Source organism: Pimephales promelas, chromosome 9 (genome assembly GCF_988280905.1).
Source record: "Pimephales promelas chromosome 9, fPimPro1.hap1.1, whole genome shotgun sequence".
NCBI lineage: Eukaryota > Metazoa > Chordata > Actinopteri > Cypriniformes > Leuciscidae > Pimephales > Pimephales promelas.
This window is the reverse complement of record NC_142777.1, coordinates 22,331,662-22,572,069: the sequence shown is the minus strand read 5'-3', so window position 1 is coordinate 22,572,069 and position 240,408 is coordinate 22,331,662. Positions and strand designations below refer to the sequence as shown.

The window sequence follows — 240,408 nt, the reverse complement described above, 5'->3', positions numbered from 1 at the left end:
GCTGAGGAGCCATTGTCTCACCCTAGCAGGGCACTACTGCGTCAATGGGACTGCCTAGTAGGACCGCCAATGGGTCCTCCATAGTGTCCATGATAATCAGGGGCACCAGGGCACCGAGAGGACCCTCCAGCTCCAACGGGACCGTGCCTCTGGCCGAATATGACCAGGCATACTGAACGGTGGATGTCAAAGGTGTCTACTGGGTAAGGTTGTCCAGCCCAAGATTGGTGCCTACTGGGGGACACTGCAGGCTACCCAGCCAAATGAGGTGCTGGCTATCGACTTCACAGTTTTGGAACCTGCAAGTGATGGTCGGGAGAATGTTTTGATCTTGACTGATATCTTTACCAATTACTCTCAAGCATTTCTCACCAAAGATCAAAGGGCTTCAACTGTGGCCAAAGTGTTGGTCCAGCAGTGGTTCCATCCCTCACCACCCCTTACCACCCCCAAGGTAATGGGCAGTGTGAAAGATTTAACTGTACCTTGCACGACCTATTGCGTACCCTACCGTCAGCTGAAAAACAACACTGGCCCCACCATTTACTGCAGCTGACTTTTGCCCACAACACGACACCCCACCAGACTACCATGCACACTCCATATTATCTTCTGTTCGGTAATCATCCAAGATTACCCATGGATTTCTTGCTTGGGACTAGGGTAGCAGTGCAGGACGCCGAAAACTTGCAGGAGTTGATACGCCGACGGAACCAGAGCCACAGTGACAATGTGAATGATCCTAGACTCAAAGAGGGGAGGCTGGTGTACCTGCGTAACCATGTGCCTAGACGGAATAAGATCTAAGGGCTGCATTAGAAGGGTTACAATCAATGGCAGAGGAGGCCACTCCTTCCACGAGTCAAGCTGATTTGTATACTAACCCCACGGTCAGGAAAGAGGAAGGGCACGAAGATGTGGTCATTTTTCATCCTGAAGAGATACAGGGGCTCCTAGATTCACCCAGTTCCCTCGCTCCTGATGAAATGGAGGCTATACCTAAAGATGTGACCATGACTCTGCGACGCTCAGTTAGATCTACGTCAGGTCAGCACCATAACCCTTACCGGCTCCCTCGAGCCATTTCCATGGGGATTGAGGAGGGGATATAGCCAAAGGGTGCTGACCAGAGTGTTTGGCCCTAAAATAGCCAGCAAGGGTTTGTGATCATTAATCAGAATAAACTTATGTCCATATAGATACTTGTGAAAATTTCTCACTCCATAAATGATTGCCAGCATCTCTTTTTCTATCTGCACATAGTCTTGCTTAGCCTCAGTCAGAGTGCGAGAGGCGAACGGAAGATGCAGGATAGGCTATCATCAAGTCCCAGTTCAGGTGATTATGCTGTCGACAACAACTCCGTGTATAATCAATGTCAGCATTATCAGGAGGGTGCTTATTTTTTTTTTTTTATTGTCCATCTTTATCTGCCTTTACTCCTACTAAAGGATTAATGTGCTCTGCATGCAAGACATGGGCTCTGTTTGTAGTGTAACATTTTTGCTCATCTTCATGTGTCATCTGGAGTCGATTCAGGAATGCACATAGACCTGTTTGCTTCTCCGGAATGAGGGGATGCTTCTCCTTCTCTTGGGATGAGACTGCGCTGCAACAACAGCTCCCTGGCGGGTTGTCCTAAGGAAAGACCTTTTTTCTCAAGGACGCAGCACCATATGGCACCCGCTTCCAGATCTCTGGAACCTCCATGTGTGGCCTCTGGACGGGACATGGCAGACTTCAGTGGCTTACCACCAGTGGTTGGCCACTATCACTCAATCCAGAGCCCCCTCTACTAGCCAAGCTTAGGCCTTCATGTACATTCTGTTTGTTGATAGGTGTTCTTCCTGTCAGAAAGACCCCCATAAATGCTTGATCAGCTCTGTGCTTTCATTCCTGCAGGTTGCAACTTCCTCCACCTTGAAAGTATGTGTTACTGCTATTGCAGCATATCATGATGCCGTGAAAGGTATGTCTTTGGGAAATCATAACCTGTTCATCAGGTTCCTGAGAGTCCTCCTCAGCCACGCCTCATCCCATTATGGGACCTCTACTTACATACAGCTCTGTAGAGAGCGCCCTTTGAGCCGCTAGAGTAAATCGAGCATAAGATCCTGTCCCTCAAGACAGCGCTCTTGACCGCGCTCATGCCCATAGAGAGGGTGGGGGACCTGCAGGCATTTGGTATGGGTAATACCCAAAGTTCCTACCACTTTTTTTCAGGACCAGGTGGTGAACTTGCAAGCACCTGGAGGAGGCAGACTCAGCCCTTGTATCGCTGTAATCCTTCCATGCCCTACGTGGACCACAGGCACAGCCTTAGAAACTCTTTGTCTGCTTTGGATGTCAGTAGAAGGGTTTGGCCCAACAAACAACAACAAAGTTTGGCCCACTGGATAGTAGAAGACATTGCCTTGGCACACCAAACTCAAGGCATGTTCGGAGTTAACGCTTACTCTACAAGGAGTGCAGCCTCCTCCTGGACGTTAGCGCACAACGCCTCTTTAGCAGACAACTGCAGAGCTGCAGGCTGGGCGACACCTTTGTGAGATTTTATAATCTCTGGGTGGAGCCAGTTTCTTCTGTGTGTTAAAGGTATAATAAGTTGGTGGGATAACTGTCTCACTGTCCCGCTTCAGGCACCATTCCACATTGCGAAGGTGTGCGAGCGCTTATTTTTCTCTCCAGTTGAGTTCCCCAGCTTTTGAACCCTTGTTTGAGGTTCCTCCAACACCCTTGGCAGTCAGACTTGGCAGAGGAGTCTGACGCCAGGCCCAGTACTTGTGTGTATGCCCCCTTGGTCAGCCCCTGTTTCTCTATGTTCCAAGGCATGTGATTGGCTGTTCACTTTCATTTGCACACGCTCCATGAACTCAGGATCACCTGAGTTGACAGAAAGCTAATGATCAGCATCATGGTACCAACAAAGCCTGATTGAATTGGTTTGGTTTTGTCAACTTGAAACTAATCCTATAACCCTGAGTTTGTTGAGCTATAGGCCCTTGTTCAATAAAACCTTTACTTGCTTTTGAGACTGATAGATAGATAGATAGATAGATAGATAGATAGATAGATAGATAGATAGATAGATAGATAGATAGATAGATAGATAGATACATACATACATACATACATATTATTTACATAGATACATACATAGACACATAGATACATACAGACACATAGATATATAGATAGATACATAGGTAGATCCGTTTTAAAATGTGCCTACAATTTTGTAACGTATCAAAAAACAAATTAAAGTATGACCACTCTGCATGAGAATTTATTTATAATTTGGATCAATATATCCTTGTTGGATAAATCCAACATGCTTGCAATCTAAACATGAACCACGTGGTGGTGCTACAACAAAATATATCAACAAGCTGACAGTGTGAGTAAAGGGGTGAGAGAGGACGTCCGTTATTCAGTAGTTTTGGTAAAAAAAAAAATGTATCCCATTCCCATCCCAAAAGTGAGCATACTGTATTATTAATGGTTCATGTAGTCTATATACTATATTGTAGTGTATATATATATATATATATATATATATATATATATATATATATATATATGTGTATGTGTGTGTGTGTGTGTGTGTGTGTGTGTGTGTGTGTGTGTTTTAATGCATGCAATAATTAAATAATAAATATGATACAGTATACATTATTACTTTTACTGTATGCCACATTTGCTAATTCAGTTTATCCAAGAGTCTATACTACAGCATACACCAACCAACTATTTCAAAATAAATTTTATGTTTTTTATATTACAGCTTAGCCTAGGATATATATAATTTTATATGTAATTTTTATGACTGTTTTGACTTTGACCTTGATTCTATGCAGGATTTTACATGCTTTGTTATTAGCCTATATATATATAATAAAAAAGAGTATTTCCTTCATTACTATGACAATGACTCAACATTTCCAATTTCCAATTACTGCAACCAACGTTAATTTCAACTGAACAAGTTTCTCAAAAGTGAAACGCTTTTTGAAGATGCAATGAAAAAGTAGTCCTTGCCTAAAAACAGCTAAAAAACACATTTCCCAGAAAGCTTGCGTCATGACGGTACCAATTAAGGGGCGGGGCTTGTTGTCGTAGCGGCACTTGCGTTCGGAGAGTAAAATGTGTTTGACAGGATTCTGAACGAGAGGAGGGGGCGGCGGCACACGAGTGGAAATCCGCACCTTCAAGAGATCGCCATCACTTTCCCCCACCTCGTCAATCTCCAGTCGCGGGCAGTCCGTTAACTGCGGGGAAGCGAATGCGGTGAATAATTTGGAGGCTCAGCAACAGGGCACACAGAGTACAGGATGCCGCTGACTCTATCAACCCCGCGCGCGGGGAGCTCCCGCGACTAGCGCCGCGCAAAGTATCCAAAAGGAGAATGCGAATGGTTAGAGATGACAGGATTCAATTAATATGGAAACGATGTAACTTCACCGCCGCATTGCATATAGCTCGGGGAAACAGGTTAGAAAGAAGTAGATAGCTAAATAGGGCGCATTTTGCCGTCATACATGCAAACTTACTCATCATCAAGCTCAACTAGCCTGTAGTTGGCTGCAACAAAAGGAACAGCTACTCATTCAGTGTCTTCAGATACCAAAGAAGACAGAAGAATTAAAGATGTTACGGATGAGCCTCAACCGATTGGTACGTAACTATTGCATTGCCGTGCTCTTACATGTCACTTTAAAGGCAGCTAACGAATATGTTTTCGAGTTTGGAACCAATGATCATTCTGAGTCTGACAACAGGGCGCATGTTAATGAAATATCTGGTGCATAAGTGGAGCGTTTATTTAAAAACCAGGGAGCCACCCTGCTGAAAGCGTTGGTCTGGCTAGCCTCAAAGAGTTTCAACACCACCGAAGCAGTAATTACTTAAGGTATGCAGTCAACTTCCTGGTAACATGAACCAGCTGTTGCTAAGTGAGTCGTGCCACGCACATTAGCGATTCAAAACCTGAGTTTATGGGGTTTAGCAGCCGTAAAATATATATTTTTTTGTGTGAAGTTGACAATTGTTTCAAAGGCTTTTGATTTGTCTAACTAGGGTTAGGACACTCATCTTACTAGGTTTGAGAGACTGGTGACGCCTCTGCTGTGGTGAAGATAATCGTTTTAGGCAGCGCGGAGAGATGTGTCCTGCCAATTTAAAAAAAAAAAAGTTGAGCTGCATTCCTGATAGTATTTAATCAAATAATACTGCTCAGTCTTGCAAGCTAAGCCCTTTGCGTGTTGTACTTGAATCCAATAATTAATTTCCTAATGCCCTTCATTGCTGTCGCAACCTTTCAGTTGGGAACTTTATTTGGACACGTGATGCAGTAATTCTGCTCTTACCACATAATTGCAATGCTGGAGGAGCTCTTGATGTTTAATGCTGGGTTTAAGATGAAGCTGTTTTAGGCTGTGGTGGGAGTTCTTGTAGTCAAATTCCACTCTTTTTGTGCTTCAATTATTGTTAAAATGTTGTCTACAAATGAATTCACTCTGTGTCCTTAAAGTCAACATGAAATCAAAATGGGCAATTCTTGTTGTTTAATGAAATATTGTAGTATTTATTATAAATGATCTGTGCACATTATTGTTTTGTTAATTCATGTACCCCTATAATCTTTAATCAAACCAACTTCCCCTCCCTTGCTCTTCTTTTTCTATGATGACATGTTTGCTTGCATGAGGGCAGGACCCCCTGTTACTCACATGACATCACAGCAATAGCAGACCACAATTATCCAATCAATTCCCTCAGATTTCACTTGGATATATATATATCACAATAGGGATGAAAAGACTATCAAAACTTCCATTTCATGCTGACTTTAAATGTACAATATGTAAGAATTGTGCAGTAAAAATGTCCAAATATCTCTTGCACAGTGTGATATTTTTCCAGCGGTTGGGTACTTACAATATCCCAAAAGTTCCCAAAGATTTTTGATTTCAGAGAAATTCCAATTTTAAATAATTGTCCATCCCGAAAAAGCCTTCACTTGTTGCCTGTCAATGATGCAATATCCGCGTTATCACTTGTTTCCGCTCAAGTACTGCCATAGTACAACCATGCGACAGACGTGGACAACTGCATTGCGTCTAGCGGCATGCTCACGCTGTCGTTTCGTTTAAACATTATGGACCATGGCAAGCAGACTTTGGGGAAAAAAGGAGAACCAAAATGAGGATCAATATCAGCGTGGCGCAGTCGACCTCCGTGTTGCTTTTGGATCAGAGCTAACACTAAAAGCAGAGGTGCTCTGGGTTCTCCACATGGTTCTCCACATCAAATAACTAACTAAAAACATATTACTAAAACTAAACTAAAAACAAACGCTTGAAATTACATCAGCGTGATAAAAACTACTGTTAATGGCAGAAATAATCTTTGGAAAAATGATATTTGAAGTGTAATTTAATTGTTTAGTTGGTCTCACGTACCGTTAAATAACATGGGGAGGCGGGGTGTTTGACCTATACTAGGACCGGTCACCACGGGGCGATCGAGATGTTTTGGCTTCACTTTTCAGGGCTTGTGCGCGCTTGGTGCCAACTCGTATGACTATTTCTTCTGTGGAACTCAACTCTGGGGAATTATTTCATTATATGAAGATAAAAAATATAATGTCATCTCTACTCGTCCCTACTGGTCAGAAACATAGCTCTGGTGGCACTGACACAAGGTTTTTATGATGAGCTGCTTCTTTACCATCTTTTCTCTTTTATAGTGTAACTCTCCAATAACTTGTTGGTGCCATTAGGCAAAATCGTGCTGCTGGCAGTGTGAGCGCTATAGATACCAGCAGTAATAGACCAATATAATGATAGCATGCTCTGATATTCCCACAGGTTTTGTAACATTACTCAAGTCAGCATATTCTATGGCTCTGCTATAGTGTTTGCTTCAGTATCTTTTTGTATGGCTCATAAATAATGTTTGTGTGGCCACCATTCCTGTAGTAGACAGTATTGTTATTGCAGTTTTTCAGTAGTTGTCCATGTTATCAGGGAAGGATGCCTTTAATTGACTGAATCAAATTTTGCATTAACTGTATAGGTGGGAATCTTATAACTCTCCTTTCTTGGCAAAGTCATGAAAAAGAGTGTTAGGAGGTGTTGCGACCTGTTTTGGGAAAATCCTGTTGGTTGTATTTTTCTGACTGGAATGCTAAATCTTGCTGCTTTTGATGTTTTCTGTTGTGTCTTGGCTGGTGGTCTGGAGGAAATGTGATAGCATTCAAGTTCGAATCTCGCAAAGATGTGAATACAATATGAACACATTCAGACGATTGCATTGTTCACATGTACTGGTGCATTTTTGGCAGCCTGTTTAGGGCTGCACAATAAAGGTTGTACTGATGAACAATTATTTTGCTCCTATTATAATTGTGATTTAATAATTTCTCAAATTCTGATTTGAATTCTTGCCCTTTTACTTGAGCTCAGGAGAACTCGTACGCAGGGTTTACCTGGTTTCCTGATTCATTATTAGATTCATCAACACACTCTTCATTATGAAAAATGCAGAAGCTCCCCTCAAAAGCTAAAACGGTGAAATTCCTAATATTAATTTGAGTAACTGCAAATTAAGTTAACTTTTTTTTTACTACAACAACAAAAGAGGCTTTGTACTGTTGTGCAGAGCTTGCAAGTGCATTTATTCAGCAAGCACAATCGCAAACAATATTAGTATAGATTCATGTTTGAATATATTACAGTTCGTCACTGAGGCATTTTTCTCGCAGATTTATCCAATGCAAGCAGCCTTGTGAGGGAACACAAACTGGCTGAGTTACACTTTTTTTTTGGAGCAGAATATACTAAACTCCAACATACAGGTTTGTCTTTGTTTTCAGATCACCAGATTTTTTTGCAGTGCAGAGAGAGTGTGTGCTGCTCATAGTTGCCTGGTTTGAAAGATGATGTAAAACACCAGGAAGAAAATGTATCTATTTGATTAAAAAAAGCTTTAATTGGGAGTTAAACTTGTGAGCTTCTTCAAAGCTTATGGAGGGTTGTTATAGGGCAGCACATAAGTATAGGAATGTTCAACATAGGCCTGCACGATATTTTGTTTTAGCATCGATATTGCAAAGTGCTCATCTGCGATAGTCTCATCGGAGGATGTGCGATGTCAAGAATGGGTATTGTAGTTGATTTCGATGGATCAGGTACCACAGTTTTAAAGGCACATCATAAAGTGAAAGTTTATCATTTGCATGTGATTTAGGTCCTCTCAGTGTAGATGTTGATTTTAAACCATTCGAGTACAAGAAGATGTTAAAGTCAATTAGGTCAATACAAGTCAATACTTCACACTCTGTTTTCTGTGCGCACACAGTGTAGCACAGACAGCACGCACATACCTAATTCTTTTCGCTTCTGTGTCTATTTTTGCTTGACGCAAAATTATGTATCCTCGGATGCCTATCATTATATTGGACCCTTAGTGCATTTGATCTTAGTGACAGCAGCCTAGTATTCCTGCTGCTGTCTGTCATTAACCTTAATTAAAGGGTTCATATAATGCCATTTTTGTACAAGTTAATATTCTGTTTAGGGTCTAAATGGAAACTTTGTAATATACATTTATTAAAAATTCTCATTGGTATTAAGAAAACACTCCAATTTTACCAATTTTATTTGGTCAAAATCAGCTCTGTTTTCAGCACGCCATTTCAGAGCATATGCCTTTAAATAATAAAATCCGCCCCTCTGTTCTGCGGGCGTTTAGACACAGCGCACGTGGAGTGTTGCCTTGACAACAGTTGGAGGTATATTTTGGAGAAAGAATGGTAGTGGGAGTCTGAGGACACATCTGTGCAACAGTATCAGTTTGAAAAGAAACTGATACTTAGCAAAACCAGCTTTATACTGACCCTTGTTTATAAAGAAGTCTATGATAAATTGTTCGCGCAAACATGAAAGCATTGACGTTGATCGTGGGGAATATTCCCATTGTAAACAAAACTCAGCCACTGTGTCTTCAGCGGTTCAAATTTAGGAAGATCCAAATGATTTCTGTTTGTTATTGCACCCAAGAACAGAACAACACAATCGCTTTGATGCCAGTCTGATCCAGTGTATCAACAATGACGGACTATGATGACAGCTCGCTCAGGGCGGGTCTGTGTTGAAACACTGCTGTCAATCAACAACCATGGGAGGGGCGTCACGCGCCTTGTGACGGCTCGATTTGAGACAGGGCAATACATATAAGCAGATTAAAACAGAAACTCTGGATGGATTTTTATCAATATATGATGGTTGTGTACAGGCACTGCCAACACGCATTTCAGTACAATCAACTTGTAAAAGTGCATGTACAGTACCATTATATGACCCTTTAAACTACAAAATACACTGTAAAAAATGTGGAGTAGGATTTACTTGAAAAAACCTTGCTAAACGATCTCACTCAGAAAATGCTGGTAAATTTACAAAGATTTGCCAAGTAAAAACCAAAACATATTTATCAGTAGCTTTAATTAGAAATCTTTAAGTTAAATTTACTTGGAATGTGGAATTAAGTAAACTTTACAAAAAAATAAGTAATTTTAACTCGGCTTGTAAAAGGTTACCGATTTCCTTTGCCCTTTGTATTACATTTCACTAAAACAATTATCTTGAATTTTATTAGTCATTTATAGTATGTTCTTTACTTAGATCATCTAAGTAATTTATATATACATCATGTCAGACTTTAAGCCTTATGTGAATGCAAACACCTTAATACTTGGTAGACAATACACAATGGTGGTAACATTTGATGGATGGTTTTTGTGTTTGAATGTGTCGTTTTTAAGCAAAAAATTTACTCGAAATGTCACAAAATGGCAATTTACTAATACTGACAACAAAAATCAATGATAAAACAGTGTAAATACAGCTGGAAACCAGTGAAAAATGAACCTCATTAATTATTCAAGGTCCAGTGCATGATGGGAACCCCAGTATCAGAAAAGTTGAGTAATTTTTACTTAATTTTATTGAGTTGATATTACACTTTCATTTATATTCGCTTGAAATAAGTACTGATTTGTAATTTACTTAGTTTTTTTTAAATTCTTGCATGAACTAACTTTTTCAAGTAAATTACATTGGTTTTTTTTACTAGTATTTACTTAACCAAAAAATCATTTTTTACAGTGTACAAAGAGAAAATCACTTTTTAGCCTTAACAAAGATTAATTCTATTTAATTTATATAGTGAAGACTGTGCAGTGTTATTTTACATTTGATTATTGAATTTCTATACCTTACTGTTAGAATTTTGTATCTTTGTTCTGTTGTATTTACCTATGATTGCAATTTGTTTATTATTTTCTTTGCAGATTCTCTCCCCTACAATACCACCCCAATCATTTTAAAATGAATAATTATTTCCAAATAGAGCTAAGTCATCTGGTGAATCTGTTTTCGTAATACAATATATATTACAGAAAAACAAAATATCGCAATGTCATTTTTTTTCAGTATCATGCAGCCCTAGTTTACCAGATGACTTGAGTAGCTATATTTGGAAGCGTTATTTTAGAATGAGTGCATGGGACGATTTTGTTGGAGAGCGTAAATACATCAATCAATAGATTTTTCATATTTGCATTTAGTCTTTTCAAGAACTAACATCAACTTTTTTTCGGTAACCATAAACTTAAAAAGCTTGATGGCTTTTGACTGCCAAAGGCTTTTAAAAGGCTTTCACATTCCTACTTTTTTTTGTGACCAATTTAGTGTAAAATAATAATAATTGAAATTTTTATTCTAAACACTAATCAATAGAAATATTATATTAATGAAAATGGAGGGAAATGTCTTGGAATGCTGCTTGCTGGAATCTCATGAAAATATTCCCAGAAGCTGCTTTTTATTTTATTTAAAAGAAAAAAGCCTTTGGCAGTCAAATTCTTTTGGATTTTCTCCCCAACTTTTTATACTTAATAAAAATAATTTAATCTTGTATTGAGCAATATTGCACATGCAATATTGTGAAATTGTAAAATTACAATACTAATATTTACGTCTTCATTTCTTCATAAGCCATCAAGCTTTTATTTTGATGGGTTGCTGGCAAATGTATGCTCTGTCCGTTTCAGGGTAAAAGCTGAAAAAAAGTGAATTAGGAGTGCTATTCTGGAGCTGATAGCGCATGTACTGTATCTATTTAAAGAAAACACAATCTGCTTGCTCTGATTTGAAAATCTCCATATCACGATATCAATTTTATTTCGATATAGATTGTGGAGCACTAGCTTGATTCCAATGCAAGATAGCAGAAATGAAAATGAGCAAACAGAGTTTATTTGTTTCAGTTAGACTTAAGAGTTGCTGTTGACACATCTACTGTACGTCAGGCCCTGTCTGACCGGATTTCTTTGTGTTGTCCTGTCACTCTCTCGGACCATTTGCTCAGCTCCTTCCTCTTCAGTTGTTAAAGGTGAAGTCAGAGAGCTTCCTTTGGTGCATATGATGCTCTCTTAGGAAAGACTTTGCCTCTTTGAAGCTAACCCCTGAGGAGATCTGAAGATGGAGCTGTGCGGATGTTATTAACCATGGCTTACCCAAAGAACATAGCAAATGTTTGATGTGCTGAAGGTCCATTTTCTCTTCTCTGTAGTTTTTCACAATCTGCAGTCATTAATCATTTTTTTAAATATTGTGAAACTTCTGTGAGATGTTTTTGTCTTCTCTTGAGTCTCTATGCTATCTTTTAATGGTTCATTTTAGAGGGCTTTTTTGTTCTGCTATGGAAATGCAGGGGCAACAGGAAACATGTAAAGTTTGTGTGGGAGAAATGTGAGCTACAGGGAAATAACCTGAACCTGGATTTAAACTCTGGTAACTTGTACTTTCAATTGGCAATGTTTTTTCCAGTTTTCCTTTTTTTGTGAATTGAAGCTGTTTTATCCTATTAAAGTTGGGATGAAAGATCGGTATGTGACGTACATGCAAGTAAAATGGATTATTGAAAAAAAAAAATCAGTGGTGAGGTTTAAGCAAACAAAATTACTGGAGAATTTGTTGTTGAAATTCCCACTATTAACTTGTTGCTTATTAGTAGGTATGCACCGATGCCAACTAGGTATTGGCCCTGATAGTGTGCTTGTGTACTTTCACTTTCACATTAAAATGCTGCCGGACCAACAACTGACATATTATGCAGAATGTACAGAACAGTCCTTGTGACAAAAGTCCCTTTCACATAGAGATTCCGGAAAATACACGGATAATGTGACCCGGCATTTGTCCCGGGATTGTTTGATTTCGGTTCATTCACACTGCCAGTGATTTGCCGGGATCTGTGTGTGCGTTCACACACAACCCTTAAAGTTCCCGGAAAGACACACGACGTCAGGATGAGACGTTTATCGTATGCGTCTAAAACATGTACACGCGCATAGCACTCCACAAAGCTGGTGAACGATCTCAGCTTTAGCACGGATAGTGAGGAGCTATTACTATGACACGCCGTTACGGCATAGGTCCTGGCTTTTTTTCACACAGCGCGCATTCCAGGACTGATTCCGGCAATGTTACTAGGTCCCCAACCTGGCATCGATGCCGGTATCAATCCTGGGTCGTGTTTGCGTTCACACAGAAGGCGTTCTGGCAATTTCCTGGCGATTTCCCAGCAATTTCCCGGGATCAACGCGCTGTGTGAAAGGGGCTAAAGAAACACTGTCAACAGAGCAAACAGAGAGCAGAATGGATATATCAGAGAAGGATGTCTATAAAGGAAATATCAAATTAATAATAGAATGTTAAACGAATATTTACGCATGTAGCTGCTATTTTCGAGCTACAGTAAGTAACACATGAAGTGGATTCAGCGTGCAGTGGCACATCCCCTTTTCACACACATCACTGGAAAGTTTGCACTGTGGTTCAGACAGATATGGCAATAGCAAAGAGAGTAAAATTAGGAGCATATTACGTTAACTGACGCTGAAGAGAGAGGGGGAGAGAGCGCACTTCTGTTGCATCTACTTGGTTGCTGATGGTTGCAAATGACAGTCAACACACGTGTCATTTGAATTAAAACAAAATCATATGTGCAAGTAAAAACATGAACTGGTACGTGATTAATGTATAACAAGTGGTTCCCTACATTATTACAAGAAGGCGGTACAGTAATCACATGATGTTTTCTAATCGCGAACATCCAAAGTGTGCGTCCAGAAAGCTGCTTCTCAGACAGCACACGAATATCCTATTAAATCTGTAGTTCTCTTTCATGTCTTCTTGCACTTGAATGGACAAATTTACACAAAGTTATGTCAAATGTGTCCTTGCAAAACATAATCGGTTATGTCTTAAGTTAAGAACATAAGAAGTTCACAGAACTACGTGCAGGATAAGTAACACCAATAAACCTGTTTTTGTCCTCAATGTTGATCTAACAACAAAAGACAAGATATACTATGCATGGATGAATTGTTTACAATAAGATCTATTACACATATTCACAAAAAATAAAAATAAGTTGAATTTTTGTTTCATGTCACATAAAAATCCACCAGACAAGGATTAAAAAAAGTCCCACACAAGTTTAAAAGCTTGTACACAATGTGCTGTCTAGATTTTTTTACTCTGTATAAAGCCAGGCAATGTAGAGTACCTTCAAATTTCACGGACGTCACATCACTATAAGGAACTGCTGAGTTAATTTGCATGAATTTGTTTTCAATAATGCAGAGATTTTGAACCCAGGACGAGGTAAATCTTTCAGTTTGCCTTGTGATTGGCTGTCTTGTCTGTGTTTTGTACGAGTCCTAGCCGGGCATATTCTCACGCAAGGACTGCTCAGCCCTGCTCCGCTCCTCTGCCTCCACTGTGGTGTGTCCTAGCTGCTAATCAGTCGTGCCGTCTGGCCGTGTCTACAAAGGATGTTTTCTGGGTGTCTGGGTGGTGCAGGGGCGCATCATAAACAGAAGTCGCCAGCCTCAGGGAACCTGGTGTGCAGGTTTGTTGGAAAACAGCTGCTGTCAGGCGGCTCACCCAACACTCATGCATGCGTTTGCATAAGCTCTGTGAGGCAATGTAGCTCTGTGTGAAGTGTCAAACGCCCATCTTGACGAGGTGTTACCGTAATCCCAGTTGATTGTCTCGAGTGAATGTAAATGAGTGGAAAATCAGATGTGTGTTCATTGTCAATCTCTGCATAAGGTTTTGCAGTTAGCTTTGGGTATCAAGAACCGGTTCTATTTTAGAACCAGATCCAAATTTCCTTGAAATGTGGATCCGATAGGATACGTGCGTTTCGATTCTGTTTATCGATTCCTGTGTGCATTTAATGTGATTTTTAAACAATTCTAGCACAAAGAAGTCACGAAAGAGAACTCAATTTGGCACTTGCACATGGTTTGCACATGGCTGCACACACATCCAAAGTGTTTGCACACAAAAACCTGCCTTACATATTGTGGGTGAAAACTGAATTGGGTTCTCTTTCGCATCTTAGGTTTGAATTGAATATTGAAAATACCACAAAATAATGTAAAAATATCCACAGTTTTTTTTTTTTTTTTTTTTAAGTGAACAAACATTTGAGAGAGAAAATGCATGTGTAACAGTATATTGGATAAGTGCGTCAGGTTTTAAAGTGACAACAGCCTAATAAACCTGATGCTATCGTTGTCATTAATGTTAAGGTTAAAAGAACAAAAGAAAATCATTGATCTCGACCGAATTACTTTTTTAACTTTAAAGGAACACGGCAACTTTTTTTGGACTTTAGCTGCTTCACCGTATCCCCGAGAGTTAGATAAGTCCGTACATACCCTTTTCATCTCGCTGCGTGCCGTAACTCTGTGACGCACTCACCGCTAGCCTAGCTTAGCACAAAGACTGGAAGTAAATGGCTCCAGCTAGCATACTGCTTGCTCCCTCCTTGCATACAAAACAAGTTATACACTTCTACATCAAATAGAGTCTGAATGAGTGCAAACGATAAAGAAATATAGAGCACCGTCAATAAAGTGTCTTTATAATAAAATATTTGATCAGGTAAACAGACAAGAAACAATTATTTGTGTTTTTATGCTCATGCTTTGACAAAACAGTTCACTGCCTTTTTAAAAAAAAAACTGAGCAGATGAGCTGTTATTTGTCAAGTCAAGTCAAGTCACATTTATTTATATAGCGCTTTTCACAATACAGATTGTATCAAAGCAGCTTCACAGTGATAACATGTAAGTAGCACAACACAGATCAACAACATTGCTAAACACTAAATAAATAACCCCAACTGAGCAAGCTCAAAGCAAGCCAAAAGCAAGGCGACAGTGGCAAGGAACCAAACTCCATCAGATTGGATGGAGAAAAAACCTTGGGAGAACCCAGGCTCAGTCGGGGGCCAGTTCTCCTCTGGCTTACATTCATATTGTTTAAATATAAATATTAAATATAAATATTGTTTATGAATCAAACGGCGCCATAACATATCGCAGGCGTTGAGTCGTCTCATCACAGGCGTTGAGTCGTCTCATCACAGGCGTTGGGGCATCCGAAATCCCCGTGAGAGGCTGGACACAAAACTGGACCTGACGAACGCCATTTTTCTCGGGACAAGCGTCCCGAGATAACAGCAGAAAGGCAGATGGGAAATAATTAGCATAGCTGATGTTCATAATGATTTCCGTTATAACTCACAAACTCTCCGTAACCTGAACTCTCCGCAACCCAACCGCAACCCAACCATACGCGCCGACCCGTTTGTCTAAAAGGCTGTCGAGCCCCACTGGTGCGTTAAGCAGTTTCAGTGGCAAACGGTTCCGTATGGCATAACAGAGGAATAAAAGGTAAGCATTATGTGAATGCTTGACTAAAGAGATGCGTCTTTAATCTAGTTTTGAACTGTGTCAGCGAGTCAGAGGCTCGGACCGTATCAGGAAGGCCATTCCAGAGTTTTGGAGCTAAATGCGAGAACGCCCTCCCTCCTTTACTGGACTTCGATATCCTAGGAATGACCAGAAGCCTTGAATTTAGTGATCTTAAGGAACGCGGTGGATTGTAGGGCGAAAGAAGGTCCGTTAAGTACATAGGTGCTAAACCATTTAGGGCTTTATAGGTCAGTAGCAGTACTTTGTAGTTGATGCGGAACTTAATAGGTAACCAGTGTAGAGATGATAAAATCGGTGTTATATGATCATATTTTCTTGACCTAGTAAGAACTCTAGCAGCTGCATTTTGTACTAACTGTAGCTTGTTTATTGAGGATGCAGGACAACCAGCTAATAAAGCATTACAGTAATCTAGTCTCGAGGTCATGAATGCGTGAACTAATTTTTCTGCATCAGAAATAGATAGCATGTTACGTAGCTTAGCAATGTTTCTAAGGTGGAAAAAGGCTGTGCTAAAGGATTTTAGCACAAAAGGATTTGTGCTAGAGAAGTGACCATGTACCTTCACCAACTCAGAAAGCCTGTAGTATTGTACATGCCAAAGACCTGGCTGGCTCCTGTTCTTCTGAAGCCACCCACCTGACCATCACAAACAGCACCTTATCATCACTGTCCACGTGTTGCAGGGAGGGGTAGTTAAACTGATGATATCCATGTTGATGGTGTGATGGGCTTTTTGGGGTAAGTGGCAGAGGTTGAGGGGCCCACATTGGCCTGCCTGGACCAGTGATTTATTGGCCTTGTTTCATCCGGAGAGCCACATATTGATTAGAGTCTTGCTCCGTTTTGCTGCCATTTGTCTTGTCCCTCCCGAACTGGCTGGCAGACAGAAATGCTTATGCTGACTACTACTTCTTTCCCTCTCCCTCTCTCTCTCTCTCTCTTTCTCTCTCACTCACACCCCATAATGAAAACGCAGCCAGCCGCACAAGGCTGAACTGCACATCCCATCAGAGTCAGGATGGGTAAGAGAAAACGGTGCAGAAAGCAGACAAGGCAATGCAAGTGCATGTGCAGATCTACCTGTTGTATCCCTCCGTTACCTTCATTTTATAATAGACAGGCTTTCAGAGAGTGTTTGAGATCAAGCAGCATCCGGATCTAGCTCTAAAAGCAAGGCTGAATTCTCAGTTTGTCATTTTAAATAATTTACGTGCTTCGTTTTTAAAATTCTCCTCACAGCGTTCCTCCCTTTCCAGATGTATATCGTCACCAGACTTGTGGACTTGAAATGCATTCCTGTCATGATATATTTATAAGCCTCATCCTGAGATTCCCTGTGTTGTCCCCTAGCTACCAGCAATACCACAAGAGCTCTCAAGCCATAGTGTGAGGAGAATGATGAAAAAAGGGAAACAGAAAATGTGAGTTAGTGTTTCTTGGTACTTCTGCTTCTACAGGCAAAAAAGAGACACTTTCCACTTACAGCAGCAAAAGCAAAAGGACCCATTACCCGACTCTGACGCACACCCGCGCACACAGAGTTCTTGGTTAAATAGCTGGATGCAATGAGAACCGGATGAGCCCACACTGGAGCTTTCCCATCAGTCCGCTGCAGGGTGAGAAATGAATCTTTACTCAGCTCACCGGTGCCTGCGAGCAGAGCCGTGGCCCTACAGCTCAAACCACTTGCCGCCTCAACAACCTTGATGCTCCGTAGCGCACATTAGTTTCCTTTAGCTGTTTCACGTTTCTGACAGAGCTATTTTTTCTCAGTCCCTTCAAACACAATTTGCTGTAATTAATTGAATGGCACTTACAGTCTATGATGCTCAATGTATAGTAAAAGATAATGGCATCAGATCCACAAGAGCTGAGATGCAGATTTTTTTTGCATGTCAGCATTTAGATGCAAATATCCGATGTTGAACGGTAGCTAGAACGACTCCCTCTTTTCCATCACTCCTTCCTCTGTCCCACCCCCTCTTTTTTTCTCTCTCTCTCTGGGATGAAAGCCACATTGCAGTCAAACTGATTGGTTTATCCAAAGACGCACCGTGCAAAGATGCAGACATGATGGTACCTAAATTAACACCATGGTGCTAATGTTCCACCAACATTTCTTATATCTCTTGCACTATAGACTTTAAAGTAGCCTAGTCATTTTGAAGTGCATTTAGATATATAATTTTCTTTTAGATGTAGGAATACAACATGTTATCTTTCTTAAGACACTTTCTTGCAAGCATTCTAGACTTATTTTTTTCCCCAAACAGTGATAATTCTTTTTTTTTTGTTTTGTTTGTTTGGTCAATTAACTTGAGTTATTGAAATGAATGTTAACACACACACACACATATTATTTTTAACTAATGTGTGTAATTTAATTTTTTTAAAGTCATTTATTTTTTTTATGTGTGTCTTAGGGTGTTTAGGCACATGTAAGTTCAAGTTAACCTGTGAATTTGCCTCATTTGTCTGTTTAAAGGGTTAGTTCACCCAAAAATAAAAATTATGTCATTAATGACTTACCCCAACAATGACTTATTGTTCCAAGCCTAAGACCACCGTTCAACGTCGGAACACAGTTTAAGATATTTTAGATTTAGTCTGAGAGCTTTCTGTCCCTCCATTGAAAATGTATGTACGGTTATACTGTCCTTGTCCAGAAAGGAAAAGACATCATGACATCAGTTCATGTGACCTCAGTGGGTTAAGTTAGAATTTTTTGAATCATCGAAAATACATTTTGATCCAGAAATAACAAAAACTACGACTTTATTCAGCATTGTATTGTCTTCCAGTTCTGTTGGTAATCCGCGTTCATCAGCGTCACGGCATGAGTGTGAGTCATTAATGACATAATTTTAATTTGTGGGTGAACTAACCCTTTAATGTCATATATTCAAATGTGTTTGAGTTAAATAAGCTACCAAAGCAGTTCAGCTTATTTGTGTTTAGCACTTTTTACTTTTTATTGTACATACTACAATATTTTTTTAATCAATTATTTGTACTTTTTTGCCATTATTGCATGTTTTTTTTCTCATCATATTTTCATCAATATTATTGTCCTAAAAAAAGGAATTTGATAAATTCTGTTGTTAATTTATCTTCATTATTGGTTACAAAATCAGAAATCTTTGTCAAGAAATACTTGTTTATTGTTTCCAAATGCCAAGCATCCATGGTTGATCTTGCAGATCAAGTGCAGCAACATTTTGTACATGTCCTCCTTAAAGACATGACACCACATCACAGCTCCTTTAACTTTCAGAACGATGATTTTCAGAGGGAAATAGTGTAGAACAGGACTTTTGATGGAATCAGTATGGATATGCTGATACATGTATGGAATAATGCATGCTGTCTGGGTTTATTTTGTGTTAATGATTGGCTGACTGTACATTTTTACTGCTTATGACTACAAAAATAGCTTAAATGGACCTGCATGAGATTGTTTTGAGTTCAAATTAATTTCTTACGTGAGCATGAAACTAGCACAGCTATTCAGCAAATCATTTGAGACAATGGATTGAAGCAGTCAATCATTATACAGAAATATTTGTTTGTAATATGACAGGTCTTACCAAGTATATTCAAATATTCGACAGAAAAGAATAGAAATAAATAACTTTTTTTTCCCCACGTGTGGGACCTGATGAATTAAGAAAGAAATAATAGTCACAGAGTTTGCTTTTGTGTTGTCTTGGTGTGACATGATGTCTGTAAGCATGATTATTGTTCAAAAACAAGTTCCCAGACTCACTGACAGAAAGCTGTCATCACATGTCACATTCTCTTTGTGCAGATAAAAGCACACTGGCTTCCTGTTGTTTTCTCTCCTTCATCCTTTCCCTAAACTTTCGCCTCTCTCACATCCCTCTGTAATCTCACATGTCTCTGCAGACTCCGTCTGAGAACTGGGCTTGAGCCAAGCAAGCAAGACCAGTTGCATTTGCAGTTCAGAGCAAGAACAGGCTTGTCTTCAGCAAGGTTTTGGGAACACATCTTGATATGATTTCAGTTGGAAAAGTGAAAGGGGAAAAAAAGGTCTCAAACAAAAAATCAATCAGCATTGACATCACAAAGCCATCAGTGAAAGCTTATCTCACACATCATTTGAGCTTGCAACACCCAAAATTCACAGATGCATTTTAGTTGCTTCCTTTTTTCTGCTTCTGTCCTTTTCGTCTCTCTCTCAGTGAGGCTGTGTTAATATAGGCCAGGCCATGGTACAGAGTGTCTACTGCCGCACCGCTGCTCAGACTTCTCTCACTACCAGTCTTCACTTCACCGTGTCGTGGTGGTGCTATTAATATCCTCCTGGTGCCACCCTGTATTCTGCATGTGATGGAGAATAAAAGACTTAGGAGTCAATACCACAAAGCATTGTGGGATCTGCTATACTCCATGATCTCTATTATCGGTATAATATATGATTAATGAAGGTGGTTAAGCCTTTTATTCAGGTTTATTATCAGGTAATATACAGAAGCAGCAGCTAAAGTCCTAATGTAGTTGATGATGTTGATATTTTCTGTATTTCATTTTTCTCCCCATGAAAGTTCAATCTATATCCGATCTAAGTGATGTTCCGTGCCAGACAAATTGATAATTAAATTTAGCGGTGTAAATGTAGTCTTGATGTCGAAATAATCTAGGTTTTGTTTCGATTTGAGGGAATCTCTGCAGTTCTTGCGTAACTATGTCAAAACTGTGGCCATATAGCTTGATTTATTTGTCTTTAAGCTTGTTGAATGTTTTGCTGCCCCACAATTGTAACGCACAGAGCTGGCACAGGGAGTGCTGCCCACAACATTCATAACATTTCGAGACACAGGGATTATAATTGGACAGGTTTCTATACACTTTTTGATATGTTTACTTTTTTTCTGTGTCAAAAATCGTAAGTATGAGACTTTCTTATTGTACAAACTCGGCTGTCAATATTTTAAACTTCTCAGTTTGATAATTGTTTTATATAATATTTACTGTAATTTAAATTTTAATGTCATTTTTTTAAATAAAATCCATAAAATGATAAATGTAAATGTTTAGCAGAATTTTTTTGTTAAACTGCTTTGAAATAATCTGTTATGAAGAGTGTTACACATTTGAAATTGGAATTGTGGACCAGGTATTGATGCTTATGACTGATTTTGTTGAGTTTAGGAGTTGACTAACTCAGATGTGCCTGCTGAGAGCTGATTTGGTCTCTAAAAACATGCCCTTTTGCTCAACTTCGCATCAGGTTATATCTGAGTGCAGTGAGGGTGTTGTATGGTTTAATACAGCCTTTATAAAGACCCTTACACTACTTCAAGCTATTTTAAGCACTCAGTCCTTTTCTTTTTCTCCCATCAGTGCTCTTAGTTAGGTCCCTTTTCAGTGTAGCAACAACCTGGTTCTTCGGGCAACCAGTGTCTCTGTCAATGTTTTGCCGCTCAGACGAAGCGTCCTTGCATATTCGAGTATGTAAATTAATATGCAAAGTCAGTAGTAGACCATTTGTTTTGCCATTTGTTTGTGGTTGTGGGCCGGTCACATGCAGCGTCTCATTTGCGCCGGGCCACGAGATCTCCTCTGACATCCACTTTCAGGAGTATTTAGAAGCTCATTGTTCACTCAGTCATTCACACTCGACTTGAGGCTGTTCGTCTGTTCTCAGTCTGTCACTGTCACTTTGATGCCCTGTCTTCTTGCCCTATTTTCTTACTATAAATTGCCTGCTACTCTGAATGTCAGAGGTGCAATATCACTGTGGATATAAACCACTTTATTTGTCACCGTTTCAGTCTGCTTGTCTCGTGTTGTTGTGTGGGAATCTAGTTCATATAGGTTTCCGGAAGGGTGTATTGATGGATGATCAAGGGCTGTGTCTTTCTACATTGCTGCTGTGTCCATTTGAAATGCAAAGCATGCATTCACTCAAGAATAAGAATGAGGAAGTGCATTGTATGGAAATACCCTGTTCGGTGAGCCAAATTCTTGTCATGTCACCATCAGTAGGACACAAATTTAAACCTCTTTTTTTTATTATTGTTTACACTGCTTACAAAAAGTGTTCACAAGCCCTCCAGGGCCTTCTGACGAGAGGCCTCCACAGAGGGATGTTGGTGTTTTGATGCATTTGACTTCACACCAAAAAGTGCAGCGTTTAGCCAAAAAGCTCAATTGTGGTCTCATCAGACCATAGATACTTGCTCTAGCTGGTTTCAGATGTCCCACGTGCCTTCTAGGACATTGTAGGGGAGATGTCAAAAGACATGTCACTGGTGGAGTGTCCGCACAGCAGTTTTCTCTCCATTCTGAAACTTCTCTTCTCTTTTCAAGGACGGCCTGCTTTCGGTAGATTTACAGCTGTGCTGTACTCCTTTCCATTACTTAATTATTAATTTAACTCAGAGGGTGTCCAAACTGCGGCACACCGCCTGTTCCGATGTGGCCTGGAGGATGTTTTAAAAATAGAACAGAATTTGGCCCATTATTGTGAAATTATATGAAATTCTGAACACATGGGCTTATCTGTCTCATACAGCCAAATCACAACTCTTTCCTCCACGATTACTTTCTTTACGCAGACGTGCCTCCACTGGTTGCTTTCTGAGCCCACACCATGTTTCTTTTCTGAAATAAAAACACACGAGAATGTGTATTATTAAAAGCACTATAGAAATTTCCTTTTAGAGTGTTATAAAATTGAACTTGGAAATGTGAACCTGTTATAGACCATTGTGACTTATTTTGTTGGTTTTAGACAAACCTGGGTTTGATTGACGTCAGATTTCGGTTTGTTTGCATGATGTACTCTTGTTGATGTGATTTCTGAACAGTTCTTGTGAATGTGAACTCTGATATGGTTTGCTGCTGATATGAAGGCAGTCATACTAAATCATGGAAGAGAACCGCTATTGATGACAAATGTGTTTGGTAAAACTGTGTAAAACTCACTTTCCTGACAAGCGTAACGGGAACACTGCAAGCAGAGAGAATGTATATCTCATTTCTGCTCGCCTTCAGCAGAAATGGACTCCTGTGGTCTATAGAACATTTGGAGTACATTTGTGGCAGATAGATGCAAGTACCATTATGTGCTGATGCTTGGAAAACAAAACTAAAGGTTTAAAATCCAAAATATAAAAGTGAGGTGGGCAACACTATGCATTTTGCCGCCTTCTCCTGCATTGTCGTTTCCAAGCAACAGGGGTAAACGGCTGTTGCTTCGATGATGTAAACGGACCTCAGTTCGGACCCAGATAATATGATATGAACACAATCCATCATGAGTAGGAGAGGGGGAGCAATAGCTGGGTTTCAGTCACGTGATTATGATGACATGCGGAATTCAGATGGAGGGCAGGGAGTGAAGAGCACAATGGACGAGATGGAGGAAAGTCCGTATTGTACTGCTTTACATGCTATTACAAGAGAAAGATATAAACAAAAAATCAAACATAGGTTGGACGTGATCCTTGCGTTATGAAGAGGAGCGATTTTTCAACTGAATTGAAATATTTTCCTGCCATCGAGGCTGTAGATATCAGCAACTACCTCGTCTTACAGACATACCTTGACTTTACAAAGTTCGGAAACGTTACACGTTACAAACAGTCACTTTAGTTCTATTAACTCACCTTTGACGAAGTGATCACTAACGTTACACACACGAGCATTATCCCATTCGGCTCCTCCTCACTGCAGACATAGGTTAGCAAGCTGTTTTTCCAGAGTTTTTCAATCAATTTCTTGCATTTTCCCCCTTATGAACAACAACTTTTGGTACACGATAAAAACTCCTTGTGGTTTTATCGATTCAAGGAACCATTAATGACTCAAAACACAGGCATTTTGAGTTTGTTATAGTGCTTTCTAAATACAGCAAATCAGTTCCTGCCCTCAATTTATATTTCACGCCATGGCAATGCAGTGGCGTGACGTCATATGAAAACAAGCTATTGAAGTGTTGTTCGGACCAGCGGCCAATCGAACCAAATGTAAAAAGTACCTTGTACTACTGTTCAAATGTTTGTGTTCAGTAAGAATTTAGAATATTTTTGAAAAAAAGTCTTGCTCTTAGAAGAAAAGGTTCTATATTGAACCTTAAAAGGTTCTATTAGCGCTACGTATTTGGAACCCCTAAAAGGTTCTAAAGGGTTCATCTGGGTTCTATATAAAACCCTAGGGTTCCATACTTGGCCAATAGAACCTTTTGGCAAAAAATATAATGGTTCTATATAGAACCATTTTGGAGTTCCATATATGAAGCGGGGGATGGAACCATTTCTTCTAGAGTGTGCATTTGTTCAATCAGAAATGCAGTAAACTGAGTAATGGATGGTTGCTTACTGACCCCAAGTCTAGTAGAGCCCACCTCCTTACTCCTTCAGTGTAAATATGTGGATTTTTTTTCATTATTCGCTAGGAAAAAAATCAATCATAAATCCATCACTTGGAAAAGTAAATGAACAGTCACACAATTTGAGGTATCATTTATGTCTGTAATACTTGCTGGAGTTTAATACTTAGAAGTTCAAATCCCTATATTAGCAGTTGTTATTTAGCAAGCACTGCTAATTATAAATGTAATATGTCTTCCTATCCAACACGGAGAGAAATAGATATGATTTACTGCAATCAATTGTTAATTCAGCTGTTGCATGCACAGCAGTGTGGTGGATAGGTCACACTATCACTTTTCATCTTTCAATCCACTCTTCGTTTACTGCTGAGAAACACAACGCGAGGTGCAACAGCATAGCTAGTTCAGGTAGTGTATTTATAAGTGATATATCATAGACCATTTCCCATTCCATTGCTCAACAGCGATGCAATCAATCGTTTGCTGAGAGAGTTACTCAATCACAAGCTGACTCTGTGCTTTTCAGTAACTTTAAAACATTTCATCAGAATATTCATTACAGTTCCAGGTGCCTGGGCGGCAAGAGCAGCTCAGCTTGGCAATTTTGTCAGGAAGCCTCATTTATTTTACCTGAAAATAAAATATGAAGCCTTAAAAGCAAAAATAGGCATGGGAATCATTAGCCATGACTGTGCAATCTGTTGTTTGTCCATTTATCAATGGTACTGTAGCTTTTTAAAAAAACAAGCACAGGATGTTCTGGTAATATATTGTGACAGCGGTTAAGTGTGGGCATATCAGACAAATCTTTCAACGCGTTCTCTTGCGTTAAGCTATTTCATGTAAGTTAGCTGTAAAATGTTAAGAATTGTTTACTTTTAACACTTTTTTGTTGTTTTGTAACCTGAATGGTCTTGCCTCCTTTAATTAAAAGGGTTCATCCAAAAATGAAATTTGTGTCGTTATCTATTTACCCTTATGTCTATATTTAACATATATATATTTATTGTAGGGCTGTCACTTTTTATTCAATATTCGAATATGCATTCAAACATGACGTGAAATATCTGTATTCAAACGATAAATAAACTATCCGATTTTTAAATTTCCATGTTTAGCACATTTTTTACAGTCTATGATTAGACCGTTTGTTTTATATTTTATTGTTTGCCATCTTATCCAGGAGCGGGCGCTCTAAAAGGGGTTGCGTAGAAATCCATTGCTCGTAGAAATTTGAATATATTCGAATACATTGCTTGATATTTGATAACCGTTCGAATAGGATTTTTCTCAAAAGTGACAGCCCTAATTTATTGTATTTTTTTTTTCTTTCTGTTGAACACACTCAATTATTTTTTTGAAAGAATCTTTTGGTTGATGTTTTAAGAGTACCCAGTCCTATTCCTGGAGATCTTCTTCCTGTGGATTTCACCTGCAAACCTGATCAAACACGCATATCTATAATAATCATCAAGTGTTCCTGAAGATCTTAAAGGGGCCCTATAATGTTTTTTCAACTTTAGTTTGTGGTGTAATGTTGCTGTTTGAGCATAAAAAAAATCTGCAAAGGTTACAAAGCTCAAAGTTTGATCGAAAGGGAGATTTTATTTAACTGAATCACCTTTTCAAGAACTACAGCGACCGGCTCATTTGGACTACAACGTGATTTTTCCAGATCTTATGAAGTCACAATAGTATTCATTTAAATAATCCCATTAGAGAAGACCGAGTTGTTGCCATGTCAAAGAGACACAATTTCTAAAACTCATTTGTTTGACCTTCCTAAGGCTGACGAACTTAGTTGTTGACTTATGTTTAACACTGCGTTTCTGAACATTTTAACCCAACATTTATCGGTGCGCTGCAAATTTTATTCTTTTTTTTTTTTTTTTTTTTTTTTTGTCGAACTACACTAAGGTGGAGTAGGTATTTGCCCACACACATGGCACACTTCTTTCTTCTGATTTGAGTGGCGGTCTTAAACACGTGGTGAGCTGTCTGCATCTGAGTAAGTGGTCTGCAGCTGTAACGCTGGCACAGACTGAATGCTGTTTTATGTTTCCATTGATGTCACAGCACTCTCAACTTCTGTGCTTGTGTGTTTATTTGAAACCGTGTAAACATGATGTCTTTAAAGTCTAATTTGATATAGTAATGATACGGTTTACTCAATTCCCTAAAGTCGTGTTTATTCAATGGCAGCTGTGTTGGGTCTCAATTGAGCAAACAGTGTTTGTAATATTGATCATTCATTCCTTTAGACAGTAGGGGAGAGTGGGGTAAACTGTGCCACGTTTCATTGATTTGACCTCTAGTCAAGGAGAAAAGAGTGCCTCAGATTCTTTAATGATTTTTTTTTTTTGTGAACAAGACCAATGTAATAGTATTTCCTGTATTTGTATGCAAAGCTCATTGTTAGTTGAGCCACTGGCACACTGGCACACTTTACCCCACAGCTCAGCTACCATTTTGTAAATAAATGTTTAATTTTTCAAAATTAATATTTACATTTGCTTGTTTGTATGTGTATTATGTGTGTGTAGGAGAATGTTTTTATGTATTTTGTGTGGCATACTTATTTTAGTTTTGTCAACCCATATATTGTTCATTTTATTTTTATTTAACATTTTAAAATAGTTTTCTCATAAAAATGTTTTTCATTTTTCTAATGTTCCTCTCACAATCATAGACAGCTGAATATGATAGACCTTAATAAATTGTTGTGACAAAAATTGTGTACATTTATGCTGGATTAAAGTGACAACTATTTGGTTGCTCATGTAACCTCAGTTGCCTGAGTTAGGGAACGAAGCATTTCGTAGCTATACGCAGCGGGAAAACTCCCTTTTCTCTGTTTACTGAAACCTATATGTAAAACGCATTTGCATTAAAACAAGCATTAAACACATTAAAACAAGCGCCTGGCTTGCTCATAGGCTGTGCTGCAGCAACTGCACATCCAATGAGTCATTACACGTCAAGGGGCGTAGCCTCACCCTATATTAGTCCCTTTATTCGCCATTATAGCAGGTTTATACTAGCCAGTTAGTACAGTGCTGCTGGCTACGCAATACTTCATTCCCTAACTCAGGGAACTGAGGTTACATGAGTAACCAAATAGTTCCCTTTCAAATGGTCATTTCATATTGCTTAGCTGTGGGAACGCAATGGAAAACCCCGCACTGAGTAACTGGTTGCCACTGTAGCTCAGGACCCCTGAGCATACAGAACAAGGTGTAATCTTAACATGTATACATTACCTCAGACTGGGGTCTGAGGTACCCACTGAGGTGTAAGCCATCGCGATAGTATCCACTATCCATTTTGACGGTCTTTGCTTAGTAACTGAATCCCCTTTGGATCGACCACCAAAGCAGACAAAAAGCTGTTTTGATAGTCTTAATGACGCAGAACGCTCCAGATAAATTCTCAGTGCCTTAACAGGCTGAGAAGATTAACTTCCCCATCCTCGTAGAAGGTGGAAGAGCCAATAATGTCACCACCTGTGGTCTGAACGGTGTTGAGAGCACTTTGGGCACATACCCATGCCTGGGCTTGAAGATGACCTTAGAGTTATCCTGTCTGAGTTATCCAGTCTGGATTTCCAGAGAGGAGCCACCAGAAGGATTGGGCACTCGCTCTCTCTGACCAGTTTAATTAATTTCTGGAATCATCGAGACTGGGGGGGCATACATGGGACGGTTGGGCTAGACGTGGGCCAACTTCGAGAAGAACATATTGCAGTGGGTGTTGTTTTTTGGGTTTTGACAAATTCTATCGCACCTTTTGCTTATATATTCTGGACTTCGGTGCAAAGCACGTGACCCACGTCGCTTCTCACCGAGGTCTTGATAACTGCCTGAAACTTTGGGGTTCTGCGAGCGAATTGTAGTGACTAGCCTCGCCTTTATAGTGTTTATGACCCAAATGGCAGGATGGCTTGCCAGGCTAGAACCTGTGGGGTTAGGGACTGCCACACTGATTGGGACGGGCAGCCTAACAGGGGGGGATCTGATACCCTTATAATGTGATTTGTGCATAAATTGAGTGTTTGACTGACTGTACAGGCATTTGTGTGTGGGGGAGTCAGTGTTACAACAGGGGAGGGGCTGCTTTTTTTGGATCATACTCTTTTTGTGCTTAATTTGGTTCGCCGTGAAAACAGTGTTTGTTAGTAAAGACGCGCTCACTGTTGCGAGCCTGTTTACAATAATAAAATCCCCAGTTGCCTGAACGGAGCGGGGAGCTGTGGGAAGTCTTTGTCTGGCATGGGCCGTCTAATACAGGGGGACCTAATACCCTTACATAAGAATAACATATGTTTAATAACCTTACCCTGATCTCCTTCGAACAGGACTGGACAACTGATTGAGTAGAAGAGAGTGCGTTCACCACAGACAAACACAGAATATTAAAATAGAAAGGATATAGCGTCGCCGCCGAAAACAGCTGAGAAGGCGTAGTCCGCTAAGGTTATGCTCGCTCAGGCTGAAGGGCTTGTTCAAACGGCGAAGGCTTAAGCCTTGTTCACACCACATGATTTTAAAATGTCGGGCTGAACTGTGCGGTTCACACTACGTGACTTGCTCTCTGTGAAATCGGGAGTGTTCAAGTTGTTGAGCTGTTCACACCACACGACACGTGCCAACGTGATTGATCCGCAACCGGAGGTAACGCACTAGTTGACAACAACTCTGTCACCCAACGATTCTATCTTGTCTACAAACCACGTTTTGTCACGAAAAATCATGCGATAAAACAAACTGAAAATGACGCGAAACAGCACGCGTGCCAATACCCAGTGAAAAATACTAACCTCAACCTTGCTCTGATTGGCTGTAGCTCATGACATCACTGAGATTGAGTTGTGCGATGTTTCTGGGCTCGGCGACGTGTTTGCGAGCGTCTATGATGTGTTGTTGGCTCTTTCATACTACCAGATTGGCGAGCGTTCATCGCCTGCTAATCCCCGCGATTTGCACGCGATAACACCCTCACCTGTCGTCGAGCTCAACAATTTGCAAATTGGGCCTAAATCGGGCTTAAAATCCTGTAGTGTGAACTTGGCTTTAGTAAACCAGTCAGAGACATGCAGTTGTCGCTGAAGGAGTAAAATCTGCTATAATGGCGAATTCGGGGACTAATATTGGCTCAGGCCACGTCCCTTGACGTAGAATGAACTCATTGGTTGCATGTCAGAGGCGCCCGCACCATTGGATGTGCAGTTGCTGCAGCACAGCCTATGAGCGAGCCAGATGCTCAATGGCCTAGCTGTGCAGCTGCAAATGCGTTTTACATGCGTATAGGTTTCACTAAATAGAGAAAAGGGAGTTTTCCCACTGCGTATAGCTACCTAATACGAAGTGACCGTTCAAAAGGAACACGACTTACCCACTGACACATTTTACCCCACTCTCTCTTATAGGCTAATGTCTTCTTGGAAGCAAGAGTTTACTAAAGTGGTGCACTCAAACTATGCATTTTCTTTTTTTTTTTTTTCTCAGTATTTGTAGTGGCTCTTTGAGGTCCGTCCAAGGTCACACTTCACTTCCATAATTTCTCACTTTTCTTTCTTACATTAGTGCCTCCATTGTTTGGCCTTGAGTTAGCGGTTGTGAAAAGAGTATCACCAGCGTGTAGCATTTCAAAAATGAAACGGGGTCTATATTCTGACCCTCATTATGTTTAACACTGAACTCCCTTCAAAATCAATGCCAGTTCAATGGCAGTCGTCTTATCTCTCCTGTCCCCTGTTTTATTCCTCCTTACACTGTCTTTCTTTGTGCATCGTTCTGTTTCTTTTAGTCTGTGATTTTTATTCTCTTAAGTATCTAAATGTCTGTTTTGTCAATGTTTCAGAATGATGTAGCTGTAGCTTTCTGTCTGTTGTTGCGTAACTAAGATTTATTCTGAGGCCTGTCAGTGTTTGCTTAGCGGGTAACCTTGAGATAGCTCTGTAACGATGGTCTTGTGGTTAATGACTCCCAATGAAAGAGACGAGAGAAGATGAGCAAGATTAGTTTAAAACACAGGTTCGCTGACCTGCACTCTTAACCACACACATAAATCGATCACTGTCAGAACTGAACTTTTACACCCCCCCCCCCCCCTCTGTACTCAGTTTCCTGAAAAAGTAGTTATTTATTCAGTGTTTCATAGTGTTCTGATAGATTTGAGAGAAAATTGTTGTTGGTTTCACAAGAACTAGTGTGGGAATAATTAACCAATGCCAAATTTACACTGTGAGGACTGTTTAAAGCGTAAACGGTGCACACTTATGTAAAACAAGAGCTTAATTGTAACATAAACAACTTAACGTTAGCTCTTCTGAAAACGGTTCAGTCAGATGCTAACGGACTTTATCGAAGACACAAAACCATTTCTATAAAGTAAATATTCAACAGAAGTGTATCTATTACACGTAAGACATATATCAGGAAGGTTTGTATGTATTATTTGTGTGATTTTGGTAACTAAACTTACCTGAAAGCAGAGAAAACAACAGTGAGAGACGCTAGTTTGCTGTTTGTCAGTTAGATGAGGTTTCGTCGTTTCCATGGTTTCCATCTGCTCGCGCGCGCTCCTGTCTTTGAATCAGATTTGAATGCGACTCGCGCACGTACGCCCATTGAAACAATAGAACACGTCAAAAGGCACGCAGCATTTAAATAAACATCTAGAATTATAACATTTAACAATTTAAAATATCATTAATTTTATATAATGAATTTAAAACTCATTGTGTAGTTCTATGACCCATTCAGTTGACAATTATGCTTTTTAATACCATTTTGCTTTTACTTTTATTGTAAAGCAATTTCAAGACATCTGTATTATATAAAGGCCTACATGTAATATAAAGAGCAACGTGTAATATAAATATGTAACATAAAGTGTGGAATGAAACTGCACAGGCCCGTAATTTCATTACCATCTTTAATTTATATAAAGAGTGCTTTCTTATTCTCTTATATATATATATATATATATATATATATATATATATATATATATATATATATATATATATATATATTTATTAGTGCTTTCTTATTCTCTTAATATATATATAAATCTAAATGTGGGCTACCTAAACTAAACCCGCATGGGCCCAAAGGTGCAAAACCTGCTCATGGGCCCGAATGGGATGGCCCACAGTGGGCCATCATGGGCTTAATGTGGGCAGCCCGCTAGTGTGGGCTGCTCACTGATAGCCCGCAGTGAGCCCAAAGCTGTGGGCCTCGCCTGGGCAACCCGCACTGGGCCTGTTTAGGTTTGGCGTGGGCTGGCCCTAGCCCACTGTGCCCACAAAAAGCCAACGTCGGCCCCGCAGGGGCATGTTTGCAGGGAAGCGTGGCATAAATGCTTTTACACAGCAATTGTAGTAGTAGTAACTTTTATACTAGGGGCTAAGGTGGGTCAGAGCAGGCATAATTTCCTTTGACTTTTTTGCAGCATTACGTCTTTACACAGAATTTTGAGCAGGCACAGAGCAGCCTTAAATTATCTGTGTAAAGATGCTTTATCATATTCACTTTATCTTATTCTCATACCATATGGGCTGGTACAGTGCTACACCATGAATTTTTTAAAAGTTATTGTCATTATTTCCGGAGAAACACATCTCCTTTTGAGTGCAATTGAGGCTCATTATAGAATTGAATAGAAGTGCAGATTCATTATGTCAGCGTTTGTCAATGTTTGGTTGGTTTTCATGATATTAAAGTTTCTTTCATTGTATGTTATGAGAGAGTCATGTTAAATATAACAACAACAAAAAAACTGACAACAACATTATATGTTGTCTTTACAATAGGCCAGTTTAGTATGACTTTTTTGTGAATCGATTCCTTCAAAGGTTTAATAATCTGTCTCTAACTCAAGTTATGAGGTTCTCATGTTTTTATGTAAACTGAAGCTTGTGAGTGGGGTGGTTTTTCAAATAATGAATATTTAGAAAATAGAAGTGCAGATTTGTGTCAGCGTTTGTTGCATTTGCTTGGATATAGGCAATTTAATGTACAATGTATATTATAATGTGTCTTCCCAATAGCATGACCAGTGTAGTCTGATTCTTTTTGTGTTTTAGTTGAATAAATGTATGAATCTGTCTCAAACTTATAAGTTATCCATTGTTCTGCAATATGAATATCATGAGACTCATCAAAAGCGAGGCTTGGAGTTTGTTTTTGTTTTTTTGTTTTTTGTGGAAAAAAATGAATCAACTTTAAACCAATCAGTATCTGAACCAGATTTTATACTTTCTAGTAAATGGAGGCTTTGTGATCATGGACTTTTTCCTCTTTCAAAGTCCCCTGTCTCAATCCTTACACATGCTTTTTTTTTCAGCCTTTGTCTGGCCATGTTTTTTATGACGCTATTTCCCTGAAATAGCTTCTTTTTGTGCCATTACCATCAGCAAAATTCCTTCAGGTACTAAACAACACAGACAGCATGAAAATAATCATCATCAATAGAGTCATTCAAGGTGGATTCCCTCCCAAAGGCCCCTTTCCCCTCTTCCTAACCATTTGCCAGACTGTGGCTGATGTATAACTAATGAAATGAGGAGACCGTATCTGAGCAAGCATCTAACCTAAAGTGCCTCAGTGAATCATTCACTTTTACGTAGCATTTTGACCTTTCTGTGAAACGCTGAAACGCCAGCCCTCACACACAAGCATCGTCACAGCTCTGATAACCTTATAATTCTATTTAGATGTTACACAGGTCCGTGTGCTTTCTTTCCCGAGGCCTTGGGCTGTGTTCCTTTACACCGGGTGGCATTTGGAGGTGGATTCAATCCCCTGAGTTTTGGAACCTGTGCCATTTCCTCTCTGCTCACACCTGCCCCTCCCCTCTCCGTTTAGACCAGCCTGCTTCATCCGGGACCGGTAACACACCGCATGCCACGCTGATGTGTGAAGAGCCATCACGCTTCACAAATACTTGCGTAATCCCAGGCTCTTCCTGCCTGGAGAGCCAGAATACACACATTGCGCCGCCACGAACGTTTTCATAAGACGAATCGAGGGCAGATCCAGTGGGAGACGAGAAGATGATGCAGATGAAAGGAGGAGAAACAGTCGTCGACTGTTTTAAATAGCTGTCTCCTCTGACTCAAAGCACGGATGTGCATGAGATGACATGCTGAAGATTTGCATCTAGTTTGCAGTAGATACGCACAAGCCCCTTGTTCCTCGAGGCCCTGAGTGAGGGAAGGGAGTTATCGCTTACCACTGACGCATACTGATGCGCTGTGTTTGAGTTCTCAGGTGATGAATACACTGATGTGAGCGATTCAGGCAGATATGCTAGAGCACAGGATCAGTGTGTTATCTGATACATGCCGTTAAGTCCTGTCGCCGAGTTGCTGAACATGTCAGGACAGGTTGTGACAGAACTTAGCCTGTGGCCTGATGCCGACCATCCCTCTACCTGAGGGGGCAGAGATGTGGGACAGATGACCCGACCACAACGATGTAGGGGAACTCTACACACACACACACACACACACATTCTTAGCCTGTGGCTCGCATTAAACCCTCTCATTCTCCCTCTCAATGCGTTCTGAATTATTCACACCAACAGTTATAGTGCCGCTGCTGCTTGCACTGTCCCGGGGAACACTGGGAGGGAGGGTGAGAAAGAGTGGGCGGTGGGTGTGGTTGAAGTGTGATGCTGAAAGCCTGCTGAGATGTGATGACCATGTGTGTTATCTTCATCAAAACCCTCAGAGACAGATATAGCAGTGCTGGGGTGTGACTAACTAAATGTAGATTTTTAAAAAGCAACTGTCCTATCTTTTATGTTTAGCACTGGAAAGTCCAGATTCATTCTTGTCAGTTGTTTTGTCCTGAACTGTTCTTTCTCTCATGTGTTGCACTGGAAACTCCTGATTCATTCTAGTAAATTATTTGGCATGAAACAGTTTTCTCTCTCATTTGTTGCATTGCAAAGTCTAGATTTATTCCAGTGAATCGTTTTGTCCTAAAGTGTTCTGATGTATAGCACTTGTTTGTGAATCATTTTGTCATCTATAGATTCATTGCAGTTAATTGAGTTCTAAATGGTCTTCTCTTTCCATGTTGCTTTGGAAAGTCCATTTCAAGTGAATCTGTTTTTTTTCGAACACAAATGAAATCTGTGAATCTATACGAAACCAGTTTTCCACTCAGTTATATAAAGTAGGGCATATTCTAATTTTATAGCTGCATCTTAATTGAATGATGTCAAATGTGTTTTCAACCTTATTGAGTTTTTTTGTTCATTTAAAAAACATCATTGTTTCTAGCCCCTAAATAACATCAGCGGGTAGGTTTTATATTTAAAAAAGATATTCCCATTTAAGTACCTTAAATGCAGTTAGCTACTTTTTTCTGTAGCTTAGCAGTGTAGAGTTTCCTGGCTGTCCGTCACTGTGTGTGCTTTGTGCCAATGTGTCCTCCGGCAATCCAATGCTTACACCGCTCTGAGTCAACTTGTTGCCCTTTTCATGCTGCAAGAATATCCCGGGTCACGAACCTGACCACAGAGGAAACACAGACCTGTCTCAGTGTTTCCTAGGGACATTTTCAGTGGGTGGGCTCAAACCTCTGCCACACACAACATAACTGGTCCTAAGTACATACTAAACAAAACGTGCTATATATTGTTTAACACATTTTGATGTTTAGTATGATAGTTTATTTAAAAATAGTGGGATATTACATAAAACAATAAATATGTATCTTTAACCTTGTTCTCACACAAACAGACATGCTGTCTGTATATTATCATTATATTATTTTGCGGTACCCACTCTTTTTGTCTTATGTTCAGCTCGGACTTCAAACTCACAACTCGGATAAAAAAAATAAAAATTATTTTGCTGTGATGCAGTAGATTCAGCATCTTTGAATTGTCTCTGCTGAATAGCAGTGCAGGAAAAAGGAAAAACTGTCCTGTTCATTAAAGGGAAAGTTCACTTTGAAATACATGTTTGGTATGTTTTATCTTACCTCAAGGGCATCTAAGATGTTTCTGAAGTAGTTTCAATTTTTATATATTTTTTATTTTTTTAACGCGTTTCCTGTTTGACATTGGTCAGAATTTTGCCATTGCTTTCAGCTAATGTCTCTGTGTCAGACTTGTCACTTTTAACCCTCTACGGCCTGCCATAGAACAAGTGACTGTTCGCAAAAGCCACGCCCCCTAGTTATTGTTATTATGCCCATCAAACATGAGCAGCGCGACAGATTGCCATGATGGGTAAAAGAGGGAACACCCATGCATGTCAGTGACCTTTTTTGGAGCAATACCTCAGCGATATCCTCCAGATCAAGGCAAAATGGGTTACAGTATGCAGTGAAGGAATATATTCAAAATATAAAAATACGTAATGAAGGAGACACGAATACTATCGAGGCTCAAGCGAAATCTGAGAAACCCCATGACCGGTACCTCAAATGCAACCAGCACAGCCTTTAAGAAGATTTTATTAGCTGGTTCTGTGGCTAATTGTTTGGAGTTAGAAATATGTGACTTGCGCTGCATATTTAGTAATTTTACCTCAGATACAGGATTATACATTCGCTTTAACAAGCAGTTGTTCATTACCACGGCAGCCGCTGAATGCGATTGTCGTGTTTAAAAAGTAATTATACATAAGAGACGGGAAGATGCAGATAACCATACATTATTAAAGGTTATTTCTATTCGTTACGATATTGATACATGAACTGATGTTGGCAAGTAAGCTTCATGCTTTCCCGGTTGCGAACGTGCTAAACTACGGATGCTGCACTGCTGGTTGACTGCTGCTCATTTCCCCCCAAAATATCATGTTAACATGATTGTCAACCCTCTAGAAAACGTAATTCCTTTGTGGATCCACTTGATCTACTTTCTCCATGTTTCTGTGACTAATCTCGCCATGTTTTTACCACCAATTAACCATGTTTGACACATTTAACTGGGAGTTTGGGCTGTCCACACTGATTTATCCATTGTAGGCACCACTCACGTTGTGTTTTCGGCTTTGGAAACGGAAAGAACACAACTCCTCCAGACAATCGCATGGGATACCTAGCGTCCAATTTACAAACGCCATGGGCGCACCGCTTCACCATCTTGCTTTGAGTCAATGTTTGACGGACCTGCTCACAATCATGTGTGATTGTACAATGGCGTTTTGGGAGAGGGGCCGGTGAATGGTCGTGAAAGCTCAATGGGCTATATGAACGCATAAATTCCGCATTTGACGCAAGGATGCTCGTCATTTCCGGTTGTGGAGATTAAAGCGGAGGAAAACCGAGGAAAACGGGATTATGGCAGAGTCTTCAAAATTTACTGTCCTCCCGTCTTTGAAATGAAACGTACATGTAATTTTATTTGTAGTTATGTTTATTTAATATAATTTTAAAAAGAAGCATAAACACAACGAGGGGTGTCTGTTTTATCTGTTTTTGTGACCAATGTTTCTTTAGTATAACCATCGACTATAAAATTCACTATAAATTCTCGGTATTGCATTGGACTCTACGATCGGCGGAAGTTATCGAGCATCCTTACACCTTCACCGGAGCATAGAGCCCATTCCGCCAGAGTACATCTTAGTATTTTTACATGCTGTGCTGCAGTTTTGAGCGTTTTCATATGGCAGCAAATGGGAGACAAATGTTGCAGCTTGTGACGTCACAACATGCGACAAACCCCTGGGGTCATAGTGCGCAGAATGTTTTATGACCCATCAAAAGATGTAACTCAAATGCAAATCTATAGAACTTGTGCAAAGACGTGCAATGCGTATTACTGTTTTTGTTGGAAACGCATATTATGCAATTTGTACAGACTCATTAGAGGGTTAAAACAACACAACAGGAGTATGTAGGAGGCTTGATCTGAACTTGTAACGTGTCTGGTTTTGTAGGCACAAAGAATTATCGAGCTAGCCATTTGGTTTCAGTTTCTATCGGCTTTTAAACAGAGCGCAAATGCTCTGTTAGTCTTAAAGGGTTAACTTTCATGTAAATGACCTCTCTCTCTTTCTTTTTCCCCATGTGTCTCTGTAGTGTGGAGGAGATGAGAAGCGAGTGGACAGCAGGACAATCTATGTAGGACATCGGCCATGTCTGGACACAGAGGCCTTCATCCCCTCCAAATTCTGTGACAATAGGATTGTGTCCTCCAAGGTAACTTCTGGTATTTGTTATATCACACCTTGTCACGAATATGAAAGCATGAGCTGGGCTGTACTTAAGCTCGCCGCAGTGTAATCAGATTTTACAGGATAACAGCATTAGGGGTTTTGTTCCCTACAAGAGCCTGTTTGTAATTTTTTTTTTCCTAGCCCGTAATTAGCAAGTGTTGTTTAATGCCATGGCAACTGCAGCACAGCGTTAACACATAAGAGATGTGTGGTAACAGCAGCATGTTGAGAGTATGGCTGAAGCGTGATTCTCTCAAGGCCTGGTGTTCAGCCACCTGTTCCTCCAGGTGTGAAGAGACTGTTGGAACCCCCTACTGCGCCCGGGATCAGACTACATTCTTTTCATTTTCTCTTTTTCCCTCTCTATTCGTTCATTATACGCTATTCACAAACTGCTGTAAATCTTACCATCCCCTTGCACCCAATGAAACACCCTAATTTGCCTGTCAGAGCGGTGCTTGAGATCCGGCTGATAAATACATAGTTGCAATTAAAGTTCAAGTGTTGAGGGTGGTTGACTCTGCTGCCCCCCTTAATCTTGTGGGACTTCCTGAATCTCCTCGTTCAGTCGATAGATGAGGAGTGTTTTAAGATACGAAAGGAAGAAACGAGGGAGTAAGAAGTAATAGATTTATCAGACCTGTGGCCGTGTTGTGGTGTACGGTGATCAATTTTTCTCTGGCATGAGACTCTAAACACACTTTAATTACCTGCACTGCAATGTTTACACTTCTCTATGCATCTGCTTTGCATCTTCCCACTCTAAATCCCTTGGATCCAATTTTTCCTTTAAAAGATGTCCAGACCTGCCACATCTTCTTGAGTTCACCTCAGAATAACATCTGCTCTGTTATAAATGAGGATGTATTCCCTTTTATCTTATTGCAGGTGCCTCAATCTGCCCTTCCTCACTTTCCTCACTCTTGGCGATCCATTATTTAGCAGTCATGGCTATATTAGATGGAAATAGCTATCCACATTCCAGTTATTTTTCTGTCTCGCTTTCTCTGTCTCCCCTTCAACATTATCCAGCCAGTATTTGCATTTATGAGTTGTATTGCTGAGGAATTGGCTTTTTGGGTAGTTGAAATTCAAGCAAATGTATTCCATGTTTTACTCTAAAACATTGTCTTTGAAATATAACGGTTCACAAAAACAAAATATAAAACACTTTCTTTTATATGCTTGTATTAGCTTCGACCTTAAATTTTGTGTTGAATATTAATAAACTAGTGCACTTCTGCTGTTGTGTCTATTTCTAAAAAGAGAAGTGGAGAAATTGCTTTATTTTTATTGCACTATATTTAAAGTCTTCTGAAGCCAAACAATAGCTTTGTGTGAGGATGATTAAATGATTAAATGTTCAGTTTTCATTTTTGAGGAAAATAACCCTTTAATTTTTTTTTTGAACTTTAAATGATTATAGTTATTGATTGACAGCTTGTTGGTTTTTAATTTGTTAAATTTTAACTTTGTTTTATTTTTCTCACTTCCTCAGTACACCGTTTGGAACTTCCTGCCAAAGAACCTATTCGAGCAGTTTAGAAGAATTGCTAATTTTTACTTCCTCATCATATTCTTGGTGCAGGTAAGTGATCGCATTTGATCAGTCATAAGCATTTGCCATCCCTAGAGAAACATACTGTGTGTGTGTGTGTGTGAGAGAGAGAGGATACGAGTGTGTTTGTGTGACTCATAGCCTGGCTGCTTCTGCTCCATGCTGATCTGATGTCACTGGACCTTTGATAATGGCAGAGAGAGACAGAGACGGGGAAGCCTCTGCTCCGCTCCATAAATGCACATGAAGATGACCTTAGTTAAACTAGAGAGTAGAACAGTATAAACAGCTGATGCCATTTAAGTGTGTGTATTTAAAGGGTAATGGTGGATTGATGAAGAGCATATGGTCTTGTTGCTGTCAGTTGCATGAGGAGTGAGAAATACACTCGATTTGACATCTGATTTGGCAGCTGATTTTGTGTGTGTGAGATGTATGTGGTAATGAATGTATACAAAACCTGTGAATGATGCGTTGTCAAGGATTGTATGGAGGTATGTTGGCAAAAAAGACTTTAATATTACATTTTAAATGGTGAAATATTATCACAATTTAAAATAACTGTTTTCTATTTGAATATCTTTTAAGATATCATTTACTTAGATTTTTTTTTTCAGTGTCACATTATCCTTCAAAAATCATTTTAATATGGGATTTTTTTTTTTTTGCTCAAGAAATATGTATTATCAATATTGAAACAGTTCTCAAGCTTAATATTTTTGTGGAAACTGTAACTTTTTTTTTAGGATTCTTTGATGAATAGAAAGTTTAAAAGAACAGCATTTATTTGAAATATAAACTTAACATTAAAATAGTTCTTTACTCAGGGTTTCTGCAGGTTTCACAGTCAAATTTAAGACCTTTTTAAGACTATTATGGATAACTTTTAAGACCTATAATCACGCCATTAAAAAAATGTACAAAGGAAACGCAGAGTCTCAAAATTACTTGCAAAGTAATTTAATTTATTCAAACTGAACATTCATCGAAAATCGAACGGACCCGAGATTTTGGAAATTAGTTCTGTTTCTGTTTTAATAAAATCCCCTATTCCAAAGCGTGTAATGTAGGCTGTTTTATCTTTCCTGCACCTGAAGGATTTTGATGTCAGAGTGCGAAAACATCGTTTGAAACAATGTACGACTGGTGTCTTGTCACCATGTGGAGAACCCAGAGCACTTTTAGTGTTAGCTCTGATCCAAAAGCAACACGGAGGTTGATTGCGGGAGTTGTGGAGCTATTTGAGCAAGTTGGGTCTCGCCTAGGCAGTGTAGAAGTAACGTTTAGTGCGGGAACCGGCAGATACTTGCAAGAACTGGCTCATGCTGTTGTTTGCTGAAGACCCTTCACAGCAGTTAGAGGTTTATCACTTTTTGCATGTGACTCCAGCGCCCGTACACCCAACGTTCCCAATTTAATAGCTTTCTTGCATAAGCAGTAGGCTTTAAATACGTTGTTTGCAACTGGCTTTAACCAAGAACGAAATTCAGATTTTTCATGTCAAGTATCGCTACACTTACACTTCCCCATAGCTGAATAAAATCTATTTTATGTCTGCCTGGTATCTGAGACGCGCGCTAATAACACAAAACCTCAAAGCTGATTGGCTGTCGCATGTTGGTCTATTTTGTAGTCGTAATACAGTGAATAATATTTGAAGTAGCGAAATAAGGAACTACAACCACGGAATAAAAAAAAAAAACATTCCAAACCCCCTGTTACTGTTACTTTTGATCAATTTAATGCACCCTTTCTGAACAAGTGTTATTCATTTTTAGCCATACTGAGCCCAAATGTTTGAAAGAATACTACACGCAACTATGTTACCCGAGTTAAACTGAATGTGATTAGATAGGACTATGCATTGCAAAATGGAAAAGGACTTTGACCATTATAGTCTTTTTCACGAATGTATTAAGCTTATAGGCTAAGCCAATTATTCTGACGAATCAAAATTAGTCGTATTAATTAGCAGTTCTTTGAAAATATATGTAAAATCCTCTGACAGATCAGTTGAAAGCATCAAATTCATATATCAAAATTCATATACATTAAAAACGTTTTGATCCAGGATTCTTTATCACATGAATTAAACGTTTTAGATCATCAGATTATGCTGTAATGTGACGACATGGTTTATAAAAGTTGCATTCTTCTTACTAAAAGATAGACTAACTAAACAAGGGAGTTTCAGACAGTCTATAATAAATGTGCATGCCTCAGTATGCCTTATGTACGTCCATGTTGTGATGTGATCATCATGATCTGAGTGCGTGTGTGAACGAGATCCCCAGGAGTTTGCTTGGTTCTGGCATGCCTCTACTAATCCTGCTTTTCTCTTGAGGGGCTCCTTATTCTCTTCGACTAGCTCTCCCCATGCAGCCCACTATTATAACAGCACGAGGGAGACACACACGCGCCTGTCGCACAAGACCTGCTCTTAAATCACCAGCCTCCAAATAGAGCCGCTCTATTCTCCTGAGGCCCATTGCAAACGCACCATTGCAATCTCACCGTTTTAATGCTCATTTCTATCTCCCCATCCTTCCATGTCTCTTCATCCTGCCATTTTCCGTACCACACCCCCTCTCTTTTCCTCATTTCTTTGTTCCCCCCCCCCCTCTCTCTCTCTCTCCCTGTCCTGTACGCCTCTGCAGCACAGCACTGCTTACGTCAGCAGCTAGGAAGCCCTCTGTAGTTCTTTTGAGCCACAAATAGACACTGACTGATAAAAAAGCACCAGTATGCTAAAAATAGCACTGCGTGCCTTCGCCGGGGTCCTGATGGGAAAAGAGAGATGGGAGAAGAGGAGAACAGAAGGAGGGGAGGAGTCGAGGGGGATCTGTCTTTCACACGCACATTTTGACACATATTCTGCTGGAATATTCTGAATACCTGTGTGTGTGTGTCTGTCTGTGTGTGCGTGTTTGTGTTTGCGTGTGTGAATGCAGATGAGGGATTTGCGCTAACAAGCAGTCAGTGTTCAGCAGAGTGGAAGTGTGTATGACCGTAAAGAGGAAATTAGCACATAATCTTGAGTAAACGACGTTAGAAAGAGAGAGAGAGAGAGAGAGATGTTTTTTGTGCTTATACTGTTTCTTAGAGCAGATCGATGTGAGAGAAGTACAGCCCTTACAGTATGATTCACCAATTGTTTATGTAACTATTCTGGGTTAATCCACTAAATTTCAAAATTTTGTTATTAAAAAAGTTATTAATTCTTATATTTAAAAGCATATGCAGGGGAAAATAGGATGCAGATGATTGCCATGCCAGGCTGGAATGCTTCAAAAATGGAACAGGGGCACATCTGCAGTGACATCTATACCATAAAACTCTGATTTTGCTTCTTTGTATCAGATTATACATTAGATGTAAAGTGGCAAGCAGATACGATATCAAAACCTTTTACCGTACGAGAGTAAACTAAAATGTCCTCAAAGCAACGTTGACTTTTATATTATTATTAAATAATACCCTCATTGAATTTTATTATTTGCACGTAGCATGTTTTCCCATACTCTCTGAGACCAGAACAGGCCAGCAGAACATATCTGTTACCCACCCATTGGGAAACATTGGTTTACACCTGTTCAAACACACACAGGTGGTCGATACATTTTACAGCCAAAGACAAAACGCCTGAATAAATGTTATTTTACACCATCTTAAATAAGGCCAACGACCAAGATTATAAATTCCATGAACTTCATATTTTTGGGGAATTCTTATGCACAGACTCAGAAAACAAGTCCCACACTAATTTACTATTGCAGAGTTTAATGTTGCTCTGATGCCGAATTAGCCTAGAAATCTAGACGCACCCTAGCGGCAGAAAAAATGATTTTGCAGTCAGTGTGGTCTACAGTAGCAACTCTCCTTTGGCTTGCGAGTTGGAAAAACCAAACTCTGGTCAGGCCAATCACATCGTGTATAGAGTTGGTGGGCGGGCTTAACATAATGACAGCAGAGTTGTGACGGTTCCACGTGATTTCCCTGCTACTTGAAAACAAACAAGATGCTGCTGGCGAATAGCGGTCTTTCGAATCGGCTTTGGACGCGACTTTGGATGACTTGGAGTTAGGGGAACGTCACTTAAGTCGTTCATAAAAAAGGAAGATGTGTTCAGAGTTTTGACGACCGGATACGGCGAAATTTAATATGTCAACTAGCTCCGCTGGAGGATAAACACTTTTTTTGCAGTCTATGGAAAACGCTGTTGAAAGACAACTGTTTATCCCGCCCCTCGGATTTAGGCATGCCAATTGTGAGTTCCCAGACCTAAAATCTTAATGTAGGTCTGGATTGCCAGGCTAATGCAGAATTTCAATTGACATAGAATTATGTTTTTTTTGACTGATAAGAGTCGACATGTTTTAGTACAGGTTTTATGCAAACTTGTAAAACATGCTGTTGTTAAAAATTAAGATGCCTCAAGAATCATTTAGTGAAATCAAATAGTGCAGCGCTTGTCAGCTTTTGGAAATATAGGCCCCACGTATTGGACGTATATTAAAGTTCTTTTCTCTGGCATTTCTGCTGTAATTATAACAATGCTGCTTATTTTCAACAAATGCTTCTTATTTTCTGTTATCTAAAGTTGATAATTCCACAAATAACTGCAATTGCAAATTTCGACCAGAGATGGCGACAAAGAGAAAAAACTTAAAATTAAAGTCATTCTCTGGAAGTTTCCTCTTTTGGAAGTTTGCTGAGTAGTGAGGTACTTAAAAATGTCTTCCCTTATATCGGTACCTGCCTGGGTGTCAAATTGTCAACTTTTTATGTCTTTCCTTGAATTTCCCTAAAACATATGATGTTTGTCACATATTAGGAATATTTTATGTTCAGCATGTAAATTCTACCTCTATGACAATAGGACAAATTGAACAGATTGTATTGGTTCCTCACCAGTGTTGGGCACGGGCAGTAACGTGTTACTGTACTTTAGTTTCTTTTTTAGGACCGGAGTAATGTAACACGTTATAAATTCCAAAATAGTAATTAGAGGAAAGTTCCAAGCTCAAGTTTCTATTCATTAAAGGCAAGCTGTGTTCTATCGCTGCCGACAGAATGCAGTGTTTTATCATCTAGATTGTAAAAAGAGAAATAGCTTGCCTGTCGCACAAAAACAAAAAACTTGAGAGTCTGCAATATAATCTACCCGAGACCTACTTTGACTGGTAAGAGCTTGCACAGCGGGTAAACCAACGAAAAAAAAAACTCAGCATGGAGTGAGAAAATTACGTGTTCTATTACAATCGTTATTTTGAGTTTATTTCTGTCAACGGTAAGAACATTATTGTGCGCTGTCAATTATATGGGGGGAAGAAACCTTTTCAACTGTGAAAAGCTCGACATCAATTTAACACACCTGAAAGGGCAGCACAGCACGGTAAAACTTGTGAAAGTGTCGGGCGCGGAGAGAAATCCATCAACTTCTACTATCGAGTCCAGTCCAAATACAAGTTAAAAGTCAGAAGAAAATGACTTAATTTTGTTTGTTGCGAGATGGAGTATGCACTTCCCAATAAAGTTAATTCATGAGCAGGCTTAAGAGGTTAATCCATTTTTTTTTTTTTTTTTGAGGGGGTGGCTTGTAACGTAACTAGTAATGTAACTAATTACTTTTGAAATAAAGCAATCAGAACGGTAACTTGTTTATGTTTAAAAGGAGTAGTCATTAATTTAATTACATTTCCAGAGTAACTTTCAGAACAGTGTTCCTCACAGCCTCATTTTAATTTGCAACCAGTTAAGTTGCGGCATCTACTCTCACTAAGGGCCGTGTTGGTATTTAGTAACTCGCATGTTGTGTCTGCCTCTGTAAGGTGTTTCGGCGGTAACTGATGTGTTCAGCGTTAGCTTTGGGAATTGGTTCCCTCGAGGCTGCAGTTAAATGAATAGTATTTGCGTCTACATGGTGGAACAAGCGAGGTGGGTCTGGCAGTGATGGGTGGGGGTGTTTTTTGTGAGCATAAAAACGATGAAGGGGCAGCACTTCATCAGAGAAGTGACTGTATTTCATTACAGTCGCTGATGAACTGTATCAGTGGCGCTGTCTGTAACTGAGCGATCCAGAGGAATAAACTCCCACTACGCATGCATTTATGTGTGTGCATTAAAAACAGAAAACAAATGAAAACATAAGACAGACTCTTCTCAGCACATTGGGCCGCATCTCTCTTTATATTTTTAATCGAGTGGGAAGCCACACTGGACTCCATCCAGATGGGCCTTTATCAAGTTTTATATATATATATATATATATATATATATATATATATATATATAAATAAAAAAACGATGTGTGGGACCGCTGGCTCTCACAACATCCATCACTTGTAGGAACCACAAGCGCATTAGAGTGGTTTCTGCTGACCGAATCCTAGACTCAGCCCTGGCTCCTGGGGAGAAGGGTCTGTCTCAGACAGAAAGAAAAAAGAGAGAAGTACTCGTGCCATGAGGGAAACCAGGGGTGGTGTTGACAGAGCTTCATTTCGTGTTTTCGTTTCTAAAGTACCTTCCTAAACTGCTAAATTTCAAGGGATGGTTTGCCTCAAAATGTAAATGCTGACATCATTTACTCACCCTTATGTTGTTCCAAACCTATATGAAAATGCTACGGTAATTTAATTGATTATGGATAAGTCCCCTTACTATAGGCTATATGATGGAAAACCATGTAATTTTACAGTAAAAATACAGTTTAAATGGTCTCTTTTTAAATTATAAATTAACATTACCATGATTTCCTGATATTTGATGGTTCTACAGTTAAACAATTGTTTCTTTTTATTTCTTTTTGTTGTTATCAGTTGTTGTATAGTAGGTTTTGTTATGTTACCTCTTATGTTGTTAAATGAATATTTATTGCATTATTTTTTTAGTATTATATCTATGTACCTCAGCTAGTGGTAAAGTTATGATACTTTGATTCATCATGTGGCTTTCTCTTAACCACTTAAACTTAAATGTGCGTTTTATAATTACAAACATATTTTAGTATTTTTTTTATATTAACATCAGTTTTTTTGCTCTAAATTTCAAGTTTAATCTGAAAATGTTTAAATGCTTCTTCTATAAGAAAGAAATTCATACAGGTTTTTAAATTGAGTTAACTAGGCGTATTCCTTTAATGTTGCTTTCTCATGCAGATGTGGTGAGTTGGCAGGAAAACCCTTTCTCTTCCTCCTCTTTCTGTTCCTGATGGCACTGCTAAACAGCTGTCAGCAGACACCTGGCAACTGAGCGATGTTTAACACTTAATGGGCCACCGTTGAAAGATCTATGTACTTCTGTGAACATGCGTGCATACATATGGCGCTCATTTCTCATGGTGTTGCGTGATATTTTAGCATAAGCTGCAGAGTAGGATTTAAAGATGCCTGTGAGTGTATTTGGGTTAGTCTGCAAGCTCTAACTTGTGGATGTTAAGCAACGGCTTGCGTGTCGGGTGTGGAGGGGGATGTTACATGATTGGCCCCAGCGCAAAGCGGTTTAGATCTAAATGACCGAGTCCAAAAGTAAAGTGTGTGTGTGGATGTTTCAGATAGGTTGTTTGGAATTATTTGGTCTTAGACTAGGTGAGGGCTGAATGTGGTGTTTGTGTGTGTTAAAAGTGTGTGTGATCAGGATGATGGGGATTATTAGCTCTGAGCTGGAGTGCTGCTGGTCTGAGAGGGGCTTTCACCTTCTGAAGTCCTGCCGGCTTTACACTCTCTCCCTACAGGAATTTTGGCACAGATATGCCACACACGGCATCTTTGTGTTGGAGCTGTTTTCTGCAGTAAAATGCTGTTCCCTTTCGAACGGTAGCTATATGCAGTGGGAGAGCTCCTTTTTCTCGATTTACTGTGCGACCAATCACTGTGCGTCTTTACAGGTCATAGCCTGTCTGGGGGCGTGGCCTCAGCCTATATTAGTCCCCGGCAACCCATCCTGAACTAGAGGTCTTCACGGGTCCCAAAATTCATGCCCGAACCGGAAGAGACCCGTAATGTGCTACACCGAACCGACCCGGACCCGTCGTTCATTTCAAAAGTTGGACCCGGACCCGTGCAGACCCGAGAAATGCCATAAATGTACTGCCCGGACCCGACCTGGACCCGTCTATTATTTGAAAACTGAACCCGAACCCGGCAGGAAGACACAAACCCGACTGGACCCGATTGTCACATATTATTTCACACGAGTTGCGAAAAATAAAACTTTTTGTCTCACCTAATTTAAGTAGCCGTCGTCTCACTTCCTTGTAACGGTACCTGACTGACTGTGATGCATTACAATCCACCGACAAGAAAGTTCTATCCATGTTATTTCTCTCGTTATTCCAAGCTTAATCCACTCATTATTTCAGCTTTAAAAGTCCACTTGATGTCACGGTGATAGATGACAAATGCAACCTTGCACATGTACATTCTGACTCGAGTTAACTCGCATAATAACTTGCTAGATAATTGTGATTGCTTGTTCAGCTTGGTCATATCTGTGCTCTCTGCTCTTCATTGAGTCTGAATCTGACCACCAAAACTCTAAGATTAAACAAGAGGGTTCATTTATATTATTATAAACATTGGAGAAAATGTAAAGCGCGGTTTGGCGGAAGCTCTGCTCTGGTTGCCATAGCAACATGACACGCGCTTGAGATTGCACTCCGATCGCACGGGTATTACACACAATGTTAAACAGACCCGGGACCCGAAGTAATAGATTCGGACCCGACCCGGACCCGGCTGATCATTTAAAATATAGACCCGAACCCGTACCGGTCCCGGGCCGACGGGTCTCAGGTGCACTGTGAAGACCTCTATCCTGAACCCACAGATGGTCAGTCTGGCCCAACTGTCCCCTGTATGCTTTTCCCCCCGTCTCGATGATTCCACAGGTCAGAGAGAGCCGGAAATCCAGACCGTGGTTTCCGGAGCTGGTTCAGTTACCAAACACAGCTTCATGGCCTGTCTCAATGAGGAAAGACCTCCTCACTCAGGGAACGATGTGGCATCCGTGGCCCAATCTATGGGCCCTCCATGTGTGGCCCCTAAACAGGTATCCAGGGACTTTCCTGTGAAGGTGTTGAACACCATATCTGAAGCAAGGACTTCGTTGACTCAGCGCTTCTATGCTTCGAAATGGGTTCTTTTTTTCAGCTGGTGCTCGAAAAACCATAAAGACCAAGAGTCATTTGAAATATCAGTGGTTCTCCCATTCCTACTGGAGCTGTTGGACGTGGGCTGCTCCCCTTCCACGCTCAAAGTGTATATGGCAGCAATTGCAACTCACCATGTTCTGGTCCCAATACATATTGGTTTTCCCACTACATAGCTGTGCAATACTTCGTTCCCTAACTCAGGGAACTGAGGTTACGGGACTAACCAAGTAGTTTCTCACTGTGGCATGTGGTTTTTGACTGGCTGCTTTCAGGCAGGTCCTGCAGGGTCCCTGTGTGTGTGAGAGGGAGATGCAGTGTGTTGCGTGTTGGCCGTAGCTCATTGGACGAACAAAATGTTCACACCTCTGTGTGTTTGACTTCATAACCTACCCTATTTTTTCTCTTCCGTATATACACAAACATAGAGGAAGTATAAATACACCAAGTGGGTTTTTTTTCTCCTGAAAGAGTGATGTTTGTACTTCCTACTGTGTGACAAACCGCTCACGTTAAAGATAGACTGGTGTTTACTGTTTTCAGCAATCGGATCTTAGATGTTCAATCTCACTCTTTCAAGGTTATGATGTGACTCATGCTTTTCCTATCCAGCTGCATTTTTAAAATACAAACATCAACGAAACATTAACATCTCATTGCTCTGTCATATCTCTACCTGCCTTTTTTAGGTCTTTAATTTTGGACTAATATTCATAATTTTGGACTAATATTAATAGATTTTTCAAATCTATCTGTTCTGAGTTCAAAAGTTAGCCTCAACTCTTTGAACAGTTTCTCACTGTGACCATACAGAAATAAATTTGTATCATACAACAGTTTACATCAAACAAAACACTAATGTCAAAATGAATATCTATTTTTAATACTGTACATTTTAGTTTTTTTTTTTAAGTACTACTGAATATATTTTAAAATGTCATTTATTACTGCCCAATTTTCAGCAGCCATTACTCACATGATCCTTATATGTTGGTTTTCTGCTCAAGAAACATTTCTTCTTATCAATGTCGAAAACAGCTGTGTTACTTAATATTTTCCTGGAAACATTTTATTTTTTCATGCTTCTTTGTATAAAAAAATTCAAAAGAACAGCATTTATTTGGCATGTTGTTGGCATGACTGACAATTTTCAACTCTTATCATGACAATTTGTGCAAGTTACTCACAAGTAAGAGACATGATACAACTAACTTATCCAAAAAATATTGTTGATATAGAGACAAATACACCCACAGGAATAACAGTAGTAAGTAACCGAAAACTAAACGTTTATCCTCCTTGAATGGTAGCTCCACTGCTGAGCGGATGTTTAAATCTTAAATAATACGCATTCTGAACAGGAGAATTGAAATATAAACAGCAACAAACAAAGTAAGCGTCGTATTTCTGCTCTCCTAAATATATTGCCCTATAGATTTCAATTATGAATGTCAATGCAATGCATGAATGTTGATGCAACTTCAAAGTAAAATGATTCTGTAAATGTAAATAATGTTACATATGTGTGTCCTTTCTTAAAGGTGATTGTTGATACCCCAACCAGCCCCGTGACCAGTGGTTTACCTTTGTTTTTTGTCATCACAGTGACGGCCATCAAACAGGTTAGTTGAATTATGTTCTGTTTATGCCTCGGCCTGCTCTTTTCATCCTTTTTGAACTCTTTTCTCATTTCTTTCTCTCTTTTTATTCACCTGCCACCTTTCTCTGGCTATCGCTTAAGCACTTGATGTTTTATAGCCGTGTGTCACTGTTTAAATAATGCCGACACCAGCCGGACCCCATAGTCCATCTCGCACGCACTAAACAAATGATCCGGGGGCTTGTCATAACACAGGGGTCCTCTCACAGCTTTAGATGTATTGTTTTAGGATCAACTTTTTCCACCGGCCTGCCGCAAGCTTTTTAGAATAGCACAATGGAAGGTGGACTTCCTTCCAGATCTCTGTGGCCTCACACTGAGAGGGGCTCAGGCCTTAATTGGGCTTTGAAATAAGATTCCAGGGGGCCCGTGTGACCCCAGCCCACTTTGACTTCAAATACCTCGACTCCCTCAGCTCATTCGCACAGTTTCCATTATTAAAACAGGCCTGTTGTGTGCAGTGAAAACTAGATTCATTATTTGTGAATTTTTATTTTTTGAAGGGATGCCGCCTGACTATTAGCAGTTCATTTAGCCCATTAGTCGATTAATTGCACGTTTATATTAATTAAAATACTTAAATATATACTGTGGAGAATACTTAACAGTTGTTGAGTTTTTAACAAATATAGGTGTGTGTGTGTGTGTGTGTGTATATATATATATATATATATATATATATATATATATATATACTGTGTGTGTGTGTGTGTATATATATATATATATATATATATATATATATATATATATATATATATATATTGTGTGTGTGTGTGTGTGTGTGTGTGTGTATATATATATATATATATATATATAAATATATAAATATACAATTCCGCTCTCGAGCGCACATATAAAGTTTGCCGCACATCCTGTTTTTTTTTCTTTATTTTTATATTGTATAGAGTTTACACAAACCAAAGTAGACCCAACTTGAATGAGATATTACTGTTATCTGTGTGACTAAAAATGACAAAGTATTTTAAGTTGTTTCCTTAAACAACTAGTACTTTAGAGCGAGCAGCCATGTTTTAAATGAAAAGCCATATGTGAGGTCAACGGATGATAGGTGAAAGTTTGGATTTCCTGCCCGACATACGGTAATTACCACAAGGACCCACTGTTTTTGTTTTAAAAAAAAAAAATTAAGCAAAAAAATAAAATTAAGCCTCTTCTAGTCGACTAACGTTTAGTCACTATTAGGGGGCAGCCCAATTTTTTTGCATGTGAGAAATAGACTGGCTCAGTCCTCATTTGACCCCCTTCTGCTTTCACACCCACCAGCATACCGTTCTCTCATTGTCGGTCTCTCTTCAGGGTTATGAGGACTGGCTGCGACACAAAGCAGACTACGAGGTGAATAAGTACCCGGTGACGGTGTTAGAGGACGGGCGGTCCGTGAAGAAGGAGAGCGAGAGGATCAAGGTATCTTTCTGTTGCTGCACTCTTGCCAAGTCTTTCATATAACATGCACTGTGTGGGAGCAGGGTGTGGCACGCTGCCATACTTCACATGTGGCAAAGAAGTATGCACACTGTGGGCGTTCACAGCTGGGAGTGTATCCTTGCTGTTGTATAATATGGAATGGAACACATACGCTGTACACTATGAAACCCTTAGAGTCAAAGATGTTTGGAAGTGTTTGTCAATACAGCTTGCTAGATTTTAATTATTTGTTAAAGACAATTTTTGTAACCCTATTTGTAGCATACATTACCGTTTAAAAGTCTTGATCAAATAAATGCAACCCTGACAAACATTAAACTTTGTTGATATTGACAATAATATACCCAAACACACACTCATACTGTATTAATACTACACAAGGCTTGACACTAACACCCGCCAACCTGCCATATGCGTGTGGATTTCAGAGGTGGTGTGTAACACAGTCACTCGTACTAGCCACTTTGGTGGGTTGAATTTACTTTAATATACATTTTCTATTGTAGTCTTTTAAAAAGGAATCTGAAATAATAAACTAAGTTCAATCTAGTGTTGTCAAAAATAGTTTTTTCTATCCACAAGTTTCCGAGGGGCGCTCCTGTAAAAAATAAAGTGGGTGAAACTTCCGGTGACGCGGCGGAAGTAGCATTCCAATGGTATTTTGTGTGTTAGTTAGCGAAGAGGCTACCTGTTTTTCAGAGAATTATTTTACTATTTAAAGACGCAAATCTTTATGAGAGATGTCGTTACGGAGCTCAGGGACAACATGCGCTGTTCGCGGTTGTACGTATAACCGGACTAAACTAATTCAGTGGCTTAAACGTGATTGTTTTGAACATAAGCTGAAAACGAAATCAGACTGAGTGATCCTACCAACGACTGTAGTTTCCATCACCTCCCAAAAGACGACGAATCTTCCTGTGTACATTTGTTTAAAATCTTAATATTCTATAAACTCTATCAGCATGTGTTTGGCTGTTCGCTACTGATGTTACAGCTAAACTCAGGATCAAAGCCTGTGTTGACAGAATACCAAATGTGCCAGTTAATGTATTCAAGAAGCACATTCATTTATAATTTTGAATAAACTCCAAAGCACAATGACTAAGTGTGTATTTTTTATTTTAATTGTTTGTCAGCTCGCACAACTGTCTGTCACCATGCCTTGATGAGTATTGATTATTAATAATGTTATTATAATACTCTTAACCAAGTAACTGCGGAGGGTAAAGGTACTGTTATTGAATTTCGTTGAGGTTGTGTTCCCACATCGTTAGCTAGTTTGGATCGCTATAACTTGAATGACTGTTGAATGAACGAGTGTCAAGCATGTCAAATCGCGCATTGTTTACTTCCAACCGGAAGTCGCGCCCACTTTTGACGCAAGGCCTCATGGGGCGTAGGAAACTTGTGGATACATATCGATACTGAAATATCTGAAACTCTTCTGCAGGAGAAACAATACCAGTTGCGTGTTCTCACTCTCTAATCTCTCAGACAGCAAGTTGACACACAAAACCACAAATGGAAAATGTCAAATTTGTTTGTGAATCTTTAGTTGTGTCACACAGTGCTTTGTGCGACGTGTTTCTGCTCAGGTGGGCGATGTGGTTGAAGTGGTGGAGGACGAGATCTTTCCCTGTGACCTGATACTTTTGCAGTCCACTCGTGAAGATGACACCTGTTTTGTCACCACAGCCAGCCTGGATGGAGAATCCAACCATAAAGTGAGCTTTTGCTCCTCTTACTAAGTAACTACATGGGCACAAATATGATTATCTTGATTATGGATGTTATTTTTAAAAAGGTGTCTTTTTTTTCTTTCCTTGCTCTTTTAAAAAAAGAATCACCTGGTGAGGTTTACTTTGCTTTAGTCAAACTCTTTAAATAGGTGGCCCAGATCTCCTCGTCGTCATCATCATCATCATTTTTCTGCTCTTCATCTTTCTCCCTCTTCCATCCGTATGCATTTGTATGTTCAACGCGACCTGCAATATTAATTTGCCTGTCTTTCCCTCAGACACACTACACGGTGCCAGACACAGAGAAGGACCTACAGGCTCTCTCGGCCACCATTGAGTGTGAACAACCCCAGCCTGACCTCTACAAGTACGAACTCATTGATAGCACAAACTCAAACCTTTCACTGCCACCAAAACATGAGTCATTGTGAGCGTACTGCAAGAAAACCTCTTTTGTAACATGTTGATCCAGTCTGATTTCAGATCAGCAGCTAACAGTGTGGTTCATGGAATGGTCAAACACTATCTGACCTCTCTGCTTGAGTAATAAGAACAAACAGACCTTGAAACAAACGCAATCTGCAAGTTCAGAGAGGCAGTCCAACTGTTATAGCAGTTTTTTTGACTCCAGCGCCCCCTATCACTAAGCACATCTCTTTATAGACTCTTTAGGAGGAAAAACATTTGCATTTCTGATTTCTAGAGCACCAGATGTCGCCTGCTAAAATTCAGTCTAAAAAAAAAAACTTCAAAGGGCTGTTGCCAATATGCCAGACTGTTGGGTCATCACCAATGAGCATCTTCCTTGTAAATGGTTCATTTCGTACAGGGCTTATTTGCATAGTGTACTGTATTGGAATACAGATATTATCATCAAGCCTCTATAATGGGGAAGGAGTCTATATAAAACAAAATAAACGCTAATGCGTGTGCATGATGGCGTCAGTAATTTGCCGCCGTGGCCCTTGGCTGATGATTTTTTTCAGATTGACCTCATCAAGTACTCTTGATTATATTGATGTTACGTCTGCACAATCGTTCAACCTTTTCCCATGTGTTTGAGAGAACATGTATAAGCCTGCTTGACTGTAGCCTGTTTGCTTTTCTGCAGGTTTGTGGGCCGAATGCACATCTACAAGGCGGACCAGGAACCAGCAGTAAGGTGAGACTGTCTTTGGTCTGTTCCCATGGGCCCACTATATCCCACTGTACCTCATAGTCACTCCAGCTCTCTTTTCCCTTTGCATTAGCCTCTGATCATTATTCCATCGACCCGTAACGCCATAGCAGCATTAAAGTAAAGCCGGCCTGGCAGCTTTTCAAGCCCTGCACGTTCTTCCATTTGTCACTGGGCCGTTTGAAATGTTTTTATGAGTCTCTATGCCGTGTCCTTCACAAAGGTGGGCTAGGCCAAACTTGCCTACATACTTCCAGCAATGCTGGTCATTAGGAGCCACTTTAACGTGAGATTGGATGCCAGAATGTGTCTTTATTGACTTAATTGTTTGTTTTTATGGTTTAATTTAGATCTTTGGGCCCAGAGAACCTTCTCCTCAAAGGTGCTACGTTGAAAAACACCAAGAAGATTAATGGTAGGTCCTGGCACTTTTTAATTAAAGGAATCTTTTGATTTAATTAAAGGAATCTTTTGTTGACGAATTATATTCTCCCGAATCACTCTTCATTACCTTTTCTTTTAAAGGTGTCGCAGTATACACTGGCATGGAGACAAAGATGGCACTCAACTACCAGGGCAAATCTCAGAAACGATCCGCTGTTGAAAAGTGAGTGACGGGAGCAGTTTTATAATCCAGTGTGTTGTAAGGTTCAAAATATTGATTTTCGGATTATTACCCAAGTTCATTTTAACAAGCCAATATTGATTGTAAATCCTAAGATATATATTTTAATCTATGTCTGTTTTTTGGTTCATGTGCAAATAGTGTTTTAACATTATAGTTAAAAATTCTTGAATCATTATCAAATCGAGTGAATCAAGATAATATGAATCAAAACTTAATTGAATATTTTTCCGGAGTTGATATAACCATTATTTAATTATCTTTATGCAGAGATTATATTTATTGATTGTGTTTATTTATTTATCTCCTATAATAAGAATATTGACGGCAACTATACGTAATAAATCAAATAAATTGTAAACAAAATCTTATTGTGATGTATATCATATGTACTTAATCATGTAACCATAAACATGTGTCCTCTTTTTTTCTAGATCCATCAATGCCTTTCTGTTGGTGTATCTGTGTATCCTCATCAGTAAAGCTGTTGTGTGTACTACACTAAAGTACGTATGGCAGAGCAAAGAAGGTCAGGACGAGCCCTGGTACAACCAGAAAACGCAGAAGGAGAAAGACACTAATATGGTGAGCAGTCTGTGGATTTCACATCTGACCGATTTGAACACGATTGCTTGAATCAATTACGGTAACAACTCCCTCTATATCATCAGTCATTCTTGATGCAATTAATATAAATTACAAGTTAATCTGGTCTCTCGTGGATGTGGTCAGCTCTCACACAGATCATACTTAATAAATCATAATTAGGAAATAGCTTTATGTTTAACCTGTTGTTTAAGCTGTTCCAGACATTATATTGGGCTTTGAAGAGACTGAATGCAGGTTTTCTGTCTTTATTTCAGTATTTGAAGATGTTTACAGACTTCCTGTCCTTCATGGTCCTTTTCAACTTTATAATCCCTGTGTCCATGTACGTCACTGTGGAGATGCAAAAATTCCTGGGCTCTTTCTTTATCACTTGGGATAAAGACTTCTTTGACCCGGAGATCCAAGAGGGCGCGCTCGTCAACACTTCAGACCTCAATGAGGAACTTGGCCAGGTTAGACACAGGATTGCTTTGGCATATCTGACTGTTTTGTGCCTTCATATGTTCATGTCATTCACATATGTGGAAATGTATTTGGAAATGTCTGAACGGCCAAATGAAAGTAAACCATGACTTGAACATAATCTGAGCTGTCCCTGGCTCTTCCATTGGCAGTGAGGTCATAGATCATTCTTGGCTGGTTATGCAGATGATTGCTCTAAATTACAGGCCATGCTTCGTTAAACTGATTTATGCAAGCAGACTGGTTTTGTCACAAATTAATTGTCCGTTCTTATCGTTGGACCCTGGTAATTTGGAAAGGAGTGGTTTATTGCCTGGGTTTATAGTTGTTAAGGTCAATATTTGTCTGCACCCTGCAGGTGGAATATGTATTCACAGACAAGACGGGCACGCTGACCCAGAACAACATGGAGTTCATCGAGTGCTGTATAGACGGCTTCCAGTACAGACACGGAGACGAGCTGGACGGCTTCACTGTGACAGACGGGCCTGTGAGTAAACTGCAGCAGAAGGCTGGACTGGTGAGTTACACTCATTCTGAGACCCAAAGGACCTCAGATGGGATTGATTTTTCTCTTACCGTGTTGTTGAATGTGTTCACCTCGGTATGTAAACCTTTTCAATTATGAATCTTCTGAGGTGAGATATATAAACACAAAGGCAGTAAACATAAAATGTCAGGCTTTGAAGGACTTAAGTTATATAATATAATACACAATAATATAAAACCCTTTTTATAATACACTAATATGCTCTATAAACGGATGGTCTATTGAGAGCACTTCCTCTTTCTCTTTCTTTGCACATAATAAAGTACTGATATCAGTGACATTTTACTGTTCTCTACCAATTTTGATGAACCCTTTAAGTCCTTGTGACCATATTGTGACAAGTTGTGACACATACTGTACAAAAGTAAAGAGTCATTTATCCAAAACTATAGTTAAGACAGTTAAAAGGTAGGTATTGTTTGATAGAAAACGTTTAGTAAATATACATTTTCATTTCATTTGGGCATTCTCATGCTGAGAAACTGCTGATAAAGGACAAAAAAGTGTGCTCAATGGAAATTTTACATATCTTTCTTATTTGACATGCAATAACTCAGGAAGGAAATAAGGTAGGAGGACAATTCTTTTTTATGTAGTTCCCCTACATGCGAGCTGCATCTAGATCCAATTTTGTGGTGATAGCATAAAGTAATCAAAAGTTTCACAGCATTTGTAACCAAGCTGTTTTGTTTTGTTTGTTATAATATCTTTTATATCTAAGTGATGAAAGTTTTGTCAAAGCCCAAAACAATCATCCTGCTTGTATTCGACTCCATGAGATCTTTCAAATGACATGTGACACATGCCTATCTGAGCGGTATGTTTTCAACACATTGCAGTACATAATATAAAAAAAAAACATTTGATTTATTCATCTATCAGCAAATTACTCAGCACTACTTTGGAGTTGATCAAAATTCAGACTCTATGCTTTCAAATGATACCTAATCAAGGCAGTAGTTTTGAAAAATATGAAGAGTTCAGATGCAAAAGCCTCTAAATGCCATTTGAAATTTTCTTCTTTAATGATGATTTTTATCAAACTTGTATATTTAAGTTCAGTTATTTCACTTAAATAACAATTAATAGGTAACTATCATTGCCATTTAAGTGAAATCACTGAACTTAAATATACAAGCTTGATAAAAATGATCATTCTAGAAGAAAATTTCAAATGGCACTTAGAGGCTTTTGCATCTGAACTCTTCATATGATTATTAACTTTTTCGTGGTGGTGCCCGCCAGTGGTACACTTGGTTTAGAGGGACTACTCAGAAACAAGAGTTGATCAAAATGATGCATTACTTTAAAATGATACCTATTTTGTGTTATTTCATTCATTGTTGCTTAGTAATTTAATTATGTCAATGTAAGTATTTTATTTCTTTGGGTTTAAAGTGTTAAAGTTACATTACATTACATTAATTATATAACATGAACACTACCGTTAAATAAAAAGAAAAACAAAAAACGCTAGTAAGATTTCTTTTTTCTCATGTTCATCAAGTTTGATCCTAAACTTTTGAATGGTATAATAATATATTATAGATTTTTACATGAATATATAGATTATATATATTATAGATTAAATGAAAACAATGGTGGAAGCTAAATTATTCAATTATTTACCAAGTAGTTTTGATGTTTGAAGGTACTTCAAGTTTTTCCAAGTATTGAAGTAAACATGCACAAATATGCATGTTCATAAGCAGCATGTTATTTTTCTGTCTGCTAGGAGAAAGAGGAGTTGTTTCTGCGGGCCCTGTGCCTGTGCCACACGGTGCAGGTCAAGGAGGACGGAGCGGACGAATCTCCTAGGGACCAAGTTGATGGTGTTGATGGGATGTTTCCCCAGCCAGAGGAGGAAAGATGTTTCATCGCATCTTCTCCTGATGAGATCGCACTGGTCAAAGGAGCCATGAGGTGGGACCATGATATGCATTTTTTATTTCTTCTTTTCTTCTGGCTGATAATGGTGGGATCGCTGGCACTTACTGACATAACTTTTATTCTGTTTAGATATGGCTTCACGTTTCTTGGTTTGGAGAGTAAGAACATGAAGATCAAGAACAGGCAAAATAATATAGAGGAGTAAGTTATGGTCATTGACATCTCATCAAACACAATTTTATTGCTAATATACTTCAGTTCTTACATCCATGGATGTTTTTAAACCCAGAGCAATATATAATTAGCTGCAAGGAAGATTTATTGTTATTAATATTAGCTTTGTGTATTTCTACATATTATTTATTTAACTTTTCAGGTATAAATTGCTTCATGTCCTAAACTTTGACCCAGTCCGACGAAGAATGAGTGTCATCGTGCAGACCAAATCAGGTGAGCTAGAGATCATTAGTGATGCTTTTGCTATTGCTCATTTGCAGGGTTAGAGATTTGAATTGGATAACTTGTCCTGCACTATTTCTGCTGTTGACATTAATGATAACTTTAACCATGTGACATGTGGTGATGTGACCTTTTTAGTAATCAGTAGTAAATGGACTGAGCAGGAAAATGCCATAGGTTTACATTGAAGCCGGAACCCAAATACAGTTTGAAATTTTCTTTCTTTCCTTTATTAACCAATAGCTACACAAAAAATATTTTCTTTTTTTATTAGTTAGATTTTTTTTTAATTCTTAATTTAATTTACAGGGTTGCTTTGGGACTTTGGCTGGAGTGAGACTGTAAAATTTAAACTTAACTTAACTTAAAACTTTCAGTCCTTGTTTACTTAGTATAAACCCTGATTTATGCAACAACAAAAGAAAAAAATAGAATGGAAATGTTTCTTTCTTTTTTTTCAAAATATACAATTAATTTAATGATTGCACTATAAAAAAAAAGATAGAGGTGATTAAATAACAACTAACAAACATGTAAAACAACAACATCTAAACAATAAGAAATCTGAAAACAAACGGGACACATAATAGTTACTCCACCTGAATACCACAACACACAAGTTTCACAAATTAGGCCTGTTTTATGCACCATAGTGGCAGTTTGGCCTGATTACTGCCTCTGCAAGAGGTTTGTATCTGAAGCAGGGTTCGATCCGTTCATGATCAATCCGTTCATTGCGTCTGCACATGACAAATGAACGAAAGACTCGAAAGTAAAATTATCTGAACTTCCCATCACAGGGTGCCATCAAGTGACAGTCTGTGGGGCCAGTCTTGTTTAGGCCAATAACTGAAAGGGTTCGCTCAGCAAATAACGCACGTCAGACAGCGTTTGCAACTAACGCTACTGTACTCTCGGCACACAGACAGATGCAAACCTACTGTATGCTCTAAGCTCTCTCTGAACTTTTCACAAGCAACTGACGTACCAGGTTCAAGGTTTTCAGCGAATCAACGATCAGAGAATACTGCCGTGAGAACGTTGTTGGCAGATGTTACAGCTGCAGGCCTTAACTCCTCTCCTGTTATTAATACGCTGTGGTCTAGTCTAGTCATCAACAGAAAATTAATGGATTGAGATGGGAGAAAAATGGATTTTGGCGTGACATTTCTTGCATGTGCGTTAGAGCGTGAGATTAATGCTGAAAGCGTGAGTGTCACGCCAGATGCAGATATATCAACCCTGAAGTTATTTCTCATATTTTCCGGGGGGTTTTCTGTCACAGTTAAAATGCTACATATTATCAAAATGAATAGTTAGGTTAATAAAAAGGATAATTTATGGAAACAGTCTCTGTCTGCTCAGAACACTACAACCACTTAGCAACTTAGCAACAACCCAGTTTATGTTGTAATGTGTAACACTGAATGTCTCTCACCTGTTTATTTAGGGGAGACGCTGCTTTTCTGTAAGGGAGCGGATTCCTCCATCTTCCCAAGAGTCAAACCAGAGGAGGTGGACAGGATTCGGTTGCACGTTGAGCGAAATGCAACGGTACAGTAGATTAAAGAATGTTAATATAATGCAGTGTCTTTCATTTACAAGGATGTTGTGACCATATTGACTTTTTAACTTTTTTAAATATTGAAAAAGCCTTATTGTGTGTTTTTACTCAACAGGAGGGTTACCGTACACTGTGTGTTGCCTTTAAGCAGCTGAGTGCTGAGGAGTATGCCATGGCAGACGCTGGGCTGAGGGAGGCGAGACTGGCTCTTCAGGACAGGGAGGAGAAACTCATGGCCATTTATAACCAAGTGGAGACGGGCATGAGTTTGATTGGAGCGACCGCTGTAGAGGACCGGTTGGTGACCGAAATGGCTTATTTATGCCACGTTTTTGTCTCAAAGAGAAGCCCTGGATAGCTTAACATCTTAATATCTTGTGTCTCAGACTTCAGGAAGAGGCAGCGGAGACCATGGAGGCCTTGCAGGGTGCAGGGATAAAAGTTTGGGTGCTGACGGGGGACAAAATGGAGACTGCCAAGTCCACCTGCTATGCCTGCCGCCTGTTCCAGAGGGGTACGGAGCTACTGGAACTGACTGTGCGGACTCTGGAGGATGGGAGGACAAAGCGCGAGGACAAACTTCTTGAGTTGTTACGAGACTACCATAGAAGAGCAGTGCAGGATGCCCCACCTGTCAAAGCAGGGGTCACCAGGTCAGACCCTTGACCTCTTACTGGCTTTTTAGTGAATTTTGTTACAGTTTAGGAATGGACTATATAATACGACCAAGTAGAGTTTTATTTTATTTATTTTTTATCAATATTAAAATCTGTTAATATTGAATATACTTGAATTTAAACTCATTTTCATGCTTCACCTAACGCTCATCTAAATTGATGTTTAAAATCATGAATAAATATAATAATAAATATGTTATTGAACTAACTAACTTGTAAAGTTGTGATGCCTAAATTCACTTGTAGCATTTAAGACAATTGTTTTGAATTTTGACATGTTTTATTTTTTATTTATTTAGACAAAATTATATGGAGTTTTAGTATCTGCCATTTATAAGCTATCAGTCATAACATGAACATCATTAGGAATTGTATAATTATGAACATATCGTATCGGCCAGCATTTTAATATGGGTGTATTTAATGACCTCTAATTTACTGTCATTTTTGTACCACAGGAGTTGGTCTACAGCAAATCAGGAGTACGGCTTCATCGTAGATGGTGCTACGCTGACGTTGTTGATGAACCCACCCCGTGATACAGATGCCAGCCTGTACAGGAGCCTCTTTCTGCAGATCTGCCAGAACAGCACTGCCGTGCTCTGCTGCCGCATGGCACCCCTGCAGAAAGCTCAGGTCACACCTGCAGGCTGACGCTTTGGTGTCTTTTAATGGTGCCTATAATAATATAAACTTATACTTTATGAATTAGTTGGCTAAAATTCTCTTTTACTCACTTTAGATCGTGAAGATGGTGAAGAACTCCAAAGGCTCCCCAATCACTCTCTCCATTGGCGATGGGGCCAATGACGTTAGCATGATTCTTGAGGCACATGTGGGCATTGGTGAGATCTCATTGTGCATGCATGTCAACTACCGTTAACTACTAGGTTTTTTTTTAAGAAATACTTTGAAAGAATACTTTTATTCAGCAAGACAGAAGATGTGCTTTTCAAATAACTTTTACATGCTCTTCTTACTCATCAACGAATCCTTTAAAAAATGTATCACAGTGTCCTCAAAAATATCAGTACAACTTTTTTCAATTTGGAAAATAAAATCTGTTTCTTGAGCAATACATTTTGAGAGTTCACGAGACAATGAAGACTGGAGTAATGATGCTGAAAATTCAGCTTTTCCATCACAGGGATAAATTATTTTCAAATATATTCAAATGGAAAACAGTTATTTTAAATTGTTGTACTGTTGTTATTTTTTGATCAAATCCTAAGTCCTACTGACTCTAAACTTTTGAATGGTAGTGTACATTGTTAAAGTGCATTAAAGTGCTTAGCTTTTTTTTTTTTTTGGGTGGTGGAATGTGATGGTGTTGTCTGTTCCATTGTGTGTTCAGGTGTTAAAGGTAAGGAGGGTCGTCAAGCTGTGAGGAACAGTGATTATGCCATCCCTAAACTCAAGCACTTAAAGAAGCTTTTGCTGGCTCATGGGCATCTCTACTATGTGCGCATTGCTCATCTTGTCCAGTACTTCTTTTATAAGGTACATCTGGCATCCAGCGGCCCATGTTTCAATCTATAAATATAAAGGTAGTTATTTTAGTGACTCTTTTAAACCTTTTTTTCTTCCTTAGAATCTTTGCTTCATATTACCTCAGTTCCTTTACCAGTTTTTCTGTGGATACTCTCAGCAGGTATGTGCAAATAAAGGGCCTGTTTGGAGACTTAAGTCCCAGCAGGTCCCTCTCCTCTGCCTTTGCTCTTGACTTTGCGTCTTTCCTCTCCATTTCTCTCTACCCTTCTTTGAACTGATATTTATATGTATATCAGTTGTGTCCCATATTTTTCCTTCTTTCTCCTGTAGTATTGTCCCGTCACTTCTACAATCGATAAAAAAATATTAGAAACAGCTCTTAACCAATTCTCAGCTGTGATTTCCTGTAATTGGTCTAATGACATCACGTTTTCCAGCATGTGTTTTTTGTATATATAAAGTGACCATTGCATGTGGCTCAGATTGTGTGCATATGTGTGACGTCCTCATTGTGGTATTAACCTCCCCGGTGCCCCGTCCTTTCCCTCGCTCCCCTTCCCAGCCCCTGTACGACGCAGCCTATCTGACGATGTACAACATCTGCTTCACCTCCATGCCCATTCTGGCCTACAGCCTGCTGGAACAGCACATGGCCATAGAGGTTTTGCTGGACAATGCCACCCTCTACAGGTGCCAGTCTGCACTGCAACTCTTCTGCTTATTTAATTTGTACCATGCTGTTGCTGATGTACTGTGTTTTTATCATTCTTACAGAGAAATAGCCAAAAATGCCATGTTACGCTGGCGTCCCTTCCTCTACTGGACAGTATTAGGAATTTTTCAGGGTCTCATGTTCTTCTTTGGTGTCCGTTTCCTGTTCAGCAATCCAGCGCTGCAGGATAATGGCCAGGTTAGAGCTGTTCTGCTTTTTAAAGTGGGTGTGGCTTGATTTTGTCTATCAGGAATTGATTGGCTTGTTGGTTTGTTGTGGTTTGAGACTGCTGTGATGTCACGTGAGTGACAGGTTGTCCCGCCCTCATGCAATTCTTAACACCTTAAGGGTACCTGAACCATTAAAAAAAAATTGTTTGCAGATAAATAATGGATAATACAGCAATATGACTTTAAGAACTGACTTTAAGAACTGTATGAATGAAAAAGCGGGAACTGCATTTGATTTACTCCTTCCTTTTACAGGTCTTCGGAAACTGGTCTTATGGAACAATTGTCTTTACAGTCCTTGTTTTCACTGTGACATTGAAGGTTAGTGGCTTGATTAGTTTGTCTCAAACTTCTAGACTATAAAAGAATATCTCAGATCTTCATTTGTCAGAGAGTGACTGTGTTCCTTCTCCCAGCTGGCTTTAGACACGCGGCACTGGACGTGGATCAACCATTTTGTGATCTGGGGCTCATTGGCCTTCTATGTTTTCTTCAGTTTCTTCTGGGGAGGCATCATATGGTGAGGAAACCACCATTTTGTGTGTGTGTGTGTTGCGGCTTCACTGTACAGCTCTGATTTGTAGAATGAAGCAAATATAATTATCAGTTTAGATAAATTATATAAATTAGCCTATGTTTAATCGCATGAGTTAACTTGTCTTACACTCTTGTTTTCTCTTTCCTTCCCTCTCTCTTGCTCTCATTTTCTAGGCCGTTTTTGAAGCAGCAGCGTTTGTACTTTGTGTTTGCTAACATGCTAAGTTCAGTGTCTGCCTGGCTGGTTATCATCATCCTCATTCTCCTCAGTCTTCTGCCAGAGCTCCTTTTGGTGGTTCTCCGCAAGCCCAGAGGCCCCCATTCACGACAGGTATACTTTTCTCACACGTTTTTACTCCTCTCTGACTTCCTCAATTCTTCATTTCGACCATATCCATCCTATTATCCCTTATTCTTCCTTATTTACCTTCTCTTCTGTTTCTCTGTCATCTTACACCGTGTCCTAACCAGGCATGGCGTGATGCAGTCATGGCCAATTAGAAGATATTAGATGTTTAATTCACAGCTATGTTGACCAGGATTTTAGGACCAGTGTAGAAGGCCAAAATGCACTGTTGCTTGGTGTGGTCATGGCTGGTTATTAGCACATATAAACTCTGATTTACATGGTAGAGAGATGGTTTGTCATTTGTTGCTTTATCACGTCACACCTGTTTAGGACATTCAGTCACATTTAATAATCCCCTGTACCCCCCAGCCTTATTTTACATTTTAGGACCTTTTTATTCTTTCTTAAACTGTCACTTCTCAAGTGTCTCTTTTCCTTACTTCCCCTGACTGTCATGAATTACACCATTGACTTTTTTTCCTAACAGAACTCTTTGCCTTGTTTCAAAGCTCTGAACAGTTTGGATTGTTGGGGTTGGTCAAACAGACAGGAAGTCAATCAGTCTAATTGTTAACATCACTCTTCTTCGATGTCCTCTCCTACTCTCCTGTAGCTTTTTGTCCCATGTATCACTCTGACTTAAATAGTGACATAAATACTTGCATCACTCTGTGCTGCTGTCAGTGTCTACCCAACCAGCTAACATGTACCGCAGTTAGAATCTATAAACGATAATTAGACCCCTTCAGTAATTTGAATTATTTAAAAGAAGTGAGCACCCGCTGTGGGGAGTTGCTAATATTTGTGACGCTGGTTAAGAAGCCTTTCAGGCCAGAGATGAGCATACGGTGCTAATCTGCCCCCTGCTTCCGCACAGGTAGGTGTCGCTTCCCTTCGGAGAATGCCATGTGTCAATTAAAATGGCAAATGGGGAGAAATTTTGTGGCATTGATGTCAATGTGATGTCATTTATTCAATTGTCATCTTTAAGAATGATTTTATAATTATAGCCAAATGAACTCCATTAGATAAGAAAACTTGGTCTTTATTGACCAATGTAAATTACAGGTCCCCAGAAAGACTGAGAACGTGAATAAGAAAAAACAGAATTACTCTATTGCACTCTATTAATACATTGTAAAGCATTTTTTATGAATGACTGCAATTTGTTGAAAATGCTGTAAAAAGTATTTGCAGTTCAAACCTTATGCAAATGAGCTGTGATGCTGGCTTAAAGTCAAGCTCGGCTGAACTTAGTCACTATTATTGAAAATTAAACCACTATGCTCATTAATATAGAACAGGTGTGTTTATTTTCATTTTACTACAAATACAATTGCAGCTCAACAATTCAGAATCTACACTGCCATTCAAGTTTGAGGTCAGTAAATTTTTTTTGAAAGAAGTTAATACTTCTTTTTAGATGCATGTATAATATTAAAAAAACACAATAATCTCTGTTTCCACAAAAATATTAGGCAAAAACAACTTTGAGTTTACAGAAATAAATTACATTTTAAAACGTATTCAAATTTTATAATTTCACAATTCAAAAGTTTTGATTTGACAATGTCACAATATTTGTGTTTTTACTGTATTTTTGATCAAATAAATGCTGCCTTGTTGAGACTTCTTTCGAAAAAATAAAATCGTACTAACCCCAGACTTTTGAATGGTATACACTATTAAAAAAAAGTATAAAAATTCCTGATAGTTTAATATTCTATTCTACAGACCATAAATGTATTTACCGGTATGTGGCAATCAATTTCCACCAGGAGAGTTAGACTGTTTTAATAGATACTTATTCATGCTGAGCTGGTCAACTTTCTGCTGAATCAAACAGCACATAGTCAGGGTTCTAGTTACTGGAGCTTTTCACTTGCATATTTAATCGCGTTAATCTGTCACATTTCTCTTGTTTCTCTATCTCTACCCCCATAACTTTACTCCCACCCTTTCTTACCCATGATCTTCTTTTAATTTTCCTGTCCTCTTTGGTCTCTTGCCCACCTTATGTGCTGTGCCATAGATGAAACGACGTCTTCCTTCCTCTGGGACATCCACTATCTTCATGCTGTCGCAGACTGCTAGCACTCACAGCTTTTCCTGGAGTGACTGAGGTCTCTCTGCTTGCTCCTCTTCTGCTGTTTTGTCTCACTGTCCCTCCTCCTTTGGGTTGCCTGTCTGTATCTTCAGTGTCCCGCTTGCCTTCTCTCCACCCGTTTGTCTCTGCACCCTCTTTGTAAGGTGTTCTTCGCTAGCTCAAATGTGTTTGTCACGGGTTCTGGGTTTGGATTGTCAGTCAAACGGTATATCATGGTGGCAGTTTTTTGAGTGGGTGTATGTCTTGAAGCATTGTGCAAGAATTGTGTCCAAAAGCTGTGTTGGGTGGTCCTCAGTGTGCGTCTGTAAGGGCTGCAGGGTATGATGTGGATTCCTTCAGCTGCCTGTTCCAGGTGCCTGCTGTCTCTGCATGGCCAGCCAGGAGAATGCAGCACACAAACATACAGGGTTTCCTGCATGCGTGCTCGGCCCAGCCTACTCCACTCCCCACCCAAACCACTATGACTTTATGGGTGCATTTGGGCTGTTTGATTCAATGTGAGATCTTGTGTGTGTGTGTGTGTGTGTGAGAGAGTGTTTGTCTTGTTAGGGTTGGGAATCGCAATATATACATATATATTTATGAAAGAACAGAGAAGAAAGGGGATTTTTTTTTAACTTTGACCATTTTTAAAATAAGAATGTGATATTCGATTATTTATTTGTTTATATATATATATATATATATATATATATATATATATATATGTTGTATTGTATGTATGTATGTATGTATGTATGTGTGTGTGCAAAAAGCAATTTAAAAGGCAATACAGTAATTAAAATATTATCATAATTAAACATAAATACACCATAATGCGATTATTCTTTCTTTTTATTCGATTTTTACAATTTGAAGCTAGGTGCTAAGTACGGTACAATAGATTGACTTTGGGGTAGAAGGGCAACACCGGTTCTTGAATTAGTCAAAGTAATGCCCAAGTGTTACCCAAACATTCTATTATATATATATATATATATACACTCCCGTTCAAAAGTTTTCAAAAATGCAGAAAAAAACAGTAATACTGTGAAATTTTATTACAATTTTAAATTACTGTTTTTAATGTGTATGTTGAAAAGACTTGTGCAGCTTAATATTTTGGTGGAATCTATGGTACATTTTTTTTTTTGTCTTTTATGAATACAATGTTCAAAAGAACTGTATTTGTTTTAAATACAAATCTGTTATATCATTATAAATGTCCTAAGGCACTTTAAGTATTATTTTCTTTGAAAAACAAAATCTCACTCACCCACATTTTTATATAGTAGTGTAGTTAGGATCAATTATATATTAAAATAATAATTGCCAACTGAATCATTAAGGAACTGGAATCGGGACCCGTCTCTTTGTGGGTTTATATTGTGAGTTTGTTTGAGTCTTAGCTGACTTTTGTGTGGGTCACAAAAGGGGTGAGGGATTATGTTAGAAAACACATCAAACACATTATTGTGCCCTCAAATATGACATCTCATCATTATAAACATCCTTCACCATGTTTTGTCTTATTTTTAAAGGATTTACTGTACCGCAGTTGTGTGTTTGAGTGGGTATGTGTGTGTCCGATCCATGGTGTTCAAGTGTCTTTCACCACCCCCTTTCAGAAAAAGCTGGGTCAGTCGAATGTTGGGGGCAGCCATTCCTCTCAGTCTTCAGCCAGACCCCTGCTCATGAGAACCTTTTCAGACGAGTCCAATTCTGTCAAATGAACAGGTACAAGACCCCAGACTTTTACAATCAGAGCCCCAATTGAGTGCCTGACCCTAGTCATCCACAAGGGATTTGCCTCGTAGTCGGAGCAGTTCCTCCCCTTGGGTTCAGTCGGGCCCCCTCTGTGGGATGCTTTTAATTTCCTCCCAATTCTGCTGTGGAAATTCTCCCTACCTTAGGATGAACTCACATCGGTTGGCTGAAAAGACATTTAGACTTTTTTAAGAAAAACAACACACTACAACTCAACAGTGACTGCCCACTTTGTGTTACACAAGTATTTCCCCATTAATTTTCTCCATAGAGATTGAAAAATTCTGCACCTTAGAAATGTTACATTTCTTGAACTAAACCATGTACTAAACCATCTTGGTGCAACAAGTACTTGAAAATGCAAATTAAATCTTTACGACTATTTTTTTAAGTGTCATTGTTACATATGTGACATGTATTTACTGGCAATAACTATTTGTAATTATACTGTATATAACTAATTACACATAATACAAATTATGCATAATTACATGATGCAACTAAACTTAACCCAAACCCAAAACCAAATCCTAACCCTGTAGTGAGTACATGTACTGTAGTTAATTCGGTACTTAAAAGTACAATTACAGTGCAACAAAGACACCTTAAAATAAAGTGTAACTGTGTTTTCTTATCAGATAAATCACTGATGTCTTATGCTTTAACACGACAAAAATCACATACCAACTAGTATTAAAAAGCTAGATAGATAGCTTGCATTACTTTGCTATCTACAGTACCTAGCTTTTTAAAGCTAATACTTTGAAAGAATAACATCCCTGTTCCCATTTCCTAACAGACTTCTCTGATTTGGGTTTTAGTTCAGGATTATGTATAGTGTCTTTACCCGGTATTTTGCAATGAAACAAGTTGATGTAATATTTGCTCTATGGAGATTTTAAATGGGATTTTTACTTTTGAGAATACTGCCGTTTCATTTTATATTAAAAAGACTTACAGGACATATGACCCTGTAGTATTTTCATATACTAATTAAAGTATATATTTAATAAGTGATGCTACTATAATAATAGACCACAGTGCAGTACTGTTGGTTGTAAGGAATACAAAACAAGCAGAAGGGGACAAATCTAATGAATGAATGAATATTAAATGATCCTTTCAGCCTGCCAGGGGAAGCTCCGCCCCTCATTATGCCCCTGCATGTGCTCCTCAAGTAACCTGTGATTGGGTCCGTATTAACTGACTAAACCAGTTATCTGTCATGTTGTTCTGGTTAACATCATTTATATGTGTGTGAATGACAACATGAGTGTGGTTGTTTTGTGCAATACTTTAATACACTGAAATAAAAACCGCAGCGTCATGTTGGTCTTTTGTTGTGTTGGGTATTTTGTGTGGTGTGATAGTTTGTAGTTTGGATTCTTTTCTTTTTTTTTTGTGACTATCGAAGTTGGCTGTCTAACCTTGGGACATTATTTTGGTTCCAGTGATTGTTCCCCTGCATTAATGCTTTGCATTTTGCATGCCGAAGCGGGTGTTTTGCATGTTCGCCTGTGCCTGAAGCTTTTGGGGTCAATGTGTGATGGTTGTGATTAGTTATTGGTGAGGCTGTAGATAGGAAGTACTCACCAGCATTAAACTTGCTCTTCTGTTCTTCTCAGCTGTCAGAGGAAACTTCAACTTACACAGACAGGTAAAGTGCTCAATATGATCTAAGGAATGTTCTGGGTTCAACACAAATTGATCTTGGATAGCATCTACTCTACGTTTACCGACGGTAATGCATTACCAAGCATTCATCTGACAATTCGTTGAACAGTTTTTGTCACTTTTATAGGACAAATAACACATTTTGTATGGAAGATATAAATGTTAATTATAGACTTCCATTGGTAGTTGCTAATGCATTTGTAAATGCAAAATCAGAAGCGAATTATAGGTATGAAAGTGTTTTAGCAAAAGAGAATGCCACAGCCCGTTTACTTTATTTTTGCTTTTCATGTAGCACTGATTTCACAGTCAAGTTTAATTAAAAGCCCATTTTGCCTGCAGTGCATTGCCCGTTTAATGTCTGTGGTAATTGACAGCATCTGAGATGTAGTGGACTTGTTTTAAATCCAGGACATTCCATGAACCAGGATTCAAATCCGCATTTTATTTGGACTAATAATGTGAGCGAATCATTCCTGACAACCAGATCCTCCTGTGATTAGGATGGCCATTGGTGCAGATCTGTTTGAATTGATTTAAGGTTGCTAATGTGTACAGAATTGTCTGGTGGGTTTATGTTTGGGTTGGTTATATTTGACAAATCAATCAAATAAGAGATCGACACATTGTTGCTATTTTTTTTTTTTTTTTTTTTACATATGTGCTAAACAATTTTGTGTGGTGTTTTTTTTTTCCCTGTGTACACCACAGATGGCTGCTGTCACACCCCTCTCCTATAAGCATCTGATGGAGCGCTACTGATGGACACGGACAGCTTTGGGTTAAGACTACTGATGGGACCCTCACATCTTCCAGGGTCGCTGCCCTTCCTCCTGCCTGTTTAAAAGCAACATGGCAATTGGAACCACCTTAAACTGCTCAAACCAGTCCTTGATCCAGCAGTCCTCTTTCCACCTTTTCTGTCATGTCCTTTCACTTCTCTCAAAGCCTCTCATCTCAGAACGATTCCATGTGACAACGTTTTCTGCCCTGCCCTACTGCCATACTCTCATATTGAACAGTACCGGGATAAATGTGCCGCTGAAGAAGTTGTCTGTAGCGCTCAACTGCTGCAGAATGTAATGTTGCATGAGCCCCTAAAAGAAAAAAAAAGTCCTATAAATACCCTTTTCCTTCGTCAACATGCTCTCTGGTTACTTTGTTAGCAGATAGTCGGGTCCCTTTTGTGATCGGGTAACACGTGTGATCACAATCCCAGATCGTAGTTTTGAGTTTCGTGATATGTAGCTGTTCGAGATCCCTAAATGTGAGCTCTCTCTAAGATGCTGCACTGAGGGCACTGACCCTATGGGTATTAAAGCTGCCTTTCAACAACTTGCTGTTTGTTACACCACATGGAGTTCTGGGATATCCCACGGTGCCCGACAACTCTGTACATGTACGTGTGAAAAATCGTACTAAACGTACTGTCAGTTTTCATTGTTACTCTTTGTTGAAACGGGGATCAGTTTACAGTTGGATTATAGATGTAAGAAATGTTACTGGTGAAACGTGGGAATAATTACTTGATGCCAAAAAAAAAGCAACAGTCTCTCTTCCATTTTTCCTTGAAGGTGAATTGTGCGTGGTAAAGGCACATGCTAAGTCCTCAAAGCAAAGTTAATTGTGTATTTAGGAGTGAGCTTCACTGCTCTAAATAAGAACTCAAAAACGTCTGTATGCATGCGTTTTACTGTTTTGAAGTTACTGAATGAATCACTTAAAAGGGGTGGAGCTTAGGTCAGTGTAATAGGAGCTGTAGGTCCACATGCCTATTAAAACTCATGTTTGCCCCCTAGTGGTTAGGAGGGAATGGATCTTCATTCTACTTTCTTCAATTCTGAATACATTCCATTTCTATGTGTCATGATTTCATCACCTTTAAGATTATAACTGAATTATTTTATTCTTACTATGTGATTTCTTTTTTTACATATTTATTGTACCTTGTAATTATACGCATAAATGTTATATTTTTGTTAGAAGAATTTCCTTCTCTTAAATTAATCATTATCAGCTTGTGCCAATTGATTTTTTTTTTTTTTTTTTTTTTTTTGCTTGTGCAATCCGCTGTTGAACAGATTGGGTTTCTATTTCTTGTAAGCCTGAGCAGAACCTGTAGACCAGCAGCTCTGGGCTCTTTCTCTGATAAGAGATCAGTCCGATATGTCCTATATGGTGTGAATGCAGCTGAAATCTCTGTGTCCCTTTAATATGTTCTTCCTTTTGCTTGTTGCCCAAACTGGGTGTTAGAAGAGCCAGTGTGTTTCTTGATTATATTTCTCTTAAAACAATGCCATATGAAAAATGTCCCCATTCCAGCTTCAACTACTGTATCTCCAAGTGTGTGTGTGGATTATCCAAGGGAAAGTGGTGTGTGTTAGACCTCTGACTGTGTCATGATGCTAAGCATCTTAAGCTCAGCTCCAAATCTTGGGCCGGGTTTAATCCAGCTGTATCACAGCCCAGCATAACCACCAGGCCTTCTTTTCATTTCTGATTACATCATGAATTAGCTTTCCAGAGAAAATATATCAGAGCTCTATTTGCTTATCAACTAGACATGTAAGGCCAGTTGGGGTGATGTTTTAGTGTGAACATGAATCCCCCTCTCTCTCTCTCTCTCTCTCTCTCTCTCTCTCTCTCTCTCTCTCTCTCTCTCTCTCTCTCTCTCTCTCTCTCTCTCTCTTTCTCTCTCTTTCTCTCTCTCTCTCTCTCTCTCTCTCTCTCTCTCGCTCTCTCTCTCTCTCTCTCGCTCGCTCTCTCTCTGTGCATGTGTGACCACTAATGCCACCACTGGACTGAACCCTGGTGAGCACATACACACTCACCAAGATGAAGACATTAATGTGTTTGTTCAGCTCAGTTTAAGAGGGGTAAATGGAACTTGCCTGCAATGTTTGAAATTTCCAAACAGACCTTTAAATTACTTCAGAGATGCTATTTTCAAAGCTTATGATAATTCTTGGATTCTCATGTTGCCTGAATATATATATAAATATATATGAAATTATTTGATTGTATTTTTAATGAAACTTTTTGAGCCACTTTTTGTAAGAAAAAGAAAATCAAAAAAAAAAAAAAAAACAATGAAAAAAGGCAGCCTGATTGTGGAGCGTGAGGCAGGGCTGAGGTGTGTTGCTGTGAAATGAATCAGGCACTAACTTGGTCAGCCCTGCTCCCTCCATCATGTCCCTCAGGCTCCAGCTGATCTGAATGTACCTCTCAAGACCAGTCTGTTTCAAACTTTTCTTAAATAAAAGCTGTTTTGAAAGAAGACATTTGTGTCTGATGCTTTACCTTTTTTTTTTTTTTTTTTTTCTAGGATTTCTCTGATGTTGTTATTGTTTTTATTGGGGTGTTTTTTTTTTCTTTTCTAATCCTTGTGTAATGCAATTTACAGGGCTTTAAAGTAAATGAAACCACATTAAATAATTTGTATATTTAAAAATGAATTGGTCATGCCATAGAGACACATTAATCGACAAAACAAGCTAAATAATTTAAATAAAAATTTTAAAGATACGGTAGCCAGTTACAGGGCCTGATGTGATGTTTTGTTATTATTTTGTATATTTTGTGTGTGTGTGTGTGTGTGTATGAATAACTATATCTTAATTAATAATAATAATAATACTTTAGTAATAAAGTAATATTAATAATAATGTTTTTAACTGTGAACTTCAACTTTTATTCATGAACATTAAGGTTTTATGTAAAAGTGTACGTGAATAGGTAGGGGATAATGTACGGTACCTTTTCAAAAGGTACACTTTTGTACCTAAAGGGTTTGGTACCTTCATGGCCAATATGCACCCTTTAGGTACAAAAGTGTACCTTTTGAAAAGGTACCGCCCCAGTGACAGCTTTTGTACCTTTTTTTCTGAGAGTGCAGAACAAGACAGGGAACAAACAAAACTGGGAAGGGATACAGGTCTAGCTAAAGGATCAAGAAAACTACTTTGGATTATTCTTAGCAATCCAATAGGTATAGCACTGCATACTTTATCAAAACCTTACTTTTATTTCTAGACTTCTTCAAGGCATTTGATACCCTTGAACACCCTTTTCTGTTTAAATCATTAGAAATGTTTGGCTTTGATCGTATGTTTTGTAGAGTGATCTCCATGTTCTATAATGATATTTTCAGTAGCATTTCCCTTAAATTAGGTTCATCACCCAGAATTCAAATTAAACGAGGAATCTGCCAGGGATGTTTTTAATCTTACTTTTTAATCTTTTTACCATTACTTTTTAATCTTGCAGTCGAATTGATATCTTTATTTATTTAAAAAAAAATGGACGACAATGTAGGCATAGACATTCTCGGTAGAACCTTTACTATAAGCCAATTTGCAGATGACATCCTTTTATTTCTTAAAAATAAAGAGGTGCTTCCATTAGTTATTGATCAAATTAATATTTTTTTCAAAGGCATCAGGTCTGACCCTAAACTTTAAAAAGTGTGAATTAATGGCTATCCATAATTGTGATTTAGAAGCTATAGAGGGCATTCCAGTGAAAAAGGAGGTTAAGGGGTTATGATTACCAAAAATGCTGTTGATAGAGAACATTCAGGTTTTCAGAGGTTGTTATGGTGCAATAACATAGCCTACCTAGATGGTGTGATTGACCAATCAGAAGCATTCAAAAATAAATAGGCTACTGATTTCTTAATAATAATTATATATTTATATATTCATACATTTCTACCTAAAATCCTAAAAATGTTCATAATTGAAGTTCACAATAAAAAGTAAAATCTTGATAACGTTATTGTCCATGTTTTGTTGGTATTGCTCTTTTATTTGTATTATAACACAAATAAAATCTTATATTTTTTATTGCAGAGGATGCATATAATAAATAGTGTAATGCCATATGCTATTTCAAACCAGCAGTCTATCATGGACGTAGGATGGTTGTAGAAGCATTAATAGAGTGTTCTTTGATAACAATGCCTCTTATTCATGTAGCTGTTTGTCTTTGTGCAATTTTCCCACGCGTCATACTTTTCTGTATTCTGAACAATGAAACTTGTTCAGAATACAGTTCACTAGTCTTGGAAGAAAAAAATAGTTTTGCTGTCAAGTGATATTCAGAACAGCCTGCCTGTTTGTGTGTGTGCTTGTATGGCTGAGAATGGGTATAATACAGAATGCAGAGATTCTGAGAAAGTCTCTGCCTATGAGGGAAAACCGACCAATGAGGAGGGTGGAGATCAGCAGTGGGCGGGGCCTAAACTCCACACTGGAGTAAGTTAATGGGGAGGGAGTTGGCAGAGTGTCAATAGTCTACAGCGATGCAGATCTGACGCACTCTATCTCACAGGAGTTTGCAGCCGGATGGAGTGTGTGTGTGATGTGTTTAAAGGGAGCGGACCGTCAGCACTGTGGACAGGAAACCCTTTTAATGCGATTCACTTTTGGGACAGGACTTCATCCTCTCTGCCCCTCCCTTGTGTGTGTGTTTGTTTTAAAAGCTGAGATGTGATATTGCAGTGCTCACCAGCTGCAGCAGGCTGTTTGCCATCCAGTAGATAATTCCAGATAGCGTTTCCTCCAGCGGGGGCCTGTCTGTGCTGCACGAGCTATTGGATGCACTTGCTCCGTCTCAAGGTGACTTGAGGAGTTCATGCTAGGCACAGAACTGAAGTGGAGCCTCAGCTGGGATCTGATCTGTGGAGGTGGTGAAATGAATCCTTGGTGGAGTAGGATGTGAGGGCCTGACAGGCCCAGAGTCAAGTCACTCCTCTCCGGGAACAGCCAGGGAATGGGCTCGGCCTCTCCTCACGAGCCCCTGAAAGACATGGAGGGCTATTACAACTTTTTGCAGGCAGGCTCGGAGCTGGAGAGCACGCTGCAACGTGAGTATTACATATGTCTTTAAAACTACCACTTTTACATTAGGAGAGCTGGAGAGTGTGTTATGTAGTATTGCTAGGATTATGTATGCTATTTATAGTTTTGCCCATAACCTAGATTTGATATTTGATAATCTGCTTGAAAGATGCAAGATTCAATCTTTCTGTAAAGCCATGTATTGGGAATTTGATGGACTGATACAGTAAGCTTTCAGTTTATGATCATACAATGTGAATTTGGCCCAGCAGTGAGATTGAAAATAGGAGTTGTACTGTCCATTTTAAAAACAAGGCACGTTGAGAGATAGAAAGCAGAGCACCAGTATTATTAACCCACTGCCCTGCTCTGTCTCTCAATTCGGCTTTAAACCCTCAGACAATGACTCGGCATCTTCATTTTTAGCCAGTGTCTTTCCACAGGCCTCACTTTTTAAATGCATTTAAAGGTCCAAGTCTGAATCATTCAATTCTGTTGTGTGTTATGTAATATTTACTATAGTGCTTTATGTAATGCTTCGGATTCCTCAAAGTGATTGTAGCAGGATTAGCATTGGCAGTGTGGCTTGGGTCTTTGGCATCTCTCCATGTTGGTGTTGTTTTTTTGTGAGTGTGAGTGTCACGTCAGTGTTAAAGTAATACACACCACTGAAAGATGTTTATTATGTTGTAATGATGCGTTGTAATACGAGACTGATAACAACACGTATAGCTGGTGCATGCCAGAATGTGTTCAAAGAAAGTCAGAGATGTTAGTATCCCTCAGTATATTTGACACAATAAGATTACATGATGAAGTGTATTTAAATTTGCCATTTCAAAGCTAAACTGTTGTGTTCCGAATAGTCTGTGTTGTTAATCCTCAGATCTGAACACTTAACATTTCATTCCCACAAACACAATAGATCTGGCTTTAAATGTTAATGGGTTAGTTCAACCAAAAATCTTTCATATTCATCTTCAGAACACACATAAAGATCTTTTTGATGAAATCTTAGAGCTTTCTGTCCCTCCATTGGCAGTCTAACCAACTGAAACTTTAACGCTACAAAAAGAAGATGAAAGAGATTGTAAACTAGTCCATATGAATGGAGCGGTTTAGTCAAAATTTTCTGAAGAGATTGTATCACTTTATATGATAACAGATTCAATTTAGTTTCAGGAGTCGTTCACTTTAAAAAAAAACTTTTGCTGATAATTTACTCACCTCCATGTCATCCAAGATGTCCATGTCATTCTTTCTTCAGTCGAAAAGAAATTAAGGTTTTTGATGAAAACATTCCAGCAATGTTTCAATGCAAACTGTTTAAAGGGCTTTAAATGATTCAAGACGATGAATAAGGGTCTTATCAAGCGAAACAATCGCTCATTTTAAAAAAAAGTAAAGTTTAAGATTTATAAGCTCAAATGGTCGCCTTGCTCTGTTCTGTGACGCACGTTCGTAACTCTCCTGTTCCAACTCCTTCATCAAAATGAACAAATCTTTTTTCGTGTCATTTGGTTGATTCAACGAACAAAATGAACAAATTGACTCGGAAAAAGATTCGTTCATTTTGATGAACGTGTTTGAACAGGAGAGTCACGAACGTGCATCACAGAACAGAGCAAGGTGACCATTTGAGTTTAAAACTTAAACTATGTTATTTTTTTTTTAATAGTCTGGAATCATTTAAAGCCCTTTGAACAGTTTGCAGTTTGCACTGAAACTGTCTTTTGGACCTTGAACCATTTGGTTCCCAATGAAGTCTGAAATGTTTTCATCAAAAACCTTAATTTCTTTTCGACTGAAGAAAGAAACACATGGACATCTTGGATGACATGTGGGTGTGTAAATTATCAGCATTTTTTTTTTTTAAAGTGAACTCCTTTAAGATAAGATTTCAATTTATTTGAAAAATATTACAAAAGCTTTGATTTACATTGTATGTTATAAATGGAAATGAACACGTGCTAATAATTCATAATGCATAAATGCCTCCACATTTATGCCAAACATAATGGCCCCAAAATGTGTTTGGACATTAACCACACTTAATTGATAAATATCATAATCAAATATTAAGCCAAGTGGCACACATGATTCACTGTCACGGTTATTTTTATTGAATATATATTATGATTTTTAGTGACGTCAGGTGTAGTTCATCACATTAAAGGGGTTGTTCACCCCAAAATGAAAGTTCTGTCATCATTTACACAATTTGTTCCAAACCCATATAAATGTATTTTTTTTTTCTGCTGAACACAAAGGAAGATATTTTGAAGAATGTAACCAAACAGTTAATGGGGCACCATGACTTGCCCTTAAATCAGCTGTTTTGAAACACATTATTAAAAATATCTTCTTTTGTGCTTTATAGAGGTTTGGAACAACTTGAGGGTGAGTAGATGATAACAGAACTTTCATTTTTGGGTGAACTATCCGTTTAACTAACATTTGACAACCAATACATTTCTTTTTCGTGTAATGTTTTACTTGGTATATTTCCACTTGGCTTGATAGGTAGCAAATGTGCCAACATACCTTTGAGCTTGTGAATATAAAAAAAGCATGTTTATCTAAGCTTGTCACTGTCTGTGGTGGTTTAGTGCGTTTCTAAATTTACAGTAGAAAAGCTAATGCAATAATAGAATAATACTCTTAACATTCAAGCCTATCTACAATGTTTGTGAAAAATCAGAAATGCTTATTATTTAGCCTACTCAGAGGTCTTTTTTGGAACACAGTTTAACAGTCTTTCTCAAAAATGAATCATTAATGCAGTTAATATATACTTCAGCCTTTAAACAACAATCACAAAACAGGCATTATGCAACACTGAAACCGAGAAATTCAAACTACCTTATTTTATGTCACTGTTTTGTCTTAATCTGGGCATATTAGAGACAAACATCCTGTCTCTTACAGGACAGATCAAAGCCAATGTGTTGTTGCTGAATCATAGATTTGTAAAGCAGTGCAGGTTTGTTTAGTGAGAAGCTTTCAGAGCCAGGCCCGTCCACACCAAGAACGATAAAGATAATGATAACTACTGTAGCTATAACATACACAGCAGATTACGATGTCGTGACGTTCTGTCTCTAAAAGCGTGAGCTGCAGTTTTGTCACCTGCCGCTTTAAATGCGTGAGCTCTTTAAAGTAGGATTCTGATTGGCTGTCTATGTTTTTGTGATTCCCACAATATTGTTTCTCTTAAGTTATTTTTGTTGTTGTGGTGTGGACTTCTATTCTTTTATTTTTAGAATGATTTTTAGAACTATATTGTTAAAGTTATGGTGTTAATGTGGCTTTTAGACATGCTCACATCACATGGACGGAACCAGAATGTGTTTATTTTGCACAGACTGGATGAAATCTCTTGAATACACCCTCAAAGGAGTGTAAGGTGTGGTTCTGTGTTGTTTTAGAAGGGCGATGCTGCCTAAAGTTAACAGTGTTAGGCCAGTGCTGGGGTTTCTTATAAAGCCTGAATTCACATGAAGAACAAACAGAGGACGATCAGCAAATATTCCAGTTATTAGTGCCTTAACAGACTTGATGTCTAAATGATTTAATGAATGATTGTAATTATTCACATACCTTAAACTTGTATATAGTCTAGTTTAAATACATCTCACTAAAATGCACTAAAATTATTTATTTATCTTGAGAATGAACACAATTTTGATGAATAATCAAAAGGGTGCCCAAAAGTCTCATTAATTTATTTTGAGCTTGAGGTGTATATATGTATTCAGTATTTAATGTTTCTGTCTCGAGTGCTGTTAAATATTCTGTCGGGACTTCATCTACATTCATCTCTGCCACAGCAACATTGTACCTGTTGGAAACTCATTAAACTTTAACGTCAGCATTCATTTTTTTTTTTATAATCGGTTGGTTATACTGCAGCACATTACATGTTTACATGTACATGACCCTATATTTAAGAACAAAGTATGTTTAACCACCCCACACCTTTAAACCAATGCACTTACACAAACACACACATTTCTTCTCTTTTCTAGTTTGCTTCAGTTGTAAAATAAACCTGCCATTGTATAATCTATTTACAATATACAGTATGTTTGACTCATTGATGAATTGCTTTATTCCTCTTGCAAGGTGAATTGGAAAAAAGCATCTGAATACATAAATGTAATGGTGTGTGTTTTTATTTTAAGGTTTAAATTTAAGTAAGTACAGAATGTGGGGAGCCTTATAGTAGGAAAAAGAAGCTTCATTTCTATGTAACTTGATAAAGACCTGAAATAATCAATCTCCTCTACAGCGTTTTGCGTTTCCCCTTGCGGAATTCATTGGTTTTTGTTTGCTGCAGACACAGGAAGTGAGTTGATGGGGAAGTCACTGGAGACCAGTGTTGGTTTATGTGTAATTTGAACACATCCTCTATTGTCAACCTTCACTTCAGTGTATTGTAGCATGAGACGAGGCTCAGAGGAAACCGAACCACCGTCTATGGCTTCAGTCCATCCTGATAGTCCTGAAGACTCATACCAACTTACTACTAACGTTGTCAGAATTACTGAGGAGTCCATTAACAGATAATAACTTTTGCATTTTATATAGCACTGTGAATTACAGCTGTACTTTGTACAAATGACCACTGGGTGGGGCTGCTTCTCAAATTTCACATAACTGTGACAAAGCCACACAAACTCATAGGAACATGACCTAAAGCTTGCGGTGTTATTTATTTATGTGATTTATATCCGTGTCTCCTCAGAGGTCACAGTGCCTGTGAGTCTGCAGGAAGTGGCCGGCTACATTGAAAAACAAGTGGCCTATTTATCAGGTGGGGTTTTTGTTTTCTATTTTTTGGAGACATATACATGTGGACTAATAGCTTTTCTCATCTTATCAAATAAACTTCATTAGGATGAGATGTTCTAGATAGGATACATTTCAGCTGCCACAGAATTTGTCCTTGACTTAGTAATTATTTCGTGTTTATTTGGATTCCAGGGGGATGTGGTGAGGATTCTAGTGTCATCATCACTCTCCCAGAATGCTCTGCTTTCAGTGACATTCCCGAAGAAGCCCTGGCCAAAGTTCTTTCATATCTCACACTGATCCCGAGGTCTGTGTCCAATATTTACAAGCCTCTCCATCTCACTGCATTGCAGTAGTGCAAAAGTCCCTTATGTATTCTCTTCACATAAAGCCTTGCAAAAGCCCTTACTCAAATTGAGCTGTTCAAATAAACGTATTCACTTTGGCAATGCAGAACTTTTTTTTTTTTAAATATGCCGAGATCTGTGTAGTCACGTTGTAGACACAATGCAGTCAGTACCTTAGGGTGAGATGTATATTTAGCAATGCAATGCAAAATGCCATCCCAGTGTTCTTAACTAAGAAGTTTCTGTGATACCTGATGCGTTTCAAATGTTTTCAGAGCACGGCAACCTGGTGTAAAATTTATCATCATTTTAGACAGAAGATTGGATACTTGGACCTCAATCAAAACAGCACTGGCAAGAATAGCGGTGAGAGATACAATACAGTTTTTTTTAAATATTTTTTTTATTGAAGCAAAAGGTTATGAAGAGTCATTTAGAATGTACAAACATACATGTTCAATGAATATAATGTATTATAGCCTAACTGTGATTAAAATGATTCATAAGATCATACATTGCATTATAAGGTGCATTAAAGGACATAATTAGTGCATTAAAAATGCTTTTATAATGCATTATACATAAAAGTTTTAATTGTTGACAACTTTTCATATGTTTCTGAAACAATTTTTGACTATTGATGTGTTTTTTGGATGCATATTTTCTAAAAGTTACAAATCTGATATTCTTGAATATAATGAACCTAACACCAAGTCATCATTTAAAATTCAGAAAGTGAAAATAGTTGCAGCGTAGATGTTCACGTCACGTCATTTGCACTGACTGCATATTCATTGTAGTTTTGAAAAGTTTAATAGAGCTTGGCAATAAATAAATGAGCATCATTGACCCTAATTTGTCCTCTGGGGATTGAATGCATCACGCGCCTCGCCTGTATTTCCTGCGCTCTGCTAAACTGCTGTTGTCGCTGTCCGCGGTGCTGAAGTGCATCAGCGCAGTTACAGTACAGGACAGTACAGAGCTTTCGCTTGACTAAATAACTTAATGCGGCAGCTCTGACTGAAGTTTGATTTTATTAACAGCTTGCAGAACAGTGTGTGAAATCCGAGCTGGAAAATATGCATGAGTTAGCACAAACCATGCGCAGGTTTTTACATGATGACGCTCTTGAGGCGAGGGAGAGGTGAGGAGACCGCAGGAGAGACGGTGCTGCCACCCTCCCGACGCTGCGGCGATGAATCCTGCAGACCGTCCTCTGCGCCGGGCACCGGGCTGCCACAGCAGGATGGGCGAGGTCTTAAAACATCCCCATAAAACATCGATAACTATGAGTGAGCGAAACTACAGGCGAGGACCCCCGAGGATCCGTCGCTCCACGGTAATGTGTCTGGAGTAGTTGCAGTAAAGAGTTGGACTGAAGTTTAGATGAGCTCAATGCGGCAGCGCGAGCTCAGCGGTACACTGCGGCGCGACGGATGCCTTTAGCTTAGTCATTCTTCCGCGTACTATATGCTAGCGAAAGCGTTATTTATTCATGTAACCTATAAGGATATGTAGGCTATTACTATGAATTTAAGCGAAATCCGAATGAATTGTCGCAGATGATGCTATTGTTTACATACGTAAGGACGAATCAATGTCAAGTGGTGTCGTTTAAGTGTGCTATCGCGACTTGCTGTTTCTGTTTGTCAAAGTATTAAATAAGGCTGGTTTGGTTGACGGATATGTTTCAAATACTTGGCATGTCATTCAGCTCGTGTCTTCTCTATAAGCTGTGTAGTTACAGTAGATGTCACTGAGAGAAGCTAAACAGACTGGAAATGGAAATCGTATCATGTTAACTAGTTTAGTGTTGTCTGATCAATTTGATTGACAGTTTGTTGATGTCTCTCCAGACTTCTTGTCAGTTGTCTTTGTGACTGATGTGTGCTGTCTGTGTCTCTATGAGACATCACATTCAATTCAATGAGAAATATTTGAACTTTAGAATTTGTACTTTTTATTGAGGTTTTATTTCATGTGGTGGATGTATCCCATATAGAGTGGGGTCCAAAAATCGGAGACCACATTGGAATTCTGTGCTTTAAACCTGGAAACAGATAACAACAGAAAATATGAAGGTGAAAACAGAGGCGATATGATTTAAAGTGATTTAGAAATGTAAAAACTCATAGCATAGTAGTCTCACTGTGGAAAAAAAGTACAACTTGCACAATCATACAGGCCAAATAATTAGGAAATAGGAAAGTATTGATGTAAGTGCTTGTCTACTTTGAACTCCAAATGGTGAAGATTTCATTGTAACCATATTTATTTAGTTTTAATTGAATAGGAGACTTGCTGGGGCTAATTTCATAGCTAGCATTTGTACTAACTTTATTTGGTCATGGAAGTTATTGTGCTGGAAAGAATTTAATTGAATAGTGAATAAATATTGAAATGGTTTATGCATATTTCATTATTTGTTTATCATAGTTTAAAACATGTTTTTAATTGAGTTTTATTTTAACATTGAGTCTGGGATGAAGGTAAAACAATCAAATCTAACCATTAAATGCAATTGAAAAATAGTAAAAGTAAACAATGAATGGGGGGAAAAAGTTTCCATGGAAGTCAGCATTCCTTAAACATGTTAACATCCTTTTCTGTTTTCTTATATCCCTCATGTTTTAAGGGTTAATCCGTCTGTTTAAGGTGGTCTGTCCTTGTGTGTCTGCCAGGCTGATTTCATCTCTCTCTGTCTTAGGCCTCATTCCCTGGAAACCTTCACCTGGTGTTGGTGCTGAGACCGACCAGCTTCTTCCAGCGTACCGTCACGGATCTCGGCTTCCGCTTTAGTCAAGAGGACTTCATGCTCAAAATGCCAGTATGACTCATTGCAACTTCAATTCTTTGTAATTTTTCAATCTTTGCGAACTGCAGCACCACCCTGTGTGTCTGTCATTAAGGTGGTGATGCTCAGCTCGGTCACAGATCTGCTGCGGTACATTGATGAGAACCAGCTGACCTCAGAGTTTGGAGGAACTCTTGACTACTGCCACAGCGACTGGATCGTCTTGAGAACAGTAAAGAACGATGCAATACATATATTAACTTAGTACACAAAAATATCTTGTTGAACAAGGCAGTCTCTTTGCTCATTACAGGCCATTGAGAGTTTTGCGGTTTTGGTTAAAGACATTGCTCAGATGCTGCAGGCGTTTGGTACAGAGCTGGCTGAGACACAGTTATCAGAAGAGTGCAGTGCTATTGAGTTCCTCCTGATGTCACACACCGAGAAATACAGGAGACTTAAGGTACAGCTCAATGAAGCGCTTGTGTGTAGGCAATGGTCTCAACAACATCAAAAACCATTTAGCCTAGCATGTACAGTTTATGACTGCTGTTCAAAAGTTTGGAGTAAGTAAGTTTTTCTATCTTATGAAGGCTGGATTAGTAAAATAGTATAACAATTTAAAATATCTGTTTGTTTGTTGTTGTTTTTTTTTTGCATTTTAATATGTTTTAAAATGTAATTTATTCCTGTGATGTAAAGCTGATTTTTCAGCATCTTTACTCCAGTCGTCAGTGTCACGTCACAATTTTTATTATCAATGCTGAAAACTGCTTGATATATTAGTTTTCTTTGAATAGAAAGTTGAAATGTACAGCATTTATTTGAAATAGAAGACCTTTGTGACATTATACATGTCTTTACTGTCAGTTTTGATCAATTGAACGCATCCTTGCTGAATAAAATTATTAATTTCTTTCAAAAAATAAACTTACTGACCCCAAACTTTTGAACAGTAGGGTATAAAGTATAGTGCATATTCATTAAATAAATATTTTTTTTTTTTTGTATAAATGGTTCTGCGGTGAAAAAAAAAATATTATAAATATACAATTTGTTAGTATGAGGTTAGTAGAGAAGAGGGGCATGCAAAATCATTATAAAAGAATTTGCAAAATGATAAGTAATTGTTTAGGATGTCAGAAATGGGCAAATAAAACCTCAGGACTATCTATTAAACAGTCTCTCACAGCCTCTTTTTTGCACCAGATTAAACATGGTGTCTATCCTAACTTCGGTCCTTTGTTTACACCACTTGTATATTTGATGTACCAAAGGGGAATAAATTATGATTAGGGTGCACAGAAGGTCTATTCCACCCCAGTGTTCAGTCACTTTTAGCTCCTGTCTAGTCTTTTCTTGTGTTTTTCCAGCCCATCTGGGCTCTGGCTGTTATATTGTTCCACGATTTTGTGTTGTCAATAAAACCAGTGTTGTTGTGGTTACTATTCATGGGTGAAGGATGCCATCAGATCTGTGATGAGGGAAGGGCGGCAGCTACTCACTAACCTGGAGACTTTAAGGAAGGAGGCAGACGCTGACACACGCTGGGACATGACACAGGACTGGGATACCATGCAGAGGTACAGAGTTCTGTGATCCTCAAATAGTCTGTATCACCAATACACACACGTTCATTTCCAAAATGATGTGAACTTTTTGAAGTTTCCTAACTTACTGTAGCTGTATGTGTTCCTGCAGGCTACTGGCTCAGCTCACAGATATGGAGATGGCTTTTGATGGCTTCTTTGATAAGCACCACCTCAAACTGCAGCAGTATTTACAACTGCTGAGATATGAGCACAGTTTTCAGGAGGTGAACTAACTTTAATTACCTAACTGATATACAACCTTGGCTCACAAACAAATGCTTTATACAAAGCCAGTGTTGGCATTTGATCATGAAATGATTGTGAACATATTCACATCTTCTGGGTAATTTTGATCTGTCAAGCCAAGAGTTTACATTTTATTCAAAGTGACTTTTTGTTAAAGTTTTTGATGAACATTATATGTTTTTAGTTTTGACATTGTGTAACTGGGAAATGGCTTAATATTTAATGCCTTGCAACAGAGTGCTGCAGTGATGGAATATTTTTGTAGGTCAAAGTTAATATAACACTTGTGTATTCACCACAAACCTTATTTCAGGCTTTTAACCAAAATCCCATAAAAAAAAAAAACTCGTTTTCGATTTTTGTCTTATAAAATTACATAATCCCCACAGCACTCTCTAAGCGTCTTGCTAATTTTTAATAAAATGGAGCAAAACTATGGTTAACAATACCTTAGAGTGTTTATAGAGTATGACATAAAAAAATCTGAAATAATATATTGTATATAATGTATGAGGAAAGAATTCATTAAATCACTTTGTTCCACTGAATTCAACATGGTGATGTATTCAACCAATGCTCTGTCATGCAATAATAAATATAAATACAAAAAAATTCTAAAATGCTGATTATTATAATAGTAAAACTGCATCATATTGATTATTTAGTAACAAATTATGGAATGTTTCCCTGCTTTTCAATTCTTTTCTACACCCCTGCAACAAACACAAGCAATGTATCTTACAAGATCCACAAATAGTAGCAGTAATGCATTACCTAATCTCAAGAGTAAACGTAAAGAAAAGAGAAATTGATCATTTTTTTCCTCCTGTGATACTAGAAAGAGTCATTGAAGGTGTGTTAACTAATTTTCTCTTTCTGTCAGATGGAGTGCTCTTTAGAGAAATTAAGAGCACAGGAAAGGAAGATAAGTGTCACAGGAGAATCCCTGTCCCAAACAGAGCAGGCTGTCAAAGAGTTGGACAATCTGGAAAAACGTGCGCAGGTAGCTGCATCATGCCACCCTGTTGCACGCAGTCACAAATATCCTAATGTTTCTGACAGCAGTGTGTGTTTTAGGAGGAGATGAGTCGGGCCCAGGTTCTTATTCTGCACGGGCATCAGCTGGCTGCTGGGCACCACTATGCCATGGCTCTGATTATTCAGCGCTGTAATGAACTCAGACATCAGTGTGACACCCTGACCTCTGCCCTCAGTACTAAAAGCAACTCACTGACGCAAGCACTGACCTTACTGCGTAGCCTCCAAGAGGTAGGAGATCACATTCCCTCTTTAATTTTTACAGTAACTCATTTACTGTTATGAAAAGAAAATTGTGTCGTTAAGATTTTTGAAATCATTTTGAAAGAAGTCTTTTATGTTCAATTGTGTCTGCATTTATTTGATAAAAACAAAGTAAAATCAAGAATATTGTGAAATATTATTACAATTTAAAATGACAGCTTTCTGTTTAATACATTTTTAAATGTTATTTATTGGCCTGTCAAACGATTAAAAGTCTGTTTTTACATAATATATGTGGGTGGACTGTGTATAATTATTTTATATATATATATATATATATATATATATATATATATATATATATATAAATACACACACATGCATGTATATTTAAGAAAAAATATTATTTATATATAAAATATTTATATAAAATATAAATTATATATAATTAATTATATATACAGTATATACATGGAAATATTTCTTAAATATATATACAAGTATGTGTGTGTATTTATATATAAAATTCTTATACACAGTCCACCCACATATATTATGTAAACACAGACTTTAATTTTGGATGCGATTTAATTTTTAATCGTTTGACAGCCCTAGTTATTTATTTCTGTGATGGCAAAGCTGAATTCAGTCTTCAGTGTCACATGATTCTTAATATATCAATGTTATAAACAGATGTGCTCCTTAACATTTTTGTGTAAACTCTAATACATGATTTATTTATTTGAAAAATAAATCTTTTGTGACACAAATGTCTTTGCTGTCACTTTTAATCAATTGAATGTGTCCTTGTCTAATATGAATCATAAATGGCAATTATTTTTAAGGGTGTGCTGTATATATTTGGCAATATTCCAGTGTCTTGATCTTTATGGTTTTGTAACATTTTTTGTTCTGCAGGCTCAGCAGTGGTGTGATGATGCCGCTTATCTCTTGGCCAATCAGCAGGTGGATAAACTCCTGTCTAAAGAGGGAGCACAGATAGCTCTTCGAGATATCGAGAAGTTCCAGGAGACGGCACCAGCTCTCCTCAGTGCAGGCACGGATGCGCTCTTTCTGGAGAATGAATCTGTGCTCACTCCTTATATACAGGTGAATACTGACAGACTTCGAAAAGACGAAACTTTCAGCAGCTGGTTGATATAAATCAAAACAAACAGTAATTACAGAAATGTACATTTTAGCTTTTGAAAGTTTTCAAAAGAAAGGAAGCTGAAAGTTTTGATTGTTCAGTATTTGTCGTATTTACGACTGATTTGGCTGATGTTCAGAATAACAATTGATCAAATGCTTCTCTCAATGGCTAATTCCTAAAATTAGATTTTTGTAACTTCTCATTCTTGAATATTTAGCTGCATTTCCTCCCTTGGACTGAGCGGTTCTAAGAACAGCAAGGGACAGTTCCAGATATATTATTAGAAACTATTAATGCCGTTCCAGATAAAGATTACAAACCGTCCTCGGCCCTGAATTCTCAGCCTGGTTGGCTGATAAGAGTGTTTGTGTGTGTAGTGACATCGCCACTCAGGATTGGTTGTCTGTTGCCTGGCTGCCAGTTTCTCAGTAGCTGGCCAAGCAATTTCTTCTTGAGCAAAATATCTGATCATTCTTCACAACGCGGTCGTTATTTACATCTTATACCATCTGTAAACTCTTGCATTACCAAGGCAATGACTGATGTATTTGCATTGTCTCTATGGTATTAAAGTGGCTTTTGGCTACATTCTAGGAAGTATGTTAATGTTAACATACTCCCTAGAATGCCAGTATGTTAATTAAATGTAAATGCCTAATTATGTGTGTCTGTGCTGTTTCAGGCTCATATAGAGAAGACGTTTCAAAAGCATAGCCCTCTGCAGGCTCTAATTCAGTCCAGATTGAACTCCCTGAGGAAACTGGCACACAAACACGTCCGGCCAATTCAACTGGTGTCACCTCGACCGGAGAACCTTCCACGCTCAAAATCCCCCCTCTTCTCCCCCAAACATGGTATGTGCCGGGACAATTTTATTCTAAAAAAAACTTTGATTTAGGTCCACTTATCCTCCATATGTTTTCAGCCATGAGTTCTCACAATCTTATAAATAGTTCATCCTTCTTCTCAAGACTCTGCATTACATGTTTCATATCTGAGAGATAAAGCTAGACAGCAGCCAAGTAACCTACAGTACTACACAGCTGCTTCTTCTTAATATAAATCCCTGTGGATAATCCAGACTTGCGAAATAGGGTGCATTTTGTAAAGCTTTTTCAATACCAGGGACATTATGACCTACAGTCAAATTAATGCCTTTGTGTAAATTAGAACCCCAGAAATTTACCCCAGAATGCAAAAATGACATTTTATTCATTACGATTGGTCAGATCTTTTTGTGTAACGACCATTAAACTGTATACGTCATTAGTGATCATGGCAGCTTCTAAATACATTCGCTAACCAGTCCTGAGAAAAAGTAAGTTGGATTGCAGAATAATAATATATTTTGGATCAAAATTATGAATGAGTTAATTGTGAAGGAGATGATAAAGGAGATATGTGTACTGGCACTCAGTATTCTAGAGAGAGCTGAAGCACTTTAAGATGGAGAGATCAAGGGAAGAAGCGATAGAGATGTGCAGAGCTCACCTGACACACAGTGATCTTCAGCACAGCTGGATAACAGCCCATCAAAAGGGATCTGACTGGAACACAGTGTAAAGATGGATTGGAAGTCATTCAGAAGACAGCACCAGTTTATGACCTCTTTAAGTGAATAAAATCCACCCTAAAGCCCTTGTTTCAGCTACAGAAACAAGGGCTTTAGAGTGGATTTTATTCACTTACAGAGGTCATAAACTGGTGCTGTCTTAGTTCTGAATGACTTCCAAAGTCAGATCTGACTGATATTGGAAATAATTATTGTTATGTCCAGTGCTGTCTGAATGTCTTCGTTGATATATATTCATTGTTCCTAATGTTGTGCATGTTAATGTTTAGTTCTGTAGTCATTGGTCTATTTTAGTAATGCAACCTTTTAAAAAATGACTGATGCTTCTCTTGTAAATGTTTTTTTTTTTACATGTTAGTGTTGATTCTGTGTTGTATCCACCTGCTCTTCTTGTTTAAAACAGACTTTAATTCCAGTTTAAAGTTCACCTTTGACCTTCCACTGCCAGGCAAAAGAACATCAAGGAAAAGCCCAAACTGCAGGAAGGTAAACAGTGCTTTTTCATTTGGTCTTCTTTACAAATGCATTTGCAAGGTTCTTTTACTACCAATGGTCCGAATTTACTACCAATTAGGGATGGGCAACGATTAATCACATCCAAAATAAAAGTTTGTGTTTACATAATATATGTGTATGTAGTGTGTATATATAAATACCCACACATGCATGTATATATTTAAGAAAAATATGTTATTAATATATCAAATATTTTTATATATAATATTAATTGTGAATAAATATATATAAAATATATACATGCATGTGTGGGTATTTATATATACAAATTACTTATACACATTACACACACATATATTATGTAAACACAAACTTTTATTTTGGATGCAATTAATCGCGATTAATCGTTGCCCATCCCTACTACCAATGTCATCATAAAATATATGGATGTTTCTTCAACTGTAGAAAATAAACCCTCTCACTAGTTTAATGTTTGTTTGTCCAATCACAGTAGAATTCTTACATTTTGGTCAGAAACTCATTTCGGTCACATCTTAAATAATTGTTTGTACTATTGTGATTTATTGTAAGGCTCTGTACTGGAAATGATGGTGACATTTTAAACTTTTGCTTTAAGGATAATTTCATTGCTTTTATCCTAAATACATTTACAAATCAAAATTTAATCACACAATTGCTAAAATGTAAAAAAAAAAAAATCTGAAAATGTGATTTAATGGTGATTTTATTTGTATTTAGAAAACTTGAAAAGTAAATATATAATGAAATGTTCACTGAAATATACAGGAAGTGGTGTAGATTTGACCGTTTGAATATGATCTTCATATAACAAAATGTGTTTGTGTATTTTTATTTGGATGTGTTTCGGTTGTCATATAGAAAAAAAAAAAGTTGATAAATATCAGAGAAGAAACGACATGTGCAGTATGTGTGGTTTGATTAAATCAATATCAGGAAATCATTTAGTGTTTTTTGTGTGAGTCAGATTGAGGTGATTCATGATTATCAGATGGCCAGCCCTCTCCCCTACAGTATAGATGGAGAAGACAGCACTGACCTGCTCAAACGGTGAGTCTGCTGTCTGACACGGTCTGTGTAAATGACACTCTGATGCGTCTGATGATCCTGTGAATGTGTGTGACTCCAGACATGTGATGAAGGAGCTGATAGAGACCGAGAGGATCTATGTGGAGGAGCTGCTGGCGGTGCTCCTGGTAAGCGGACTTTCATTTTTCTGATTGTGGCACTGAAAATAGAGTTTAAAGTTACTGTATGAGGTGTTGATGCTCTCTCACTTTATTTGTCTGGATTTTGCAGGGCTACAGGGCTGAAATGGACAATCCGTCTGTTGCTTCGGTCCTGCCAACAAGTCTTCGCAACAAGAGAGATGTGCTCTTTGGAAACTTGCCTGATATCTACAATTTCCACAGCAGGCAAGGCCACACACAGTCACACATGCACAGAGAACTTCATAGCATCGCTAACAGCAGGAGCAAAATGATAATAACTTCAGACCGAAATATGATTCTGTTTGCAGGGAGATAAAGCAACCGCACTGCACACTCACTGTTTTGACTTCAAGACTTCATCTTGTTTTAAATAAAACTTATCAGTTTATGCAGCTGTGTCTGTCAGTGTCTTTGAAACCAGTCTTACCTGCTGGGTCTTCATCTCCGGGTGAGGCAAATTGCCAAATTGGTTGACTGCAGGAAGTCGTTACGCCAATTATAGTACTTTAATTACTGCTAAATGGCTGTTGGTCAAATAAGGATTTGATTAAGCCAATGAGAGCTCAGCTGGAAGGGAGCGCATCAGCAGATAGACAGCTGTGACCCCTGACTGAGTGTCAGTCAGTCTTATCTTATCTATTACTGAGACGGAAATAGGCATAGTGCGACTGGGGCACCGAAATAGTTGCTAAATTATCTATATGTACTAGATATTGCATAGTGCGTATTTGTTGTGAATATTACATTGAATACATTCTAATAGTAGTGCATACTTAATGTAATGCACACTAGTTGTAGAACATATGATTTGTACATTCATATCAGCACACATATATTGTTTTATCACATATATTAAAGAAACATTTATTTCTTTAAATTTCCTGCCTTGTTTTCCAGTTAAAAAAAACATCCTTACAACAAAATAAATGCACTTAAGCCAAATCATTTTAAGATAAATACTTTTAGAGTTTTTAGTAAATATATTTTGAATTAAATGCCTTTTATTTTTTGTTTAAAACAAGAAAAAAAAGCATTTTGTGGGTAGAAACACATACTAATAAGATATGAAAATATGTGGTTAAACGCATAAGAATATTTTAAAATTTATATACTACCATTTAAACAAAAAAATTAAGAAACTTTTAATGAAGTTTCAAAAAATACTTTTATTCAGAGAGGATGCGTTTATTGATCAAACGTGACAGTAAAGACATTTAAAATGTTGCAAATTATTTATTATTTTAAATAAATGCTTTTCAACTTTCTATTCATTAAATTGAAAATAACAAGAAATGTTGCTTGATCACCAAATTGGCATATTATCAGAATGATTTCAGAATGATCATGTGACTCTAAAGAGTGAAACTTTACAAAACAATTCACAGGAATTATGTATGCAATTTAAAGTATACATAAATAATTTAGAAATGGGAAAATTTCCCAGTCACACTATGCCTCATTCCATCTCTGTAATAGATAAGACTGACTGACACTTAGTGAGGGGTGTATAAAAAATAAAAATATATATATATATATATATGAAGAGTTCAGATGCAAAAGCCTCTAAATGCCATTTGAAATTTTCTTCTAGAATGATCATTTTTATCCAGCTTGTATATTAAAGTTCAGTAATTTCACTTAAATGGCAATGATAATTACCTATTAATTGTTATTTAAGTGAAATAACTGACCTTAAATATACAAGTTTGATAAAAATCATCATTCAAGAAGAAAATTTCAAATGGCATTTAGAGGCTTTTGCATCTGAACTCTTCATATATATTTATATGTTTTTTGGTTTTCCAGTGTATTCTTACAGGATTTGGAAAGTTGTCTAGAGAGTCCAGAGGCAGTAGGGGCATGTTTTCTGGAACGGGTGAGAAGTTTAAAACACCATATGAGAATAATTTGAGTTTGGTGTTCATGTCTTCACTCGTTTTTTTCACAAAACAGATCTAACATTAAAAATCTCTCTATTTTCAGAAAGACCATTTCCATTTATATGAATGTTACTGTCAAAACAAGCCTCGATCTGAGTCCTTATGGAGGCAGTTCTCTGACTGTCCGTTCTTCCAGGTAATAAAAAACATCTCCGTAAACGCACTTGTAGCTCACTGGCATGCATCTAGAACAATCTGAGATGTGTGCTTTGTGTTTCAGGAGTGCCAAAAGAAGCTGGAACATAAACTTGCTCTTGACTCATACCTGCTGAAACCAGTACAGCGCCTTACGAAATATCAACTCCTATTAAAGGTGTGAACATTAGCTGAATGCAAATGTGTATTTTAGGATGCTTTCACACCACATTACATATTGTGGTGCAAAGTCCATTTGACTAGAAAATTTTACACCTCAACATGCTTGAAAATGTTTTCTGGGATAAGTCATGCAACCTTGTGTCATTTTAGTCCACCAAGAAATACACTCACCACCAGCCTCCTGTTCTGCTCAAGTTGTTTAGGCCTGAATTTAAGTGAACAGTGTGAAAGCATGGATTCATGCTGCCGCTGCCTTGTACAGTGTCAATGGTTCAGGCTGCTGGTGTAATGGTGTGGAGGTGGCACTTTGGCCACCGTAGTACCAATTGAGCGCCGTTTAAACACCTCAGCCTACCTGAGTATTGTTGCTGACCATGTCCATCTCTTTATGACCACAGTGAACACATCTTCCAGCAAGATAACACACCATTTCTCAAATCATCTTATACTAGTTTCTTGAATATGACAATGAGTTCATGGATGTGCATCTGACAAATGTGCAGCAAATGCATGATGCTTTCATTTCAATATGGGCCAAAAAACTCTGAATGTTTCCAGGAACTTGTTGAATCTAAATCATGAAAAAATATAGAATTTTTATCAAGAATAAGGAAGGAATGTAATATTCCAATATTAGAATATTAGAAATGTTGCCTTAGCAATAAACTGAAATAACTTTGTTGAAGCACTAACCGTAAATAGAAAATAAAACTGAACTAAAAATAAAACAAACCTAAATATCAATATTTTAAAGAAATAATAAAATGACTAAAGCACATAACAAAATTACACTATTGTGAAAACTATATTTAAAATCTATACTAAAATAATTATATTTATTTCTATAATAATTACTATTATTATTATAATTACTGTCATAATTTGTTGTCAATAAATCAGGAATTGTTTGTGTCTGATAACAGGAGCTTCTGAAGTACAGCTCAGGCTGTGAGAGAGTTTCTGAACTGCAGGGGGCGCTAGCAGCCATGCTGGACCTGCTGAAGTCAGTCAATGACTCAATGCACCAGATTGCCATCACTGGATATGAGGTGACAGTTTTACCAACTTAAAGTAAATGTGTCTGTGTGTGTCTCAATGTGTAGTTCACATGTTGCTCGTTGCAGGGAGATCTCAGCGACCTGGGCCGTGTGCTTATGCAGGGCTCCTTCAGTGTGTGGATTAGTCATAAGAAGGGTCCGACCCGCGTGAAGGAACTAGCCCGCTTCAAGCCCATGCAGCGACACCTGTTCCTGCATGAGCACGCACTGCTCTTCTGCAAGCGGCGGGAGGAACACGGAGAGAACGCTGACAAAACTCCCTCCTACAGCTTCAAGCACTGTCTTAAGGTATGAGCACACACACACACACATATATATATATATATATATATATATATACTGTATATACTGTACAAACTCAGAAAGCCCTGGTGACATCACATGCATGTCAGCCGTATGTCAGCCGGTTTGTTTCTGACAACAGTCCTTGTTTTTAAAATGATGTCATACTGTATATCACAGGATGTCACAGGATATGAAATGTTTATACGGGAGGTATCTATGTATCTGACTATGAGGATAAAATGGTGTGTTTATGATGCAGATGAGTGCTGTAGGCATTACGGAGAACGTCAAAGGAGATGTGAAAAAGTTTGAGATCTGGTACAGTGGCAGAGAGGAAGTCTATGTGATACAGGTAAGAATGTTTAAAGTGACAGTTCATTCAAAAATTAATGCAATTGCAGTCTGAGCGATTATTCTCAACTCGTTTTCATAGAGGTTATCATTTCAATTAGAGCCTTCAAACCAAAATTTGCACTGTAACTGTTGACCAGGAGCAAAATAATGAAACCTAGAGAACTATGAACCGAACTGAACCATGATTGACGGGCAATATATCATTTCTAACCACCCCCTTTTTTTTACATAATATTCAGAGATAATATTTGACTTTCTCATATGTTACTCGTACCAATAGAAAATAAAGCAAAAAGTAAATGAGATCATAGCTCCAAACAAACTAAAAAAAAAAACGTATTATTTAATCGACTGTGATAATGATTACTATTAAATGCATAGATATGCAAAAACTTCCCATAGGCACCCACAGTGGAGGTGAAGATCGCCTGGCTGAACGAGATCAGAAAGATTCTGACCAACCAGCAGAAACAACTCAAAGGTTTCAACACATTTCCCATGATAAAATGTCATTCCTCCATAAGTTCTCTGAGTTATCTTTCATTTATCTCTCATAATCTCAATATCTCATATCATATCTCTCAATCTGTAATCTCTCATTGTTCCAGAGGAGTTGTGTCACTCTGCTGCAGTCTCAGAGCAGATGCAATCGTCTCCTCCCCTTTCCGTGAGGTAAGAATCCTCTATTGTGCAAAAACACTATCCCTGAGCTTCCCTCTCTAATCCCTCATATTCAACACTCACCAACCACTCTCTCTCCTTGAACCTTTGGCTTAGACCAGCTTTTTTGCTGCTTTTAGATCTCTTACATGACATGTCCTTCTCAGAATCCTGCCAATAGCTTTTATAGTACCATTCCTGCTTTTATAGCCCCTGCTTTAGCAATACACATGTAAGTGGGGTCCAAAATTAACTGTTTTTAATTATATGCAACGTTTGTGAATTGAGAAAGTTTACCTGCAATAAATATATAGGTCATAAAATTGTATTGTTTTACATTTCATATTTATATTACATTATATTACTTAAATTATATTTTATTTTCTATTTATTATATATGCTTTATATATATGTTTGTGTATATATACACATTCAAAAGATCAAGGACATTTGATGTGACTAAACATGAATACATTTATAATGTAACATAAGTTTTCTCTTTGAAATAAATTAAATAAATAATGAAGGAATCCTGAACAACTTGTTTTCAATATTTATAATAAAAGTAAATGTTTCTTGTGTAGCGATTCAACATATTAGAATGATTCCTGAAGGATAATGTGACACTGAGAGGATTTTAAAACGTAAAAAACAGAAAACAGTTCATAGATGGATAGATGTTTCGTTTAGTAGATTGTATTCGCTCGTCACTAACATCAGTGAAGGTCCGATAATCATTATTAAAATCTGAATTAAGTCATATAACGTTGGAGTTTCTAATAAAGGCCTACTGGTGAGTAGCTGTTTTGTCCACTCACCATTGTCGCCTTGTTATTTTTGGACCCTGTGTGTAAGCCTGACATATTTCTTGTATTTGCATATATGGAACCCATACACATTTAGGTTGTCTTATTTTATCAAATCCAAAGTAAAAGTGTATAAAAAAAAAATTTCATGATGATGATGATGGGGATGAAGCCGCTGTGTGTGGTTGCCTGTCCTCCCACAGGGCCGTGCGGCCTTCCCGTGGCGTTCTTAAGGGCTGCCTGCCCCGCCTGGACCTTGTGTCCTTGTCAGGGGGCGTGTGTGTGTGCCTTCGCGCTCGGAGCCCACGCCTCACTCGCCCCTCCCAGCGACAGTGACGCTCAGTGGTAAAGCAGGCGGGATCTGTGCTCCGTCACATACAGGGCTTTAACTGCCATCGCTGTCCCTTCCATACATGCCTAACCCCTCTGATCTCACCAGCAGTGCCCTGCTCATCAATATAACAGGCAGATGCTTTGCCAGCTCATCTCTGCATCTGTTTTGCATGACATGCAAACAAAAGAGAACACCAGAAGAGTTTAGTGTGACTCCATTGTTTTGGCTGTTGAACAATGCTTTGAATACAGGCTTTTTGTAAGATCAAGACAGATATGCTAACAAGCTCAGCCTGTTGAGTCGTATCTCATTAAATCAAGAGCGTATCTCTTTATTTTCTCTCCATTTCCTTATCAGCACGTCTGTTTGTGAAAGAGTCATGAAATTATTGCCATCTGTTCATATCTGCCAGCTTCTTATATGGTTTGTGCTGAGCTGATGGCTGGTTTGGCTCCTTTTTCATGTACAAGATATGGTGTATGTGTGAATAATTGTTTATTTACTTCATGCTCTGATCTTGTCCCACAGCAAACAGCAAAGAGCGTCAGTCAGCTCAGAGGGGACTGAGTCAGGCCACAGCAGTCCAGACCCATTCAGCTGCTCTGGCCAGCACCAGCGCAACAGACGCAGTGAGTATTACACACTTTCTGTAACACATACACACAGGGTTAGTTCACCCAAAAATGGCAATTATCCCATCATTTATTCCCCCTCCAAACTTTATAATGGTAATAATGAATGGTGACTTAGAGTTTGAAGCCCAAAAAGTGCTTCCATCCATCATAAAAGTAACCCATACAGCTTCTGAGGATTTATAAAGGCCTTCTGAAGTGAAGTGATCAGTTTTTGTAAGAAAAATATCCATAATTATAACTTCAACTAAACTGTAATCACTCAAAAAAATAGGGCTGGTCAACAAACTCAAGCTCTTCGACATTTCATTGGTGACCGATGTTTTGTTTTGCTCTATCAACTGTGCTTCCGTGTTCGTCAGTACGTAATGCGTCGGGTCAGAGGTCACTCTTACTGTATGCCGGCACTAGACTTGTGTACGGCCGGTACTGGAAGCCATTGATTCTAGTCTATAAAGTTATGAATATTGATATATTTTTTTTTACAAAAATGCATAGCTTCACCTCAGAAGGCCTTTATTAATCACCAGGAGCCGTATGGATTACTTTTATGATAGACAGACAGACAGATAGATAGATGGATGGATGGATGGATGGATGGATGGATGGATGGATGGATGGATGGATGGATGGATGGATGGATGGATGGATGGATGGATGGATGGATGGATAGATTTGTTTGGGCTTCAAAATCTAAGGTACCATTCGCTCCCATTATAAAGCTTGGAAGAGCCAGGTTATTCTGTAATATGACTCTGATTATGTTTGGCTGAAAGAAGAAAGTCATATACACCTAGGATGGCTTGATAATTTTCATTTTTGGGTGACCTAACCCTTTAAGTGTGCTGTTTAAGTATACAATGCAGACATGAATGTGTTAGGCCAACACAGAGCAAGTGTAATCTTATTGTACAAACTCAATTGTAAGTACTTACATATGCTTATAAACACTTTCAAAGCAGCATAGTTGAAGTGTAATTTTTGCTGTTTAAGCTGATCCTAGACATCACACACTTTTATCCCCATCACTGCAAACTTCTAGCCAAAGCTCAAAGCCACACACAAACAGTAAGCATGATGGAGCGTGTGATTTCTCCACCCACATACATGATTTCTAAGCTGGCGCAGGCTGTCAGAATTAGTTGAGTTAATCAGAGACCGTATATTGAATTTTTAATGCGTTTCATGAATCATAATGCAAGGGTTTACACTGAAGCATGGATGCGGTGTGTTTGTGTAGGCTGGCCGGGTGCACCTTATTTTGTAGATATCTGTGAAGGTCTGGAGGACTGGAGTGGAGCAAACAGCCTCTCTAACCCGTCTGACACTGAGGAGGAGGACACCGCCCATCTGGTGAGACATCATTTATTTCAGATGTGGTTACTCGTGTAGGTTGACGCTCGTTTTTTTATAGCCTTCACTTTTGTTTTAGGTTCCTGGCAGATACAGGGCCTTTGTCGACTGGAGGAAAACCGGGATGGATAACTTGATCATTAAGTGTGGTGATATCATACAACTACAGCATGAGGAAAATGATGGCCAGTGGTGAGTGATGTGTGGGGAACATAAAGGGATATTGCACCACTGGTCAAATGTTACTTAAAGGAATAGTTCATCGAAAAATTAAACTTCTGTCATCTTCATGTCATTCCAAACCTGTATGACTTTTTTTATAGAAAACAAAAGAAAAGATACTTTGAGAAATGCCTCAGTGTTTGTATGTCCATACAATGAAAATCAATAGTCACTGTTTAGTTCCTAACATTCATTAAAAGCATCATATTTTATGTCATACAGGTTTATTGTAGATATTTATTGACAGAATTTTCATTTCTGGGTGAATCCATTTAAACTCAACAGAATCATGAATTTGATTCTTTCAATGTGTAAAAAGAAAAAAGTGTTTAAAGGGAACCTATTATGCCCCTTTTTTACAAGAAGTGTGTATGTGAAGTTTTAGCTGAAAATACCCCACCGATAATTTTTTTACAGCATGTTAAAATTCCCACTTTTGGGGGGGGTGAGCATTAAAATCTTGTCCATCAACTCTCTCTCTCCAATGCGATCAAATTACATACACAGAAAATTACACAAAACACTTGTTAAAACTAGCAGTAAACAAATCCACTTTCTTCATCCGGCTCAGATGTTCATTCTTATATTGAACAATATAACACCTCAGTCGCTTAGAAGACATTCTTGTCTACAGCTGCTTGGGCTTCGAAAAAATGCGGACTGTGTTTAGCTCACTCAGGGCGGGTCTACTCTTATACTCTTATATGTCAGTCAACAGTCGTGGGAGGGGCTTGTGCAAAAGTATGTTACATTGCCCAGAAGTGGCTTGTTCTGAAACTCTGCTTATGATTTATGGGGATTTAAAAAGCACTAGGTGAATTTTTATCATTATAGGGTGGTTGTTTGTACACACTGCCAACACACATGTGTTCAAACACCATGTAAAAGGGAATTTTGTATAATAGGTGCCCCAGTGCAAAGCACTGCAACTTAGATGGAGTGACTAGCGCAACATCTGAAAAGCACCATAGTCAACAAAACCAATGTGACTAGCTAGCTAACGTGTACCAAACTTGACTGACGATCTCAGGTGCTGCGGGCAAATCACTCCGCAGAAGTAGCACTGCTTCGCCCTCTGAGAATATAATTCCCAGTTTGTATATGGTTAGAAGTTAGCCGTCTCATGTGACCTTGTAATTTGTACACACTGTGACTGTACAAATCACAACATATAAATAGGAAAATGTTAGCATCATTTCGTCACTTGAAATTTTGTCACATCCACACTGGGATTAGTATGCTAGATGGAGCTGTGTGCTAAGCTAGGCTAGCGGTGGGTGCGTCAGACGAGATGAAAGGGGCATGTATGGACTTATCTAACTCTGGGGTAGATGGTGAATAAACCAAAGTCCCAAAAGGCTGGCGTTTTCCTTTAAATGTGAAGCATTGTGAGAAATGTAGTCCTATTTTCAAAAAGAACCATTTTAAAGAGTAGCTAAACCCTAAACCAACTTTTTTTTTAGTTAATGATCTGTAAGAATGGATCTTTATTAATACCAAACATTGATTCGAGTACATTTTTTGACATTTGTCTATAAAGTGTTTTATTTCAACAATATACTGTATGGTGTAAAAACGTCTTAGTGCTGCCTTCTTCAGGTTGAACGGTGGCTACTGCAGTTGAATTTTCCTATTGGATGTTCCGCACTTCGTGACGTACGCAGGTTTCAGCTCACCACGCTCTTGGTATGAGAACGGCAGTATAAAAACCAGCTTGTTTCGTCAAAACCACTGTAGCGAGTCAGGAGTTGGAATTGCGAGTATTGAAAACAATCAGGATAGAGTGTTTTAGCATGTATTTCGTCCCCTCTATCTCCATTGGGGTCTGCCCACTTTTTCAACCTTTTTTCAAATATTGCCAGTCAGAATTAAAGAATTAGATTCCTTTCAAAGGCACAAAAAAATTCAATTTATTTGAATTCTACTTAGTAACATTCAAACATGTGAACTGTCACAGGCTGGTGAAGAATCTGAGTCGCAGACAAGAAGGCCATATCCCTACTGCCAACCTGCAGGGCATTCTGGGAGACTGCATCAAGAATCACTCCAACCGGCTTGGAGGTGAGAGTCCATTTGGACATCTGCTGCCCGTTTAGTGTAGTTCCCTGAAGAGACGAAAGCTTCCTTGTTGCGTATGATCTATGCTGCCCTGTCTTCTCTGCAGATCCAGGGAATCGTAAAGCGCGGAAGCTCAGCTCACCGTGAAGAAATCATCTAGTGCTAAATTGGACCTTCACATTCACACTTGGTAGCTCATATTGGACGCGACCACGCAGATTCAGACTTGACCAGCAGGATTATATTCCAACGTTCTTGTTCTGATCGTCACTGCGATCAGACACTACTAAAATGCAAAATACAAATTGGGGATTTTTACACCTTACGAGATCTGCACCATTTCAGAAAACCCAGAGAGCGCTCTTAAAGATCTGTCCTCTGCCTAAGCACTTCAGTCCTCCTGACTACATGAAGCCTAGAACATTGTGACTATGGGATTGTCCCAGTAGACTTGGCCGTTTTTTTTTAATGACTCAAGGCCCATCAAAACCTCTTCTTATCTGGCTTTGTGGCTGTCTATACACCCTTGAAAACATTGTGTTCGTAAGGGACCTGGATTTTTAAACTGTGCGTATGTGCTGTTATTTATCATGTACTGTTACTATTGTTGTATTTATCCTGTTTGAACAAATGGAGCTCTACCTGAGGGCTTTAATGCCAAATCATGCAGTGCCATAATCCCCATTTCCCCACTTTTATTTAATCTACTGCACTAGTTACCTCAAAAAAATATTTCAAAGCACTTTATTCAGGTAACACAAATTTGTGGTCTTTTGTGTCTCTCTACAGCTTTAAACCAGTTGAATTTTGCATGCCGTCAATTCTTACCTCTCTTATTTAGGAAAATTCTCTTGTCAGGTACAGATTGTACTCCGCCAGCTTGAAGACCTGGGGGCCGTCATGTAAAGTTAACAAAATATGAGTCATGAGGGGGTGCATAGAGCTCATGTTTGTTTCTTGTCACAATCATGGTGCCACGTGCTGCGGCAAAATCAGAGCCGTGTTAGTGGAGGTTTCTTATTAAGTGAGATCATACAGCAAACATTAATGTTTCGAATGCTTAATTAAATATTAATTGAAGCCTTATATGAATTTACTACATAAACTCAGGCCCACAGTTGGAGGGCTGACTTTGATATACCACCGTTTGAAGTGGAAATGAGCTGTGTGTCCCAGCAGGAGACGCTGTGAAGTACATATCTCTTATGTAATTAATTTCGCTATCAAGTTGTTCCCTTCCAGCATCAAGCCACATAAAGGATATATGCCTGTGCTGTACTAAGTCCTGTTCACATCAAGAACGATAACTATAATGATAACTGTGGTAGCGTACACACCAGCGGACGATGTCCTTCTGTTTATTTCAAGCATGCCCTGCATCTTGTCTGCAGCTTCAAATGCTCCTTAAAGCAGGATGCATTCTTTCCAGGATATCATTCCTCTGTGTCGGAATCTTTATGGTGTGGACTCTGCTGTTCTTTTTATATTTAGAATGGATTTTAGAACTATGTCTTTATTGTTGTTGCTATCGTCCTTGCTGTGAACGGGGCTTTAGCCATACTGTATGTACTGTCAGTTTTGCATATTTACAGGCTCATGTCCAAATGTCTGAGACCACATTGAAAATCTATGAATATATATATATATATATATATATTTTAATGTGATCATCAGGTTTTTCCTTAATGTTAATGTAAAATTTTCTGTTCAACTTTTTATCCAAAATATAATTTATAATGAAAAATGTGTCTAAACATAGAAATAATGCAAAACGGAAGCGTTTTAACTTGTGGTCCCAGACTTTTGGACCCTATGGTATATCTAATTGCACTTAATGCTGATTTTTAGTTTTTTTGGGACTGGCTTCTAAATTATTATTTTTAAAGGAATGTACCTGTATTGACGGTTGTATTGTATTTGTAACAATGATATATTTACTGTAAATTTGTACAGCCTATTGAAAATTAAGAAATAAAATTTATCAAATAATTTTTAAAAAAATATAGATTTTTTTTTAAATATATACCTTTAAAAGTTTCTTATGCTCACCCTGGCAGGATTTAAAATAAAACTAAAGTAAAAAAAAAAAAAATACTGTGAAATATTACAAATCAAAAGAACCATTTTCCATTGTTTTCAGTGTCACATGATGGTTCAGAAATCATCATAATGTGCTGATTTGGTGCTCAAGAAACATTTCTTATTTTCAATGTCGAAAAAAACATTTTTTGTGGAAATCATGATTAAAAAAATCCAGGATTATTTGATGGATATGAAGTTTAATTTAAAATAGATACCATTTATTACATCATATATGTCTGTCACTTTTAATCAGTTATTGTGTCCATGCTGAATAAAAGTGAAAACATTCAAATAAAATAATATATATTATATATGAATTAAAAAGCTTACTAACCCCAAACTTTAGAACGGTGGTGTATATATAATATATTAATAATAACAATGGTTTAATATACAACTACTAGATTTTTAGACTTCTTAGCATTAGAGTCAAAAACACATATACATCATAAACACTAACGGTATCTCCAAACTAGACTCAAATGATGAAAGGATCTTTCACAAGTGAGATGTGAGAGAGCCAAGGCTTCCAGTGTTTATGGGTAAGATCCAGTGATTTTCAGAACGCTGTTGAACTCTTTATGGGCTTCTGGTGTCAGATATTCTCAGCTATCCTCTAGTTTTCCCTCTTATGCAGTGAAGTTCAAAGCCTGATGGGCAACATTAAGGTTTCCTTTGCTGTCTGAATGAGAGGTTCAAACCGTGCAGCAAGACTACTTTCCTTAATAACATGCTTGCTTTCATTAGACCACAGGAGAAAAAACTGTGCTACTGAGAATAATTGTTGATTATAAAATGTCCTTATGGGACAGCAAAGACACTAAGTCATGCATAATTGATGAAATGCTGCACAGGCTTTTTATGATGGAATCTCTCATTGGCCGGCCAGGTCATGAGAGACGGGCCATGATTACAAGCCATTACAATGGGATCTATGGATTAGGAACAATCAAAAACAATTATTTGACTTGACAAACATCAACTCATTTTCTCAAGGTTTGAATGTTGCTTTCTCTGAGACTTGAAGAGAACTCAAGATCATTGGTCCACATTTGTAGACAGTACTCCCTTACTAACACCCATCACATGCTGTATCCAACGATAATAGTTCCCAACCTGTGTGTACACCCCATACTTCCCTTTCTTAGCACATTCTTCTCCCCAACTCACAATGCCTGTGAGGAACCAGGTGTTGTGGTAGCGCATGGCATGAGGTCCTCCGCTGTCCCCCTGACAGGCGTCTTTAGGAGAATCAGAGTATCCCGCACAGAACATGAAGTATGTGATTAGGTCACTGCTGCTTTCCTTACATGCTGTTCTGTCCACGTAAGGCAATTCAACCTTCTGTAAAGTCTCTGCGCTTCGTCCTTGGAAGCGCAGACGTCCCCAGCCGCTGACAGTGGCCAGAGATCCAGACTTCAGCAGTGAGTTGGAGAAGAGCATGGGTCCCAGGCAGATGGGACGTACCGTCGGAGTAAACTGGATGGGGGTGCGCAGCCGCAACAAGGCAATGTCATGATTGTAGAGGCTTAACTTGGAGTTATAACTTGGATGAGAGATTAAACGGGTGACCTCCAGATTCTGTTCTGTGTCTTCAGTCTTGGAGATGTCATACTCCCCTGTGAAACATTGGTTGTTAATATTATTAATAACTGGTCTTTAATCAGTAAATTTTCAGTTAGAATATCTAATGTTTTGTAAAATACATTACATTTACCTGATAAGCAAAGCTGCATAAGATCATGTTTTTGGAATTAAGTCTCTTATTCTTTCCAAGGATGCATTTATTTGATGTAAAAACAGTCATATTTATTACAATTTCAAATAAGTGAATACAATTTTTGGTTACACTTTATTTTAATGGGTTCTTGTTACAGTGTAATTATACATTTATTTAAGTATCGAGTACTGATTTATTAATGTACATGTACTTACTATAGGGTTGGTTTAGGTTCAGTTGCACATGTAATTATGCATAATTTATAGTTATTACTATAGTAACTACATAAAATAATGTTACCAATTTGTTTCTCTTTTAATATATCTTAAAATGTATGTTATTGGTGGAATTTTCAGCCCACTTTTAAGCAGAAATCATTCTAATATGCAGATACATTTTTTTTCTTCACGATTCTTTGATGAATAGAAAATTCAAATGAACAGAATTTATTTGGAATGGAAATCCAATTTTTTGTGCAAAATTTTTGTATAAATTATTTTTATAATGGCCTGTCAAAAGTATTATTTCTTTTTTTATTTTATTTTTTTTTTTAACTTTTTTGAATGTTAGTATAGGCTATACAGTATTTTTAACTATATTTTTGAATATTTCTATATCTTATTATTTTGCTATTATTTTGCTTAATCTATTTTGCAAGATATATTTTCTAAAGTCTTTATCATCTTCAAATGATTTTGTGTTTTAATGTAATTTTATTGTGTTGTATTAAGTACTTTATTAAGAAAATACTTTTGAAGTGTACAGCCAAACATTGGGCTTGTATTGTATATTAATTATTTGTAGGTCTGTACTGTATGCTTAGACATTTTATAATATTATATATTTAAATATTAAGCGGGGTATTTAGCACCATATATCAATTTATTTTAGTCTGTTTCATTGGCTGTAAAAAATGCTGTTGTTCTGTTATCAGGTCTTACCGACTCTGATGAAGAAGGATCCATTCTGGCCCCCTAGCAGACAGTGTGCTGCAGTGATGACCCATAACGGGTTCAGAATGGAGCCTCCACAGAACACCTGCTGCGTTGAGCGCGACACCAGCGCCACCTACAGATCAGCAGTCAACTGGGATAAGTGACATCATTTTTGGTGCATAAACAGATTGGGTTGTAGTAGATACACAAATAACTCCATAATTTACTCCTAGATTATATTTTTCATAGTTCTATATGACATTTTTTGTCTGTTAACACCTAAACTTTACAGTCTTTACCTGCCAAGGGATTTCTCCAGGTAAGGCCGCATTGCCACCAACAATACGGCTTTTTGGAGCACTTACTGTAGGCGACGTCAAAACATCAGCAAAAATCCACTTAGGCAGTTTAACATGAGATGGTGAGAGTTCCCCTTCTTTCCGTTTAGAATCTGTAGGGATTGTTTGATTGTCCAGTTTGAGTATGTTGGATGTGGATTTGATTGTCCTATTGGAGGACTGTGCAGATGTGTTCGTAACAGAGGTGGGGCCACTTGCAAAAGTTTTCACAGCTGTTTTACTAGCTCTGCCACAAGGGAACTTAACTGGTAACACATACAAAAACACAAACAAGTTTATTTTCTGAAATGTTTTGGAAGCACAGAAATTGTGCTTGCAATGTCTTTCTAAATGCCACTTCTGGTGTTTTGTCACCGTATACGAGAAGTGTTAAGAATTTGGAGCAATCAGACAAAAGATGTTGGCTAAATAAATCACCTGTAGGTTCACACTTGAATCCATCTTCTGTGAGTTTGTATCCGGATGCACACTGACACTCTGTCCCACGAGACTCCAGCTGAACACAGAAATGCTCACAGCCACCATTATCAACATCACACTTTTTGGCAGTCACTGAGAAACAGAACAAAACATATTTTAACGCTAAGAACACGGTGCAATCAAACTTGAGGAAAGCGATGTCTGGTCAAACCTATTTCGCAGTTTTTTCCGACAAAGCCTGGCAGACAGTAACAGGTGTATGTGCCTATCTGGTCCTCACATGTGCCTCGGTTCTGACAGGGTGATGATTTACACTGGTCCCCATCTAACAAACAGGATCATTTGTGAACAACTGGTCTTTTTTCATCTGGTATTTAATGTCCAGTTCAAATAATGTGTTTGTCTTAGGTCCAGCAGAAATCAACACACATCTCCACTGCCTCACCATTTAGTGTAGGCCTAAGTAAATATAAAAGTTAATGATTTAACAGACTTACCAACATAACTCGCCCAAAACTCCATCTGAAAAACACACTCGCCATGTTACACAACGCAGTGACAAATGACGAACCACAACTTGTCCACTCACTGTCTTTTCATCATTTTCAAAGGCTTCTCTGGCCTCCTCCAGGACGCACTTCTCCTCCATGCACTCCCTCTCCACGTTTCCATTCAGAAACTCCTCAAACAGTCCCGTGTTTGCTCGTCTGCGTCTCCACAAAATGCTGTCAGCTTTCTCCCCATCTAGGAACACTAAACCTGGGGCTGTTACAGAGTTATTACTAGAGAAGAACTACTGAAAGCGTATGTGTGAATTTGATAATTAACCCTCAGAGAGTCAGAAGGCAAATCCCAAGTCTTTCAGAAGTCTGATTTATGAGGCGAATAGTTGTGTATAGGTCTTACCTGCGAAGGCCTGCAGCAAAATATACGGGAAAAGAACAAGAATGAACGAAGCCATATGTCAAACCAAATTCAGTCCCTTATTATTCCACAGTGAGCAGACAAATAACCCGATCCTACGCTCCAAAGTACACATGTCAATCAGAATGGCACAGGACATGCTGTTTGAGTCACAGAAATAAAATTAGAACAAAATAAAATTGATTTTACTGAACATTTCACAATCACAATTAAAGTTGGCAATACTCGAAAATCAAAATTAATACCATTTTACTATTATTATGGTCTCTAATTGGGTGACTTTTTAACTGGTGGTCCAGTCAAATTTAATGTTAGATAATAGTTACATGTCTTAAATAACTATTTTTTTTTACATTCGTATTTTAGATTCACTACTATTTAACTAGCCTATTCAATTTGGCTTTTATGAAGATTAGTGTAATATGTAAATCTCAGATATGCTGTTAACATAATTTGTTTTAGTATAATGTCAATTAAAACATTTAAATTTACACGTGTTTTACTTTGCAGTATTTATAATATTACATTATTTTTTTTCTCCCACACAATATAGATGGATTTTTATACATGGGTTTTATATTTTATTTTTAGATCGTGTTGTTCGGGAGTCCTTGGCATGAAAATGTTTCCAGGATCAAATCTCCACCAGATGGCGCTGCTGCTCCAATGAATAGATCACTAACATGACTGTTAGTTTTTAATTCTTGAATTATTAATTTAGCATTTGCTGGTTTCCTTCAATGTTAGAGAAAAGAGATGACACTATGATGCAATGAAGTACGCAACATTGTGTAGGGCATATCGTGTATAGGCCTAGGCCACATATTTTCTCCACACACAGATGGGCCCTGTATTGGCACTGTGGGAGGGGCTGAATCATGTTGGAGATCAGCCCATTCTACACTTCAGTTCACTGTAAGTGCTCTTGATGTCTTCTCTCCCCATGGGAATTTGTTATCTTCTCAGATGGAGTTTTCTTATCGACTGTGGGTTCTTCGTTTTCATCCATCCATTACGAGGCTGAATTATTCATTTCTAAGTAATTAACACTGGTCATCAATCCCACTGTATGAGTGCCAATCAATCTGTAACTGAGATTTTTCATTGCTGTGATGGGCTTTGGCTCGCAGCCTCTCAAGGAGCAATCATCAGACTGTTATTACAGCCATAAGAGCATGACTACATCACTCAAAAAAATTCTTTTTTTTTCATTACAACGCTTGGAAAAGCTTTACGGGCCCTGGCTCCTTTAATTCAGAGCCATTTTTAAAACCACCAGTCATTCTAAAAACAGAGCTATACATTCAGACAACCTCACAGCCATTCACAATCCTCTCCTGTGTCCTCATGGGATTGTAATAGCCATAGATATCCACAATAAAGGCTAGATCTCTTGTCCACGCTGCTGGCTGGCCAATGGATGTCGGCCATCTTGTCACAGGCAGCTCGCTCACTCGTAACATTGTGTTTTAATGGTGCTTGTATTTTTTAAATAACCATAACTTGCTCAATTTTCTACCGATTTTCAAACGGTTTGGTTTGTTATAAACGTCAGAGATGTAGTTATGACACTGCATACTTATGAATAATAAGCGTATAAATAAACAATCATCCAGAATTATACCCACGTTAATAACATTTGTAAGAAACCAAATCGTTTGTAAATCTGTCAAGATTTCAACGAGATAAGAGTATTTGTGTTTGTGCTGATCACTCATCTTACATCAGCTCACAAGGGTTTTAGAAAAATATTATAAAGGTTGAAAAAGTTACATAGTGCTGCTTTAAGTGTCCATCGTATGTAGACTTCAGAGTATTCCTGGGTGTATTATGTACTTTTTGCTTACTCTTTTATGAGTGAATACAGACAGTCTTTTGTGAAGCGATTTCGGAAGCAGCCATATTGTGTTATATACACTCTTAGAAAAAACGGTTCTATATATGTAGCATAGGGTTCTTTACTCAACTACAAAGGACCTTTTATGCAAAATAAAATTATGATAATGAACTGAAAGAACCCTTTTGGCACAGAGGCTCTTTATAGGCTATTATTCAGTCATATATTACATTATTCTCCAACATTTTGCAGTTGTAATTAAATCATTGTTTATTAAACTGTTGTAGTAACTTTATATCACATTTTGATCATGCTGATTTTTGGAGGATAAAAACTGAAATGGCACTCTTCATGTGATATTGATTAATTACATTTTTTAACCCCCATATATTGAATTTTGTGATCATTCATATGGATTGCATTTTAGCGGTTCCAAATACAGTACGCAGCGCTTTAGAACCTGTTAAGGTTCTACATAGAACTTTTTCTTCTAAGAGTGTACCTTTATTTGCATATTTTTATTTTCAATACTTTGCCATTTTAAATAAACTTCTGAAGATCTGTTCAGTAATCCCTATGTAACAGAAGACACCATTTAATTGTGATGCTTCTAATTAAGTGATAAAAAGCAGTTGTAAACATTTTACAAAAATACATAATCATCTCTGCACCATAAAACTATGCAACACTTTATGTTTTGCTATCAAATTATATAATAGCCTGTCTGTAAAGTTTTACTCGAAATCTCACAATTTCAGGGCACATGAGTTCCTGAACGTGATGCAAGTGTGTAATCCACCACCAAGGGTGTAATCCACCAGACAGCGAATAACTTTACATCTGGCATGTTTGAAGACTCCATTTGTCCATTGTTTATTTCTAAAGAAACACTACAATGTATAAAAGGCCAGAGTACCTTGTATCTTATGTTACGGCCCCATAGAAGCAATTTTTGTTAAAAAATAGGCTAACGATTGCATCATAACCATGTGACTCTCTGTCACACACGTAGAGAAATTACCGTATAGACAGGAGGACAACCTCGTGGGGGACATGGAGGCATAACGTCCGATAAAATCAAGGGAGAAGCCCATAGAGAGTCATAAAGTTGATCCTGCTGCTTCTACTCACTCATGTCTATGATTAACACCGAGTAAATTTTACGCTTGATACCAAGCAGGTGCTGAGACTGCTTTCCTGTAGCTCAAACAGAGCATTGGCGTTTGCAATGCCGAGGTCATATAGGTTCGATTGCCAGAATGTAAAACGTGTTCCTGGAAATACAATGTAAGTCGCTTTGAATAAAAGCGCCTGCTAAATGTAAATCTACTGAGACTGTGTAATGTAGATTAAAGCAGGGCAGGTTGGTGTGGTTATGTGGAGCATGTGGGAACTGCAGCTGGTTTATAACACAGCACCATTGATTCCAGCAGTGATGTGCGTCTGTCTGTCTGCCCTGTGCTGCTGGGAATTGGTGCCATCTCCAATTAGATAAAAGGCTACTGCAAAGGATCAGCCCACTGCAGAAGATAATAAAAATGTGTTCAGTGCAATTGATTATGGAGAGCATCTTCTCTCTGGGGAGGTAAGCAGATCGCAGAGGTCCCAGGACTTGTGAACTCTGCACAAGGTCAGCGTAACTCATTAGAGTACCAAAGCCATTTGTACAAACTTATTTTTGGCCCGAAAAACACCTGACTGGCTGTATCATAAAGTGCAGTTAGAAGGGATGAAGAGAGAGAGATAAAGGGCTGCGAATTTCGCAGTGTTAACTGTATCAGGACTGCAAAGTTTTCAGATGCTTCATGTTCCCATGATGGAATAGTTTCTTCATTATTTTCTCACCTTTGTGTTGTTTCAAACCTAGTTTCTGTTGTTGAACACAAAAGGGGATGTTATACATAAAGCTACTGTTTGACTTGGAATATGACATATAAGTGTATTTCTGTCATGACAACTTTGAATGTTTGGCATGATAATGGAGATGACAATATACAGTATTTGGTATAATAGGTCTTGGCGGAAAATATTTATATGCTTTTATAACATACATGACACACTGCTGTGAGCAAGTAAGACATGCTGTTGTTGTATGGTAGCCTATACCTTGTAACAGACAAGCTTGTTACGAAGTGTTTTTTTTTAATCTGCAGTTCTTCTTCCACACCGCTAGGGGTGCTGTGGTTCCTAAATGTGCTCCTTAAGTAAAGGTGGGTTTGTAGAGGAAGTGAGCAGAACAGCACCAATAGAAAGCATATTTGTGCTATGTCCTGGTTGGGAAATGTTACATTTCAAGCTCAACTTAAAGTAAGGATTTGTTTCTTTTCCTATTATAAAATGTATGCTTCAATGATGAAGTTTGTTGTTAAGAATTGTTGTTTATTTCAATGTATTTTAGAAGGACTCTTTATTGATGACTTGGACTGGATGTAAGCTTGGAACTTTTTGCTTACTTATGACTGTTTCTGAAATGGAAGAGTCAAATGCATGGATTGTTATTGGTGGGAGTGAATTTATCGCAAACGGTTATTAATCTACTGAGGGACTACTTCTACTTTGGACATTGATTTAGGATCTATACCAGCAGATAAGACCTACACACATCAATTTACACTTCATTGAAGTTTGCAACCAATGACTACATGTAAAGTAGTCCTGTAAGCTGTCTGTTTCATTGTTTTGTTTATTGTAGTTGATTTGTTTTTCGTTTGTACTTACTTTTTGGGTGTTGACAATTATTGTTCTTTTTCATGGGAATATAAAAACAGATATAGTGTTTATTCATTTGGGCATCATTTTTTCTTCTTGAACAACTATTAGACACGCGGAATCCCCCATTATTGCGTTTTATAACTTTGTTTTGCATTGAGAATACGAGACGGTTATAACCTGTACCTATACAGGTGGAGATGGGCCTATAATAAAGATCATGTTTATGCTACTTTAATGAAGTAGTTTTTCCCCTGTAATTTTTAGAACTTTATATGCCCTGCTTTCATTTGTAAGGAAAAGAGCAGTGTGAATATCCTTCTTAACATCTTTTGTGTTCCATGGAAGAAAGAACGCATGGATTTGAAACAACATGAGGGTGGGTGAATGATGACAATAATTGTTTTTGGAGAATTATTGCTTTAATAAGCTTGGCACAAAGGTACTTAGCCATTTACTGTAGTATCAAATTTTGTACTTGTAACATGTAGAGTAAGCATATTGTATATTGAAGTAGTTTCAGATGATACAGTATGCTTAATAAAACCGCAAAATGAGGTTGAGTTTCACATGAATTTTTTCTTCCTTTCGGGAGATTGATAATTCTCCAGAGACGGCGAGGCAGCAGGCCAGACCACAGATATAGAAGTGAACATCACAGTGAACAGTGAGAACAGAGAAACTTCACACCAACAGGAAACAGCACAGTGAGGGGCGAGAAAGGTTATAATTACTTCACTTTGCTTTGAAGAAAGAGAGAAAAATAAACTTTGCACCATTTCAGACGAATGCAGACAGCCTAAGAATAGCTGGCTGTCTGAGAATAACCTTCACATCACGCACGCACCACAATCTCTGGATTAGCATTGACTCACCATCTAAGTCCTTACTTTTTTCCTCCCTCTCTGAGAGCGCATATACGGACACCACTCACTCCACTCCATGTGTTTACCCTGCTGCAGGGGAGCGTGTGTGGGTGTGTTTTCAATCACAGTGGCATAATGAACCAAATCTATTATTTATGCAAATTATATATAATTTTTATTGAAGAATCACTTAAAGGAGTAGTTCACTTTTAAAAAAACTTTTGCTGATAATTTACTCACCCCCATGTCATCCAAGATGTCCATGTCTTTCTTTCTTTCTTAAGGCGAAAAGAAATTAAGGTTTTTGATGAAAACATTCCAGCATTTTTCTCCATATAATGCATTTCAGTTGGAACCAAACGGTTCAAGGTCCAAAAGACACTTTCGGTACAAACTGCAAACTGTTCAAAGGGCTTTAAACAATTCCAGACGACGAATAAGGGTCTTATCAAGCAAAACGACCGCGCATTTAATAAATAAGTAAATAACAAAGTTTAGGTTTTATAAGCTTAAATTGTCGCCTTGCTCTGTTCTTTTATGCCCGTTCGCGACTCTCCTGTTCGAACTCGTTCATCAAAATGAACAAATCTTTTTCCGAGTCAATTCGTTCGTTTCGTTCGTTGAATGAACCAAATGACAACCCAGGCTCCACAAATGGCAACAAAAACAAACTGCGGCAACCCGGTCCACGAAACATAACAAACTGTTCTAGCCAATAATTGACAAGAAGGCCTTGGGGTGGGGTTTGGGGGGTCAGTGCAGATGATGAGGAGGAAGGGTCTATCTAGCCTCCGTTTTGTTTGAAAATACTTTAAACGTCAACAAAAAGTCACATTACCCGACATTGCTTAGAGCAACTTTAAAGGGATACTCCATTTTTTTGGAAATAGGCTCATTTTACAACTCCCCCAGAGTTAACCAGTTGAGTTTAACCGTTTTCGAATCCATTCAGTCGATTTTCTGATATTTAGAAGAATATCAGTAACCAGACAGTTTCTGGTCTCATTGACCTCCATAGTAGGAAAAATATATATATATATTATGGAAGTCAGTGAGACCAGAAACTGTCTGGTTACTGATATTCATCTAAATATCAGAAAATCGGCTGAATGGATTCAAAAACGGTAAAACTCAACTGGTTAACTCTGGGGGAGTTGGAAAATGGGCCTATTTCCAGAAAAAGTGGAGTATCCCTTTAAGGTACAATAGCACTGGTTGCTCATATGACAAAATGTGGTGGAAAATGTGGTGGTCCCCATATTGGATATTTAATCATGTCAATGATGTTTCAGTGTGTTTAATCAGTTTGGATCGTGACTTATGAACGTTTGTCTTATCTCTCATGCTAGACATGTGTCATGACATGAAAGCATCCCATTTATTTTCTAAAGGTGACTATGGGGGCATTTACTGCTGCTGGCTCTAACATTTCCACCATTAAATCGCACGGAACATTCCCTACTCTCTTCCTGTGGGTGTGTGTAGTATAGTACTGCAGTTATAAATGGAACAACGGCAGGCTTGAAGAATCTACCCATACCTCATATAGTCTCCTGGACGTGGCCATTGACATTAATCTGGTATTTGTTTGAGTGCACCTCTGTTAATTAGCACAGTCTTTCTGTGAGTCTGAAAGGGTAATGCTTCACACCCACGGCCCCAGTGCACCACTCCAGGCCGGTCCAATCTAAGCAGTTGACATTTATACAATCTGCTTGATATTTAGTAGGAGGATGAAAAGAAATCGCCACTTTATGTGTGCTCAAAACCGTAAACACATTTTTTTTTCACACATCCACATTTTTTTTTATGTACTTTTAAAATTGTATCATAAAACCTGTTTTGGGACTCCATTAAGGAGGAGGGGGGGGGGGGGGGAATTACATGTAAAATCTCTCATATTTGATGACATTCTCAATTTGAATCCTTGCCACAAAATGATATTCTGATAAGCTGTTAAAATTTTTGAATGTTCTCAGACCTCCAGGATTCATCAAATGCCAAAACAAAACAATTGCGCATACTTTGTTCATTCATTATCATGAAGTAAAGTTCACATTGTGCCTAATAAAATATCACAGAATCTTTCTATCTTTTAGTTTCTTCCTGAGTGTGTTTTTCCAGCCCTCTGGAGCTCTGCTGTTTGGACAAGTTTTCAGGGGATCAGTCAGGCCAGAGCTCCTCAGCTCCAAACCCTCCAGGACAGACCTAGAATAAAGCCTAATGTTTACCCATGGAAAGTTAAACAGAACTCTGCAGAGGACATGGAGGACTACTGAGGAGGGAGATAGAGAAATGTAAGTTCATGCCAGGGGATATTTCATGTGTCAAGCTCATGTTAACTGGCCTTTCAAGATCTCTTATTATTCAGACTTATAGTCCAAATCTGATCTTTTGATTTAGCAAATCAGAATTAGCATGTGCGAATCACATGAAATGCAATTTTTACAAATACATTTCGAGCTACATTCAAATGTGGTTTGAAATCCTATTCAAATCACATTTTGAGGTTTATGTGACACGAAGAGGTCAGACATTGTTTGTACGAAAGTTGTTGCAGAAAAAGGTTTTTTTACATGTATCTCCACCTTTTTACACCTTTTGGATAACAGCAATGTAAGAGGGATACCAAGGGTTAATTACATTCATTACATTCAATGACGGCCAGAAAGCAGTAGATCTCCAAAGGTTTAAGGCCGTAACTTCAAGCAACTTTCTGGAATAGTTTGCTTCAGCTTCAGCAACTTTGGATCTATGGTGATCACATTATAGATGTAGGGCTGGTCTTCTCCAGTTCATTTTCTCTGTTAAATCCTTGAGTAAAAACAAACACTGGAGAGCTGCTTTATAGTGTAGGCTAATTATAAAGGTGTAATTCTAATTGAAAGCAACACTGACACTGTTATATAGCTGTAATGTATAATAATAGCTGCATTGTTTAAAGCAATCTATTGCATAAAGTGCTATATAAATAAACGTGATGATGCTTTCTTAACTGTTTTCTCTCTGTTCGCATTTTTGTTGTGTTTATTTTATTGAGGAGGAAGCATGCATATTTACACATTCATCTAAATATCACTCTAAGCAGCGTGGGTGGCATCGGGATGTTCGCTAACAGTATATCACTCCAAAGTTATTTCGATCTTCTTTTTACCCTTAAATGAAGAACGAAAAAGGCCTTCGCTGTGAGAATATCGGGGCCTTTATGAGTAATGACACTTTCAGCAATAAACCCAATGGGGTCTATTGTGCCAGTTTTAGACAGAGGGGATGACAGAATTGTGGTGTCAGGTCATGGCCTTTGACCTCAACTGTAACAGTTACCCCAATAGAACCTGTCATTGGTAGCATATGAAGAGTTCAGATGCATAAGCCTCTAAATGCCATTTGAAATTTTCTTCTGTAATGATGATTTTTATCAAACTTGTATATTTAAGTTCAGTAATTTCACTTAAATAACAATTAATAGGTAATTATCATTGCCATTTAAGTGAAATCACTGAACTTAAATATACAAGCTTGATAAAAATGATCATTCTGGAAGAAAATTTCAAATGGCACTTAGAGGCTTTTGCATCTGAACTCTTCATATGTGCGCTATACAGAACTGGAAGAAGTGCTGATGCAGGACAGTGGAAATTAGAGATATCCTCTCTTGGGTATTTAATAAATACCTTTGTGGGTGGTGGGCAATTATCTATACTGCAAAGTCAGCCATATAAACATCTGGTGTGTTCGCTCTAGGTATGATGTCTTACTGTATTAGCAGAACACTGATCATAACTGTAAGTTAATTACTGTCTCAGCCTCACCCACAGCACTATTTACAAAATAAGCCCTCAAACCTCAGCATAACAGCAGTCCATAAATCACATGCTCTTAAAACACTTTTCTCTGTCCCAGAAAATTATTTTAGGAATAATCCCATATACTGTAACTTCTCAAAGCGAACACTTTTCAAATGACACATTTTCTCATCCAACATTTGGTTTGTTAAAAAAAAAAAATATCTACTGTATTTGATCGACCACAATGACTAGCTTATTGATTTGAGCTCAGATGTTCATAGACTTTATTTAAAGCTGTAAACTTATAAATACTCCAATTAAATAAGAGAGAAAAGTGTGCATGACTTCTTTGAAAGCTAAAAACTTCTACAAAAGTTACTTTTGTGTTCTCCAAAGTCACTTTGAAGTGTGTGCCGCCTCCTCCTTCTGTCCTGGCTGTTTAAGTAAAGCTGCCATCAATGTCAGCCCAATAACTGAGCGTTCACAGCTGAGCTTTTCTTCATGAACATTTGGATAATTGTTGCCCACATAATACCATAATTCCAGCCATTCATCAGTAAAAGCATTTCGAGGACACCTCTGGAAAACAACACTCCTGACTTAGTCCTTTCCTATACTGTTATTTTAACAAGGTTGATTGAGTGACAACTGAGTGGCACAATGGACAGTGTGGGAGAGTCACGTGATCTAAGCTAAAAGCATGTAGTTAATGTATCATATTTTGACACAATCATACTGGGGGATGTTTGATTGACAGTTAGGATTTAGCTGCTATTACTGTTTAGGGAAATTGGTAGGAACTAAAAAAAACACTCAGACTTAGGGCAGGTCTCTTTCCTAAAACTATACACAAACTATTTTCCAGTTCTGAATTTATTTATTTTTTTCCATTTGAACAAATTATGTTTGTTCAGAGTAAATATTCTGTAAAGTATGTCAAGTCTGCAATTTTATGTGCAATAACTAATTTACCATTATTAAATTGTATTGTGTCCTTTAGTATTACTGCATATACTCATCCCCAAGGCGTCACTTAACTGACGCCTTGGGAAGCATTTGGACATGCTTTAATATCTGACGCTTTAGGCGCCCTTTAGCGTCAGAAAGATTACGCCCTAGGATCGCGTGTACCCTACCCCCACCCCACACCTAAACCTAACCGCGTCCTCTAACAGACGCTTTCCTTTAGCGTCAGTTAGATGACGCCGTAGGATCGCGTCATGTAAGTGACGCTAAAGGGCGCCTAAAACGTCAAATATTGAAGCATGGTCAAAGGTGACGCCTTGGGGTGAGAATGCGTTGGCATATACCCTGCTCTCCAGACATCAGTATGGGATAGACCTATTATTTGGTTATCAATATGGCCCTAATCATTTAGGACATTAAATGCAACAACACACCAAGGTTAAATAAGTGGTCTGTTGATTTAATGCATGATGTTGTAATTAGTAGTGGCCACTTACACATAATCAAAATGCCACTTATTAAGTGGAACACATGTAACTGAATGAAAAATGCAATGTTTTGACACATTTTTAGTGATACTATTGGAGTTGTAAATTACTCTTAACTGACAAGCCAGATGCAGAATAGAGAGATCATTAATCAGACAGACGTTTTCATAAAGTCTTCCAGCTAGTGACCCCATTCTTTATTGAGTTCAATAGCACACTGACCTCCATGACATTTTGCTTCTGATTGCCAATCCAAAAATATTGATTCTCCGTTTGGAAATCTGCTTAATGCAACCCAACTCAGCAGAGACATTTCTTATCTATCACTCAGTTCTCATGAATATAAATGAAGGAGGAGGCCATTCATCCACATTGAAGTCCTGTCTTATACTACAATGTACATTCAAAGATACTGTCTGCGTATGCATGCCACTGTTGTACAGTACACATATTGTGTAGTAGATCTTGTCATGATAAAGAAATGCCAACATAATATAGTGTACACCACAATTCAACATCTATAAATTCTGTGAACTATATATTTAATCGTAAAGATTGTAAGTGATTCTCTTCAGTATATGTAGTTTTTCTGTACAATAAAAACTAAGCATTTATTGTTCCACATTATTTGAATATGCACATAGTGTTCAGCCTTAATGCTGGTGGTATAAGCAGATATGACAGACTTGAAAACAATAATTACAATGTGAGAACAGAGACTTCCAAACACTAAATTATTGTAAATAACTGCAATAATTCAAGCATTTAGCTCCATACCCATAACTGTCAACATTGTTGTCCACCATAAATCCCCATTTTAACATTAAACAAGCATTAGCTGTCAACTCAAATATTGTAGATTTGACAGAATCTGTGTAGGTTAGCAAAGTTACAGTAAAGGGCAAAGTGAAGTTAGCATAGCCTTCAGCTCTCATGATGTGAGCTCTTGCCTGACCAACTGCAAACCCCGTAGATACTGTGCTCAGATAAACCCCTTTAACCAATCTAGGATGGCCTCTTTTTAAACCTGCTATATTCTTCAATTCTCCAAGGTGACTTTGTAGATTGCAACCTAAAAATGTCATCGGTTTTGTGGAGGTAAACTTCATTCTGCTGGAAATGCAGCTGCTAAAAATGATGTAGGACATTTTCCCTTTTAGAATTTATTTGCCCATCTGAAAGGAGTGTATGATGTTGTATTAAATAATTAGAAGTTTTTCTACACGAGGGAAGGTATTTTTTTTTTTACTGCAAAGTCTTCCATAACCCTTGTTTGTAGAATAATTTGCGTAATTATGATTTAACAAATAAATCAGCACTGTCAGTTTAAAGCTGGACACCGTTTTAAGAAAGTCTGGTCAATGAAACGTTGAAAGGCGTCCAGCTGTCGCTAAAAATAGCAAGTATGGATCCTTAAACCATCGCCTTCTGTTTCCTTCCACCCAGTGCAGCAAAGGAGTGAGCTACAATCCGTCAGGTGATAAACAGAGTCTGGTGTCGTTTTTCTGTCAACTCCAAATTAGCAAGGACAAAGAATTCCAGCATTTTAAAGCGAAGCATCTGTGATTCAATATAGGTGTCAAAAGTGGACAAAGGAGTACGTGAACTTTACTTCGTGGTTGAATTACCTAGAGTTACCTCGTCGTAGATAGCCTATCTCGTCGATTAAACGGGTAAGAAATTATATTTTATCTGAGATATTGTCTAGTTCTACAAAATCATTCTCTCAGACATTATTTATTTTGATCGGCAACTCCAAAGTTTAAAAACAAATTCCCTAAATAAATTGTATTGCCTAAATAAACATGAACGTGCCCGTTCACATTCAAAATATGCTGCATAGCTAACAATTGATGTTTACAGTTTTTAATCCTAAATGTGTTTGTCCAGATATTATGCTATTAAGCTACTTAAACCATAAAACAACAACAACCATGTGTCTGTGTGTGTAATTCGGGGACTGTTGGAATTTTTAGCATCGTTAAAAAAAACAAAAAACAAACAAACAAGACATTGCCTAAAGTGTAGGGCTGTAAAATATCAAACAAACAACTGTTTTACTGTAAGCCGTCCATTATTATGAATATCAGTTTTATTTCCTTTAGGGGTGCTATTTAGGTTTTGACTCAATACTATCCTGTTGCTCACACTACATTATTCCGTGTTTTACATCAAACCCGCAAACGCTGGCAACAGGCTGGTAAATGTGTGAACATCTCTGTTGTAAGGTATCAAAAGGTGGTTCCTCAGGTTATATCAGCGCTCGCGACCAATGTGTCACAGCTGACGTCGACTGACACTCGGTGGAAGCCCCTCTCCTTCCCTCGCGCTTTTTGTTCTCTCGTTTCTTCTTCGGAAACGCCAGGGTTAGTCTTATTTTCACCACCTCGAGCTTCATGCGGGAGCCGTTTTTCTATATCAATGTGCATTAATGTAGGAGACAACTTGGAAGAGATAAGGTGAGATAACCTTGTTGATAACAAAGAGCACTACGTGAAGGTCTGCGTTTGATTGTGACATTGGCGGACTTGTTACTATCCATGCGCTTTGTAAACTCGACTTCTGTTGTCTGTATGTTTAACTGCATTGACGGCTGTTGATAAATGTCGATAGAAGGTACGAGAATCATCACTTTCTCTCTGATGTTTTACAGATAATAATAATAATAACACTTTTGTTTATTTAAAATGCGTTTCTTACAGAGCTCTTATCTCCTCACCTGGTACCTTTGTTTTGGATTGGCCAAGGATTTTCTAAAGCGACAGTGGGCATACACGACTGAAGGATTTCGGATTTTAATCTAAATCGGGATCTATACATCCAAACTGGGATCTATGAGTGGAAAAGTGGCTAAGTCTAAAGAAGAAAAGGATGCTTCAAAGGGTAAGAAGAGTCTTAAAACGTCTCGATTCCTCACCGTGCATCACAGGTTTAAAGCGACCGTGAGCTCATTCATCTCCCACTCGTTGCATTGTTGCTCAATTGTGAAAACATAAAAGCATGCTGGAAATTGGCCAAAATACATGTCAAACGTTGGTCTAGGACAAACGTTTGTGAGAAAATATCCACAATATTACACAATTAATGATTAGCTGGTCCGCCGAGTAGGAAAAAAACTGCCATGATAAAGACTGAAAATCAGCATCTTATTCAGTCTGTTCTAAAGAGATGAATTATTGGGCTGTCGCTTTAACAAAGCCTGCAATAAAACCATGCTCGTTCTGTTAAAAGTCCCTTTTATGTTTTCTTCTTTGCACATACGGTAGGTCTCAGTAACTATTCAAATAAGCTATTTATCACATTTGCAACGATCTGCGCTCTGTGATGACGCTTAATCGTTTGTTTGGGTAGCTACTGCGCAAATGACCTATTGCGTAAAACGGAGCTTCTGCATGTCTCTGGAACAGCCGCGCTTGGATGTAAACTGGCCAGCCATTGCCATGGAGACAAAGGGGCTGGGTTGCCAAAGAAACCTCCGCGCGTTAAATGTGCATGTCTGCCAATGGGTTTCAGCTCACTTACAACGACATGAATACGCTGTGGTCCTTTGTTCCGACTAAAGAAACACACAGATAAATAGCCTAAAAAAACAAAGTTGATAGCAAGCAACTTTAGAAGAAATTTAACAAAATCGCATCTTACTTTATCCCAATAAAACGTTCTGTATACTTTCTGTCTCATAGATCTTTGAGTGTTTTGTGAAGTTAATTAGATCATTTACTTATGAATGTAGATCAGAAGATGAGTGATTAGCTTTATATTTGAATGGCATTTTTCTAAGTTTGTTTATTAGCATTACTGTTTATTTTTCATGTACACACAGCACGATGAAAGAGAAAGAAATCCATTCCTCTCTTTACATAGAGAAAAAATGGACAGATAGACAGCTATCTTGGCAGTATGTTATTAAAAGTTTAGCATAGGCTATAGTAAATGTACAGCAGACTTTGTTATAAAAAACAACAGGAGTTAGTTTTTCTTTTCAGTTTAGGCAGAAATTGTCATAGCAATTGTATGACTCATTCGCTCAGCATGTCGGTTTTCATCTTATTTGTTTTGAGATATTATGAAACACATTGACTACCTCTACATCATTAAAACTTTAAGGATTCCGTTAATTTTTGGATCCTCCTTACCCCTCGTTCTGTTTGTTACCCGTGATTTCATGTGTGAAAATTTCGGTTTTGGGTTTCTGCATCAGCATGAGCGATGTTGCCATTGAGATAATTTTCCAAAGGAAACTATGTGAAGACATTCACACTTTGTGTGGTTAGCAAATTCACAGTACAAATAGATGTAGGCAGTTATTGCATTAAAGGTTATTTCTACTTACTGTACACTTACCCATAAAAAAAGCTTTTGGCTTGTGTTGCCAGATTATGTCAGGTTGATTCAGTCACATAAACCGATAATCTTGATTTAAAACCAGTTCATTTAAAATCTTGGTCGTTAATTCACAAAAAAAAGTACTTTAAGTACTATCACAGATTTGATAACATTATATTGGCTTGGCAATTGGAGAGGTGCCATGGTGTAGCCACAGTGCGCAAGCTTTTGACACATTGGAGTTGTGGTGATCATCACGTTAGCGATACAAGTTTAAATCTGAAAATGAGCACAGGTCGAATCCCCCCTACACCCCGCCCCCATCTTTCTCTTGTTTTTTTGTCAATATCTCTCTAATAAAAGAGGCAAAAACTCCAAATTAACAATGTCAGCTACAGTATATGCTCAAAACATTTACACCATTTTGATTGTTAACCATATATGTCTTATTTAGGGCTTGATAAATATCAGTCTACCCTTGCACTTTAATTTAGGGCAATGGTGCTGAATGCTCAAGGGCACATGCTAATTAGCTGGAGGATGAATGCCACAGGCTCTGGACTGGCTGAGCAGGGCTTGCGAGTCTTTCATATTTTCTTGCAGATGAATTCATCTCCAGGTCAGATGCAGTGCCAAATCAATAGGCATCCAGAGCATAATTTAGTGAGGCTTCATTAATCACAAAGCAGCAGAAGCTGTTTTTTTGTGCCCCGCTCTGACACCTGCTCTAATCTTCTTGGCATAGCAGCACCCCGACTGCTGCAGCCTCCAAATTCACTGATCTTCTGGACCCAAGTAAATTAAATAGCTGAATGTCTATGTGTATAAAGGGATCTTTTGTACAGTTCCATGTTTCAGTAGGTTAAATGCTGTCAGAAGCTTTAAGCAGCAGACATTGAACTTTGTTTGTTTGAAGATTGTTTGGATGTTGCCACCCACAAAGTGAGGGGAAACATAGTTTGATTCATATTTTTTCCTAAATTACAGAAATAAAGTATTACATAATTTAAGCCATTTCACAAAAAGCTGAGTGCTGTTGTGTTGAATATTATTATGATAATCAGTACAACAGATTCAGTACAAATCTTACTTACCCACCCCAAAAGTTTTAAAAGAAGGCTCTTATTCTCACCGAGGCTGCATTTATTTGATAAAAAAATACTGTAAAACAGTAATATTGTGATTGTAACTGATTTCTGTTAATTTTAAATTTTTATCTTTTTTATTCCGGTCATGGCAAAGCTGAATTTTCACTTAATTTACTTCAGAGGTCACTGCTAAAGAAACATTTCTTATTATGTCTAAATATTATGTTGAAAACAGTTGTGCTGCTTAATGGTTAATTGTTATGGAAACTGTGATAATCTAGTTATCATCCCCCCCAACCCATTCTTTGATAAAAGTTCATCATAAGGTAAATAAGATAAAGATAAATCAAATAAAAACACAATTTTTTTAAATAAAATATTTTATAATATTCTAATACCTTTACCATCTCTTTTAATCAGTTAAACGTGCTGGAGTAATTCCTAATATCTTTCTAACCCCAAATTTCATCCATCAACAAAGGTCCACATTTTCCACATTTTACCGCTTATCACAAAATGACCCAATGTTGCTAGTGGTCGAAATAGGTACTGCAGTTCAAATTCAAAATATTCGGAGATCGTTGTTTCTCCCGCCCCGTCCTCCTCAGACTCCACGCTCACACGTGTTGCCAGTTTGAGGACACGCAACAGGAATGGGCATTAATAAATGAAAGCCGAGGAGACTTACATCTGCGTTTTAATATTCTCTCGTTCACATCGATTTTTTTGATGGATACCGAGGGTTTTGTGGTTGGTTAGAATCTGCAATCTCTGACCCAGTTTGTTTGCTGGCTCCAATACACTGTGTTTCCTGCAAAATGGCAACCTGGAGTGTCGAAATTAGAGATGCACCGATTACATCGATTACATGATTACAATTTTCTAGGCTGATTCTGATTTCCGATTTTCAGTGAGTTTGACCTGCCGAGACCGATTTTAGCCTGTTCCGATTTTATTTTTCTAACCACTTTTTTATTTTCATTAACACATATTTATTTTCTCTCTCTCTCTCTCTCTCTCTCTCTCTCTCTCTCTCTCTCTCTCTCTCTCTCTCTCTCTCTCTCTCTCTCTCTCTCTATTTATATATATATATATTATAAAACACCATACTTTTACTCAAACTCAATAATAAAAACAATAAAAAAAAGTTTAAATGGGTACATTTTCTTTTCTGACATTGCCTACTCCAGTTCAACACATGAGATGCAAATTCTGTGCATTTTGGGCACTTTTGAATCCTTTTTTTTCATCAAAAGTGTGCTTTCACTTTAATTGAGTATGAGCAGCACTGCAAAAACGTTCCTGCTCGACGCTCACGCGCTGCTCCTGCTCCCGGTGTGAATGCACTCATTGATGCTCTCACAGAAAAAAATATGCGCCTCTCACACTTGCGGAGTAAATAAGGGGTAAATCGTCCGTAATTCGCGAGGTTTCCTACATCTGCGTTCCGTGTGCACGTGTTGCGTGATGTTAATCATGCGGCGCCCGAGTGCATTTTGACCAGCACAAAATCGGCATATGTCAGACTGACCGGCCGGTCGCCGGTCATGGCCGATCACGTGAAAATCGGCCAGTTTCGATCACGCGTCAGTCAATCGGTGCATCTCTAGTTGAAATACTATTGGGTTAACTGGCAGTGGGGCGAGATCACACAGACCAAAACAAAAACAGATATTCTATATATTATAACACGAAACACACATAAATATGTGAACTCAGCATGTTTCCTAAATATCTGCAAAAATATTATGGTATTTTTATGATTTAGTGAAAAAGTTACATACAGCACCTTTAAGTATTTAATTTAGGTAGCAAATTATTTTGAAAAATACTAATTGTTGCACGAATCGTAATCATTTTGGAAGTGTCTAATGTTTGTAAAGGCTGTGTAAGGGCAGTGTCAGGACAGTGCTACACATTGTAGTGTAGCTTCCTCAGCGCTAACAGAAATCTCAACATGCAGCCCTAGAGCAAGACTCCATCTGCATTAGAGAGCCATCACTCTGCATCGCCTCCTTGCTCTCTGAAATGTTTGAGAATGTCCCGGGCCTGTCTCTATAGCTGTTCCCTTCACCTCGTAAATGACGGCCGTGCTGGTGAAAGCTCTGATTGGTTGGCTGTTTCTCACTTTAGCTTGATTTCCAGCTCCTCAAAAGACCCCACCGCAGCCTCAAAACATGCTTGTAAAGAAAGAAGAGAATAATGCAAATCTCGTTTTTGTTTGTTTTCGAGAACAGTCATGAATTTTCAAGTGCCTCTCCTTGCTTTGGCAATTTGCCTGAACCCAGGATTATTGTTTACGTTTTTTTTTTTTGTTGTTTTTTTTTGTCGTAGTGGGATGCATATTCATGTTGGAATTAATATTCATGCAAATCATGGTTATGTCACCTTCAAACATAGTAGAGTACAAAGTAGCCAGATGAGCATCTTAATTAAATTCTGTGACCTTAAGCTCTTCAAATACCTGTGGTGATGTGAGTGGAGCAGTATTACAGAGAGCTGAAGGGACTGGAGGTCTGAGCGACCCTCTTAGTTCCTGTGGAAACAGCTTTGCTTCAGATGGCAATTTATAAATTATAGGTCACATTGCTCAGATCAAATGGTCTGTTCACTATTCCCAGTCTCAGCCTCAGTGCGTAGGCCCACAATCTCGCTGGCCCACTGATATATTGCTGTCATGGATTGCTCACTGAACTGGACAATGCTTTTTTGATATGGCAAGGACTTATCTGATTGGCTGTCTTCTGGAAGTAAAGGGCACACAGGATTTTATAAGTCTGCCTTGCAAACAAAGTTTTGCTTTCAAGATTACAGTGGCAAGTCCAATTATTATTACATTCTATCTATTTTATTGTGTTTTTTTTTTTTACTGTTAATTTGTCATGTGAATAATTTGGATGTTTTAATATAACATGTTTTGCCAATGCTGAGTTCACAAAAAAAGTTCAATTTTAAGAGGAAAAAACTATTGATGCGAAAGAAATGGCAGAGAGAAAGAGAGTGCGTCAATTTAAATGGTCTGTTGTGCTGGAGTTTTCATATAATGACTGATGACAGCAGTGGCCTAGTGATGGTTGTAATGGGATTTATGTAGCAATGCATTTATGGGGATTAAAACCCAATCAGTCTTTCTGAGTTGTGCATGTAGGCCACTGCTGCACATCCTCTAAATCGGAATATTCAATTTCTCAGAGAGTTCCTCCATTTACAGCTGAGAAATTGGAGAGTTAATGGTGAGATTTGCATTATGGAGAGTTCCTCTCAGTGGAGAGTTCCTCCGTTTAGTTATAACGAAGCATTTAATGGTGAGTGGCAATTATGTATTTACTGTTTTGCTATCTGTATAGTGTGTTGTATATTTCTTAGAGAACAGTGTGTCGGGTATTATTTTCAGTCATAATCTCTTAAATAATCATGTTCCTAATCATGTTTTACTGATCTAGTTATCTGTATTATTTGTTGGGTTCTTTCATTACACTAATGGCTGGATTCAGGGACAATTTTTTGTGTGGGATTACGTGACAATTCCAGATTTTGGATTACAGGTCTGAATGGAATTGTTTGAGATTTAGAAATGCACTGTCATGCCATTTGTTGATATAAAGATAAGCCGCTTCGTTTTGTGTCATTTATGTACAAAGGCATTTCACTTTTTATGTTGCCATCTGAGTTTTGAAGTACAGTAGGGTAGTTTAGAGGACAGTAACTTATGTAACATCATAAAAGATTCATCCACAAACTATTGTCAATTGCTGCATTCCAATTCAGAGGCTGCATTCATTGAAGGCCGCATTAAAAAGACTGTTTGTTTTTATCTGGGCACTGAAGGATACAACAGATAAATCCTTCGAAGCCTTAGCCTACCCTACCCCAGAATTCATTGTGTGCTGGTGGTGACAAGATTTTTTTTTTGAGAAATTCCTGGATTATACTTTCTTAGTTACAGCAATACCAGCCGTGTGTCCACCAAGCGTTTGGCCGTGGCGAGGAAACGAATTTATGGCGAGAAACGTGAAACAGGACGTGTGTTATAACTTCATCATACATTAACTGATCTTGTTGAAACTTCAGCAGTGTGTTCGTTGTAAGAGGCTGATCACATGGATGTGTCTATTGTAAGTCAAAGTTATAGCGCCACCAACCCTAAAGGCACCAAGGCTTTAAATATATATATATAGATAAATATACCTGCGAGCAGCGATGAAGGGCCAAAGCCGGCGGTACCGCCATAGTTACCTAAAGGCACCGGGGTTGCGGTGCCACCAGCTTGGGCCCGCAATCGTTGCTCGCAGCTATATTTAATATTTTCATTCTTTATTAGCATTGGGTTTCAATCCAAAATATTGCCAAATAGGCACTTTTACATTTCGCTTTGAAACCAAATCTTTCGCCATCGTCTTGTCAGTCAGCTCGCGTTATGCTGATAAATGTAATCTAAAATACTATTTTATAGATTATACTCTTTATTATGTACTTGTTCTCAGACAATTAAATATAATTTTCTAAAAAAAAAGTATAATACAAACATTACTCTTGCTCGTCAACGGCATCTGTCACAAGAAAATTTTTCTTTATGCTAGATGTCCCATTTAACAACGCTCGCTCTGACCTTTGCGGGCCTCGAAGGCGTGGCCTTTGAAGTCTGCATCCTTTAAAAGGATGTAGCCTCTGAATTTGCACAGCTAATCTGTTCTTTTTGTTTAAATTTCACATTGATTGAATGCACAAACCAAAGGTTGGTCTGAGCCTCAGACGTAAGTTCCCAAGTTGCACTTTAAATCAAGTTTTTAATGTTGTTTATATGTCTGCGTGGTGTCTTGCTTTAAGACAAACCGTGTGCAAATTCATCATTCAACACCATTGCTGAAGATATTTTTTTTTCCTTAAAACTGCAGTGTACCAAAGACATTCTCAAACCGGCCCAGTTTTCTACTGTCATAAACATATAACCAATCCGGTCAACGTGCAGGCTTTTCAGTGAGCTCAAGAACACCTTCAAGAAGGGACAGGAAAAATCAGGTACATAGCAATATAGCGGGTGAATTGTGTATATGGTGTATATCACGATGTTATGATGAATTATGTCTTTCTCCACTGACTTTCTATGATGTTCAAAACATTTCTAAGAAGGCTGATTTTTAGAAGGTAGCTGTGTGACATGAGATTTTGAATGGGAACATGGTTTCTAACAATAACAACACATTTTTAATTGTTTGATAACATAGTCAAGCCAAAACCTAATCATTTCAGTTGTGGTTATGTTTCCCACGTAGTATAGAGTGATACATAAAACGCATTACCATTCTGAAATATCGACTGGTAGACGGCCCTGTATAATTTGCTCTTCCTCTTATTAAGTTGGCTTGAGAAAGCCAACTTGCTGAAATCCTATTTAAACTTATTATTATTCTTCTTCTTATTTTTCTTACCCAAAATTTTCTGACTGCTACTCCTCCTAGAGCTTTAACTCTACAAACTCCAAACTCGGGTCAGACCTTCAGACTGTTCTGACTCGAGTTGCTATATCTTTTTAGACTGATTCGACTTTCAGATTTCTTAAAAATTAATATTAAAAATCATAAAAATCCCATTGACTTTCATTGCAGCATGGTCAAATTGAGCCAAGACTACGGTGGCCCAATAGCGTACAACAAAAACTCAAATCTAAATTCCCTGAAGCCCTAGACTCAATTAAACTACCATTCTATATGAACTAATGAACCTATCTATCTATCTATCTATCTATCTATCTATCTATCTATCTATCTATCTATCTATCATCTATCTATCTATCTATCTATCTATCTATCTATCTATCTATCTATCTATCTATCTATCTATCTATCTATCTATCTATCTATCTATCTATCTATCTATCTATCTATCTATCTATCCTTCTACCTAATCTTTCTTTCTAACTAATCTATCCATCTTTCTTTCTAACAAATCTATCCATCTTTCTTTCTAACAAATCTATCCATCTTTCTTTCTAACTAATCTATCCATCTTTCTTTCTAACAAATCTATCCATCTTTCTTTCTAACAAATCTATCCATCTTTCTTTCTACCTAATCTATCCATCTTTCTTTCTAGCAAATCTATCCATCTTTCTTTCTAACAAATCTATCCATCTTTCTTTCTACCTAATCTATCCATCTTTCTTTCTAACTAATCTATCCATCTTTCTTTCTAACAAATCTATCCATCTTTCTTTCTAACTAATCTATCCATCTTTCTTTCTAACAAATCTATCCATCTTTCTTTCTAACTAATCTATCCATCTTTCTTTCTACCTAACTAATCTATCCATCTTTCTTTCTAACAAATCTATCCATCTTTCTTTCTAACAAATCTATCCATCTTTCTTTCTACCTAATCTATCCATCTTTCTTTCTAACAAATCTATCCATCTTTCTTTCTAACAAATCTATCCATCTTTCTTTCTAACAAATCTATCCATCTTTCTTTCTAACTAATCTATCCATCTTTCTTTCTAACAAATCTATCCATCTTTCTTTCTAACAAATCTATCCATCTTTCTTTCTAACAAATCTATCCATCTTTCTTTCTAACAAATCTATCCATCTTTCTTTCTAACAAATCTATCCATCTTTCTTTCTAACTAATCTATCCATATTTCTTTCTAACTAATCTATCCTTCTTTCTTTCAAACTAATCTATCCATCTTTCTTTCTAACAAATCTATCCATCTTTCTTTCTAGCAAATCTATCCATCTTTCTTTCTAACAAATCTATCCATCTTTCTTTCTACCTAATCTATCCATCTTTCTTTCTACCTAATCTATCCATCTTTCTTTCTAACAAATCTATCCATCTTTCTTTCTAACAATTCTATCCATCTTTCTTTCTAACTAATCTATCCATCTTTCTTTCTAACTAATCTATCCATCTTTCTTTTTAACTAATCTATCGTTCTTTCTTTCTACCTAACTAATCTATCGTTCTTTCTTTCTAACAAATCTATCCATCTTTCTTTCTACCTAATCTATCCATCTTTCTTTCTAACAAATCTATCCATCTTTCTTTCTAACAATTCTATCCATCTTTCTTTCTAACTAATCTATCCATCTTTCTTTCTAACTAATCTATCCATCTTTCTTTCTAACTAACTAATCTATCCATCTTTCTTTCTAACTAATCTATCCATCTTTCTTTCTAACTAACTAATCTATCCATCTTTCTTTCTAACTAATCTATCCATCTTTCTTTCTAACTAATCTATCCATCTTTCTTTCTAACTAATCTATCCATCTTTCTTTCTAACTAACTAATCTATCCATCTTTCTTTCTAACTAATCTATCCATCTTTCTTTCTAACTAATCTATCCATCTTTCTTTCTAACTAACTAATCTATCCATCTTTCTTTCTAACTAATCTATCCATCTTTCTTTCTAACTAATCTATCCATCTTTCTTTCTAACAAATCTATCCATCTTTCTTTCTTTCTTTCTTTCTTTCTTTCTTTCTTTCTTTCTTTCTTTCTTTCTTTCTTTCTTTCTTTCTTTCTTTCTTTCTAACAATTCCATCTTTCTTTCTAACAAATCTATCCATCTTTCTTTCTAACAAATCTATCGTTCTTTCTTTCTACCCAAGTAATCTATCCAGCTTTCTTTCTAACAAATCTATCCATCTTTCTTTCTAACTAATCTATGCATCTTTTTTTCTAAAAATTCTTTCTTTCTCTTTCGTTCTTTCTTTCTTTCTTGATGCTAATAACATGCTAATCATGCTAGCTTTATGCTAATCATGTTAGCTTCTTGCTAAAAACATGCTAGCATGATGCTAGCTACATGCTAATCATGCTAGCATGATGCTAGCTACATGCTAATCATGCTAGCATGATGCTAGCTACATGCTAATCATGCTAGCTTCTTGCTAAAAACATGCTAGCATGATGCTAGCAACATGCTAATCATGTTATTATGATGTTAGCTACATGCTAATCATGTTAGCATGATGCTAGCTACATGCTAATCCTGCTAGCTTCTTGCTAAAAACATGCTAGCATGATGCTAGCAACATGCTAATCATGTTATTATGATGCTAGCTACATGCTAATCATGCTAGCATGATGCTAGCTACATGCTAATCCTGCTAGCTTCTTGCTAAAAACATGCTAGCATGATGCTAGCAACATGCTAATCATGTTATTATGATGCTAGCTACATGCTAATCATGCTAGCATGATGTTAGCCGCATGCTAATCATGCTAGCTTCTTGCTAAAAACATGCTAGCATGATGCTACCAACATGCTAATCATGCTAGCATGATGCTAGCTACATGCTAATCATGCTAGCTTCTTGCTAAAAACATGTTAGCATGATGCTAGCAACATGCTAATCATGTTATTATGATGCTAGCTACATGTTAATCATGCTAGCATGATGCTAGCTACATGTTAATCATGCTAGCTTCTTGCTAAAAACATGTTAGCATGATGCTAGCAACATGTTAATCATGCTTGCCAGATGCTAGCTACATGCTAATCATGCTAGCATGATGCTAGCTACATGCTAATCATGTTAGCTTCTTGTTAAAAACATGCTAGCATGATGCTAGCATGATGCTAGCAACATGCTAATCATGCTAGCATGATGCTAGCTACATGCTAATCATGCTAGCATGATGCTAGCTACATGCTAATCATGCTAGCATGATGCTAGCTACATGGTAATCATGCTAGCTTCTTGCTAAAAACATGCTAGCATGATGCTAGCAACATGCTAATCATGCTATTATGATGCTAGCTACATGCTAATCATGCAAGCTTCTTGTTAAAACATGCTAGCATGATGCTAGCAACATGCTAATCATGCTAGCGTGATGCTAGCTACATGCTAATCATGCTAGCTTCTTGCTAAAACATGCTAGCATGATGCTAGCAACATGCTAATCATGCTATTATGATGCTAGCAACATGTTAATCATGCTAACAACATGCTAATCATCTTAACTACATGCTAATCATATTAGCATCAAGCTAGCTACATGCTAATCATGTCAGCTTCTTGCCAAAAACATCTATCTATCTATCTATCTATCTATCTATCTATCTATCTATCTATCTATCTATCTATCTATCTATCTATCTATCTATCTATCTATCTATCTTTCTTTCTATCTTTCTTTCTAACTAATCTATCTTTCTAACTAATCTATCCATCTTTCTTTCTTTCTTTCTTTCTTTCTTTCTTTCTTTCTTTCTTTCTTTCTTTCTTTCTTTCTTTCTTTCTTTCTTTCTTTCTGGTCCGGCTTTCTCAAGCCAACTTAAAGTTTGTGTCATCAAACTTTTTTTTCTAGTTCTCCTTAATCTGTTTCTATTTCAAACATATATGGCTGAATTACACCAATATTTCCACTTGACCGAGTGGATATTCAATTTGCATATTCAAGTATTTACTTATCTTAAACGAAGCAAGGGTGAATGAAGCATGAAAAATGAAGCATGACAATTTTTTTTTAATTTAAAATATGTCATTTTTATTATTAAAGATATATCTTTAGGGGAAAAAAATTATTATAGTATTTTTTTGGAGAAAGAATGGCAGCGGGACTCTCTGATGTCACATCTGTGCGACCGTATCTGTTTGAACCGGAGTCGCACCCGAAACAAGATGACGGCCTCGAAGAAGTTCGACAATTAAGTCTAGAACAGGACGTTTCTGAATAGTTGATTAACATAATGTCACTTTGATCTATATTTTTATGCACTGCCATGGTAGAGTAGTGAGATACGAACACTATGTGTTTACTGATGTATACGTTAGTTCATTGACAGGTTGATGTTACAGTTAATGGTCATGAAAAATGTTTTAAGCGATTTGCCAAAAAAATAATACAAAGATTAATAAAACTTTACACTCACTTCTTCCTCTGGAAGTGCAGAGGGAACACGAATTGTTGGTTCTTTTTTCAGGAGCAGCTTCTTAGCAAAACCAGCTTTATACTGACCCTTGTTTATAAAGCAGTCTGGTGAGAAATGATTTGCACAAACATGAAAGCATTGACATTGATTGTGGGGAATAACGTAATTATTAACAAAACTCAGCCACTGTGTCTTCAGCGGTTCAGATTTAGGAACATCAAAATGACTGCTGTGTTTGTTATTACACCCAAGAACAGAATACCATAATCGCTTAGACGCCATTCTGCTCCAGTGTCAATCAACAATAGCGGATTATGATGACCGCTCACTCAGGGCTCAGTGTGAACTCTTGGACTCTTCTCTGAGACAAACTATGTAGGCTAGACACATAAAGAGTCCATGTGTCAGGGTTGCTTTGTCATGAATCTCAGCTGTTTCTTTCAGCAAGTCCAAACCTTGTGGCTGAAATGGAGAATGGGGTAATTGTTGTTCTTTTAAAACAATTTGAACTCTTAGACATCAGACAGCCTTCAGCTTCTTCTAACAAGGGCATGCAGTAGGCTACATTCATAATACATCTTAGACATGGTATAGGGAGTGAAAGTTTCATCAGACTCCTGCCGTTTAGTTTTATTTTTGCTCTCCAGAGCAAGAATAAACCTTCCAGCTACAGAAACACCACCAAATGCATAATTACTGCGACGCTGTTTTATACTTGATTTCCAGTGATCCGTGTTACCTGCCTTGACTTATATTTTACCTCAGTCACGCATGACATTTCAAGTATAGCGACAGTGGTTCAGTCCTAAAACCATCACTGCTTGTTGATTTATGTACCTGTGTCAATGATGCCCTGAGCTGGCTGCTCTGTCTCAGAGCCTGCTGTGGATATTGTGTTCTGTTTAATTACACTTCCCCCGGGCCTGAACGTGGCACCGCTTAATGGGATTTAATTTTCTGCTGCAAAGCCTACAGAAGACAACTTGTTTGTGAATTAGTGGTCAAGTTTCTCACTCAGTGATTGACAAGTATTTCAGTGTTATCAAATTATGGGAATGACTCTGTCTTTGCATTTCATAAGCAACACGCAAGTAGAGGTAGCCTACATGCCTTGTTTTGGTTCTCTCTGGTAAGAGGTAGGGAATAGGGATAAAACCTAAATTGTAATCAAATATGCACTCAGTGTTTCAGAGTGAAGCTCGAAACTGTTTTTTTTAAACATGAGAAGTTAATGATCTGGTGTTTGCAGCGTCTTAGAGTGGCTCACTTCACACTTGTGTTGTCAATTATAGTTATATTTCCATATATAAATGATACTGACATATCTGAAACGTTCCAATACTCCTTTACCGCAGTATCGATACACAGATACCAGCTGCACGTCCTCTCACTTCTCTGAGGTCTGTGCATTTCTTAAAGTGACAACAGGCTCTCTCTGTCATTTAATGTAAATTTAACAACAAAAGAAAATGTTAACTAGATTATTCTCTAAATTGACTTTGCTGACTGTAATGTATATGCAATGTAATATAGAATGTTTTTGAATAGAGAAAGAAAATAACAATAACTCATTTTTGGAAAATTTGCTCATTGTGACTAATTTTGCCAGCACGGGTTACAAATTAATGATGTTTAGCACTATATGGCCAGGTTTGTAAAAGTTCTGCCGATCCCAGGTAAATGTAAAGCAGTTGATGTATCTACATAATATATCTCCAAGTGCTTATGCATCTTCTGACACCAAGGACAAATGGATTTGCAACATTCGGTTTGTCACATCTGCTGTATGCAGCCTCATAAATAAAATGACATTAAATGGACATGGCAAGAAGGTCATTTATGTCCTTGACTCAGATGATCCTCCACTTCTGTCTCTGCTGTCAGTTGCCATGGTCATTTTGCTGTCTTCTCTGCCACAGTTCAATCAAGAGGTCCATAATAATAACAAATCTGTTCTTTTGGTAATTCCCATTGGCCGTTGTTGGGGTCCAGCTGATTTTTTCCACTTCTTGATTGTGGACAGTGGAAGGCTGAAGAGCAAACCGAGGTCACACATCTACGAATTAGGTGACTTGGGGTCCCCACCTTTAACAACACAAAGAGAAGATGCTACCCATCCAGTCTGTGTAAAGTAGTTCTGCTATTAAAGTAGTGTAGTAAGATGGTTGTTAAAAGCAAATAGCTGTGATTTGACTGTTTGTGTGCTCATATGTGTCACATGTTAATAGTCCGTTTCCTGGTAGCTCTTACTATGCTGAGGATTAGTCATTGGTCTGATCATTCTAATCAAATTAAAGCTGTCCAAATTACAACAGGGAGGTAATAAGCCTAACAGGGCTTGAGACGATACAGACTTCCCCTTGAAAAGTGCATTGTGGGTCAGTGGAGGGAGAATAATAGCTGGAGGTTATCTGTGATATATTCAGGGTGTACCTCTTTGAGGCTGAAAATGGCTTGGGTTGACCACTTGACCACATTTTACTAACTTGTTCATTAGTAAAATGTGCCATATTTTGTGCATTGACAGCATCTCAGGCACAAATATAGCACATTTTACTAATGCACAAGTTTATAAATGCATGTGGAGGGTTTCTGATATCGGCAGGCCGATATTATTGGCCGATATTAGGCATTTTCCAAAATATCGGTATCGGCAGTTATAATGGCCGATAAATGAAAATTTCAAAATTAAAATAAAAACGGACGAAACATGCTTGAACCATGTTGTCATGAGTGTTGGAGTTGTATAGTTTGTCCACCAGAGGGCACTCTACACAGTCCCTGTTGGCAACACTTGTTGAGTTGGTCACGAGACACTCATTGCTTGAATAACAATTAAAAGAACATCCCCATCAGTTCTCTTAACTCAAATAAGCATGACAAAATTTGACTATCATGTCCAGTTTTGCTGCTGTTAAATAAGCCGAGAGTGAAGCGGAATTAGGAATAATTACGTTACGTTGTTACAGTGTAGTTGACTGACTGTCCTTTTAACTTTTGACAATTGACTGAAGTATTTCTTTAATAGCGCGTGACAGTTATAGCAATGAGACGTACCATCTCTCCTTGGCCTGTTGTATTGAAAATGTATATTTGCAGAATGACGTAATCCATTGCTGACTCATCATAGACTAGCGAACCATAAATCTAGCTAATGCTACTATCAAATCTGTTAATGTTTTGTTGCATGTTTCTGAAATAAATAAATAAATAAATATCGGCCGATATATCGGAATATCGGATTTTAAATATTTGTATCGGTATCGGCCTTCAAAATCCTTTATCGGTCGGGCTCAAGTTTCTGATATATAGATGAGGATTTGATTGACATCCAGACATCGTTTCATTACAAGAGCTTTTTGATTATCCCCATGCCTCTTTTTACAAATTGTTTAGTATTAAAGCAGTGGCAACGTATACGAATGGCAGTTTCCATACCCTGGTATTCAGACAAAACAGGATAAATGACCGCTCATGGTGGTGCTCATTAGTTCTGTTGCTTGAGTTGGCCTTTGGCAAAAATTGCAGCTTTGAAAAGCAAATTTAAACAGCATAACACTGTGCCCTACTCATAAATGATGCGATAAGATTGCCAACTGCAAGGAATTTATCTGTATAAACCAGTCTCAACCCAAGACGCAACAAAATCAATCTCATATCACAGCCAATTAGAAGAGCCTTTGGGCGGGCTCTCTCTGCAAGCACACTTTTGTTTAGATATAATATGATTACTGGGGAATGTTGTATGACCAGAAGGAATCATACCTAACTTACTGTAGGTTTTTGTGAGACGCCACCACTGGATTAGAGAGGCCTGAGTGTCTTCATAAAGACTCAATTTGTCCACAGTTTGACGCCATTCTGGCCAGAGCAAATATTACCTATTTGCACTGTTAGTGTCTGGCACCAATTCCAGCAATTCTTCAAGACAGGCATAATTAAGCACTTCTGTGGTGGTAAAAGCTTGGCACATCCTGGTTGAATTTCTTGAGTCTTAAAGCAGTAGCTTCAAGTAATTAGTCACCTGCTGAGTTATAAATATTGGTATAAACTGTGATGCAATTTGCAAAAATCTGCTAAAAACTTACATTTCATCCAGTTTTTGCCTTTTTTGTTTGCAACATGCAGAAGGTGGTCTGTAAACTGTCTGTGTTTTGCCGTCTGCGGTTGAGATTCGCTGGTCGTGTGTCACAGGATTAATGCATGTACTGTGCTCTTTGCATCTCTAATTTTAACACTATTGACCACATTGATCTCTGGGTTCATGTGGTCAACATAGTTGTTGCATTCAGATGCTGAAACACAGAGTTCTTCCTCTCCAGGCACATGGTTTGAAATCAGACGTATATTACTTAATTCCAGGGATCCTTCTTTAGGTTAGTTTTTTACATGTCATTGGATTCATAGCAGTTCTTTCCAGTGGTTTATTTCAGGTTAAACCAGGGAATTTGACCCAAGTGCATTTCAGTTCCTCTCAGAGTGATTTAGAGTCCACCAGATTTGAAGAGAATGCAATGAATCTCCATCTACCTTGTTATTGTGCTGTAATGACATTTAGATGAGTGATGAGCTCTCAAGTGCTTGGGGGTTACTGTTTACATCGTTTCTCAAATGTCTGAAAAATGTTGTAGATACTAAGGTTTTTTGAGAAACATATACCAAAACTGTTTTGTGTACACTGGCATCCACTTCTGTGTCTCCGAGCTCTGTCTTATCTGTGATAGACTCATGAAGAAGAATGGAAATAAAACATTGTGAGGATGACAGCTGCTAAAAATAGCTTCGCTCTTGTTCTCTGAAGCACACATTTTCACACACTCTGGAGTGACGATTATGAGGTGTGTTTGTGTGCGTGTATGTGGTTCAACGTTATGAGGAGCATACACACACGGGAAGGAATAATTTACATTACAAGACAGTCAAGAAATCAAATAAGAAATAAGTGATGAGCAAATAGTCATAGACTTTCTCAACTGTCTTGTACTTTAACACGAGGAGAGAAAAGGATATATGTCTAAAGCAGTAGTTCACACAAAAAAAGAAAAATATTTTTAATTTATTCACCCCATATGTTTTGTAGAATGTCTTGGATGCTATTTTCCAAACAATGGAAAAGTGAATGGAAATGGGATCTGTCCATATTGAGAAATATACATATCTACTTGACCTACCAAAATCTGCTTTTCACCTTCATGTCACAGTGAGGAATTTTTCCCACCCCACCGGATAATAAATTTCACGGCACCAGATGCCTTTATCAATATGAAAGGTATGTGTTGTCTTGTTTTTTGATGATCTTGTCATGTAATTGCATGCATACTGTATATTTTGAAGTTAGTTATGCACCCAGACATGACAAAACATGAACCTGTGTCTTTAAATATGCACAGGCTGGTGAGCTTTAGTCTTGTAATGTGCACTTGGCATTACTGTATGTATGAGGAAATTGGATGGACGGATACCACTGAGAGTCAGAAAGTCTAGTTCAGATTTTCCTGACAAAATGAGTAGTGTGTAGTATTTCCTAGTAGTGTGAGAGGATGTGTCTGAGAGGATTTCAGAGGAAATCAGAATCCTAAGAGGATTTCTTCAGCAAACTGAGCATGTCTTTGTTTATGTATTTCATAATCCATTACCTCCATCCTTCTGGACTATCAGCTGAAAGTCGCAGATTTCTAAAAGCAGTGTCTGGCAGCATTCTAGCAGTGTGCCTTGTCTGTCCTTCTGGGATAGTTCAATCAAAAATAAAATTCTGTCATCATGTACTCAACCTTATAACATTTAAACTCTTTTTTTGGAATGTCAGTGAGTTCCAAAACTACATTGGACTTCACTGACTTTCACTACATTACATTTTTCAGAATATCCTCTTGTGTGTTCCGACACATGACCAGTGTTGGGTGTGACTAATTACTAAGTAATTAGTTACTGTAATTTAATTACTTTTCCCTTGAAAATGTAAAGTAAGGGATTACTCTTCATTTATCTGTAATTTAATTACAGTTACTTCTGATGTAATTGAGGTAAATACTGTGTATAGATCAATCCGATCTCACAGCGATTTGTATGCATTTTATGAGGTGTCTAAATCGTACGACCGCACTGGTACAAATTCGTATGAATTATTGTAAAATATGTATGAAAAAAGTGTGAAATGTCATGAGATCAGACATAAAACAGTAGTGGGTTTAACATCAAAATGTATTGTCTGCTGTTAAAAAGTATGTTTTTATAATGTAACCTTCTCCACCTTGGTCAGTTTAAGGATAATTCATGCAATTTTATTTATTTGAAAGAATTAAAACAGATTCATGTCTATCCTTGTCCTTTGTATTATTCAGCTGGTTGAGATTGATATGGGATTTTGAAAGTAATTAGTAATTAAAAGTAATTAGTGCAGTAATCTAATTACACTGTTGAAGAGGTAATTAGTAACTAGTAATTAATTACTTTTTTAGAGTAACTTACCCAACACTGCACATGACATGATGATTAAATAATGACAGAACTAACATTTTTAGGTTGACTGTCCCTTTAAGGCTGGTTCACGGCCCCAACCAAGAGATCAAGGTTTGTGCAATGCAAACTATAGCAGTTATAGTATTTTTTGATGATGGCAAGCAAAAGTATTTTGTTAACATGATTAAATATTTGCAATTCCCAGTAGATATTTTGCATCTTTTTCAGAGGCTCTTAGAAGTATGAAATGGATTTTTATTTTTGCCTGGTTGCCTTTGCCGTCACAGCTCAGGATAGTCACTATAGTGAAATGTTTGGGACTGTACATGTTCTTGTGCTGTTATCGGTTAAGTAGCCAACCATGACCATTTTCTTGCAGCTCCAAAATGATTAGTCACTTGGCATTCATGGCTCAAGTGACTGGCTCAAAACAACAGTGTTAACACACTGATCCAACAAAACACAACATCCAGTGAAATTTGTTGGTTTAATCAGGCAGTGTGAACAGGTCTTTAGTTAGGAAAGTTAAAAAATCATTGGGTTCACTTGTGTGCATACACTGTGTACCAGAGAGTTAGACAGCTAAGGTCACAAAAGCAATGAAGCCTCACATTGCAATGTGTTAACCTTCCAGGCATCCACATAATTGAGCCTTTGCTATGTTCAGTATCTCTGTCCCTCTCTATTCTCATTCCTGTCTCCTCAGAGAGAGTTGTCCACAGGCAAGATACCTGTTTTGCACATATCTGCTTTAGATCTTTACCACAGATGCCTACATGTTATCAAGGTGGAGGCATTGATGCAAATTTGTACTTAATGTGATAGCTATGCTATAAAACATTAATAGCTTTCTAGTGCAGCTTTAATCCAAAACCAGATTGTCCAATTCCCATTCATGCCTCCTTGTTTATCTCCATCAGTACTTCTTTTAGTAATAATGCAGCCTTGCACTTTTTTCTCTTGTCTGCCACGTTTTGTTCTTGTTAAAAGATCCAGCACATGCTATATAAGGACAATAATTTGGCACTAAATGCTGTAAAAAGTGTTGTTTATGCCAGTGCTCTGTATTTAGAAGGAAAGTGTTGGTGGATCTCTTTTGGGAGTTTAATGACTGGAGACTCCCCAGGACACCGCCTGACTCCACTGGAGCTCCTCGATAACTTACCTTCATCTCAACACGCACATACACACACGCATGCACACATTGGGTTTCATTCATGAAACATTCGTAAATATACGAGTAAATATGAGAGTGATTTGCGCGGATGCAGATCTCAGATTCAGAAATTGAAGTATAGTTATCAGAAGTTCATTTAAAACGGCACATTTTATTTTCAAGCGTACATAGTGGCCTATCAGGTCCTAAAAAAGGAAGCTTGGCAGCATATTACAGATGCAGTTAATGGAGTTTCATCTGTTAATCGAACAGTCCCAGAAGTGAGAAGAAAATGGTTTGACATTAAAAGCTTGACAGCAAAAAACAAATTAATTCACTTCGGAAAAATCGTATTCCAACTGGAGAAGGACCGCCATCGATCACCAGATCTGCTATTACTGGCTCTCATAATAAAAAATAAAAACCGTATGTAATTACTATATAAAATATTTTTTTTTCAAAATGCTGTTTAAATATGTACCCATTGGTGAATTAAAATGCAGTCTTATTAATGAGCAAAATATTCGGATGTTAAGCGCACCATTTACGCGTGGCTGGGAGCAGGTGTAGATTTCTTGCGTACCAACTAACATTTGGAAAATACGAACATTTTAATGAATCTGAAAATATACGCCAGAACCACTTTACACACAAATGCATGACCTTTTGGATCCCAGTCCCTGGTTAAGGTCCACTGGTTTAAATACTTGTGTGTGAATCATGTGCATGTGCTTTATTTTACAAAAGGGTGATCCTTGTGTGTTTATTAAACATTTCAGCTAATGTGATTATGCTTCTAGCTACAAGTAAGACAGCAGTACTCTGTTGCATTTAACTCCTTTCATTTTGTATTAATGTATTCCACAGGTATAGGCAATTGTATAGAAATTGAGCATCAATAAATATTGCTTAATTTAAGAATGCTGAAAATAGCATCTGTGATTGTAGAAATAACGGCATTGCAATATTGCACCATTCTGCTGTGCCGTTACTGAACTAGCTCAACAGAAGAGCTCTAAATCTGCTTTAAGAGTCTGATCATGGCGCATGTAGCTCAGAGCTGTGTTTGCTTTGCTCAAGGGACAGATGGTCCTTCTGCCATCCTGTCCTGCTGCTCTTCTGTACCCTATCTCTATGTTCTCACCCTGAGCTGGCACACACAAAGAGAAACACTCGTTGGCCCCAAAGACAGCCCTCTCCTATATTAATGACAGTTTCAAGCTCTTCTTTAGTCTCTGGCTTACTACGCTTACTACACACCAGCGCCAGGTGACCTGACCTATATCAGCACACCGGACGCTACACTAATCGCCCTGACATGATGCTATTCTAGCACGTTCTCCACATAATTATGTTGAGCTTTCTGCTGAGCTTGAGAACAGGACCTAAGCTTCTCTTGAACGTCAACGTTTGACATGTAGATGTAGTGAAGCAATACAGGATCACTTATGCTGAGACAAGGGACTTAAGTTTTATTCAGAGGCTGAGGTGGGGTACAAGAATGTGCAGGAAAGGTTATTTTTCCTGCCTACGGAGAAACTGATGACATTCCACACACGCTGGCTGCTCACTGCAGTCAATGAAACCTCAGGCTCTGAGAGCACCGCAGCGCGCCACGTGTGAGAGTGAGAGAGGGTGAAACGAGTGATAGTATGCAGCTCACATCTTCATGTTTCTGTTTCACAACATCTTGCTCCTCCTGTATGCGTGCCTGTAAACAGAGGACGTGACAGCAGTTCAGACTGCATGTGGTGTGGATGTGTCTCTCTTTGCCTCTCTCTCAACTTCCTTCACAGCAACGGCATCCGATCTAAGCTTGTTTTCGTCTGTGTATGTGATAGAACATTATATTTATAAACCTCCTGATTTGCTACTCAAGAAACATTTCTTATCAATGTTGACAATGGTTGTGCTGCTTCCATTTTTAGGGTTCCTTTGATGATTAGAAAGTCCAAAAACAGCAGAATTGATGTGATATTTTTGTACCACTGTACTACACATCTTTACAATCACTTTTGATTAATGCATCCTGCAGAATAGAATGATTGATTTATTTGTAAAAAAAATCATCTTACCAGTATTTGTGTATGTTCTTGAAATTTTTATCTTACTGTATGTCAACAACAACATTTGATTTGACTAATTTGTTTCTCAATTGAAGGGAAATCTGTGACAAAGTTGATACTCAAATGACAACCTCTGAGCATTGTGACTCTTTGGCATTTCCTTGAATATGTTCAATCTTTTAACCCTTTGTTTACTATATTGCATGTAAGGCTTGTTACAGTACCATAAACTGTTCTAGATCTCCTTCTATTTACCATCTCATAATTTGCACACACTGTTTAAATGCCTGGTTGCCCTCTCATCTCATGATGGATCTTTTTTTTAACCATTTGTAGCCACTAGATCTTTAATAAGACTGAGTTTAATTATTTGACCTTAAAGAATAAGTGAGTGCTGAAATTTGAGAATTGTAATTACAGGATTGCTGTTATTATATATTAAGAATTATTTATTCAGAGATGGCGTTAAAGGCTGATAAAGCGGAGTAAGTTGTTTGTCTTTTGCAACACATTATCTCCACCCACTTCTACATGTTAATGACCTGTTGTGCCTTCACAGTGCCTCACTGGAAGATCATTAGAGTAGGGACTTTAACACAAGTGGTCTGGCTGAGTTCACCTTTTGTATGGTGGATCTCTTTGTGAAGGAGGCTTAGCACATGCAGCAGGGTTAAAGTGGTGTGGGAGAGGAATGTTTGTATGAATGAGTATAATGTAATGACTACGATTCACAGTGCATGGGTATCTGAGCAGAGGAGCACCAACCACACTGCTGCCTCATATGAGAACAGTCTGAAAAATCGAGGATCATGTCCAGTGTCCATTTAGCATTAAATTGGCAATTTGTCCTCACCTTTATGTTGTTACAAACCTGTATGGCTTGGCTTTCATTCTTCAGTGAGATTCATTCTTCAAAAGGAGAAATTCTGAATGATGTACATGTGCTTGACTTAGTGTCTACACAAGAAGTGAGTGCCGCAATGCAATAAAAGACAATAGAACCCATTACAATCAGTGATAGTGTCTACTTTGGATGTGGTCACTTTGTCGCGCCCAGAGTAGACAACCTTAAGATTGATTCTGTCCGCTGTGAAGCTTTCAATCTTCATAAATGATGCAAAACACTGTAAAATTGGTCCATTTGTTCACAAATTAGACATTTTTCATGAACAGATGTCAAGATATTTGAAAGGTTTTAAGCTATTTGGACTTAAATTTTGATTTGTCGCATGAGTTGTATTTGCCATGATACATTTATGTAGTTACGTTTTCTTGTGGCTTTTTTTAAGCTTGAGTTGAAAGCTTCAGAGTTCAGACTCTATGCATTGTAATTGCATTTGAAATGACAGAAGTCTTGTACAGTAAGTAAATGATGTAAATGATGACAGCATTTTAATTTTGAATTAAAATGGGCAAACTGTCCCTTTAAATGAGTTGTAAATTACTGGCTATTCGTTTTAAAGCTTACATTTCATGGCAGTGCAATATTTATAAATGAACAGAGCTGTCTTGTGACTGTAATGGGGACTTTTATGTGGACGCTTCTGATGGATTATATGGAGGTAGTCGTGTCAAAACTGGGAGAGCTTAGTGAAGACATATCCTCAAGAGTTGACCTTAAGCCTCTTCTGCGACTCCTCCTCAGCATTTCTCAAGACATCTGCATTCAGCTGACTTGGACTTTTTCTAGTTCTATTGCTGCCTCTGACACTTCACCAACAAATACTGAAAGTCTATCCACAAATCTGTCATTCTTTTCCCTACAATTTCTGCTTCTCTTTAGTTTGGTGCCAGTGTAGTGTGGGATGTAGTGTAAGTGCCGGTTCACATGAACACGAGACACAGGTCAGTGTAACGGAAATAGACCGCAAGTCTAGAGAGTCGTTTTAAAAAAAAATTGAACTTCTTTTAACTTGAACCATCTAGCGCCTGTTTTATATTAAAAAACAATGCAAAAGTAGCACATATGAATTAACCCATTCTGTGTGAATGACATCTTAAAGGCCAGTGTTCAGCACCAGTACCTGGCAGTACTTTCTTGTATAACTGCCTGTGTGAATATGGCTGAACATATATGGGAGCCTGTTCTCATTGTGATTTGTGGACTCGTAATCATTGTTGTGCACGTGTGTGCGAAAGACAGAAGGAGAGAGAGATATGAGCACAAGCTGCAGTCCTTGCATCTGCTGTTGGCGTTTTGTAAAAAGAGTGGTTCAGCTCCCAGCCCTGTCCTGACGAGTGTCTTTTCATTTCAGATAACCCTTTATACCCAGCTGCCAAGCACACATGCACACCATGTAATTAAAAAGTAAAAAAAAAAAAAAATGACATCACACATGAACTCGGTTGCTGGCCACATTTGTACCATTTAATTTTGGATAAATGGTGTTGTAATATTTTATTTCTCTCTATGACCGGATTTTATGATGGACCAGTCAGGACAGATATTAGTGTCAGGTACATTGACTTCTGAGCAGAGGATGTGAGGTAACATTTAGGTCACCATTAAAGAGTCATGTCAGTTTATGAGGCAGCAAACGGTTGATGGGCCGATTTACAGCGGCAGGCCTGAACCTCGAGGTGGCAGACATCACACCTACTCACGGAAACAGACAGAGAACAAGAGAGAACCATGATGGCATGCTGAAGGAGGAGGAATGGAAAATGAGAGCATTGCTGTTTTGCATATTGCGTTGCTAACATCTGCTCTCGTCACCTTCACAAGGTGATCGAAAAAAGAGAGAAAGTGACAAAAACCCTGTGAATGCTAACATTTGAACCAAAAGCATTTGCATACACATTGGTGTTGGATATTAAATACTTTTTGGCTATTTGGGTATTTAATACTTTCATGGTGTTTTCTGTAAAGATAATCACGTGTCGCTATTTAAATACCTATGATTTTCCACGTATGTATTATTTTGTTACCCACGAGGATAAAACCACCCCTAAACTGGATATACAGTAAAACAATCGTGTGTCTGTCAGATGAACTCTTCCTGTTAAAGTTTAAGACTTTTTTGGTACAGTATGTAGCAGAGGTGGTTGCATACGTCACAACTCAGTTTTACCCATTACTACCAGAAAGACTCAGGAGATAAAATGATGTAATAAAGCATCCATTTATTGGCAGCCCAGCAGGCAATTATTTGCAAAGTTCTTTGGCATAGGCCCCGTCCATACAGTAGATCAGGGGTTTTCAAACTTTTTGTGTGTGTGGACCACTATTTGTTATCAAGAATTTTCACGGACCACCTCATAATACACATATTATGATATTAAAAATTATATTATATTTTACACATTATAGTCAGGTTCATTTGAACAACAGGCTTATTTCCATAGCAATGGAGTATGAAATCTATACAGTAATAAGAACACTTGGATATAGTCAGCATTTCAAAACCTTTGGCGATTTTAGGGGATTATTAACATTAATATTCAGAGTTCTACAAGTCCTCAAAAAGTAGGCTTGAGTTTGTCCACTTAACAGCACATCTGCAAAACATTTCAGAAACACAAGATCAAGAAACTAACATTAACTGGAAATTAAAATAATAACAGGCCTTATTCATTCCATTTATAAACATTTCGTTTTATATAGGCCTAAACTGCCTAAAGGCTATGCATGTGATTTGATAATGAGAACATATTTGCCTCTGCCCTATTACGTTACACATTTAATGAAAACACAGTAGACCTAATGTTATTCCAGGTTGAAATAAAGTTGTCAAAAGGAAAAGCCATTGGAGTCTATTTGCCAGCCCGATATGAACGTAATATCCTCCTTTGTCACCCTCCACATCTTTCCCTTCCTCTTTGTATCGTCTGTCTAATATACAAACAACTAAATAAATGCTCACCTAACCTGTTGCTATCCACCGATCCGGTGTTGTGGTTCTGACGACACGGAGATTGAATGTCACGGCCGAGCGCCACTAGCCTATTTTAGTAATCACACAATAGCTTGACAATTTAATTGCCATTTTATATAAATATAGGCCTACATATTCTTTTTACTTTTTTTCTTTTAATAGGAATTTTTTGGTAAAATATTTTATATTTTATTTTGCCTTTTCACGGACCACTAGTGGTCCGCGGACCACAGTTTGGGAATCGCTGCAGTAGATCGTAATCCGAGGGTAGCGGATCAGCATTTCCTGCCTGAAGACGAAGGCAGGGGCGCAGCCGACCCCACAGGGAAGTATAGACAGGACCATCCTGGTGGTGGTGGTGGGGAGGGTGGAGGTTGTTGTCGCGTCGGCATCTGCTAACTCAAACATGTGTAAGTATAAGAACGTGATTGGATAACCTGAAGGTAACAAGTGACGCGGTAATTAAGTCTTCCTGGCAGAACTTATGCTAAAGCTTTCATTTCTCCATCTGTTCACCATATTTTTTTTGTTCTCTAACTCTTTGTAGCTCAAATGACTTTTCTTGCTGCACATGTACTCTTATTGACCTGGAGACACTGCTGTGCTCTGTTAGCGTCTGCAGTTCTTTTAAGGTTGTGTTCCTGACATCCTCTCTCATCTCCTCTCTGAGGAGCCCTAAGTTGATTATTACAGTTACAAGGTTCTTGTCATGGCTGCTCTAAGAATAACAAAGACCCTGCGAGTATCTCTCTCCACAGGGGGATGGGGCTCTGGAATAGCCTCCCCCTGACCCGCACATCACCCTCACTCCCCTCCTCCATTTTGAGTCAGCAATTAGATGCTGTTCTTCACCAGATCCATCTAGGGCAAAGTGAAGTAATGGCAGGAATTGGTATGGGAAGAATGGATGAGCTGGCAGGATTACTAGTGTTTGAATGGGAACAAACTTAATTATAGAGACCCTTTATATAGCATGTGTTGTGTCTCCCTAAAAGACACAACACACTACCTTAAAGTAGAGGTCTGCACTCCCGCTGGAGTCCTGCGGGAGGAAAATAGTGCGGCGTGGGACAAATTTTGAAAGGTCATTGCGGGAGCGGGCGGGATGATGAGGTGCATTTGTGGGTCCGTGCGGGAGGGATGATACGCTGCATTCCCGCAAATTAAATATGAGTGTAAAGTAAAATTTATAAATGATTAAAGTAGCGTACATAATTTTTAGTCGTGATGGAGATTCTGATTAGCAGCAATAAAAACGTTTTAAGCAGCCTTAACTTGTGAATGTTGTCGGGTAGGGCGGGGCCTAATCTCTCCGCTGCTCTGTGTTCGAATTCGAAAGCTAGTTCAAGTTCAAAATAGACAGCATGGACGAGGAACAGGGCGCCTCTAGTGCATCAGATATAGGCCTAAATGCTTCAGATGTAAGTACTTCTCTAAAGAAAGGCAAGAATTATAATTTTGTTTTTGGTTACTAAGTACTGTTGTGAATATTATTCTGTTCGTAATATGGGACCGTTTCGTGTTTTGTGATCACATTTTAAATTTTTAAATGGCCTGTGATATAGTGAATTCTATAATATAGTAGATAAGCATTATCTGTTTTACAAATGTTCCTATGTGTAGGCAATGCCTAAGGCTGTTTTTATGTTACACGTTAAACCTAATGGAATTTGGGCCGATTAATGTTTATCTGTGTTGGCGTTAGTTACTGATGCCTATTTAATGTTTTGTATGGTTGAACATATGCAGGCTTACTAATTAATATGTTACCATGTATTGGTAAGGAATTTTGTGCGCACGCATTTTTTTTTCCCCAAGACCTTTCATCAGACAGAAAGTGCGGGCGGGAGCGGGACATTATATCACAGATGTGGGCGGGAGCGTGACTAAAAATGACAAATCTTTGCGGAAGCGGGACTGAACACTGCGGGAGTGGGTCTGGAAATTGTGTCCCGTGCAAGTCTCTACCTTAAAGCCAAACCAATGCTACTAAAAAATATTCATGAACAAATATTCCTTGTCAATATGCATTTACACCAATGCACAATCTTGTCATTCTTTCAGAGACATTTTGGAGTCTTTAGTATCTGAAAATTTAATTTTTTCAATTTTGATAACCCATCATCCTTATTAATGCCTGACATTATGACAAAGCCCTAAACCTACATTCCCCGGCCTTACGAGTTGATCAACCTATCAGACACTAAGTGGAGAACCTTCCCTCAATGTGTCAGTGTGAAATTTCAGCCTTTGTTTAGAGAGTTCATTGACATGCACTGTTTCATTCTACATGCTTGACAAATTTTGTGACTCCGAACTTGATGTAAATATATCTTTATTGTGTGTGTGTGTGTGTGTCTGTGTGTGTTGGGTTAGGATATTTATATTTCTATAAATTGAATCGATAGCATACTTTCTTGAGGGTAGGGCTTAGTATACTGGAACCATTTAGATGTTCATATTTGCCAATATACTTTGTCTGATTGTCGAGTTGTTATATGTGTATGTCCATTGTTTTAACATTTCTGTTAAAAATACATGCTATGTTAGTTTATGCTGAAGTAAATTACATTTTTTGAGCTATATCTTTACATACAGATATTCATTGGTCAGTGGTACAGTGTTGCTGATCAGGGCCACTTGCAGTCAGCACAGGTCACTGTGACAAATGCAGATGAGTTTGTTTAATCACACCTGTAATCTTAATGCTGAATTATTTATGAGCTGAAGTCTAAATCTGGAAGCCGACAGAGAGCTAAATTTGAATAATGTTAAAAAAAAAAGAACTCAGCGTTCTGTCTGCATGTTACATCATCACAATTTGTCCTCATGCTGGACTGTGAGGATAATCTTTGTGACAAGCACTGATACTATGTCAGAAAGATGCTAATCAGTAAGCTGCCTAAACAGACTGCATTCTAAAGTGTCCAAAACACATATCTGACCCGGAAACTGCTTGAAAACCTAAGGATAGGATACACTACACAACTTTTAAAATCTTGACAGATTTTAAAACATTAGGCTCATATACTTGCCAACTTTGTCAATGATTTCAGAAGAAAAACTGACTCATGCTGAACACTAGATGCTAGATCTAAAATCGATTCATGTTTGATGTCCTCTAACTGGATGGAATCATAGTCTGAAGCTAAAAAGTCTCCGACTAACCAAAATCTGCAGACTGACTCTGACCTTCAGCAACTTATATTGACTCTTCAGACTGCAAATCTGGGCATAAATCATGTAGTGTATTCCAGCCAGTCTGGCTCCTAAGATTTTCATTATAACCTAATTCTTACTAATTCGAATTCTTCCTGTATCTGGAACCAAAGCATATATTATTCTCAGAGATGACAATTGTAGAATGCATTGCAAGCTCAGTGCTCTGTTCCAAAACCTACATAGACAGCATCCTAATCATCATGGAGTTATAATGGTTATAATGGTTACTTATGAGGTACTTATGGTTACCCCATAATTAACCAATTTGGTAAACTCCATTTAGGCAGCATCTTACATACTATAAATTACAATACAGTTTGGTGCATAAATTGGGTAAAATTGTTTGTTTTTTAATGACACTAATTATACATAAGGTTTATCATACTTCTACCAATAGAGTATGATCTTTTCTCTGCAGGTCTCAAAATTACAAAACTGTTTAAAAGTTTGAGGTCAGATTATTCTTCTTCTTATTATTTTAAAGTATCTAATTCTCAGCAAGGCTGCTTTTGTAAAACAAAAATATAGTAAAGTAGTAATATTGAGAAATAATACAGTTGAAAATAACTGTTTACTATTAAAATATATATTTAAATGTAATATATTCATTCTAATATGCTGATTTGGTGCTCAAAAATATTTGTAATTATTATCATTTATCAGTGTTAAAAACAGTTGTGCTGCTTAATGTTTTTGTGGAAACGGACACATTTTTTATAATTCTTTGATGAATAGAAAGTTCAAAAGAACAGCATTTTATTGAAATAGAAATATTTTGTATCATTATAAATGTCAATACTGTCACTTTTGATCAGTTTAATGCATCTTTGCTAAATAATGTTTTTTTAATCTTACTGTTTCCATACTTTTGAACAGTATGCTACCAATTCAATTCACATTTATGTGTACAGCGCTTTTCACAATACATATTGTTTCAAAGCAGCTTTACATAAAATGTATGTGTATACATTACAATTTAGAGTGATCTGTTATCAGAGGTGACTGTGTCTCCTCTGATAGTAGTGTATTTCAGAAATCTACATACAGGTATACAGATCACACAGTTAGCTAACAATGTATTAATTTAAGACTGAAACAATGAGCTCATTGAAGTAATGAATAGGCTACATTTTGTTAATAGGCTAAATGTTTAGGATGCATAGAAATTTAGCATAGGTGCATGTTGATTCTGTGTTTTCTTCATCTGAAGTTTTCACTGGAGTTGGCGGCATCTCTTCACAGGTGTTGTGGCATCTGAAGTCTTCATAAGAGGCTGGATCCAAATGGGTTCTGACATACGCTCTAGTTACTTCAGGATGGGCATCCCGAGATAAAACAGAAAAGCAAATGGAAAATTATTAGCTGCTGTTCATAACATTCAAGCAAAGTTAATCATGTACATTGGATCTGATATAACTGGTGTACAAGGTTATGAGATGCATTATGTGAATGCTTGGCTAAAGATGTATCTTTAATCTAGATTAATGAGGGAGTGAGCCTGAGGCTCGAACATTATCAGGAAGGCTATTCCAGAGTTTAGGAGCCAAAAAAAAACAAAAAAAAAACGCTCTCCCTACTTTAGTCGACTACGAGAAGTAGCATTCTGTGACCTTAAAGAAAATGGATTGTAAAGTGTGAAGGATTGTAGGGCTTAGAAGATCGGTTAAATACACAGGAGCTAAACCGTTTAGGGCCTTATAGGTCAGTAGACTGTAAAAAGTCTAGTGTCTCGATATGGCGCTGACATCTTGGAACTTGAGTCTGCACACTTGCGTTTTCGGGACCAGACATGCGCAGTCGTGAGCAGGAAGTAAAGCCGCGAAATCAAGGCCCCACCCTCATTCTCTCTGAATCAAACGCAAGCACACACCCCTGCACCTTTCTTGTGGCCTCTGTCTGCTTCGTTCCTCTCCAATGGTGTCTGCTGATTGCAGAACCTCGTTAAAATAAGGTAAATACAACTACTAATCACATAATCAACATTATTAAAAAAAGTCCTCTGGTGCTTCAGTGACTACCTCGCAGAGTGAACCTGTCAATCACAGCTGTCAATCATGAGCACCGTTTTTATGGCATCAAATAACTAACTAAAAACAAACTTATTTTAAAAACAAACACTTGAAATTACATCAACGTGATAGAAACTAAAGTAAATGACAGAAACTATGGGTGGGGTTTATGACCTTTAGGACCGGTCACAGGGGGGCGATCGAGACGTTTTGGCTTCACTTTTGAGGGCTTGGTCAGTAGCAATACTTTTTGTAATTGATACAGAACAGATAGCATGTTCCATAGCTTAGCGATTTTCCTGATTTCCAAAAAAAGTGGAGTATCCCAATTTAAAGTATAGCCTTGGTCAGAAGCTAGAAGTAAGTCCCAGTTTCTGTGCTATGATTGGGCCTGAATCCAAACTGAAATATTTCTTAGATGTCTTTTTTTTTTTTTTTTGCAAGATGGAGCACATTTGAGTGGACACAACTTTTTCTTGTATTTTAGACATGAATGGAAGATGATGAAGAAGAAGAAGCTTTATAATATTACCCATCTTTATCAGCCATAACATTCACATTTTGTTAGTGAGGTGCACTAGGAAAGCAGAGAACTGCCTGAAGTGAAGTTCTTGTAAAAAACCTCCACCATTGCAGATACATTAAACACGTCTGCCTGTAAATCAAAGACACCGCTTCCTGCAGTGGATGACAACTGTTAAAGCTGTGCATCATCTGCAGATATACCACTCACTGGCATCTTCATTTCAATACGTTTTCTTTTTCCATGCCAGGCAATTTGCATTTCTCATTTCTCTGGTATATCTTCAGAACGTAGCAAAAAGATCAGTGGCCGAGGAAATTGCCATTCCATTTGTGTCTGCTAAAGTTGCATAGACTGCATGCATGTGGAAACTACAAGCTGTTATTTATAAGTTTACACACTGAAGTGATTTAAAGTGTGAACATTAAATTGGGCACTAAACAGCTGTGATCTCTATGATCTTTGGGTCAAAAGGTCAAAAGCAATGTAACAGATGCATGTTGCTATGCATAGAGGTCAGAGTTCAAGGCATGAGAATTATGGAAGGAATGAGGAGGCCACAGTTTTTAAAGAGTGCTGATAGCTGTTGATATGGTTGCTGCTTTTCCTTGCCGCCTGTTCCTGCTTTCTGCAGTGGTTGGGTTGTTGCTGTCTGACAGCTGAGAAATGATGGGACAAACTGAGGTGCCTTATAGCCTCCTGTTGAAGTGATGTGCTAGCTGAAGCCGCACAACTAGCTCTCATCCTCCCATCACTCTTTTTAAGGGCTTGTCTTACAGGCCTTTGGCTATTGATCAGTGTTGACTCAAGACTACACAGCAACACAGATACACATGCTATCAATAGACCATATGAGTAAAACATCAGATGTGCTCTACAAGGGCTTGTGTGGAGATTTCAGCTTCTTTTGACCATCTTGTATATGAGTGTCATCTGTGGTCTTACTGATGGTATATTGCTGAAATTGAACTCATTTAATTTAATTTAACCTTTGACCCAAAAAAACAATGGACTTATGTTCTGTTTTACATTTATTACTAATACTGAAATACACGTATATTACATGAGGTTACATTTGCTTGTGTTTAGGTTAAATAGCATATTTAATTTCTATATACATTGATCTTTGAAAGGAAAATGACAGTGCGTTATTTGCATTATGCCAAAATTAAATTTAAATTCAAATAAAATGTTTTAATTTAAATCCATAACTACATTTCTCATTTTTACTTTTTCATAAGACTTTTTTAAAGGTGGATATTATGTGGTCTTAGGTGGGACCACCAACAATGGCATTTCGCTCTAACCAGCCAGATGTTGTTTAGGTCAATAATATGTCAACTGCTTTACAGATAATAACATGTCTGTGTCCTGGATGAGATATATAAGTGTCTCCTCAATCTGTACTTATCTTCATTGTGAAGAGAGAGGTTGTAGATGTCAAACAGAAGCACTTCTCACGTGTGTTTTATTGGTCTTAGCTGTAACTATATTTTCAAATAACTTTGTTTGATAGAAATACAGTGCTGGCCAGAATTATTTGCCCCCCAAATATGATCAGTTTATGCAGATTTCTTTTTTACAGTTATCTTTGATCATATTTACCAAAGGGAGCAAATAATTCTGACCAGCACTGTATAAGTTGTTAAGTGTCATTATAATCATCATAATCAGAGATCAAAATGAATTCCTAGGATCTTAGTATATCTGATCTGTTCATCTACTAAACAGATGTTTGATGTGATTGACCATTCATCAGGGATTAAAATTACATTGATATGATACAGACATGAATAAACTGTGCATTCCTATTGTCATGATTTCATTGCGTAACTGCATCAGTCAATTGGATGCACTCAATTCCTAGCTACAGCCTTTTTTTTCTTTTCTTTTTTTTCTTTTTTTTTACAGAAATCAATCAGTGAGTTGAAATTCCATTAGGCCATGTGTGGCATAAACAATAACCTCCACTGCTTTCACAGAGTGTGTGTCCTCCTCAGGTGACCTCAGAGCACTGACATTAATAAGGGTAGTGATGTAAAACCTTGACATACACCTGGAGGGAGAGGCAGGGAAACAATCGACTGAATGACAATTTAATGCTTCCATGCACCCGCTGCACCAGAGGCCGTGCTCAAATGAAAGAACTTGCTGTTTTCTTCCTCCATTCTCACTCCTCAGATCTGCCCAAAACTAAGAGACCAGCGGTGTGTATCATTCAGACCAGTAGCTGGTGTTTGCTAACCCAAAGTGTGCAGTATTGACTGGCTTGTTGTTTGATGGGAGACCAGAGTTAAACTGGTAAAATGCAAGGTCTATAAAATATAGTTGTTTATCTAAAACAGACTGAAGTATTTGGCCCTTGCTTGTATGTTTGAAAAGCCCAAAAGTCTAGATAAATCAAGTCAAATTTATTTGTATAGCACTTTTTGGGTAATGCTATTATCCCGGTGGATGAAGTAGTTATGTGCAATGAAGATGTTTTAAAATGCTAAGGTTGGCTTAATAAACTCGAGCCATCTATCTTTTTTACAGAAACAATTAGACACCATTTAGAAACAATTCACTCCCTCATTTAAGTTCTTAAAGAAGAGTTGGCAAAAAGCGGCATTCAAGGGTCATATACCTTACTCAGGGTCAGGGATATTGGCTATAATTTTGAGTTTTAGTAGCTGTCAGGCACATCTTAATTTTTGTTTGAGTAAAATTTTGGATCTGTGTTGACTCAAGCTGTGTTTTAGACGATTCAGTTCAATTTGGTGAACCGGTTCAAAAGAATGATCCGCTCGAAATCCGGGCATCATTGAATCAGTAGTGCAAATATTAATCTCGTCACATTTTATAAAGGGTTAATGATCCATTAGCTACTGTATGTGAATGCAAGATGTGTTCTTTGTATTGACATTTGATTCAGAGTTACATTCTTGGCATCTCTTGATGCTCCGTATACAAAAGGGAAAGAGATTCAATTGCTGGAACATCAAAGCTAATGGCTAAACTGTTTACTTCTCAAAACAAAACCCTGAAATGTAGAATGTGACTGAAGTTGAATCACTGAGTGATTCCCCCAGTCTCAGTGAGTAACACGGGGGCGGCTGCATGAAAGATGAGATATGTATGTGCTTTCCTCTTGATTCAGTTTTCTCCCAGTGCAGCAAGTCATTACTTTGTAACAATCTATAATGACACTAGATATGTGTCCTCACAGGGGGGCTTTAATAATGCCCACCTCAGCCTTTTGATTTAGGAACAATGGGTTACATTTAGGGAAGCAGACTTCTGAGGTGCAGTGGGTTAAATGTCGTCACACCATTGATCATAGAATAACTATGTAGCTGAAATGCTGTTTTAATGTCTTACAAACTGTAGCAATAACAGGTTTTCTTCAACTTGTATGAATAGGACTTAAATGTACTCATTAAGCATTTGCATGTCTTTCATTCCAACCCTAAAAACAGAGCTGTCATGACCCTGATGGTCTGTGCTTATGTGATCATGCGGCTTCAGTAAGCTATCTGAGGTTGTTTTACTCTGAATCCTGCCATTGCCAATCGTTATTAAATGTTGACAGATGATGTAGAACAGATATTCCCATGTCTTTTCTCCTGACCATTGGCTAATAAAAACCCAACCATCTCCCTGGAGCCTGCTTTACCCTTTGCTTGCAGGCGTTCTGCCAAGTAAATGGGGTCTTGTAATTTATTAAAGAATTTATGCAATTGTTCCACATCGACCGCTTGAGTGAGGCAGCCTAAAGAGCCCCTCAGGGATCCTTGCCTAATATGTAATGTCATTCCTCCACAACACCTATTATAGCCAAACATTTTTACCATCATTAACATCAATGATTCATCAATCAAGCTGTTTTTACTATTGGTAATAAGAATAAGATTTGTTTCTTGAGCATCAAATCCACATATTAGAATGATTTCTGAAGGATCATATGACACTGAAGACTGGAGTAATGATGCTGAAAATTTAGCTTTGCAATACATTTGATTTTAAAGATTGAAATTTATCAAAATAACATTTCACATGACTGTTTTTTCTGTACTTTTGTAAAAATGAATGCAGCCTTGAGCATTAGAGAATTCTTTAAAAAATGTATTGCATCCATTTGTTGCTTTTCAGCCAAAATTGTTTAACAGATCTTAAACGTGACTCTGTTTGACTGATTGCTTCTGAAGTGTATTAGTTAAAGGAGAACTCCGGCGCAAAATGAACCTTTGGTCTAATAAAACATTCGTACCAAGTCGACCGTTTTCTGAGATTTGTTTTCATGATAATATAATGTAAAGATTATCATGTATCAAGACAATACATTTTTTTTTCTCAAGTTCTCAATGCTTCGTTTTGCATGTAGGGACCCTCATTATGTTATTGTGTTAGTGTGGGGCTATTTTGAGCCTTGTTAGTGGTATTAACTAGCGATTTCTTTTTACTTATTAAATGCCCCCATATACTAGCGTTACACACTAAACAGTTTTTAGAGATTAAACTCTTTACGTTTGATTGTCTTGAAAACTCTCAGAGAATGGTTAACTAGGTATCAAAGTTTTATTAGACCAAAAGTTCATTTTGTGCCGGAGTTCTCTATTAATTCTTGTCTGTCTTAATGTAGAGTGTTAATGTAGTTGTTCTTCCTTAAATTCTTGTCTGTCTTAATGTAGAGTGTTAATGTAGTTGTTCTTCCTTAAATATCTCCCTGGCTTTGGTGTTCGATGGTGGATGCTTGAGAGAGTTCTAGAGAGTACAGAAGAGATGTCAGAGGTTATCAGATGCACAGAGATCATGTAGATTCTGCTATCAGGTGTTTACTTTCACATATCAGAACAACAACTGGATTATGAAAAAGGCAGTCGACTATCATTGTATAAGCTGTGAGAAGTGAGTCTTATTTTCCTGAGGTTTATATTCCTGTCAAATATGTCTTGCCAACTGTTCCCATGGTGATGCTTTGAGCACTCAAGGTCATAAAAGTGCTATTTAAGATACTGTAAAGAACAGTTTATCAAATGAAAGAATGTGCTGTGGTATAAGGTATAGCAGAGAAACATCTTACTGCTTTGAACCAAGCTAAGGATGTACAGAAAAAAATTAAGTATCATATTTTTTTTTTTCCTGTCTCTGAATTTGATCGGTATGTTTTCACTGTTTTCATTACTCTTCTTGTCTGTGTGTTCCTGACAGATTGTCAGCCTGTGCAATAAGGGGTGACGATTTTAAATCGAATTTTTCTTCACGTTACATTGATAAATCAGTAGCTATATGTGACTGTCTTTATGAGAAAGTCAATGAGTCAATCAAATTCATCAAAGCAAATTACTATTTTGTGCGTGCGTCATTGAATCTCTTTCTGTGTTTTCACTGTTATATGGAAGGAGGCGCTATGACACCTCTTCTGAAAGAGTACAGAATCAAAAGAACAAGTGAAGAAGATGCAGAAAGTAACACAAGCGATATCATATGTAAGCATAACATGATCATTATTAATCAGCATAATAAATTTAAAACTGCCTAATGTTACCGAATGAAATATTGACCCAGGACGAACTAGGACTGTGCAAGCTTTGGGTTATTTTTAGCCCAGTGGCTGGGTATTTTAATAAAGCATACACAAACACTGAAAAAATGCACCAATTATATGAGAACCACTGAGAACCGCTCTCTCTCTTGAAGATGATGCAAAAAGCCGGCACTAAACAACTCAAGATTTTGGATTGTTGTGTCTGATCCAGGAGTGGGGTAACACAAAAACTACCAAACACTGAAAAAATAACCCCCCTAAAAAATGAACCAACAGGCTCAACCCAGCGTTTTGGTAGAAAAAAAAAACACAGCATTTTTTATAGCTTATAATCAGCATCTAACAATCATGTCAGTGCAATGAGAGATAGTTATCACACCCCTAACTCAAATGTGTGATGTTTCCTTATCAGATTATTTCAGATTGATCCTTCCAGTTTGTGTTTATAAGGGTCTGTAGTAGATCCGTTCCTCTCAGTGGGATAGTTCCCCTGCAGCACTGATGTGTTCAGCATTCACAACAGAAGACACAGATCCAGTATCCTTACAGGGATCCGCACTAAACTTGCCTCACCGCACATGCCTCTTTTCTTCCTCTCTGTATTGGCCTCAAGCTTGCTAACCTGGGAGCCTGTAATCATTATCTCAGTAGTCTTGTATTGAACAGCAGTAGTGTCTAGTAATCACACTGAACTGAGGCTGTGCTCTTCTCCCAGGCCACCTTCTCTGTCAAAACAAATTATTCATGAAGCTATAACCCAGCCTTCAGCCCCCCATAGCTGGATCTGAAGGTCAGATCTGAAAGAGTTAAAGGACATTGGTGCACAAATGCGTCTTTGTCTTTTTATCTGTTCTGCAGGGCTGCAGGTTTTATAACAATCATACAGAATGTACTTCTTACGTAACTCACTAGTGTTAAATGAAATACTACCATGTACAAATTATGGTTCTGCTTTTTTTTAGCAAACACATTGTCCGTTTACAAAAAAAATATATAATATGAATGTGTGCTTTCAAAGGACACTTTCTTTCTATAGAAAATGTTCATGTTTGTATATATATAAGTATTGTTATTTCACGTTATTTTGCCAAGGGCAGTACTGTAATTTGTATTAGTTTCCAAGATAAATGCCTTCTCAAATTGTTAAATGGCTGTTGTTTGTCTCTGTAGAGCTAAACACTCTGCAGACACAGAGTAAGCCACCTCTCTTTCTTTTAAAGTAGTGTCTGACAGAATGGGGTTGCTGTGATGAGTAGTTTGTAGGTTTATTTTGGGTCATTCCAGGTGTCTTCAAATTACTGACAAAAATACCTAATTTGCCTTTTCATCTTTAAAATTAAACTTTAATTGTCTTCACTGATCTTCCGATGTGTCTTCCTAATGGTTTAGCGGGTTTGCTGTTATGCAATCCATTTGTATTTGGATCTGCACAATCTTTTTTCTCAGCTCTTCAAACTATTAGGTTAGGAAAGTCGGATGTTGTAAAACAGGGATCGTTATCTCATTTGTTCATTATTCTAGAACCCCAGTTGTAATAGGGGTTGTTCACCTCAAAGAGTTGTATACAAGACAGGGCTTTATATGTTTTATTCCTGTTGTCCTAGATTAATGCCACCCAGACAGTTAATCAATACCTGCTGCAAAACTTATTACCAAAACCTGCAAATGGAAAAATAAATAGTTATATGGTTTCTCTTAGGTGATTTAGAGGCTTAACCCACTTGTTTGTTGCAGGTTATGCTGTACTGAGGTTTTGAGTTGTTCTAGACCAGCTGGGATGTCATGTCTAGACATTATGGATTTGGACTGGCAAGTGTGTTTTGGTACAATATTCACTCTTCTCTACGTCAGGAACTATTATGCAAAGCTAGGTCTGGCCAGCAGGAAGGTGTTCAGCGATGCTGGTCGTGCTGACGGACCCAGCGGGAGATAAATCAGAGAGCTTTGACCAAAAATTGGTACTGGTACATCCCAGCTGTTTCCTATAATATGAACAAAATAAAGATAGTGCTGACAACTGAACATCTCTGACACACAAATGGCTTTGAATGCAGATATTTAAAGCACAAACTTGTGTGTAGTGGTTGAATAGAAATAAATGAGCACATGCTGTTGCTATTTTAATGTCATAATTTGACACTATTAAAAGTAATAATTAATTGATATCAAAATTACATTCTGCATTTACATTATTTATTTATTTACTAGCCCTAACATGTATCTCTAGTTAAAGGGATAGTTCACCAAAAATACAATAAAAAGCTGAAGTCAATTTGTTTTTATATTTTTGCTATGGAATAACATAATGATGAGTAAATGATGACAGAATGCTCATTTTTGGGTGAACTACCCTGGAAGGATTGCTAATATTTGGCTAACTTTGTTTTTATTTAAATACAATTTTTTAACCGAGAGAAAATTTGGCTTGAATGAGAACCGTCATTGTTCATTTAAATTGCCTATAGAAGTTCCTATCTTCAAGTCAGCCCTGATTTGCGGAAAGAGCTGTGTGATCATTGCCGTTCTCATGAGGTCCTGGGGCCTGTGGGGTGAATGGTCGATCTGCTTGAGTTCACACAGGCTGCCAGTGCTCTGTGCCATTGCGTATGCACATCAAGCGCGTGACCCACGCGTGTGAACCTTTGCCAGTGGAAGAGAGAACTGTGGTTGTTTCTGGAGGGATCGCTCACCTGTGTGTTTCTCTTTTGACTCATCTGTGCTTGCTTGAGGGAAAGTGTAATTTGGTGTGTTTCTTCAAACCACCTGTCTGGAACAGAACATTTATGAAGCTGCAGAAAACATATCCATTGCACAGATAAAGAGTGAAGAATGAATGAATCCTTGAAGCTAAATAACCTACACATGCGCATGGATTCACATTTTTTCTTGTGGAGTGGGAGAAAAGCGGACGAGGCTGTTTGAAGGAGTTCTGACACGACAGACAGACAGTAACTCAAGGCTTTCTGAGACAGCTGTGTGTAATTTTTAGTTCTTGGCTCATTAAAGCTATATTATCCAAGGTTGAAAATATGATTAATTGATTGTAATGTTTTTCCAGGACTGATAAGAATGTTGTGCTATTTAGATAAATCACTTTCGCACAATCTTCGGCTCACTGGTATTTATAAAGTGAATTCTGCGCAGGTTCTGGCGTACGAACGGTTTTATAAATCTGAATATTTTTTTTGGCATACGTAACACATACACTTTTATTACATTTAATCTTTTTTTTTTTTGTAATTTATGATGTTGGAAAAAAGATTGCATCAACTTTCATTATTGTTACAGATATTTTGTGCCAATTTCCCAGGAAGTGTCTATTTTGTCCTATTAAACACATGGGATGGAAACGCTGCTTTATTTGCAAATGTTTTGTGCAATATTCCAATTTTGTTAAAAGTAAAGTTAAATTCAGAACTTTGGATGGAAATCAAATGGCTGAGTAAATGATGACACAATTTAAATATTTGGGTGAACTAAGAACCAATATAGTATGAGAATGTATGTGTAAAGAGGCAGTTCAGTGGGATCGGATCAGAGCCCTTTAGAAACCGAAATCTCAAAGAGAGCTTGTCTCCTTGCAAAATAAGCCAAATTTTTCAGTTTGCAACATGTCATAGCCTCTGGGAAGTGATGACCGCCCGTGTGTGAAGCGCTGCCGTCACTATGCGTACGGACAGTGCCTCCAGACAGAGCTGGCGACTGTTGTGTAACAGCCCAATTCCTTTCGGTCCAGTGGGGGTTAGGATCAGGAAATTTGTGAGCCTGTGTACTTTGAAGAAGTTTGCTGAATGTGGGATCTGAGGTGACAATAGGAAACGTTAACTTGCCGTGTCTTCTAGAGAAAGAAATCAATTACTTCCTAACCTCCACTTTGTACTTTTCGCTATTCATTTACTCTCTTTGACACGAGGGAGACTCGAGTCTCCTCGGCTCCGGTCTCTGTTTTCAGGCTCCACACAAACACACAGATGGAAGAGTAAACAGAACTGACATCAAGAAGCACAAACACACCTTCTTCCTATTTTGTACACTGAGACCAAGAGCAGAGATAGTAGCATAGCTATTTCTTATTAATGGCACTAAAGCTTACAGAAGTAGGTTTTTAAAGGGATAGTTCACTCAAAACTGGGGCCTATTAAGAGCGAAAACAAATCCTAAGAGCATTATATTGACAGTTTTAACCAGTAAAAGCAAACCTCTTCAGTGTGGGAGAGTTCATATAAAATTGATCCGATCAATTTTCATGCTATCAATCAATACATGCTATCATGAATATATATATATATTTTTTTTTTCAAAACCACCCGTTTACAAAAAATGTAACCATCTCATGACCTTTTAAACTTGATTAATTGGCTTTATGCCCAGCTCCACTATTTCCTGAACTTCAGCCAGCTCCTTGTTTCCTGTCTGCCATTATTGGCCAAATTGATTAATTCAGGTGTGTCTGATTATTGTTGCCATGACTACTGAGGTCAGGTACACCTGAATTAATCAATTTGGCCAATAATGGCAGACAGGAAACAAGGAGCTGCTGAAATTCAGGAAGTAGTGGAGCTGGGCATAATGCCCATTGATGCTAACCTGACAAACCTAATCCAGTCCAGTCCGAATATAGATTATAGATTTATATATAGATTTTAGATTTAAATATAGATTTATTTTTTAGTCCATTTATTTCTTTCTTTTTTTTAAATAACCTGGTATCTATTGAAAATGAATAGACAGACTAATAAAAAAAAAGAAAAAAAAAAAGATTTTACTCATGGATGCATCAAGTCAGCCTACCAGTTTAGAGTTTGCCAGATTAAGACATTTCTAGTTTCTAGATTTGTTATCAATATGCACCAGATGGTCAAGAAATGGGCCGTGGGTGGTTCATGGGCATGCTGACTGAAGCTTATAGTGTACATATACAAATCTTAATGTATACACTTATTAAGCACTGAAACAGCTTCAGCTTTAATGGTGAGGCAGTTTTCAGAGTGCTGAATGATGACACAGTTGTAGTTTCTGCCTTTAATATGCTTATACATGAATGAACGGAGGTTTTCTCTGCAGGGCCGTTTGGGTAGCTGGTGACTGACTGTGAGCTGGGGTTGTGTGAAATCCCACTCTTTCACCTCCGAGACACATGATCTCAGAGGGAAGCCTCCTAAGTGGAAAGCGAAAACAGTTAGTTGACAGATGGAAGGAGAGAGGAAGGAAGTGAATGCTACTGAATAACATAAGAAATCTAAATGCTCTGCTTAGCGCCGCAAGCTCATAACTTACTTTAAGTACTTTAAAGGAACTGCAAAGTTTCGTGAGCGATGATTTCATATTATTTTATTTACATATGTAGTGTATATTATAAAGTTGCTTGTAGTCCCAGAGGAAATTTTTTTCTTTATGTATCAAGTATCGAGCATGTTTGTAAATACACACATTTTAAATGTTTCTCCTAATAAAAAAATATAAATATTTATATAAAAGAAACATGAAAACAATTTAAAATTGCAGGATTTAAAATGCCGATGACCGTTAAAACACACATCTTGTGTGACACTAAAATTTGAATGCACCATTTTTGCATTCGAATGTGGATTTTTATTTTAAATTCTGTGAATATTCGTCCTTTTAATACACTATCTTTTCATCAAGGCAAGCATGGCACTATAGACCATTTCACAAGATGTAAACAACACTGGTCCAGAAGCACTTCCTGTTTCAGTTTTTTAACACTACATAAAAGCTGGGATAAAATACAACCAACAGAACATTTAAAACTGAATCAGAAAGTTAAACAAACATCTTTGAGATGTTTTCTTTACTTGTGAAATAAAGAAAACAGTTACAAACTGAAACAGGAAGTGTTTCTGGACCAGTGTTGTTTACATCTTGTGAAATGGTCTATATATCTAGTCAGTTACTAAGTGCAGTGCAAGCATATTCATTTACAACAATTCAGTATTTTCAGCTTCAGAATCATGAATATTGTTATTCTGGTGTCTCCATTGTCCTTGGGTTACAATAACCATGTCCAAGCCTATTCATTTAAACCCATATCAAAGTTAGCAATTTAATCAACAGTGGATTTTTTGTTAACCTTGGAATATCGCAATAATATCGTATCGTGAGTTCAGTATCGTGATATGTATCGAATCGTGACATGAGTGTATCGTTACACCCCTAATTGCTACAGTATATACTTAAGCCTTTTAAAACAGCTATTGATGCTTTACACAATTAAAACCAGCACATACATTTTTTTCCACAAGCCTTACAGTCAAGTTTCTATTTACCATGTCCTGTACTGTATGTTGTCATATTTTAATCTTTTTAATTGGCATAATGAATGATTGAATCATCCTCTAACAGGCATTAGCTTTCATCAGCTGTCGACTGCAGTAATCAGTAGTCCAAAACATTTATCCTACTTAATTCTTACATCTGTTTTGTTTTCAGCTTTAGTGAAGATGACTTGCACTGTCTGATGTGAGATAGACCTGAGAAGAAAGATTGACCCTAGTGTCTCAAAATATGTACTCTGGTGCATTTAGAAATCATCTAGAATGGCTCAGTCAACAGCTATAAGGCTGCTGACAGAGAGCGCAGTGACAAAACAGTCTGGAGAGCGTAACTTGTGATTTACACGTTATCTTTGGAGACGTTCCTCTCAAGTTGTGAAAAGAGGCCACAGTGAAAGTTTCATTAATGCGTATGACTCAGCTCTGACTGTGAAAAAACACAGAGGAATTGCACAAGCTCTGCGCTGAGCAGAAAGCACACACAATCTTTATGGATGCAGGACTCACTTATCACAATTGCAAGATGTTTACTTGGAACCTAATGTTTAATGTTACCAAAATGTATCTGGGCCCTATTGTGCCGTCACCAGCTGATCACTTCAGTCCATTTGTTCTTTTTTAAATGACTTTCGTTGTTCTACCAACAGTATAATCATTTCAGGGTTGCTTTAATTACTTTTGAGTTCATGGGTCACATATAAAGAGCTGATTCTTTAAAGGCATGTTAATATGTGCAGTTGCCTGTTCTGATTCTAAAAAAGTACAATGCTAAAAACACATAATAATGTGCAACTTACCGTGTAATAGGAACGGTATGCTTGTCAACAAAATCGAGAACAAAAAGTTTCCTGTATATTTTGTTGACATCAAAGTCTAATCAACTAAACAGCTTTTTGATGCAGATTCATCTGTCACTTAGTATAGCAGCCAAATTAGACAGATGCCAACATGGACAGGTTGCGTGGTAAGGCTTTGCACGTTTAATGCGCAAAACTGTGCAAGGTAAAAGATATGAGACAGGCTATAGGAAATATAATTATTAGATTTATAATCATATATTAAATAAATATATTCATATTACAATTTGTTTTACACTGTGAATCACTGGTTGAAATCATCTAAATTTAAGACACCTTTAAACCTTTTCGATTTATGGTCACTTTGCTTATTGTTTAATATATAAAATATGACTCTCATTAATGTTTAGTAACAGCTTTAAGATGGCTGTGTTGTTGCAAACCACTTAAAGGGTTAGTTCACCCAAAAATGAAAATTAAGTCATTAATTACTCACCCCCATGCTGTACCAACCCCGTAAGACCTTCGTTCATCTTCGGAACACAAATAAAGATATTTTTGATTGAATCTGAGGGCTGGATCACTTTTCCATAGACAGCCTGAGGGACTGCCTCTTGACGGCCCAGAAAGTCATTAAAAGAAAAGGTTTAAATATTCCATGTGCCTACAGTGGCTCAACTATAACTTTATCAAGCGACGAGACTACTTTTTGTGCAAAAAAAAAAACGTAAATAACGACTTTATTCGACTTTCCATTACTTCCTTATGGGCGCATCCGCGAGAACTGAGACGAGACCGTTCTTCTTCGACTACTTTTTGTTACCGGCTGCTCACCGCTTAGGAGTTTTACCGCCCCCTACCGTATAAGATGACGTACTGCTTGTAAACAGAACGTTTTGGCTCCGGCTATATCAGTACGTCATCTTATACGGTAGGGGGCGGTAAAACTCCTAAGCGGTGAGCAGCCGGTAACAAAAAGTAGTCGAAGAAGAACGGTCTCGTCTCAGTTCTCGCGCATGCGCCCATAAGGAAGTAATGGAAAGTCGAATAAAGTCGTTATTTACGTTTTTTTTTCGCACAAAAAGTAGTCTCGTCGCTTGATAAAGTTATAGTTGAGCCACTGTAGGCACATGGAATATTTAAACCTTTTCTTTTAATGACTTTCTGGGCCGTCAAGAGGCAGTCCCTCAGGCTGTCTATGAAAGAGTGATCCAGCCCTCAGATTCAATCAAAAATATCTTTATTTGTGTTCCGAAGATGAACGAAGGTCTTACGGGGTTGGTACAGCATGGGGGTGAGTAATTAATGACTTAATTTTCATTTTTGGGTGAACTAACCCTTTAAGTAGAGAAGCGCAGCTGAGCAGTCTTGTGGTACTAAATGTGTGCAGCCATGTGCACCGAGCCCTGTGTTTATGTTGTTACCTTAAATCCAAGGGCAGGTCGGCAGGTTTTCAGCCAGAGGGGAATATGGTCTGCTCTCTACCCATCTACACACACAGTGAGCACGAGAAAAAACCTGTTTGGCAGTGATGTCCTCTTCTGTGAAGAGCAGTCTTGTTGAATGATATCTTGAGGTGGAAAACAGTAAGTCAGTCCGTGTGGCCTCTCCATGTGCTGCCGTCTTAAAATGTGGCTTATCCATATTCTCACTACACACACAGTACAGACTACAGTGCAATAAAGTAACAATTATTATAATCGATTTTTGCTTTATAATTGTAATGTTTTTATATTGAAATGTTAAATGTCTTTTATGTATTAAATTTATCCAAAGAAATAACAAAAGTAAAAACATTTAATAGAAACATTAAAAGATAATGTTTTGATTTATTCTATTTCATTTTTACAATACATTTCATTTCATTTTTAACTCATACATGCAGGGCTTGACATTAACTTTTTTTGCTCGCCAGCCATTGTGGCTAGTGGTTTTTCAAAGTTACTAGCCACTCCGCATTTTCACTAGCCACAATTTTGATACCGATACCATTGGGAAAAACGGCCATATAGATATTTTTAATGTTATCTCATTATTTGGCAGCCGGTATATTAGGCTGCTGTTGCTTTAAGACATGATAGACGGACCCATTACACTGTTTTAAATAGCCAATATACTTGTAATTATGTGCAAGTGTAAAATCTTCCGGAATGAGTATAATTATGCTCAATATGTTCAATCCCTCACCCTATAACCAATAATATTCATCCTGAGCAAATTAAACGAGTGAGTAAAGGGACGCGGGTTTGTGTGTCAAACTGTAAAGGATGTCAACTCGCTGTCCGACAGATTAGAGAGGGAGAACGCGTTGCTGGTGCATCCTGCGGAAGAGTTTCAGATAGTTCAGTATCGATATGTATGTCAAAATTTTGCAGACTGCATTACACGCCACTGCTGAAATCCACTCGCACATGGTGGGTTGGCGGGTGTCAATTTCAAGCCCTGCATACAATTGTTTATATTTCCATATTAAGTTACATCCTGTAAATATTTTGTAAAATACACTGCACAGCCACCCTGTTTACATGGTATACACCCTATATTTTAGATGACTATTGTTCTAAATACAGAATATTGTATGCTGTGTTTATTCATTCATACAACATTACCTTGTTTAACTAACATTTAAACGTCAGACCTCTGCCTCAAGGGCTTGTCTGGTCCATCATCTAGACTAAGCAAATACTAACAGCTTGAAAATGCATGCTGGTCTGAGCTGGTCGTGTCAGAAGGTGTTTATGTGTGAGGATGTGTACTCTTGGTTTCTGCAGTGTTCAGAGAATGAGAATCACAGTCAGATGTCATACCAGACAGCCACAGACTCCAGGCAATAGAGAGATTCAGACCACCTCAGCATTTAATCCAGTCCACCTTCAACAATTGTGCTACAAGGGTTGTGTTACAGACTGAGTAAACCGTAAACTCTTTAGCGAGAGAATAAATACCTCAAGAACTAATTGGACTGTGCTGCTATTAATAATGTATTCAACTCTACTGTGACCTGTCATTGTGCTTTCAGCAAAGAATATGTTAATATCCTGATTTTGTTCAGTTGTATTAAACATTGTCTCTTGTTTAAGATCTCTAAATATACATGTAAGCAAAATTGCTATCCTGCTTTAATTAAGACCTAAGGCAGCGTGTTTATATTAAAGCTGTAAGCCAAGGTGACTCTTGATGATAAATGAATGTGGGAAGGCGTAAGGTCACCCCTTGAAAGCATATCAGCACCTTTACGTTTGCATTTAAATTGAGAGTATCTCCACATCTAAATTAATTTTAAAGCCTCTGAAGAAAAGTGAGGTCGGTTCAGAGAACCAACACTAGACCCTTATTAAGTCACAAATGGGATGTCTCTGATGTCCTCATGCTTTACTGATTGAGTATTTGTAGTGATTCATTTGTGTGTTCACAGCAGTAACAGTGAGTTAACTACATGGTGAACTGCCTTTAGATTAGAATATTCGTTGTGTCCTTGAATATTATAAATTCATCCTTTGTTGCAAAGTTGAATCTGTCTGAGATTGTGTTCCAAAAGTCATGGAAAAACCTGGAAAAAGTCTTATAGTAAATATTCAGAGTCTTTTTAATGCACTATCATTCAAAAGTTTGGGGTTGGTATGATATTTTTAATGTTTTTGCTTAACCAGGCTGCATTTATTTAATCAAAAATGATTAAAACAGATAATTATTACTATATTATTACAATTTTTATTTTTCTGTTTTAATATCATAATGCCATTTATTCTTGTGATGCCAAAGTTGAATTTTTAACATCATTACTCTTTAGAATCCTTAGAAATCATTCTAATATGCTGATTATAGAAATGGCTATATTTACATTTAGTATGCATATATTATTGATTTGCATTTGCAAACCAGGAAATTTTGGAAATTGTTATTTTTTTGTTATTTTGTTGTTCTTTGTCAATTGTTCTTTTCTATGAAGTTTTTTGGACTGCTTCACAATAAATCCTGAAATTAGAGGCATAAGCCATGTTTTCCGCTCCTCATGATCGCTGGTGTTCTTGTTACGTGTTCACTGTTGCAGTTTTCTTCACACTCGTTTTTATTTTAAATTGAACCTGGTGTAACTTTTCTCCACACGAATCATGTGCCACGCAGGGCTTTTGGAGTCCTTAAGTGACTTCAGAAGATATTGCCTATATTTACATAATATATTTAAATACCCATTGATCATTAAAAAATAAAATAATGTCTGAAATAAATTAAAGGAGCCATATGCAAGATTGTGGCCAAACTTGGTACTGCAATCATTTTCAAATTACTGTAGAGCGGTGTATCCCGTGATTGGTAGATCGGTGGAGGGTGGAGCATCAGACCAAAACTCAACATGACAGCATCAACATCAGTTGGGCTGCAACTTTACTTTTTAAATGACAATATCCTGGCTGGACTACTGTTGTCAGTGATACAAGTATTTGAAATGAAGATTTCTTAGTGACATTTCAGGAAAAAAATATGATTAATTGAAATACATTTCTTGCATAGAGCTCCTTTAACCCTTTTTTTTCATTGAGAGTTTTATTTTAATAAATAACTTTTACAATAATTGGAATTTAGGAAATCCTTGAGGATTAAAGTCACCAGGACCGTGACTCATTTTACCCCAGCATCCTGCATTTTATCTTTCTCATACGGGCATGTGACGTAATCTCATTTGGACATTTAAGGAGTCATAAAAACGTCCGTTCAGGGCCATTTCTGGTGACCCTCTGATTAGCTGTTAGTCACTGGCTGAATTTGCTGAAAGGAGCTGATTCTGCCTGAGTGTGTCTGTTTGACAGATGCTGGGAGAATCATGCATGGCCTGTGCGTCATTGCTGTGTGTTCTTGGGAGGGAGGCATCAGGTGGTCTGTCTTGTGTTAAATGGACTGATTCGACAGGGAGGTGGGGGCGATGAATAAGGGTGTACGATGACTGTTACAATCTTATGTGTTTCTGAGTTAGAGGCTGTGGGGTGTTGCTTGGACGAAGACGAGTGAGAGGAATGGGTTCTGTGGGGTTAGTTGAGAGTTTTTAATGATTATTAAAGCATGATACTTCTGATAATGTTCTTAATAACAACATTGTTTGGCTCAACATGGTCATTATGTAATAAACAAATCAGATGAAAAAGTAACTTCTAAATTAGCTCATTAGTATTTTAGGGCGTTCTTTTGTGATGTTTTTACATCCAGTACATTTTTGCTTGCTTGGATTGATACTGTAACATACAGTGGGGCCAAAAAGTATTTAGTCAGCCACTGATTGTACTCCTAGGTTCTCCTACTTAGAATAATGAGAGAGGTCTGTAATTTTCATCACAGGTACACTTCAACTATGAGAGACAAAATGAGAAAGAAAAAAAATCCAGGAAATCACATTGTTGTATTTTTAAAGAATTTATTTGTAAATTATGGTGGAAAATAAGTATTTGGTCACCCACAAACCAGCAAGATTTCTGGCTCTCATAGACCTGTAACTTCTTCTTTAAGAAGCTCTTCTGTCCTCCACTCATTACCTGTATTATTGGCGCCTGTTTGAACCCGTTATCTGTATAAAAGACACCTGTCCACCGCCTCAAACTGTCACACTCCAAACTCAACCATGGCCAAGACCAAAGAGCTGTCGAAGGACACCAGGACGAAAATTGTAGACCTGCACCAGTCTGGGAAGAGTGAATCTACAATAGGCAAGCAGCTTGGTGTGAAAAAAATCAACTATGGGAGCAATTGTGATAATCTCCCTCGATCTGGGGCTCCACGCAAGATCTCATCCCGTGGGGTCAAAATCATCATGAGAATGGTGAGCAAAAATCCCAGAACTACACAGAGGGACCTTATGAATGACCTGCAGAGAGCAGGGACCAAGTAACAAAGGCTACCATAAGTAAACAGACTACACACTACACCGAGAGGGACTCAAATCCTGCAGTGCCAGGCGTGTCCCCCTGCTTAAGCCAGTAACTGGGCTAAAGAGCTCAACCACTGAGCACACCCCATTCTCTGTCTTCGTTCTCTGTTCAACAGTTTTGTCTAATACGTTACTAGATAGAACTGTTAAACAAAGAAATTAAACTGTATTCGAAAAAGTATTATAGCGTTTACTTTTACATTATATGTAACAGAAAGGCAAACACTGTTATACTTTGTCATTTACCATCAGCATTCATCAAAAACGCATTTACATAATTTATACAAATAATAAACACTTAATTACACAAACATTGCAGACTTAGTTGAATCCAGCTGCCAGATATTCTGAAGTGCACATTTGAAGCCTACATGAACGTGTTACTCTGTGCATGATGGTCGGTCCATGTGAATTAATGAATTCAGCTTCCCTGGAGACGCATTATCGACAAACTTTAAAATATTACTGTTATTCTTTTTTGAATCAGTCAACAGTCCTAATATAATGCTAAGTCTTTAGAAACTATATAAACAAACTATTTAAAAATTAATTGGTAACACTTTACAATAAGGTTCATTAGTTAACATTAGTTAACTACATTAGTTAACATGTACAATATGTGAACAATACTTCTTCAGCATTTATTAATCTTAGTTAATATTAATTCCAACATATACTAATACGTTATTAAAATCAAAGGTTGTATTAGTTAACATTAGTTAATGGACTGTGAACTAACATGAACGCACCATGAACAGCTGTATTTGTATTAACTAACATTAACAAAGATTAATAAACACTGTAACTATTGCATTGCTCATCGTTAGTTCATGTTAGTTAATGCATTTACTAATGTTAACTAATGAACCTTATTGTAAAGTGTTACCAATTAATTAATAAAAGACAGTGTTGATGTTGTGTTTAGCTACAGGGCTGTTGCTTTTGTAAGACTGTTCATCGATTCTTTGTAACTTAAAAATCGATCCTTTGTCTTGTAAAATCTGTGCTTGCAAAGGTTCTTCTGTGATCCTCTTGTTCATAAACATTATCTGGGTCTGAATCAAGCTCGAACTGGTATGGCAAAATTTATGCCATTCTTAATATTTACACCTGAGCAGATGAAACGAAGATGTTATAGTAAGGGGCGTGACGTTTCTGGAACACGCTCTAAGCGGTTCGCCAATCACAACACAGCTGACCAATCTGAGCATACTGTATTTAGTATTTCGGAAGGAGGGGCTTCATTGAACCAGGGACTAAACAGGGCGTTTGAGACATGCTTGGAATAGAGGAGCTGCAATAATGTAATATATAATGTGTTTTTTTTTTTTTTTTTTTTTTTTTGAAGAATCCAGCATGAAAACGTATTCTAAAACATACCCAAAACCAAAATCAAGACTTTGAAAAAGGGCATAATAGGCTTTTGTGAAGCTGCAGGAGTGTCATCTGGCTTTCTTAGTGACACACAAACTGTTATTATTTTGTTGCATTTATGTTGCATTTTTAATTATCAGATTTAAATTAAGTTATACACATTATAACCTCCAACTTTCACAAAAAACCCCTTTCTCCCTCTACAGTTGACTGCTCTCAGGCATTTGAAAGAGTGGGAAAATATGGAAAATATGTTTTTAAGTACAGAATAAAAGACGTTTACTGGTGTAAAGAAAGAAAAGCTCGATTTCACCTCGGCTCCAGGAGCTTCAGAATGACACAGCAATAAAAATTAAATCCATTTCCTCAAAGCTGCGGAAGAAGATCCCAATAGACCAGAAAGAAGTCTTGACTCAGATACACATGATATTTAAAGTGCTGGTATTTTAAGCGCATGCTCCCCCAGGGTTGCTGGAGCAGCTGATGGTGATGTTCTTGTGTTTCTTTTCCATCACACGGTTAACTGGCGTTTCATGCAGAATGAGAGTGATTGACATTGCTTCTGACTTCCCCTCATTTGAATTGTACAAACTCTACAGTCCACCTCTAAATCTGTCTTTCTGCTTAAACTTCATGACCTCAATCTGCTGCGAGCTCTCGGCCTAAATGTGCAAACTGCAGCAGGGTCATAATTCAGAGCTGTTGATAGCATCGGCCCTGTCCTTGAAGCCTTTGTGCATTTGAGGCCATTGTAAATTAAATGTTCTGATCTTTGACATGAAGTGTAACTGTAACCCATGTACACTTCTGGGCTATTATAAATTAAGCCATCACTGATCATTTAGTTTTGGACTTTTATTCCCTCCCTTGATTAAGGGTCGTTTTGCATCCAACTTGTGACACATGATACCTTCACCTCTGGGGCTGAGGGGCGAGTTGATGTAAACAGGGGAAGGTTATGCGCTCTGTGTCATTAAATCCTTTCTCCCATCATGTTCCTCTCTGGAGTGTCAGCTATTGGCTTTCAGCACCGTGGACAGTGTCATTCATCAGTGCAGTGCTGAAGTGGTGGCAGAACCATGAGCTGTAGATCATGTCCCATCAGGCCACGGGCTGACAGCTCATTTTGAAGGCCCAGCTGATAGGGAGGGCAGGGCTATGACAGGCTGCATAATCCATCAGGCTTCCTGTGACCCATCCGTGCACTTTCCATCACGGTTTGGCACTTTGTGCAGCTCCAAGTCGTAAAGAACTCTTTTAGCACGGTCCAGTCCTAAATATGCCCCTCATTTTAATTGAGGTTTATGGGGCTGCAGTTAACATGGCTATTAATAACCATTGATGGACTAAGACCTTCAAAATGCATTGGAGACAAAAGGAGACTGTGTCCCTTGCCATTTCAGATTGTGTAAATAAAAATTACCTGTTGTTTCAAGACCTGGCATATACGTATGAAGCTGAATAATATGCTGCGAGTCATGTGGTAATGGAAAAAAATTAGATGGGAGGAAAAAATATATTTCAGTTCTCCTCGTTCTCTTGAAATTATACAGTTGTCTAATTATGTTGTATATAATTTGCAGGCATCAGGGAGCCGCTATTAATATGCAGAGTATTGGAATCGCTTTTGAATGCATGCTCTTATTTTTTTTAATATCACTTTCAATTTCGCGATCACATGGACTTGTGTAGGGAGCGGCGGTACTGACCACACATTTTACAGGACAACATATTTGTCAATCAGCACCAAATCTTCCGGCATCGTCCTGTCAGTCATCTCTCCTCACTATCTTCACGTGATGAGTGAATTCTGCTGTACTCTAATGTGACCGAGTACCACAGCAAGCTTATAATGTCCCTTCAGAGTGTCCCTTTGCAGTGCCTTTCCGAATTTTGATTAAGGCTGGGGCACATCCCTAATTATAATTATTTCTGAGTAAATAATTGTATATTAGTCCTAATGACTCAAAATATTTATGTATATATTCTGACTAATTGTTTTGCACTAATCCACAATGATATTTGTCTTGTGTCAGTCCTCATGTAATATAGTGCTTATTAATTTCTCTTTTCAGTAATTTCGGTCACAGTATGACTGAGTGGGAAACACATCTGCAAAGTCAACACACGTAACTGACTTCCTTCACCAGAAGAAAATCAAGAGTTACAGTCTCCAGTATAATACATATCGTGGCTTAAAATAGAAGGCGGCTGTCAGAGCACCTATACTTCATTCCAAAGTAAATTAGACCCCAGGTGTTTTCAGTGTACTTAAACCTACCAGTGAAGACAGTACCTTAAGACAAAGACGGGTCTTCTCATAACCACCATTCATGTTTTTGTCTTTAATAACATGTCTTAAAGTGAGAGAGAGAGGGATGTAAGAGCAAGGGATGAGGAAGATTTGTATTACCTCTGCTGGCAGTAGATGTGTTTGGCCTCAAATTACTGTATGACAATGGAAAAAGGGATGCTAGCCTGACCTGAACTTTATTAGTACATTTCATCTCAGTGGAAAATAGACCAGAAAATGAAACCCTCTATTAACCTCTCACACTGTGTGCCTGAATTAATAGAGTGAGCAAGTATTAGCCTGCAATTACACGTTATGAGAGGTTCAGAGGTCAGGGTAAAATAAAATCACTATTACATACCACTTTTTAAAACTTAAAATTATTGTGGAAAGATGTTTTTCCCCCCAGAATGATGTAGTCTACCAAATATCAGCAGGAGCTATCTGAAAAAAATCATACAAAACCTTAAGGGCCTTATTTTTAGCAGCTTTTATGGACAGAGTCAAAGCTTTACAGATGCCTACCTGCTCACAATTTTACGTTACATTAGCTCATTATCAGTACCGGAACAATGACCGCTGTTCATAAGTGCATGTTGTATGTTTACAATGTCTCACATACAGTTTGAAGTGCTTCCTCTATGCATGTGTGATGCAGAATATGCCTGTGGTGGAAGACGATGCTTGCTTTCACTGGATAGACTTTCTTTAGTACTGAAGGAATCACTTCAGAAGTAGTCTCTTGATATGCCTTGATCCAACACATGTGTGCAAGTTTGCATGAGGGCTCTGTCTATACACACACTATTGACTCTGGTCATCACCCTCTGAAATATTGGATTTCAGTTGATGAGAGCCAGAAGAGCTCCCCTGCCTGCTCTTCCTTTACCATCTTATCCCAGATCCCAATGCTTAACTAACTGCTGTCATATTGTTTCAATCATTGTGATGTACTGTAGTGTGTGTGTTTTAGGGCTGGGTGATGTAACTAAAGTCATTTACTCGATATTCTTAAACCGTTTTGTTTAAAAGGGTATATTCCTCCCTTTTTTAAAATAGTTTACTTTAATATGCACCAGAAATTGTGAATACACAAAAATGGCACTCAAATCCTGTATTGAGAATGTTTGAGTGATTATAAATTTTACTAAAATAAGTTGAACATCCTAACCAAACCTCAGTCGCCAATAAATAAATATTCTCAACACAAGGCGCAAAAAGGAATGATTGTGAGATTATTGTAATGACACATCTTTAAGGAAGGAAAGCTCACATGAATTGATCAATTTATTCAGATTGAAATCATTCGGAAATGTTTCGTAAATATTTGGTATATCACCCAGTCCTAGTGTTTCTTTTCTTTCTTAACTTCTCTCCTCCTCTTTCTGTTGTATATCAATCTACTATATGTGTTCTGCTAATCTTGTAACTGTTGTTGCTTATTAGAACCTTGTTGTTGTCATTTATAATTTGTCTCTTTTCTTTGCATAGTTCTCTCATTGTGTTGTTGAATTAGTTCTGTTGCTTTGAGCGCTTTCTCCCTTTCTAACCCTGCGTTCATTTTGTTATGGCCCGACCGCAGTCCAGGATGACGCTGCCCCAGGTACCCAGGAGTACATTATGTTGCGGCAGGATTCCATCCATTCTGCGGATATAAGGGGTAAAGGCTCCCCTTTTCGTGCTAAGTGTCACGAAATCTTCTGCTGCCCACTGAAGCAAGTCACCCTCAAAGACAGCTCAGATCCCGAAGGTTTGTGTAAAACACATCCATGTTTTTCTTTACTTTGCTGATGCTTTTGTATCTTTTACATAAGTTTAAGCTTCATTTGAACTTACTTTAGTGTTTTGCCTTTTCTTAAAAGCATCTGGCTTGTGTGTCTTGTAGAAACTGCTTGAAGTCTGTGATGTTGAATGACCTAAGGACACACTCCCCTTCTTTTCTGTTTGTGTGTGTGTGTGCGTGTGTATCTCTGTGCTGAATGCAGACTTATGATCAAGATTCTTCAGATCTGTATTCACCAATGCTTGACCAGTGACCAGATCACTGATGATGTCACTCTACCTGATCTGAGGCTTCACACTTCTAATTTAAAACCAGGGCTCTACACTCATTTATTTTATTTTATTTTTAGAGGCACAGTGCATACAACGTTTTGTTGACTAATATATGCTTATATTTATTATATTATATTTACGAGTGACACTTACACTGGTGCGACCAATTAACGTTCTATAATGTCACAAATTATTGAATGACATGAATACAGTGTAGAGCCCTGCACATAAATAACATCCACACAATAAAGCCCCTTTATCACTAAACCCTCAGTATGAGTGAATTATGATGATTCACACCACGCCCTTCCCACAAGCCCCTCCCCTTTTTGAATACAGCTTGTCTCTTACTCTCTTTTCCCTCTATATCTGTCTTTCTTTTCTTCTCTTTAGCCCCGCACCCATTTTCAGACAACCCCCTCCCCCCACATCAGGTCCACACATGATCCTTCCTCAGATGAATATCTGTTTAACTTCTGTTTCTCAAATGATAGTATTTATGCTTTCAAGTAGACCTGGACTCTGTCTCTTTATGTATCTCGCTCTCAGGTGTTTCAGATGCATGATGTCTGCTAATGGTCATGCATACACGGGTCTGATGTGCTGGGTTGTTATCAGGGTCCTGCATGTGGCTGAAGGCTGTATTGTCTTTATGCTGGGGGTGTTTTGGAAATCTTGTAGAGTGATAAGATTGTCCAAACATGTTGTAAATATGATTGTGAAAGTGTTTTTCTTTTCAGACGCTCAGATCACTGGGTAAGCCGTCAGCAGTCACCTCAAGCCTAAATAAATACAATTTAACATACAAATGCGCTCATCTCAACCGCTGTGCAGGATGACATATGAATTGTTCACGCATCACTAGAACACAGCACTAGATTTATGGATAATTTAGTTGTCATAGATACAGTGCCATTGCTGCTGACAAACATGTGCCTAATCAATTATTCAGTAATGGTTTATATTCACGGTCATTGCTACCTTATTTCCATGTGGTATAGAGTTGTAGAGAGTCTCTGAGGAGCATGGGGAATCTTTCTGTGTCTGTTTGTGGTCAGTTTTTATCTGTCTGGATCATGCTGCGAATAAAAGGACACGAGTGAAAAAAGTGAAGGAGAGGAAGGCTTATAAAGAGACAGACTGGAGTACTGCAGATATATTATTCAGTCTGATTGAAGCTCTGCTTGGACGTGACTGAATTTGCAAAGAAAGTCATGGGTATCTTATGAAATAAGCACTGTGCCATGGAAGGTTAAGGGATAGTTCACCTTGAATTGGAAATTATGATGTTCCTCAGTGGGTCGCAAAAGGAGATGTTTGGCCGAAAGTTCTCACTGCTTTTTTTCCATACTTGAATGTGGACCGAAAAGTACCAAAAGTACCATTTAGCACCAAGCTTCATTTAGACCCTGGTTCCTGCGGTGTAAACAGTTCCTGGTGAAAGTTCCTGCGGTGGAAACGCGGCTATATACTAAAAGTTGCCAATATGATTAATGTGAGACACATACCAAATTCTTCTGCCATCTTTTAAATCTCACATCATAACTTAAAATGTGGTCTGTTTCATACAGAAAGCTACCCCCCCCCCCCCCCCCCCATTATTACAACACAATTACAACACAACTATTACGTACTATTACAACACAATTTTCTAATTTAATTTAATATTATCAATGTTGAAAACAGTATTTTTTTTTTTTTGGAAACTGTCATGCATTTTTTTTCAGAATTTATTATTAGTTACTTACTTAACTTAACCCCTTACTTAACTGTATTATTTGATTATATGTTAACACATTCTGTTTTAATAATAATATAACTTTTGGATAATCCACTGAATTATTTACAAATTAAAGTTTTAAAGAAATTTAAGACATTTTCCTATTATTAGCTCCACATTATTTAACACATTGAGTCACTTAAAAAAAAAAAAACTTGAGAAAGCACAAATAACATTATAAAATTGAACCCTGAATTGTGAATTAAAATCTGCTTTGTATTAAATATATTGCAGAATAAACTATTGCAAGACCTGTACCTGGGGACATATTTGTAACTTGACACAGCATCATAGCACCCAGCTCTATAAGAGACCATTAACAAGCAATGTCCTTTGTTGTTATGCCAGCTACAGTATAGGTATTCATCAAACACATAACATTATTGCAGTTAAATCACGGCTATGTCCATAACCCTTCTTTACAGAATGTGAAAATAGGGCTGGCTTGCTCATTTCACAAGCTGTGTGTAGCAATTTAAGTGCTTGGACCTTCACCCCTACCTGTGTAAACGGCATGAGTAGGACTTATGAGCTCTGAAATTACATTTCGACTGACCCCCGCTTCTCATGTTACATTTTCGACTGACCCCAGCCCACCCCCCCCCCCTCTCTCTTTTCAAACTGCATTACTCAACACTGTTATCACTAACAGCACAAAGTAAAGATGGACTCTTTGTTTGTTTGTTTCCTCATTTAGTTGCATCACGCTCACAGGATCAGGCTGGAGCTATTTATGCAAATGTTTGCACAAATAGAGAAAGCATGAATAAGTCATGGTTATGATAATGGATGTGAGCAGGGGGGATTGAAATGGGTGGAGCAGCAGAGTGAAGGACCTTCTGCACTGTACTGTGTTTTTTTTTAGCATTTTATATTTATTGCAGGTTTGTGCTCAGATTCAGGGGTGTTCAGAAATGTCTGGTGTAATACCAGTTTTTATATGACCTAATTGGCAATTTTTTTTATCTCAACTCTTGCTTTTAATTGGGTAAGAGATCAAATACACTGCTGAACCAATAATATCTGCATTTATTTAATAAAAAATGTAGTAAAATCATATTAAAATGTATAAAAGTATTGTAAAATGGAATTTATTCCTGTGATCAAAGCTGAATTTTCAACATCATTACTCCAGTTTTCGGGGTCACATGATCCTTCTGAAATCATACTAATATTCCGATTTACTGCTCAAGAAACATTTCTGATTATTATAAATGTTGTGCTGCTTCATATTTTAATTTGTGTAAACCATTAAAGATTATAAAGAGAGAGAAACATATATGTTTATTCTTCAAGGATGCATCAAATTGACAGTTAAAAAGACATTTATAATGCTACAAAATTTTTCTATTTAATAAATGCTTTAATAAATGTAATAAATACATGTAATAAAGCAGAATATTACAACAGGTCATTCATAGAATATCTTGTCTCTTTGAATTAAAATCTAGATTTATTCATTTACGTTTTATTAAAAGTCCACGCCCATGCTCATTTTACAGACAGCAGAGTTGTATTTCTTGCATGGATGTGGTCCCTAAGGATGTGTAAAAGGTGAGTGCTTTGAGAGAGCAGATTGATATGAGGTAATGTTGCTGATGTGACTGGTCATTTGGGTAGCACTATACTGTAGCTGTCGTCATGCTCTGAACACACAACCAGACTTTTAACTGCTGTGAAATGCCACCAGTATGATAGAGGGGCTAGGTTAATAGTGTCACATCCCCCTTCTTAGCTACAGTGGCACCCTAAAGTTTTGGGACAAGCTGCACTTAAAAAAAAAGCATTGCTTTAAACAACGCGGGGCCAGATTTACTAAACAGGGCAAATTAGCAAGAGATCGCCATTCCATAAAAGCGCCTTTATAGGAGTGAAAAGTTCTGTGTGTGATCTACAGACGACGTGCAGACGTTTTTTTAGTTTTGATGTTTTTATTAGCTGTGATTTAATTTATGGAGAACTAGGAGTACCACAAAATGATGGAATCAACTTAAACTGTGAGTGTTTGATAAAGAACAGCAAAATATGTGAATGGGAGGAAGAGGAGGAGGAGATTGGCTCACTGCAAGCTTTCACTCCTGCCTAACTCCCCCTCTTTTCCTCGCACAAAACGCACACGCTTGGTATTTTCCCCTCGCCCACACTAGTGTGTTCCAAATGCCTGTTTAGACGGGTAGTCATGAGTCATCTCCCCACACGCTCTCACCTATTCTCCTCTTTCATCAACCTGTTTCACACCTCTTCAATCTCTCGCCCTCCTGGAGAATTAAACTGAGAGGTGTACAGTGTGTAACTTCTCTCCTCCGCTCCCTCGCTGAACAGATGCACAAAAACTAAAGCTAGGGGATGTTGTAGCAGTCCTTTATCCAGTAGTGGAAATATTCCATCCTGCCAGAGTGGAAATCAATATGTGAACACTCTACATCTCCATTTAAAGTCATGTGTGCTCTTGTCTGTGCCGTGCCACTTCACAGACTGGTGATGCTCCCATTTTTGTTGAAATGTTTACTTTGGAAATGGCTGGAGAGTTTTGTTCTCTATTGCAATAGTACAAATGTCAAGAGTGGTACTAGTTGAACCCCAAGCCCTCATTCTGTGATATGGTCCTCCTGTCCCTTGGGCCAATGGGACACGATGGAATAGCACAATAACATAAGACTCGAGTGCTTCTGGCAGGCTAAGGCCTTGTCGGCACTGATTTACAGAGACACCCAATTTGGAGCATTGTCTTTTGCTGCCAGTCCTGGTGAAGGATCTGAGAGTGTTGGGCTGGACGGAAAAGGCAGGATTGATGTCTGCCTGCGCAACTCTCTCACCCACAAGCAAACCAACATGTAGATGTTCAGTAATTTATAGGAATCTTTATCGGCCTACATGAAACAGTCTTTTTTTTCTGCAATGTGATACTGCAGATCAGTCACATGAACTTATTTGAGGGATAATCCCACTGGAGTAACCTTGGGTTAAGTGCCTTGCTCAAAAGCTCAGTGGTGAATTCTGAAAGCTCGCTCCTTGTGGAGACTCAGCCTCTTCATACCACCACTAAAGACTTATCAAATGTAGTCTCCGATATAATAATTTTGGATGATACAGATAAGCCACTAATTATTTTCACGTGTCATAACCATTACATGACTATACAAGTGAATTTAGGCATCACAACAAGATAACGTGCAGTTTGAAAAAATGGATATTAATTTTGAGATTTGCTAAAGGTTACATTTAACAGTGTTGTTAAATTATTAGTGTTTTTAAATATACATTTTATGTGAGCATTAGATTAAGGCAAATGTAATCTAAATGTAAGAATAGAGGAAATGAGCTTGAACAATTAAAAGATGTCCAACAGGATTCAAATTTATCGCTAATATGATACCAATATAAAGTTTTGGGTTGGTAAGATTTAGTTAGTCTCTTTTGCTCCCCACGGCTGAATTTATTTGAACACAAATACAGTAAAACAGTAATGTTGTAAAATGATATTAGAGATTAAAATAAATTTTCCTGAGATGGCAGAGCTGAATTTGGGAAGTCTGACATTATTACAAACTGAAGTGATCTAATTATAAACAGCCAGACCAACAGTATGTGGGTTAAACTGAAGCTAATTCTGTTTTTGAATAAGGATGTTAGATGTACTTTATCTTCTAGAAACATGCAATAAATTGTTTTTGTGTTTTTGACAATCAGAGCTCTCTAAGCAGTCTGCACCTGAACATAGCACCATTCCCTCTCTGTGCTATTGTGCATGCACTGCTGTAGGTTTAAGGAATAGGCTCAATGGCCCAGTGATGTCTTTACAGCGAGGATGAGATTCGGTTTACTCAACCACTCCAGGCGAGAAGCTATTTATAGCTAATCCTAATGTGACAGGGAAGAGGGGCTAAAACACTGTTCTGGGACACACATTCAGGGTAGATGCAGGGAAAGCAGAATGAAAAGAGAACATTGCAAAGCATCTCCAGTACATGTGTGTTAGGAGGATGCTGACTTGGTATCCAGAACCATGTTGTCTCCATTGACTAGTTTACTTTGAAGTGCAGTCGATGTCATGTGCTACCTTACATATTTATTGTTCTGGGTCTTTGTTGTTGGGTTTTGACAGACATCTTGTTCAGATATGTGATTAATTACTTAAGGAGGAATTTTAACTTTGGGAGAGGGTACAGATTTGTCACTAACGCTCTATCTTGCACCTGGCGCCAATGACTTTGTACAGTGACGCATGTATCATTCTAGCCCATTCTCATCCTTTGGCGTCATATAAGTGACGCCATATGACATTTCGGCGAAATACTACGCACATGGACCCTTTAGCGTCAATATAACACACAGAACCCAAGGCGTCAAACCGGTGAGTGGCATCCTTTAGCGTCAATGTGAGACGCAGACCCTACCCCATACCTAAACCTACCCGTAACAGTGTGTGTTATATTGACGCTAAAGGGTGCCATGTGCATAGTATTTTGACGAAATTTCATATGGTGTCAACTATATGACGCCAAAGGATGAGAATGTGTTGATCATTCCTATTTTGCACTCACGCAAAGTGGGCTGGCTTTTCCCTCCACAGACAAATGCTGATAAACTAGGAAATAAACTTAGCGGTCCCGGGGCAGGTCGGCGCAAAAAGGAAGCGTGTTCTGGCGCAAACGTTCCCTAGTGCTATTTTGCAGTTCCGCTACTGACCAGAAAAAAAACCTAGTCTAAAGTCAGTGGCGGGTTGCGCATTGTTCATAATGCTATTTTAAGCGCAAATGCTTACCCATAATGTAGCGGGTGCACAACGCGCATACATTTTGATTCTCTCATCAACACAGATGCAGCAGGTTTTATTTTTTCAAATCATACATTATAACAAAGAAAAATTATTTGTGGTGTCCATGACATTGTAAAAAAAATAAATAATTTTTTTTCCTCCCACGCCTGTTTTACCGACACTAATTTAGGTGGGTTTCTCCCATCCCCATACTACGTTACTTCTCTGTCTTTCACTGCCCGACAAGTACGTCGGTCTCCTCGGCTGTGAACCGCTCCTGGCACACGCCTGGTAAATCTGCCATAATAACAATCCACCATGCAACATGATGGATGATGCTCTGATTGGTTTATTTCGTGTTACGCCCAAACCACACTGATGCCAAAGGGTCCTGACCAAACGTCAATATGTGACAATTTGGGAGAGAGAATGTATTGACTTATTCTATTTTTATGGTGCACACAGATAACAGCCGTAATGAATAGTAAAGCACATATAGCTGTTTGGAAAGTTACCCGCTCAAGTTACCATCTTGTGCCAACCTATAAAACTGCCCCTAATTCACTTATTTGTGAAGTTTTTAACAGTTACTGTATATGTATATGTTTATAAACCATAGTTGCTAAACAGAGATAAACATATGTAAAAGAGTCTGGGCTGGCAGAGTGTTTCAATCTTGATTTGTACACGATGTGTTAGCTGCACTTGCAGTCACCTGAATCAGAATGCAGGACACGGGAGCCTGGAAACAGGTTATCACAGAACCAAATCAGATTTGTGGGTAAAAGATTGAGGAGGTAGAATAAATGAACACTGCTAGGACGTACAAGCCGAACCAGAGCATTAGAGAGAGTAGCCAGAGAGAGTGACAGCGCGGACACGCGCGGGCGCGAGGCTGAGTCGGCAAAACTTAAATATGTATACACACTCACATGCTCTATTCACACTGCCGCAGCGATATCTGATCGGATCTTGTTGCATGCATGTAAACAGAAAAAAACTAGTAAATTGCATTAAATTGCATCCGATTTGGGCCATTTATTTTCATATGTTGTTTGATACTTTTCCAATATCTGGTCATCTGGCCTATAAGTCTAAAATCTCATATCTGACTCTTCTCTTATTTCACGGTTTTATGTCATTAATATCCGCTGTAACATAATATTTGTTTACAGTATATGTGCATGTCTTAGTAATTCTAGAGTACAAGATGTGAAACAGAAATGTCAAGTATGCATTTTAACAATGTTACACTATTTTCTTAGAAAGGCTTGTCTTCCTGTGGTGATGTTGTCATAGTCAAGTCACCATTATTATTTTATAGCGCTTTATACGTCACAGATTGTTTTAAAGCTGCTTTACAGTGACCAACTTATGATTAAATTATGCAAACATAGTTCACTTTTGCTCTAGAAAGAAAAAAAAGTCTTGCTGTTCAGCTATATTCTCTTCAGTGTGTCACACTGTAAAAGTACAGTTCAGTTCTGCTCGTAATGATAATCAGTTTTTAAATTAGTTCAGGATTAGGCCTGAGTTCGATTAGGACATTTAAGTAACCTTTTTAAATGAACTTGCAGAATAAAGAAACAACTCAAATATCCCTTTGTCAAAAGAAATACAGTTATGGAAGTGTGCAAGTGTGGCAGAAATGGATAGTTAACCCAAAATTACAAATTCTGTCATTATTTAGTAAATGAGTGCTCTCAAGCTTCTAAATAGAAGTAAAATGAAAATGATGACTGTTTTTTTCTATGCTTTAAACACTCCTTCCCAATTTAACCAGCTTCATGTTTCACAGAAGACCAAAAGTCATTGGGACAGCGAGAGTGTATAAAGGATAATAAAAGTTGTAATGTTTGGATGAGCTATCCCTTTAGTTTTGATTGGCAGTATCTTAGCTCTTTAGTCTGTGTCTGACAGATGTGTTAAAATGTGGGCCATGCGAGCAATGAGTGTGCTCTCTATTTTTCCTCCTGCTCCATCCGTCAGACACGAAGCTGTCTGATTGGCTGTCGCACCATTCAGACGCATGCTTTGGATGATGTAATGTGCAGCAATCAAGCGTCATCGTCGACGCAGGACCCAGCATACAAAAAGCAGCGCTGATGATTCCAGCTGGCGCTAATCTCAGCGCTAACACTGATAAAGGCCTGATTATTGTTATCCCTCCGGCAGTGGTCGCACACTTTATCAGCTGATTAGCAGCAACTGCTGGAGAACTCTGTAGCTTTGTGTGATGATCTGCACTTAATCCTCACTGATTTTATAGCAGCGTGAATCCAACTCCCTCTGCAGTGTGTGCTTGTTATGGCAGATGTTTGTTTTTTTAAATGGGATCAAATGGCTTCTTCCAATCCAAAAAATGCCCAATCCACCCTGGTTACTGCTTGGTGAAAGGCCATAATCACTTAAACTTATCACTCTGTCATTCCAGGATGCTCAGCATAATCTCAGATTCATATTGAGACTTATGACACGGCTTCCTAGAATGCTTGTTTGCGATTGGTCGATTGTGATCTCTTGACAACAAAATATTTTGGTATATTGACTGTTTAGCTGTATAAATCACTGCTGTCCCAGGCAACTGATTTTTAGCATAGATTTAGCCTCTTTTAACCCCCACAGTGTCTGTCTTCGCAAACAATGAATACAATATTTATATATGTGGTTGGTTTTAAGGGTAGGTTTTATTTTGTGATAATGACCAGATGAATGTACATTCATTCTATTATTTAATACTCAACCTCTTAAAGTCTCGGACTCGGTTATAAACATGTCTTCCGAAGAGGGTGTGGAAAAGAAAGAAAGAAAGAGACGGGCATCACAAATTAGGAAAAACTCATTGTCTCAACCGAGACAACTGGGCTCTGTGAAAGAAGAGTTTTGGCTCAGAGCTGAATTCATTGTCAGAATTATTATTATTTCACTTGCTTTCAGAAATGAGAGCGCCTGCAGCTAAAGGACTTCTGCGTTTTCGTGAGGCAGCAGAAGGGAGCGCAGAGTGGCAGAATCAAAGGAATTTCAATTGCTGTTTACTCTTCGGCCTCCTATTCAGACAGCTCACGCTGCATGAGAGTCTGCTTAGATCACAAACTATGCAGGGTGGAAAAAGGAAAGAATGTGAAAAGATGAAAAGAGAAACTTTGTATATAATGCATTCGCCATGAGCATGGAAGCACTGAAGCTTGGTTATCCAAAGAGAGATTCAGTAGGAGAGGCTTATACTCCACCTTATAGGGGCGGTTCACATAAAAACGAAAGTTCTGTCATAATTTGCTCCTCATCACATTGTCTTTGGAACACAACAGAAACATATTTTGAACAGTTTTGTCCAAAACAACATTGAAAGAAAAGTTTATTTTTTGTTTTTATAGCACTTTATTTGTATAGCATTTTATAAAATAGAAATAATTTCAAAGGAACTTCACAATAATAAACAGAAATGTAACAGAATTAATGATGTGAGATGAGACTAGTTCAAATTCTGCTGTAAAGCAGCATAGTGTAGTGATTATACAGTTCAGTTCAATAATTTATTCATTATAAAAAAAGTTCACAAGTAGCTCTGCTGAAGATATGTCATTATTCAGCTTGCGTCAGTTAAAATGTTGATTCAGATCAGTTCAATAATGGTGTCGATGTTGCAAACCTTAGTTTGAAAAGAAAAAAGATAAAGCATTCGTTATTATTCATCTCACTTCAAGTTTTGTTCTCGTCATGCAGTTAAATAAAAAAAACATACATTTTTCAAATTATCTTTTGGTTTCTGCATAAGAAAGTCATACATGACGTCATATTTAGAATGAAATGATGTCAGAAGTTACATTTTTGTGAAAACTATCCCTTTACAACGCTGATTCATGAAGACTGTTTAGACAGTAGACAAAGGAAAGAAACAAATCGTGCATCTGAATCTCTCTGCACCTTCCTCATCATGTTAATTCTGAAATAAGATATGTGAAGAAAAAAGTCAACAATTTATTCATGCGTTGCAGTACAGCCGTGGCTGATCCCCACGGTTGTAGAACAGGTGGTGTGTTCAGAGCTGAGGTCTGTCAGAGGGAGCAAAGGCAAATCAAATAAAGAAAGTTTTGAGAGCATCAGCATGCCAAGCAGGCATCCCAGAGGGCTGTGTAGAAGTGAAGCCTTGCCTGGGATCTCTCCTGGATACTTTTTTTCTGGGGTAAAAAAACAAGCAAACAAGAAACTGCATTGTGGGGGGAAAAGGCAAGGACCATCAATAATGTAGAAGGTCAGATCTACTCTGGCTGTACTGTTTAAACCAAAGCTGGCTGGAGCTCAGATTTAGAAAAGGAATTTAGTCTTTTGGATTTAAAACAGTGAAACAGTTGAGGCGTTTTTACCTTTTGCTAAAACTTGGTACTCAAAGGGATTGTTTATTCTGTCATATTCCACTCCATTCTTCATTTATATATATATATATATATATATATATAGTGAAATACATACAGGTTTGAATATGAGGGAGAGTAAATAATGACAATTTTAATTTTTGGTTGAGTTATCCCTTAATTGCATAGTATTGTTATTAATCTAATTAGTCTAATCAAATTAAGAATTTAAAGATGCTGCTGATAATCAAGTAAAACATTGAATAAAGGTTACTAAAAATAGGCAATTTATTAGTTATTTCCATATTATTGTATCAATCAGATGTCGCTGGTGTCACATCTCAAGACCACTGCATTCTACTCCAGTGTGATGTACTCGGTCTAGCTGTTTTTAAAATGTTTTGTTTGAACGACTGGGTTGTGCTTACTGCAGACTCACAAAAACATGGTCCTTCAATCTTGAATTATTTTAGGTGCAACAATGTTTTACATAGGATTTACGTTTGGATTAGGGGTCATGACTAACCCATTTATCTTAATTATTCCTAGCTAAGTGAGCATGTGTGTGGTACTCTTTAACCCAAATTAAACTTTGTCAAAAGTTTATGTATATTTATGTAAAAGTTGAATGTATATTTTCAGACGTAAGGTTTTAGTTTTATCAAATGCCAGTGCTGGCTTTATAGCCACTAGGCTACTTGCTATTTTGTGTCTACGAAAAATGCGTACAAACATTTTGGACTTGAATTTTGTATAAGTACTAATGTTGTAAATGCATTTTTCATATGAATTTACTTTATGGAGTTATTTTTCGATTTGATCAAGAACTTAAAAACGTGTATAAAGTAAAAAAAAAAATTGTCAATTTACCATTCAGAAACGTTTTGTAAGAGCCGTGTGTGGTGAGGTTCTGCTTGCCTCTCTTCGTCGCTGTTTTCTGGGTCTGATTCTGGCTCATACTGATACTGCAGTATCGACACCATTATTTACATTTGACACGAACAACACATGCAACTTCGCCCGTAAAGGTAATGGGCGTGAATTTTCTGGACAACGTGCTCTACAGTTTAGCCAATCACAACACACCAGCCCAAACTAACCAATCTGAGCCCATTGCCTGTTTCTGAGGGAGTGATTTCATAGAATCAGGATGTAAACCGGTCGTTCAAATGACAGAGGAGAAAACGGCTTTCAATAAAGGTGAAATTTATGAAAAATAAGACTTTTTAAAAAAGAAAAACCACAAATACATGTTATATTGCACCCCATAAACATAATCATGCAAAGAAAAAAAGCAGTAAACCACTCCTTTAAAAAAGGTACAGGAAGTGAAATGGGAGAGTGAGGGAATCATTTTATTTCATTTAATGGTGACATATTATGCCCCTTTTCACAAGATGTAATATAAATATAGTGTCCCCACCCAGAATGTGTCTGTAAAATTTCAGCTCAAAATCATTATAGCTTGTCAAATTTGTGTGTGTCCCTTTAAATGCAAATTAGCTGCTGCTTCCCATTCCCATCAGAAGAGGGTCGATTCTTTACACAAGCTTGATACTCTGGAAACACACGAATCTCAGTCATCCAAAATCTCAGAAATAATAACTTTTAGACTGCACCTGGACATTTCTCAATTTTTAGTGGATACATTTATTTAGTTGTTGTGAAGTTACATTGATTCATCTCATCAACTTGCATGTGCCATCATGTTTAAGTTTTACACAAGTTGACACAGTTTCCCTGAGGTCTTTATAAGACAGCTGAGACATTTTTTGGTCAAATAGTGTGCCGTGCTCATCTGTGCAGCCAACGACAGAACGGTTTGCATGCTTTGCTCAAACTTTTTGCCATTGCGTTAGAACTGTTGTCTCCTCTGTCCTCGAACGAGCGGTTGACTTCCTGATTCTATGAAAACACTCCCTCAAACACATCGTGGGCTCAGATTGGTTAGCTTGGTCCGGTGAGTTGTGATTGGCTAAACTGTCGCTTACGTTGTCCGGAAAGTTAACGCCCATTACCTTTACGGGCACGTCATGAGCTCCGGTCCAGATGTAAATATGCGTCGAACTGCAGTATCAGTATGACCCAGAATCCCAGAAAGCCGCGATGAAGAGTCAAACAGAACCACACCACACACGGCTCTTAATAAATGTTTCTGAATGATAATTTGCTACATTTTTTAACTTTATACACGTTTGTTTAACACAATAGCATCTGACTGGCAACAATAGCAACTGACTGGCTACTAATGTTTTACTCAAACAGCGGTGGCAAGTTTACGTTCTTGATCAAATCGAAAATAACGTCATAAAACATATATACATGAAAAATACATTTACAACATTAGCACTTATACAAAATTCATGTTTGTACGTGTTTGTCGTAGACACAAAATAGCATAACTAATAGCCTAGTGGAAATAAAGCTAGCGCTGGCATTTGAAAAAAAAACTAAAACACAAGGCTAACGTTACGTCTGGAATTATACATGCAAATACATTTAAAATGGTTAAGTCTTAGCCTACTTACAGGTTGTGGCCCAACAACTGTGGTTTTAAAGTCGGAACTGCTTCATGTTTACAGTTTCTCGTTGAATCCCGGTGTTGAACTCGTGGAGATTCTGGAAGCTGTCTTCCGTAAAATGCGCAGCACAGAGAGCTAGATTACGATCGTCATTTTCAGGAACATATTCAAACATAAATTGTATCCATTGTTGACGAAGTACAGCGTCCGTGGGAAGTTCGAAGACATATGACCTGACACTGACAGCTGCATGAACAACACACTCGACGAGCTGCTGGAGCTGCTGAAATGTGGCCATGCCCTTTTCTGCTTATTCCAGAGGGAGTGGTTGATGCAAATGTGTGGGTTAGTGACGTACCATAACCCAGCTGTAGTCCCAATCCAGTCGTTTTTGTAGGCAATATACTTCTTGATTTTTAAAAGACAATATCTCTGCTTACACTTTCAGCGCTGCAACTTTGCAGATACTGTTCATGCACCAACAGCAACATTACACACTATTTAAAATGAAAAAAGTGAAATCGCAGTCAACCCCCCCTTTTAATCACAATTTATTTTATTTTATTTTTTATAATGAATCACATTAAATTGTCAGCCCTGGTTTGTATTGCTTGTGCTAATTTTAAAGACCAGTTAGAAACTAACTAGCAGAAGATGAGCCCTCTCATGCTCCACTGATTCACTCTCAGCTGTCAGCACAAAGCTATGCCAGACCTTTACGCAATGCCAAGCAAGGCAAAAGACATCAGATATCTCCTGAAGGAAGCATGATATTAGCATGGGAAATGAAAACCGCCTGCCACGCTAAATGGATTTTGCACATGATCTTCCATAAGAAACTTAGCAAAGTAATCAGACAGCTTGCGCAACATCCACGTCTATTTATATGTGCCAGAAGCGAAGTGGAGATGATTAGGGCTATTTTTGAGCAGTTGCTAAGCTTAGCATCACACATTCTAGAATGGGTCAGACTGATGCAAGAGTTGTCGAATGTGATACAGATGTCACCTCTGAGCTGAGGTGGAAGACAGTGCTATTTGCTCATCCATCAGGCTGGACGGGTTCCCTTTGTTCCTTTCTCTCTTTTATCATGTATATCATTTTCACCCTGTTAAATTAGCATTTACAGGTTCACCTGCCCCTCATTTCCAACTATTTCCATTCCATCTGTCTGTCTAGGATTCAATATAGGTCAGAAGCCCCTCACGCAGCCCAGGCCCCGCTCCCAGGTTGAAAATAGAAAATGAGTTATTAATATGCTTAGGTAGAGTGTAATTCAGCAGCTCATGATTATTGCATAGGGAATCCTGGTGGAAAACGTGTGTGAGTTTGCAGACATTAAGTGATTTTCATTCTCACCTCTGTGATTAGCTGGGCAGAGTTGTGGGCTCAGGGCCATTGAAGAAATGAAAGCACGTCATATAAAAGCGATGAGCCCTTCTTCTCATGGAGAGCCAATATAAGCCAGAATCTAAGATTAAAACATTTTAGTGTAGATCTACCTTTTTGTGATTCCATGCTGAGTTTACTGACATTACTAAAAATCTGCATACTTCAAAAAAGCAACATGTCAAATAGATGAATTCTTCATTCTTAGTTTAATTGGATGCAGTCTTGCCCAGTGATTTGGGGTTTGGCAGGATTTCGGTGTTTAGCTAAGTGAATTACTAAGAACAGAAGTGGTCAATAAACTTTATTGTTCTCATTATAACAGTAAATACTGACCTATTTGGGTAACAGCAATCAATTTACAGAACAAATATAGATATAAAGTGGCCCCACAAACTATTTGGGCATTTATGCGTGCATTATGCAACAGAACATAAAATAAGTGAAACCAATTGGCATTTATTCTAAAGACAAGTTGCACAGAACATTTTTTTAGTCAAAACATTTCACACCAAAAAGTTTAAAGTTTCAGAAAAATGAGACAGAATGGCTCAGTAAAGTACAGTGAGTACTGAGAAAATACACTTTGTTTTCAGATGTCACAGAAGGAATGACTCCTATATTATTCGTGTCTGTCTAAAAGTGTTCAAATACTTTTTTGGAGCCAGTATATGCAAAGTTGTCAACTATGAAGAGATTCAAGCAGGCGCTCAGGTGAAGTATATCCGTGATAGGTGCTCTTAGGATAGGGAAAGGATGCAATGAAACAACATGAAGGTCCCAGGCACTCGATAAATGGATAATGAGGAGAAGGCGAAGGTTAAAAAGCCTTTATTGAAACGGGCTTATTTCATTATAAAAAGTTACAAGCCAGTGTAACTGTGGCTTGTAACTTTTTACAATGAAATAAGCCAGTTTCAATAAAGGCTTTTTAACCTTTGCCTTCTCCTCATTATCCATTTATTGAGTGCCTGGAACCTTCATGTTGTTTCCTATGTAAAGTTGTAATGTTTTTTTTTTTTTTTTTTTGCATGGCTGCTAGAACAGCTATGTGAATGTGTGACTGTATGTATAAGTTGGCAATTTAGTTTCTTAAAACTTTCTGTAACTGGGCCACCTGTTGTAAATATGGTGTCCTTCTTTTTCTGATCTCCACTCACTCAGTCCCATGATGGTAAAATAGGGTACAATCTTTCAGCAACCCAGAAACGGCAGTGATCTGGGCTAGTCTCATCATGCTGCGGCTGTGTGGCCTCTTTCTGAGATATTAGCCACTTACTAGCTGAAATATTGTCCTAGAAGACTGTTTAGTTCATGATTATTTGCACTGTAGTCTCAATTGCTGTAACTTACGGTTTACTTTAATGTATTGATTAGCAGTGGTGTCATCCAAGTACGTATATGATCAGGGCTTGACATTAACACTCGCCAACCTGCCATATGCGTGTGGATTTCAGAGGTGGTGTACGCAGTCACTCATATTAGCCACTTTGGCAAATGAAATAATAAACTAAGTGCAATGTAATATCAACACTGAAATACCTGAAAACTCTCTCATCTCTCTGACAGGGAGTTGACACTTACAAACATGCCTCTCCTCACTCACTCGTTTAATTTGCTCTAGAATAGATTAAATTGTTGGTATTACAGGGCTTTAATTTCGGTTAAAACCAGCCACATAAAAAAAGGATGCAAGTTCTGTCACAGTCAGGTGCAGCAGAGATAAATCTCTTTCGAAACAGATTCTCAGGGACAAGAGCATGAGCAAACAACATAGAACTGACAAAGAACTGCAAGAAACAAGGCTTAAATAGACAGCAAACTGAGGTATGAGACTAATTAACGAGACATACCTGAACTGAAACTCAAGTCAATAACCATGAATACACACAGACAGGGGATGGAGAAAGACTGAAATAAACACACTGACAGCAAAACACTAGAACATAAATACAAACATGACTCAAAACACACACAACACAAGACTGATCTCTATCCATGAGTTTTAGCAAAATCAGGTTTGTTTGTTTATCTGTATACAGTTCAAAAGTTTGGGGTAATGTAAAAGCTTTTAAAATCATCAAAGCTGCATTTATTTGATGAAAAATACATTAAAACAGTAATATTGTGAAATAAATTATCGCTGTTTACTATTACAAGTTTTCTATTTATTCCTGTGATGTTAAAGCTGAATTTTCAGCATCATTACTTTTTTTTTTTTTTTTTTTTTTAAGTAAGCGTGAAACAGAAGTTCTCTATAACAGATTCGCAAACAAGTAATGTAGAATGGGACTTTATCTGTTGTTCAGGAATTTATTTAATCGTTGGATCATTGTGGCTTGCTATTGCTATGATCTCATGTGAGTGACAGGTTGTCATCAGTGGACATGACATCAGAGAATAGAGAAGATGCCATTACAAGAGGGAAGTTACTTTGTATATTACGAGGGCACATAAAAAAAGAAGAGCTGATAAATCACTATAATTAATACTGCAATATTCCATTAAACAATAAGAATGGTCTATTTCATAGTGACTTAAAACAACTACAAAAAAAAAAAATCTGACTGACCCTGGACTTTTGAATGGTAGTGTACTGTACTTATTCCTTTTTTTAATTTATTTTTTGCATTCAAGACGTATTTGCCTCCAAAACTGGGGAGACGTGTTTGAATGGGCATGACTGTGATTGTATTTTAAGCATGTACTGCAGACGTATCCTCGTAAGGATGTGTAACGGTTTGCAGCATCACCTGGGGCAGCTCTCTCTCTCTCAGGTTTTGTGGAGCTCATACAAATGAAATCAGATGGGCCCTAGCACGGATCTCCACCTTTTCACAGCTCATTTGACTGGAGATTGAGACTCCTCACACTCATCAAAAAGTGCAAGCTCTCAGGCCAGGACCGAGGCCTGGTTCACAAACTCATGCTTAATGCAGAAAATGAGCACCTTGTTCATAACAGAACAGATCAGATTATGTAACATTACTGTAAACACATTACTCTCCATATGTTGTGGTTCTGTGATGTTATAAAGGACACATGTTTGAAAATGAACTTTAATTTTGCACTTTCTTTTGCTGAGGATTATGTCACACTCTAACTTTAAATGCACAGCATTTTTGCATGACCCACATGTTAACTGAAGACTCAAGTGTGCCAGAATGACTTCTTTATCGGTTCTGATTGCACTCAGTTAAAGTGTTCTCATACTGTGAAGCGGACAGAACGGCCATCTGTAATTACCTTCAACGATTGATGCTTACACTTCTGTTCCTATGAGTCAGGACTCACAATAGCTACACACAGTGTGTTTCTGGGGGCACTGAAGATGAGTCTGTGAATTGAGTTTTCCTTGAAGCTAAATGGGAATCCTTGGAGGCGTAGAATGAAATTAGCCGTAGTTGTGTATTTGGTTGTTGCAGAATAATCAGCCGTCTGGTTTGTGATGGACTCTTGCTCACCCCAGCTAATGCAGCTGATGGTCTAATGAGAACACAACTGCCTGCTAATTGGGACAGTGTTGACGTTATGATTCATGTAATTGCTCAACCCTGTTTCTCGTTATCCAATCTGCATCCCCGTGATGCAGCAGTGTGATGCAACTCTTCAACATATTGTAGCACTACGGACTGTTTCTATTGCTGTTTAATAAGGATTCATGTTTAATTATATAATTCAAATTACAATCATGATCTGATTGGGTTCAGAGACTCAGAATACTCAAAACCATGGTTAACATTTAACATTCATGCTTTTCTTAATCTTATGAGAACAGATTAAGAACAACTTGTTCACACAATTGATCACACTTCAAATGTCTTCCAAGAAAAGTATTACATCAGTTATATTTAAAATACTTTATTTGAAATACTTTATATGAAATACTTTAAAGGCAGGGTTAATTTTAAAATAGAATACATGTAATATTCTATTACGAATACGAATAATATATATATTTTTATGTATTTTTTTTTTTACATATGGGCTCAGTAATTCTTTTTTAAATAAATTAACACTTTTATTCAGCAAGGATTCATTACATTGATTAAAATGACAGTAAAGACATTTATAATGTTACTAAAGATTCATATTTCAAATAAATATAAAAACGGATATGAATCCTGTATGTTGAGAATAAGATGTTTATTGAGTAAAAGATTTCTGAAGGATCATGTGACACTGAAGACTTGAGTAATGATGCTGAAAATTTGATGATGAAAAACTTTTTATCAAGAAAAAGTCAGAATTTGGCGTAAACAGAATGAGAACATGGATCCATCATGCCTTGTTACCACTGTGCAGGCTGGTGGTGGTGGTGTAATGGTGTGGGGGATGTTTTCTTGGCACACTTTAGGCCCCTTAGTGCCAATTGGGCACTTTTTAAATGCCACAGTCTACCTGAGCATTGTTTCTGACCATGTCCATGTCTTTATGGCCACCATGTACCCATCCTCTGATGGCTACTTCCAGTAGGATAATGCATCATTCCACAAAGCTCGAATCATTTCAAATTGGTTTCGTGAATGAGTTCGCTGTATTAAAATGGCCCCCACAGTCACAGATCTCAACCCAATAGATCATCTTTGGGATGTGGTGGAATGGGAGCTTTGCGCCCTGGATGTGCATCCCACAAATCTCTATCAATTGCAAGATGCTATCCTATCAATATGGGCCAACATTTCTAAAAAATTGGTTTCAGCACCTTGTTGAATCAATACCACATAGAATTAAGGCAGTTGTGAAGGCGAAAGGGGGTCAAACACAGTTTTAGTATGGTGTTCCTAAGAATCCTTTAGGTGAGTGTGTGTGTGTATACAGTACATATATACTGTATGTATATATATATATATATATATTCTACCTCCCCTGACTTTGATAAAACGTTTATTTTTTATTCATTACATATTTATTCCGACCCAAAACATGAAAAACATGGTCACTTTCAATAGCGCATGCAGGTTAATTTATTTAGGCTTTGATGGAAAGATGTTTTTTTTTTTTTACATCTTTACATAATTTTTACATTACATCTTATTCATAATTTTTCTGCTCTTTCGCTCACCATCTCTGCATTACTGTTTTCCTTATTATAACCCTTGTATGATGACAAATATGTCCCATCCCTCTCATTCTATTGGACACCATTATTATTTTCTCAATCGCTCCCTTTCATCTCTTTCAATTACACTTTATTTTATTTCTCAGCATCTAACACTTATTACATCAGTGGCTCAAAGCAGGCCGCATGTGAAAGGTAACCTGGTTGTGGACAGATTTGAAAATCACATTTTGCTTTCATGGAGAGTGTGAGAGAAAAAGGGGTGTAGTAGAGGGTTGAGGATGATACTCCCCTTCCCCCATCTACTATGCTCACACACATGCTCTGATATAGACACTGTCTCCATGACAACGCCTGCCAATGCTGTGTTGCCAGTGGCCAGCGCTCAGCAGAAGGCCCTCCTGTTTTTAGCAGCAGTGAGATGCTGTGAACTCTCATGGGCTCGTGGGCTACATTAAGACAACACATACTTTACCTTTACTGTTTTCCCCTCCATCGTTGGTTTCACTTTTAGAATAAAGCATTTGTGAATGAAGAACTGTTGCCATCCCTTGCTCAAGAGAATCAAATTGTTACTTCTTGGTAATTTGATGTCAGAGGTGGAGATTTATAGCCTTTTTCACAGCACTTGATATAATTACACTTATCAATTTGAAGGCGGATCCAGAAATGTTCAAACGACAATCACCAGTGACAAAAGATTCACCCGCTGTAAAATGCAAAAGACTTCGTTCAGAAAAAAAGAGACTACATGTAAGGACATTACATGTAGTCACGCAATGCTGACGTTGTTAACATTAACAATTTGAGAACAAATAATTTGCGATATGATAAGGGATTTTTTATATTTAATCAGCATGATTTACTGCAATGTCAGAACCAGAACAAAAGTGAATATTACTTACTTGTTCAGATGACATTCTCTGGTGAAAATTATTATGTTAGCCAAAATTCCAAAACAAAAATAATTATAATAATAATGATTGTGAATGCCAGTATCCACACCGGCGCGGTGACTGACAGCCTCACACTCTCCTGAAACATTGTGTTCATCCGCGCTGTGTCTTGTCGATGTACAACTCATGTAGAGTTAATAATTCCGTGAATAACTGCAATTGCAGATTTTGAACAGAGATGGCGACAAAGAGGAAAAACTGAGGACTGCAGCTTTAAGGCATTCATTTGTGCTTTATTGGTACTAATGAACAGCCAATATCTTAGTAATGTGCATGGTAAAACTAGTTAATAGTGAGAATTGGCCTCTTAACTAAAGTGTTACCATATATACATTCTAAATACTTATTTATAATACGTGAAAGGTTAAATCTTGAAAAGAAAGTAGGAACGCAAAGGTCAAAATTCTCTTTACTCTATAATTGGCCATGCATCTCAAAGTCCATTAACACCAGCTCCATCTAGTGGCCGTTGATGGGACTTACAGCCATGATGTCTGCGTCTCTGAGAGATGATGTCATTCTTTCTGGCTGTGCTTGGAGAGAAGGCTGTATGTTGCTGATATCTGAGCGTTCCCGGGCGGAGAGAGATGATCAGTATGGCCATCTGTGTGCCCGTGTGTGTCAGCAGGAAGCACACAGCAAATTGGCACAATTATCAGTTGTGTGAGAGTGTGTCTTGACTTGGTCAACAGCAAATGCAATATAACAGGTGCGGTATTGTAGTCATTTCCTCATCTCGAAAGCATTTTCTGCAGCACTGTGTCATGAACCCATTTCGGTTTGAACCCTCTGATGTATGAAACGTTCCTTTGTATGAAATGTTTCTGCAGTTCAAACACACTGAACAAACACTGAACACACATGGTTCAGAGATGCGCTTCTTTATAACACCCGTAGTGGAGGGAGGATCTTTGATTTGAACCACCTGATAATGTTGTACTGTAAAAGCAGCATAGATCTGGTAAATGCAGCTAATGCTCCGAGTATAATGTGGTTATTCATGGTCTCTCGAATAGAGGACAGCAGCCACACTAATGTACAGCAGTGTCTTTCAGTTTCATCAGAGCTCCTATAATCCATAATAATAATAATCATCATCAAGCCGTTTGCACCGCCTGATCAACAGTCACTTCCACTGTACTGTACCTTTTGTCTCACATTTCATCTCTCTCTTTCTTTCTTTTGTGTGTGTGTGGTCCTCCTGTGTGGTATTTCCTATGTTATGGGGACCAAATGTCCCTGAGTATAATACCAGCAAATTTTGACCTTGTGGGGAATCGTTTTTGGACCCCATGAAGAAACAAAGTTCTAATTATTTGATTTTTTTGAAAATATAAAAAGGCATAAAGTTAGCATTTTTTTTTTTTTTTTTGATGGGTAGGTTTAGGGGTAGAGTTAGTAGAGTTAGTATGGTGATAGAATATACAGTTTGTACAGTATAAAAACCATTATGTCTATGGAAAATCCCTATAAAACACACAATCATGTGTGTGCGCGTGCTGTCATATTTAATTTAATTTTATACAGGCTATCTTACATTTCTTTTTCTGCATCAATGTATCTTATTAGTGATCTCACAATGTATGTAGAAAGGACCCTTTTTGACCTCTGCATTCCATCTAGTGAAAAAGCAATGCTTTTTAGTTTATTTTTTTAAAGAGTAAAGGTCATTGTGTTCTTTCTTTAAAGGCCTCAAAAAGGCAAAAACAAATTGGAAAAATTGCAATCTTGGCTTTTTTACCTTATAAAATTAAAGTTTGGCAATTTCAAGTAGCCCAAATAGATTATGTTAAAGGGTTAGTTCACCCAAAAATGAAAATTCTGCCAGTATTTACTCACCCTCATGTTGTTCCAACCCTGTAAGACCTTCGTTCATATTCGGAACACAAATTAGGATATTTTTGATTAAATCTGAGAGCTGGATCACTCCTCCATACTAGTGCATGAGGGATTGAAACTTGTTGGCCTCGAAAAGTTATTAAAGACATCGTTCAAATTGTCCAAGTGTCTACAGTAGCTCAATCTTAACTTTATCAAGTGATGAGAACACTTTTTGTGCGCAAAAACAAACATAAATAATGACTATTTTATTTCAACTATTCATTTCTTTCTCTTTGGGCCTCTAGTTATGTGTGTGATGAATGAAAAATATAACCATTTACTCACCCTTATGTTGTTCTAAACCTGTTTATTTCTTCTGTTTAACACAAAATAAGATATTGTAAAGAATGCTGGTAATTAAACAGTTGATGAACAGTTGAAAAAAAAAACAATACCATCAACTGTTTGATTACCAATCTTTTTCAAAATATCTGCTTTTGGTTTCAACAGAACAAAGAAAATGACAGGTTTGGAACAACATGAGATGAGTAAATGATAAATTTTAATTTTTGGCTGAACTATCCCTTGAATATCCATTTACATTTCTGTTCTGAAGTAATGGATAGACTGCACAGATTCATAAATATGCTTCGTTTGCGCCATCTAGTGGACAAACAACTGATAAACACTTTTGAGGCAGTGATTCATGGATCTTTCCTTCTCCAAATGTCAATTTTAATAAATATGAATGTTATGGAGGGGATAAACAGTGCAAGATTGAACACACAACACTTCAACACAAGGAATATTCACTATTAACCATGATGGTGTGCTACAATAAATGCAATAAAAAATGAATTTGTCTGATGGACAGTCAATGAGTGTTATTTGATGTGTTTTGTGTTTGATGCTGTGCAGATCTTCCCTAACCTTAATTAACTCTTAATTAAGCTTAAAAACTTACGTAGGAGTCTTAGCTTAAGAGCAATTCGGAACTGATCTGAGAGCAACTCTTGAGTAAGGAACAGACAAAAACTTGCATCTTATTGGAGGCAGAGCTGACCCCGTTGCTATGTATGACACAATCTTTTGAAGACTGCGATTGGTTGGTTGTCCAAGAAGGAAAAAAGAGCAATTCTAATCCTTTTTTACCATGCTTTTAATTTCCTAAGGTATTTGATTGGCTTAGAATGATACAAATTCTTCCACTCTTTCTAACACTGATTTCTGTCTATTTAAGTGGTGGTTTGAATGTTGGTTTTAATATAGCAAACATGGAATAAAAAACGAGAAAGATGAGAAAGCCCGACTGGACAGAAGAAACGTGTTTACTGTTAGTGGATGAACACTAGGCCATCATTAAAGGAAAAGAGCAAGAAGCAGACGTGGGAGCTTATAGCGCAAATTATTAACGGTTCATTGCCCTGCTTGTATGCACCAGGGAAGCCTGCTTCATTCATAACTATAGTTTTTTGAGCCTGCAAGGTGGGAATGTCCAGTGGAAACTAAATGAACTGCGACACAATAAGAGGATCTGAAAGTGCTGTAATGTTAGTGTGATCACTCCTTACAGAAGGTTGTGACAGACCCAAATCACTGCTGCTTTATTTGTCAAATATCTTAGTGATTACTTTCATTTCTGGCGTTGTGGCACTCCTGCGCTGTGTCAGAGATATTAGCGTGTCTCTTATAAGATCATTCACAAACATGAGCGTCTTATTAACTCACTGTAATTGTCTGCAACACACTTCATCTTTCTGCCATTTTGTCCTCTGCTAAAGTAACTCTTAGGCCTCTTAAAAGTCCTCATCCTTATTTCTAACAATGTTGACCGTAAGACCTCTTTTAAGGGTTAAGATGCTTTCTGAATTACTTTTCTCTTTAATAGGATTTTTTCTTTAATTGTAAGAGTAAACGCCCACATTTCTAAGTATTTTCTTAGAATTTTGACACTAAAGCTACTCTTTGCAAGAAGAGTAATTCACGAAGCATTTTAGCCCTAAAAGTAGCACCTAAGTCTGGGACAACTTAAAAGAAGTCGAGAGGACTCCCACCGCCTCTCGCAGTCATCAGTGCTGCATTGATCTGCAAACAAATCCTCACCCATGTCTCACGCTTAGTTAAGCTTAATATCCCAGTGCCTAATTTGCCTTTTATTATTATTACCTTTTTTCCCAGCACCACGGGCCAGCAGCAGTAACTGAGCCTGCATCCAGTTGGGCTTTCTTTTCTATTTTGGCGAGTTCATAATCCACCGTCATTCAACTATTACATTACTTCAATACGAGGAGCAACATTATCTTGCTTTAAGTATAGTCAATTTAGGCTAATATCTCAATTAACCAAGCGGCAGTTTTCATTGGGGTATAGGCTATACTTGATTTAATTTAATTGAATTCACGACTTTTCTCTCTCTCTGCCTTTTTAGAATTGCACTTCACTGGGCCTGCACAAACATGTCATTATGCATTTCAGTGATATTACTATCATTATTTTGTGTAGGACACATACTTATTTAGATGTCGTAATTCCATGATTTGTTGCGTCTGTTATGTTCCGCATGATGGCCCTGTCATCTAACAATCAATCACCGTGATCATTGCGAGGAAGCTCGTGCGCGAGAATTGACGTCATCCATAGCAACGAAGACTCACTCTTAGTTTTAGAGTTGTCATTTTTCCTTACAAAGAGTAGGTCTGCAAGACGTTGTGTATAACTTTTAAGAGAAAACTCCTGGCTAAAATATTTTAGTGCAATTTAGGAGTACACAAATTCTTTGTTAATACAGCCTCATTTGTACATCTGGACATTGGACCTCTTGTTGTTAAGTTTCACAATGTATCTATAACCTACTTTTGTATTCAGTCTTTGCTTAAGAGACAATGTTGCCTTCATTAATACACTTTAAATCGATTGTTTATTGGCTTCACGTCCAATGATGTGTTAGGGAATCACTTGAGATCTGCCTCATTTAACATATTCATTCTGACTGATTAATACAGTATGTTCGATATGTCAAACTATAATAAGTTTGACCACGTTAATGTTCTCATGCTCATGATTTAAGTTTTTTGCTGGCTGCTATCAATATATTGAAATTCATTTCAAGACCATGCCAGTTTTACTGGACTACCGGCAGCTTTTACAGTTATTTTTATTAAAAGAATTGTGCTAAATCTCTTTTATCTGGATGCTTGGATCATTGTTAAATCTGTCAGGCGTGTTGAGAACAACAGAAGTGAAAAGCACAGCTAATGTTTGATGCTTCTGAGTGGAGAATGGAGGGTCTGGTATAACTGGTTTACACAACGCATTAAAGGATCACTTTACAGCCGTTTCTTTGTAACGTGAGAGGAACGAAAGCTCTGCTCTAGTAGGAAGTACAATGTTCGATTTTTCTCCCTGCAATTTTGACCCAGAGTACTGCAGTTTAGTGAACACACGCCCTGTGTTTGCCGGATCAACAGCGTATCCCAATGAATCTTTAATGACCGCTTTAGAAGTCGTAATGGCTGGTCAGTAATGTCCATTAATGATTTCTGAATGCAGCTGGCCCCGCCTTGATGGCCACTCGTCTGTTCCATTAGGATTTCTTTTAGTATGGTAAAAACTTTGAAAACATCTTCCTGCTTGCAGTGAATCATCACTGTCTTCCTGCTTTATACTTTCCACAATTTAACTGTGAAATATGACATTTCCTCTAAGAAAATCCACATCAGGTAAGAATTATCTTCACTTTTTCTGCTCTTCGGTTTAAGGAATATTTAGAGTCGTGTAGTTCACCTGCTGTGTATTGCTTTCATTGGGTTTGACTGGTTTTACTTCAGTCTCTAAGTTGTCTGTGGGATATCAGCTTGTTGGTGCTGTCCGAGGTGCTGAACTGCAGATAAAGCTGCACTAGTCTTCTTTCTTTCTTGAATTTCTATTCATTCTCACACTCTTCTTTTAATCTTAGTCTTGTTTTGTTTTATTTAGGCTTTGTAGTATGTATTTGTAAAGATTAAGGGACATGATTTTAATTTAAAGAACATTTCAAATAATATTTTACCCTAATTTTATACTAAAATTGCTTTTTCTATGTGGACTGAATCACATTTTGTGGACCTCAGAATCGATGCTTATTTAGCTAAACTGATGTTTGTCACTGACATAAGACGGACAGAAATAGTTTTCCTGCTTTTTATTTTCAGAATAACTTTGCAATACTTGAGGAATATAATTCTATAAAAAATCGTATTATTATTAGGCTATTATTCTTTCGTTACATTCGTAAGGCGTTCTGATATTTGTCGTCAGTCCAAACGTTTAGTCTAGTTGTTATTGCGTTTCATAATGTCCTGATTGTACACTAGATGGCGCTGTTGATGAAGATATAATATCCCGTTGCTGAATGAGCAGGGCAAGTTGCTGAGGTGTGTGTGTGTGCTTGGCCGTTCAATGGCTCATTTTACTGGATTTTTCTTAGACCTTTGAATCCCACGGATTAGTGCAATGCCAATACGTTTGTACAAGATCTTATTCAACAAATATATTATTTTGTAAATGTTATCTTTTCAGTAATAAAGTATCAAAACAATTATAGAATGCCAAAACACTGTTTTTAATATCCATCATACCTCTCGGATTTCTTGAAATGTAAATAAAAACAAACATTTAAAATATTGTGCAGTGCAAATATTGCATGTTATTATGAGTGGGCCAGAAGACAGAATGTGTTTTTGCCACGCATGCAGGAAACTCACTGCCATGGCAACCAACACTGCTCCAATCAGGACATTGCTATTCTGTATCCACGCGATTCTTAATGTTTTAAAAAAAAGAAACATTACATGACTAGTATGTAACTCTCTTAGCACTTTATAAAGCTTCGAGATCTCCAGTTCACTTGCAACTGTTACATTTGTGTGCGTCACCGTCTCCCTGCGAGTAGATCCGGCTGACCGCCTCCCTGTGTTAAATATTGATCAATTGCGCTCTTCTAGTCAGCTAGCTTGCTGTTCTATGGGGTGAATATAATATCAAAATAATTAACACGTGCAAGCACAAATATCAATGAACTTGATTAATGTTGCATCAATGTTCATTAATGTTGATTAATGTTACTCCACAACCAAATGCCTTTCAACTTGCGTGTGCAAAATTCAAAATTGAATGAATCTGTTGCAATTTGTACAAATGGAGACATTTTTGTGAATACAAATGTTTTATTTTGTATTAGTGTATCATAATTTGCACTTGCAACAAAGAAGATGTGTGTGGATCTGGTGACGCGCATGCATTCATTGACGTCTTTTCTGAGTCATTTGATTCAGTCTCATTTGTTTCATTTGAATTGTGAGACTTTCTTTTCGCGTTTTTTAAGGATTTTACAACCCACACTACAAATGATAGGCCTGGTGCTAGTTATTAATGTAGGCACAACTACACATCTCTATTTGACAAATTCGCAAATTTTCGTGTGTGTGCAAAATTCAGAATCTGCTGTAGCCTTGTTAATACAAAACCTCGATTTTGTATTAATGTAGCTCAGAATTTACGCATGCAACAAGTAAGGTGTGCAATTGTGGATGAGGTCGGTGACACTCGTGCTTTCATTGACTTGTTTCTGAGTCGATCCTATTTGATTCATTTGGATTTTGAGACTTTCATTTCGCTGGTTTATTGGACGAACGATCCACACACACTGTCTGAGAAACCTGCTACCACTAGATGGCAGTATTCTGCTAAAACCAACAGATGACGGCGATGGAGATCGATCGATCTTCCCCATTTACGCTTAATGTGAGTGATATTATTGAAGCACCAAATTTAGAACACAATGTAGGCTACCTTATTAATAAAGTTATTAACGGATTAAATCAGATTATGAACAACACCCATAGAAAACCAGTAGGCTATACAATGCTTAACGTGCAATAGTGCATTGCATGTTCAATAAGGTATATCACCGTACTGCATTGACGTTACACTTTCTTTATAATTGTATAGCCTACAGACAATAGCATGTAGGCTAGGGTGACCAACATTAATGTTTTCCCACGACATGTCCTGTTTTCACGTCCTGCCCTGGCCGTCCTGGCTGGTTTTTATAAAGTGATGAAAATGTCCTGGTTTTCAAAAAACTGCTGGGAAAGATCAGCTTTACAGCTAAATATTGATCAATAAACAAGGAGGATCAGGAAGAAAAACAATATAAAGAGGAAGAAAACTAAAGATGTAAATATCTTTTGTTCATTTTTGTAAGTTTGTGAGAGGTATTTTTGTTCAATTTGGAGGTATTTCTTTTAGTTATTTATTATTTATATTTTTATTTTTCTAATACAGAAGAGACATTATTTCTGTCATTATTTTTGAAACCTGTCATAATAAAACATGTTGAGTAACCTATAAGAAGCTTATCTGATTTTGTGTCTTATAATATAACAATTTTCTATCCATTCACAGGAGGCAGCCTACTTTAAATCTATTGAAATTAATAAGGCATCTTTGAGTAAACTTCAAGTATCTTTTGAGTATCTGTTTGCCGGGCCGAGTGTCCTGGTTTTTGGTAATCAAAATATGGTCACCCTACTGTAGGCCTATATATAGCCTGTATATACAGACGACAGCAGCATAATCAATCGATCTTCCCCATTTACGCTTACTGTGAGTGATATTGAATGTGAGTGATACTGAATGTGATATGTATGTATATATACACTCACCTAAAGGATTATTAGAACCATCTGTTCCAAATGCTTCCTAAGGCGTCAGTTGGGTGACGCCTTGGGAGTGAGAATGGGCTGTCTGTTCAATTTCTCATTAATGCAATTATCTAATCAAACAATCATATGGCAGTTGCTTCAATGCATTTAGGGGTGTGGTCCAAACTGATGGTCAGAATGGGAAATAAAGGTGATTTAAGCAATTTTGAGTGTGGCATGGCTGTTGGTGCCAGATGGGGCGATCTGAGTATTTCACAGTCTGCTCAGTTACTGGGATTTTCACACACAACCATGTCTAGGGTTTACAAAGAATGATGTGAAAAGAGAAAAACATCCAGCATGCGGCAGTCCTGTGGGCAAAAATGCCTTGTTGATGGTAAAGGTCAGAGGAGAATGGGGCGACTGATTCAAGCTGATAGAAGAGCAACTTTGACTGAAATAACCACTCGTTATAACCGAGGTATGCAGCAAAGCATTTGTGAAGCCACAACACGCACAACCTTGAGGCGGATGGGCTACAACAGCAGAAGACCCCACCGAGTACCACTCATCTCCACTAACATGAAAAAGAGGCTACAATTTGCAAGAGCTCACCAAAATTTGACAATTGAAGACTGGAAAAATGTTGCCTGGTCTGATGTTTCTTGATTTCTGTTGAGACATTCAGATGGTAGAATTTGGCATAAACAGAATGAGAACATGGATGCATCTTGCCTTGTTATATGGTGTTCCTAAGGTGAGAGTATATTTGCATTTCCCTAAAATAATTTTAAAAAATTTAAATTAATTTAGTTTTTAATAAACAATCTATTTATTACAGGGACATACGGATTACAATAAAGACCAATATACTTAAAATTTAACCAACTTAAAAATAATTATTAAAATAGCCGTATCTAAGCCATGGCGTAAATGAATTTCTGAATCGCTTTAAACGATTCTTGGAATTGAACGGTCCAAAAGAACCGATTCGCGGCATAAATGAGTAGGACTTATACCACAACTGAACAACTCTGTTTCTGTCCTCTCATTGACTTATTTATTTTCCCGCAGTTGATCATCATGATTCATCCGTACTACGTACAGACTTGCTAGAAACTTTTCGCTCTCGTTGTAGTTGTCTGGGTGTACATTCAGATGATTAACTGAAAACAAACTCTCGCTCACACGCCCACACACACAAAGCGCGCGCACGGCTCGCTAACAGGTGTTTCTCTCTCGTGGCTCTGTGCTGAGACTGTGACTGAATGCTTCGTCGTGGGATCCCGCGCAACGTGTTTGGTGTCTGGAGGAACATCTCCGTTATTAGTCGAAATGGTAAGGTAGTGACATTATCAAGAGACAGGTGCGGTAAGACCCCAGGCAACTGAATGTTGAGCCGTCAAAGGACTTTATCTCCGAAGAAAAATGAGCGTTGAAGAGATGCGCCGTCACCTGCATAATTTTGTTTTGTGTTAACGCCGTTTTAAACTCTTTTCTGGCGATCTGTCACAATGGTGGTCTCTGGTGTATGAAGATTTGGATGTGAGCTTACAAGTTAAATATTCCCCTTAAGAAATTGTGCTGTGCAGTAAGTGGGGAAACGGATAGTGTCCTCTGAAAGTTTGGTTTTCGCACCGTCAAACTGGCCATGGCTGCAGCGATCGCCAGCTCCCTGATTCGGCAGAAGAGGCAGGCAAGGGAGCGTGAGAAATCCAACGCCTGCCGCTGCGTGAGCAGTCCGAACAAAACCAAAGGAACATGCGAAAAACCCAGTCGTCTAAGTGTTTTCTCCAGGGTCAAGTTGTTCGGCTCCAAAAAGCGCAGACGACGACGACCAGGTCTGATGTTGTTAATGTCCTATCTTAATACGGCCATTGTATAACAGAATCGCTATCAATGCATTTGTGTACTTTTCAAAACATGTGGTATCTATCTATCTATCTATCTATCTATCTATCTATCTATCTATCTATCTATCTATCTATCTATCTATCTATCTATCTATCTATCTATCTATCTATCTATCTATCTCATTCAGCACAACTCTTAACTTGCATGCGTGTCGTAGTCTCAATTACCTTGCTTTCCTCCCCAGACAGCATCTTACATAACCCTTGTCAGAAGTTTGTGTTATGTGTGTATAGAGTAGCAGCTGTTTACAGCAGTGATGTTCTGTTCACATACACATGGACTAACACTTTATGTAAACTTAAAAATGTTTTCAAATAGGCTACACACTACGTTTGACATGTTGAGGAGTGATACCTTTGCAAATCTGCACTCTTTCACACTCTTATTGAGCCGTTCGTATTGGATCTGTACTATACTATAGCATCTGTTTGATAGTTTATTTTGGTTTATTCTTGGTATATAGGCTTATTTGAAATATTCAGATTTTCTTTGTGTTTTCTTGACTGAAATGTAGGGTGTGTTATAGTTTGTAATATCATATGTAACCTTAAATTCACACATGTTTTAATCTCCTATGATAAATGAAAATTAATCAGTGTTAAGAGCATCACCAACTTACTAAGCCTGATTAACTACATATCTGCTAATGCAATTGCAATCTGGTATTTTGCGCAGGAGATACGTGTTTTTTTTTTTTTTAATAATGCAGATCAGATCCATTTAAAATGATATTGCTCTGTTCATCTACATATCCACATGAATTCTTGTCATGGCCAGAAGACTGCAGTTTCTTTGCAAATTGTAGCTCTTACCAATTTTCTGTGTGGTGACTCTGGTGACTAGCTATATCAATGTTGAAATCTTTATTTTTTGTTGCTGTTGTCTGTGTGGACTGTTGTTTGTAATGCATACAGGCTCAAATCTGTAGACTATGGATTGCTCTTGCTGAACCAGAAGCTTTGAAGCCCCTAACACTGTCACTGTGGCAATGCCTGTTTAACCTGGTTCTCTCTCTCTACCTTCTGTCTGTTTGCAGAGCCCCAGCTGAAGGGGATCGTAACAAAGCTGTACAGTCGACAGGGCTTTCATTTGCAACTCCAAGCAGATGGAACCATTGACGGCACTAAAGAGGAGGACAGTGGTTTCAGTAAGTCAGCTGGGATGTTGTCAGAATGTGTTTTCAAATTTTCACCTACACCCAGGCACAGCTTGAGGTTCAGTGGAAACAAGGAAGTACCAGATTAAAATAGAGTGGCTCCCAAAAAAGTATTTGGACACTTTGTTTTATGAATGTTTTTGCGTCAAACCAAATGGCATTTCATTTTTGAAAGACATATATAGAGACTTTTCAAGCAAATTTTTTTTTGGGTTTCAAATGATATAGCAAAAAAATTTAGAATAAATAAATAATAATAATAAAAAAAAACATTTGTCCATATACTAGTTACTCAGCTAGTACACTGATTCATACTTCCTTAGACCAGCTGGTTAAAAGTGGTTACAAAAAATGGCCCAGGAAAGTGAAGTTGGTTGGTTCTGGTCTTGCATTATTTATCTAATGCGATAACAGCCAGACATTTGGGAGTGTGACTTGTGTCCAAATTTCTTATCTTTTTGGGCCACTGTGTGCCTGGTATTGTATTTCAATGATAGCTGTTGTTGTTATTTATTCCTGTACACTGACTCTTCATTCAGATTTCTGCCTTATACCTACACTTCTAGACAGCTTCAGCTTTGCAATTTATAATACCTTTTCAGTTCCTGTATTGGTCAGAAGAGTTAAGAGGGTCAGTTCTGTATTATCCTGAAATGGAAAATTCACCAGGAGCAGTCGCATAAAACTACCATTCTTCAGAAAACAATTATTCTGAAAGCACAGTTAATGTAGCTGGAAATCCCAAGTACAAGAGAAATATTTTAGGCAGATGTCCATAATGCCTGAGAAACTATTTTTTCTCCGCTTTCATCCACAAATTATTTGTGCCATTTGAAGTCATCTTACTGGGCACATGCAAGTGTGAATTATTTAGTCCGTAGGCAAGTGCGGCGTCACCCAGTCGGTGTTAGAGCTATACTGCGTATAGGAGACGGCTGGCTGGTTGGCAGAGCTCTAATTTAATATGTGCTATATCTCACTGACGCTAAGTGTCTGTGGCATTCTGGGGCCTGTAAATTAGCTTGACTCTCTATTCAATTAGTCACTGGGTGAAGATGACGCTCATGTCGAGCAAATGAGTTTGTGGTGATCGGAGTCATTTGGAACTGTGATCACTCAAGGCTCCAAATCCTCTCATTCATCAAGCTCATCTAGATTAACACACATTTGTAAACAATGTTTAACATGAAGAGCCATGCTAATTGGTAAGAACACCCCCTTCCTGAATTTAAATAGTGGTTGTTTGACTCAAGTATACATGTTTTACTCACCCTTGAGTTGCACTGGTGCAATTGGCCACTCCTCCTTCATTGCATGCTCATTTATTTTCTTGTCTGTATTCTTCCCCTGTGTGATTGACTGTAAGGTAAAATGAGTTATATAGGGGTGAGATTAGATAATAGAAGCTGACCTGCTTTTCCCACCACACTCCCTTATTTTGTGGAGAGAATGAAAAGCTGTTGCTGGAGAGGAGAAGTGGGAAAACAGGGAGCTTCTATCTCTCACGCTACAAAAATAGAATTGTTAGGAGCTTGGTGCCCGTGTCTCCATAGCGACGCAGTGCAGTCCTCTTGGCTCTTCTCTTGGTGTGTGTGTGTGTGTGTGTGTGTGTGTGTGAGATAGGGATGAGGGTCTGCTCCAATGCTGTCTTTACTCTATTGGTGTATGCCTCTTACCATATCTCTTTGACTGTTGTTCTTTGCACTTCAGTGAAGTGCCAAGTTATGTCATTGCTTCACTTAAATCACTTAAATATCACATAAGTGCCAGGTTTAATGTGTGTTACAGCATATCTCAGCCAAATACTAATTATTTTTGCCCTGAAGTCATGCCATTCTGCTATAAATAATGGAGGTTGGCAAATCCCTTTACTTAAAAAAAAAAAGTTAAATAAATAAATAAAAATAAATGTTTTTCTAACTTTGTGAGAAATGACAGCGATAATGAGAAGCTCCCATTCCCATTTGCTAACGGTGGATCATATTTGATTTTATTATATGAAATTGGGCCAGGGGGTTGGAAAGTAGACAAAGATCTTATTGAAAATCAGCCTTTCCATCTCTCAAGTCTGACTGTGAAGAGCTTTTTGGAGGAACAGGAGTCAGGACAAAAGCTCATTCTGGGCAGTGAATGTCAGGTATGGCTGCTATATTGGATTATGTCTCTGTGCAGAGTTTTAGAGCTTAATTCAATTCCTAATCAATATGCCGGAACTTTGCAAGTTAACACAAAGCAACTTTGCTGTGTCTGTGAAACCAGGCAGTAATGTTATATGTGAACTTTAAGGTTTTTCACCCATGTTTTCAGTGATTGGTGCTGTAGGAGAAGTGCTTTTTTGAATTCTGATGGTTGTTATATTAGCGTTTTTGCAGAGAAGATTATTGTGCCCTCTTGATCTTCCCAAATCTCTGTGCTCAGGTGCTCTATTAGGTGTGAGTAATTGAGTCTTCTCTCCACAACCCCCAGCGACCAAGCTCTGTTAATCCCTCTGAAATGAAGTCTGCCGTAACCCTGTGGTTATGTGTGCATAAAAACTCTTCATATGAACTCAGTGGCTGTAAAGCACAGAGCAGGAAAAGGGCTGATCTCTACAGGTGGACCTGGCTGGTGTCAGAGGGGTTCAGAGAGAAGAGGAAGGACCTTGATGTTGGATTAGAGGGGATGGAGAAATCTCTGGACTGTTGTATAAAATCGCAACATGGCCATCTATTGAGCTCTGCAGGAAAGAAAAAAAAAATTAATCAAGAGCTTTCATGTTTACGATGAAAGGCAGAAGGGGTTACTGTTTATGTTCTCTCTGGAGAATGAGGAAGTATGAATGTGGGCTGAGTTAAAGTTGTTCATTCAGACAGATTATAAATTAGAGAGTGTAAATATTGACAAATGTTTTTTTTTAGGTGGACATTTTTTCCTTTAAAGGGATACTTCATTCAAAAATCTAAATTTTGAAATCACTTTATTTAGTTCTAAACAACTTTCATTTCTCAACTTTCATTCTTCTTAAAGCGTTTTGTTTCAGCTATTCATTTATATAGCACCTTACTTACTAGGGGTGGGGAAAAAAATCAATTCTCGATGCATCGCGATGCGGACGTGGACGATCCTGAATCGATTCACAAATGTCAAATAATCGATTTTCAAAACAAAACAAAAAATGTGGAAATATTTTGGCTTCTGAAGTTGAAGGGGAAAGGAGCTGGACAAGAGCCGCACTAGTTGCAGCCTTTGTGGAATAAAACCAACGACGGAAACACGACAAATATGAGAACCCATATGACACGTTTCCAGCCAGAAGAGGAAAAATAATTGGCTGTACCAGTTATATTATTATAAAAAAAATATGTCAGTGCCATTGTTTTGTCCCAAGATTCCCACCACCAGTATTGTTTTTTCTAAGGCACGTATTGAAAAGCTACTTAAATGTCCTAGTTGAACTAAAGCCTTATCCTGTCCTAATCTAAGCCCTGTTTTGGGAAATGATCTCTTTATATCATGATCGCTTTTTCAAATATACTTTCATGGAGGGATAGAGAACAGTCAGGTTTCATTCAAATATCTTTATTTGCGTTTTGAACAAAAGTCTTATGGGTTCAGTGACAGAAGGATAAATAGTTGATAAGAAAACTTTTAAAAAATAAATTACATAATAATTCGCTTTTTTGTTGACCAGTTTTTTTTGTTGACCAGAGTCTGAGAGTACGTGACAAAATGTTCATTTTATAGTGAAGAGATGAAGGATAGGTGACGCAAGTATATATTCTTAACTCAAAATCTTGTTCTTTAATATCTTGTGCGATTGCCATCAAGGCAGTATATATTTGGTAATCTAGATCAGTGTGCATTGATTTCTTTATACACACACACACACACACACACACACACACACACACACACACACACACACACACACACACACATTTACTCTTTCTTTCTCTTTAAAAAAAGCAGCCTTTCGCTTTACAAGTTTGTTTCCTTCTTGTGTTTTTTTTTTAATCAAGCTAGGTTACATAACCAGTGAAATGGCTCACACTTTTTTTTTTCTTTCAAAAAGCTTGTGCTGTTTTCTTCCCAAGCTTATGTTCCTCAAATACTCCCAGTGTCAGGGGTGGCTGGCTGGCTGGCTGCTTCACTCTTCCCACTGGCAGAAAGAGGCTGTGTGGATGGGAGAGATTGTCAGCTTTATGGCTTACATGGTGATGGGGGGGACAAAGGTGTGAGGAGAGTTGGCACAGCCAGTGGTACCCTGAAGCCCGAGCCCTGCGCAGCTCACTAACTCTGCTCAAAAGAGAGAGAATGTGTCAAAGAGACAGAGGGAAGAGTGTGAAACAAGACAGACAGAGAGAGCGTGTGTGAAAGGGAAAACGAGGAAGCATGTTAAAGAGGCGGCAGTAAATTTAACCAGAACAAAGCATTATTCAACAAAAAAAAGGTTTCAAAATCCTTTTTCCTGTACTTAATAACTTTTTTTCTCTCTGAAGCAATTTTTCTACTAAAAAAACAAATAGACAGATACCACCAGATTATTTATGATGAGGATGCATATCTGCATTCTCAGACTCATTCTGCTTACATTTTTGTGGTATGTCCACCTCTCAGTGACACTTTATTAATTTCTGGGGGCTATGCAAGAATTTTGCTATGCATGTGAACACTTCAAATGAACTCAAACCATCTCAGTTATAAAGTTAATAACGAAAAATTATGTTAGAAATTAGAATAATGATTGACAACAACTCATCTGACAGCAGATACTGAATCAGAACACCACGTTTTCCTCTGGCATTAATTACTTAAACTGCACTTCACGCATGCCTTTCAGAATAACAGTCTCAAAAACATTTAGAATTACGTGTTTTGTTTATTTGACAAAAAAATTCTGCGACCCACTTAAATCGGTCTTGCGAACTATTGTTTAAGAAATACAGCTATAGGTTACTATATAAAATACATGATGGTGATATCCTAATTAATTAGCTGTACTCTGCATAAATGTTTGAAAATATAATTGTCTTTTCTTGTTTCCTATACAGCCATGTTCAATCTCATCCCAGTGGGCTTGCGAGTGGTGGCCATCCAGGGAGTTCAGACCAAACTCTATCTGGCCATGAACAGTGAGGGCTACCTGTATACATCAGTAAGTTACTGCAAGTTCCTATATAGAAGTTTGTTTATGTTTTAAAGGGGTCATGAACAGCATTGTTTTATTGTTTCATAATGTTTCTTGGGGTGCATTTATAATGTTAGTATGATTTTACTTTAAAAATTGTCGTAATGTAGAAATAAAAGGCATTTTTCCTACCCTTATTTTTGCCCTCTGGTTTTGAACGCTCTGTTTGAAGGGACGTGTGCTGTGAGACTTTAGTGTAAATGGTGCTGTGATTGGCTTTGCATGTGAAATAGCTAGTATTAAATGTGGAACTCTCTCAAATCTTTTAGCATGCTTTTAAAGCTCTCAAGGTTAACTAATCATGTAAAGTTATAATTAACATTACAATCAGATCTATGGCCAGTGTTGTGCCTGAACGCTTTCATGAACTCATTCATATTTTGGGCGAACGTGAACTGAACGTACTGTATTACTGTTCTGGTGTCTGTGAATGCACGCTCTCTCAGTTTAACTTCGTTCAATAGGTTTCCAGATTTATATAGAGTCTTCCAGGAGAAAACCCAGCTAAAACTCACCGTAAACAGGCCTTAATATGTAGCAAAAAAAAACACCCAATCTGGTAACACAAGACACCAGTGTCGCACCACGGCCACCTTCGACAAAGCAGCGAGCGAGGAGGCGTTTCTTGACTAGGTCGGTGAGGATGGGAAAAATCTTACATTTCTGTGCAAACTTTGCCCGTCGATAAAATAATTGTTGTCTCTGGTTGTATATGGGCTGTGGCAATAATAATAATAATAAAAAGAAGAAGCAGCTGGAAAAAAGCATATGGAAAAAAGAACTATGAACTAGTTCATTTTAAAATGTGTGAAATGAACTTTGAACTAGTTCATGTAGAAATTGAACTTTCCCAACACTGTCTATGGCACTAAATTAAGATCGTGGCATGAAAGTTTGCTGTGATGACTGGTGATCACTGTAGACAATCACAGACATGTTGAGCGCGTGAATGCAGCGATATCATCATTGCATCATTTCTGCACACTTTCATCATAACTAATGTTTTCATCATAATTAACAGCGCAAACATATATAAATAAGAGATTAGTTGATTCTAACAGGAGATTTGACGAGAGTCCAGAACTCTGATTGATTGCTGATTGATTGATAGCTCTAGCGTGCAGCAGTTTGATTGACAGCTATTGTAAACAGAGTGTTCTTTGACCACTTTCTATATAAAATTCAATCCATTTTAAATAACATATTATTTACAGTTTACACCATACGAAGAGAAACAATGTGAAGTTGGTCACTGGTTTGATTTACTGATAGGACAAAGAACATCTGACATGAATCATTACATCAGAAATCACTGGTCACAGGTCAGGCATCAGTGAACAGGTATCCTTGCATGTTGTGGCAAGTCCATCTCATAAAAGCCTGCAAAGTCTGCGCTGAGTTTGTGGATTGATTTACTAAAGAATCCAGTGAATTGTACCAAATTGGAATAATGTTCAACTGAGACATTCACATTTGTTGAAAATAAATATCCACACTCCTAGCATTAGGATCCTTTGGAAGGTAATGTTATTTTTAGTTCAGTGAGTGACCCTGTGCTCTTCTCTTTTCCTCATCTTACTTACTCCAGTGGGCCAGTTGATTTTCTTCTGCAGAGGCAGTCTTTCACTACCTTATGTTATAAAGATGTTCTAGGATGAGTCATGGGGACGTTGCAGTGGATAAGACACATGCCCGTGGTGTGAGAGACCCGGGTTCGAATCCACTGTGAGACACCAATGTGTCCCTGAGCAAGACACTTAACCCCTAGTTGCTCCAGAGGCGTGCGACCTCTGACATATATAGCAATTGTAAGTCGCTTTGGATAAAAGCATCAGCTAAATGAATACATGTAAATGAGTCGTTCACTGGGCCTGGTTACAATAAAAGCTGATTTTGGACCAACAAGGAAGTTTTCAGTTCTGATATTAGAATATTATTAGAATATTATATTTATATAATATATATGATTATAATATGATGTTATTATTATTAATAATATATGATATTATTATTATAATATGATGACCTCTTAAATGTTAAAACCTCAAGGAAAACTTGATTTTTCAGTTCATGACTGCTTTAAAACAAGGGGGGAAATCACACCAAGCTGCTTCATCACAGACCAACACCTGATCACTTGTCAATCAACTCTCTCCATTACCATACACGCATCACTCATCTACTGCCAGATCCTGATATCAGACACTCCGTATAAACAGACCTCCATGTGACCCGAGATCAAATGGTCACGTAGCCTTTAAGATGCATTCTTGCTCCTTAATCCCCCTTAAGGCCCATGCACACTGAGTCCGAAATTCGCGTCTGAAATTTTCACACGTTAAAAAATAAATACGACCTTGCGTTATATCAATCGCACTTGCACACCGCCTAAAAAATTGGATTGGGTTCAATTTTCTGTTTTGTTTTGCATCCGTAGCAAGCAGTTTGAATGGTGTTTTGACAATTCAGAGCCACCGAATCACGAAAACGAAAAAACGCATACGGAAATGACTCGGTGTGCAAGGGCCTTTACTGTACTGAAATTTTTTTTTGTCACTTTCAAGAACACTGCACAGTGTTTCACAGATTTATCCATATAAACAGATGATGCCTCCATTGTGTGAGTATTCTCACACCCCCTCTCCCCATATGGCGTACTGTCAAGAAAATGAGTTAAGTTACAGCTGTGACAAATAATTCAAGATGTCATCGTAACCTCAGCTCCACACTCATAGTTTTTATTATGCACAGCCCGCACACTAAGTGGCGTGATTACAGGGTAGATGGCTTAGAAATGTTTGTTTACTGGCTGTGGCTGGGCCGCCCTATTGCCCCTCTCACCCCCTCACAGTCCTGACCTCACGCCTGCCTGTACCAGGCGAAATGTCGGCACTCTGGCATTCGTCTTGGTTACTATGGTGATGCAGGCAAGGCAGTATGTGGGTTGTGTGAATGTACACCAGTCCCTATCATTTTATTCAGCTTCAGCAAAAGATGGATAAGACCCAGTGCTTTCATAATATCCTCCAGCACTCGTGAACTCATCTGTAATTAGCATAATACAGTATGTTGATTTGGAGGACTGTTTGTAATTGCTCTAAATGTTCAAAAGTACATCCAAGTACATTTTTTTTGACTGGTGCAATAATTGTGAATAGTTATCATTATTGATTCATAGTTGTTTGTCCAGATGATTAAGTCCCTTCCCTTAAGGAGAGGTTCTTCTCCACCTTGCTCTGAAATCGGAGGACAGATGAGTTTTCCAAATCTTCTGTTTCCAGGAAGCTTCGGGCTGGACTCGCTCACAGCAGGCAGGAGATAGACAAAACCAAGCTAGCAGACAAGAGACTCTTGCATGAAGTCTGATCATAACGTTTGGTGTGATGCAGCCGTGACATATCCTGATGATATAGGGAAGCAGCGGGATCTAAACACACACACACACGCACACCTAGAACTACTACACATCCCGAACACAAGCACATTCATTCATGGTGGTTCTCTGTTCCCGCTCAGTGACTTTAATGATGTATGCCTCAGCATCTGTAATTAAAACACATGTGCCAGAGTGCTCATTAAATTAAAGCTCTGTTCTGCACAACAGTAACGTTGCGTTTTCCATGTGGCATCCTGGTCGAAGGCAGAAGGATGAAGGCTATATTTAACAGGTTCCCTGAGTGACAGCACAGCAAGGTTCTGTAGGTATAAATATTTTATTCCAGCTGGAACTGTTAATCCTGGAGAGTGTTAATTTGCATACTGTAAGTCTTTGAACATTCATCTTCATTTACTCCCTGTATTCATTTTCCTGCAGTTTTGTCCCCTCCATTGTGAATCAAAATCATCGTAATTGTCCGATATTGGATCTACCTTTCAATTTTGTGGATTTTTTTTTTTTTTCTTTAATGGAAGTGTGAACTGAACTGTGTGGATCTTAAGGAGTATACAGTAGCTCTGTGAAGTAATCCAGTGCTTACAGTGTTGGAGAGCTTTCATCTGGCATAAGAGGATACTGCGAGGATACTGCTCTTGTGCTGCTGCTTTTCCCTTTTCTATAGTGTTGACTTTAGTTATATCTACTCTATCGTTCAAAAGTTTGGGATCAGTATGATTTGAAAGAAATCGCTTGTATTCAGCGTGGATATAAAATTAAGTTTAAAACTAATCGAAGGTAACAGTAAAGACGTATGATCCTGCTAAAATATTTCTGTTTCAAATAATTGTTCTTTTCAGTTTTTAGTACAACACAGTCGATCATCAGCAGAGAATTACTCGGATTGTCAGATTGAAGAAAAGATGCACAATGACCTTTTATTGTATGAACTTAACCAAAGATTAATTTGGCAGTCCATGAATGAATTAGTCGGAAAAGGGTCGCTTGCCCACTTCAGGTGGGTGGAGAGATCTTGCCTCAAGTCCTCAGTTGAAGTATCTTGGGGTTTTGTTCATGAGTGAGGGAAGGATGGAACGGGAGATTGACAGACAGATCAGTGTAGATTCTGGAGTAATGTGGTCGATGTACCGGTTTGTCGTGGTGAAGGAACTGAGGCGAAACTCTGAATTTACTGGTCAATCTACATTCCTACGATCACCTATGATCATGAGCTTTGGGTCATGACCGAAAAGACAAGATCCTGGGTACAGGTGGTCAAAAGGAGCTTTCTCCTCAGGGTGGCTGGGTGATCCCTTAGAGATAGGGTGAGAAGCTCGGTCACTCGGGAGGAGCTCAGAGTAGAGCCGCTGCTCCTCCACATCGAGAGGGGTCAGGTGGCTCGGGCATCTGTTCCGGATGCCTCCTGGACGCCTTCCCGGGAAGGTGTTCCGGGCACTTCCCACTGGTAGGAGACCCCGGGGAAGACCTAGGACACGCTGGAGGGATTATGTCTCCCGGCTGGCCTGGGAACGCCTCGGTGTCCCCCCGGAAGAGCTGGAGGATGGGTCTAGGGAGAGGGAAGTCTGGGCATCTCTGCTTAGACTGCTGCCCCTGCAACCTGGCCCTGGATAAGCGGAAGATGATGGATGGATGGATGGATGCATTTTTTTTTTTTTTATCACTTGAAAGCATAGTGATGGTCTGTAACCTCTGCTGCCCCATGGCATGTTGTTGTAAAGTTAATCAAGGTTCCCTCATATTGAGCACTATAACCAGGTTTAAATGCACACTAATATTACAAAATGAATCTGAATTTGTTTGGTCAGTGACCACCCAGAACACCGTAGCATCCCCATAGCAACTCGTTAAAACGTTGTGTGTGTTTTTGCAATCTGTGTGTTTGTGATAAGAAGGCCGAAAATAATAGAAAGAGAATTAATGCATGAGTGAGTGTATGTCTGAGAGCAAATGTATTCTTCCATCAGCTTGACAGAGCGAGGGAGAGAGGAAATCAATTAAACATATTTTCTGTTCTCTGCACATTTTCTCTTTGCATTTAAAGAACCACATTATCCAATGCTAAGTTGTTTAATTATAATACCTGCTGTTTAATCAGTGAGCACATCAAATATTAAAACAACCTTGCAAATATGAATGATTTCATCACAACATATTACAAATGAACAGTTAATCAGATGACAGTTGAGTTGATGCACATTGGCCGCATTTGAAGTCGAAAATCAGTTTAGTGTTGGGTCATTTGGAACAGCAGAGACAGGCACATCAATATTTGGAGGCCACAGACTACAGAGAGAGCACAGACACAGTGTCCTTCTGTAGTGGCCATAAACTATTCGGCAAGGGGAGAATTCAGACCATATAGGACACTTTCTACCATTAAATTAGATTGTTTTGTGTACTGGTACTGGTCCACACAGATGTTTTGCTGGAAAGTGCACATGCGAAACGGTTATATTTCTGAGTTGCAGTTTATAAACAAACACCGTTTCATCAACTTAATTTTACTGTTCGTTGTTGACATCAACTTGGAGAGTAGAGAACACATGTCTACCTGATTGCTGTTCCCGCAATTCACTCACATGGGGTTTTTTTTTCTCTCTCTTCGTGACCAGAAGGATAGTTCCGCTTAATCTTTTAATTGACGTTGTCGAATTTGATTGGCGCGTTTTGACACAAGGTGGAGGCGGAGCCTTGAGTAATTTGCGGGGCCCTACGCAACTTGCGTAGTATGCGTATAGGGCTGATCGGCTCTGTCTTGAGCTTAAATGATAATTCTTCAGATAGGTGATTGAGCCAGAGGGAATGATGAGGTGCGGGTGAAAGAGACCTGGTTACCTGGCAGTGGAGAAGGGAAGATCAGCCTCTGACTGGAATAGATTCTGTCAGCTTCCCCATTTACTTCTTTTCCATAAATGGAATTGGAGTTGGATGAGGGAGAGTGGGTAAAGTAATGAGATAGATCGAGAAAGGGATGATGAGGAAATGGAGGGTGCGCCCATATACAGAGGCCAAAAGGAAAGAAGAATCTTCGAGAAAAATGGAGAAGATGGCTAGAGAGGCGAAAATAAACTAGGTTAGTGGTTGAAAAAGATATTGGAAGACAGAGGGGGAGATCTAATGGAGGATGGATCAAAAGAGGAAAAAGCAATAAGGCTGAAAGAGGAAGGTAAAGAAAACATTGGTTGTAAGGATGGAGTTGAGCGAATGACAGAAGATAGAGCACCTACACACATACTGTATGAAGACCAATTAGAAACTCTTTCTATTTCGAACACACACACAAACATCTCTTCATGCTTCTCTGTCAGGGAGGGGGATTCCCTTTGGGAGAAGGGAAGGAGGGGCAATGCGGGATATCCCCTGCCAGAGGAAAAGATATTAGATACGAATCAGTGAGCTGGCAACAGCATGACTGCAGCTCCTGATATAATTACACTTGGAGATAGAATCAACTTGAACGCAAAGCGCTGCCTACAACACCTCAATATCTGCTCTTTTATTTTAGCTGTCATACATTCTGTTGACACCATGTATTTGTACTATGAAAATCCTGAAACCCCAAAACCGAAGGTTTCATTTAGCCAAAAAACTGAATCCCAAAATAAAGTTTTTGTAATTACAATTAGTTATTTAAAAGTTTGTATGTTGTTCAGGATGTTGTTCACAGGTGAGAAACCAGTTCAAGGAAAGTTTAGCATCACTGAAGAATCGCTAATTGTTTCAGTCAATGATTTCATCCCTCCAAAACTGTTTCAGACGAAACCAACATCGATTTTATTTGTTGGTTTTAGAAATATCTGCGAGTGTTTTTCCCATGTGATGGAATATTCCCTGTATTAAATAAAAAGGTGGATAGTGAAGAGCTAAATGGGAGATTAATATCTCTCATGACATCACAGTGCACATTCTCTCTCTTATCTTTGTTTCTTTGTTTGCAAGTATATGTGCTTTAATTTGATGTGCATAATCTCTGTTCTCCGCAGGACATCAGTGGGTGTCCAAAAAATATCTGCTGTGTTATATCTGTTCTCCAGCGTTTTTTAAATGATGCCGCTGATTACTGCAATTTTCATCACTGTTGGTGATAAAATGGCATGGAAAATTAAAAAAATGTGTTTGCCGTTTCTGCACAGTGCATCTCTCATCTAACACACTCCATCTGGAAGCTGTGTGTAATGATGCCTCTGAGACATAACAGCCCTTCTCCTCTGTATGCGTGGAGGTACAAGTACATTTGTATTGTGCATAATATTCTGGCACTTCCTGTCTAACACTGTGGTGTCAATTCTTGCTGTGTCCATTTCTTGAAAAGAAACGGTAGCACATTCTTATACCCACGACTCGCATGTTTGGGCCTAGTATTCCACATTTACAGGCAAAATAGAGGCTCTGTCTTGCTTATTAAATCAATTCTGTAATGCATTGTTCCTCTGTATCGATGATGAATGGCCCTAGTCTCAATGTTCTGAAAAAACAAAACAAAACAAAAAAAAAACAGGAGAAAATGTATTTATCTTAAAGTGCCCCTATTATGCTATTTGAAAGGTTCCTAATTTTGTTTTGGAGGCCTCCTACAACAGGTTTTCATGCATCAAAGTTTATTTTCTTATAATGCACATCACCACATTTTTCAATGATTCTCAAACGACTTGTGCGAAAATTCAGTCTCTCTAAACCCCTCCTTTTTCCAGAGCTTGCTCTTCTCTTATTGGCCAGATTGCCCAGTCTGTTCTGATTGGTCTACCCATGTGTATATTTCTAATTTATTGCGGTGCACATGCAGGGTTGTATCATAACAGAGCATACATTAGTTCAGCTCTAACGTGAACGACTTCTCGACATGCCCTCGTCTTGTGTAGGGGTGAAAGTAGACTTTGTTTACAGGAAGATAATGAAAGTCATAGGTGGACTTTATGCAAATTTATTACGTTGTTACGTTACGGAAGTATGAATGGAATTACTGATGACTCGTTTTGACAGTTCAGAATTTATTTTTCCTTTAGGAGACTCATTTATAACTTTATTTGCCATGTTTTCACAAACAGCTATATTACACACAGCATGAAAGGTAATATTCAGAAAAGCATAATAGGGCCACCTTAAAGCGCAGAGGAGGAAGATGAATTTCTATGAAAGTGAATTTCAGCCTTAATGGATGAAAGTGATTAATGATTCTCTGAGTCAGTGTCAGAGGACCAGCTCTCTAAAGCAGCAGTCTCCAATAAGTGTACCACATTTCAGATATGAGCTTAAGATCGGTTTCACCGTGACCCGGATAATAATTAACAAATAATTTTCATATATTAACATAATTATAAAGAGTGTTTTTTTTTTCTCTACATGGAGAAATGGATCTGAAGTGGCATAAAAAGATGCAGTAAGAGCAACTGTTAACACATGTGAAATTAGACACTAGTTACACTATTTATTTGTTTATTTTAAATAAGAGTTTAATAATTTTTTTACTTGCGGTTTCCACAAACCTATTAAGCAGCACAACTGTTTTCAATGTTGATGATGATAATAATAAATGTTTCTTGTGCTCCATATCATGATATTAGATGGATCTGAAGGATCACAGATGTAATGTAATGTAATTAAGTTGAAAATTCAGCTTTGCCAACACATGAATAAATGATATTTTATAATATGTTTAAATAGAAAACGTCTCGGTTATGTATGTAACCCTCGTTCCCTGAGTAGGGAACGGAGACGTTCCGTCGGATGGCGACGAATGGGGTTTCGCTTTGAAATCCTATCGCCTTTTTTACAAAACAAGCCAATGGCAAGGAAATGCCATGGGCTGCGAAATTTGTATAGCGTATCTCCGCCTTACCTCATGGGTATAAAAGGAGGATGTGGGCAATATGCAGATATGTTTCTTTGCTGAGGAGCCAAGACTGAACTCGGCTGTTCCAGCGGTACAGCGGAAGGTGGCAGGAAGACGGAACGTCTCCGTTCCCTGTTCAGGGCTTATAAGGCTCACCTGAGGAGAATATCGCACATATCCAGTCCGTGGGTGGACTTCAGCGGGTCCTAGTACCGGCTGGTTGAAGCAAGTACATGGGCGGACACAGGCTCCACTCTGAGATTGTAGAATCTGGCGAATGTGTTTGGTGTCACCCATCCTCTCAGCTCTGCAGATGTCTGTTAGAGAGACGCCATGCGCTAGAGCCCAAGAGGATGCCACACTCCGGGTGGAGTGGGCAGTCACTCCAAGGGGGCATGGACGACCTTGCTGCCGGTTTGCCAAAGCAATCGAGTCCACTCTCCAGTGGGACAGCCTTTGCTTGGAGAGAGCCTTTCCCTTCAGCTTCCCACCATAACAGACAGAGCTGAACTGAGGTCCTGAACACTGCGACCTATCTACGTAGGCACGAAGAGTGCATACTGGACAGAGCAGTGCCAAGGCTGGGTCTGCCTCCTCTGGGGGCAGCGCTTGCAGGTTCACCACCTGGTCCCGGAAGGGAGTGGTAGGAACCTTGGGCACATATCCATGTGGTAGGAACCTGGGGTCTCATGATCACGTGAGAGTAGGCCGGCCTGAATTCCAGGCATGCTTTGTCAATGGAGAATGTGTGCAGGTCCCCTACCCTCTTGATATGGAGGCCAATGCAACCAGGAGCACTGTCTTCATAGACAGGAACTAAAGCTCAAAGGAAGCACTCTGCAGGGCAGTTAGAACCACTGAGAGGTCCCGAGAAGGAACGGGAGGAGGGCGAGGAGGATTTAGTCTCACCGCTCCTCTCAGGAACCTGACGATCAGGTTGTGCTTTCCCACAGATTTACTTTCGTTAGGGTCATGGTGTGCTGCAATAGCGGCAACATAGACTTTGATGGTGGATGGAGACAGCCTTTACTCCAACCCATCTTGAAGGAAGGAAAGCACGACACTGATCGTACACCTCCGGGGGTCTTCTCGATGAGAAAAGCACCATTTGGCGAAGACATTCTCGTGGCAGCCCTGGAAAGCATAGCTGTGAACTCTGGATCAAACTCGTTATGCTAGGACATCTGAGGATGGAAGCACAGACAAGAGGACACCAGCTCACCTTGTGATTCGGAGATATACATGATTTCATCAGCCGGGGGGAGCGAATGAGCCCATGGGTAGGCCGGCGAACTCACTCGGGACCACGCGGGTATCAATGTGAAAGACGGGGTGTGGACCGAGGAATTTTCATCGGTTTAGTTCCAGACCTGCTGTCTTAGGTCACCCTGGCCAACAGCCGAAATATTATCTCACATGAAGAAAAAATAGATCGGGGTGTGGATGAGGGGACTCTCACTCTATTGATTCTTGACCGTTACATTGTGATGGTCACTTTCCCACTGGGAGAACGTGACACATCCACAAGCACTGTCTGAGCATGATCGAAGCTCAAACACATGAAAACGGCGCTTGCGCCCATCAGCTGAATCTGTCAGAATACCCCACTCAGAAATACACAGGCAGATCGTCTTTAGAAAGACATGTCTTTTAAAAAGATGTGCTGCGTCCACTTTTTGTGAGAAAAAGCTTGCAGCAGTGCTGAAGCACCCAGGGAGAAACACACACGCTTTTCAGTTCAGCAGGCAGGAATGTGAAACTCGCTGGAACTCACCATCACACCAACACCGACAGGAAGCTGCCCGTCTAAAAGATTCTCGAAGATAGATAGAGAATAGGCTGCAGGAGTGAAGAAAACTCCTGGCACCGAAGCGAAAAACATACCTGCATGTTGCGGCATCCTCCTTTTATACCCAAGAGGTAAGGCGGATATACGCTATGCAAATTCATTTTGTAATTCTCGAAGTCGATAGGCGAAGTTGATAGGATAAAGCGAAACCATTCGTCGTCATCCGACCGAACTCGGAGTGACAACGAAAGGGAACTGTTTAAATTGTAACATTATTTCACAATATTACAGTTTGACACCTAATGGTAGTGTAGAAATTAAATTATTTGTAATTTTATACTGGCCACTATATTGTCTGTGTATGATTTTTTTATTTTTTATTCTTTTTATTACAGCTGCCGATTAATTTTGCAAAAGTGCACGTTGCTTATTCAACTTCATAGCCATATAACACATTGACTGGTTTATTTTAGACCTTTATTTTTCTGAACTTTTGCTGGGAAGGACATTTAGAGAGGCATTTAAAAGCATCGTGTTATTGTGCTTTCTGGATTGAGTGGTTAGCATATGGCACTAACAATCATCCCTGTTTCCTGACCTTATCCTCTTAACACTCCACTCTTTTGTTTTTGTTTATTTTATTATGATAATTATGATTAATTATTCCTGATAAGGTAGGGTACAATCCAGTCGTTATTGAGAGCCACTCTACATAATGCTTTTGTGCTCCATTCGGCTGTAATTATAATGACCTTCAGCTGAGACATTAACTGTTGTTACAGAATAGCTTTATAGCATAATCTCTTTAATGCGAAGAGATGCAGGATGTCTGTGAGGGAGCATTTCTTCTGACTGGAAGCATAGATGAGAAGTGTTGAGATGAGATTCTGTCTTCCTTTAAGTTTTCACCCTGAGTGAACCCAACAGTGTCTTTGCCTTAGTGCTCTTAGCTAACCGAAGTAGCATCTAACCAGCTTTTGGTGATGTTTATCACGGGTGAAATATCGATCACAGATCAGTCCCTGTGTGCCTGCTCGTAGGATCTCACACGTAATCATAGATCAAACTTTCTGACTGGGCTGACCTGGTCCTTTCAATCCCCAAACACTTTGTTTCCTGGTTATTTACGGGATGTAGCTCAGTGCTGGCCCGACAGCCTGTCCCAGAGGAAGTGGGATGTCACAACTGGTCTGTGACATCAGGAATGTTCCTGTCAGTGTGTGTGTGAGCTCAGTGTCTGTGTGAGTCTCCCGGAGCAGAGGGACGACTCAAGTCTGCTCCTGTTCAGCTGTGATGTGTGACAGTTGAAATGGACACATGATGAAGAGACATTCTCTCAGAATTGCTGCCTTAAAATCTGTCTATATACATTTATTACTAATTACCTTTAAGCCTGTCAGTTCGCTTTCTGGCCATCTTGGCAACACCCCGGGGCAGGTATTTGCTAAGTAGGTAATATTGTTAAAGCTACACTGTGTGATTTTTTTCCCCCCCATCTAGCGGTGTAAGGATATATGACCATCCAGTGAATATTAGTTTCTGTTCCTCTCAATTCCGATTTCGGTGTCCTCTCAACTACTACGGTGGCCAATGTAGTCCAACATTAACATGGCTTCCAGTTCGACCTCGTCCATGAGTGTTAACTGAAACGTAAACGGGAAAGGCGAAGCTTGAATTAACGGGTATGTCCCTCTTTGGCTAATGTACTTTCAAGATGGAGGGACAACATGGCGACCGACATTAGAACCCCTTACCCGTATGTATTTTCAAAGGCATATTATACACTCACGAGAATACTTTATTACTTGAACAAAGTAAATATACATTAATGAGCACACATATTTTTGAAAGAACTAAGTGTTTTTAGCTAAGAATAAACTAATAAACTAAAAGAGTTACACAGTGTAGCTTTAAAGAATTGGAGGTCAATTTGGATTTTTTTGTAAGAAATGAATACTTGTGTTAAACAAGGATGCATTAAAATGATCAAATGCAACACTAAAGATTTTTATAATGTTACAAAATATTTCTATTTTCAAATAAACACTCAAAGAATCCTGATAAAAAAAAGTGTATCCCAATTTACACATATATTAGCGCAACTGTTTTCATCTGAAGCCTGGAGTAGGGCTGTCACGATTCCTTGATTAAATTCATATACTCGATTGCATTTGCCCGTGTCTATTAACTGGTAAAATACTGAAGTGGTGCATTCCATGGACGAGAATGAACTACATTATCAAAATAATCAACAGATTATTACACATTCCTGAGCCCTAGACTGGAGCAATGACTGCTTAAAATTCAGCACAATAAACTACATTCTAAAATATATTCAAAAAGAAAACTTATTTTAAATTATTATATTTCACTGTTACTGTTTCTGCTGTTGATTAAATTATTACTATTATTGTTATTATTACTTTTCTTGATTAAATTAAATTCAGCCTTGGTGAGCATTAAAAAACAAAACTTACTGACTCTTTATAAAGAAAATCTATATAAAGTTCAAAAATCCAAACTGTTTATCAAGTCGTCCCCCCCCCAAAAAAAAAAAAAATATTATGAACTAACAATTGTATAATGAATTTAGCAAATCATGCTTAAAAACAATTGCATCCAAACAGAAAATGTCATGTTTAATAGTTATGCTGAATTAAATTTTGGACCAATGAGATTTCACTCTAGGTGGAGCTACCCAGAGCCATAGAGAGAGAGTTACGACACTCCCATAGATTGCCATAGGAACTTAGGAATGCGGAAGTACGAACAAAATACAAAGTTCAGACATTGCACGGGGTAGCATAAGCCAGATTTTTTTAAGTGCTCATGGAAGAGATGAGTTTTCAGGTGTTTTTTTAAATGCTGACAAGGATTCTGCATTCTGGATAAGGGATGTAGACTTGTATTAATTAGTGGAAGTAGGAGGGAGCTGATCCTGTGGTCAACCTGTACGCAAGTGTCAACGCCTTGAACTTGATGCAAGTGGTAGCCAGGGCATAGGGATGAACAGAGGAGTGACGTGGGCACTTTTGGGCTTATTGAAGACCAGACGAGCTGCAGCATTCTGGATTATTTGTAGAGGTTTAATTGCACATGATGGAAGTCCAGCCAGAAGAGAATTGAAGTAATCAAGCCTAAAAAAGACTAGGGCCTGAACGAGAAGTTGTGTTGCATGCTCATTTAGGAAAGGCCTGATCTTCCTGATGTTGTGCATAGTAAACCTGCATTATCTAGCTGTCTTTGAAATGTGGTCTGCAAAGGTCAACCGATCATCCAAGGTTACTCCAAGATTTCTGACTGACCTTGATGGGGTGATTGAGGAAGAATCTTGTTGGATAGTGAAGTCGTGCTCTAGAGACGGGTAGGCAGGGAGGATAAGAAGCTCAGTCTTAGCCAGGTCGAGCTGCAGGTGATGTTCCTTCATCCATGCCGAGATGTCTGCCAGACTGCTTGAGATTCGTGCAGGTACTGTGGGATCATCTGGTTGAAATGAGAGGTAGAGCTGGCTGTCTTTGGCATAGCAATGGTAAGAGGAACCGTGTGCCTGCATGATGGGTCCAAGTTATGTGGTGTAAATGGAGAAGAGGAGCGGTCTAAGAACAGAACCCTGGGGAACCCCTGTGGTCAGTTGATGTGCTTTTGAGACCTCACCTCTCCACGTGACCCTGGAAGACCTACCTGTGAGATAGGACTGAAACCAGTGGAGAGGAGTACCTGTGATGCCCAGTGATGAGAGGGTGGACAGAAGGATCTGATGATTTACAGTGTCGAATGCAGCAGACAGATCTAGGAGGATGAGGGCTGATGATTTGGCTTCGGTGACCGACAGCAATGCAGTCTCGGTTGAATGTCGTTTCTTGAAGCCTAATTGGTTGACATCCAGCTGATTGTTCAGGGACAGGAAAGATGATACGTGGTTGAAAGCAACTCATTTAAGTATTTTTGCAATGAATGGTAGGAGAGAGACAGGTCTGTAGTTCACTAAGAGTGATGTGTTTAGCACTGATTTTTTTTTTAGGCAGTGGAGTTACCCGAGCTTGCTTAAATGCTGTAGGGAAAAAATGCCAGTGTGGAGGGATGAGTTGATGATGTGTGTGAGACCTATATACATATACTGTATAATGGAATAACAGGTCTAAAAGTCCTTGGGTGTGTGTTTTATTTTATATTTACAGTTTAAGAATGCAATCGCTGCTGTCTGTCCATAGAAGAACATGAACAGCCGTCGCGGCGACATCAAAGCATGTCGCAACTCTTTCTCTCTATGACTCTGGAGCTACCCACTTAAAAAAAAAAAAATAGAACTGATATGTTACAAAAATAGCAACTGATGAAATTCTTAATTGGCAAACTCGGATTAGGTGGGGGAGATGTCTGATTAGCTTATGCATGTTTGTCAGTTATTGAAATTGTAGCCACAATATACATGTGCAAAGACACTTATGTAATTGATACAGGAAGCAGCATGAAATAACACAATTTGCTGTTAATCTGCTGTCTCCTGTGTAAATCTCGAAGTTACTGTAAATTTTCCTTTTAAGTGCATCAAGCTCTCAGAGCTGAAGGAACACTTTACCCTGGTGATATTTGCGGAACGACAGATTATTTACCTTTTTTTCTTTCTTCCCTTAGCTCTGATGAAAAACATAATTTGATTTACAGCTCTCTCTGTAATATTTCCACATCATTTGCCACACTCAAACAGTAAAGATTACAGCCATAAAACCCTGAGGTGCTGTAATCCATTTGAACGGAGCCGTTCAGTTACTGCAACAGCATCCCAAAGGCTGTGTGGATATTAATCTAACCACTTCTAATGACTTTCTGTTAGAATTTACTTCACTCTTGCATTTAAGGAGATGGATATTGTATGAACGTTTGCATAATAAATTCAATGTGTATATTATTACCAAGATGTGTCTGAAATAAATTTTTTGTGAAAGATTATACAAGTTCTTTTTTTAAGAAATATGCTGCATTTTAGCTTTGCATGGTTCACCAGTATTAACCAGCTGAGACTAGACTATATATATATATATATATATATATATATACACACACACACACACACACACTAAGCAGGAAGTGTGGATCAATGAGCAGTGGGTGTGTTATTGTGGCTTTGCCTAGGCATTGATTTTTTTCGAATGCTCTATTGGGCTGGTGAATGACTTAGACACCTCTTGGAAAGCAATTAGTTAGCCAGATAACATGCAGAATAATGTAATTTGATATTGCTCTATTCACTGTCTCTCATCTTTTCACCCTCTTACACTGTTTACGATATCCTAACGTAGCATGTAGTCAATATAGGATCAAGTAGGAGGCGAGCATGTATAATGAATCACTGAAGTGCACACGGTGTTCTCGAACATATTCAATACGGCCCAATCCATAGACCGAGCCGAAGAGCGATTAATCCTCAAACTCCATTAGCATGTTTATGCAACACTACAACATAGATTGTTTTTGGAAGTGCTAATGGGAGATTGAAGATTATTAGGGGAAAAAGAAAAGACTGGACCAGATAAAAGAGAAAAATACAGTTTATTGCACTGGGACCAAATGTTTTTTTTTATTAACGATAAGAACGTTTGGAAAATGTAATTTTTTTTCCCACAGTGTTATTTTATTATCACTGAGAAAATATAGTTTTTATTAATATTTTTAATGTTTTTCATTCATTTTTATTTCAGTTTTAGTTTAATTCATTTGAGTACATTACGTTAAACTAAATGAGAATTAGAAATGTTTCCTTGCTAACTTGCTGAAATAAAGCAAGTGTTAGGTTTTTTATATTTACTTTTATTTCAGTGGTTTTAGGTAATTAAATTGTTTTCCTCCTCATCTGCCTTTGGTTGGACTGATAGTCCCACCCCAAAACTGGTTATAGGCCTAGTTATATATATTTTTTATACTTTGCAGGAACATCAGCCTATTACATGTCTTAGCTATAGTTGTCTTTGTATACTAAGTATATAAATTATAAAAAAAAAAAAAAAAAACTTCTGCTGTAAGTTTTCAGAGTGAAGAGATATTTAGATGCTGTATTTTTCTATGAATGTGCATAATACCATATTACTTATTACAATCCATTGTGTCACATAAATTATTTTTTTATTTCTGGGCCAATCCTCATTTTACTTTTTTTTTCTCCTGTCCCTTGCTGTCCAGGAACACTTCACACCTGAGTGCAAGTTTAAGGAGTCAGTGTTTGAGAACTACTACGTGACATACTCCTCCATGATCTATAGACAACAGCAGTCGGGCAGGGGCTGGTACCTGGGCCTGAACAAGGAAGGAGAGATTATGAAGGGCAACCATGTGAAAAAGAACAAGCCTGCTGCACACTTCCTCCCCAAGCCTTTGAAAGGTAAGTCAACACCTCTGTACAATTTAATATATTTCTATTGACTCATTTAACTTGCTCTTTGTGAGAACTACCTCCATAAGATGATTTTAGAGCTGGAGACCTTATCTAGCTTTAAAACATTTAATCAGCTAAAAATGTCTTAAGAGTGAATGTTTTGAGTGCAGTTTTAGAAAATGATTATTCAAAAAGTTTCTAGGGAACCCTGATGATTCATCTACTGGACAGGAAACAAAACAAAAGGCATCTTTTGTATCTTTTATTGTCTTCACTTTTATAAAAAATATTGTATCTTTTGGCTTTGTCAAAATGAAATTTCATTATACGTACCCCACTATCCTTATGAATTCTCTAAAAACTATGGGCTTCGGGCCTGTGAGCACACAATCTGCCCCTTCATTGTCTCTCAACCCTTGTAAAGTGTGGCACCTTGTTCTCTCCATGCGCCTGTGGGAAACGCTGGTCGCAGGCTCTTGGCTGAGTTGATGAGGTGTGGATAGTGGAGTCTGTAAGGAGCGCTGCTGACGCCAGCACAATCAGACCATTTCAAGCCTTGTCTATGCATAAAGGCTCTGGAATGATAAAGCAGCTTTTGACAGCAAACAGACCTGTACCCTTCCATCCAGGCCAAGGCAGCCATCTCCGACAAGAACACAACAGAGCTTTGTTTTTTTTGCGAAAGTTCCTTTTGACTTTCAACTGCTGTCTGCATACTTCCTTGTCAACAAAAAATACTAACTCTGTGGAAATGTGTTGTTGTGGAAAAAGTATGAATAGGTTTCACATGATGACTTATAAAAGCTTACATTTGAAAGACATAAATATTACTTTTGTCTCTCGGTATCAATGATGTGCCAAATTCAAGGTAAACATATGAAGTGTTATTGCTTTTAGATGGACTTTTAATGCCTTGCTCTTCTTTTAGTAAAGATGCATAATTAGGATTTTTCTCTTAATGAAGATTAGACAAATGAATCTCTTAACTAAGAGCCGCTTTGCTTTTATGTAAAGCAGTAACTTCTCAAATGGCTCATGCTACACAAATGAGTTTTTGAACATAATGGGCCCTATTTTAACGATCTAAGCACATGGTCTAAAGAGCACGGCACAAGCGCACTTCGGGCGTGTCCCTATCCACCTTATTCCTACGCTTCATGAAGCTTTGCATGAATTATGGGTGTAACTTCCATTTAAGCTGTAAGCAATCAGTGAAAGGCTCGCTCTATGAATGTAATACGCTAAAAAAGTGTCACAATGAGATGACATTAATCGATTCACCCTTCAACCATCGAACATTAAAATGAAATTTAAAAGAATCAACAAGATACTTGCAACAGACCAAAAATAGCCACAAAATTGCAAGTCTTTGGTTAAATATCACTGTAGTAGGCAAATATCTGTATTGTATAACAAGCCTTAATCAAAAATGTTCATTAACTTTAGCATTGCGTGACACTATATAAAAGTGATTTCTGTCATTTTGACAGATTATAAATTGCATTTACCTGTGAAAACAAACCTGGGAAGAGACTTGAGGATTCGAGCAGAATAACCAGAGATTCTTCATGCATTCCAGTGAATTATTAATGGAATATCGTAAATTAAATTTGGGAGAACTGACCACAAATGTGCAGTCTATATTGTCCTTTTTCATACTTTTACAGCGGATGGTAAAGGAAAAAATAAAAATCATGAGGAAAAGAAAGCAGCGACTGAAAAGAGCTCTTCCCATAGATATTCTTGTTGTAGCATGTCACGTTAAAATACGAAGTATAACGTTATTCTCATGATGTCTGAAAATAAATCATGGAAAACTGACAGCTCATCCAGTCAAACTGACGGATCAGCTTTATTTTTAGGGCAGCCTTATGATTCGAAATTATTCGTTTTTAGCCTTTTTGAATGGAAGTTTCCTGCGTTAAGTTTTTCTGCTTGCAAATTGCACCATCTAAATAGTGAATCCGCCATGGCACGAGCGACAACCATCTATGCAAGGGACAACAATCCACCTCAACACACCTCGTTTTCAGACCAGCACACCCATGGGCGCACAAATGCTTGCAAATGCATTTGCTATTTAAACAACGTGGCACAGGATGTGAAAATGATAACCGCGTCGGGCTGAAACTAGCAAAGAACACTTGCCTGGCGCTGCATTGCGCTGGGTGTATGATTGGGCCCTATGTCTGATAATGTCACACAAGTACTTACAGAAATCAGTAATGCTTTTCACTGCTTAAAGAATGAAAACAAGGTCTTTTTATTTGATTAGAAATTAAAAATGGAGGCTTAGCAGCTGAGAAACATTTTTGTTCTCAGAGAAAGCCTTAGCTTGTGAAAATGCATTTCCTTTTTCTATAGAGGCTTGGAGTGTGTTGAGAGGATGGTGAGTGTTACTAGTAATGCATTGGCTTTGAAGGACATTCACTTTGAAGATGATTTACTACAGTTGATTTTAGAGGTCATATCAGCCATTTAGTGCGGTTTGTGCTTAAAGGGTGAAATAACAATATAAAGTACACTTATTCAGTGTACAGTACATTCTCTGAGAAAAAAAGCCTAAAGCAAATTTGCTTTTCCAATTAATGCTGTCTTGTGTCCTGTTATTGTGAAATATGAATAAATTTAAACTAATTGTTTTCTGTTTTAATATATTTTAAAATGTAATTTATTCCTGTATAGCAAAGCTGAATTTCCAGCATCATTACTCCAGGCTTAAGTGTCACATGATCATTCAGAAATCATTCTAATATGCTGATTTGATGCTCCAGAAACATTTCTTGGCATCAATGTTGACAACAGTCCCAGCAAACACAGAACGTTCCCCTAACGTTCCCGAATGGTCCCATGAGGTTATTTTTCGGGAACCACCAAACAAGAACATTATAGGAACGTTCCATGTAGGTTATTTTTTGGTTCCATTTTGATAACGTAAAGAGAATGTTCCTTAGGAACGTTCTGGGAACCAGAACCTAAATTTGTTTGCTGGTTGTGCTGCTTAATATTCTTTTAGATACTTAACTGATACTTTCTTCAGGATTCTTTGATCAATAGAAAGTTCAAAAGAACAGCATTTATTTAAAATATAATTATGTTGTAACATTGTAAATGTCTTTGTTGTCACCTTTGATGAATTTTATGCATCCTTGCTAAATAAAGATTAATTAATAATTTCTTTTAAAAAAAAAAAAATTAAAAATTAAATCTTACTGATATGACCCCAAACTTCTAACGGTAGTATTATGATAGTAATATAATATATTATTAATTAACATAAATTTATAGTATATTAAACGATTAACATTACCCTAGATTAATAAATGATCATTGTTAACCATATACATTTATCAAATATTAACAAATTGAAGCTTTTTGCAAAGTGGTGATACCATAATCGTTTGTAGAAAAGTGATGATTGTGTCAGTTGTGAGTTTAGTTGTTGCAGAGGAGAGTTATGTCATTTAAAGACCGAGTGGGATTTGGAAGTTTTGCTCGCTGCCTTATAAAAATTTCTTAGCTGTATTCTTCCAGAGGACCAATTAAAGAACTTTCTCCTCACTGTGAACATCGCTTCGGTTGCCAGTTCTCGGCTCACAAAGTACTGTATTCTAAGTCCAGAGTGCAGCCTTTAAGATCATTACCATTCCCAAAGAACCTGACACCATACGGCTGATGTATATTCATCCATAGTCGCTGAGCCTGGGGCCTCATTTTTATGTTCAATTAATATAATTGGGAAACATATTTTATACATTTAAAAGTGATTAACACTTCAACCATGTACTGTCATATTGATGCATTCACTCTTTGAAGAACATTGTTGCAGAACATTTGGCTTTAATGATGAGATGCTATATGACAAAGCTCAGAGAAAAGTCTAATAATGAGCTGGCCGTGAGCCTCAAGACTCCTGCATCCCTCCAGGGAGAAGCTCCACACTTGGTTGCACAACCAATAAGTCAACTATTGATTCTTAGAGCTTTCTGCTTAAGTGCTATATCGATTGCCTGTTGCAGGCAGAATAAGCTTTGTGTGAGGTTAAAGGGTTTGTGATGCTGCCTGTACTGCACATCCACAGTTAAGATGATCAGACAGACACATTTTAGCACACTGGCTACCTAGTGGCTTTTTGGAGTTATGATGTAAACGTGTTGCCTGAAGTGCTTGGGTTAGACACGTGTGTCAGATAGCAGGTGTTTGGGCAATGCATTTTCTGTATAAACATAGATATTAGCTTCCTAAAGAAAGTGTTTCTGCTGAAAAGTTCAGAACCGAAGCACTTTCCTGCTTGACTTCCATAATCACTTCTCACAGTCTGTTCTGCTCCACTGTACCGCAACAGTTTTTACCTGTGTGTGTATATAACTTAGTGAGGTTCTCTAACATTTTAACAATTTTGATGTAGCAACTTCAATTACCAAACCTCATTCTTAAAATAATAGCTATATTAATGCTATCGTTAATAGCCAAAGTTGGGTTGGTAGGATTTTTTAGTCTTTTGTGCTCACCAAGGCTGCTCAAATACAGTAAAAAGAAAGAAAAAAATGTGAAATATTATTACTATTTAAAATATCTGTTTTCTGTTGTAATATATTTATGTAATATAATATGTCATTTATATGAATTTTCGGCATCATTACTCCATCAGTCTTCAGTGTCACATGATCCTATCCTGTTTTGGTGCTCAAAAAAACATTTCTTATTATTAGCAATGTTAAACAGTGAAATAAAAGTATTCATTTCTTTCTTAATTATCTTATTGACCCCAACGTTTTGAACAGTAGTTATAATTTTATATTGCCGTCGCCAATTTTCTGAAAGTGACCTTTTTCCCATATTCTTAATGTAGTTTCTTGTGCCTCTTATATGATTTTGTTTCTGTTGGTTATAGGAGTTTTGTTGTTTTTAAATGTTTTGATAAAAGGCTTAGATAATTATCAGCCATTAAATGTTGACTTTTTTCTGTTTATTTTCATACTGCAAATATTCAGTCAACTAAACTTGAAGGAAAATGTCTGTTTTGCTTAATCAGTGGCTTTCATGCAGTAAATAAGTACATTTTCACCCCATTTCCTTTTCTCTGTGCACAGCGTCTAACATAAAATGTTGGAAGCTTTTACTAACCAAAGACTCTTTCTTTGTTTGTGTTTTTCAGTGGCCATGTACAGGGAACCCTCTCTGCACGACCTGACGGAGTTCTCACGTTCTGGCAGCGGGACACCCACTAAGAGCCGGAGTGCTTCCGCTGTGCTGAACGGGGGCAAAGCTGTGAGTCAGAACGAGTCAACGTAGCCTGGTTTACCCGGCCCGGCCCGCTACCTTACGCCTTCACCAAAACCTCTGAATGCTTGAGACTTCACACAGACTTCTCTCCAAAAAAGCTCTCAGTGGTTCAGGACAACATGAAACACAACATAACCATCCTTCACTTTGCAAACTAGAGTAACATTTGATTGGACTTCTTTATAATTAGCTTGTTTATTTAGCTCATTGTTGTTGTTTTTCCCCCGCCTTTAACACTCTCATTAATGCCTTTTCCATGTGAAAAAAACAATTGTAGCGTTTCATACAGTGGGACGTTTGGTTTTAGTCCATCTCAGCAGTCAAGGTTCATTTACTAGCATTGCAGGTCCTGATGAATTAATACATTTGTTAAGAGTTCAGGGCTGTAAGTGAGGGTTTAGCTGCACATGTGCAGTGGAAGAAAGCCACCCTTGTCCTCCATGCTTCCTGAGTGTGAAGCTAATAGAGAAGAGACCATTCCCCCGTGTGTGGGGGGAGGGGACCCTGTGTTCATGTGCACTCGCTCAGAGGGCTTGCTCTCTAGCATGGGAATATAAAGCCTACGTTCTGCTCACATGAAGAGAGAAGCTGAGCCTCTCAGAAGCAGGAGGCTTTGGCTTGCTAATTGTTTGAATTAGCTGTGAGCTTGTCTTACTTTCTCTTCCTCTTGTTCTTCCCCCTCATCAGTGTTTTTTGAGGTTTAAACGGCGACTGGAGATCTGGCGCACCAAAGACAGAACTGTAAGAGTTTCCCCTCGAGCTGCCAGACCACACTGGTACATATATATGTATATATACACGCATGACAGGACGGGAATGATGAATAGGTTTTTTTTTGTCTGATGGGAGTGATTATTGAGAGGTTTCAGTATTCAAGGAGATGGATGTGTGGTTAATTATGGCTGTTTGACCCCTTTTGTCTCGTTTGCGTCCCGTCATCTCTTTTCTAGGTTCCTTAAGTCTGTGTGCTTGTGTTTTTGCCTTTCCCGCCTATGTCGTCTCTTCTTTGGTCAATGCTGGTCACCGATACTGGTCCCACCTGGACTCCATTTTGTGTATTACTTATGGTGGTGACAATTTTCTATATAAATGAGCAAACAAAAAAATTATACTGTGGAACTTAAGTTGGTTGCATTTTTTTAGGGTGTGTCTAATTTGTAAAAGTAAAAAAAAAAAAATACAAAAAAAATCTTGTACAGGGCATGTACAAATCAGGTTGTATACAGTAAGGACCCATTTTGTGGGCTGCAGCACAGTATATATCATTTCCCTCGGGCAACATAACGTCATACATGCTAGAGGGGGTTTCTTCTCTCTTCTGTTTCCTTCTGGGTTTCGTTTTTCTACAGTATCTGTTGCATGGGAGACTGCAGAGAGGTCAGGAATAGAGCTGCATGATTTAGGCTAAGTGTATTAACTCCTCCCTGGATCATATGTTCAAAACTACCAGGATAAAAACTGGCAAACAACATGTACGTACTGACTGACACTCTGTCACGTACCTTCAAGTTGTTTCTTATTTGTTGTGTACATACAATGCACTGAATAAAATGTTTATATTAAGATATACTTTTAAAATGCGTCTGTGCTTTATTTGTTCGCTTCGTAATTGTATTATTATTCACTTGGCATACTGGCCAATGGATCCTATCTTTTTCTCTTTTCCAATTCAGTTTGTTTTAATGGCCTCTTACATCTTGTTTTAATCTATTTACCCTTTTGGAATTGGGGTATTAAATAGTCATATTGTTCCAACATAATCAAATACAGAGCAATTAGAGTGATACCAGAGAACAAAAAACATTGGCAATCGAACTGTGCTGTTGTTTGACCGTTTTCGTGTTGTTTCCAGCGTGAACAAAAGTAAAACAGCACTAAACAGAGCACTGTGTTGTAAGAAGGTGACAAATAGCACTGCACTTGGGAACGGATGTTGTTTTTGATGCTTTCCTGGCTGGTGTTGGCGTGTAGTTGAGCCAGTGATATAGCCAACTATATCCACTTCTATATCAGGAGTCAAGACTCCTGCATGGCTTCTACCTCGAGGAGCAGATTCATGTAATTAATCAGTATGATAGACAGCCTTGTGACCAAGAGTTCCCTTGAGTCATATAGTGTGAACATTGGAGATCACTGTTTGAAAAATGAAAAAAGAGTTTATATTCTTGCATTATAGAATTATAGATCTCCACAGCTCACCGGATGGATGTTTATTGGGGCATTATATATAATGTCAATATTAGAAATACACTGCTGTTTAAAACTTTGGGGTTGGTAAGATTTTTGAAAGAAGTCTCTTATGCTCACCAATGTTGCATTTATTTGATTAAAATACTGTAAGAATTGTAATATTGTGAAATACTTGCTATCTAAAAAATGAATTTATTCTTATATACTGATTTGCTGTTCAAGAAAACATTAGAAACATTTCTATCAATGATGAAAACAGGTGAGTGGTTTAAAATGTTTTGTAAACCTTGATAGTTTTTTTCATGAATATAAAAGTCATAAGAACAGCATTTTTTTTTTGATATATTATAAATGTCTTTACTATCATTTTTGATTAATGTGTCCTTGCTGAATAAGTTACTTTTTTTTTTTGTCTTACTGACCTCAAACTTTTGAACGGTAGTGTAGATCGAGGCATACTCATTGTATTACCTTAACTGTCATTTAATGCTCACTTAAAGGGCGCCTATTATGGAAAATTCACTTTTACATGGTGTTTGAACATAAATGTTTGTTGGCAGTGTGTGAGCAAAACCACCCTAGAATGATAAAAATCCACCCAGTGTTTTTTTTTTACAATCTCAATAAATCATATGCACTGTCTCAGAACGAGCTGTTCTAAGATTCAGCTCTTTGTGACATAGAATTGAGCAAGGGGTTTGATTGACAGTGTGGTTGTGGCATAGACTCCGCCCTCGGTGATCTGTACACCATCCTCTGTTGTTTCAACGACAGCCGGTAATGTCTCATGGAAACATAAGTGTTCTGTTGTGGGATGGGATGTAATAATGACATGCATAGTATTTTTCACTTATTTCCGACATCAGAGCCACTAAAAACACAGTGGATGT

The 240,408-nt window shown here is 38.1% G+C and overlaps 4 protein-coding genes across 12 annotated transcripts; 3 read left to right on the top strand and 1 right to left on the bottom strand.

Moving 5' to 3' along the window:
* The first annotated feature begins 4,123 nt into the window (after positions 1–4,123).
* On the top strand, positions 4,124–73,108 carry atp11c (ATPase phospholipid transporting 11C (ATP11C blood group)). Of its 4 annotated transcripts, none has more exons than XM_039664700.2 (31): positions 4,124–4,674; positions 37,277–37,396; positions 38,912–39,001; positions 49,661–49,741; positions 51,100–51,207; positions 52,827–52,955; positions 53,249–53,337; positions 54,082–54,132; positions 54,498–54,562; positions 54,673–54,754; positions 55,207–55,357; positions 55,636–55,833; positions 56,202–56,363; positions 58,129–58,316; positions 58,413–58,484; positions 58,660–58,733; positions 60,193–60,296; positions 60,422–60,603; positions 60,693–60,959; positions 61,442–61,619; positions 61,726–61,828; positions 62,338–62,483; positions 62,575–62,634; positions 63,037–63,164; positions 63,249–63,384; positions 63,672–63,737; positions 63,833–63,936; positions 64,128–64,284; positions 66,335–66,425; positions 69,781–69,812; positions 70,541–73,108. In XM_039664700.2, exons 1-29 carry the CDS (start codon positions 4,648–4,650, stop codon positions 66,422–66,424), a joined length of 3,408 nt encoding a protein of 1,135 aa, XP_039520634.2. In that variant the 5' UTR covers positions 4,124–4,647; the 3' UTR covers position 66,425; positions 69,781–69,812; positions 70,541–73,108. The 4 variants fall into 4 exon arrangements, with proteins under 4 accessions (XP_039520634.2, XP_039520633.2, XP_039520636.2 ...); XM_039664699.2 differs by lacking the exon at positions 66,335–66,425 and adding an exon at positions 68,017–68,125 and having other exon boundaries at positions 70,541–70,646; XM_039664702.2 differs by lacking the exon at positions 66,335–66,425.
* Positions 73,109–75,551: 2,443 nt separating this feature from the next.
* Positions 75,552–103,127, top strand: mcf2a (MCF.2 cell line derived transforming sequence a). Its single transcript, XM_039664704.2, has 30 exons — positions 75,552–75,695; positions 80,417–80,485; positions 80,656–80,770; positions 81,086–81,176; positions 83,518–83,637; positions 83,720–83,836; positions 83,918–84,067; positions 85,066–85,187; positions 85,306–85,420; positions 86,326–86,445; positions 86,520–86,711; positions 87,603–87,794; positions 88,520–88,691; positions 89,814–89,896; positions 90,873–90,955; positions 91,035–91,101; positions 91,205–91,320; positions 92,923–92,992; positions 93,100–93,192; positions 93,277–93,369; positions 94,298–94,423; positions 94,499–94,720; positions 94,977–95,069; positions 95,474–95,552; positions 95,680–95,743; positions 97,400–97,500; positions 98,744–98,856; positions 98,936–99,048; positions 101,036–101,139; positions 101,243–103,127. Exons 1-30 carry the CDS (start codon positions 75,602–75,604, stop codon positions 101,281–101,283), a joined length of 3,330 nt encoding a protein of 1,109 aa, XP_039520638.2. The 5' UTR covers positions 75,552–75,601; the 3' UTR covers positions 101,284–103,127.
* Positions 103,128–103,247: 120 nt separating this feature from the next.
* Positions 103,248–107,694, bottom strand: f9a (coagulation factor IXa). 2 transcript variants are annotated; one of them, XM_039664707.2, is made up of 8 exons: positions 107,559–107,694; positions 107,242–107,417; positions 107,150–107,174; positions 106,864–106,977; positions 106,650–106,784; positions 106,173–106,477; positions 105,880–106,006; positions 103,248–104,837 (listed from the first exon to the last, which is right to left on the bottom strand). In XM_039664707.2, exons 1-8 carry the CDS (start codon positions 107,611–107,613, stop codon positions 104,257–104,259), a joined length of 1,518 nt encoding a protein of 505 aa, XP_039520641.2. In that variant the 5' UTR covers positions 107,614–107,694; the 3' UTR covers positions 103,248–104,256. The 2 variants fall into 2 exon arrangements, with proteins under 2 accessions (XP_039520641.2, XP_088990996.1); XM_089134870.1 differs by having other exon boundaries at positions 107,242–107,405; positions 107,559–107,682.
* A 12,029-nt stretch (positions 107,695–119,723) lies between these two features.
* Positions 119,724–238,897, top strand: fgf13a (fibroblast growth factor 13a). Of its 5 annotated transcripts, none has more exons than XM_039664711.2 (7): positions 119,724–119,903; positions 120,933–121,113; positions 176,626–176,793; positions 209,373–209,483; positions 214,523–214,626; positions 231,850–232,048; positions 237,201–238,897. In XM_039664711.2, exons 2-7 carry the CDS (start codon positions 121,065–121,067, stop codon positions 237,335–237,337), a joined length of 768 nt encoding a protein of 255 aa, XP_039520645.1. In that variant the 5' UTR covers positions 119,724–119,903; positions 120,933–121,064; the 3' UTR covers positions 237,338–238,897. The 5 variants fall into 5 exon arrangements, with proteins under 5 accessions (XP_039520645.1, XP_039520644.1, XP_039520643.1 ...); XM_039664710.2 differs by lacking the exon at positions 119,724–119,903 and adding an exon at positions 120,398–120,846; XM_039664709.2 differs by lacking the exon at positions 119,724–119,903 and adding an exon at positions 120,464–120,689.
* Positions 238,898–240,408: the final 1,511 nt, after the last annotated feature.

What these genes read in the sequence shown, in the direction of transcription:
- atp11c (XM_039664699.2), top strand. Translation starts at nt 4,648, where the DNA reads ATGTTACGGATGAGCCTCAACCGATTG. An exon ending in GACCAGGAACCAGCAGTAAG is followed by an intron (nt 54,133 to 54,497) that starts GTGAGACTGTCT and finishes GGTTTAATTTAG; the next exon opens with ATCTTTGGGCCCAGAGAACC. An exon ending in CACCCCTGCAGAAAGCTCAG is followed by an intron (nt 61,620 to 61,725) that starts GTCACACCTGCA and finishes TACTCACTTTAG; the next exon opens with ATCGTGAAGATGGTGAAGAA.
- mcf2a (XM_039664704.2), top strand. Translation starts at nt 75,602, where the DNA reads ATGGGCTCGGCCTCTCCTCACGAGCCCCTGAAAGACATGGAGGGCTAT. An exon ending in CCTCTTCTCCCCCAAACATG is followed by an intron (nt 88,692 to 89,813) that starts GTATGTGCCGGG and finishes TGTTTAAAACAG; the next exon opens with ACTTTAATTCCAGTTTAAAG. An exon ending in GAGGAAAATGATGGCCAGTG is followed by an intron (nt 99,049 to 101,035) that starts GTGAGTGATGTG and finishes GAACTGTCACAG; the next exon opens with GCTGGTGAAGAATCTGAGTC.
- f9a (XM_039664707.2), bottom strand. Translation starts at nt 107,613, where the DNA reads ATGGCTTCGTTCATTCTTGTTCTTTTCCCGTATATTTTGCTGCAGGCC. An exon ending in GTTTTGGGCGAGTTATGTTG is followed by an intron (nt 106,978 to 107,149) that starts GTAAGTCTGTTA and finishes CCTGTTTGTTAG; the next exon opens with ATGGGGACCAGTGTAAATCA. An exon ending in CGGAAAAAACTGCGAAATAG is followed by an intron (nt 106,785 to 106,863) that starts GTTTGACCAGAC and finishes TCTGTTTCTCAG; the next exon opens with TGACTGCCAAAAAGTGTGAT.
- fgf13a (XM_039664711.2), top strand. Translation starts at nt 121,065, where the DNA reads ATGAGTGGAAAAGTGGCTAAGTCTAAAGAAGAAAAGGATGCTTCAAAG. An exon ending in AGAAAAGGATGCTTCAAAGG is followed by an intron (nt 121,114 to 176,625) that starts GTAAGAAGAGTC and finishes GCCCGACCGCAG; the next exon opens with TCCAGGATGACGCTGCCCCA. An exon ending in AGGGCTACCTGTATACATCA is followed by an intron (nt 214,627 to 231,849) that starts GTAAGTTACTGC and finishes CTTGCTGTCCAG; the next exon opens with GAACACTTCACACCTGAGTG.